The following is a 284,407-nucleotide window of genomic DNA, read 5'->3' as shown; positions in this document are numbered from 1 at the left end:
TGGGCTCGCCGGGGCGGGAGAAGGGCGCCTCAGTCCGGGGCGCCGAGCCCTCCTGAGGCATGAAGGGAGACGGGTCAGCCCCTCGCCCTGTCCTGCTCTGGGCTGTGAGCGGTGGGCAGGGTGGGAAGCTGCTTGGGTTTCTCCCCCCACCCCGGAGGGAAGGAGCTTCGTGGGTGCTGCACCCCGTAATGCTCTGCTCTCGCGGGCACTTCTCTACTCTCCTAAATTTCTTAAAACTGAGACGAGCCATAAACTGACCTGGGAAGCGGCCGATGGGGCAGTGGGATGCACGGGGCAAGGCTTGTACCTCCTGAATCCTGCGCAATGTGTGGGGGTTAAACCTGGAGCCAGGCGGCCGAGTGCAAGCCCAGCGCTGCTCTGGGGCCCCGGGCAGGTTCCCTAACTTCTCTGCGCTTCTCTTTGTCGCCCGTAACTCGTAACTCGCAGCTGGGCTGTGCCAGCAAGACAGCTCCGCTGTCCAAACAGAAGGCGGGGCGGGGGTGGAAACCCCTGAAAATGCTGCTCCCCGAGTTGGCCTTTCCTGAAAGGCTGAGCCTCCTCTGGGCCGCTTTTTCCCCTCCCAGGCCTGCGGAGCTGGGGGCTGCCGCTGCCAGGTGTCCCCGCCCGGGCGGCCCCCCAGCTCTCCTCTTGCCGGAACACGACAGCAGCTTCCAGTAACGGGGAGACACCCGCCCGTGGCCTGAGCTGGGAAGGGGAGCTGTGTTCCCGCCCCGTTGGGGGTCCTAACAGCAATGTTCACGCCCTAAGGGGGCGGCAGGTGTGACTGGAGCGTTGAATCACGCACAGGTGTAAACGAGGAGGCTTGATGACTCTTGATGACGGGCTAAATTAGCTCTCCGTGAAGTATCTGCATCTTCCAGCATCATGGGGCCCCTCAACTGACTGTTCTGCTCTCCTGCTTTCTCTATCCCACCTCCCTCACCCCCAGCCAAGCCCTCCGCAGTGATCCCCTCTGCTGTGGGTGCCTGCAGCTCCCTCTAGGTCCCTGTGGGACTCATGGGCATGGCTGGGTGTCCACCAGTCAGCTCACGGCTTATCTGTTGTGGGGTTCCCGGAGAAACCCGCACCCAACTTGTCCTCCCAGGCACTGGCACACGTTGGTTCAACTGCGCCCCTTGAAAAGGGCTGAGCTGCCTGTGCTACTAGGCAAAATTGTGGGGTCTTGGAAGTAGGTGTGTCCTTGTGGACAAGCCCTTACCTCCAGCTGAGAGGCACGTGGGACTTGGCTGGTTCCAGAAGCCGGCGGGGTTTGAGAAGGGTGAAGGCACCCCTGCACTGTGAGCCTAGAGCAGGAAGGGGGGGTTTGGGGGTGCACGCGTGGTGGGCTGGGTCTAGGGCTGTCAAGCTGCTCTCATAACTGCTCAAAATCAGTCTAAGGGAAGTCCCAGCCCTCGCTGAGAGGAAGTCTGAGTACAGGGGAGGGAGCACAGCTGGGGGTTGCTCCTCCTTCAGTAGCTGCTTGTGAGTGAGGAGGACCTTGGGGAACGAGCTGGCTGGCGTCTGGAAGGCGGCTTACGTTGGAACTCCGTCATCCTTGGAGGACTCCATTCCTCCAGGTCGAGTTGGAGTCTGGGGACCAGTCCCCCAAAAACTCAACACAGTAGTTCAGACTGAGAGCCCCACCCCGCCACTGTCCTGGTTAGCATCAAAGGAGACTGTAACCTGAAGCTCCGGCTTTGGCCTTCCTGAAATGGCTCTGCTCCCCACCGGCTGTCTCCCAGCTGGGGAGTCCTAGGCTTCGTGGATGCTCCAGGGGCGGGGGGTGTCAGCTCTGCATTGCAGGTCCCCCACTGCTGGGCTTTTAAGCTGGGCTCTTTAAAGCAGAGTCCAAGACCCCATCTTGAGGGAAGCCGGGTAGCTTGTTGAGGATGATCAAGAAGCAAAAGCTGCTAGAACAAGAGCAGCACAGCACCCCGAGGGTGCCCAAGGGTGCAAAGGCCTTGCTGAGCTAGAGCAGGGTCAGCTGGCGCCTGCCCTCTGGGTGAGGGCTAAGTGCCTCCACACTCACAGGTGCGCACATGGTGCTGGGCAGTGTCTTCGGGTAGAAATCACTCTGTGCTTGGGCCAGGAGCCGTCTCTTCCCCTCTGTTCCTGCCAAGACCGGGAGGGCGGTGTCTCCAGCACACGCGTCTGCTACCTGTTGACTTGGCACTTAATCTCTCCCTACTGGCCCAAGTCCCTGTTGCGTGGGCAAGCTGTACGCAATGGCAGGCTCTCAGAGGGTGCCCGAGCTCTTCCAAGTGGCAGCTCTGAGCATGCTCAGCCCCAGGGCCCACTGGTCCCTGAGCCACAAGTGGCCAGAGGGGTGTCGGGACCAAGCACTGTTGCGCCCAGTCACCTTGATCTTCCACAACTAGCTGGGCTAAGCAGATGCGCCCTCTGTCCTGCCCGGCACCCGGGCAGGTCTCGGCTCCCGCTCTGCTTAGGCTCTGCACGCCATCAAGTGTCTATGGAGCTCCAGACATGCATGTGCACTGGTCCTGGTGGGGGCAGCTGCGCCATTGGCTGACTGAGGACATGGGGAGCATGACCCCAGCCACAGGGTGTGGGGTGGACACACAACCAGGGACTAAGGCCAGGTTAACAGACGTAGGGTGTGGTGTGCAAAGTAACGAAGTAGCTCACCCTCATCTCTAAAACGCAACCTGGGATTACTTAGAAAAAGTTCATGGCGTGGGTGACTGAGCTTCCCTGCTGGAGGTTTCTAGCACCTGGCGAGAACAAGCACACGGGTAAGGAATCAGACGGTGCCCCAGGTGTTGCCTCTTGGACGGTATCAAGTCTTAAACTCAGCTTAGACTCCCTCCTGGAAAGCACGTAAGCCTGGAAACAGACCAGATCAAGTGCTGGGCTTGAGATGGGCAGGGTCCTGGGCTCCCTGTGCCAGCGATCCCCTAAGAGGGACCCACTGAGCATTAGCCTTAATACTTGGGCCTTTCAGAGTTAAAGGCATGGGACTCTGGGGTGACTTTTCCTCTGATCAGAGAACCACATCCTTGGGGTGTGGTGTGTTGGCGAAGTAGGTGGGTGCAGCGTGGCCAGAGGGCCGGGAACGTATATGGTGTGAAATCAAGCCTGGGCTGTTCGAGACTGACCTGGATGGTACTTCAACGCTGCTCCGAGTCAGGCATGTGAGTGCTGCGTGTCTCCCACAGGCTGCGGGAGGAGCAGGGCGCAGAGTCCGCAGCTCGTGTGAGCTGTCGAGGGTGAACAGACCTCCCCAGGAAGGTTGGAAAGCCCAGCGCCCACAGGAGTCTCCCTCAAGGACTAGTTTTGGGAACTGCTGTAACAGCAAAACTGCACCCCCAAATGTCTGTTGGGCATTGAGGGGAAACTTTCACGTTCAAGTTAAATCCTAACCCCAACAAGTGATTCAAAGCCAGTCGAGCCCTAGAGCCCTTAGAAAAAGTGGAGATTGTGACCCATCCTCCTACTTTCCTCCACAGCCCTCCTCCTTCTCATAACCTGCACGGAATGAGAAATCCTGACCAGAGGCAGCAAAACCTAAGGGCCTGGCCCCCGTGGGAAGCGTGCCCAGACCCGGGTGCCCTGAGCGCGCCATCACTCACGCTGTGGAAATGACTTTTCCAAAGCTCTGCGTCTGAGGGTGCCTGGGCTCGCGAAGGTGGTTGGTGTCTGGCCAATCCTTGCCCTCCCTGGATGGAAAGGCTGAGTCTCGTAATAGCCAAGCATGCAGGGAGGGTCCTTGGTCTGTCTGGCCTCCCCGCCCCTTTGTGTACAGATGGGGAAACTGAGTCAATCTGGAGAATACTTGTTCTGAGCTACGACTGCAGCCCAGATGCTTCCTTGAGCCAGCACCATTGCCCTGAATCTCCAGGTCCCCCTGCCTGGTCCTCGCTGGCCAGGCAGCGCTCCCCCCACTGAGAGGGTACTGAAGTCTGGGCTCATGGATCTCGTGCCCTGAGCGTTACTCCACGCGAGACGAGTGACGCGTGCCCGCTGGGGGTTTTGTGTGGCGTTGACTGAAAAGCAGGGGGAGGCCGGGGCGGCTGTCAGTACGCTGTGAAGTGTGGTGGAGGAATCGAGATGAGTCCCCTATAGACGAGGGAGAAACGTGTGCACACGGGTGTCCGTGAAGGCCGCTTAATGGACCAGAAACGGCCAATCCAACTTGACTCAACTTACCTTCCTCTGAGCTCCCTGGAAGACGGAGCACTATGGCTTTAAAGCCGCATCTGCACCCACATCCTAGAGCTACCGAGTGCTGCCACGTGCCTCTGCTGGAAGTGAGTCCAGCCTGGCACAGCTGGGGTGCAGGCTTTCAGGCAGCAATGTATATCCCCTTTTTGGAGGACAGGTAGTTTCCTATGGGCTCCCTCACAGCTCTACATGGTAAACCCCACAATCCAGGTGATCCTGGCGCCAGACGGAGCAGACTCTGACACGAGAGGCAGATGGAGCCGGGGCGGGGTCGGAAGCCACAGGCCCTGATTGCAGCGTCCTAGAGGACTCCCGAGGCCACGGGTGGGCTGGAGCAGGCCCACGTGGTGGCTCTGCCTTCCCAAGGACACAATGCTGAACATGAATTGGTTTGGGGGAGCAGGCCAGGTGGACTTATTTCCTTGCTGAACACAAGAACTAACGACGTCAGGACCAAAGTTAGCAGAAAGCAAGAGATTCATTGATAGGTAGGATGAAGGACAAGACCGCTCTGAGCAGGGAGGGGTCCCGAGTGGGTAACCGATGGACAGGAAAGCTCTCCAAACGGGGGTCCCAGAGGGTGAGAAGTGGGGGCCTATATGTAGAGGGCAAGGAGTGGGGGGTTGGTAGTTGAGTGTCTCAGCTGAGTCTTGCTGCTCGGCTGGGGCTGTGGAGTCTCCTCGGCTGAGGCCCGCCTAGTCTGCCCACGGTGCTGGGCCCACCTTTCCAAACTCTTTGGCATGTTTAGCGGAATTGCTGTGCCTGTTCTGACTCCTCTGCTGCGTGGTCTGAGATTGTTTCAGGCTGATAAGCAGTTGGGGCTCGGGGCACCCTGTTCCTAAACTGCCTGTACCCATTTCGTAGCTTCCTCCGAAGGGTGGGGCCTTGTGAGGCACTTCACAGTGGATCCCACTGATGGAAGCAAGGGGGTCAAGTTCACGATCCGGGGGTGGGTCTCAGGGAGGGCTCCCTGCAGCGTGAGACTCAGATCCGGGGACTCAGGATCCCGTGTCCACTGTATTAGCTTTGGAAGCACATGAATTAGTCCAGACTAGCCACAGCTGCTAAAAACAGGCTTGAGACTAGAAGACACAATTTCAAGGAGGGGGCCATCAAGAGGGCTTGGCTGGCTTGGCTCATTCCGTGCAGCCGGTCCTGGTTCCAATAGCAGGCTCTTGGGGTCTACTTGGCTTTGCCCCATCCTCACCAGAGGGCCTTCTCCCTTCCAAGTCAACACGAAAGATGAGCTGTAAAGGGGGAAGCTGAAAAGAGACACTTCCCTAGAAGCAAAGCAACGTGAAGCCCAGGCCTCTGTCACAGGCCTTCAAATGTCAGTCATTAACTACTAGGTTCTTTCTCCCATACTCTGTAAAACCAGCCCCCCAAGATGGGAGAGCCTGACAGACAAGAGGCTCATCCTGTAATAGGAACTGTCGCCGGTGGGGCGTGTAGCTCAGCCTGGGGCATGTCAACTATAAACCTGTCTCCCGATAAGCCCTCGACGCAGAGCGGGGGCTGCGCGGCCACTGCTAGATGGGAAGCACAGGGAGTCTGGGTTTCTTAAGAGTCCTCGGTGAGTGCTCCAGACACTTCTAACCATGGTTGGAGGAGCCCAGCTCGGGGCTGAGCCTTGTTAGCCAGTATTCTGAAGTCCGGGTGGTGGCCTGGTCTGAAAGGCGGGTAGAGACGGCGTAACGTCGCCAGGGTGGTGTGGCAGCGCCCAGCCCCTCAGCCGCGGTCTCTGGTCCCGCTGTAACGTGGCGCGTGTGCTCCTGCCTGGCTGCATGTGCAACTGGAGCTGCCTGCCTGCTGCGTTCAACTTGGCAGGTCTAGTTACAAGGTCGTAGGAGCCGGGCAGGTAGTGTGGTGCGGTTCTCTGCTCGGGTACCCTGGGGTTGAAATCAAGGTGTCAACTGAGCTGCAGACTTATTTGGAAACTGGGTACAAACCGGCTTCCAGGCTCATTTTGTTAAGTTTTTGCTATGAGACGGCTGCTTCCAGACATAGCCGCCTCTTGCTGTGTATCGACTGTGCCAGCCTCTCTCCACTCCTAAGACTCGTGTATCTCTTGCCCATCAAATGCCCCTTGAAGCTGGCAACAGCACACTTGACTATCTTGTGCTCAGAATCCTGTTGGTTTCCCATGTCTACACTTCAATCCAAATTCAAAGGGCTCGTGTGACTAGGAAGATCCAACTAGGAAGATCTCCTTGCCTTTCATGATGTGGGGGTTTGCCCACTGAGGGGGTCAAGCAGGCATGTGCCGACAGGGGCAGGGTTGGTGGCCATCTTGGGAGGCAGCCTGTCGCACCTGTCACTGACTCATAGACCGGGTCCCTCACTGCACTCCTGCACCTACAAGGCTGGGGCATGGGTGCTGGGGCTGCTGGGACCCAAATAACTAAGGAAGCAAGAATGTTGTGCCTAATCCTGACTCCATGTAGACAACCTCCAAGGCCAAGGCGGGAAAGCTACGCTAACCTACATGTAACAGTTACCAAGAAGGTGTCTTCAAGAGAACGCCCTGCTGTCCCTGGTTCGGGCCCATGACTTGCCTCCTACAGAACAATAACAAACCTGCCTTCAGATCCCCTCCCCTGGCAGTGTGGCACCCAGGATAACTCAACTCCGATGCTGCTTAGAATGGAAGGAGCAAGGGTTTCCTTTGGGAGAAGGTTTTAGTACTTAGATTGTGAAAATCCTGTCGGGTGGGTGCTGCCCCCTCTGGGTCAGAGGGCATAGTTCTCATCCTGGCCCACGTTTGCTGGGGGTCTCAGGTGCCCGGCAGGCGCAGTGCCCACAGCCCTGGCTTGCACAGTCATTCCTCCTGACCGTCAGAGGGGAGGCGTGCTCGGGGGCTGCTGTCCTTAATAAAAACTGCTACTCATTCCTCTTCCCCTTAACACTCTGAAGATTAGTGAGGCAGCCTGACGCAGAGCTGGCCAAAGGCAGGGCGGTAACCCTAATTGTCCTGACCCCACGCATGGGTAGCAGAGCCCCCCCCCCCCCCCCCCGTTGGTATTGGTTATGCAGAGAATGTGGATCTCAGTTTCGATCCTCGGCTCCCTGCTGGCGGCACTTCATGCTCTATTCCACCGGGTCACAACCCTGGGGGGCAGAGGGGGTGCTATGGAATTTCCCTGTGAAAAATTTCCACTGGGAATTACAGCAATTGGGCCGTGTAAGTTTCCATACCTAATCTTAGAGTAGAAAGCCTTGGATAAAGGCAAGGTGTTTTCTCACCATCATGGATCCAAGCTTTGGGAAAGTCTTAACCTTGACCTTGTGAGATTAGACAACTTCTGCCTTTCTGAGCACTTGTGGGGTGCAATGGGGATACCTGGCCTGATCTACAGTCACAAGCTCTAGTCTGGGTTTTGTCTTAGCTTGACTCAACTGTCTGGACTTGCTTTCCAATAAAAGGAGTGTCTTCCCTCTGGGGCTCATGCATTGTGGGTGGCAATGGTTAGCTGCCAGGGAAACCAGCCTAAGCTGAGCCATTCTGACTCCTGCTCCTCCCCCAAGGCTGGGCCTCAGGCTTCCAGGGGCCTCAGGCTTCTTGTGATGTTGCCTGCACGTGTGGGTCAACCTTCAGCCCTCTGTGGGCCCTGCTCAGTTGGCACTCGAGTGTCTACTGGGTGATGGCGTAGATGCCTTGCGATGACCATCCTAGTTCTTTCCAGGCCTCCAGATAAGGCAAAAGCTCTTCTGAGGGTCACAGTGAGCGTGGTCCTTTGGTCACTGCCTATTCTCAGATCTTTGCTTCCAAAAGCCCTGTTACAGATGCTTTGGATACTGATCTTAGATCAAAGTTTGAATCTCCAAGTCTGAGGCTGAAAAATTGCCAAACTGACTTGATGCCAATTGTTTATCAAATTCACTGCTGCTTATTTGACACCGAGTGTGAGGAAATTGTGGGGGGTGGGGCAGGGGAAATCATGCTCTTGGATGCTCATGTTTCTTAGATCCACTAACCCCTCCCGAGGCATGACTAGTACCACACAAACCAGCAGTTGTGAACCTGAGCAACCACCAGCTTCACCCCCACGAGTCCTGGTGGAACCAGAATCCTGCAGGCTAATCTGAGCTGATCACCAGACTGTGGAGCAGGAGGTTGAAGCCCCAGGCTGAGTCTGAAACGTAGTTATTTTATGTCCCACTTGGGTCCTTGACCAAGCAGATTTCTCCCAATCATTCTTGAAGTGGGCCATCTTGGGATAAACATCACCTTGTGTTTGGGTGACTTTCACCCCAGCAACTTCCTGAGTTACTTCAAGTTGACTCAGACCTAGAGCGAGTATTAGACACCAGCAGGGGGAATCCTGTTGAGGTGTTTCTACTCCTTTCCATCTGAGTTGAACTAGAAACTTGTCCTCAGGTTCTGGGCAAAATGTCCTTGTCCCTCCACCCTTTGGGGGATCTCCTAGAAACTTGCTGAGAATGGAGACCGAATTAAAAACTACCCAATGAGGGTGGTGGGAATTGTATTTGGAGGAGGGGGTTAGGAACTTGAGCCTTGTATAGCTGCTCTAGGGAGCAGCCTCACCAAGAGAGGAGTTTAACTGATCTGGATAGTTCTTTCAGCTTTGAGTTGAAGGAAACTTACCGGTGAGCTCCTCAGCAGAAATGAACATGGGGTGACTTTGGGTTTTCTCAACTACTAGATGCAGGCCCACAAATATGGGGGCAGGGATTCAATCTGGTCTCCGCAAAAGGCTGTTGTTGGGTAAACGCTTGATTTAGCTCCTTGATGTCACTTGGTGTCTGGGAGGAATAACTCATGTTGCTCATTAGCGGCAGAACACTGTTGCTTGGGTACTTCATCATAACTCAGGGCCAGCAGTCAACATGAAAGTGCCCGGACCATAAAAAGCCGTGTGGCGCGTGCATAGTGTGTGGATGTGGAAAAGATTAAAAAACCATAAACCCATGAGTTAATGAGGACACATGGCCGGTGCGGTGGGGCGGAGTAAATTGGGGCCTTCCCTGACCTGTCCGGCCCATCGTGGTCTCCAGGCTACGCCAAGCCTCTTCGGCAGCTCCACCCCCGTCCTGTCGCTCCCCAGCCTTGGAGACCAGCTGGAGAGGAAACGGAACAGTTTGCACACTGGAAAGGCCGTTTACCTAGAAGTTGATGGCCTACGAACAGCTTGGATAAAGGGCTGGATTCAGCAAATCCCCAAAATCGCCTTTGCTGTGAGTGGACTCACCCCTGAAGACTGCATCTGTTCATGGGTCAAAATGGGGCTCCCACAAGCTCGCCTGGATGGCTCTTGGTGGAAGCCCTGGAGTTGACTTTTGGACAAGCAGAACGGGGATGAGGTCTGCCTTGATGCTCGCTGTCCCGGGGCATCTGGGTAGTAAAAATGTTGTCTCCACTGGAGTGAAGTGAAAGTTGCAACACAGTTCTGGCACATGCAAGGGTGGTGCCTCTGGCCGGGGTGTCCTTGGCACTGGAGGCCTGTTTGAGCTTCTCTCCCCATCCCTGGAGCAAGACGAGTCCGCTCTTCAGTGCGAGTGGCCCCACGGAAAGGCGTCTGTTCTGGGCCTCTCTTTCCTGTGGGGAAAAGCCAGCAAGTCGGCCTGCTGCATCTGGTGCTCAATCAGGCTGAGGTTCCTTCTCCGCCCCAACGCCAGTATAGGAGTCCTTTCAATTCCATCCTAATCGGGAGTCACCTTCACGATGAAGAAGCCAACTTGACCTGAATAACTATCATTTGCAAGTGTTGGTGATGCTTAGTGTTTTTTGCCTCAGAATACCACGTCCACAGTGTCCCGAATGCATCAAAAAATATGGAAGCAAAGCTGTGCCCTAGGAAATAACTGGGAGACTCTAGGTGCAAAAACCACCAAGTTGTATGTACAAAATCAAAACTTAATGTTCAGAGGAAGATCTTCCTGAAGATGCCATGACTTTAGTGTTATAAGTAGGCATGGAATTCTAAATACATCAGCCTTTTAAGACTTAATTGGGGGATTCAGCCATCCAGCTCTCCCCTGGTGTAGACTCATAAGATGCTGGGTTGGCCTGAGCAGCATCTCTTGCCCATAGAGGTCTCCTGGCCTCTGCCCATCAGTCTCTCTTCAAAGGCAGAGCTGCTTGGTCTAAGTCACATTCCTTTGTGACCCCACAACTTCCTGGGACCTCTGGAGTCTGCTTTAAACCCTAAGCTTACGGATCTCATCTAAGGTGTAGTGGCAGGACGGTCACAGGGCAGGTCCTCTATGATAACAGGTAAACTGGACTAAAGCAGAGTCCTGGAGCACTCAGTGGGTTTCTCAGACTTTTATTGAGCTTTATAGGCTAATAGGCCTCCAAGCCCCCAGCAACTCTTCACTCTGGGCTTGTCTCTTCTCTCTCCTGCTTCTGCTTCTCTCCATAACTATCTCAATAGCCCTCCCAGGGCCCACAGAAGTAAATAAGACAATTTGCAATAATGTAACAACTGCAGGTGCCCCATGAGGCAGGGCAATCCTAATGGTGGGAGGGAAGAACAGCCTGAAAACCATTTATCCTACACAAGGGCTCTTGGGGACCAGACAAGCAAGAGGGGATAAAGACGGGGAGAGGGCTTGTTGGCCAGGAGTCAGGCCTTATTGGAAGAGCCACTCTGCTTTAACTCTGAGATCACTTGAACATGCAGACCCTGTGTGTCAGCCTGTTCTGGTTTTCAAGAGAAGCTAGAAATGGGTATTTGGTGGACTCCAATCTTCTAAGTGTTAGCAATTGAACCCTGGTCTGGCAAAAACTTAATGCAGACCAGACACCTCTTCAGCAGGCTGGATCTGTGCGGTGAAGGGGGGAGCAGTCCTTCGCTCCAAGCCATGGTTGTATCAGGCAGTGCCCTTCATTTCCCTGCCTGTGGAATGGGAAGAGTTATAAAAAGTTGCACAAATTCATGCACACAATTACACTGAACACCTGGCCCACTCGCAGTGGGACAATCAATAGTGGAAGTGCATGCTAGTGCAAAAGAATGAAGCTTGACTACTACCTCACACCATGCAAACACCAACTCAATGGATAAAGAACTAAACATAAGACCTGAAACTATAAAATATATAGAAGGAAACCTAGGTGAAACACTACATGACCTACACCTCAGTAACATCTTTAAAGACACATCACCCAAATCAGTGATAGTGAAGGCAAAGATAAACACCTGGGACTACATCAAATTAAAGCTTCTCTACAGAAAGACAATAACCAAAACAAACACCCCACCTGTTGGGAGAAAATTTTTGCACACAACACTAATGATAAAGGACTGATCACAAAAATCTACAAAGAGCTGATGAGACTCAACAAAAACAAAGTAAATAACCCAGTCAAAAAAATGGGCAGAAGAGCTAAAAGAAACTTCTCCAGGGAGGAAATGCAAATTGCCAGCAGGCATATGAGAAAATGCAAGCATCACTTTGTAATTGAGAAACTGCAAATCAAAACTACAATGAGATACCATCTTACAGCAGTGAGAAGGGTACATATTAAACTAGCAACAACAAATGTTGACGAGGTTGTGGAGAAAAAGGAACTCTCCTGCTAGTGGCAGTGAAAACTGGTCCAACCACTATGGAGAGCTGTGTGGAGATTCCTCAACCTGCTAAAGATGGAGTTTCCATATGATCCTGCAATTCCACTCCTAGGCATTTACCCAAAGGACACAAACATTAATTCAAAAGGGCAACTGCACCCCTATGTTTATAGCAGCACTGTTTAAAATAGCAAAGTTATGGAAACAACCCAAATGCACCAAAATAGGGGACTGGATCAAGAAGGTGTCATACAGATACACAATGGAATATTACTCAGCTATCAAAGATAAACTCATACAATCTGCAGCAACATGGATGGAGCTTGGAAGGAAGGCTCATGCTCAGAAATAAGCCAGAAAGAAAAAAAATACCAGATGGTCTCACTCATAGCAGGAATTTAGAAAACCTAAATAAGGGACCAGGAAAAATACTAATTAGAATAAAGTAAAAATCAACAAGCAACTATAAACCAGAGATGCTATGGGCAGGGGGTGTGGGGGGGTGGAGAGAAGGGAGTAGGATCTAAAACAAGGGTGGTGGAAATTGTATGGGGACTATAACCAAATGAGAAAGCATACATTGTGCAAAGATGAAAAATGATGTAAAAAATAGTGCATGCTAGTGCCTCTGGGTCCTAATTCTGGGGTCTCAAGGATGGTATTTTTAACACATGTGCTTCTCCACCTATTAACTTGTTTCTGTGATGCCAGTAAGCGATGATCTCTACTCTCAAGTGGGTGGAGGACAGGTTTTGGAGGCAGACATTTGATTAGTCTGGACATAAGCCCTTTACAGGCGCAGGGTGCTGTGGTCCGTGGAGCATGGGGGTGGGGGGGAGTGATCCCCATGCGTGGAGAACTGGAACCTGGAAATAAGTATAAATGACCCGAGGAAGCTCATAATACACACTTCAAGGCCTGGAACTTCATAGATGTGTTCTCTGCCTCTCCCAACCCTGGGTCTGTTCCACATGCGCATTCTGAAGATAGCGAAGACTCAGAAGTTCTGCAACCTGAGTATGTTTTTTCCTTCAGTGCTTTAATGAATTCCTTTTTCAACTTATTCCCTACAGTCTTGTCTTGAGGTCTATAAGTTTCTATGCTTCCAACCTGTAGAGCAGATGGATCCGGAATTCATTCTAAGAAGTCAGACCTTGAGTTGAAAGCCACATTCTGATTCAAGAGCCAATAAAGGGCGGTGCCATGATGAGCAACACTCTTAAGTTTAGTTTCTGTGGATTTCCTTCCAAATCACTAGAAATCCAACTTGCTTGCCCATCAAACATGGGCTTCCTGTCCTGGTTCTCCCCTCTGCAGTGTGTCCATGGTGTCTACTCTGCATCCAGGCTGACCAGGTAGAAGGCACCTGCATATTCTGCCTTCCTGCCATGATGGCTCTCTGGGAGAGCTAGACCCCAGTTGTTGACTTACTGTGGCTCTCCAGAGAAGTAAGGACCTACTGGCATCAATTGAGATGTGCTAGTGTGCCCTGTCCATGGTCAGCTGGACTCTAGAGCTCCCTCAGGAGTCCCAGGTAGAAGGAGCTAGATTGGATTGTATTGGGGGGGAGATATAAGTGGGGATTAAATACAAAATAGAGCAGCTTGAAGACCTGGCTCCCTGGAACCTCTCGGGCTTTATTCAAGTCTCTTCGGACCTAAATTCTGTATCAACACCTTTCAGTGCCTGTACTTCCTGCTGACTGGCTTGATGCAACTTAAGTATCTTAAGTCCCCAGGTGGACTCGATCCTCTGTCCCAGGCTCTAAGATGCAGCCAGTCCATAAGCAAGGGGCCCAGGCTCAGGTGGCTGCTACACAGGGCTCAGCTGATTGGATGGAGGCAAAGTCACATGTTACAAACATGGCCTCTCCTGGTGGGCAGAAGCTAAGGTCTGGTAGTCTAGGTCCCAGGGACCGTGGGTAGACAGCGTGACTAACAGCATCTCATAAAAGGACTATATGGTCTAGAAAAACTAAGGCTACTTCATCTTTCTAGTTCTGACTAGAATGTGGGAATGACTGGAAAACTAAAGTTCCAGTCTACCTAGAGGCAGGAAGTCTGCTTGCCACCTTCTCTTGGACTCGGAGGCAGTGACAGGACCTTGTCCTCACTTAGACCATGAAGTTAGGCCTTGGCAGATGGTGAATCCAGAAAAAGAACTTTAACAGACGTCCTGCATGGACCTACTTTATATAGGTCGGCTTCTTTGAGATACACTAAGAAAAGGTAGGAACAACTTCATTCATGCAGTCTAGTTGGGGGGCCATAATATGGTCTATCTTGAATGTTCTGTGCGAGCTTGGAGTGTTCTGTTGAAGGACTCTAATGTTCACAGACTGACTTAGTGCTGTCCTGTTCTGTTATCTTGACTAACTCTTCTGTCCGCTGGGCCTGTCCTCTGACAGGGGTGCTGAGGTACCAACACGGACAACTGCAAGGAGCAGCAGCCAAATCGCTAGCCGTGTTTGCTCCCACATATTTTGAGGCTGTTATGTACACCTACCCTGGTGATCATTCTTGGATTGTTCACCCCCACATTAGGTAGTAATCCTCTGTGCCTGATAACTTGCTCTGGATTTTGCTTTAGTTGCTAACAGAACTATTGCAGTTCAGTGTCAATGTGCTTTCTCCGTCCTGTTAACCTGGACTATGCCTGACTTACTAGTTAAAGGATTTCTTGCAGACAATATGGGAGCTGCTCACATTTCTCAGAGCTGAAGCCCAGAAAGGCTATGGTTTTGGTTACTGCAATGGTACCTAATACCCCAGAACTAACCCATCCCCCAACTAGAGTTTCTCCTCTGGGCCCCTGAACAATGAATAAAAATTGGTGCATGTGCCTCTGAACTGGTGCTTTTGACTATGGGTAGGAATCCCAGGAGTGGGATTGCTTGTTTGGCGATGGTTAGGAACACTTAATTCTGTGTAACATTCTCCAAATGTCCTTCCAAAAAGGACATCCATGGCAGAGTACCCTTTTCGTTGGAGCCAAAGGCAGAAAGTAACTTGGCAACTGTCCAGGGAATTGAATCCTTTAGATAAGGTATCTGGAACACTCAAACACTAATCCTGTCTTAAGCTTTTGCAGTTTCAGTGGAATTGTCCCAACACAATTTCTCCTGTCCTGTCTATGCTATTGATGCATCCTGAGCAATTACTAAATGCCTCCTAAGCCTCATACATGCACTTGTGCTTGTCTGTTTCCAAGTAGCATTTCTCGCAAGAAATGCTTGGATGAGTGTTCACAGAAAAACCTCAACACAAGGTTTAATAATCCTATCATGACCCTGAAATCTGAATGCTTAACTATGCCCTGAGTTGTAAAAGTTCAGCAAAAGTTCTAGCTCTAGCCCATCCTATCACCTTTCACTAGGTGGGAAATCTAGAAACTGCAATCTACGAACAGAATTGACTTCACTGGGATATAACCAAGGTGTTAAACCAAATCATTTGTGGCTTTGGAATGTGGGGCAGGATTTTGGACATGGCTTTATCTGTCTCCCTGCTTGCCACGAATAGGTCATTAACTTATCTGGGCCATGAATGCATCCTCATTGCATATGTCCATCAAACCATAAGCCCACAGCCAGCCTGGCAGATGCACATGCAGTGCTGCCGAGGCCTCTGTCTTGGAGCCAAGAGCTTTATATAACTCCACAGTGGTGGCCTCAACCAACGAGCTTTTCAACAGCTCAGAGTAGCACCCTTGCCTGTCTCTCCGTGACAAGCCAGGACCTTCTTCAGGCATTTTCTCAGCAGGTTAATCCAATGGCATCAGTGGGAATGTTTACAGTTTGCTGCCACTTAGAGCTTTATCAGGGCCCTTTTAATATCAGCCCCCCCTCCAAGGCTGATAACAGAACAGAAGGGGAGCTGAGGGTGGACAGCTTGGGGAGGGCTGGTGAAGACCAGAAAACAAGATGTCAATCTAATCTGGAAGACCTCCCACGGGGACCCTGCCATAGGGCAGGAGTTGGGTCTGGACACTCAGGGGGATGACATAGCTCCGGTGCCAGATAGATGCAAGCATCTAGTGTTGTTGCTCCATTCATCACCAGAGCACGTACCACGTTCCAGGCTGTTTCTCTAGTGATCAGATGCTGTTCTCTAGCAAACACCTTGTGCTAATACTTATGCCCAAGTGATATTCCTGCCTCTGAATTTGAATGATCGCTTTCTTGGCCAGTCTGTTACTTAGGTGCATGCATGCATTTGTAGAATGGAGACCCATCCTGAAAGGCGCATAGATGTTGAGCACTGCTTGAGCCATGAAAGGACTGAAGATTTTGCCTTGACCATGTCAAGGAATTGCTGTTCTTGGACTTGACCTCCACCCCAGATGATCGCCTGAACTATACCAGGCACCTATGGGAAGATCAGAAAGAGGGGTCGAGGCAAGAAAACTAAAGGCAAAATTAACATTGAGGGGCTCCATTGAGGGTTTCCCACTTCTACCCTCCTAGCTAGAAATTCCAGACTTGCTACCCTCACTTTTGCTAAGATACACCACTTGTCCTTTACCTTTCAAAGAGTAACTGTCACCTGCCAACTATATTTAATACTAGAAGCAGCATGACTAATTCACATTCTGAATTAGTCATGATTTTTGATCCCAGACAAATTCCTGTCTTCATTCAGACTTCTCTCAAAGCAGCTGTGGTGGGCACCCAGTGACAAAGGTAGTCTTAGTACCTTAAGCAAACTGAAGATTATTGGCTTTGACTTTTTTAGGAGCTCTGTGCATTGAAATTCTGCAAGTGCTCTGAAGTCTTGTGTTGGGTCAGCTAAATCTGACACTGACTATAGGCATCACACAGGAGGGTGAAAAGAAATTCTTAAGGATGGGGAGAATATAGCCAAAATGGCCTATCACCTTAATGCAATTCCCATCAACATACCAGCAATATTTATCAAAGATATTAAAAATAGTAAGTTACATGGCAATGCAAAAAGGCTTAAACAGCAAAAGCAATACTGAGAAAAAGCAGAAGCATCACATCACCTCACTTCAAACTGTAGTGTAAGGCTACAATACTAAAAAACAATATGGCACTGGCATAAATATCCATGTGGATCCATAGAACAGAATAAAAACCCAGAAATCCACATATCAGTACCTAACCTATGATAAAGCAGCTATGACCACATAATTGGGGAAAGGACAGTCTAATAAATTGTGTTGAGAAAATCGCACAATATGAAACTGAACCACTCTGCCATACACAAAAATAAACTCCGGATGGATTAAATTTAGATATAAGACCTGTAACAATAATACATAGAAAACATTAGTGGTATATTTTATTACATCAATGATAAAGATGTCTTTGGAGATTGACTGCTATGGCAAAGTAAATAGAATTGGGGCTACCTCAATCTAAACTTCTACAGTGAAGGAATTTGTGAGATCAAGATCCTATTGAATGGGCGAAAATATTCACAAAAATAACTGATAAGGAGTTGGTATCCAATGCACACAAATTATACAACTCAACAATGGGACAAAGCAATCTAATAAATGGCTGCAGATCTGAATAATTCCCCAAAGGGGTGACTCAGGAGGCCAATAAGACAACATGGGAAAAAATACTTGGACCCCAATAAGAGATGCAGGTTAAAAACCTTGATCACATGAGCATGTGGGAATGACACATTAAATGTCCCTCTAACAAGTGCTGGGGAGCAGGCTGTTGGTGGGAATGTAAATTGATGCAGCCATTATGGAAATTGATCAGATTTTCTCAAACTAAAAGGAAATACCAGCTGACCAGCCTTCCTACTCCTGGGCATTCATCCAAAGAGCATGAAACAGCAACACACAAAAAAATTATATGCTCTACAATGTTTATTGCTGCACTATTTACAATAGCTTGGACTTGAAGCCCCTAAATCCATCCATAAATGATTGGATCAAGATGTGGTATAGTCACACTGCGAATACTACTCAGTCATAAAAACCTACCATTTTCAGCAGAATAGTTTGAGGGAATTAATGTGTAGTAAAGGTCAGAATGACAAATACTAGAAACTTTACATAGCAGATGAGTTGATAAGCTACTTAATCATAAACACACATGAGGGCTCTGAGGTTGAGGGTGGTGAAGAAAAGAACAAGGGGATGCAAGGGTCGGGGCGAAACAGTATACAGTGTGGGGTACAGTTACTGTCTATTGTAAAGCTTCAGGGTTATTTCAAACTAGGCTAGCTCTTGGAAGGAGGATGCATAATAATGAAAAAATGAACTTGCTGCAAAACATTCTCCATGGTTCTAGGAACTGAGGGCAGGAAGCAGGTCTAACTACCTGCTTAAATACCTAGCATAGCTCCTGACACAAAATAAACAGTACATTGTGTATGTGGGGGAAACATCTTATTTTGGGTTGGCAACCTTTACCCCATGCACCCAAGTAGCAGGTCTCTCTCACTTCCTGAAAGTGTCACCTCCCATGAACTGAAATGGCATCAAGGAAAGAAGTAATTACCATAAAATTTCATGGATTTGTTTTGCCAACCCCTCTCCCCCCGGCAACACCGACCAAATAACACAAAACCTAAAATGATACTGTCCTAGTAAAAGCAAGAATGAATGATACATGATATGGCCTTATAAAGTAGTTTTTGGAGAAGACTTGGGGTGCTGTTCTGCCTACATGGGGCCCAGCTGCCTCTAGAATGTCTGCCACAAAACACTGGATGTTCTTTTTACAGTGAAGGTAAAAATTCATATTTTTCAATTAGTGAAAACTACGCCTCTTGTAAAAACCAAGGTGATGTAACATGACCTGTGAAAAAACGGGAGACCTGTGCTCTGCTGAAAGGGTCACTGAGCCGCTGGGACAGGTTATTCGGCCTCCAAATGGGCAGCACCATTTTACAGATGATGTTGTCACGAGGTCGCCAAGAATGAGGTTCAACTTCAAGTTTAAAAACCATTGTCTGCTTCGATGCCTGCATTGAAGCTGCCTGCAGCAACCTCCAGCAGTGTCTACAGTCAAAGCCAGTGACGAGGTGAAACAGATCAGAAGCATCCCAGGCAGTGAAGATGAGAGCATGATATGGCTGGTTCTGAGCAAGAGGCCTGAGGGTCCCTGGGTTTAGCTTAACTTGAGATTTTTGCCTCCATATCTAGTAGCTTCTCACTTTTTTTGACTTCTAGCATCTGAAGTTCCCAAAAAAAAGTGGACTCTTTGTTGGGTAAGGGCTCCTATGGACAGGGATGGAGAGGTGAGTGTATAAGTGGTCTGCTCAGCCCCCTCACCTCGAGCCCTAATGGGTGCATCGCTCTACTTTGTCTATGTACTGATCCTCTTCTTCCAGAAATGTCTAATTCTCCACTGGCTTGTTCATCCTTATGGACTAAAACCTTTAATTCTTTTGAGTGGGATTTGGGTAGAAGAATTAGAGCCCCCACCAGCCTGCAGTCGTTTACCTGGCGTTCTGACTTCCTCTCATCTGCTCCTTGCATCTTATGCTTGAGTGCTCCGGACAACTAAGCCAGAACGTGGCTGTACAAAGGCTGCAGATCTCATCTGCGCTAAGTGCTATTTGTGGTTGAGGACCTTGTAGAGTACTTTCAAACCACTCGGCAAAGTCTCACTTCCCAACTCGGGGCTATCAGTGGATGTTGGTGTCTGCCCCTCTTGTCGGCGACCCACACAATGAGTTCCTGAGGCTGTTGCATATAATTCAAGTTTGTCTCATCTGATGGGGAGTTCCATTGACAGATGGATCCGTTACAGTAATCAGGAATACTGGGTGTTATGAGTTTGGACTTGACTTCTCCATCCCTACACATTGGTAGTAGGGTTTAACGGCCTCACCTTCATGTTTCAGTGGCATTAGCCCTTCTTGCCAAAGGGCTGAGGGTCTGCAATAGATCCATGGTTCTGAAATGCCCACACAACTACCCACTTGGGAGTGGGTACATGGTTATGGGGAACCGTGAACTTCATTCTCGATGGGCCTCTGCCTAGGAGCTGGTAGTGGTCAGTTATCCTACCTGCGCGTGCTTCACCTTGGGATTCAGATTGATTTATGCTAAATGAATGCAACTAGGGCACTTCCTGAGAGTGTCCTGAAATTTGATTTAGTCTAGACCAAGTGTTCAGGTTTATAGCCTTCACTAGCACAGACACAACTTCTGTCCCAGAGAAATGGTGAAATCTGCCTGTTCCCTTCCTTCAAAGGGGTCGGTGCTTCCATGGACCCGTCATAGCTGTTTGTCTTCTGTTGGCTTGATGTATACACCAGTACTTGATAGCCCAGTCAGGGGCTCTGGAGCCAAGACCACTCAGCAGAGGAATCTTGCATGGACAGCAAGCTCTGGACCCTTGGTCATGCTTCTTACCTGGAGTTCTGACTTCCTCTCATCTGCTCTTTGCATCTTATACTTGAGTGCTGCGGACAACTAAGCCAGAACTATCTGCCTCCTTTGTCCAACACTGCCTTCCAAGCCTGTCTTAAAACAACAGCTGAACCACCAGCGCTTTAGAGGTGGGCCTACCCACCCCAGGGCTGCTAGAGTTGGCAAATAACAGATCTCCCGATTATATTCAAATTTCAGATGTAAGTATGTCCTGAGTATTGCAGGGAGTACTATCTTTCCTTTGGTAAGCTTACTCCAGAGTGAAAGTAAATACGAATCTTCTAGAAGCTCATAGCGACCTTAGCTTTGAATTCACTTTCCTAGCAATGATGTGGTTCACTTCTGAACTTTCAAGTTTACTTTCAAGTTTCAGGTTTTTAAATCTCAACTGAAAGACCTTTTTGAAGGTAGGTCTCTTCTGATCTATCATTACCAAGTTAATCTTGGTGAAGTTAGAGACAAATGAGACAATTGTTATTTACTGATAACGAAATCTGTCATTCACCTAGATCATGGCTAAGGTATAGCAGACAGGTATCAGTCTGCTCGCTCCACTTCCAGCCTCTCCCAGCAGACGTGAGTCCATCACCCTGCTTTCTAACACTTGCTCTTCCAACCGCCCTTCAACTTTTTTCAAGAGCAGTTTCTTCCTTTTCTTGGCCCATTGTTTCCAGGAGCTCGTAATGATTAAAGTGCTCTGCAACTGGGGCCTTATGGAGCTTATCAACTTGTCTTCTGGGAAGGAACCCTAGGGTGACAGTGCAGAGTTGTTAGCAGTTGGTACCTGGAAACTTAAAATCACGAAAGCAAAACTCAATCTTCATTTACAGTGTTTGCTTTGTTCCTAACTGGGTTTGATAAGCTACAATAGTCTTGATTTTAAAGACTGCATTGAGATTTACGTTAAGGAGTAAAATGTGTCAATTACACTGAAACCCTGGTGTCTAGTGAGTTGTCACTGGGGAGATGTTATAAAACAGCCATATCTTGCTGTTCAGCTTCTTTGACTTCGGACACTGAGAATCTGCCCGAATCAGCCTACTTCATGACAAACTTTTGAACTCCACCACTCCCTCCAGCCCATTTTGGAGAAGGAAAAATTGTCCTCGTTAAGAGTCTTGTTTTCATGGTAGTTTCCAACAAGTGAAAAACAGATCTCTCGAGTCTCCCAGGACCATAAACCTGGAAAATGGGCAAAAAGTAAAAAGCCCATGTAAACATCAAGTATAGTTTGTCAATTCTACCTCAAAGTGCTGTTGAGAATCATGCTTTTGTCAGATCCTATTAAGAACATCAATAACTTGCATGAAGTGAACATGTCTCGAAATACAGAAGATGAATTTACATACATACTTGAAATTCAATATATTACACCCTATGGCTTGGAAGTAACTCTAGATACTTGAAAGCAGCAATGATGCCTCAGAACAGGTATGAGTGTAAGTAACACCTGCAAAGTTGTCTGCTTACATGAGAGACATATCTGTCAGATTAAGGACTTAAACATGCTTACATACAAACCACCTTTTTCAGAGTGGGAAGAGAATAACTTTCTTAGTCTGAAAGTGCTCAGCGCTCATCATGAAACTTGACAGGGATGGCCTCTGGGAGGCTGAATTCTGAGGGCAGTGGGCACCCACTTCTGCCACCCAGTCCCCATTCCCACCTGAGAGCTGTTGTCACTCAACGCTCAATTTGACTCACTTGGCATCGATGACTTTCATCTTCAATGGCAATGAACTTACAACCCTCAAACACAGCATTTCCCACCTGCTCCTGCCAGCCTGAAGGATGGAGGGGCTCTCGGCTCCAATTGCACCTCTCCTCAGACATCTTTTGTCCCAAATACTAGCTTGGAAAGTATGTGGTTACGCTAGACGTTGAAGCAGGTCAAGGCAACACTGACGGCCGTTCCTTCTTCCCCGGTGTTGCAGTCTTGGAGCCTCTTCACACCTTATTCTTAAGATTTAGGGGCACAGTATATCCTCTTCCAGGTGCCCAGGTGGAAAATGGTGGGAAGGTAGCAAGAGGCCACAGGCTGCTCATTTCTCAGGAATCTTCCTTGTCCAGCATGAAGTACAAATGAACTTGTGTATCTATGGGGAGAAGCCAACCATGCATCACATATCTAAGGCCACAGGCTTGACTCTCACGCCAAGGTCCCCCAGATCATCCAGGGGCAGAAGCTGTGGCAACAGCCTCTCAAGGACAGTAGTAGAGTCTACTGGGGAGGTGACCCCCATGGGGGAACAGCCACTTTAGGGGCATGAGTGCTCAGGAGAAATCTTTCAAATCTTCCAGAGAGAATTCCCTTTGTCCACTTCTTGATCCTGAAATCATGACAAGAACATAGAAGTCTAGAATGTTCTGAGCAAGCATATTCCCAGAGTCTCTTCTGGGACTTGCAGTGTCTGATGCTTAGTCCTGGCTGACAGCACCAGACATACAGAGGCCAATGTCCAGGAGAAGCAGCTTGGCAGGTAAGGGTGGCGGGTGAATTTGGCACCAGCGAGACCAGTGCAGCTTCCTATGAACTGGACGGTGTGCTCTGTTTCTCCCATCTGGTCCCCTCACTGGGGTTCTCTGAAGCTATTTGTCTTCAGCTAGAGGCTCACTGCTCTAGCACAGGTTTGAATCTTGAACATTTCTTGCCCGACTTGAGGGAGCCTCGCACACAGTCTCTTGGCAATTGGGGCAAAGGAGCGCACAGCCCTCTGAAGAGAGGCTGCAATTGGAGAGACGTTTGAGTGCAGTTGCACTGGATGCTGGAGCTGGCCAGGGGTAGACAGGAAATCTACGATTCTTTGGACCCTTCAACTTTTTCTTTTGAAATCCTCTAACACTAGCTGAGTGGGGCATTAAGGACTTGGGGAAATTCTTTGAGCACAGACCCAAATTTGAGGAATAGCAGAGCCTCCTGGGGCCCTCCAACTCTGGATAATTGAGTGAATGTTTCTGCTTGAATGTTTGCTCATAGTATTGGAGTATGTCCCCCACCCCCAATTTTGTAATTACAAAGGGAAACTTGGAGGGTCCTGGAGGATGCCCCTCTGACCAAGGGCACTCATGGTTACCATGAATGGCGAATCCCATGGGCACCTCCCAGTATGGTGCCTTGAGCCCAGCATGTCTGCAGGGTCTTTCCCCAAAATGCACGACCCTGACCATTAGAAGGTCAGAAGAGCCCCTCTGGGAGGATGTCTACAAAGTGACCAGGCCTTCAGAGAATCGAGGTCGCAGAAAGCAAGACTGAACCCCCCCCAATCAGAGGGGGTGAGGCACAACTAAGTGCAACTTGTGCCCTGGAGAGGGCGACCCAGCCTCTTGCCCATGTGGAGGGTCATCGTCCATGGTCCTCATGGTGCCGCCACTGTTCAAGCTCCGCCTTCAAATTGGGGATCCACCAAAGAGGGCGAGGCTTGCGCTCATTCTCCTTGGCTCTCAAGCTCCATCACACTCAGCCCAGGCCTCCCAACCTGCCCGTATGTAGGCCCAGTGCTCCCTTCCTGGTGGACAAATCTTTGTGGGATAGGAAACATCCTGGAAAAAGGATCTTGGTTCTGTTTCTTCCCAGGGCCAGCAGTTGGCTTCATGCACTCTGTGCCCTCCAAGTAGGGGTGCGATGGACCAGTGCTGGGCAAGACTGAGCTAAGGTCTGAAGCTCGTCTAGGGAAAAGGCCTTTGCCTGCTCCCACTCAGTACTAGATTGGTGCACAGCAGGGACGGAAGGCCCTTGCCTCCCATCACCAGTTTGGGGCTCCTATCTTTGTGCCCTTGAGGGGGAGGGGTAAGTAGGGCAGATGTCAACACCTGGCTATTGAGTCCCTGGTCTAATACCATGGACTGGCACATTGACCTCTTACACACGCCCTCATGTTCTAGTTAGGAAATCAAAGCCTGGACAACAGAAACCTACCTGGAGCCACAGAGCTGCGTGTGTAAACACTCAATCCCACCGCCTGCAGGACTTCCTGGCTGAATCGTGTTAGCGATGGAGTTGAGACTAAACCTGTCCTATGACTTTGCCATGGCAAATGTTTCAACTTGAGCGTCACGGTGGCAGCCTCCATGGGCCACAGATGCACACATTCCTAGTGCATACATGTTAGTGGGAAACGTGTCACCCAGACCAGTCCCAAGCTATTGCTGACAGATCAAGGAAGGAGTATGTAGTACTAAGCTTAGGCCAGATCTCTTGCCTGTCCGGGGGAATTCAGAACCGTGGCGGGGGCTACTCTGGAACTGAAAATGGAAGGATGGGGGGCGATGAGGAATGGTGGGAAGCAAGTGATTCAGGCAGAATAAGCAGGTCTGGAAGGAGGCCTATGAGGTCGAAGTGAGAGTGGGTAGGAGAGTCAACATGAGGCTGGAAAAAGTGTGGCGCCAATGAGGTATAGACAGCATTTAGGTGAGTCATCAGACTGACTTGGGGCAATGAAGTTCTTTGAAACTGACAGATCCCAGTAGGAAGTCCTGCCAGTGTGGAAACTTTGATTAGATTTCAGTCTGAGGACTGAAGCATTGACTGTCACCCCCACTGTTCCAACTCAGTTTGACTCAAGAGTTTGGTCTATACTTTGAAGTGATCCTATCACAACACACATTCTCCCATGGGCAGCTATGAATGCCAGTGACAGTGGAGAAGTCCTAGCTGACTGGACCTCACTTTTCAGTCTACAAGGCTAACGGTTTGATAGACGCAGCCTGATCTAAATCTGAGCTCCGCTGTGGGTCTGCTCAAGCAGTCTGACTTTGGAGAGGCTGATGGGCTGGCTTGGGTCCCATTCCTAGGGTAAGCCTCACAATGTTTTCCAGGCTGCCCACTTTCAAACAACTCCAATGTGGCTTCTAGTTCTCAATGGACTATGTCCTGCAATCTCTTACCTTTGCATCTGAGATGTCTTTCTATCTTTAGTGTTCTCATTAAATGCTGATTTACCCAACTGAGCAGAAATTCTCCAACCATACTGGCATGTTTCCTACTGGGGACTGGCTGAGACAAAGGATCTGCTGTTAAATAGCTCTGGCTATAGACTGGGCTACATCACCTTTTGAAAGTCATGATAACCTTGAACTGGGGACAGTATTTTGCTCGAGATGAAACATGCTCAGAAATAAATCGCCCCAAATCAGATATGACGAGGTGACATTGATCTCTGAACTTGGTGGTATTCTCTAACTGCACACCCCTAAACTTAACCAATTTGACAGTGTAGACTCAGCTAGAAAAGTTAGCCGAGCCCACGGGGTGACTCTACCAAACCCTTGGAATGTTTATAGAAACCCAGTGCTCAGCAGAAAATGTTTTCCTTTCATAGAAAGTCAAACCGCAGACCATGGTTTCCATGACTTGACTTACAGAAAGCAATGGAAGGATGTATGTCGGCTGCTCCCACTGACCTGACCTGCAGAGGGCTGGGAGTGGTGGGGCAGGGGAGATGCCAACCATTTCTTCCTACTACTTTGCAATGATGCCAAGCATTTGCTTCTCTTGGCCTTTGGGGGGGAGGGGAATGTGTTTAGAGTAAAGGTAAAACCAAAACTCAAGTTAGGGTAAGTTGAACACATAAAGGATGCTGTAAATATATGCAAGGTTGCAAATGTGATGGCAAACTTCCTATTGGCCAAAAGCAAAGCAGAATCTATGGAGAACAATACTGACAAATTAAATTCAATCCTGCTCAGAAGGATCTGGATCACCCATCTGCCAAGCGCTGAGCCCCATGAGACAAATCTCCTGTGGTGGGTATAGAGCCTGAGCCTTGTGTTTAAACCACAGGACATGAGCTGGGACATGAGCAAGTTTCAGTGTCTCCATTACACAGTGGAGGAATCTTCCTCAAGCTGAAATGTTCTGGGACGGACACTCAGCTCCAAGCCTGCTGGATTCCAAACCCATGGTTATATCCGATGCTGCCTCCCTTCTATTTACAAGCTGGGTTCCTGTAAGTGACACTACTACATGATTTTTCTCAACATAGAACCAAGAATTTCTGGAATGAAAACACTGGAACTAAAACAACTGGTAACATTCTGGAAAGAAAACTGGGAACTGAAACATTGGACCAAGTACGCATTCCACTGGTCTTAACAGAACAAAGGGGGGGGAAAGTCCAAAATTTAAGAAAATGCAAGAAAACTCGCCTTCAGGATGTCCTGGAGTTTCTAAGCACGAGGCTTTCCTCGCAAGGCGGAATTGAAGGAGTGGCCCCAGGTCTGAAACCTGAGTCACCAGTCAGTACCTTAAAGCGTGGGATGAGGCGGGCCTTTCTCTTAACCTTACCCAGTGCTCAGCAGACAGTTCAGAAACTGCAAACAGTTCAGAAATTCAGAACATGAAAGTATGGTCCTGGTAAACCTCTTCTGGAGATAACCATTGTGGAAAAACCTGAACCTGCATGCTTTCTACTTGCCACTCCTATTAGTATAAAGCTAAACTTTTTTTTTTTTTGCAGTTTTTATACATGCCAATCTTGGTGAAAGGCTGCAAATATTAGAATCTCAAATATTAGTTTGCATTTGGCCCCATTTTATCTTGGTAAAGTTGTCTCTTCCTGAGCCATTAAATCGGAGCCCACATGTCCATGTTCTCTAAGCACCTAGTTCTCAAATTTCCCTAAAACAAGCACGATCCCCCAAATCTCAGGTCATTTAATCTATCCAAAGTGAAATCTCCAGAGTCGCGGGCACCGCACACTCATGTCTGGCTGGCTGAAGGCCACCTCCACGGGCGTGCAAACTGAGTATTTAGGAAGGCTCTGACTCCCAAGGTACTAAAAATACTTTCTGCATCCCCATCGCGGGGCTCTGTCCTACCTGGTGCTTGTCCAGGGTCCTGGGCTTTGAGTGGTGACTAAGGGAGACTGATCTGAGGTGAGGGGCCTAGGTATGCTGTAGGTCCTGTTGATTTCCAGTTCTTTTGTAGGTTACCTATTCTCTGGGCTATGAGGCAGATGTCTAGTAATAGACATGATCAGATAGTGCCTACACTTGAAATGTTCATCTTGATCTTGACCCTCTTCCCTTCTCAAAGCCTCCTAATAGAGTGACACCCAGTATCTGCTGGCATTCTCCAGTTTTAGCACTGAGTCTTGGGTAAACCAGGGTGGATGGTCTCCCTAATTGCACCGCGATTCATCGGTAGCTATAACTGATGGCAGCTTTTGCCAAAAAGCCTTTCTGCGTTGCCTAAACTATTTTATGGTGGACCAACATCCTCAAACTGAGAAACAGCATTGCTATTCCCAGCAAAACAGCTGAATATATTAAAGCAAAACAGGAAGACTGTATAGTGTCCATGCTGAAAGGTGTAATAAGTGTGCAGATGCCAAGAGCTCAAACAAGAGGTCAGCTGGGGCAAGGAAAAAATCCTGTCACACAGGTGCGTTGGGAGCGGCTGGAGTAACGGCAAGACCACACACTTCAGAAGAAAGTGTTTGAAGCCCTAGCTCAGCCTTGCCTGGCTAAATGTGGCATGTAGGTCCTGACCTTGGAGCCACCACACACTGCCCTTCTCCCTGCTTTTTTTAAAAAAAAACAACTAAACTAAATACCCTTCTAGAGCTGATAGAATAAACAAAAACCATCCTAAAAAGCTTGTGCTGCTTGCATTGGGGCAGCTGTTGTAGCTGACTCTGAGCCTCCTAGGCCGTGGAGTTGGGCAAGTGCAAGTGTTACTAGGCAACCTTTGTCAGTTGACATGTAACCTCAAAATTACATTTTTACCCCACATGTGCACACGCTTCACCCACCCTCCATCAGACCTCGGGTCCCCATGCCACACCCCTTCCCCACCTCCTGTCTGTCCTCTCTGCTTCCCTCTGCTCTGCCAGTTTGTTCTTGGGTCCTGTTCTTGGGTCCTCTGTATTCCATAGACAAGGGAAACCATTTGATGTCTCACTTGCCCATGTAACCTCATCACCTCCAGGGGGGCTCTGGCTGGTACCAGCCACTCACCTTTGTCCCCACCCAAAGGCACGAGTTCATCTCGCAGCTGAGGAGTACTCGGCTGAACACACACGCCACGCTTCCTCCTTCCAGAGTCTGTCGAAGGGAGTGTGTGCAGCCGCCAAGGCCAGGCAGGTTCACTGCAGACGTGGGCAAATGGAAAGAGTCTTAGAGCTGTAGGTACACCTGATGGAGTGTTCAGTGCCGACCCGGGGGTCCAGAGACACAGGCAGACCAGGAGGCAGGCAGCGACCCCGGCTCACAGCCCCGGGGCCAGGGGCACCATTCCTCTTATGCTGCTCAAGAACAAAGCCGGCCCAGAGCCAGTTCTGCGCTCATGCCAAACTGATAACTCCCCGTGCACGCAGGGTGCGATCCGTGCTACGGGCTGTGTCCAGGAGGCCTCATGAAGGCAAGAGCCCGAGTCGTTCCATGTTCTTTTTCCTGGGTTACTCCATGTCCCTCTAACCTCGCAGGCCCTTAGGTTGGTTCTATGACGTGGCGATTGGGTTGGTTCTATGACGTGGCGATTGTGGACAGTGGGCTCTGATCAGGCCTGTGTACTGAGGGCGGGCCCAACCCCACGCCATGCTGGAGGCTGGACGCCATGACCGGGGCAGGAGCAGGGCAGAGGGGATGCGGGGTGGGCGGCAAGTGCCTGGTGCTGCAGCTGCGGGCCGTTACCCACAGCAGTCCTTGGGGTAGGAGCCGTCCTAAAGCTGGCCACTTGTCCGTATAGTTTTATTGCTTTAATCCCACCATCCTGCCTGAGGCCAGGCCATGATAATATATTTAAGTAATGAGGCATGACAGCTGGGGCCTGCCAGGGTGATTAGAACACACCTCCAGGGTGTGAGAAGGTCCAAAGGTGAGGGCCCTAATCCCTTGGAAACGCCTGCAGTTGTGAGATGGCCAATGAACCCAGAACAGGGAGACCCAGCACAGAGCTGACAGGCAGTTAGAGACCCCCGTCGGGTCCAGGTAAACACGTGTCCTGAAGCCTGAGGAGCGAGGGGTGTAGGGTCAGGCAGGTGGTGGATTCCGGTGGGCTCTGGCTGGTACTAGACACCCAGCAATTACATACTAGGAAATACTTGATGCTTGAGCTGCCCAAGTGCCTCCTGGAATTTATTACAAAAGGATTAAGTAGAGTACGTTAAACTCTGTCATGATAGTATCTGCGTAGTAAAACTCGGAGCGTGATTACATGTGATTCCCCGCCTGGCCTGCCAAGATGGAGATACCCTAAAAGCCTCCACATAACGGAAAAAATCTTTCCTATGTATAAAGAGGAGCCAGGAACAGGTTCCAGCCACACCTGGGTTTACTCTCAGCCAGTGAGCACGCCCCCTGGGTGCACACAGGTATGTTCTGCTTCCAGGAAAGCAGAATCTTCTCTGAACCTTCCATCAACGGGGGCTGTTTACATGGTCATCAAAGAGCTAGAATATGAACATGCCACCTGTTTAGTCTTTCTGGACACCAGCTGGGTGCCTGATCAGCGTGTAGAATCCGACACGACCTCCAAGTAGTGTCAAAATATAGTTTTAAGACTGACTCCCCCACTTCAGACTCCAATTGCAAGTCCAGGTTGTCATCTGTGCTTCTGACCCCTCCAGCTGTGGATAACTCAGGATTGCACCCTCCCATTCCCCCTCAGGTTCAACAACTAGCTGGACAAGGAGCTGGCGGCAGAGATGCCAGAACAGTGATTTCTTTCCTGAAACAAGGAGGGGAAAGGCTAGACTTGGGCCCTTCCTACCAAGTCTTTCCAGTTCAAACCTCTAAGTTTCAGGCCCACAAGTTGGCTTAAACCCCCACAATCGCGTTAATGGTCATGCAGGAGGCAGAGGCGGGGCACCCACTACCTCTATCCAAGAGGGTAAGTGCACCGCTAAGCAGGGCGCTGCCAGGTCAGGACAAGGGAGACGGACCTCGCTGGGAGGGCCGGTTCACCGCACCTGAGACCCCACGAGTAGGGAAGGGAGGCCTTTGGGAGTTCTCTGGTTTGCAACACCTGGTAAACAACGAAAAAGCCATACATTTCAGAAGTTGGCTCTGAGTTCTCAACACCTAGAGGAGAGAGCCATCTGGTCAGTGATAGTAAGAAATTTTGCCTGGACTTCAGTCTGGGGCTGAATCAACTGCTTGAGAACCATTAAAGCCACAGGCCCTGGAGGCGGAGAACTCTGCCTGCTGTGTAACCCAGGCCAAACGCCTAACCTTTCTGAGCCTTTTTCTGGCTCTAAAAATGAGCCGTTACCTCTAAAATGGTCTGAGAGGGGCTGTATAGAAGGACTGGGGGGACCTCAGTCTTGGATACAAGTACCCCAAGTGGAGAAGGCAGCCTAATAGCTGTCAAGGTCACGGGGGAGGCCTCAACCATAGTCACCTGTCAGGCCAGCCCCTTTCCAGACTCTAGAATATCTGACTGTCCGTGACGGAGCAGCTTGGGAGATCAGCGCAGTGCAAACACGGGCATGGACCTCAAACTCAGCAGAGGTTCACTGGCCAAAGACCTCCCCGTGGATGCCGATTGGAGATCTGTGGTTTCCAAGGTTCAATGACACTTTTTTGGACCGTGGAAAGCAGTATTAAAAAAAAACTTCACTCAAACTGATACATTGCTCTTAAATGCTCATGTTTGGGGGGGCTATTTGAAGACCACGCTTCATTGATGGGCCCAGTGCAAGGGAAGCATGTCGCTTCTTCCATGCCTGTCTTCCCATCTGTACAATGGGGCGACCTACTTAAGCCGAGATGAACCTGCGGTGTCTAAAATGGTCCGCAGAGAAAAGGGCCAATCCAGGACGAGAGCCGGGCTTTGGGTTCTGTCGGCTGTTGCTGTTCTACCGAAGTCGTCTTCAGCCCTGTGAGCTCTGGAAACCTTCCTTTTGTGGCAGGAGCAAGCAGAAGGAGCTACATTTCTAACTCTTGAAGAGTTACCGACAAAGGGTATTTCCCTACATGTCAACTGGGCAGGAGGCAGCCCTGGCTGTCACCTTTCAGCCCAAGAACCCCACCTGTGTCCACCAGCTGATCTTGCCAAAAAGCTCTGGTGGAGTCTTAACCATCCCTCTTCTGCCGCAGTGGGATTGACCTTGACCTGGCAAGGAGCCCCTCAGGTGTCAGTGGGCGCAGGGTCAGCTGTGTGGGCGAGCAAGTTGAGCAGGGACGACGGCCACTGGCTTAGAGGGGCACGGTGCTCACCACTGATGCTGGCAGGTTGGAAATCTTCAGTTTTGAACTGGGACCCTGGTTTGCACCCGAGTCGGGTCCCAAGTGGGTATCCTTCAGAAGATGGGTGGGGAGTGACTGGCACGTGCAAAGGGTTTCCCTGGAGACAACTGAGTGGCCTAAGGCTTACTAGAAACAAGGAATGACCAGGCACTGAGGTGCATGGCAGAGCTGCAAGCACCCAGGGGTGCCCGCCAGGGAGAGCTGCCTTCTAGGACATTGGGCTACTCCTAACACCGCGGTCTAAAAGAACTGGCAGAACATTCCCTGACTTCATTCTCTCCTTCTGCCCTGCTCCTTCCAATGCCTTTGGTTGTGCTACTAAAATGAGCAGAAACCTGGGAGCCGGAGGGAGGGAGCCTTGGATGGCATGGGGCACGGAAGGGTGGATGCTGTGTTTGGAGAAACAAAACAGGAAATCAGACCAGTCACCACGACAGCTTTTATTTGATTACTGCTTTTTTGTTTCAAAAAATAAAAATTGTGTCCAGCAGTCTAACCCCAAACTAAATCACCCCTAAATAAACGTAGTTACCATGAGCTACATCAATAGAGACCTGGTTAACTTTTCTGCCCCAAGAAATCCATTATCAGGGAAGCTCATTAGCTAAAAATCCTCTTGCTTGCTAAAAAGTTGAAGTTCTCTCAAGTCTAAGGATGTAATTGATTTTTTCTTTAAATTTTCTGCATCTGAGTGGTATGTTTTAATATGCAAGACAATTCTCCGCTGGATAAACACGGGGGTTGGGTTCCAGAAATCTAGGGGACCTCTGAGAAGAGCTTCCTGGTCTTGAAACGCAAAGGCATGATGTCAGCAAGGTTTATTAGGACAAGCATTCTCTAAGCAAGACTTGCAGAGGGTTTGAAGCTGGGGAAGGAGAGACCATTGTCTGTTTGGAAATTGACTCGATCACTTCATTTCAAGTGACTTGAGCCTCTGTAGTACATTAAGCCACAGAATAAACTTCGAGATGACCTGTCTTCACCCCACTACACTCCATCCCAGCCCATGCAGAAGGGGTAGTGAAAGCAAATGAGGGTAGCGTAGGAAATCACACCCAGGAGGTGTGCCTTTGGGGCCCAGGGGTAACTACACATCAGGGGTTCCTCCTCCCGCTGTGCCGTCATCCAGGGTCTTGGCACTTCCTGCCTTGGCTCATGAGGTGTCAAGGACTCAGCAGAGGTCAGCCTGACTCCCTCCACTTTCCAGCCCCTCCGTTCCCCTTTGATCGTCATCAGAAACCCCGACCAGATGGCCGGCGAGGCCTGGTGGGGCGGGCCTGGGATCGCATCCCCCCAGCTTTGCTGGCTGGTCCCCTGCAGCAGCGGAGCCCGAGCCTGCGGCAGGGAGCACACGTGTGCCCCTCCAGCAGCCGTGCAGGAAATACTCTCATTTCCAACCTGTTGGCAACACACTGACAGTCAGGGGAGCCACAGCTGTGGGTGCGGAAAGGTTGCTGGGGAGAAGCAATTTCCCAGCTCCAAGCTGCTGCGGAAGGAGAAATTGAACACTTACTTGTAATTTCCCCCTGAGGTCTGTCAGAGACTAATCTAAGTGGGCACTTGGGCTGAAGGGTGAGAACAGGGGAAGCCAGGGCTCTTTCCAGGGGCCAAGTTCAATCCCATTGCGCTGGCCGCTGCTATCCTATTTCTGAGGATGCTAAAGTCTTATAACCTCTGAGATTCCTCTTCCATGGAATTTAAGGCAAAGAAGCCTTAAATCTGGCTTTGACTCTTGCTATGTGACCTTGGACAGGGTTTAACCGATTTATCTTCACTCACCTTTTAAGATAGTGGCAAATATAGAAAACGAAAAACCACATGCAGGACTGGCTCCAGACCTGGCCATGACGCCTGATAGCTTGTGTGACTGCTTCTTGTCTACAGTTCCAGGTCCTCTTCCTGGGAACCCCTGGAAATGGAGGGCAATGTTGCGTCCATCAGTTGTCCAGCGCCTGACCCAAGGCGTACATACATGGGACAGGGGATGGAAGGGTGTCTGTTAGCACCTAGTTATGTCAAGTTGGTCTCAGTTCTGATGGAGAGCTGACAACCTGGGGGACATGGGGGCTTTATGGCAAGATACTGGAGAGCAACGTGTGGTGCCTGCCTCACCCTTGACCTCTTGAGATTTTGGGGACCTTTGCAGGTGACCATGGAGACTTGGAACCAGCGCCTCCAGGAGCCTGGCCCCTTGCTTGACTCTGATCTTTGTGAATCAGACCTTTGCCCGATGCTGTTCCCTCTAAGTGAAATCTTTCACAGCCAAGAAATGAGACTTCCCCAAACCCTGCCTCCCTTGACAAAAGGACTTCAGACACTATCTCCCAAACTGTGTGCCCACATCAGACATGAACTAGGGGTACAGAGCAGAAGAGGGGTGCATCCTGTGGTGGTGAAAGCCTAGATGTGGGAGTCGAGTATTAGTCTAGCTCGAGCATGAGCTGACCTTAGGCCAGGGGACCAATGTGAGTCTCAAGTTCCCCTGGCTGGGACACCTGCCTTGTGGGGTTTTTGCAAGTCCAGATAAGGCAGCTATTGTGTCCAGCATGCACATACAGTAGGTGCGGGTGCGGATTTCTTTTTTAGTATGCAGAGGATTTCCACGATCCTGTACCACATGTTAAAGATGAGAAATTAGACTTTTCTTCTTGGTTGACTAGAGAGAGCTGGGTCATCTGAACTTGATCACCAAGCAATTTCTCCTTTTGGGTCTTTTCCATATGCTCAGAGCTGTTACTAAAGTCCCGTCCTTAATCTCTGAGACTCTTGGCCCAGCAATGGTGAGAGGTGGTTGGCATAGGGCAGGAGGACCCGATAATGCCAGTACCTTTGAGAGGGCGTGGTATGTAACTCAGTTTCAGGTTTAGTGCTTGCTAGACAGACCAGAGGAGAGGCTGTTTCACTCAGACCATGAAGGTCAGCCTTGGGGATGGTATGATGTCCCAAGAAGCAGGCACCCAGCTGGCTTCAGTCTTGTTCTGTTCAAGACAGATGTTCCTGAAGGACCTCATGTTTCAAGATGGCTGCTGGAGCACCAACCCTTGCCTGGAATCCATATGAAAGACATGAAAGAGTCTACCTCCATCTAAGTTGGTAGGAAGTTGACTGGGGTAAGGAGGTGTCTTTAAAAAAAAAAATGCCTGGAACCTGAACTCGCCAACTGAAACTACATCCTGTTTGCTAGAGCTTGAGTGACATGGTCATAGTCTTATTCTAGGCAATCGTGTCTACCCAACTGAAAATGGAATTTCTATTCCTGGGCAAACATGAGAACAGGTACTCAGGTCTAGAGTTTTAAAACTAGTTCTGCCATCCGATTGTTGTCCAAGGGCAAACTGAGCTGCTTCCACATCTGTACAGTGGACTAGGGGGATTGACTTAGTGCTGGGCGCAAGGAACTAGAAAACCGCTCTATCGGGATGATCCACTGCTGGCTTGCATTCTGCCACACATACCTTAGTGGAAAAACCACCTTCTCCAGAAGAGTCTTCTGGAGAAATAAGAGTGGGGTGTAGACATCTGGGCCTGATTTAGGAAGTCTTTGAGAGATGGATGCCTTGCAAAGAACAATGCCTTTGTCAGAGGCCGCCAGCATCGCAGGGACACTTAACTGCTAAGTACAAACAGCTGTCCCACATCTGTAGGATCCATTTTCAACAACTGTATACAGTAGATTCTGCCGATAATGAACTCTGGTCCAGCAAGACTCAGTTCATACGGCGTGTGGACCGAAGGACGCGGCTGGCTCGGAAGGTGCAAATGGTGATTCCAGATAGCAAGGCGGCTCTGAGGGCCACGCTGCCTTTGGACTCTGTCTGGGGCTCCGGGGGACCTGGGCTGCTCGGGAAAGGAGGGCAGGGAGTTTGACAGTAGCCCCCTCCCTTCTTCATGAAATGAAGATCACTATCGTGAAACGTTAGAGCAGGGAGAATCTATAAAACCACCTGATCCATTGCCCTGTCTGGGCAGGAAGATGCACTTTAGAAGTCTGGCAAATAATCCATCCATTTCGTGGAAGATCCCATTTTATTTAGGTATCTGTCCTTGTCCCATTTATGACCCCAATAATAGAAAGTGCCTCTTAAAATCTCTTGACTATAAGGTCTCAGGTGATGGGAGAGAGGCACTGAGTGGTCTCAAGATTGAATTTCGGAGCGTTGCTTGCTGGCAACTGCTTTCTCCTCCAAGCCCCCATCCATGGCTGGGGTTTCCTAACTCCCTCCTCTGCTGCCCCCGCCCCTTGCAAATGAGACACCTAGTTAATGGAGCACTTGACTAGGTGTCCTCCAACTGGCAGATTGGAATCTTACCTTTGTTTTACGAAATATGTCATAACATGCATTCCTGTGAAAGCGTGCAGATCGTGTTTTAAATGCTTTCATGGTTCAGCAATAAACGCGGTCTTTTGGATAGGAACGCTTGCACACATTAGCACTTAGAACCTGGTGGATGCTGATGGTGGAGGCGGTGTGACTGTCACCGCGAGACTGGGGCCAGACAGCCTGAATGAGAATCCTGTGTCCCTGCAAGCCATTCTCGAGGCGCAGATGTGTCAAGTAACTTTCCCTGTCTCCTCAGATGAAAACAAGATAAAAATAGCACAACTCGTTTAATCCTCAAGATGCTCTGCAGTAAAAAAAATAAAAAGGGCTTAGCTCTGTGGTGGCTGGAGTAAGCGGAGTATTGAGTCTTTGCTCATAAGCACGAGGTCTGGCAGTGTGGAGGGGTGCTCCATGTATGGTTTTGGGAGCCCCATTTCTTTTCGCCACTCCCTTGACCCTCACTGCACCATCAGAATTCCCAGCCACAGTCCCCAACTTCACCCCAGCTGGGGATCTAGCTGCTGAGTATGGATGACCTGGTCACTGAGGCCACATGGGGCTGTGACCCCTGACCTGACAGAGGTGGTCAGGACCCATCTCTAGATGGGGGAGGGGGCACATGCCATTCAAAGGGGAATCGGCTCAGCCTAACACCAATACTTGCAAGTTAAGATGTTGGGCCTGGAGGGGTGGGAAGTGTCCACAGCTAAGTCCTTCTGGCCACTCTGTGAACCTGCTGTTTTCGAATTCTGAGAGCACATGCAGGTGTAGGAGTGAGCCCAGAGGTGAGCACAGCTGTCCTCCCAAGTATTTTTGGCCTTTTCAAGCTTACCCGAAATGAATCTTCAGTGTTCACCATCTGTCAGGGGTTGGGGGCAGCTATTGTGGATAGTGCTGGCTATGGGGTAGGGCAGGCTGTGGGTTCTGCCACTCTCCACCGCCATCCTCGGGTGTCCCGCCCCTGCCAGCAGGCGTCGGTTTGGACCTAAGACCTCCTGTCCTTCTAGATCAGCCTCAGGCACTGCTTCCTGACTGCTGTCCCTCCCATGGTGCAGATACATTGCTCTTTACATTGTCCCAAAGCGCTACTTCTGCTACTAGTGAGCCCTGCTGTCTTGCTCTTTAATTCCTGTCTGATGTTCCTCAGGGCACCTCCCAGCCCTGGCCTCTGACTACAAGGAGGAATTCAAGCTGGGACTGAGGAACCAGCATTTAAGCTTTTGAGTAAAACAGGGTTACAGCTGGAATGAGGAAACTGACCTAAAACATGTTAGCACGGAAGGGAAGAGACTGAAGGAGAGGGGTGATGGGTATGCAAGACTCAATGAGGATCAGCCTGGGACTTCTGGAAGACTCCAGATCGCCACATGAAGTGGAACCAGGAAGGACAGGTCATGGTGCTAGCCACTCACAGGGACAAACATTCAGAATTCAGGTGACCTGAATTCTGGGATAAGAATTCAAATATGCTACCCTAATCTTAATTTCTAATACTCCCAGTAAAGAGGGAGAGGCGCTCACACCCAGAATATGCTGGAAACCCAATGCCCGCAGCCAGGGCTGGTGTCCTCCTGCTAGCTGGCCTCAGTGCTGTCATGATGGCGTGAATGGGTGACCTTGAATGTCCACTTTTCCATACAAAAAATGACCCCAAATGCATTTTCCTCCAAAATGATTTAACACCAGATTCTGGACTTCCATGCTGGTGATGGCAAGTCTGCTTTCTTGTCTCACTAGAGGCAAAAATGAGAAAAACACTTCAATTCACATGGCCCAGAGGAGCAGAAATATTAATGCCAGGTGTAAAGGCAATGGTGTATAAGCAGAAGTCCAGAGAGATAACTGTTGAGTTTGTCTTATCCCTGCCTGGTACCTTAGGGCATAGCACTGGGTAAATATTCAAGTTGGACTGAGCACTCCGCACCGGAGGCTTGAGCTGGAGAGAAAGCAGCTCAGGCTGTGACGAGTAGCAGGACACCCCAGTTATCCGCATCCACCTCCCCAGTTGGACCTATTCAGTAGGAACTGGGTATAACCTCACGTGGTCCAGGGGTCTTGGATGGTCCGAGTCCCCTCATGGAGGTGGGGACCATGGCAGGACAAGTAGTGATGCAAGGGACATTCAGAACTCGGATAGACCCGATCAAGGAGGCCTGGGACAGTCCTCGGTGCTCCTGTACCCTCTGGCTGTGGTGGTGACCTCAGAAGACCTCAGACGGGGTTGGAAGCCAGAGGAAAGGCATGAGGACAGTGAGGTGAGCACCTTCGGGCTGTGGAATTCGTAGTGTGCGGTGCCTGGTGCCTCAAGCAGAACTTCTAAGGGCCTGGCAGGTGTCCCAAAGGGTGTCGTTCCTTCCCAGGTCCTCCAGGGGTGGGCCTAGGGGCTCCCATCCTGCTCTAAGTTGGCAACCTGTTGTCATACCTGTGGAATACAGGTATCTCTGGCCTCTTGGGCGGCTGCCCACTGGCTTGGGTAGCTGCTTTGGAGAGAGCAGGGACACAGGCTTCTGTAACAACCTTGCTTTCTAAAGTGAGGAATCCAGTTACTCCACGGGGGCAGCTATAACAGGTGGAGGCTGGCCAGGTTGCCCCCTGCTACAGCTGGGAGTAGATCGGATGGGTTTTGAGTGAAACGGGAAATACCTGTCCAGAGTAGGAAGAGGGGATGAGAGTGGAGTTAGGAATGGGGCCACTGAAATGCAAACCAGCTGGACCCTAGAGTGTGTCACTCAAGTAGCAATCACCCTGGTGGCGGTGGCTCTGCATGGGGGACAAAGCTTGGAAAGGTCATCTTCCTGGCCCTTGACTGCAGGAGGCTGGCCACAGCAGGTGCATGTGGGGCTGTTAGGTGCCGGAGCAGCAAACCTGAGCGACTTGTGTGCTCGCCACAGCAGCAGCCCCACAGGATCATGGGGCTTGTCGCTGCCCTTTCCATGCCTGAAAGGCCAGCTACTGTTGACCCACAGTGCCCAGAATGGCCAAGGAACTGCCTTAAATGGTCACTGCCATCTCTTAAAAGTGGATGGTTTGTATTTTCAGAAACTTGATATCCCCAGTAACTGTTCTGCTGTCCCCAAAGCCTTTTCCAGATTCCTGTAGAGAACCAAGACTAACAGTGAGGGCCCTTTCTTGATCTCTTGCAAATCCTGGCTGTCCTTCCTTACCATGGGGGCTGCTGCCTGCCCCCACGAGCTGGCCAGACGTCACAGCATTTTGCTGACTCCTGGACCAGTTTGCTCAGAAGTCACTACCTAAGTGACCTGTTCTGACCCCATGGCTGTTCAATCTCATGTTTGTGGCTCAGAATAGGCCTGAAAACATGGTCCAGCTTTCTGTGTCCTTCCACCTATCTTGGATGCAAAACATTTGCTCAGTGCTGCTCCCCTGAGGCCTAGTTCCTGCTGCCTCTATTACAGGTGTCCTTATAGGGACGACAGTGGGGGTCACCCCCTTCTCGGGTACCTGGACTTTGGGTGACGATGGTGCCCAGACTGACACAGGCCTGGGGCTGGCTTCGTACATCCCCTTGGCCTCAGTGACCCTGTGATCTCCACTGCTTCTGTCCTGCAGGCCCTCCTCTGGCCTGCCCTGAATGTTCATGCCAAGTTACCTGCCATTTTTACTCATCTGAATCTAGATGACTGCCTTATACTCACGGGAATGAGAAAAGATGTTCTGTGTTCTGAGGGGAAGGAGGCATTGAAAGTGAGAAGTGAAACACAGCATGCTTGGAGCCACTACTGGCCTTAATGCAGCATCTGGATGTTTTATAAGTACCTCCATCAAAGTGGGTGCTCCCAGTGAGAAGCCCTGACCCCCGGTCATGATGGCTTCGCGCCTCTGCCCTTTCAAGGGGCTATTCGATTCGAGGAGCTGGGTATTTCTGTGCACAGAGCAGTTGGTGGAACCAACCAGATTTCCTTCTAGGGTCTCACCTGGGAGGTGACAGGATAGCAAATGTCCTGTCTCCCCTGTGGAGGTCCTGTACCCCCCAAACTTCTAGAGTCTTACTTGCAACTGGGGCATTTGTGTTAGATCCACGTGGAGTAGGCACGGACGGGACAAGGGCTTGCTGGGGCGCACAGGTTTTCTAGCTTAAGGCAAATCCAGATCACTTTCCATAATAGCCAATGGGTTTACACCCCCAAGAGTGTACTAGGACTCCTCTTTCTCCACATCCTCTCCAGCACCTGTTGTTGGGGGTCTCTTTAATATGTGCCTTTCTCATGGGTGAGAGATGGTCTCTCATAGTTGAAAGCTGCATGTCATTGGGAGTGATGATGAACATCTTCCCATGTATCCAGATAATCTGAGTTGTTTAGATCTGCTGCCATTTATTAACTGGGTGGACTGCTTTCCTATTGTTGGTTTCCATAAGTTTCTGTTTCACACCAAAGGCGTGCCCCTCAAAACCCAAGCCCCAGCGTTATAGTGGTGGGCATGGCCCATGTGGGTTTAAAGCTGCATCCATGGCCCACAAGCAAGAACTTGGGAAATCCTGGGTATTCCCACAACTGGCAGGAAGGGGCCCGAGGCTCTGGGTGTCTTCTGGAAGGCTGGTGGAGAATAGGGCCTTGGTTAGATCTTCAACCCACCTGCTGAGACCCCCTGTGTAGGGTAGCTCCAGTCTGTTTGCAGGGACCCAAAAGGAACTGCAGGAAGACACAAATTCCAGCAGGTGGTGAGCCCCTGTCGCAGGAGGGTCCCTGACTTCAGTCATCTGCAGACCCTCTGGTTACTTCTGCCCTTCAAGGCAAGTCCGTCATGAAAGATTGAGATTTGTGATGCCCTGTGCCAACGTGGCTGAGAAATCAACACCCATGAAAAGAGAGGGCTGAGGGAGCTCTGGCCACCCTGGCAGGGAGTTCTGAAGCAAGGACAGTCGGGGCATCATGCCTCCCTCTGAGACGGCCCTCCTCACTCCTCACTCGTGCTGTAGCGGTGTGGAGCCCAGCCCCCACTCCAGACCAGGCTATCGGACTCAGACACATCAGCTGCTGGTCCTCCAGGGTCTGAGCTGTACCTGGACTTGAATGGGATCAAGACAATCCCTTAAAACTTGTGTACTCTGCCCCTATAGAGGTGGGGCACCACCTTGTCACCACCATACCTTTGCACTTCTTGGCGGTTCCGATTTTCCTAAGGCCCACATTAGGGATCAGCAGCCCCGCTAATCACCTCTGCGGTGTTAAGGCGACTTCAGTGCAGCTTCTACCGTCTGTCCTGGGCACGTGGTCCCCATATCCACGCTCCTCTGCATTTTCATCTTAGTCCTAAGTCATTGAGAACAAACATTAGCCTTCATGTTCCTGTTCTGAAGGACAGCCGTAAGTTATAATCTAACCTTTAATATTTAGATGAGGCTGTTTACAAAACTAAAGCAGATGGCAAGTGTTTTCAGAGGGATGAGCAGTTCTCAAAAAATGCAAGAATCAATTTCACTGCTCATCTGGGAGAAAGCAAGGTTCAGTTGTAACTTTCTGAATTGTTTGCTCTGCAGAAACTGAGGGAGCGGAGGCAGGCGAGCCTTCTAAGTTTGTGTGCTGAAGCTCATTCTCTCATCACCTCAAGTCCCCATTTTATTTTATGTGTAAATTGGGACCGGGTAGAGGGTGTGCAGCCTAATCTGTTCCCGTGATAGCATTCACTTCGTTTGTGCTCTCGGGATAGAGTTGCCCTCAGACAAAATCTCAATAGCCCACATGAATTCTATTTGGTGCCAAGTTCAAGTTCTATTCTTGGCAGATAAATGTTTCTTGGGTGGTTATATTGCACAGAAAAAACATAGAAAACCCCACCTCCATCCATACAGTCCCCCGATCTGCTGGGTCTCCGTCCTAAACCCCGCTGTAGCCACCATGCAGCCACCATCTTCCCTGCCTTCCACCCGGCCCTGGGAGGCCTTTTCAAACATTTCTTCAGTTGCTCGGTGCCTCAGGGGCTTCCACTAATTCCAGAGTCCCCTTCCACACCCTCCTCAGGTCCGGGAACTTGCACCTCATGCCAGCCAGTTTCGGCCACCCCTCCCTGCGGAATTCCGTGTCGGCTCCATAAATAGGAGCCTCGTCATTGCTACCTGCTCAGTCTGAAGTTTACTCCCCTTACTCTGTATCATGGCGGGAGTGTTCTCTACCCAACCCGCACCTCTAAACCTCTCATCTAGCAGAACCTAAGCATAAGGGGAGAGAATGCAATGGGCTCCCGCCATGCCCAGCCTCTGGTCCCTAGATTTAGGTGCAGGTCAGCCTGGGCACAGAGCTGGAGACTTGGGGGGCTGATAGCGATTACTATGAGCTACCTGTGCTGTGGGTGACAGGTTGGCTAAGTGGCATTAAGCACAGCACACAGAGCTGTTCAGAAAACATGATCGCTTTCCCTTTCCTCTGAGAATTATGGTTGTAAAAGTCCCATAAGACACTGAGTGGGAACCTGAGGAGCAGTCGGCTCTCCTGATGTTACGGGGAGTCTCCTGAAGAGCTCTTGACCCCAGAATAAGATGACACACAGTGCCCAAGTACCTAAGGTGGCCTGGGCTCCTGCACAATCACAGGTTATGTCTAATGGAAAATGGACGGAGCAGGCCGGACAGGCAATTGCCCTCAGCCTCTGGTCCCCTAGCCTGATTTTGGTGCATTCACAGACCTTAGGGTCAAAGGCCTATCTAACGCAAGTGTGAGATGATTCTAGGGCTGGACATGGGCAAAACCCCTGGAAATGACCCCACTTTTCAGTTTGGTCTAGGTGGAATGTGTCCAAAAATCATGTTTTATAACTATTGGGATTAGGGCGAAGTTAGAGGAACATGGAGTAACTTATGCTAATGAACATGGGGGGACTTAATGAGCTTTGCTTTCTGGAGACTCAGCAGGTAGCCCGTAACCTTGAGCTATGAGCGCGTAACTGGCCCTGTGCCGACCTTGACCCTAAGCAGCATGAAACTGGCAGTCTCCCTGTGGCTTGCTGCCCCACCGCTTGTGTACCTCGCCTCCTGTTGCAGCAATAAAGACTTGCTCATGCTCCCCCATATGGGCTTTGTGACCTGTGCTCTCCTCTGCTGCCACAGAGAACTGGACAAGCTGGTAGCTGAGGCCTCCAAGGTGTTAAAGGCAAGGTCAAGGTTTTACAAGCTACTTGCAAATGGCATCCACACTGTTCTTTCACTGCGCACATCACATTCAAATGAAGGATTTAAGATAGACAGTGCTGGCATAATTCCATGACAATTTCTAACCTGCAAAAAGCTATTAAATAGTAAAAGATAATAAAATATAAAAAACAGAATGGTGTAAATTTTTTAAATGAAGAATGAAGTCTGTTAAAGCAAACTACTGTACTAAAATTTGTTTGGATTTCTTCACAAACGCATATTGACAGTTAGCCTGAATAGTTCTGATGGGCTTTACTTTTTTACTGTACATAGTGAGCATGCTTGTACTGATAAGGAGGGGCATTTGAGTAGTTGCTGGGGATCTGTGACTTCTTAAAAGCCAATCAGATTTATCAAGATATTTATCAAAGTTACTTACTTTTTAGACTTAAGTTTTTAAAAAAAAAAATAAGGACTAATCCTATATCCCTTAATTCATGTTTGTTCACTGTTTGCTTTTTATCATGAGAACTTGTGTTAGTGCTTCTAGACTCTCTGAACTTTGATTTTGATCTGGTTGTATTAACTGTTTGCCCAGTGGCCTGTATTTGATTTCTCCATTCCATGGCTTCCGTGGAACTTTCTGGAATGTTAATTTAAGCAGATGAAAGATGTCTTAGGAGGATGGCAAGTCTCAGAAATCCCTGTTGAATCAACAGACTGACAATGTCTCTGAAGGCCAAGTTGGGGCCTGGTGGCATTTGAAATAATAGGTCACATTTGCTAAACCTGAATCTAAGTTCACGAGATGATTGACATGTGTTCAAAGGCACACAAGCAGACATGACCCTATACAAGGATATCCCCTGAGTTCAGAATACCAAGCTGTTTCTTTTTATGCTAAAAGTCAAAATATGACTGTGTATTCACTTTAAAAATTGACTTCTGGAGGAAAATGTAGGATGTGAACTGATTCTTTCTTGCCTTTGCCCCTTCACTTCAAGGGAGGGCTCATCTCAGACCTTGTGGGCTTACTCTAACCTAACCATCCCCCATGGAAAAAAGGGATGAGAGCTCTTCCGATAAAGTCATTCTCTTAAAGGTCCTCAGCAGCACTCCCAGAATGAAGCCCAGAGTTGGGGACAAGTGTCACATCCCTGGTGGCTGTTGCACAGATTTGCAGATTCATAGGTCTGCTTGGGATGCTACAAAGATGTGCAGCTACTGTACCCCAGGGCCACACCTGGGTGGTCCATGCTGTGCCCACACTGCGGCCCCAGCAGCCTGAGGCCATGAAGGCGTTCATCTAGGCACCTGCCCTCCAAGGGGGCTACTCTGCTCACACACAGCTCTGTTGAGTACAGTCTCTAGCTCTGTGGTCAGAGCTCCTTAGCACACTCCTGGATTGGTAGACTTTGTTTTCAATGGCACCATTAGGTTGAGGGCATGCACCTTGCAAGCCCCTGCTTCTTACCTTAACAGGCTCTATCTGCAGCTGCTTGGTAGTTCTGTGCATCCAATTTCCCTGAGAAGCAGTTTGACTTGCCCTGCGGTTGGGGTCAGCAGGGTGTGGCATTCTCATGGGTCGGCTCTTAAAGGTAGTTATAGAGCCTTTGACTTGTCAAGTTCAAATGTGTTCCTAATGGACCTAATGGTGGGAGATGCCATGTTTGAGTCTTTTGCAGAAAGTTTCCATAGAGCTATTTGCTGGTTGGTCATGAACTTGGACAAAAACAGCACTTGTCCTCAGGATAAAGATCTTGGGCAGAAGCCTACAGAAGCCATTTCAACACACGCAATGATTGAAAGATGGAATAACCATGATGCCAAACCCCCCGTAACTTCTGACCAGTGTTAGGGCCCCAGGGGGGGAACATTGCCCCGCTATTTGGTCACTGAGTGTTCGTTTGATGCCACTTATTTCAGACTTGAAGTTTAAAGAAAGGAAAAGGAGGAAAACCAATTCTTTCTTTTTAAGAGTTGGGTATTAAATTGACGACCACTGTTTAACTTGCTACTATGCTTCAATCACACTCCCCACTCTTGACAGTTCCGAGCAAGAGCTGATGGGCTTTTCTTGGGCAGGAGGAGCTCTAGGACAGGGTTAGGTTGCCTGAAGTTTGAGCTGAGTATCCTTGGAGCCTAATTTGAGGCTTGGGCTCTGTCCCTCAAGAGTCTGCGGAAATAGCTACATAGGATCTGGGGTCTGGGTCATAGGTCTGCTGTTGTCTGGATTAGCAGACAATGGATTTGGTGCACTTGGTGCCCAGAAAGACAAACAATCATAATCATTGCATGAGGGATTTTTATTTAAGGTGGCCAAGGAGAAAGCAGGCTGTTAGCCTATAGGCCTAAAGGGAGTTCTGAGTCTTAATCCTTTTCAGCCTGAGAATCTAACCTAAAGCTATCTGACCAATATTTCCCCAAATCTCATCTCGCTACTTTTTACTGAAGCAGGTATGTCACACAGAAGTGGTGGGGAAGAGGTCATGTTGGTGAAAGTTCTAGAGGTTTCAAGTTGGTTGTGACTAAGGCTAACAGACTAGAAACAGTAATGACCAAGAGCTGCCTCCATGGAGGTTGTTTCCAAAAATAATCCCCATGTAACAGCAGTTTGGATTTCTCCTTCTGTTCAAAATGGAATAACAGGAATCAGATTCACCATCCCACCTGAAACAACTGAAACCGCCCACAAGTTTCAGATCCTTGATATCAAAAGCACAAGGACATGATCCCTAAGCAGGGGAAATTAGCAAGGTCAACCCGTCGCGAGCGGGGAATCAGACCACCTTGGTGGGCTTCCTTAGAGTAGGTGTCGCCAATAAAGCTCTGACCATAAATGGTGCCTTTCAATATGCTTTATTCACACAACAATGAAACACCATGTCTAGCACTACCCTATCGCTATGTCCCTCGAGCGATCGCTTACCGCAGTGTTACTTTAGTCGTCGGGGAAGAGTCATCCGTGGTCTGGCGGCTCGAACTCAATCTCTTGAACTCAGTGTCTTGAACTCAGTCTCGGCTCCACAGGGATGCCTGATGGCTGCAGCCTGGGAATGATGGATGTTCCGGGTCGTCTTTGGTGGATCTCGAAGGGGTGAGACGGCTCTGGTCACGTCTGGTCCTGTGCTTGAGTCTGTCTCAAAAGCCGCTCTGAGCTTCACAATCGCTTGGTTTATATACTTTCTAAGCTAGCTCAAAACATGTTTACATTCAAAATTTAATAACATGTTTACATCAAATTGTACACAAATATTTCCAAAATATTTGCTTCATGGCAAGTCAAAACATCAAAATAAAAATATTTAATTTCACTCGTCATATTACATCATTATCTGCCAGCATCTGCGTCTGTGAAAAGCTGGTATGTGATCAGGGTGCAAGTGATGTTTACAGTTTACATACTTGCTACAACCCCACAACTTCCTCTGCTTACTCCAGAGGGGCCATAATGGTAGAACCTTTCCACAGAGATATGAGATCCTCATGCTGAGGGTCGATCATGTAGTCAACTATTCAGCTGCCATAAGCTACTCTAAGCATCAAGAAAGAAATAGATCAATGGAGCAGAATCCAGAAATAGACCCACACTTTGGAGGTAGATTGAATTGTTTTCAAACAAAGGTGCAAAGAGAATTCAGTTCAAGGAGAATCTGTTCAACAAATGTTGTCAGAACAATTGAACACTCATATGCAAAAGGACCTTGAGCTTTACCTTGCATCTGAGTAGAAATAGGGAGACACGTGTTTTCTGGTAAGGGAAAACAACTTGGATACCTTTCTTGTCACCCTGGTGCAGATCAGTGCTAGCAAGCATACAGGGGGAATGTGAGATGAGGGAATGTGTCTTGCTTTAACAGGGGTAGCAAACCCAAGTCACTTCGGAAGTGGCCACTGGGGTCTCCAGTCCCATGTAGTCACAAATTATTTACAATTATCCAAACTCATGTGGTCCTTGGAAATTGAAACTTACTGATTTGGAGTCAAAATCAGGTATTTCTTCTATGTGTGTCCAGCCGGTGGGGGGTCCCCAAGATCACACCCAGATCCAGTGATTCACTAAGATGCTTGCAGGGTTCTGCATAAAGTTGACCTCGTGGCTATTTACTGCAGCAAAAGATGCAAAGTGTTTTCAGCAAAGAGTTCCGGCTCTTTGGGGCAAAGTCTGGAGACTCTCATGCTGGTTCCACCCACGTGTCCGGGTCTGAGTCAAGATGACGGAGGCTGTCCCAGAGCTCACCTGGGGGACAGAGCAAGGTCCCCTCAGTGGGACTGGGCTCAAAGTGAAGGTCTTGCAAGTCTGCTGGTCTTTCGGCCACCACATCCTTGCTTGTGGACTGGTGGATCCTGACCACACTTCCTAATCACCTCTGCCAGGATCTGAGGGGACCAGGCCCCAGGCTGCCCATGCGGTCACTGGGCCTAGTTTCCAGCCCAGTGGACTGAGCTTAACTTTACAACAAGCCTAGGACCTTTAAGGTGGAGGCAGTGATGGGATTCAAATATGGATTATTTAGACCCATAATAAGGAGCAAACTCCCTGGTAGAGATGATGCCGCAAGCGGGGAGACTGCAGCGGGAGGACAGGGCAGAATTGCTAGTGAAAACGCCAAAGACCCCAGGTCTGAATGGTCCAGCAGTCCAGCCGCCTCTGCCTCTTGACACCACGCTCACCCCCAACAGGTAGCTAAAACCCTGTGAAATAAGTTAAATGAGCCAAGTGAGATGTCCTGCAGGTAGGAAAAGAAGCCAATGGTAAATTCCACCTCAACGTATAAAGATGGCTGGCGCACCTGTGACGGAATGTGTTTACTGTGCAAATTCATCCGACTCTGCTTGTGATCTGTATGCTCTTCCCTGTGGATGCAGCAGAAACCTATGGTGAAACCAAAAATATATGTAATATAAACAGAATTCTGTCCATGAACCCACCAGATCATTGCTAAGATAAAACAGGCCCCAGGACTCCCATCACAGAGGGAGTAAGACCCCCAGCTGCCCCTCCTCCTCCTGCCCACGTGCTGTGGTGGGCTTCCCCCCACCCCTGGCCTAGAGGAGAAATGAGGAATGAAGAAGAGTTGCTTCTGCCCCAAATGGACAGCCTGACCTCCGTCCTCACCTCCACTCACGAAGCCCCCAATTCTTAAATCTCTGCCTGGAGACTGTCCCCTGCAGGCCACGGGCGGCTGCCTCTTCTCCCAAACCCCCTTCCTCCTGGCTCCACTCTCAGCTGCTGCATCTGTTAGGGAGGCCATAAATCAGGAGGCCTCGGCGGGGTCAGGCCTGGTCAGATTGCTGATGGCATTAGGGTAACGAATGGGGAGTGGGGTGTTTATATTAGTTTTGGCTCTGAGGGGAAGGGAGAATGCCAGCGTTTAGCGTGGTGATAAACTCAGCCCCGACACACCCCAGGTCGGCAATTATGTCTTAGAGTTCCTCGGGAGGAGCTGGGGCAGAACCTCCTGGAGAAAGGGGCTGCCCAGACCCCACTCCCCAGTCTCATCCATTACCGGCCTTGTGAACAGTCGCCTCACTGTCGCGGCGCGGGAAGCGGGCCCCACCCTGTGTGACTTCGCGGTCTCGCCAGGAGAGGGCGTGCTGGTTCCCCTGAGTGGGTGGTGGGTCATGGACTCTGAGCCCTGAATAGGGATTTTCTTGGTCTGTGGATGTCACTAAGGAGGGGACCGCGTGGCACAGAGGGAGAGGTGGCTGTGAAGGGGCTGGTCACATCCCCCAGGTACATCACAGGGACCTTGAGAGACCCCAGCTGTGCCCTTACCTGCGTGGCCACCTCACCCCGACCACCTTGCAGAAAGTAATCACCCAAGGCCAGCACTGGGCACTCGAAGAAATTCTTGATGCAATGGTGACTATGGACTCGTCTGGCCGCTATACAGGGGACAGGCGAGTGCCCCCCCGGGAAGTGACCCAGGCTGTCGCCTGGGAAACACCAAGGGGACATTTCTGACAAGGGTGTTCTTGGTCAACCCATGGAAGAGGGAGAAATTGAGCTGTTGCATGAATCCAACTCTAGCCTTGGTCAACCCCTGGGGGAGCCGTGCAACCAGAATGACCCTTTGGAGGGCCCCTGGGTTGGGGGGGTCTGGCCAGGCCTTATGCCCCAGCATAGAGCATCACCGTAGACCACTGGGAAGGGCATGACCTTGGTTGAAAAGTTCTGTGTAGTGACAGAACTCCATGGTAGGGGATGTGGTGGTGCATCCCAAAGAAATACATGCGCTGCAGTGGGGCAGGTAGGCTTCCTGGAGGAGGTAGTATGAGTTCTAAAGGTCTTGTGTGCAGCACTTGGCCAGGTGAGAGACATTGGAAAAAAGGGAGCATCTAGACAAAGGAAACACACCAGGTGAAGTGTGGGGAGTCTGGAGAAAGCTGACATGGATCCTGAGCCATGTCTGTACAGGTCTTTGGCCTCGGGACACATTTCCTCAATGCCTGCATGCTTCCTCTCCACATCAGGTGTCAGGAAGACTTCCTGGGAGCCAACAACTCTGTCTAGACAGCAGCCCCTGCTGTGCCGGCCCTTGGGCTGCTGGCTTCCCAGCTCTCCCTTGGCCCTAATCTCATGCTGGGAAACTGGAGAGCAGGTGCTCTTCCCCCTAGAACAGGAAACTCCAGGAGAAGTGACTGTGTTCTCAGCACCCCCGGCATGCACATGCCGCTGTACTAGGACTTGCCCTGAGTCCGTGAAGAGTGGCAGGACGCTGAGATGATGTCCTGGGGGCGGGGGTCTTTGGGGCAGAGTGTGGTCTTGGGGTACGCCGAGAAAACATGGCACACCCTAGTGCATTGCCAGGTGCATCCACAATGGGAGTGATCTGCCTCGCTTAGTCCCACGGGGACAGGGACCTGGTGGCCGCTGACGAGGCCCATCCGCCTGTCTCCAGGCCAGATGGCACTGTAAGCCAGCCCAGGTGTGGACCTGCCAGACCCCCCAGGGAAGGCCTTTTCAGGGGGACTCATCAGCTTGCCTTGAAGTCTCACACTTTCCTGGGCAGGATTTCCCTTTATTGCAAATCCCCCAACTGATTGTTCTCAGGACCAAGCCCTTTGATGGTTTTATTGTCCCTAAATTCACACCAGGCCCCAATAACTCCAGAGCTGGGAGGGTGCGGGGAGTGAATGGTCGGGGATCAAGGCAGGAGATTGCAACCTCTAAATCTGGGGGACCAGGCTTGCTCTGAAGGCTTCCACATGTGAGGCTTCCACATGTGTCCTGCCGTCTCTGGCCCAGGAAGCCAGGCTAAGTGGATCAAGGTGGTCCTCCACCATCCTGGGCGCCGAGCACACCTGCCTTTGCTGCGCGAGAGGTGGTTGGTCCACACAGCCCCCCGGCACCCAATCCGGGCCAAGAGCAGTGGGGGATGTGAGCCGTGTAGCTGTGTGTCGGGGCCCAGACACCCCCGCTCCCGCCAGGACCAGCTCACTGACTTGTGGGCCCAGGGTTCGTTAGAGGGATCCCCAACTGAAAGGAACTGGGGTTCAATGAAGTCTGGTTCCCCACACCCTCTGTCACTCCCCTCCTCCCCCTGTTCTGGGATGACCTCCCAGTGAACGGGGATGCTCATGAGGTGACCCCTCTAAGAGTTCATCCTACCAGGAGCCTTGGAGTGACTGTTTAGAACAAATCCCCGGATAGCCCTGTGAGCGAGGGCACCGGGGGATTTACCCGCCAGCCTGGGAGGTCCTCTGGGTGTTCTCACTTAACAGGTCTGAGTTGTGTGGTTATCGCCAGCCCCTGTGGCTGGAGGGAGGCCCCAGGCTAAGAGGCAGGTGCTTGAGGTGGAGGCCATCAGCACCAGGGCCACATGGTGGGCGCCATCTGTGTACTCCTATGGTTTCTCTTCACTGTTCCCATCAGTGTTGACAGAAGTGTCAACCGTGCATTTTCACTTTCTTCAAAAGCATGAGGGGCACCTGCAGGATCCCCACATTTCCCACTTTGCTGACTTTCATAAGGTTTCTCTAAAGTGTGTTAAGTGCTCTTGCAGGTTTGCAGGGTACCCGAAGGCTGTCCCACACTGCTCCACTCCCAGAGGTTAGCTGCCCTGCGTGAGCTCACACGGCCTTGCAGGTCTCTGGCATCATGTTCCTGCTGGATTGTGCCCAGAGGAAACTGTACAAAGCCCACTCTTCTAAGGTGAAGATCATGGCCACATCCTGAAAGACCGCTGTGTCCACCTGTCAGGGCTCTCCTCAGGGTGCTTCCCATGGGCCCGAGTCCACCAATGCATCATGTGACATCTCATGGCATGCACACCCTAGTTTGTTTTTCTTCATAGCCCTTACCACTGTGCTGGAACTTTATCATGCCCAGCTCCCAGGGTGGGGAATCTGAGCTTAGAACGTGAGCCCCGTGACAACTGGGATTTCTGTATTCATGTTTGCTGCTCCATCCCCAGGGCCCAGATGGTGCCATGGCAGGACTGCTAACTGTAGAGCTGCCCTGGAGTGTGCAGGGCACACATGTAGCACCCACTATGCTATCGTCTAATATGGCGATCCCATTGGTAAGGTCCCAGGCAGGGGGAAAATGCCATTTCAACCAAGGAAAATTAATGTAGAGAATGAATTTCAAAGCCCTTAAGTGTTGTGGAGCAAACAGGGTAAGATGGGCAAGATGAGGCAGCCCAGAGACTAGCACCAGCTGGAAGGGCTACCACAGGCAGGAGGCATGCCCCTTCCTTTCGTTGGCGTCATCACATTGCATCTGGAAAGGCTGTGGCTATCCCACCCAGGGAGGGTTGGTTCTGGCAACAGGACCTGGAACTAAGCATGAAATATTCAAGAAGGGGGCGAAACCCTGGTCCTAGACTGGGTAAAACCCAATCGTCCCGCTGGTTGAACACCAGCCTAAGCCAGCTGGCTAGGGAGCCCAGGAAACTGTCTGCCTTGGTCTTTATAGGCAGCGCTGAGCAGAGGGGAGGGCAAGGGACTGTCGTGAAGGCAAACTGATCTTGACCAGCAAAGTATCCTGGTGCGCGCTAGCATCTTCTCCTGAAGACAGACCGGGGTAGACAGGGTGTAGGAGGGAATGTGTGGTCACGGGGGCTGGAAAGTAGCCTGTTCCTGACAGTTTTCTAAATCCTTCGCAGGCACAGATATTTCATTTGCTGTGCATAGACTTTGTAAGGCCTGCACCCTTAAAATAACTACCACACACACACATTTTTCATTTGACCTGACATGAATGGATCTGTTTCTAGTAGCCACAAGCCTTGATTAGAATAGTCTCTCATTCCAGAAAGACAGGGCTTAGGGGGAGATACTCTTGCTGAATAACTTCTGTGGCTCGCCTTTCTGATGGCTTCAGAATCCTCAGTTCCTTTTTAGGGGTGTCTGGGGTGTTATGCAACCGTCCCAGGCAGGGCAGCTTCACTGCCGATTATTCAACCAAGGGAATTTAATAGAGAATTTCAAAGCTCTTAAGTGTTGCTAGAGCAAACTGGGTAAGATGGGCCAGATGAGCCTTGGCTGTATCTGAGATGCCTTCAATGCTGAAACAGGGGACCGTATGCACAGTCAAGCAGAGAAAAGACCAAAAGTCTCAGGGTAACAACTGAGCCTCTCGCCCTCTTCATAAAGCTCTGTGCCCATGGCCACGTAGCTGATGCACGGTGAGCATGCAAGGCCCATCTGCTGGACGTCCAAAAGGTAGAAAACATAACATGTCAAGGTTCTAGGTAGAAAACATGTCAAGGTTGGAAGGCGAAAAATAGCCTGATTTAACTCATTTTCCTTGCACTCTACCTCCTCAGGGTTTCTTTTTCTCTGTACAATCTGTGTCTTTCTTCTATAAGCTTCTTGTACCCATAACCTGCAAAAGCAATACAAACTGCAGCAGACTGCAACTAAGCCCAGCCCGCTAAGGTCTTTGGGCAAGTTATTGGCACCAACAATTGGAGAGCGTGCCCTTCTGGCAGTATGCAAGCCAACTTATGGTCAGAAGACAACACCAGAGCTGGCATAAAGGCCTCGGTCTTGAGTACCATACACGTTTTGCCAGCAAGGAGGCATCAGAGGGATCTATATGCAAGAGATGCAAGTTCACAATAGGTCACAAAGTCGACACAAATGTTTCCTTTCGGACTACCCTTTGGACTACCCTCTTGCCCAATCACCCAGGTCACATCCCCAAGGGGCTATCGGGGTCACCAAATGCATGTGGGGATCCTTGACTGTCCAAGGTCATGCCCACTCCATAGTTTGTCCTCCGTCCAATCGGTCAGGGCTCACAATAAAATATTGCCCGGCTGCCCAAACCTAGGCGTAAGCCAAATGTCTGGCATCTCTATTTGTAGCAGCAGCACCACAGGAGCACCGTGCATCAGCTACGTGGCTGTGGGCACAGCTTTTTGAAGGGGGCGAGGAGGCTCAGTTGTTACCCTGAGTCTTTTGGCCTTTGTCTCTGCCTGTCTGTGCATACGCCTCACCTGCTCCTCTGCTTGGTGTCCACGGTATGCCTCACGCGGTGCAAGCGCACTGAAGTGGCCTCTGATGTGGAACCAATTCAGCTGCCCACGGCACAGTAGGGCCATGTAGGTGTCCCCGTGGGAGCACAGTGACTGTCTATCCCCAGCCTTCCCATGTGAAAGCAAACTGGTCTTGACTCTCTGGCGCTGGAGCGGTGGAAAAGAAAGCATTGGCCAACTTAGAGTGTCTGTGCCCAGCTCATGGCTCAGATAATCCATCATGTCTGAAGGCTCTGCTGCATGCAAGGGGTGCGGGGGCACTTTATTCAACTCACAGTAATCTACCACATGCCCAGAGCCATCAGGCTGCTTCTGTCACCCGTGTGAGTTGTATGGGCCGTGCGCAGCACACACTATACCCCCTTTTCTCCAACTGCTATTGTGCGCATAACTTCTCCATGGCCTCCTGGCAAGGGTTACTGTTGAGTATTGGTTGCTCGCAGTTGTGTGGGTGGATGCTCAAGATATCTGCACAACACGGCCTTGACCGCACGTATCCTACGGCAAAATTCTCTGGCTGTGTTTGCAGCCACAAGCCATATAGTGCTTCCACCCCGAGGAGGTACTCCTGCATTGGTGATGCATACACTTTCTACTCCTTTGGGAATAATCACTCAATCCTCAGGAGACACTCTGATGTCATCCTGATGGCTATGGAGGCTGGACGGTCCATGTAACAGGCCCCTGAAATTTCTCTGGGTTCCCATATAACAGGGTACTCTGCCCCCACATCCACTTAAGGCCAAAACTCTTTGCACATTGGCTGGGACCAGTGGGCGGCAAGTTCATATGCCATCTCTGGTTCCCATGTCCCCTGTAGATGGGTCCCTCGGCCCTCATCCTATTCAAAAAAGCAAACGGGACCTCCTTCTGGGCTGGAGTCAGCAGCGAAGTGTCCTTCAGGTGCAGGGCACACGCCTGGAACTCCCAGCTTTCCCCTTTAGAGCATTCCAGAGAGAATTTCTTGGAATGAATCTTTGGTCCTCTCACAGCTTTCTCCGTAACTCTAGCAAGAATATTTGTTTGTGCATCTATTTTGGCACCATCTATAACTGCTCCTAGTAGCTCCACCCATCTTTGGGCACGGGTGACATTAAGAGGCTTGTCTGCCCTTTTTGGTATCTTTTTGGTGTCCTCTGGTTGCTTAACAACTGCCCGCATTTCCTTCTGAGGGCACTGGCTCTCAGCTTCACCACGCTGCCTCCCATTGTGGGGACATCATTTACTAAGCACCCACAAAGGGAGCTAGGGCTGCCCTAAGGGACCCAAATGAGGATGAAGGGGCACTCTGCAACATCAAATCCCTTATCCCAGCAGTAAAATGCTCATTATCAGGGCCACGAGTGTTTACATTGAACATGGCCCTCTGTGTTCCCAGCTCACAAAGTACGTGCACAGCTCAGCGTATGTTTGCCATTTACTCATGGTTTCTGGCATTTCTCCTTCCTCGGCCCATACTGTTCACACAGCAGCCATGGACCAATCCAAGAGGGTGCGATCACCCTGGCTGTACTGCTGGCTGTTCTGCAGCTACTTTCAATGATGGATGCAGGGTCACCAAAGCCAGTTTCTCCATCTCCTGTGCTGGGCAAATGATCCTGTCCACCTGTCCAGGTCCCACAAACACAGCAGGCAGGCTGCTAAGAGCTCTCCTGGCTTCTGACAGAACTTTTCACCCAAATCCATCAGTCCTGCTTGGGTATGTGAGCAATACGTGGTGAGCTGTCATCTGTAGCCCCTGGGGCCATGGCTGCTGTTGCTTAAAATTCTGGGTCACCTCTGGATGAGTCTGGAGCAAGAGACCAGTCTCCTCTGAAGGAGGATTGACACCTCCTGAGTGGCAGGCTAGGCTCCCTGGATCTCCTCCAATGTCCTCAAGTGTCCTGCATCTCATCCTGCCAGTCCTTGGCTTCCTCTCTCAGCATAGATTTTTGCAGAACTGTTTGCGTCGAATCCTACCAACTATACCACTGGTGCAGCTGTCCCAGGCTGGGCAGGTTCACTATTGATTCAGGCAAGAGGAAGATGGTCTTGGAGCCTTAGATGTCTGGTCCCCTGTTAGGCATTAAAAGCATGTCATGCACAGGCAGGCACAGAGACAGACCAAAAGACTGAATGGCAGAATAAAAACTGAGGCTCCTAGCCCCCTTTATACTGATATGCACTTGTGGCCACATAGCTGATCCACTGTTGCACATACCACATCTGTTGTTTGCTCTATGCCAGGAAGGTGGAAAACATTTCAAGGTTACAGGCTGTCTGTTGTTTGGAATGTAAAAAATAGCCTGACCTAACTAATTTTCCTTATGGAGGAAGATGTCAGAACAGGCGAGAGGTTCACCTAGCCATTTATTCCTTGCTTCTCCGCATGGCTCCAGTCAGCATAATCTCAGACCTCGGGTCTACTAGCTATGGCTGTGGGAACTTGGAGGCTGAAAGGGATCACATGTATCATCATGGTCTAGGACTCTGCTGGGTGGGGATTTTGGTTTCAGCTGGGCTTACCTTTGTGCATCTGTTCATCTGGGGGTCAGGTAGGCAGCTGTGGGTTTTCTCATGCATGTGAAGACAAGGTTGTTGTAGATTGAGTGGCCATGCTTTCCAGCAAGGCCACCCTAGACCAGTCTGTCATTCTCTAGCAGGCTAACTTGGGTTCATTCCCAGCCATCACTTTGTCCACCTTTGCCTTGAGCTAGAGTAGCCAAGAGTAGACACCATACTGCACCACCAGATTGCCTCTCTGGACTGAAACTTCACCCCCTCTTCAGTGTGGGGCTGAGTGTTGGCTGCTGAAGGTGCAGAGATCAGGGGGAAGTTCTTGGAGAGGAAGGAAGAGCAGCCTCCCCCAACATCAGGCTCACTTCCTGGGAGCAACCTGTATTCAATGGCTGGTCTGCTGAGGCCTATGCAGTGACGTGACAGTTCAGCTTCTTCCCAGAGAAACCTAGTCGTCGTCCTCCTGTTCCACAGAGGCCCTTCCCGAGGGTTCTCCCCACCAAACCCCAGCCCACAAATACCAGATAGCAACCTACCACCCATGACTTTCTCACTGTGTAACATTTACTGGGATACCACTAGTTAAGGTACCGGCTGTACAAGGGAAAGTTGGAATCTTCATGTTTACCAATTTCCAAGGTGTAAATACTCCTGCCGAGACATTCAGTGATCATTATAAAGTCATGGAAAGTGGACTTGGGGAGATATGTGCAAGATGAGCTCGCAGATCAAGAGGAACCGGTTCTGAGACACCCAACACTCCCATGCTGAGTGTATGTCTACATAAGCAATGCCTTCCCTGAACAGACAGCAAACTCTGCTTTTCTATTCTCTCCGTCTCAAGTCACTAAATTGATGTTGAAGCCTCTATTGGGTAGTGACCTATACTTTAAAATGTGTGCGTTAGGAGTGGGCACTGCCTGGCTGAGCAAGCAGCAGCCAGATGAGAAGGGACTGGTCACTAAGGAAGTCTGCCCCTGCAGACTGTCCCAACATCTCTTCATTGAGGAGGTGGCAGGTTTTTTTGTTGACACTGAAAAGCTTGCAAAACTCTTTGCAAACTTAGTGTCGCAGAATTTCTCCAAGTCAGTCATCTCATGATGCTCTGAACAGTCTGCAGCTGGGGAGAAGGTGATCCAATAGGAACCCACTTTCTAGCAGGACGTAACCCAAGAAAAGCCATGTCCTTCCTTTATATCAAGTACCCCCAGCAACCCCACCCACAAATAGAAACTCTTGGGGTCTTCTGACACCATAGATTGAGCAATCAAGCTAGGAATTCACTAGACAAACCAAACCCTATCACTCATTAACATCCTGCCAGGATGGATGTCACCTCCCACAGGATGGTCCGAGGCCTTCAGTACCTCTAGCAATTGCCCCACCGGCTGCAGCAGGACTTGCTGTGGCTGTAGCATGTTATCTGACCTGGACAAGCAGGGAAACTTGACCTGAGACTGATCGGTCTGGCAACACTGGCCGGAATCTGATGGAACCAGTGCAAACGCTGCCCTTGAACTCTTGCTGCCTCATGGGCCCTGCGTCCCTGAACAAGCAATGATGGAAACAAGGTCCTGGGGTCGACTGAGAATCGGCACTTTCCCACTGCTCAGGGCTTGTCGGGGTGGCTCCTATGGACAAGGGCTGACCTTCACCAGCCAAGAAAGTCACGTGCTCCCAGCCCAACCTGTTTCAACGATCAGGCCCTCCCTTCTGTCTGCAGTCGGTTGGCAATGGAGGTCTCCCAGCGAAGTTCTCTCTCCCGGGGCCGCTGAGCCTCCTCTATCTCTTTGAAGATTACAGGGCTTTAGCGTGCCTTTAAAGTGGTCCCCCCCTGTGTTTTATTATAATTAATGACCAGAAAACTTTCTCCCCACCCCCCTTTATCTCTTAAATATGTTTCTTTCCTCTTTAAAAACGCAATATTTCTTTTAACCCAGGATATGGATGAGCCTGTCCCTAGCAGGGCAGGCCCGGCTTCATCTGTCAACTTGATTATGCAAAGCCCCTGTTTTCAGCTGGCATCTGAGGGGGATTTCAAAGCCATGACTCATGTGTGCTCCCAGGCTGAGGACCCAGAGCAGCCTCTGCCGCCAGCTCAGTGCAGGCCCACCCTCCAGAGGGGGACCCTCCCAGCCCTGGTGGCCAGTGGATGTCAGTGTCCACTTGGAAAGACAAGCCATGTGTTCCCACAGCCATGGAGGGGGGAAGTTCTGCCAACCTGGGGGGCAGGCTTTCACTGGTGTTCGAGTTCTCTCCCCTAGATTCTTCTGCAGTAGCTTGCATTGGGAATTCAGCAGATTGATGTACAGAGGAAGGTAATGTGCCTGGAAATTACCCAGTGCCCAAGTAATACACAGGCATCCTTACTATTAAGTGCAAAGTAGTGAAATTTACAACGGGAACAACATGCCCATGTGTTTAGCTGCACACGAAAGGTCTAGAGTGAAGCTTTTTGATCCCAGCGCCGGTGCTGCTGGGAGCTGACTGATCTTAGTGCAGGGGCCATCCTGGGTACGATGGGATGTTTGGCAGCATCCTGATGCCAGAGGTGCCCTCCAGGTGTGACCCCAGAGCAAAGTCACCCCCCATTAAGGGCCCCTCTCCTACAAAGATTCGTGACAAAAATCACTGGGTCACCGGATTGGGGAGGACTCAATAGGGGATTCATTAATAACCAAGTGAATTGCTTTTTTAAAAGCTGCATTGCCGTGGGAGGGCTGCTCGAAGGCGAGCCAGTTTCAGGGTCCTGATCGAACAATCTAATATAATTTGGAAAGTAGAGGTCAGGTATGGAAAATTCAGAAGAGCCCTTAGCTCGCCCTTCGTTCCTTGATGCCAGTCAAGCAAATGTGTGTGCGGCCTTTGCAAACGTGGTTTGCACACAGGGAGTTTTTCCAGGCATGGTGTTCTGAGCATACAGCAAGTCCCTGGGGGCCTCCAGGTAGTCCTACTGTGCGCACCACAACAGCTTGTGTTGGGAAAAGGAACTTAGCAGAAAAATATCGAAAAAAGATGGGACTTTGCTGAAAGGGACCATCACTGAATCCTCGCGTTCAGTAGGTGGGATGCGTCCTCCCTCCCTAGTCAGACCCCTGGGTGAGAAGAAAGGGGGGGCTTCACTGCGATGGTGCAGGAGGTGCACTGAGGGCCGAGGCCCCAAGTTATTTTGGAAGACACCCCCTTCCCTGAAGGATCCCTTGAAAAGATGCCTGCAAAGTCACCTGGGGAAATACCTTCAGGGCGCGGCTCCACTGGCCGAAGGATCCAAGGCCAGAGCCCCAGCCTAGGGGCTGATCTCAGTGGGTCTGGCATGGGGCCCAGGCCCAGGGATGCTCTGAAAGCTCGCGGGGGACTGGAATGTAATGTTAACCCCATTTCTTGTGGGCCTGCCTATGGCAGGAGCCCATTGTTAGCCATCCTCCATGATAAATGAGGGTGGGATCAAAACTACAACAAAATAATCTTTCTGCTCTGACACACCCCCTCGAGGATGCTGGGAGAGATGGTGCACAGGTGGGCTGTGGCCTCTGGCATCTCGGGAGATCCATCTAGACCCGGGGTCCCTGCATGTTGGCTGAGGCAGAGGGGCCCTCCCACGCCTGCTGGGCAGGCTGCAGAGCAAACGTGCTTCCTCTGAGCCTCGCTCACAGAGGCATCACCGGCTGAATTTGATCAGAAGTACCGCAGCCTAGGAGTTTGACACCTCCAAGCCTGGGGCTTCTCAGTCATTGAGGACCAGGTCTCTCTACCCAAAATTGTATGGGGTGGGGGGGCAGGCAAGTACCTGAAACAGGGGCACACAGCCCAAATCCTGTGATTCCCAGTCTCTTCCCCACTCCATTCTGTCTTTTCTTAAGGCCCAATTCAAATTTCTTACCGAGATGCTGACCTCATTCCTGCAACCCTTAAATATAGACTCGGATCCAAGCTGCTCCAGGGCACTTAGGAAGGCCCGGCCACAGGCTGCCCCCCAGATCCCCTTCCCCTTCTCTGGCTGTGGCCAGGCCTGAGGTGGGGACCACAACTCCCTCTCAATAAAGGCCCACGACAGCAGCAGCTGCTCAGGTAGATGCTCAGTGAGCTCGTTCTCACTGCGGTTAAATGGCTGCAATTCAAAGCACGTCTGGAGTTTCATTAACAGTCATAAACCAGTGAAAATCACTTAGCTTTGATAACAAGTGAGCTACCTTGGTGTATTTAACATAGGGGAACCTGTGGGGTGGGGGAGACGGTCAGGGGCACTACCTTTGCAGGGCCTGCCCACATTAAGACCAGGGTCATGCCTCCCTGGTGGCGCAGCAGTTGAGCGCTGGGTTGCAAAGCTTCCCGAAGCCTCTGTAGCACCGGTTCGATCCCCGGCTGCTCCCTGGCCACCGGAGGAGGGTCCCACATGGCACGCAGACCTCTCCTGCTGCCCGCTGCTCCCCTCAGCAGTGTACTTCGTCGGTCTGCCTGTTCTGTTCCCCGCTCTGGCTCTGGTGAATTCTCTCACCCTCCCGCGCTTGACTGTACCCAGTGCTTGTATAAATATATAAATCTTAAAAACAAATAGACCAGGGTCTATGTGTGCCCTGGCTCTGCCACATAAAAGCTGGTGATGGGTTAGGGAGCCTCCTTGTTCTTTCTATAAAATGGTGGTGGCAGGACCTACCTAGCCGAGTTGCCCTTGACTAATAACATCACTAAGGTGTCAGCGCACACCACTTTATAAAACTGGCTACTGCTGTTCCCAAGCAATTGGCATTTGCTGACCAAGCCGCACAGCCTAACCCATGGTGAGTGGCTGAATATAATTTCCTGGTCCTATCACCCCTGTTATCTGTGAATGGGCAGGGGGTACCTGTGGCTCCCATCTCCCAAGTGCCCCCAAGGGCCTGACCTCTGGGCCAAGCACATGGCAGTGTGGCTGAGCCATCCCCGCGCCCAGTGTCACCCAGCATAGCCGCTGGCCTGGTTCTGATGGGACAGAGGGAGTTTGCGGGGAGCGCACTGCTGGTTGGAGTCCTGTCCTGAATTAGGTTGAGATGGGGTGTGTTCAGAGGAACAAGGACACTCCTTGTAGCCTTCTTGTAATAGGAAATCGGGAACACCCCAAGTGTCCACCAAGAGGGGACAACTGAGATAAAACTAACTACACGACGGTCACTCTGAAGTGGCCAAAACAGACAAGCTCCGTACAGACCGCGGAGGCGAAACACTGCGGAATGCAGCCTGCTGTTTACATGAAAACTGCAAAGAAGCATGTCTTTAAATACAGATTTATTGAAAACCCCAAGGAAAATGACTTCAGAACAGCACTGTTCAGTGGCCAAAGCCATAGCGGCATGCGCTACTGAGCCTTGAAATGCGAATGTTAATTCTACTTAATTGTCACTGATGGACCTGGGGTCACCACCTTGGCTAACAGGTACCACAGTAGGTCTCTTGGTTCTGATTGGCGACAGACGAAAGTCAGTGGCGCACGGGCCACGGATGGCTTGGCTTTGTTCCATAACAGGACTGTAGTATATTAAAAGGAAAAAAAAAGACAGTGTTAGGAACACTGCTGAAATCCAGGTAAAGCGTGGAGTGAATTGTCAGCAATGAGCCGGGGCTCCATCTTGTCCTGATAAATGCCCATGGGGGTGAAACGCACTAGGGGAAGCCAGGTGGACGTGGACAAGGAGACTCTCTTTAAAATCTAGGAGAAACCTTGCCGTAGTTACACCCGTGCACCTTCTCTAAGGGCAAGGAGATCCATCTGCACGCTTGTTGGTTCTGTGCTTGGCTTGTACGGGAAACTTGGCTGAGAGGGAAGCTGTTCGGAGACTCAGAAACACAATGGGGTGGTGCCCAAGAGGGTCCCCGAATTCCCAAGTGGCTTGGGATACCTGCAGAGACTCGGTGGCTACCCAGAGGTGAGGTCCAGCATGAGCAGACAATCCAAGACACGTCTGTCCTGAGGACCACGGCTCTTTCTGCTCATCTGAATGTTCCCTGAATTAAGAGAAGAGGACAAAAGACAAAACCCAACATGGCTCTTCACAGCGCCTCCTGTTGGCCGACAGCAGAGCTGGAAACTTTGCTTGTCTGGGAGCTCCAGAGGGCAGCTGAGACCCCAGGTTTAAGTTGTCCTGTGTCAAGCACGGTCATGAAGACACGGGGCCACTGTGCTTCTGGGCTTGTCCTTGCAGAGAGCTTCAGAGCCTGCAGTCTGGAGTCCAGTTTGGCCACATCCTTGCTGTAAGGTCTCCAGGAACTTGCCTCATGAGGCACTATTTTCTCACCTTTTAGTGCAAATGCTGCTTCCTGCACTGTTGGGAATGGATTAAGCTTGGAAATGAAGACATTAAGTCTTAGGCCAAGACCTGATATGTGACAGCCCCCACTCCTGAAACCCACCATTATTATCCCCAGTGGAGAATAGTCTTGAACTATACTCTGCTATAAAGTCCCCTGCCTGAGCTGGGGAAAGGGAAGGCTGCAATTCTTGATGCCTTCATTTCTGGCCTGTGCTGCAGACGAGTGCAGTGGTGGTAAACCCAAACCTGGGAAGAGTCTGGAATCTGAGGTCCTGGGTTTGTCACTAGCCAGAGCTTCAGGAGCACCCTGGGTAGCCTGTCAGCCGAAAGGCTAAATCTGAGCAATCCCCAAGAGGAGCCAGGAAACCCTGCGATAGTTCTGTTGGTCAGCACGGGACTTCAAGAAGGTCCCCCGGCCACATCGGGCCCACATGGCACAGAGTGGGGGCCACATGAGCGCGGGTGACTTTCTGGGTGTTGGGGCTCCGGTTCTCACACCAACCTCAGGTCACGTGCCCACATCTGCTTTCCCAGCATTGTTCCTGCCGCGAGGAAGTAACGGCCGCTTAATGGAAACCAGACTGCGCCTCCCCCCTGCCCGGGAGCATCTCCCCAGCACCAGCCTCCCCTCTGCCTGCTGGTTTTTGTGCTGGGGGTCTTGGGAGTCTTCGGAGAAGCTGCTTTTAGGATGTGTAGACAGAGAACAGGTCCTCTAGCGTTTCCTCCTCGGCATGAGCCAGCCGCACTCTCTGCACAGGAGCAGGGAGAGAAGGCGCTGAGGTCTCATCTCTCTGGTCCTGCTCCTCTGGGGGATCATTCCAAGCTGGAATGGGAGGCAGGGTGCAAGCTGAGAAGGCTGAGCATTTGCTTTCTGGAATCTTCCAGTGGCAGAGGAAAGTGAAGCCACCTACCTTTGTTTAAAAAGTACTAATAGAATGGAGTAGATGGGCAACCCAATTGGCTCTAGGGTCCTGGGGTTGATGACTAGGTTAGCGGAGGCAACCTGGATGGTGTGAAACTGGGTCCAGTGCCACCAGAAACTCCAGCTCCCTCTCTAGCTCCAGGAGAGCCTTGCTTGGCCCCCAAGAGGACTGCAGAGAGTGGGGCTGCTGGACCACTCTCTAGTGTTGGCTTCTCATCTCTTCCCGAGGGGCCTTGTCTGCACACTGCCATGAGCACCCACTTCCCTCTGCTCCTGCCAGAACAGAGGCCTGACCATGGGGGTCAGCTGGCTCGCAACCCTCCTAGCAGGAACGGGGTCAGGCGGAGCCAGGGCAGGCTGGGCCACATGATCCTGCTGCCCATCTCCAGACTGCAGCCCCATGGCTTGGCATCCTCCTATTCCCCCTCCTCAGGCAAACCAGCACAAAGGAGGAGGTGACTGTTCTAGAAACACATGCCGAGGGCTCAAGCCCAGAACAGCTGGGTATTGCAGCCCTGAACTGTTTTTGAAGATATGAGCTATAATTTGTGTCCAACCTCTGTGCATGCCCCTGGCAAAGGGGCCCCTGGCAAAGTTGCTGGGCAAACCTGGTCACCCTGAGCCTCCATTTCTTCATCTATAAAATGGGCTAAGTACGTATCTCACTGGATTGCTGAGGATTAAATATTTTATCAAGCATAGACCAGTGCCTGGCACATCTTGATTATAAGTGTCATTTGATGAGCCCCCACTGAATCCTCACAATTCCTTCTGGAGAAGGAACCCCATCTTCCCTTTAGCGACAAAGGGGCGCTCAAGCAGCGGTCTCTGCCTCATGGGCCACACGGCCTCAACTTGGAGCTTGGGCCATGGGACTCTGCCCGGCTACCCTGTTCAATACCGGGGTTAAGGGCTTTGAAGGGGAATTGGGGCAAGATAGCTTTTCTCCTTGAATGGCATCGCTTTGACTGGCAACACCACTCACCAACCCCAACTCCTCACCTTCACCCCACTGACTTCTGAGCCCACAGCCACTCAGCCCATGTCTGTTACCCTAAAACCAGGGCGGAGGAAGCTAGTATTTCAGGAAATGAACTATCTTAATGCCCTGTAGCTCCTCGCCAGCTGCACATTTGCAAATAGCAGGGAGGGGGACCTCCTGAGTGTGTGTACCCCCCAACCCCCCGCCAAGTTCTTCGGTGTTTTAATTTCTCTGAGCCTCTGTTTCCCCGGCTTTTTTGTTTGTTTGTTTTTTGTTTTTTGAGACGTGAGTTCACTTGCCTACGGGTGTTGCGTCCCAAGAGGCTGGAACTTGAAAGTCATGGTTGGCTCCAGCCCAGCTGCGTCTTCCCTGAAAGCCAAGTGCACAGAGGACCCCTCAGTGGGGCGTCGGGCAGCCCCGTGATTGTTATCCTGCTCCACCTTCAGGAATGAGGGTAGTTTGGTCTGAAGAGGACGTTGAGTAATAACTGGAGAAAGGGCCGCTCTGGTTCCCAAATAAACAGGCTCATGAGTGATGAGGGGGCCCCGTCCCCCCTCCGCTGCTGGGCAGCTGCGGCCACAGCACCGCGCCCACGTTTCTTACACGCGGGCGAGTAAACACCACCGGGACCCACTTCAAAAGGCTCCGTGGCAGCCGCCGAGGGGCAGCTGCTGCTGATGGAACCGACGTGCCTTGGGGGGCTGGGCGCGAGCAGAGGGGCTGGGGTGGCCTCCTGTAACAGGCGGCCCCCAAGACGTCCAAATACATCAGTGCAGAGGCCTCAAAGGCCCAAGACTAAGAGCAGGAAAAATAAATAATTCCGTTATCTCTGATGAATTTTTTGCCTTTGATCTCGTCCCCCTTCCATCGCTCGCTCTCCCCACCCCCTTCCCTGAATTTTCCCTCCCCACTACCTTTTTTTAAACCTTTCCTCCTCGTTTGATTTATGCCCTACACCGCTCGGCGAGGCTGACGTCCCCTGATGAATTGGTGCAGTGGTTCTGTTCTGAGACCCCAAGCAGCCGCGGGGAAGGGGCCAGGGGAAGGTTCCTTCCCTGGAGGAGAGGCCTGGCCGGGGTGAAGGGGTGCTGCGTGGGTGAACCATGCACCTAAGAGCTGTGCAGCCTCTGCTTCCACTGTGGGTGCTTGGGCCAATCCGGGGTAGAGGGGACACTTTTCTACTTCTCCTTCCTCACTGGGGGCATTCAAAGACCACAGAGTGCTTACTGCTGGCCAGAGTCTAGGAAGCCAGAGGTGAATGCAGGCTTGACGGAGAGGCAGCGTAATGCAGATATTTCTGTCTCAATTGGAGCAAGTGCCAACAACGTATTAGACTCCAGGACCGGAAAGCATTTAACAGCAGCTTTCGGGTGTTGAGCACATTTCTATCATTTATAAGTAAGGAGAAATGGCAGAAAAAAAGTAGTCCTAGGAGTAGCCAATAGGACATGTAAACTAGCTGGCAGCTTCAGAGAAAGGTGTTTGGGGAGGAAAGTGGTACGGGGCAGCATGTGCTAAGGTCCTGGGGCTGAAGTATTCAAGGAATTGCTCTAGGCAATTGAGTGTTCTAGGCTCAATGCCTTTAGAACTAAGACATCAAAGGGTAGGCGGAATGAGATTAGAGGAACTGGTAGACTCGCAGGACAGGAACAGGAGTTTGATCTCTATCCAGATGCCCCTGAGGGTGTAAATCCAGTGCCTGGGGTTGGGGCCTACCATGGAGGCCAGGAGAGCAGAAGGCTATTGGAGTTGTCCACATGGGAGGTGAGTGATGGTAACTTGAGAGAGAATGATGGCAGTTCCTCTCACTCTCCTTGACAGCCATGAGAGCCAGATTGACTGAGTGTAGCCAATGGGAAACTCAAGGCAGCCTCCAAGGTTGAGCAACTGGGCATTGGCTATGCCACCAGCTGCGATGCACAAGGCTGGCGATGTGTTATGTTGGCAATGACCATCGGTGCACTGAGTTCCCCTTGCACACCTAAGCAGAAAAGATTTGCAGTCAGAGCTGATTAAAAAGATAGGTGTCTGTGTGAGCCGGCGGCCACCCTCCCTGAGAGGTGGAGGCTCTGGGCACCTGAGACCTGACTTCAGGAAATTATAATGATGCTAAATCAATGGTTCCCAAATTTTGCTGCACCCTGGGATAATTTTTTAAAGTACAAATGCTTGGCTCCCATACCTAGACATTGATTTGAATCGTAGAGATGTGACTTGGCCATTGAGATTTTTAAGCTTCCGGGTGATTCTAACATGCATATCAGGTCTGTGCCAGGCATTGTGCTAAATAGATTCCATGCACTAACTTTAGTTTCTATGACAACCTCTTTCATCTCCATGACAACCTCTCTAAAGGTGTTGCTTCATCTGTACTGAGGAATGGGAGCAACTACTTCGTAAGGTCAAATCATTTGCCCAAAATGACACAGCTAATATGTGGCTTGTGCTTGAACTTGAGCCATTTGGCAAGTCCCATACCCATTATGTGACACGGCCTTCCCCGCTGGGGGGAGAGCAAGGAAGGGGCAGCACTGGCAAACACTCATCAGTGATTTAAAGATCACCATCTCGGAATTTCTCCAGAGCTGCTCATGTGGCTCCAGGGGGACAGCACTTAGAGTGGGCATGGTAGGAGGTCTGCAGGAGAGGGGCCCCCAAAAGGAAATCTGCCATCAGAGCTGGCACAAACTGAGTTTCACCTTATTCAGTCTCATGTGAACTTCCTAGGTTGGTGATAAGCACTTGCCCTTGTCCACACAGGGGGTTGGACCTCTGGTACCTGAATGACCTCTAAATCCTAGCCCTTTAATCCCAGGGTTTGGAATCAGGGCCATCACAGGTTGACTTCATGCTACCAAGACTCCCTTCAGTCTTGGTCACCACACTCTTGCTAGGCTGGCCTTTGCATTCTGGCTACACTGGCCCTATCCTGCTCTGGAACCTACCATCACTATGGGGGGAGAGGGAGAGAGTTTGGGGGAGTTACTAGGGGCAGCAGAGGGAACCCCTTGATGACAGTGTGGGCTCTCCTTGCTGCCTTCACCCTTATGTCTACATTTCCTGCCTGGCTAGTCCATCAAAAGAGAATAAAACTAAATGGATAACATTCCTAATGAAGGCTAAAATAAACCCAATTAAAGAGACCGATGAAAGTCGCAGAGGTTAGAATAACAGAAGCCGTGTGGAACAGCTTCCTGGGCAGGTTGACCCTGAGCTGTGGGCTCTCCCAGCACCTGCCTCGCTATCAACAGCTGCCTGATAACCCTCGCTGGGGCGAGAGGCACAGTTGGCCCTCTTCGGGGTTAGCCCCTCAGCTCGTAGTACGTGCTCACTAAATGCTTCTCCCTTTCCCCCTTGCAAAGTTACTCAACGAGACTCCCAAAGCCCACAAATCTCCCATCAGAATCGGTGTAAAGCCAACACAGCATAAGCCAAGTCGGTAAATGACGTCATCGTGGTATGAAGTCAAAGGAAAATGCAGGTGGAACAATGAGACCCTGAGGGGAAATGTCTCTCCTCTGGGCTTCTTGGTCCTTTTTTATTTCTAGCTTTATCCATCACTGTGAATTCCTGATGAAACTCCCAGCACCAGGTCACCCGGGAACCATCCCCACAGGTCCCTGGTACTCTCCTTCCCCAGCCCTGATCCCTCTTCCTCCCCGTCCATCATGTGATGTCTCTTACCCACCGCTGCCTGCTAGTTTTGTTGGTTTATTACTATCATTTTTTCCTGGTCCCTTATGTGGGTCCCCTGCAGTCCTCCTATAAGTGAAACCATTCCATATTTCTCCTTTTCCTTCTGGCTTATTTCACTGAACATGATCCCTTCTAGCTCCATCCATGTTGCTGCGAATGGCATGAGTTTATCTTTTTTGATGGCTGAATAGTATTCCATCGTGTAGATACACCACATCCTCTTGATCCAGTCATCTATTTTTGGGCATTGGGGTTGTTTCTATAGCTTACCTATTGTAAATAGTGCTGCCGTAAACATAGGGGTGGAGATATCCTTTGAATTAATGTTTTTGTGTCCTTTGAATCGATTCCCAGGAGTGGAATTGCTGGCTCCTTAGTCCTTTAAGGGCCTACGTACGTGGCTCCCGGGCTCCAAGGCCGCACATCTGGGAATACGGCAGCAGGACTCCAGGCAAAGTGCCCTCTGCGCACCTGTTTCCCAGGGTTCCGGCGCTCGGCCAGAGGAGCCTTCCTCCCAGCTTCCTCCTGAGCAAGACCAGTGCCCTCCTCATCATGCCCCGGGGTGGGGAGCGTCTGAGCATGGGCAGTGCCAAGCTCTCAGGCTTGTTTTCCATGGCAAATCTAACCTCCATCAAAATAAAAACATTAAAAATTTTTATTGGTTTAATTTTAAAATTTAAAAAGATTAAAAAGTTTTTACAAATTAAATGTGAAAATTTAAGTAAAAATTTAAATAAAGTATAATTTTTAAATAATTTATATTTTATCACTTAAAACGTAACAGCTGTAATGACATGAGAAGCAACAAACTTTAATATTGTAATACAATTTGTAATATAATTTGTAATATGCTACAACAAATACGAATACATTGCCAATGTGACATCTTGATTTTCTGGCTTTTCCATAAATTCAAGTCAGAAAATGTATCCTTAGAGCCAAAATACTTATTTTTAGCAAAATTATTTATTTTTTTAATTTTTAATTAAATTTAAGATTTGAAATAAAAATTAAGACTTTAAATAAAAGTTAACAGGACTTGAAGTAAAAGTAAATGATTCATTTCCTTGGGGCCTCTTCCCTTTTAGAAAATCTCTCTTCCTCTTACTCCCTATTTGAAGGCATGTTTCCAGTTTGCACCAGTCTCACCATGGTTTCTAGGGGAATGTGTGGGGTTTGGGGCTAGTCAGGGTAGAGAGGACAGGGTGTGGCGGGACGAGGGCTCAGGACTGGGATTTCATCCCCTTCCAACCTTTGCACAGAGCATCTGGTGCATGTGTTTTACCCCTGAGCCTGAGTTTCCAGCCACCGCGAAGTCGTGCTGCAGGGGCTGCTGGGACTCCAGCCAAATGTGGCGGCGGCTTCCCTGTCCACTGTGCAGACAGTTCATTGTCCTGTGCAATGGGAAAAAGACTCAGAAGAATCCACTAGAAAGGGGAGGGTCCATCTCGGCCCCCTCCCCAGGCTACTGGGAGGAAGGGGATCCTGGACCTAGAATTGCTTCAAGCCCGGACTTGGAGTTCAGGGAGCTCAATTTAAACCCTGATCCCTCCACACGCTGTGGCTTTGGCCGTAAGGTCCCTGGCTGTGCCTCAGTTTACTCACCTGTAAAATGGGGAGAATAGGGCCTCAAGGTGCCACCGTGAGCTCCGTGAGGCGGTGCTTGCAGGTGACCTGGACTCTGCAAACGTAACCTGTAACCATGAGCAGGAAGACCAAGCCACCCCCACCTGTCATATGGTCTTTCTCTTCCTCCCTGCTGAGAAGGAAGGTCTCCTTTTGTGAAGGCCCCAGCCCCTCTGTTTCAAAATTCAGGGAAAGGTGCCAAGCAGCCTCCCTCGCTGGGGCCTCGCCGCCTAGATAAGAAGCAAGGAGAGAGGTGAATTCTGAAAATTAAACAAATCTCGGTGTCTTTGAAAGGTCAGCTGGCCCCGGGCTGGCCGTCCTGTCGGTGACAGACTGCAGGGCCAGCCGGTGGAAGGAGGGAGGCTGGGGGCAGGCGGGGCCAGAGTCGGTGCCAGAGAGCAGGCCCCAGACAATGGAGGGGTCTTCTGTGAAGCTGCATCCACAGCACCTTTGCTACTCCTGCCCAGGCAAGGACCCCAAGGGGTCGGGGGTGGGGATCGCTGCAGACCAGGGGAACTTACCTAGCACTTCCCACCGCCCCAAGACACTGCCCTCCCCCCCAGGAGAGCTCTGTCTCCAGAGGTGGCTTCTGATCTCACAGCCACCCGGGAGGAGGCAGCTGGGGTGCTGCTGACCTGAGGCTGCCTTTTGGGGATCTCTGAGACTTGCAGTTCCCCTTGCTTTCTTGCAGGGCGGCTGGGGTCTTCCAGCAGCCTTGCCCCATGGAAGAGGGTAGAGGGTGGACTCTGTGGGTTGCTGTGTGCGCAGGATGGGGCGGGGGTGGGGTGGGGTGGGGGGGGCATGGAGGGAACGGAGCACCAGTCGCCCCTGGACAGGAAGAAGCCAACTCTTGGCCGCCCTGTATGAAGCTTCCCCCAAATATGCATCTGGAACCATGAAGTTGTGCCTCCTTCACCCACTCCTCACAGCAGCCTCGTGGTGGTGGGGGAAGCCTCGTGGGGGCTGGGACCCTCATTTCATGGATGGCAACACTCTGCACCCGAGTCGCGCCGCCCCTGAGCCGTGGAGCGCAGGATCGGCGACTTGCTGCTTCCCCATCGCTCAGCACCGCCTGCTGTATGGCCGTTGAAGGGCCCTATTCCTCCACCAGGATCACCGCAGCACAATCCGGGAGGAAAAGAAACAAACCCCTTTCCTGGGCTGCAGACTGACAGAAACCCTGCCCCTGCCCCAGCCCCAGGAAGGGATTTGAGGCTCTCAGAGCCTCTTTCATGAAAAGGGCCCAAGAGCTCCCTGTGCACCTGTGTGGTGGCAGGATGCACAGAGCAGGTTTTCTATGAACTGAGCAGAACAGGAAAGAGTCCTGGAGCCCTCAGTGGCTTTTTCAGGCTTTTATTGGGATTTTACCAGGTACGGGGCAGGCAGGGGTCTGAGGGGGCCAGGAGGCTGACAGGCCTCCAGGCCCCCGGCGAATCTTCACTCTTCCTGGGCTCTCTAGCATTCTCTCGTAGCCTTGTTCTTTTTCTGCTGGTTCCTTCAGCTCTCTTGCTTGTTCTCCTCTGGGGTTCCGTTCCTCTGGTGCCCCAGGACGCTGCCCTTATGAGCCCAGGTGAACCCACCTACGCATACCCACACCCTACTCCCGGTGCCCGCCATCAGGCATGCATTCAGGACCGCAGGGTTCCCTCATCAACGCTGGTGGCAAGAGGGCAGAAGAGCCTGACAACCACTTACCAGACAATCCACCCCCTCAGGGTTTTCTGCCATAGTCTATATACAAATTATATTCACTTTTCCCTTGGCAAATATAAACCCTGCAGCCAGGGCCCACAAAAGTAAATGGAATACACATGAATACATAACACAAACAATACGACAGCAGAACACAACTAAGCCCAGGCAGGGCACCAACCTAGTGGCAAAAGACCAGATTATTGGCACAGCAGATGATCTACCAGGTTTGCTGCTGAAGGCGCTGCTTATGCCAGGGGGGAACCACTCGGGCATCTGCCGTCACACGCCAGAATCCGTCAGGCTTCCTGGCCTCCGACTGTGGTCTCCGCCACAAGCCACACACAGCATCCACCCCCAGGGTGCACTCACTCTTGGATTGGTGATTCTGTACTTTGGGGGTAATCGCCCAGTCCTCAGGGTTTGTCTGTGGTCACTCCAACATTCAGCTTTCATAGCCATTGTAGTGCAAACACCCCACACTGGGAAGGTTCATGACCGGCTCTGGCAGCCATGTTGTCTTCACGCTCTCCACGGTTGCCATCGCTGCACTCCGCTGCGCTCTGCCACTCTCCACCGCTCTCCTCCCTCCTCGGCACTGCAGCACCACACTGCACTCAGCTGCGCCACCCTTACAAGGGTCTCTCAGCCCAGGTGTACCCACCTACGCATGCCCACACCCTACTCCAGGTGCCCGCCATCAGGCATGCATTCTGGGCTGCAAGAATCTGTCATTATGCCTAATGGCAGGAGGGCAGAAAAGCCTGATACTTTACCTACCCTACAGTCCACCCCCTCAGAGTTTCCTGCCATACAGTCCATATGTTTCTCAGTCTTTGTGAACACTGCAGCCATGGCCCACAAAAGCCAACAGCATACATCACCATATAAGTTCAATTCTCCTAGGGGTGGAAAGATAAAGAAGTTATTGGTACCAGCAATGGGAGATCCCTCCCTTCTGGCAATATACCCGCCAATTTTGTGTCAGAAGATAATATTGTAGCTGGCATCAGTGGCCTTCCAGGTCGTGAGTATCACACTCGCTTTGCCAGCGAAGAGGCTCTACATGTAGCAAGAGTGGAGAGCTCATAATAGGCCACGGGGTCATTGCAAATGTCCCCTTTTGGATTGCCTGCTGACCTGCCACCCCAGGGTGGGTAACACCACCTGTGGCGGCTACTGTGCAGTCACCCACGGTGTTATTTGTAAATCGGCCTCCGAGCCACGACCCCAAGAGGCTATCAGAGCCGCCCAGTGCATGTGGGGAAACTTCACAGTCCAGGGCCATTCCCAGCCCAGTCTGCCCTGGGTCCACTCCAGTTGGGGCTGGCAATAGAATGTGGCCCGGCTGTCCAGATCCAGGCTTTAACAAAGTGTCTGAAGTTTGTATCTGCAACTGAATGGGAGCAGCGGCACGATGCAGCAACGCCTCCCCTGTGGCCAGGCCGCCTTTCCTGCTCCTCTCATTTCGTGTTCTAGCACATCCCACAGACGTCGGCTCTACCCGGCTAGGGTCAGAGCAGGGGCACTAGCGCTCAGGCCTTGCTTTAGCAATTCATTATGCCGCTCTCTGATGCCTGCATCAGCACTGGCGAGCTCCGAATCATGGTCCTTTCTTCCCCATGAGTCTGCTGCCTCGGGTCGTGGGCTGGTTGTCTCGGGTGTTATCTCCTCCAGGTGAGGTTTCGTCTTGCAGTTCCCAGACCTTGTCCATCTCCTTGCTGCCATGGCGCCTCCAGTGTTGTCACAGCCTCTCTCTTCTACTCCTCAGTCCCTCCAGAGATCCTTGGAGGGCTCCATACCCATCTACTTCAGATTATCCTGCCAACTATGCCAATGTAGCGCAACCACCCCATACCAGACAGGTTCATTCCCGGCTCTGGCAGCCATGTTGTCTTCATGCTCTCCGCGGTTCATCGTCGCCGCACTCCGTCGCGCTCTGCCACTCTCCGCTGCTCTCCTCCATCCTCGGCACTGCACTCTGCTGCGCCACCCTTATAAGCCCTGTCTTTCAGCCCAGGTGTACCCACTTGCGCATGCCCACGCCCCACTCCAGGTGCCGCCATCAGGCATGCATTCAGGACCGCAAGGATCTATCATAATCCTGATGGCGGGAGGGCAGAAAAGCCTGATATATTTTTACCTTACCCTACAGCCACCAATGTGACACGCAGACCCCTGCTCTCAGGCCAACCCTCTGTACATGCACATGGGTCGGGGATCCGTGGGTATGAGCTCCACATGTGACCTCTCTTGGGTCCCCTCTTCTGCTGTGGGCTCCACCTCAAGCCACGGTCCCCACCCGTCCCCCAAGGACGGGCTCCTCAGCTCCTCACCCTCACTCGACAACGAGCAGGGAATCACCCTGGGTGATTTTAAGAGACTCACTGGCCTTGAACATACTTAAGCTGCTTAACTGCCTCTCAGGGCTTCCCAGTCTCAGCACCAGCTTAGGCCTTATCTGAGTTGGCTTGTTGATACCTCGCTGCCTGGCTGCAGAGAACTTGGCGAGGGCGTCCTCCCTCAGCCAACCATAGGCTCTTCTCATGCCTGCCCCTTCCTTTACTCTGGCCCTTGTCTCTCTGGGCCATGGCCCTGGGAGTGCCAGGCAGTGCACAGACTGGTTTTGGCCACTGAGGCCTACCAGCCATGCCTTGATTTTCATCTCCTGCGGTTTACAAATGACACCATCCACTCACAGGGTCCCCAAAACATAACATCAACCTGCCCGTTCCTCTGGTTCCTCTGCCTTCTAGCGGGATTCCGTTTTTCCCTTATGTCAGCACTGAGTGAGCGCCAAATCGTGGCACTCTTTCTTCTACAATTTTGCTACCTCAGGGGTCCTGGGCTGGTCCTCTCAGGCCATTCTCTCCTCCACTTTCTCTCACTCCACTCCTCCACTGTGGGTCCCGTCCCACAGCTCCCAGACTTTGTCCACCTCCTGTGCTCCTGCAGCATCTTTAGCTCTTCCTGCAGCGCCTGGACTTTGGTCACCACCTGTGCTGCCCTAGTGCCTCCATCATTGTCACAGGCTCAGCCTGCTACTCATCCGTCCCTGCTGAGGTCTTCAGAGGGCTCCATACCCATCTGCATTGAATCATCCTGCAGACTATGCCAATTGTAGTGGCAGGAGGGCACAGAGCAGGTTTTCTATGATCTGAACAGAAAAGGAGAGTCCTGGAGCCCTCAGTGTCTTTTTCAGGCTTTTATTGCCATTTTATCAGGTACATGGCAGACAGGGGTGCTGGGGGGCCAGGAAGCTGGCAGGTCTCCCAGCCCCCGTCGAATCTTCACTCTTCCTGGGCTCTCTGGCGTTCTCTCATGGTTTTGTTCTCTTTTTCTGCTGGTTCCTTCTCTCTTGTTCTCTTCTGGGGTTCCATTCCTCTGGCATCCCATGATGCCACCCTCATGAACCCAGTCTCTCAGCTCAGGTTAACCCATCTACATATGCCCGCACCCTACTCCAGGTGCCCACCATCAGGCATGCATTCAGGACCTCAGGGATCCATCAACACTCATGGCAGGAAGGCAGAAAAGCCTGACAGTCATTTACCATATAACCAGCCTCCAGCCCAAAGGGTCAGAAGCACCGGGGATAGAGACTACTGAAGGCCCAATGGAAACTGACAGAATCAAACCTGCGGCCTTTTCCTGTCAGTATAGACTGAATGTGCTTGTAAATGTTCTAGCCATTCAGGCACACAGTACACATTGTGGGGTGTCTACGAATACATTGTCTATAAGTACATGCATATTCATCATCTACATGCAAATGAATGCATGTCTGCTTACATGTGAACAGATGAGAGATGTGGATTGCCTTCATGCAAAGGGATGCCAGGGAGAACCAATGCCATTTGGTGAGAAGCACCTGGGCCATCCCTGTATTAGAATGCCAAAGCCACCATTGTGCGACCTTGTGTGACCTTGGACAAGCCACACACTTCCCTAGACATCTATATGAGGGGCATGAGGAGATGGCCATGTCACGGGGCAGCTCTGAGGGTTTGAGATAAGGTGCTTGGGAAGCTCCTACCTCTTACCTGCTGTCATCTATCCTGTGTGCTATGGTAGTGAGAGTTATCATGAGGCCGACAGAGTGCCCCCAAGTCGGGTTCTGCCTCCTGCTGCTGGGAAGGTGAGGGTCTTCCGCTCGAGGGTAGGATGGCAGTGCCTGCCTCATAGGACTGCTGTGAGGTTCCCTGCCACTGGCCAAGTAAAGTCCACAGAACTGCCTGGCACCATGGTGCCAGTGTCAGGCCCAGGGCAAGAGGGATGGGGAACCCCTATCTCGCCAGTGGGGAGCTACTTGCCCTTTCATCCTGGGCAACCTTTCCAAGAATGTCTGATCAGCTCTCCCTTCAGAGCAGCGTGGTTTTGTTTGGTGTCCAGAGCACAGTACACTTGCAGCCCATGAGGAGTCAGGGTCCCCAGCCTCAGGGTATCTCAGCCAGGACGCAAACTCACTGAGGGTAGTTTTTTGGGGATGGTTTTTTGGGGAGAAGGGACACCAGCAAAACTGTGATACCCATGCCGCTTGCTGTGCTGTAACAGCATCCTTATCTCTGACCCAGGAGTCTCATGTCTTCTTGATAATGAGCGTTGTAACTACCGCAGATAGTTACAGATAAAGCCACATGGGATCATTCCCACCCACATGGATGGATTAGTTACACTTCTTATATCTGTCTCTTATGGCTCTCCCTGGTACCTATAGGATGTTTTTTTACCTACATGCTTCCAATCATCTGCTAAGTAAGCTAAGAGTCTGCTAAGAGTCAAGCTTCTGCCACCATTTCATATACCTGTTATCAATTTACAAGTAATTTACCCTTTAGTTACTTCCTTTTCCACAAATAGACCAAGTTAGACTTATATCTAGAATATTTTTTCAAAAACAGCATAGCCTATGATGCTCTAGTTCCAAATACCAGGCCCCCACTAACTTGCTGTCACCTTAAGTCGCTTTCATCTCCCTGTTTCAATTTCCTCATGTGTATCATAGGGTAACACTTTCATCATTTATTATCTAAGGATTAAGTCATCATAGATGCTTAACTATGCATCACCTCAAAATATCAACTGTAGGCACAATAGAAAAGCTTACCCATCCCTCACCTGTAAGCAGCATCCATCACCCTCCAGGTTATTTTCTATCATTGCAGAGTGTATCATTATATGAAACTCTGCCAACAAAAAAGATGGTGTCCAAAACTGGCCATCAACAATCCGCCTCCTCCCTGTACACACCAGCCACTCCTCACTGTGAACTGACTGACATTATGTGATTTCTGAGTCCTTGAGTCCTTAAGAGGGCTTGAGCTGCTGCTTCCCCTTCTCAAAGTCCAGCAACAGGGTAGTAAGTCCAAGCCAGACCACTCCATGAATTCCCATGTAGAGGGTAGGATGGGACCCTCTTGGCATTCCATGGGAACCACCAAGTACATGCAACTGACACCACTCAGGGTAGAAGCACCAACTGAACCCTCGAATGCCAGACCACTCATAAAATGATATCGGCATTGACTGTATGACAAATGTCCCCAACTTAGAACCTCAACCATTTGATGCCCTCAAGAAGACTTGATTTTTCTACTTCCACTATATCCCTCTACCTCCATAGTACCTGAAACTCAGCAGTTGCTTAAATATGTCAATAGATGGGGAAAGCTGTTCATTCAAGTAAACACGGTGTCTTGTTCATCACACTCTATCCAGTTCCTAGGCAACAAGCTCCCTTTCCTCTTGTTGATTGGAGACAACTTGTATACTCCTTTATCTGGAGTTACCTATTCCTGTTTAGTAAGGGCAGTCAGGCAATAGTGATGGAAAGCAGGACCCAAGAAGCAGGGCCATGTGGTAATGTCATCACACTTAACCAGGCAGCAGAGGCTCACATACTCCCTTCTCCCCAAATTCTGGTCCCAATTCTGTTTGCTTTCCCTACACTGTAATAGGAAAGATCTTTCAGCTTCCAATCAGCACTGAGCAGATATACCCTCCAAATCTGTTTCCTTGTCACTGATTCCCAGAGGATGCCTGTGTCTGTTACTGACTCATCAAGTCTGGGAACTAGGAAGAGGAAGACCTGAAGTGATTTCTGCTCTCCCTGCTCCCCAGCTTCTACCCCCTGAGTACTTTGGAGAGAAAGGCTGCTTATGGTTATAGGCAAGAGGCGGGCAAGGGAGAGTGATGCTTAGCTTTCTGCAGCAACTTCCTCTCTCCTATCTGTCCCCCAGCATCAGATTGCTGGTCCAGCTCCCCCCAAGGCTGGTCCTGACAAGCTTGTACGTTAGCACTTTTCAAAAGCAGTGTCCACTTTGGGAATGGTGTTGGGACCCAAGAGCAGTCACTTCCTTTGACAAATGCCAGTGCTGACAGCTGGATACTGTTTTACAAATCCTGGCCTCCTGTTGCTCCCCAGGTGGTGCTGGGGAGCACAGGAAGGGGCTCAGAGGCAAGTGATTCACCAAGGACAGTGACACTTGAGAAGGCGTCCACTTGGTGGAAATATGTGCACATACTAGAGGCAAAGAGTTCTAGGCCTGACCACCCTTTCTTCCAATTCCCTACCCTAGCTGTGTCCCTTCATTTTCCTCACTTATAAATAGAGGCAATTATCTTGCTGTGTAGTTACATATTCCTGCTTAACAGCTGGCCTCAAACTCTGCTAAAAACAATCCACGGGCACTGTGAGAATAAATGTGGCTGTTTTAAGAATGAGCACAATGCTTAGTTGAGTCCTCTGGACCCTCATCTCTGCTATGGCTGTAATCAAGGTGTCAGCCGGGGCTGAGGTCTCATCTGAAGGCTCACCTGGGGAAGGGTCTACTCCCAAGCTGTTTTTTGGGATTCAGCTTCTTGCAGTTTGTAAGACTGAGCACGGCCCTTTGTTCTTTACGACCTGGATCTTCCCATATGATCACTTGTTTCTTCAAGCCAGCAAAGGGGAGAGTGTGCCAGCAAGATGGATGTCATATTCCATAACATATCAAAGAAATGACATCCCTTGTCCAGTGGCCATTGGCTATTGGTTAGAAGCAAGCCGTATGTCCCCACTCACACTCAAGGGGTTATTTTATAAGGTCATGAACACCTGGAGGTGGGGCTCCTGGGGGTCCATCTCAGCCAACTCGTAGGTGGGAACCAAGGAGCTGATGTGTGTGAGGTTCATAGTGGAGAGCCCGGACTGTCTAATTCTAGCACTCAGGGCCCCAGCAGGCACAGATGGCACATTCAAATGAGGTTCCTTCACTAAAGTCCCCCCCCCCCCAAGGCTAGAAAAACGAGCAGGGAAACAAGGGGGCTGGCGAAGCCCCTGGGGCTAGCAACTAGCGGACACATTAGTGCTCCCTTTGCTTTTTGGGTAAAGGGGTGGTAGATTCAATACTCTCCTGCCCCCCCTTTGTATGTGCAACCCTAACCCCAGTGATATTAGGAGGCGGGGCCTCTGAGAGGGAATTAGCAGATGAGGTCACGCGTGAAGCAGGAGGTGGGGTCTCACCAGAAGCCGGATCTCCTGGCGCCTTGATCTGGGAACTTCCCAGCCTCTATAGCACTGAGCAGTAAACATGAAGCTCCCCAAGTCTACAGTATTTTTGCGATAGCAGCCCGAGCTGTAGAGGGTAGTGCTTCCTGGAACAGGGAGGAGAGGCCTGCCAGGGACTTAGCATCTTCGGTGGAAGAGCAGCCGCTGGCCACCCCGCTGGGCTGGACCAAGGGGAAATGTGCTCACCTCTCTCGTCACCCTCTTCCTACCCTTCTCTTCCCTTCCCCCATATCCCTCCCACCCCCCCTAAAGAGGCAGAGAGCTGATCTCATGGCAGGGAGTTTCCCAGGCAACTAGTCAAGGGAAGCAGAATGAATGTCTGTGTCCTGCTTCCAGAGATGGGGACACCTACTTGGTTCCAGGCCCTGGGGTTCCAAGACCAGTGCAGTGTTATAACTCGGGGGTCCACCAGCAAGAGCTGTGCCCGCAGAAACCTTCATGGGAGCCCAGCAGGCTCGCTTGCTCCTGTCAGTGCTCTGGCAGCCGCCACATGACCAGGCAAGCTGGAGTGGCTACAGCAGAGACCACAGCGCCCTCCACGCCTAAAATATTCCCTCTCTGGCCCTTGACAAGAAAAGGCCTTTGGCCCCTGGTTTGATGGGGGAAAAAACATAATTAAGCTTTCTAGAGGGCAAGGATCGGAAGAAATTACACATCCCTACTTTTTAAGGTGAGTATGTGTTTAGTGATTAATGACGGTCCGCCAATATCTTGATTAACCAGAGCACAGAAATACCCTGCAGTGCTGTCTTTTAGGAGAGAGAACCCAAGTGCGTTTCTGAGCTTCTGTTTTAAAAGACCCACACCCTACTCCCACCTGCTCCCGCAGGCAGCACAGCAGCGCCTGCTGGGACAACAGCGGGAGGCCTGGCAGGATCCGAGGATGCTTTGTGAATTCTGTGAACTGACTGGATTTCACTAAAGCCACCACGTTTCTATTACCAAAGCCTTCTCTTGTGGATTCCCCTTCTAATTCTTTTAATCCAATTTCACTGATTTATCACTTGTTTGCAAAACTAACGGGAGTACAGTTTCACACCCGCACAAGGGCTCCCGTTTACTTGTGCCTCCCCCAACCCCACATAACCCCCCTCCCCCACCGCGTAGATCTCACATAATTGAAGAATTATTTTTGTTTCTTACTAGACTGTGTTCTTTGGTGATTTATAGTCCACAAATGAGTGAAACCATCTGGTGACTCACTCTGATTTATTTCTTGGAGCATCAACCTCCAGGACCATCCATATTGACCCGAAAGTCACTATTTCACTGTTAACTGCTGAGTAGTATTCCATTGAGGAGCTAAACCACCGTTTCTTTATCCAGTCACCTGCCAATGGGCGTGGAGGATGGTTCCACTTCCTGGCCATTTGAACAACGCTGTGAACACGGGGAGGCATCCGAGGTCACTGGATAAATCCTAGAAGTGGTATTGCCAGATCGTGTATTTTCATGGAATCCCCTTCTTGCCTGGGCAAATTTATTAGCAAATAGTTCACAGGTTATTCACTCAATAAACATGAACCTCTTCTCTGAGAGGCACCAGGAGGGGCTGGGGTATTTGGAAACTATAATCATTCCTTCCTCTGGGAGTTTGGACCTTGATCTCAGAGGTGATCCCCCTGCTCCCCGTGGCAAGTCACGCAGCCCCTAACCCTCACTCTCCCCCTGTCCCCACGGGGACTCCCGTCGCCTGCTGTTTCAGAAGGCCGTGAGGATGTGGAAAGACACAGGATGGGAAGATAAATGCTGTAAGCCTCCATTCACAGGGGGCTCACAGAGTGGCCAGGGGGCTGGGGTGACTGGGGAGAGCTTCAGTTTTGCCATTAAAAAAAAAAATCACCAAGAGGTGGGCGGAGGGGAGGTTCACACATCGCGATGCACAAGCGCAATGCCAGGCTGCAGGCTAAAAATTTTCTCAAGATCACGGAGTCGCCTCTGAGCTCTGTGGCAGAAAACAGCAGCGCCTTCTCCTCGCGGCCACGGGCTCTGCTGCTGCCCACAGCGCACTCCTGAGCTCTGAGCTTGCGATCCCCGCAGCTGCCCCGTGGCCTCCCCAGCCCACTCGTCTGCCTTCACGCATGTCATCCGCTGCCCGGGCATGACATAGGAGAGGGAACAGGTGCGCCGTGACGGGTTCACCTGCCGTGGAGCTCACTCACTGTCCCATTTCCGGAGACCCTGCATTTTCACCAGCAGGTGAATGGCGCTCATGCCCGGTCACACGACTGTGACAGTTCCTCAGTGCCCGGTTAGGGGGGACAAAAGCCCATGGAGCTGTGGGCAGGACACACAACAGCCTCACTTGGTGTTCCCCCTTCCCCTGGACCCCGGGACAGAGCCCTAAAATGCATTATCTTACTCCTCACTGCTGCACCATGAAGAAACAGGTTTGTGAAGGAGCAAATCACACCAGGCTGCCGGGCTGGGGCTCAGGTGACAGCTGCCTTTCCTGGCTGTGTTCTTCCATGTAGAGTGAGTGACAAGGCATCTGGGCTTCTGACCCCCACAGCCTCTGTGAGGCCGCCTGTCACCCCAGCCGTGTGTGGTGCGGAAATCCCGTGACCAGTGCCTGAGCCACCACTGTGGAGCACCCCATCGACGGACAGGGAGGCCCAGCTTCTGTGCACAGCTGCCTTAGGGGTGGCTGGTCCCCGGAGAAACCATTTCAGTGTCAGCCTGGTCCTGAGGGTGAATCATGCCTCTGAAATCGTCAGGACCCCAGGCAAACTCACCCGGGCTTCTGCGCCTCTGGCCACTCTGCAAGGGCCACTCCAGGGAACTTAACATCCCCGATATTCCCACCTCCCTGTGGAGGTTCCTGGGAGCTCACAAGTGCCATGCCCTGGGGCAGGGGCACTGGCCAAGTGAAAGGGGCCCAGGGGCCTGGGTAGATAGTCAGGGGCTGGCTCACATCCCAGGGGAACCCATCCAGTCCATGTGAGCCTCAAGTTGAACAGGCCCCAGAGGCCCAGGCTGACCACTCCTCCCACCACTGTCCACGTCCCACTACCAACGGCCTCCCTGCAGGAGCTCAGTGCCCCCTTCAGGAAACAAGGTGTGGTTCCACGAGAACACCTTGACCTTTATAAGAGCTGGTGGGTTCGGGGAGCCAGCTACCAGGTTCGGGGAGCCTCGATACACTCATTCTCATTCTCTCTCTCTCTCACACACACATGCACGCACGCTTGTTCAGACTCAGAGTGTGGAAAGGGGCACTTCAGTCTTTCTGGAAAAATATCTGACCGAATCCACTAAAATTCCAAAATTCTACTGCTGTTAATCCACTTCCAGAATGATCCAGTAAAACAGCCTTGACTAAATACTCAAGAACATGCCAAGGGCTTGGGTTTGAATTGTGGCACATTTGTGCCATGAAGAAAGCCGGTATGACGGGCACGTCCATCATCAGGAAGTGATCACGTTGAGGGTGTCCTGGCCACCGTCGGAGCAGGACAGGGCTGAGAAATCAGGTCAACCTCCTGCTTTCAACCTGAAGTGTGCCCAGGACGTGCTGGTGCAAACGCACGTTGCAAAAGGGAATCCATGTATTCCAAAGTCCTAGGTGAAGGGTGAAGAGGACGAGGCATGTGCCATGGAAGGATTACAGTTGGGGAGCTCAGAGACGGGACGAGACACCCCCCAAGACTCTCGCGAGCTTCTGAAGGGGAGCACATGGAGGGGGAGCACCCGCTTCACCCCTGGCACCCCACGGCCCCTCTGCCCGCTCTGTTCTCCTGGCCCAGAATGCGGATTGCAGAGCCTCCCCCTGCCCTCCCTGATGCCCCCGCGCCCTCCCCAGCTGTCCTCCTGGGAAGCCTCACGTTGACAGGGTCCCTGCCGCCCAGCCCACCGGCTCTCTCGGCAGGCCTGCTGCCCCCGCCCTGACCCCGGCTCCCCGAGAGGTTGAAAGGCCACAGCGAGATAAGCCAGCTCCGCGCCCCACCCCGCAGAAGGTCAGCTAGAAAGCACGCGAGTGAGGACCCCCGTGGCTGCCAGGGTGTCTGCAAGCCTCGCCCAGGGCTGGGTGCTGACCACGGGCCAGGCCCTGAGCTGGGCCACAGAAAGCTCCCACGTCTCAGCTCAGCGGGGCGCACCTTCGAGCACAGACTCTGGAGCAAGAGGCCTCCGCCCTGGGGCCCGGTCTGCTCACCTGAGAAGTGGGGTGGATGGCGACAGGGCCCTCCTTAGGGGGCGTGACAGCATGAGATCACTGCACGAGGCTGAAACCCGTGTGTCTGTATCTAGTCACAGCGTGTCCTGGCGCTCTGGCCTCTCATCTCCACGCGTCCTCATGGATACAGTCTCCTTTCGCACATAGTCTCTTACTTGCCTGTCTGTGCATATGTGCAGATTTCACATACATGAGATAACTAGATGGATGGATGAGCAAGTAGGTAGACAGGTGGATGATAGACAGATGATAGGGCAGGAGGGAGGGATGGACAGACGGACGACAAGAACAGTCACATTAAGCACGAACTCGTCCCTGTCATTTGTGCTGAGAGCACAGGAGGGCTCTGGTGTTGAGCTCAGCCTGCACCCCGGTTCTGCAGACGAGGCTCCCAAGATGGTGGCGGGCGAGGGTGGCTGGCAGGGGCCCCTCTCTCACTGCCCCCTGGAGAGTTAGTGTCGGGTGGGAAGTGTGGCTGCAACAAGAGGGGCCGCTTGGAAAAACTCCAAGGAGACAAGGCCGCCGGCGGAGGAGGCTGAGAGGTCACTGGCCTGCAAGTTTGTGCTTGTTTTTCGGAAGGGGCAGGGCGAGGCGTGGGGTTCTCTGCTGCGCAGCTGCGGGGCGCCATGTCACCCCTGCTGGGTGAGCGCTGAGCCCCGGAGTGGCTGCTCCAGGGTGGCCGATGTGGCGACTCCCTCAGACCTTCTCAACCGCTGATGACCTTGGGAGGGGGGCAGAGGAGGTGGGAATTGGGGGATCAGCCCCTAGACCCAAGAAAGATCAGGCCCCTCTGACCCCGGGTGGGAAGCTTGGCCGAATTTATCTCCTATCATTTTCTATAGCGTCAGGACAAGGATTTGCAGCCATGAAAAGAAGAAACGTCACTGATTCACAGCTAAAAAGTTAAAATGTCATCAACTAAAAGCACTGGCTGCGTCCATTATATGGGCGACCTCATTTCATCCTCCCATGACCCCCACGAGCTGCGGGCCAGCTCCACCCCCCGCTTCAGGACGGAGGAAGACAGCGGAACTGTGGCATGAGGAGCCGGGCACTCAGCCTGCGAGGTTGCCCCAAGACTTGACAAGGGCTGGGGGAGGCAAGAGGACTGCTCTCCCCAATTCCCAGATGGGAAAGCTGAGGTGCAGGGAGGCCTCATCACTGGGTCAAGCCCCCAGGGAAGCGGGGGCAGAGCCAGGACACAACCAGGGCTTCTCCAACCCTTTCCCCCCTGCAAGGCTCGCTTCTGCTTGAAGAGTGCGGGGGCCCCCTTGTGGCAAAAGTTTGCCTCGAGAGCAATTCCTGCAGGAGGGGAATGGCTACCCCGAAGGGGAAGGGAGACGGCAGGAGGGTCCCCCAGCCTACCATGGAGCTGGCGGGGTCCTCTCATATGGAAACCCAAGCAGCACCTCCAGTAGACATCCAGATGTGTGCATCAAAGGAGCTTGGGGAACCCACAGGGACCCCCAAATCCCAGTCTGCTCTACCTCACTCTCGCTGTGTGATGGTCGGTGACGGCCCTCCCCTCTCTGTTCTAACATCCCATCCTGTAGCCTGCAGAGCCGCCCAGCATTCTCTCCCTCACCCCATCCCTTCCTGGGTGCTGGCCTGCTCTGGGGTCACCTGGTACACTAGAAGCCTCAGGGCTGTAGGGTCCCTGAGTGGTAGGTTTCCCTGTCTGGGAATTGTCCCCTGGATGCCTAGTATCCTGTTGGGCCATTGGACATGCTGCTCCTTGCTCCTCTGCGGCCCCTCTGGCCGATCGCCAGCTCCCTTGCTGTCTCTTCCCTCTGTGTCCTCCCTACCCTTTCCCCAGGCCTGGGTAACAGGTGCCACCGGGGACCCGCAGGGACATTAGCAGATGGTGGAGTTGAAGGCAACAGCCCACCAGGCCTGGGAGAGGCCACTCGGCCTTCCCCTTCCGCCCTGCAAGGTGCCACAAGATAGATGCTTTCCCTGTGCTTTTATTCTCTAAATTTTCTGATGTTTAGGCATCTGGGGCCTTGCTGATCCTAGACAGACAGCCCCTCCCAGGCCTGGCTGATTCCTAAAAATAGTGAAGGACTTGCCTGCAAGTGTAGCTGTCACGGCAAACAAGCCTGTCCAGAGCCCACACCCCAACCAACCACCTCCTTTATTGGGCACGCACACTCAGGCCACCAGCCCCCTGCCCTAATCACCCAGGACCAGGTACCAGACAGCGGGAGACAGCCCAGAGCCTGCCCAGTGTTGAGACTAGGCAGCCTGGCCTGCTTAGCCCGCCTTGTCTCCCCCACAGCATCCCCTCCCTGCCTCCTGGTGGCCCCTGAATCCCTGCATGGCCCTGGGTCCTGTAACTTAACCTGCATCCAGGAATCAGTGGGTACAAAATTTCTCCTTCGTGGCAGTCACTCCTGGGTGTGTGTGCCTTATCATAGCTGCTGAAAACACATCCTAAGCAGCTTTGTGAATAGGGGCAGGTCTCCCCTGGAGATTCAGGATGGGGCATAGCACGTGGCACCTCAGGTTTCCCATGGCTGGCCCCCTGGCTGGTTATTCCCATTCAGTGTTTTGTCTGACCCGGAGGACCCCCTGTAGGCTGAGTGCTGGGGTGGAGCTTCAAAGTCATCCCAAGACCTGGACCTCATTCTCCTATTTCTTTGCTCCTGGCAAGGGCCCATGTCAACCAGATGCCAAGGCAGGGGTGCCCAGTGATGGCTCACACAGGACACAGGGCCAGACAGAGACAGTGAGGTAGGGTGGGAAATGGGGGAACAGAGGGGGTCATACAGAGTGGGGGAAGCAGCCACGGGAGGTGACTTACACAGGCACAGGGGACTTTCTGTGCTTGAAGAGGAGGCACAGAAACAACCCTCCCCCCCCAAAGAAAATGATTAGACAAGAATAATTTGCAATATATTGAAGTAACAGCTTCTATATTATAGGAGGTTTCTCAAATACTTTGAGCCACTAAGTATTCAGAGGTCACATCAGTCACCTAGATGAGAACCACCCAGACCCATTACACAGATTTCCTGGGCTCTGGGCCCCAAAATCACTGGTGCGGATGGTGGGGGGTCAGAGCTCCCTTGCTGAGCCGACCTGCACCCCAACTTGAGGGCCATGGGTTTATAGCACTCTAGACCCCTGCATGTGGAAGGTCCCGGGCACACACACCTCCTCACTGACCTCAGCCCCTAATTCTCCCCAGGATTTAGTAACCATTCCCCCACACGGCATGTGCTGGAGGTCACGTTCCAGAAGCGTCTTCAAAAACCACTCCATGATATAGTGAGTGGCTGCATTGTAAAGAATAAACATGCCCACAGGACAAAGAAGAAATTCAGGCACCAGTTTTAGGCCTAGGGGTTTCCCTGGTTTGGAATACACTTTCCAGGCTCGACATCTGTTATGGACGGATTGTGCGCCCCTCCTTGTGCCCTCCCCCTTAAACTCAAAGGTTAAAGATACTAACGCTGGGACCTAGGACTGTGACTGTGTTTGGAGACCTTGGTGATAGAGGTAATTGAGGTCTTTAGGGCAGACCCTAATCCCACATGACTGGCGTCCTTATAAGAGGGACTCTGGATGCTGGCACACGCCAGAGGGGAGAGAGGTGCGACATGGAGACACTGGGCCATGTGCAGCCAGGTCCCCCCTCCCGTAGCTCCCAGGTGATGCCCTCAGAAGAAACCAGCCCAGCGGACACCGTGATCTTGGCCTTCCAGCCTCCAGAGCGCAGAGAGAATCTTTCTGTGTAAAACACTCAACCTGCAATGCTTTGCTACACAGGGGAGCAAACAAATACAGTATCAGGCACGTATCTGGAAAATGCTGCTTCCCGGACCCCCTAGTTTGGTTTTGTGCAAGGCTAGGCAGGCACGGGAGCCAGGCTTCTCGCTGGGGAGTAGAATGATCAGTGAGGGCTCTGGGTTCAGGCTGATTCCATCTCCAAGCTGTTCTATCTTCCATCTCAATGCACCCCTCACCCCCCGCCCGTGTGGTCCGGCCCCATCTCCCAAAAAAACTTTTACTGGACTCCCTGGCGCAGGCTCCGCTTCTGGGGGAGGCCGGGCAGAGACACCACCCCACCCAGGGATGGGAGGCTTTGATCTGTCCCAGCTCAGGGCTGAGGTCGTTTTCATGTGTGTGACGTGCTCGGTTGGGCTGGCCTCAGCCACAGCCGATAATATTAGGACAGGGAGCTTTCCCAGGCTCCATCCTGACCCACCCAGCATTGCAACTTTCCCCTGCGGGGGCAGGCAGCACCCCCATCTCGCCCCCCTGCGCCGCGCCATCTCAGTGGGCAAAGAGCCTGCTGGTTCAGCGTCACAGACTGAGGTCAGAGCCAGTGCGGGGTTGACCCTCCGCGTCCCTTCCGCCCTCAGCATGCTGTGTCTTACGTGGTTCCTATTCTACTCCCCCCCACTGAGAGCGCCACTGGGCCTGCAGAGGCCCATGGAAGAGAGGACGTGAACTGCAGTGTCCCCGGGGTCAGAGTCCTGGGGATGAGGAACGTGGCACATGAGAAAAAGCCAACCAAGCTGCTGTCAAGCTTCCTCAAGCAGAAGCAGGGAGGGCCAGGACCAGCCTCTGCTCGTCACCCTGCCTGGGCATGCGCGGTCCCCCAGCAAGATCTGTTTCCTTGGGCTGTGAGATTGTTTTATGGGCTGTTCTTGGAAAAGAAGTAAAATAAGGTTTTTGAAAATCATCATTCGATGCTTCCAAGAAAACTCAGACCACGGAGCAGGGTGGGATTTGGTGTGGCTCCCTCTGGGCGGAGGGGATCCAGCCAGCCCTGGACAGGCAGCTGGGCCCGGGGCAGAGGAGGTCAGGCTCGTGGCCGCGCCAGGGGCCATCCCGGGCAGGGCTGGTCTGCGGGACGCACAAGTGGCTCATTCTCTCTGAGACAGCTGGGCACGATGCTGGAGGAAAGGCGGAGACTGTGTATCTTGGCAAAGCAGGGGGGAGGGTCTGGGAGATAGTCAAGTCACGAGGCCATCTGTTGTCCCTTCCTTGTAGGAGAGGGCCCGGCGTGAGCGAGAGGATACGGGGTAAAAAAAAAAGGGGGGGAGATGTGGAAAAACTGGAAGCCAGGATCCCCCTGAGCTGCTGACAACAAGGAGGCAGACTCAGGAGAGGGGGCCCTTCCACTTGTGGGCCAGGGGCCAGGCTCAGAAGAGCTGAGTGCTTGGCACGAGCCCCCCAACCCTACACAGAGGCTGCCATCAACCCCCCAAACTGCCATCTTCAAATCCTGTTGCAGGGAAGTTAGGTCACGCCCTGAGGAGGAGGCACCGCAGAGAGGCTAGAAACAGGCATTGTAAAGGGGAGTCACTTGCAGTCGGCGGGGAAAGCTCACTTTACTGGGATCCTTACGTGTCAGGTGGCCTGAACCCCTTCCACTCATGGGGTGCCCTCATGCTAGTACTGAAAGTCCCACCTCCTGGGAGAAGCCTCGGGGTTAGTCATCCCGCCCACATGTTCACCTTTCACCCACTCCTGATCTCCCCAAGAACATTAGTGATTCACCCGCATCCCGGGCGCTTTGACTGCTAGACCCCACAGCTGAGCCTTGGGCTCCAGAAAGTTCAATAAATGCCCTTGCCTGATGCGTCCTGGGGCAGCCACCCTCCGTGGCCACCAGGTGGCGTCCCGCAGACGGCGACCTGCCAGAGGAGGGAGCTGGGCTGGCTGAGCCCAGGCTCTTCCCCCAGGGCTGCAGGCCCCCGGGGTTGCTCCAGCCCTCTCTGGGGGTGGCCACCGCTGACTGGCAAGGGGCCCTCTGTGAGGCAGGTCACACTCCAGGGGCCCCCACCCAAAGTCAGGCTGAGGCTAGAAGCTACCTGAGACCTGCCCAACCCTGCCTCCCCCACCCCAGATGCTCCCTCAATAAGTCTCTTGCTTCGGACACCCTCCCTCATCTGCTTCTGGAGACCCTGCCCCACCTGGTCACACCGCTCCATGTTTCTGCCCTCTCAAGGCTGCGTCCTTCTTTACAAACCCTGTGGATGGAATGGCCCCTTCGTGAAAAAGAGGCTAATACCTAACACCTCAGCAATAAGGGAACCTCCTCCTGATAACAAGAAACCCGTAGCTAGCAACACACTGGAGGGTAGATGGAAGCTTCTCCTGGAGCTCAGGAGCAAGATGAAGATGGCCACTCGACAGCGTCCATTCAGCTGGAGGTGGAAGCCAGGGAATTAGGAAAAAAAAAAAGGTAACATGATTCGAAAGGAAGAGGTAAAACTGTCTCTACTCGTGGGTAGAGCATGCACAGGGCCATGTCCTCATTTGTGGTATTTATGGGCTTCTGTGGCCAATTTTTAAACCTAAGTATGCTGTGCCTGCCAGTGGAGTTGGAAAGAAATGCAGACTCGGTCCTGGCAGGTGTCATGATACTAAGGAAGCCTTGCCATTCATTGGGAGTCTTCCTCTGAAAGTCCTCCTGTGGCTCGGACTCTGCCTGGCACCGAGTAGATGTTTAATAAACATACTGAACAGGGCGGGGGGGGGGGAAGAGGGAGGGGTGCTTCTATTTTCATTTACCATTTCTGCCCCTGGGTCATTACACTCGCCACATAAGAATCCAAGTTCTTCCTACCTCAGGGCCTTTGCACAGGCTGTTTCCCTTCCCAGAATGCTGCCTTCACCTACTAAGTCCTACGCATCACTCAGATCTTGCTTGAGTGTAATAGTTCTGAACTGAGCTACATTGGCCAATATCTGGAGACCGTTTGGGTGGTCACAGCTAGAGGGGCCTACTGGCATCAAGTGAGGAGAGGCCAGGGAAGCTGCCAAAGATCTTCCACTCCCAGGGCAGCCCTTGCCACAAAGAATTATCCAGCCCCGAGTGTCAGTAGTGTCAAGATAGTCGAGAAAACATGTAACGAGAGCGTCTGCTCTGATCACCTCGTTAAGTAATGATCTCCCCTGTGTTTTTTTCTCACATCTCTTGCTCTTCGATCTCCTTGCATCCCTAAGGTAAAATCTGGACCAGGCCCGTAATCGGCAGCCCAGGATATTTGAGAAGATATGCAGGATGCTCTGTGTGGATTAACCCACCCTGGTTATGTCAGGTTCCCAGAAGTAGGAACTGACACTGGGTCTTATTCGAGAGTCTCATGCCAGTGATTTACGGGGAAATGCTCCAAGAGGGACTAGCAAGTAACAGGGTGGGGAGTGGGAGAGAGGGAGGCAGCCAAGGTGGGAGTGGGGTGGGGGCAGATTTAGCAAAACCTCCACTTTTTGTCCGATCCTGTGGGAAGCTCCAGAGTGTAAATTATAACTCGGAGCAAAGCAGCTGAGCTTTCAGACTCCCGGGCCTCTGGACCAGTCAGCCGGGAGCTGTGTGCGGTGACTGCTGTTCTCTGGCTCCACAGCCCTCTGGTCTTGCAGGTCGGTAGCTGAGGCGCGGACAACACAACCAAGTTGCAGCTGCAAGAAACAGAAGCTCGCAGAAAGTGCAAAAGAAGAGACACTGGTGTCGCACTGACCTTGCAACTCCACCCAAATTCAGGCGCCAGGGCATACGCACAACTCGGGCGTCCTCCGATCCGTGAGTCCCTCTCCTCTGGGGCCGGCAGAAAGGGACAGCGTGGCTGGTCCCCCACCTTGACCACCGGGCACAGGTAGCTGTGACGGGACTTCGAAGGGCATGACGGACGCAACCCCAGCCCACGGTGGTCCTAAGGCTACAGACACTGCTGCTGCCTCGTGATTTATGTCTCACCCAAGGTTGCTCATAAGCAGAACATCTGTGTGTCCAATCCGGTTGGCCTCGTCAGCCCAGGGTGTGTCCTCATCGCCTGCTGCCAGTGCTGCCTTTGGGAGGCGTTAACCATCTCCAGAGCGAGTCTTGGGCCACAGATGGGTTCGGGGATATCTGAGAACTTCCGAATGCTGTCTCCAAACACCATGTGGACACGCGTTTCTTACAGAGAGGATGTGTTTCATTTGATTAGCCAGGTGACCTCTGACCCCCCCAAGCACCCCGAAAACAGGCGCTCCCCCCTCTCCTGCGCTGATGTGTCCATTTGGGGGGGTTGTTGGTTTCCCACAGCCATTGTGACAAAGCACCGCAGACCTGGGGGCTGATACAACAGCCACCCTCGCCCAAGTCTGAGGTCGAGGAGCGGGCCGGGGCGGCTCCTTTGGAGGCTGGGCGAGGACCTGCTGGCTCTGGGCCTCTCTGCTGGCTTCCGGGGGGTTCCTGGAGAGCCCCAGCACTCCCAAGCTGATGGAACTTCCAGCCCCTCTCTGCCTCCATCTTCACAAGCCACTGTCCCTGTGCTCAAGACTGTGTCCAAGGTGACTCTTTCGCAAGGATGCAGGACATTCGCTGGTCTGGACTACTCACCTCTGGAAGACCCCACTACCTAAGAAGGTCACGTTCTGAGGTGCTAGGGGTTAGCACGCCCACCTAAGTGTTTGAGCAGCAATTTAAGGCTCTCTAAAGGCACTGCCCGGAATGGTGGCAGGACAAAGGGCAGCAGCAAAGGGTGACAGGGAGGGGTGGGAAGGAACAGGGGAGGCTCATGAGGGTGACCGGTCAGCTGTGAGGACACTGAGCAAGCCCCAGCCCTCGGGCTCTGAGAAGTCTTCCCAGGGGTGCCCAGTGCTCAGACCTTCTGGTGCCTTCTTCCATCCACTCAGCCGCCTCGTATCCTGCCATTGATGAGGATTGTCCCTGGCCAGCTGTCACTAGCGTGGTGCAAGGGATACTTGACAGCTCTGCCGGCCACCATGCTTGGGGCCTCTGTCCTGTGGCTTGCGGCTCACCCGTGCTCCCTGGGATCTGCCCCAACAGACAGCCTGCTCATCACTCATCTCAGGCTCTGCTCTACACAGGGTGAGAAGTCCTGCAGGCTCAAACTACAAAGAAGAGGGGTAGGCTTCTCCCCGGAGCCATCAGCAGGTCCCCATGTGCACTGATGGAGCACCCAGGAGTGGGACTGGGAGGCCACAGTGACCATCGCAGGGGCAAGACACTAGTTGGGGCTAACCAGTAGCTCCAGGGCCTCTGAGAAGCATTGAGGGCCACTGAACAGCCCTACTTCCTAAAGCCCTGAAGCCATTACACGGCATTGTGTGACACTTGCTTCCCCAATAATCCTCCCCCAAATATTATTAAAAACCACCTCCCCGCCCACCCACCCCAGCACCCAGCGTCCCTGGAAGGTAAGAGCTCCCAGTCCCGTAGCCAGGGCTTGAGGCTTTGAAGTCTCGCGACAGGAGTGGGCCCGGGCAAGTCAGACTCTTTAGGCCTCGGTCTCCTCATCTGTAAATGGGGCCAGGACCGTGCTGGCATCAGTGTGTCCCTGCAAGGTCTCCTGCCTCGCCCAGTTCCTAGGGAGCTGCAGCCAATGAAAAGAGTGAATGGTTTCCATGCAAGGGCAGCAGCCAGACAGGAGCTTGTGGGGGGGCAGTGCAGGGGATGGGGGTGCGGTCCAGGAACGTCTTGCTTTTCCTTCCGGCTGCTGGCTCCGGGGTGGGACGGCCTGTGACATTTCAGGGTGCATTCCCTCCCGAGTAGATGTTTTTCTTTGATAAGAAATTCAAAGCCAAAGTAATCAAACTACCTGTTGCTGATGCAGGTGCTGCTTGCAGGTGTTAAACCCCAACCTGTAGGAGAAAGTTGGAGAATTTTTGGCAAGTGTGAAGATAAGAAAAGAGGAAGGAAGGGGAAAAAAAAACTGACTGCAAAAGACAAAACCAAAAAAGCGACGGCCCAGCCCTCCCATCCGGGCACTTGGGGCAGCTGCTGGGGTGTCTCACCTGAACCATCAGCTCCTCTCCTAACCTTGGAATCAGCTCCTCTCCTAACCTTGCCGGATCACCATCTCGTTATGGCTCTTCATTTTACTGATGGGGAAGCCGAGGCCCTGGACGATGCATTCCAGATGAGCAGGGACTAAAGCTTTGGGGGACAGAAGAGACAGGGTCACTCCCTCCCAGACCCACGCCAGGAATGAGCAGAGCCACAGGGACTGGCGTTTAGGGGCTCCCTGGGCCCCACCTTCTGTTCTCAGCACTTTCCATGTCTTAGTTGATTCTGTCCTCACCAGCCCCATTTTGCAGAGGAGGAAACTGAGGCACAGGGTATCAAGGTGACAGAAGCAAAGGTCCTCACTGCGGCCTCGGGCCAGGCCCCAGTGGTCGGGGTGGGGTGCGGGGCTCCCCGCCTCCCCAAGGCCTCCCCCTTCCCCTCCCCCACGTGCATTTAGCCAGGCTGGGTCCTTGCCAAGTCTGGGCTGTCACTGCGCTCCCACCTTTGATCACCAGGCAGCGTTCTTGAAGTGCCGAGTCCCCCAGATGTTGGGCTGATCAAAGGCAGCTGTTGCCTGGACCCTCCCCCGGAGCACACGATCACAGACAGGCGTCGGAGGGAGGGGAAGGTGGGAGGGACAGACACGTGACTGACAGGCGGAATCCTCCGGGGCGGGACTGGGGGAGGCCTCGCCCTGTCATGGCTGGGATCAGAAAACCCCGGATCCACCCACCTGGACAGGTGTGCCAGGAGCTTACCTTTGAGAACGTTGGCGCGCCCCACAGCCAGCCAAGCCTCAACCCGCCCTCAGGAGGTGAATCTCAGATCAATCGAGTGGCCCAAATCTTTGAGGCTGATAGGGATTCCATGTGCAAGACTCCAATTATGTTTACATTAATTGCATAAAGAACAGATACGAAGTCGTATGTACAAACTAATCTTGAGTTTAGACTTTTTAAAATACAGTAATAGGGGCAAAGGGAGAGGCACATGCCAGAAAGTCTGTGGTGACCAGATATGGGGGGTCGGGGGGGGAGCATTTCCTTTTAGTTTTTTCTTCATTGGTTGATCCAACAAAATTTATGAGCAATTCTTAAATAATCATGCCTAAGATTTATTAAAAGTTTTCCGGATTCCAGAAACCAGCTTATTTCTATTTTGCACAGCTAACACATGGCTTTTTAGTAATAAGAATTTAAAATGTTAAGTCAGATGCAAAATGGTATCTACACGTGATTACTAAAGGACAAGCTGTACCTGTATAAAGAGATGATCATAAAGACAGGCCAAGATAGGTACAGCTCTGTAGCTGGGGGGGCAGGGCGAGAGAGAGATGAGATAAGATTAGATGAGAAGAGGTGAGATTGGATGAGATTAAATATAAGGCTGAAATACACCGGGAACCTGCAGCCCTGCAGCTTGACTGGCGGGGTGGTAACCTCCCCACAATTGACACCCCACTCGATCTCCACTGCCCACAAGAGCAGTGGATCTATATGGTGTCCGAGGAACTTGCGTTCCCCTGCTCCGAACCCCCAATGCTGCAAACTCCAACTGGACCCCAGACAATGGCAGCTGCCTCTGAAATGTGGGGTCTGTGGGCGCAGAGTTGTGCACGGAGTTTCTAACCTCAGATATGGAAGGGCCAAGATGAGAGAGGTGTGAGCACTGAATGTTAGATTTTTAGAAACTTTGTTTATCGGTCATTGTTTCTTTTCTTTTTAAAATATTTTATTTTTGCGTAGAAGATCTGGGGTATAGGCCAGAGGTGTGGGAGGCGAGAAGATTCACCAGAGATAGAGTGGGGAGCAGAACAGGCGGACTGACTGAAATACACTGCTGAGGGGAGCAGCGGGTGAGACAGGAGAGGTCTGCTGCTCCGTGTGGGTTGCTCTCTGGCTGAGGATAGAACTCAGGCCGCCCTGGAGGGGCAGTCCTGGTGGAGGCCCTGTTTATCAGTTGGTAAGCACAGCCTTTATTCAAAATGAAATTACATAAATTTGCCATTAAATAAGTTACATGATCAGCCAAGGAAAGACTCAAATCTCCACTTCTTAACTGCCTCACTACATTGTGCTAGTGTCTGCTCGAGGCTAGTCCGGTTGGTGGCAATATCACAGAATGTTGTACTTGCCAACTTCACATTCAGGGACATTGTGTTTCCCTCATGGGTCAAGTGGCAAGTTTCATATCAGGGAAATTGGCAAATGCTTGCTTAACACCGCCTCCCATCAAAGCGTCACACTGTCCCGCTCCCCTGGCGTCAGAGCCGCAGGCACCAAGTCTTTCTGGTACCTAGAGAAAGAAAATGCAAGTTTCACATAAGCAGAGATGCTGTTCTATTTGAAATGCAAACTGGATGCACCACACCCCATTCTGTCGCTGTGCCTATATGCTGAGGTCCCGCGCTCACCCCTGGATGCGCAGTTCACAGTCACACACTCCCCTTACCGAGCCCGCTCTGCACATATGCCAGGGCCTCTGCAGAGCCCTCTAAGGGGCTCACCTCATATGTTCCCCACAATAGCGCCTGGGCACCTAAATACGTTAGGAAGATCCCCCCTCCCCATTTTCCCAATTCGCCTAGTCAAGGTCAAACATCGCTCAGGTCACAGGGCAAAGCACAGGCCCGGTGGTCTCATAGATGCAGGACCTGCCCTCAGCCCCGACTGCTGTTCCCGGAGATGTGCAAGCAGTGGTGAAGAGTCCTGGAAAATACTTTGGGACGTGAGAACCACGTCCTGGTCAAGCAGCCACTTCTCACGGTCCTGGGAACAGAGCACAGTGCAGGGGCTGAGGTCAGATCTGCCACATGGTTCCCCCGCCCAAAGCGTTTTGGCCAGTGTCCAGCCTCTTCAGCAAGGTCAAGGGGCTGATGGCTGGACCCAGGCTCCCGCCCCAGTGTAATCTCTCCTGCCTCCCACTCTTCTCCTTTCTGGCCAGACAAGCACCCCACACCCACGTTCGGCCCCGCACACCCAGGCCATGTGTCCCCCTGAGGACCACCTTCTCCTTCCCTTCACCACCTGCCTCTTCCGCTCTATCCAATTTAACTCTGGTGCCCCCTTCTCACCACCTTTGGGTTTGTCTTTACTGACCAACCCAGAGAGAGAAGGGCCTCTTCGTGTCATGGAAGGTTCTCCTGTGAAAGAATGAGCGATATTCAAAATACCCACCAACCAGAGAGGTTTGGGGGGTAATGACCATCACGGCCGACTGTGTCTCAACAAGAAGGAATTATATCTAGGGAACAACTGGTCGACCCATATGGCCATGCATCAGCTGAGCAGCTGCTGAGCCCTGCCTCACGCTGGATCTAATATCAGGGCCTATTTCTCTCACGCTGGATCAAATATCTGGGTCTATTTCTCTATCTGTCTCCCCAGCCATGTGAGCAACCGGAGGTAGGAACTGCTCCCTCGCTCCTGATCCATCAGTATTTGCTGAGTGCTGAGTGGGATCCAGCTTCAACAGTTCCCGGCTCTGTGCTCTTCACCTGGTTCTGGAAATAGTCCCTAAAGATACATGCTCTGTGGTTGGGTTAAAAGGGACATTGCAGGTAAAGACCTAGCATGATTAGCAGCATCATTCATAAAATGGTACTTGTTTATCGCTACTTTGTGTGTGTTGGCTTGATGGGTTTGTTGGCTGGAGGGGGAGGTTCTCCCCAAGTTAGAAGGAGAGACAGGCTGGGCAGCATGGAGGTACCCGATACCTAGCGCCGCGATGACGCCAGGGTCTGAGCCCCCCCACCCCTCCGTCCTGGCCCCCGTAGAGCATGAGACCGAAGAGGGTGCTGATCAATCACTGGGACTTTAAAGCCAGCCGGCTTTCATACACCGTGTCCTCCGAATGTCCCGCGCAGCTACAAGCGAACACCCCTTTTGTTTAGAACTCACAGCAAATACGTCTTGGAGAGGACTTTGATCCCTGGCAGCTGTGGACGTGTGAGTGAGCCTGCGTCCCAGGGGCCGAGAGAGCCTGGAAGGAGGCAGGCTGGGCTCGGCGCTCTCATGCCCTCTGGGCTTGGCACTTCACCCCCCCAACACCCCTGTCCTCCCCTCTCGCCCAGTCTGCTGCCCTTGCGGGCAGCATCCAGAGCAAAAGTCCAAGCTCAAAGTCAGAGTCCTGGGGTCCAATTTGCCTCTCCCACGTCCCTCCGTGTGAGCTTGTGCAAGCGACTCCACCTCTGGGCATCAATTTCCTCATCTGTAAAATGGGCATAATGCTCCATCTTAATGCTAGGAATTTGCATAGGAATAAATAAGATCAATCAAAGGGCACTTGGAAAAAGGTAGGATCTTAACAAATGCTTGAGCAAATATTCTGGGTCTGCTTGTGAGAAAGGCAGAGGCTGCTGCGAAACAGCGTCGCAGGGTCAGGGTTCAGGCGGAGCCACTGCTGCCTGGCTGGGTGACCCTGGCCCAGTCTTGCTCTTTCTCTGTCTCGGCCTCCTCAGCTGTACAATGGGGATCATGGCAGCATCTCCCTCAGGGGACATTAATATGAGAATTAACAAAGGGCAGTTCTTCAAAGCACTTACAACAGTACTCAGCAGATTCTGTGATGATCAGCAGGATTTCCATTGTCATCACAATCTGCAGCAGAAGCATCCTGGGATGCTGTGTGGCCACAGGCCTCGCTTCCCCCTCACTGAGCACATTCCTATCAGAAAACCATGAGAGAAATAGAGGGGAGGTGCTCAGTGGGACCACACGGGGGAGAAGCCGCCATGTGCGATGCCTGAGGACAGATGGTGTGATGGGTTCACAGCCTGGAATTTCAGAAACTCTCCTTCCCCACCCCACACCCAATAATCCAGGGAGCCATTAGGTGTGGCGCTCTCTCTGGCAGGTTGAAAAGCCACATCTTTTTTCCAGCCTTGTTGAGAACACCCGCATCGCATGCTCTTGTCTTGGCGGCGGCGCGCTTCTCCGCGGCACATCCTCATCGCCACCATCATCACCATGGTCACCAACACGACCCCCGCCAACACCACCACCGGCATCACCCCCATCCTATCACCATCCTCAGAATCACCATCATTATCTGCCCCTCGCGGCGCGGCAGTGGTGGGAGAAGGAAAGAAGACCCCAAGTCCAGGGGGCGCAATGAGAAGCCCAGAGGGGCTGCCCCGGGAAGTCATGAGCAGCCCCTTCCAAAGGCAGCCTCATGCTTCTTGGAGTCGTACAAAGAAGGCAGGGCAGGCAGTAGGGAGCGCACCTGCCTGGGGGATGTGTTATTGGGGATGGAAGCTGGGGGGAGTGACCAGGGGCTATTGCGGGGGGTGGGGGGCCTCCATTTTTCCTGCTCCTCAAAGCATGTTATCACTATTGTCTATTCTTGTCTAAGTTTCTGCTAATCCTTACAAGGAAGGTATTTAGCTGATCTTGCTAATTTGGCCATAATGTTCACTATTGTCAGCACATACTGGTCTCCCAGTATGTTCCTCATACCAGCCTCCCGAGAGGCTCCTGCCTGACTGTTTGCCTAGGTGACCAGCAAGAACTCTGGGCACCAAGACAACAGCCCTGAGAACAAGGAGGGCTGGGGATCCCCCAATTATCACCATCATTTCCATCACCATCATCACCACCTCACTGCCCTCATCACCATCGTCATCACTACCGCCATCACAAACATGTTTTCTCTTGTATGAAACCTCTCCTCAGAAGTGACATCCACCTGGGCCTGAGGAAGCTCAAGCCACCCCGGTCGGGACTATCAGAAAGTTCTCTGGGCTGTGACGCTGAGCCAAGTTTAAATCTTGCTTCTCCATCCACGCAATGGCCTTGAGACAAGTCATTTCACCCTTTGAGCCCTAGAACTACAGATTATCTAAGATCAAGGAGATCTTGGTTTGTCGTCTTGTGTGTGGAATGTGAGCGACTTGGAGATCGGAGACCACAAGCAGGTGAGCTACAAAGCAAAGCCACCTCTGGATTTGATCGATTGATTGGTTGGTTGGTTGGTTGATTTGATACGTAGAATTTAAAATAAATTTGTTTTCAGGTTCATGATTTATTGTACAGATGACCACATGATGAGCTGCCATTAGCCTCTCCAGGCAGGAGGACTGAACTGATGGGGTGCAGTTTAGAAACACATTATGTCGCTTCCATAGCTGGGTTTTTAGGCTTTAACTTAAAGTGTGAGACCAGGAAGCAATTTCTCTGTTAGCAGCAGCACACAACTCACTCTGGCAGTGAGGATGTTCGAGTTGAAATATTTTTTTAATACCAGTGAACTGGAATTGAACATCATAGTGAATCAAACCAGGATTATATTTACTTTATACAACATCATAAAAGAGGTATGTGGCCATTATCATAGCTCTATTTATACATATGAGGTTACAAGGATTTATCATCTATTAGCACATGGCATAACTATATAAATTAAATATGTATTTATCAAATATAGTACTAACTATATACATATATAACTATAAATATATTTATACAAATATTTATAAGATATATGTATACCACATATAATTATTGACTAAATGTATAGCGTAACATATAGTGCACATATATGATGTGCTTCTATATAATAGAATTATGCCTGTGGATGTATGTGTGCTTGTATTTACATACATCTATATGGTCACCATAGAGCGCACACACACACACACACACATATACACACATATATACACAATGCTATTTTTAAAGATTTATTTTTATTTATGCATATAAGAGCTGGGGTACAGACCAGAGGTGCAGGGGGTGAGAGGATTCACCAGAGACAGTGGGGAGCAGAACAGGCAGATCCACTGAAATACACTGCTGAGGGGAGCAGCGGGGAGACAGGAGAGGTCTGCTGTGCCATGTGAGTCACTCCCTGGCTGGCCAGGGATTGAACTCGTGCTGTAGTCACTAGTGATAGCGTCATAGTACTGAGAATTTAATCCCTGTGCCACCAGGGAGACTCCCACAATGTTATTTTTAAATGGACCAAGGACCTACAAGAGTAATGGGCTCTGCTGGGATCTTTTATTCAGCTGGGGGCATCTGGGAGACTAAATTTCTCTCCACAGCTATCCATCTCACCTAGGGGTAAGGAACCTGGGACATTTACCCATCAACTTCATTGGGTGAAGAGGATTCTGAGCCCTAACTCCCCAATACTTCTGCCATCTGCAGCCCTGGGATGGGAGCCTGAGGGTGAGCCCCAGGATGAGGGATGTGAGTATAAGTGCCCACATAAGTGGGTGGAAGTGTGGGCAGGCATCACCAACCTCTTTCTAAATATCATCACTGCCAGTTATTAGGCGTCTTTCTAGAATAGATCTATGCATGTATAAGCATGAGTGTGTGTGTTATATTTCCACATAAGCCATAGCCTAACAAAAGCCATATACATCTATGAAGTCATTGCCAAAATACTTTAGTAAAAATAAAAATGTACAGTATGATGTTTAAGCCAAAATGGAATCACACCCCCATAGAGTTCTGCATGTGGATCTCTCTCCCCAATTAATAGACATCTGAGCCTCTTTTCCTGGCATTATTTTTAAGAGTTCAATGAATTTCATTGTGTAGCTAAACCATGGCTCTAAATTTCTTTTCAAGTTTTAAGCAATTCTTGTTGGACATTTCAATAGCTTTGATTTTTTTCACAACTATTGACAACTGGAAGCTCTCATACATGTGTTCAATTACTCCTTAGAGTCAGCTCCAAGTAAGGCAACTGTTGAGAAAAAGTCTCATGGTCGTTGCCAAGGAACTAACCTTGCCAAGATTCTGTACCACTTGGCACAACTTTTCTCAAGGTGTCACAGACTGGTGTCTCCCCAGCGCCCTCGCCAGGACTGATGATGATGCTCCTTTCGTCTTTGCCAGCCTGTAACCCATTCTGTAAAGAGATCCTCCAGGAGAGCTGCAAAGCCCCACAGTGCAGTGCACCTAAGCTGTTTGTGAAGAAGAGGAAAACTCTCCAGACCACAGCGCTGTCCTGGAAAGCTCCTGCCTCCCTGCACGCCCTTGCCGGGCACAGAGGGGGTGCTGGCTATGGCCCACAGACCCCCCAACCCCGCCCAGCTCTGTGCCCAGGAGGCTGGCCCCTCAGACTCCACCACCTGGGGCTTCCTTCCCTACTGTTGCCCTTTCAGGAGGAGGGACGCCAGGCAGCTGCAGGTGGAGACACAGCCAGCTGTGTCTGTGCCCACGGCTACTCTCTGGGTTATGTCCCCCCTTTGGGTCAGGGGTAGCAAGGGCTCTGTCTTCCTCTCCTGTGGCTGTTGTAATGGTCGCCGCAAACTTGACACTGTGAAATAATGCAAAAGAATTTTCTCATGGTCCAGAATCCAACGTCCAAAGTCAGGTCTGCTGGTCTGAAACTTCGGGTGAGTAGAGTCTCACTCCCTCCGGAGGCTTTGGGAGAAAATCCATTTCCCCGTCCCTCTCCTAGGAGATTCTACCCGGATAACCCAGGATAATCTTACTTCAAAATCCTTACATCTGCAGAGATACCCCCTCTCTTTTGGGGGTTTATAGCAGGTAACATTCTCAGGCTGCAGAGTTTCAGGTGTAGACATGTGGGGGGGAGGCATTTGTCAGCGTGTGACCTGGTCCTGGTGCCCTGAGATCCTTGGCAGCTCCTCTACCTGCCCCCAACTCTGGGGTCCCCCCCCATCAAAGTACATCCGGGAACTCAGTGACCTTGTCCTGCTTGGGTACCTCTCGGCAGAGTTCCCCTGCCTGCCTCCCCTGTTCTCCCTCTTGCTGGCTGCATAAAACCCCTCTGGATACTTTTTTCCTTTACCTGGCTCTGGTTCCAATACATTTATTTATCCAGAAATATCTGTTGACCTACTCGAGGCAGGCGTGGTTTTGCGTGGGCTTCTGCAGGTAAGGAGACAGGGTTCCAGCTTCCTGAAGGGGTGGGACCAGGAGTAAGCGCATCTGTTGTGGGACAAGCCAGTGCGGGGACAAGTCTTTGGCGCTTCTTCGCATCAGGTTGGCGAGGACTGGGCTGCGCAGCGCGGCTCTGTACGCGATCCTCTGGCGCTGCCTGCTGGCACATCTGTACCATCGCAGGCAGCCTTTCTCCCAGAGGCAGAGATGGGGGCGTGGGGGTGACTCCCAGACAATTAGAAAAGGCAGCAAAGGGTGGACTTTCAGCCAGAGCGCTGGGACACCAAGATCCAAACTCGCAAAGCGGCGTCGAGCTGACCTTGACGGTTCAAGGGGCGGCGTCCACGCTGCATGGCACAGTGGTCAGTGTGGCCTGTCCCTTCCTGGTGGCGGAGCCCCAGGGAGGCCTGTCACGCTCTGCGCTCTCCTTGCCCCGTCTATTTAGCTGCCATTCTCCACTCTGCGGCTGCACAGAATGAGTCGGGGTGACACCCAGCACCCCTCTTTCTTCCCTGACTCCCTGGCCCCAGGATGCTCACCCGTGAGGAGAAGCAAGAGGAGCCCACGCCAACCTGGCCTTGGTCTCTGCTGTGTGATCACAAGCACAGGGTGCCTTTCTGGGCCTCAGTTTCCCCAGGTTTTGGGGGGGGAGAGACCGTTGCCCCAGACCTGTGGTCAGAACCTATAAAAATGAAAATGGACGATCTCGGAGCCTTTGTGCACACTGGCGAACTTTGTAAAGCCCATAAATGACTTTCATAACAAAGGGGAATCTTGGGGGGGGTATCATCACCAGAATCTAGGGAGGCTCAGAGGCTACGCCAGAGGAGCAGGGGCTGGGACAGCCGTGGCCTCCAGATCCCCGAGGGGTGTCCCATGAGGGGGGACGGATCTGCTAGGGCAGGGAAAGTGAGGGAGGCCCGTAGGAACCACGCTCTGGGGACACGAAGACTGGGAGGTTGTGGAAATGAATGGATAAAAACTATTGACATTGAATTCCCCAAATCTGACTGTGCTGTGCTTACGCATGGGGTACCCAGAGGAGAGTTTGGGGGTGAAGGCCTTGGAGTCTGCGAAGGTAAGCACAGATGACTCATCATAACAATCAAAGAGAAGGGTCCATCTAAGGGGGTGAATGTTAATATTCTGTGAATCGGGGAAGGAGACGCAGGTATTGACTAAAAATTTTCTTTTTTGATCAATTGTGTTTTTAGATTATAGTCAAGATACGCACACAGGAATTCCCGAGCACGGCCCTGCACACACGCGGTTAGATTCTACTCTGACCGCATGCCTCGCCGCCGGCTACCTCTGTTACCCTATTTTACACAAAAGAAAACAGCTCAGACCCACCGCCCCGCACAGGCGCACGCGCTCATCCACGATCTGCCAAGACTTTGTCTGCTGAAGAGAAAGATGGCAAGCTTTGCATCAGACCAGCAGTTTGCCAGGGCCCCCTGGCTGGGATGTGGAGAGCCAGGAGTTGCACCCAGGGAGCAGACCTCCCTTCTCCTCCCGCCATGCTCAGCCTCTGCATCGGGGCCAGGCGCTGGGCTGGGGCCGGAGTCCCCCATGAACAAATCACACACAATCTCTGCTCAGATGGAGTCGGGTGTCCCGTAGGGAGGAAAAGAGCACCAGGCACTCAGAGGCGCCAGGAGGGGACAACCCTATGAGAAGGCAGTGGGGTGCGAGTGGGGTAGGAAGGCGTGGGGGTCCCATTTCAGACAGGGTGGCCGGGAAGAGCCTTTCTGGGGAGCAGAGACCTGAAGGCAGCTGGGCGGGTATCTGGAAAGCTTGGTGGCAGCAGAGGGAATGGCAAGTGCAAAGGTCCTGCGGCAGGAGGCCGCTTGGCAGGGCTGAGGACCAGCAGGAGGCTGGAATGGCTGAAGCAAAGGGACAGGCCAAGATAAGAGCGTGTGCTCTGGATCAGATGCAGGACCCCCAGGAAGGTTTAGGGAGAGGAGGGACAGGTCTGGGTTTGGTTTTAACAGAAAGAGCCCCAGATGGGGAGGTTCTCCAGGATGATCTGGGGGAACCAGGGTGGTCACCAAGTACTCAGAAGAGGGGGCAGGAGGGTCAGAGCGAAGAGAAGATACAGGAGGGCTGGGTAGACGCTCCACTGTTGGCTTCGGGGACGGGGTGGTGGGGCCACGAGCCGGGAAGGGGCTATTGACATGGGCGGAGACCAGGAAGCGGAGTCTCAGGAAAGAACACCGCCCTGCCCACCTGCACCGCAGGACATCTGAACTCGGTGCTGGCGCACAACAGCATGTGTGGTTGGAAGTCACCAGGCTTGTGCTGACGGGTTAGAGGCGCAGTGGGGCATGAACACCCTGGTGCTTGGAACAGGCTGCTGATGTTGGTGGAGATGGGGTCGTTACGGTTTTGTCAAATCTTTAGGAGAGGGGTAGACAGAAGTTGAAGATAATTCGACATGAGCTTTGGGGAAGAGACTTAGGGACAACCCCCATTTTTCTGGGGGTCAGAGCAGCTGGGTGGACACTGGTGTCATCCATTGGGACAGAGAGCAAGTGACACATGGAGAAATCGAGACTTTAGTCTCCTCTCTCCATCCTGCCTCTCCCACCCCCTTTATGATCTCTCCCCACTGCTGACAAAGGTGGGATGTTAGTCCTCAGGAGCAATTCATGAGTTCTTGTACCCCAAGATCACTCCTGAAGGCCATGGGTGGAACTGGCTTACACCTGCCTGTTTTCTTTTTTTTAAATCCCCCATGTCACTGGTGGTCAGTCCCATGGGGTCCAGGTGTCCCTGGATTATATTTGCTGGGGGAGAAAAGGAGGCAGGAGACAAAGTGGGAAGGCGGGAGAGCAGGGAGACTAATCATAATGTTATAAGGTGACTGTTTATTAAATTCATGGGACTCTACAGCCCCGAAGCGTCCCTCCTTCCCCTGACATGTGGCGACCATATTTCTCTGGCGTTGGGACTTGGGGATTGGCAAAGAGCATTCCTTTTTTTTTTTTTTTTTTTAAATACCTTTGAAAGACCTTCTGATTTGTGAATTTCTTCAGGGAAGGCTACATTTAGTTGCACGTTTTAATAAAGGCAGTTCATGAAAATAATAAAATAAAAGTACATGAAACCAGGCCTGGCTGGGCAGTGCCTTGCCCTCTCATAAAAGACTAATATCTCAGAGCTGCCTTGTAAAGCCTGCTCCAGCCTGTCCGGCCCAGGGTCGCCATGTGCAGAAAACAAACCCCTAATTGTCATTTAATTAAAGAACACTTTCATACACGAGTATCTGTTGAACAAATGAACGACTTCGAAACACAGTGACCCCTTAAGACATTTACTCTAAGCTTGAGGGTACATTTTTACACGTGTACCTGTGTGGAGTAGACAGTCTCCCTAAGACAGGAGAAGGTGAAATTTAATCTCTAGAGTAGCCCACTGCAAAGCAAGCAAACCCTCACAGAGTGGGTTTCATAGTGTTCCCCTAAAAGATATGCCCACGCCCAGATCCCAGGAACCTGTGACTATGACCTTATCTGGGAGAGAGTATTTGCAGATGGAATTAAGTCCAGGATGGCGACATGAGATCATTCTGGGTTTAGGATAAGCCCGAAATCCAGCAGCAGGTGCCCTACTAGGTGAGAGGAGAGGGAGGGAGGCAGATTTGAGTGGGTCACTGAAGTGGGGGGCAGGCTGGAGCCAGCCAGCCAGGGCCAGGTCGCCTGGCGCCTCTGGCAGCAGGACGAGGCCAGGCAGGCATCTCCCCGGGGAGCCGGGCCCGCTCACACTCTGATTCTGTGTTTTCTGGGCTCTGGAGCAGGGAGACAATACAGTTCTGTTATTTTCCGTGGCTACGTTTCTGGCAGGTCATTGGTGGTAGCAGGCCTAGGCAGCCAGGGCAGCCCATCACCCGCTCACCTAATGCTACTTAATTCTAATAGCTGCAGAACTCGGAGCAAACCGCTGGGCTCGTGGGGTTCGCAATTGCTCCCCGCAGACAGGAGACAGTCACCCCCAACACCCCCCAGACAGCTGGGGGCGATGCCCAGCCATGGAGTCCTGGGGCCTGGTGTCCTCCTGAGTCCGTGTCCCCATCGCTACCATCGCTACTTCCGCTCCCCAGCTCAGGGAAAAGAAGTTTTTGGATTCAATAATAAATTAAAATAGAGGAACCGAAATGATTTTCCTGCTCGCCGCGCTCGGAGCCCCCCAGGGCAATCTGCCCCTAATGGCCGGCAGCAGCGCCCCCTGCCGGCGGCGCCTCCGCATTGGTCTCTCCGGCCGCCGCCGTACAGCCCGCGCATGCGCAGGGTGCAAGCGCTCAGGCCCGCCCCGTGCGGGGGTGACTTCCTTGGGGCGGACGGGTGTGGCCACGCCTACTTCCGGGGAGGGCCGGCCTCGCTCGGGGGCACGTGACTTTGTTCCGCCTCGCCAAAGATGGCGGCGCCCAGAGCTGTAGCGTGAAAGTTGTTGTAAACGACCGTGTGCTGTCGTGCCGGAATCAGAACCGCGGGGGCCGTGCGCCATGTCGCGACTAATCGTGAAGAACCTCCCGAATGGGGTGAGTGAAGAAAATATGAAATTGGGGTCAGCCGATCACTGGGGGTTGGGAGGAAGCGGATGGGGAGAATTGAGGGGCTTTCACTCAGAGGAGACAGACCTCAGAGGGGAGAAGCCGAGGAGGCTGCGAGAAGGCTTTCAGCAAGAGACCCGCCGAAGAGCTGGGTCGGGACCAGGTCCTGAACAACCTCCCGTTTTACTTTAGCAGCCTTTGGTGTTGGACACTGTGAAGTGATGGGGCCAGACTTGAGCGCGGTTTCTCAGATTCTGGGGAAGATGATGCACTGCCTGGGGCACAGGCCTTGGCTCTGGAGACCTTGCATGGATTACTTATCCTCTGCGAACACCCTTTGCTATGCAATGCAGATAATTTCACACTCAACCTGTGAATGTGAGGTTGCAGTGAGATGAGAGTTGTTAAGATCTTGCCTCAGGAAATGTCTTTTTCCTTCCAACTGGGCTGTCAAGACTTTTGAATTCTTGAATTTTAAAACTTGTTTTGGTTGTTTGTGGGGCCCAGAGTGCCCCTCCATCCCTCTACCAAACTTTAGGGGGCAGGATGGGCCAGAGCAGGATCTCTATGATCCGAGCAGACGTGGTAAAGGAGGAGTCCTGGAGCCCTCAGTGTTTTTTGCAGGCTTTTATTGGGATTTACCAGGTACACGGCAGGCAGACGTGCCGGAGGGGGGGCCGGGGAAGGGGGAGCCTGGCAGGCCTCCCAGCCCCCAGCAACTCCTCTCTCTTTCTGGGCTCTCTGGCTCTCTCTGCTTCTATTCTCTGCTCTATTGGTGTCCCCGTCATGCCGCCCTTATAGCCAGTCTCTCAACATAGGTGTACCCACTTACGCATTCCCACACCCTACTCCTGGTGCCCGCCATCAGGCATGCATTCAGGACCACAAGGATCCAGCATCAATCCTAATGGCGGGAGGGCAGAAAAGTCTGATACTTTTTCATTTACCCTACACACACACACACAAATCTCCCCAGAGCTGCTTAGAAAAGTTCCAGAGATGTGAGAGTGGCTGGAGTGAGAATGGTGGGGAGCCAGGAGCCAGTTTTGCAGAGTGTGATGCTCCTTGACCAAATGTTCACCCTGTTTTGTTGCTGCCACACGGAGTGGCTTAAACAGTACACATTTATTTTCTTACAGCTTTGGAGCTCAGAGATCCTGAAATCTTGGTTTTGTCAGGGCTGCGTTCCTTCTAGAGGCTCTAGGGGAAAATCTGTTTCCTTGCCCTTTTTTCAACTTCTGGAGAGACTGCCTGCCTTCTTTGGCTCATGACCACGTCCTAAATCTAAAAATCCAGCAGCAGAGCGTCTCCCACACTCTGCTTCTATCCACCCCCTCTCCTCAGGGATTCCTTATTGGGGCCACCTTGGTAATCCAGGACCATCTTTCCATCTCAGAATCCTTCATGTAATCACATCTGCAAAATCCCCTTTGATCTGTAAGGCGTCAGTTGTGGGTCCCAGGGATTAGGACATAGGCATCTTGTGTGTGTGGTAGGACACTTATTAGGTCTTTCCTATGTAGCATCCGCACCGCTGGGTCCTTTTACAGCTAGCCTCCTTCCCCTCGCTGCCAGAGTACAGGAGGATTTCACTGCCGCCATTGTGAGGTCTCATGTCCTTATCGGTGACGTGGGTCAGGGACAGGTTCAGGGCCACAGAGCTAGGACGTGTTGGAGTCAGCGTTGGGTCAGGTCCCCCTGCAAAGCATACTCAGGCCCCTGACTCATCTCAGCTCACTCCTGGGGAGCCCCATGCCTTAGGGTTTCTGTCCCCATGGCTTAGGGTTTCTGTCCCCTTGGCTCTGAGGACTCCTAGCTCCTCCCTCATTGTGCTCCTTCTGTCCCAGATGAAGGAAGAGCGTTTCAGACAGTTATTCGCCGCCTTTGGTACACTGACAGACTGCAGCCTCAAGTTCACCAAAGATGGCAAGTTTCGCAAGTTCGGCTTCATTGGCTTCAAGTCCGAGGAGGAGGCCCAGAGGGCACAGGACCACTTCCACAGGAGTTTCCTTGACACTTCCCGGATCACGGTGAGTCTCCCCTGGCTAGCTACACATAGGGACCTCGCTTGATCTTTCCCACCCTCTCAGACTGGGATGCCTTAGGTCTTCGAGGACTCTCAAACTTGTATGCCTACAGATCCCCAGGAGAACTTGTTAAAATAAGGTCCTGGGCCCCAATCCCAGGCTTCCTGACTCAGTATTGGGGACAAGAATTTGCATGTGGGACCAGCTCACAGATGGTGCCCATGTTGCTCTCCCCAAGCCCCACTCTAAGTCATTCCCTCACCCATAGCAAGCCCTCCATGAGCACCTATGTGGTGTTAGGATTTAGAGAAATGGGTACCCCTGGCCCCTGTCCTCACAGCCTACAGGCAAGTGGAAGACAGGCCAGCAGATAAGCAGGCTGCTGGTTATCAGCATCATCAGTGCTGTGATGGGACAGCACCAGAGCTAGGATGTGTTGGAGTCAGTGTTTGGTCAGGTCCCCCTGGAAAGCACGCTCAGACTCCTGCCTCATCTCAGCTCGCTCCTGGGGAGCCCCATGGGCACACAAGCTTCCTGGAAGAGAAGGTCCCACTGGTGACACTCAGGTGCATTTTTAGTTAATAAAGCATCTGTAACATTGTTTTTCTTAAGATTTATTTTATTTATGCATACAAGAACTGGGGTGTAAGGGGTGAGAGGATTCACCAGAGATGGAGTGGGGAGCAGAACAGGTGGATCTACTGGAACACACAGCTGAGGGGAGCAGCGGGGAAACAGGAGAGGCCTGCTGCGCCATGTGGGTCAGCTCCCTGGCGGGGGATTGAACTTAGCCGCAGTGGCTGGTGATAGCTTGGTGGCTGAGCTTAACCCCACGCCACCAGGGAGGCCCTATAACACATTGTTAAGGAAAAAGCCAAATGTGCAGTCTCAACCCTTCGTCTGCATGTGTGGTGTGTACAGAGCCATGTGGGAGGCTTCTATCCAAATACTGACTCCTCTCTCTGGGCAATAGAAATTAGGATTTAAAAAAAACAATGTTTTCTTGCCAGGCAGTGAGTGCCCCATTTTTATGGAAAAAGCTGTTTAGAGCAGCCGCTTAAAGGAGTGTGACAGAGGCCACTGTGGGCCACTGTCCTTGACTGTGGCTGCGTGTGTCCAGCCAAGCCCCCTTGACTGTGGCTGCGTGTGTCCTTGGTGTTTCCCAGCACCACCTCTCTCAAAGGCCCTGGTGGGAACGGGGTGTGTCAGGTTAACACCCCACACCTTTCCTGCACCCAAGTGCTCACCCTGTTTCTCCTTCCCTGTTTCTCTCTGGGGCCCGTGGAGCTCACTTCACATGATTGGGGGGCATTGTCAGCAGTTAACTGGTGTCGCCTGTGCTTGTGTCATCTGGCTCCCCCTCACATCCCCCCTGGAGGCTATGGCTAAGAACTTGACTCTGGACCCTGTCCCCTCACCACTGTCACCCGCTGTCTGGGTGATTATGCAGTTTCTTCTCTGTGCTTCAGTGTCCCATCTGGAAGTGGGGAGAGGAATGGTCCCCCCACTAAAGACCCCTGGCATATGGAATCTCTCCACCCCACCCTCTTGCCATGCAGGTGGAGTTCTGCAAGTCATTCGGGGACCCGACCAAGCCCCGAGCCTGGAGCAAGCATGCCCAGAAGCCCAGCCAGCCCAAGCAGTCTTCAAAAGACAGAGACTCCGTGCCCCCCGAAGCAAAGAAAGTGCGTCAAGAGTCGCTCCTGCCGTGTCCATGGTGTCAGCAGGGTGGTCACCCGGGAGGGCTCGGCAGCGGGAGCGGGCATGACCTGAGGATCCCTCTTGGGTGGTTCTTGGAGGCAGACTCTTCCCTCACTGACTGCCTCTTTTCAGGGTGACAAGAAGAAAAGGGCAGCAAGTGAACTGGACAAGGTGAGTCTGTCTTGCTGGCAGGGCCCTGGGGGCTCCTGGGAGGAGAATCAGGAGGAGACTGAGTCCGGCCAGACAAGCAGAGGGGGCCTGGCATCCCCCCTGCCACGTCTCCGTGGCTTCCTTGTCTTGTCTGATGAGGATTCCACGCTGCCCTCCCCGGGACTGACCCGGCCTGGGACATGGACTTGGAGGACACGCTTAGCCTTCGACAGTTGGGAGGGTGAGCCCGGCCTGAGCCTTGTCTGTTCTTCTCTCTTCCCGCCACCCGCTCTGCTGCCTCCAGCTGAAGGAGGACACCGGCTTCCAGGAGTTCCTGTCTGTTCACCAGAAGCGGGCGCAGGCGGCCACTTGGGCGAACGACGCCCTGGCCTCCGAGTCCGGGAAAGGCAAGAGCAAGCCAGCCAGCGACTACCTGAACTTCGACTCTGATTCGGGGCAGGAAAGTGAGGAGGAGGCAGCTGGGGAGGACGGGGAAGGTAAGAGCGTGCCTGTGTGCTCCCCTGTGCGTGTACAGGCATGTGTCTGTGTCTGTGTGTGTGTGACATGGGGGCTGAGGCAGAGACTGCTCCCTAGTGGAGTGAACATCCCACCCCAAGGGACAGCACCTTCATGGATTCTGGTCACGTGTCCACTTAGTCAGTTACGTGTTTACGGAGCCTCTGTCCTGTGCCAGGCACTGCTCTAGGCATTGGGGACACAACAGGGAGCAAAAGACAAGACTCCTGCCCTGGTGGCGCTGCCGATCACGCACAGGAGGCAGAGCTGTCCAGAACGCACTCTTCTGTCTGGTCTCTGGTGACAGCTGCCCTGACAGGGAGCAGGGACAGCATCGGAGCATTGGCAGGGAAGGCCTCTGAGGAAGTGACCCTTGGGCCGTGGCCCACAGGAGGTGGGGGAGTGGGCCTCTGTCCTCAGAGGGGCCGCCAAGCCCTGGGGACATAGCTGGGCACCTGAGTGTCTGCAGCGCTGGTGAGTGTGGTGGGCGAGGAGCGGGAGTCGATCTGGGTGTGAAGGTAGGAGAATGGACTCGGTGGGAAGTCTGTACCTGGTGACGCTTCTGTGCAAAGCTGGCATCTGAAGGCATCCTTGGGTTGGTGGGACCCAGTCAGGGAGGGCGGAGAGAGCAGCGTGGCAAAGGCTGGCAGAAGACAGGAGTGTAGGAGCTAGAGGGCACTCCCAGGGCCTTGGGGTAGCTGGAGCTGTGAATCGCTGGCACAGGCTTGGCACCCCAAGAGTGGCGGAGATCCCTGGAGGGTTTTCTTGGTGGAACAGCAACGCTCTCAGAATCCAGCGGCCCTCTGGGGAAGAATGACCTGAGGAGGCTCAGCCTGGGCCACGTCAAATAGCTCAGTCTGCCATTTCACCACATCATGTTATTTCTCAGAGGACGGGTTGGGGCCTCATGGTCACGGTGGGCTTGGCACCTTGAATCACTCCACAGTGTCTTGCCTGGCCGTCAGACACACACACACACACACACACCCACACCCACACCCACCCACCCACCCACGGTTTCTGTCTTTGCAGAGGACAACAGCCTTAAGCCCAAGGCCGCTGTGCAGAAGGAGCTGTCAGACATGGACTACCTCAAGTCCAAGATGGTGACAGCCCAGTCTCCGTCATCCTCGGAGGAGGAGGAGAGTGAAGATGAGGCCGTAAACTGTGAGGACGGGAGTGAGGCAGAGGAGGAGAATTCCCGTGAGGCCTCCACCCAGCAGGACAGAGAGAGGATGGGGGCTCCCAAGGGGAGTAAAAGCCACCGGGAGGCCAGCAGTGAGGTGTGTGGCTCGGGGTCTGGATTGGGGGCTCCCAGAAGCCTGGGGAGGTAGGGGAGGTCCACCTGAGCCACCGTGTCCCTGCAACCCTTGGTGGGAGAGGTGGCACAGAGAAGAGATTGAGCCTGAGTCTGAAGACCTGGCTTCTCCCCACTGCCCTGGCGCTTGCAGGCTGTGTGACCTTGGGCTGGGACGTGTGCTGGGGCTGACACAGGAGGTCACCTGCCTTCCAAGTCTGGGTGTAAATGAGCTGCTGGTGGATACATGGGTGTTACACTGTGTATTTAGTACCAGGACAGAGAGTTGTGAGCTCTGATAATAGATAAGAGTAACTGAGCATTACTGCATGCTGGGTTCAGTGTCATTGGTCATTGAGCCTCATAACAATCTCGGGGGACTGGGATCCTTCTTGTCCTGTGTTACAGGTGAGGAAACTGAAGCTTAGGTGAGGCAAGCGATTGCCCAAGAGTACATGTGGGTGGTGATGGGGAGCATCCAAATCTCCCAGGAGCATCCAAATCTCCCAGATGGAGTATGTGACTATTTCCACAGCAATATCTGAAATGCGCTCTGCTACATGGGATAAATGCTCACCCCAGATTGCCTCGCCTCAGCTCAGAGCAGCTCTGGGGGCCAGCGAATTCACATCAGGCAGGCCATGTTGCTGAAGGGCTTAGGAAACATTTAGGTTTCTCAGAGCTGTTTAGCTTCCAGAATGACAACAGAAGTCCTGAGCCCATAACCTCTGTAAGATTAATGACTCTACAGGAGGGTGGTGTTGAAAACTGCCTGGACAGAGCAGGCGGGAATCCATGGCAGCAGTGACACCGTGCCCTGGGGCTCCTGCCCCTGCCCTTGGGCCCTCCTGGCCTGGGACTCTTGTGAGCCCACCCTTACCTCCACACCACACAGGCCAGGCAGGCACAGGGCCCCAGAGGCCTACCCAGCCTCCTGCTGCTGCTCCCAGGGACCGCACTGTGACGGTTTCTGTTCTTTGCTGCCACTCAGATGAAACCAGCAAACCAGAAGGAACCCACCACCCCCTACACCGTGAAGCTGCGGGGCGCGCCCTTCAATGTCACAGAGGTATGTGCTAATAGGGGACAAGGGCTAGGAGCCCCTGGCAAGGAATGAGGCAAGGATGGGGATGCCAGGAGCCTCTCATGTGGGGGCTTTAGCATCAGTGGAGCTAAATGGAAACAGACCCTAAAAGACTGATCTCAGAGCTCATCGGGGCCAGGAAACAGGGCCAGCTGTGACAAGACGAGCAGGCTCTAAGCCCTGACCATCTGCGCTAATAATGGGCGAACATTTTTCTGTTAAAATAGAAGGACCAGTTGATAAAGATTTAGGACTTTCTCATCCGTAGGGTCACTATTGCTGCTACTCAGCTCTTTGGCCTCAGCAGAGGCTTATACAGACTGTCAGTGAACAAATTGCCATGACTGTGTGCCAATAAAACTTTATTTATAAAAGCAAGCAGCAGGCCAGGTTTGGTTCACATAGTTTGCTGACCCTGGGTCCACAGCAGGGAATGCTTTTTAAATTTCCCTCTTTATGAAACTAATAAAAGTTCGCTGTGGGACATTTATAAATGTAGGAAGATAAAAAGAAGTAAGATAAAAACCTCCTCAAGCCAACATGACTCTGTAAATGGTCCAAACTTTTGAGAGTGGGGGGAGAGTCCCTAGATGGTGACCAGCCAGGGTCCATACAGGGGTGATTCCTGAGTGTCCTGGGCAAACTGGGTAGCCTCCCCCACCCCACATCCTGCTCATGCCAACTACTAATGAATTCCAGATTTACCTTCTCAGACATTTCTTCTTTGTCGTCAACCTCTGTCTTTTATTTTGAAAAAGCAATGTACAGCAGGAACTGTGATGCGCTTATGTGACCCTAAAAGGGATCATGGGGGTTGTTCCCAGTTGTCTGCTGTCATGAGTAATAACAGGCAGCATCCCTGGAGCTTGGAGGTCAGCAGAATTTTTTCGGTAAAGATTATTAGCTAGTATACATTTTAGGCTTTCTAAATCACAGTCTTTCTCACCTTTTTTTTTTTTTAAAGATTCATTTATGCATACAAGAACTGGGGTGCAGGCCAGAGGTGGGGAGCGTGAGAGGATTCACCAGAGACAGTGGGGAACAGAACAGGCAGACTGAAACACACTGCTGAGGGGAGCAGCAGGTGAGACAGGAGAGGTCTGCTGCGCCATGTGGGTCAGCTCCCCATTTGGCAGGGGCTCCAACTCCGGCTGCAGTGGCTGCAGATAGCTTCACCGTGCTGAGCTTAACCCCTTGCGCCACCAGGGAGGCCCTCTGTTTTACCTTTTAATAACCCTTCAAAAATACAAAAGCACTTCTTAGCTTATAGGCCAAGCAAAGGCAACCCTGGTGCTACTGGACCTGGTAACCATGGTTTGCCAGCCCTTGTTGCAGATAAATACCTTATGCAAGCACATGCCCGCGCCCTGGGAGCCTGTGAAACAGCTGTCACTTGTCCTCTGGAAGTCTCACCAGTGTGCCCTCTCCTCAGCAGAGTATGAGCTGCTTGCTTCTAGGACCCTGGGGATTAGCCTCTAGCAATATGCAACAGGTGAAAAGGGCCTCTCATTTTAATTTATATTTCAAATTGTTAATGACATAATAGAAATACTTTCACATTTCTATTATATCCTCTTTTGCAGATGGTCCGAGTGTCTCTTCTACCCTCTTTTCTAGTATATGTGCTGCCGAAGTAAACACTTCTACCCTCTTTTCTAGTGAAGGTTTCATGTCTTTGGATAGTCTATATATTTGCTCATTTTTTTTCAAATAAAAGTTACCCAACTTTTGAGTCATAAGCATTTGGGTTGTAGGAGACTGAACTATCAAGTTCTTTAGGGTCAGAATTCTTTCAGTACCAGCCATTCCAAAAGTCCCGTGCTGTAATTGAGAAAATAGGTAAACTCTGTTGGCTTTTTGCAAAATTAATCCACAAAAAATAGTCCCTTCTTTCCAAAAACAAAGAAACTCTAGTGGAAGAAAAGAGTCTTTTTTCTGTGTCGACTCAAAGGAAAGCCTGCTTCTAGATACTGTAGCAAATATTATGGAACGTGTGTGTGAAGGGAGGCTTTATAGGCATTCTAGTAAAAGTTTTATAGGTCCTGTGTAAAGAGAATGTTCAGTCCTACTGAGGGATTTGAAAGAATGCTTACATAAACAGAAAGCTGCATTCTTAGAATGTAAAAGTGGGGCCTCCTTGTTGGCCTAGGAGTTAAGTCTCAGTGCTATCACTGCTTTGGCCTGAGTTCGATCCCCAGCCAGGGAGCTGACCCACGTGGCACAGCAGACCTCTCCTGCCTCGCCTGCTGCTCCCCTCAGCAGTGTATTTCAGTAGATCCCCCGGTTCTGCTCCCCACTCTGTCTCTGGTGAATCCTCTTCCCCCTGCATCTCTGGCCTGTACCCCAGTTCTACGCAAAAATAAAAAAAGACCATAATTAAAAGAAAAAAGTAGAAACATCGTTAAGAAAATTGGGGACCGTCTACAGTAGGACATTTACGTTAATATGTTTCAGGGACAAATATTCTTGCTTAATGAGAAGTGAAATGCAACAAACTTAACCCCAATATGTATAACAAAGCACTTAGGATGAAAAGATGCGACACTGCCTTAAATGGCTGGTGGTGATGTCACAGTTTCACACTTTTCCTTATATTCTTCATTTTTTAATCCAATTATAAAATAAAATCCCCCTTCTACCCCAAGGTAGTTTTATTTTATGCAGAAGGGGAGGAAGGAGTGAAACAAAGGAGGATGAAGCACTTCTTGGTGACCTTCCTGAATACAGAACTTGACCTTGTGCTGTTGTGCTTGACCTTGTGCTGTTGTTGTATTACTGGATTGATGAAGAGGAAAAAACCTTTGCTTTTCCTTATAGAAAAATGTTACAGAATTCCTGGCCCCCCTGAAACCAGTGGCTATTCGAATAGTGAGAAATGCTCATGGCAACAAAACAGGTGGGACCTGGGCATATCTGGGCAGGTTGGAGGGGCAGATGGGAAACTGGGCAGGACGGGGCAGGGGCAGCTGAGTTAGGGAGCAGGGTCACCTCCCTGCCGCATGGGTCTCCTCCAGAGCAGGCTCCGGGGTTGGGGGTGGAGACCTATATCTGATGGATAAAGCAGCCAGCCGCTGTGTCTGATCACCCCCTGCAGAGGGAAATTGGATGGGGGAGCTAGTGGAGGGGTGAGAGGGAGTCTGTATCTTGGAGATTTGGCAAAAATGTGATTGTTTTCCCCCCACTTTCTGCTCAGATTGCCCCAAACAGCAGGCATGGTGTGGGTGTTGACAGGGCCTACAGATTGTCCTTTGTCCTTGTGCTTTCTTAGGGTACATCTTTGTGGATTTCGGCAGCGAAGAGGAAGTGAAGAAAGCTCTGAAGTGCAACAGAGAGTACATGGGTGAGGGCCGGGCTGGGGCCGGGGTGCTCTGTGGGTGCAGGCTTCAGCCACTCATTCATTAGCTTCACAAATGTTTGTTGAGGGTCAGCTATGTGCCAGGCACTGTCCTAGGCACTGGGTTGAAACTGAACTCGCAGGGTGAGTGAGGATCTGAAAGGGCTTTTTGGTCCGGCCAGGGCCTAGTGTCGGGCCAACAGCCACTGTGGCCATGGAAGAAGCAAGGAGAGGCTGGAAAGTCCTGGCCTCCGTGGGAGCCCTGACCACTCTCCTTTCAGGTCGCCGCTACATCGAGGTGTTCAGGGAAAAGAGCACCCCCGTCACCAAGGGACCCCTAAGGAGCAGCGCCAAAGCCTGGCAAGGACGGACGCTTGCGGAGAACGAAGAGGAGGAGGACCTGGCTGACTCTGGGAGGCTCTTTGTGCGAAACCTGCCTTACACTAGCTCCGAGGAGGACCTGCAGGAGCTCTTCTCCAAATACGGTAGGGGTGTGACCCCCCCCCCCCCCCCACTGCATGCACCCCACAGTCTGGGGTGAGACCTGCCGGCCTAGTTCAAGTCCCAGTTCGTCTCCCCTCAGCCTCACCCAAGGCGGTGACTTCAGCCCTCTCGATTCACTTTCCTGATCCATAAATTGGGGCTGGTGACCCCTGTCCTGCTCCGAAGCCTGGGGCATGACACATGGGGGCTAACGGGTGCCTAGCAAAGGTCCTCCAGGCTCTCACCTCAGAAGACATAGCCAAAGAGCTTTGGAAATCCTGTCCTGAGCTGTCCCGTGGCCTGTAGGTGTGAGCAGACAGTGCTCCTCGGGCCACGCCCTCTCCTGTCTAAACTGAGCCCTCCCCAAACTGAGCGCACAAGTAGATTTGGTGGTGAGGGTCATTTGTACTGTCCTGGCTCTTGTTCTTGGAACAAGAACTTGAAGTCTGGAGCCCAGTGTGGTCATGCACAGCTGCATTTGCTTGTGAGGTCACCGTAGTTGAGGGAAGGAAGTCAGGGTGAGGCCTTTAGAGTCTCCCTATTTCTATTTGGAGGCTGGCTATGAGGTGCAGAGGATGAGTACTTGGTGGGTGCCCATATGGTGACAAGGAGCCCCTGATGGATCTCTGCATGGGGCAGACTGTGTCACTTCCCAGCCTGCCTCCTGCATACCAGATTCTTCCACTTGGGCCGGGCCCTGGCTCCCCTCTCGCTGGCACACAGGCCCTGGTCCCGGCCCACTGACACATCTTCCGTTCTTAGGTCCCCTGTCTGAGCTCCACTACCCCATCGACAGCCTGACCAAGAAACCCAAGGGCTTTGCCTTTGTCACCTTCATGTTCCCTGAACACGCTGTGAAGGCCTATGCGGAAGTGGATGGGCAGGTGTTCCAGGTGAGTGCTCAGGAATGGGGTGCTGTGGAGCTCACGTGACTGGGAAAGACTGAGAGTGTGTGTGTGTGTGTGTGTGTGTACATGTACATATGTGCCCATGTTTCAGGCCTAGGGAATCACACCCACTGGCCTGCCAGCTACCTCTTGTCAGGAGTACCTGGAAGGTGCTCCCCAAGAGCAGGGGTCAGGTCTGTCTTGAGCACCCAGAGCAGGGCCTGGCACATAGTAGGCACTCAGCAAATATTTGCCAAATGAATCAAACCTGCCATCCTTCCAGAAACATGGCCACACTAACAACCGCAACAGACCACGAAAAATTCTTCGGCCAGTGTCGCCCTGTTCTGTGCTTGGTGCCGGTGCCCCAGGCTCCTCCTCTCCCTTGCTCTTGTTCATTCCTTCCTCCGTGATCTGTCACCCTGCTTCGTGGGGCCCAGGCTCTCCCTGGCACATGCGGGGACAGGAGGGGCCCAGGTGTCGGGGGGCAGGGGGTGCTGCCGGTATTCCTTCCAGGCTGATCACTGTCCCCTTGGGCAGGCGCCAAGTTGCATGGCCAGGCTCCCTTTCTGGGTGGAGGGTGGCCACATGTTCATTCTACCCAGGGGCCCTCCTTTTCCCAGGGTTTCAGCACTGGGTTCCCCCCACAGTATGGAGGCCGAGGTCCTGGGCAGGATGTAGACACGCCTGCCCGCTTCCTCTCTTTTCCCCCTCCCCCTTGCCCCCACCAGGGCAGGATGCTCCACGTGTTACCCTCCACCATCAAGAAGGAAGCCAGCGAAGATGCTGACGCACCTGGATCATCGTCCTACAAGAAGAAGAAAGAGTCTAAAGATAAAGCCAACAGCGCCAGGTCCTTACCCGCCCCCACCACCTAGGCCAGGCTCTGCTGCTCCCACCCAGCCCTCCCAGCTCCCTGGGGCTCTGACTCCTTGGGATGGATTTAACCTCCCGGCCCTAACCTTGCTAAGCCTCGTGACCTCATCTGCAAACTGGGGGGAGTCACAGTGGTGTTTTACTTGAACCCGTTGTGGGATCAGATGGGTAATATTCCTTAAGTGATCAGACCCGGGCTAGACCAGTGTTTGGGTTGTTAATGTCGCCCTGTCCTCTTCAGGCCCTGGGTACTGGGAATCTGGCCCTCTGGGGAGGAGGTGGCTTTGCAGCTGAGAGAAGATTCCCCTCCTTCGCCCTCCCCCTGACCTCCCAGTTCTGCCTCTGCCTCTCAGCTCCCACAACTGGAACACCCTTTTCATGGGCCCAAACGCCGTGGCTGATGCCATCGCGCAGAAGTACAGCGCCTCCAAGAGCCAAGTGTTTGACCATGTGAGTGACTGGGGGGCAGCAGAAAGGGGTCACCTGTGGGCCCCAGGGCCTCTCATAACAAGTTGTGGGCCCCAGGTGTGGAGTGGAGCCAGAGGGGAGGGCCTTGGTAACGCCGTCCACGCCAGCCATGAGTGGGAGCCCGTGCTCCTCCACAGCCCTGTAAAGGAAGGGCTCTTACTGTGCCCACTTTCCAGATAGAGAAACTGAGGCCCAGGGACATGGAGTAACTGGCCTGGTTCACATCTGGAAAGAGACAGAAGTGGGGTGGCACTAGGTAGGCCTGACTTCACTTCACACCCTCCAGGGTCATCCCCTGCTCTTCCTCTCCAAGTCTGCCCTGTCCTCTGACTTCCCCACCACCCCAACCGCCCCTCCAGAGCCCACACTTTCCTTCAGAATGAGTGAGCAGCGTGAACAGGGCCTCAGGCCTCTGAGCCTCGGGAAGCTAGGGCTGCTGAGGTGGGGGGTGAGGACGCCAGCGGGTCTGTCTCCATCTGGCCACTGCCTTGGGCTGTTGCGCTGGGAGGGCTGGTTCGTCATCTGCCCGCCAGCTGACTGGGCATCTTCCTTTGTCCCCTCCTGCAGGAGACTAGGGGCAGCGTGGCCGTGCGTGTGGCCCTGGGGGAGACCCAGCTCGTCCAAGAAGTCCGGCGCTTCCTCCTGGACCATGGGGTCTGTCTGGATTCCTTCAGCCAGGTGGGTACCAGGGAGCCAGAGCCTGGAGAGCCAGGGTGGAGCTCCAGACCGGGTGACACAGGAGGGTTTGTGGTTGAGGATCTGGCTTTGCAAGGGCCATTAATGTCTCAATAGTTCACTCTAAAGAAAGAAGAAAACCATATGGGCCCAGACCAGGGACCTCATACAAGAGGGCTACCTTGTAACCCACCATTTTCCCTCAGGGGCCCTGAGCACCCCGTCCCCCTGCCTAGCACCTCCCTTGTCTGTGGGGGTTTAGACCTCTCCACCTAGCAGGAGCGGGAGCTCTTTTCCACCAGCTGGGAGCTCTTAGGCTTACAGAAACCTCATCTGGAGGCTTGGTCAGATCACTTCCAACCTCCCCTTTGGGCCCCTGTGCGGGAGTGGAGGGGCCAGGGTTCCACCAGAGTGCACTCTGGAGCCCGAGGCCTTATCTGCTGCAAGGAGCCTCAGTCTCCTGGACGGCCCCATAGGAGCACCCACATGGTCTGCAGTCACCGACAGAGCCGTGCTGGTGTCAGGCCAGGACCCTTCCTGCTGTAGCCCCATGCTGTCCCTTCCTTGCCACAGGCAGCCGCAGAGCGAAGCCAGACTGTGATTCTAGTGAAGAACCTCCCAGCCGGCACCCTGGCAGCTGAGCTCCAGGAGACCTTCGGACGTTTTGGCAGCCTGGGCCGTGTGCTGCTGCCTGAAGGTGGCATCACTGCCATTGTGGAGTTCCTGGAGCCCCTGGAGGCCCGCAAGGCCTTCCGACAGCTGGCCTACTCCAAGGTAGGGTTGCCCTGCTTTGTGGGGAGAGGATAAGGGAGCAGAGACCTGGCGTGGGGGAGGCGCTGGCTGAAAACGCTCGTCTGTCATGCTTGTGACTCCTTCTCACCCTGAGACCCTCACAGACCACCCTCCAGGGAGCAGCCTGGGCTCCTTGCCAGGCTCTGCCTTTCCTAGGTTTTTCCTCGGCATTCCCTTCCCACGTTAACTTGAACGTTCTCCATCATGCTTCTGCCATCTTGAATCCGTGGTGAGTTGAGTCAGTTCTGTACAGGCCTGCCTCTTGTTTCTCGGTAAAAAGAAGAAATAGGGTCTTTGCAGACACACAATCGTGTGCACGGCAGTGTGTTAGCGTCTCATGGCTGCTGTAACAAGCAGCCCCAGAGTCAGCGATGAACTAGCAGAAACATGGTGTCATGCAGTTCCCAGGGCTGGGGGTTGGAGGTCTGAGTCCAGGTGTTACGGGGCCATGTTCTCCTCAAGGGCTTTAGGGGAGGGTCTTTCCTGACCTTTTCTGGCTTCTGGGGGCTCCAGGTGTCCATGGCTTGTGTCTGTGTCACTCCAGTCTGCCTCTGCCTTTCTGTTAGGACACTGTCATGGATGAAGGATCCATCCGATAATCTAGTGTGGTCTCACCTCCAGATCCCGCCCTTACTAACATTTGCAAAGACCTTTTTTTCCAAATCTCGTCACGTTCGTAGGTTTGGGGTTAGACCGTGGAGTCGGTTTTTGCTGGGTCTATCTTCAGCCCACCTCCCGCCCCATCTTGTCTCTCCGTCTGTGTAAGAGGTGTCTCTCCCACCCCTGTCTCTACAGTTTCACCACATCCCCTTGTACCTGGAGTGGGCTCCAGTGGGCGTCTTCTCCAGCTCAGCCCCCCAGAAGAAAGAACCCCAAGACACCCCGGCAGATCCTGTGGAAAAGGACAGGGCAGAGCCAGAAGCAGGTATAGTGGATCTGAGCTCAGGGTGTCCTGGGGCGGCATGGCGGGAAGGGCTGGGAGTGCTGAGTCATTTATCAGGTGTTTGGCTTGAAGTTTATATTCATCCTGAAGACCAAAGGGCCTCAGACTCTTGGGTTTTATGGACATGTAAATTGTCCTTAGAAACAGAGAGAATAAAAGTTACGGGTGCAGCATGAAGTGGTCAGCTTTCTAGTTTGTTAATTAAAGGAGCTAAAAACAACAGTAGACTCTGTTAATAGATTCAGACAGAGCAAGTGCAAACACCCTGGTCCTCTCGCTCCAGCAGTGTGCCCCTCCCCCACCCCGACCCCGAGAGCCGTGGCAGGTGGCTGGCAGAGGAGGGTCCTTGGCACAGCGCCCCCTGTGTCCTGCAAAGGCAGCAAGAGGGAGGGAGAAGGGTATGGCCCACTCTAGCTTCACACTTGGGCCCGGCACTGCTTTTGGGACTTCAGAGTTGTCCCGCGGGGCTGTTATGCAGACTTCACCTGCTGAGCATCCCGAGTGTCCCCTGGGTGGTGTGACAACCTGAGCTCCCTCCACCCCCAGGGGGCAGGTGTAACCCCCAGTTGGGAACCACTTAGTCTGGGGCCATGACCATGTCCCATCTAAAATCAAGGACTTTTAGGAAAATTCTGAAAGGCACCAAGGTGACCTTTTTTACCCAGAGGTTAAGATTTTGCCCATTAGTTTATCTCCCCCGCCCCACATTGGGTTAGCAGCTTATTAAAATGAGGGTCAGGAAGTAAGTCTCCAGGCGCCTTCTCTGTTGTTTTCATCAAAGATGGGTGTGTGTTGTGGGGAGGGGGCGGTAAAGGTCTCAGAGTAGGGAACAGCTCTCCCCTGGAATAGGCCTCACTGTCCACACACCTCCCGGTGTCTGCATTTCTGCTTCACGTGGAGCAGTGAGGCCATCAGAATGCAGGGCATTTGGGAGCCATTGGTCTAGAAGCTTTGTTCTGTCAGGAAGGAAAATGCTTCTGTTTTCTTTCCTGAAAGCATCTGGTCATTGGCGCCCACCTCGCCAGCCCGCTCATGAGTTACTTTTGTCCATAGATAGGATCGGGGTGTCTTCTTCCAAACCTGTCTCTGCTTTCATCAGAAAGTTTTCTACCCCATAGTCTTGCTTTGCTCTTAACTAGCCATCACCCCCAAATCATCAGCTGTCTTGGTTTTTACACCACCTGCTCAACTCAAACCTTTTTTATTTTTGGGCCAAAGTGACAGCGATTTTTCAGGAGCGAGGGGCCCCGGACACGAGCCTGGAGGCGTTTCATCCTCTTTGGCGGGACCCAAGCTCCCTGGGTGGCTGCTCCTCAGGGCCTCGCTCGTTTTAGTCCTGGTGCCTCCTTTCCTGCGCTCGGTTCTTTTCTGTGACACTCGCTGTGAATGGCCTTCACTCCATTTCTTCCAATTGTTTTTTGTCAATCTCTGCTGGATAGTAAAGCGCGAGGGCAGAGTGAGGTGTCTCGCTCAGGGTTGAGTGCCAGGGCCCAGCGAGGCCCCAGACTAGGTCACCGGGTAAGCGTGTATTGAGGGGTGAGTGAGGGCAGAATGCCCGTTTCTGCCCCCTCTGTGCCCATGAGGGGCGGGCTGCCCATACTGTGTCCTTAGCCTCTGGCCTGGACAGGAGCTCAGTGACCTTGAGCGGTCCCTCCGCTGCCAGCCCAGCGTCAGAGTGTAACCAGGGATGGGACACCATCCGTCGTGGGGAAGGCCACGGCTCCCTTTGTGGGTGCTGATTTAACCACCCATATCACCCTTAATTTTATTTCCAGTACTTTCCGCTTCCCAGGGGTGCATCACAGATAGCCTTGTTTCCTTAGTGTCCATCTGTCTGTCTGAGCCCCCCTGCAATGGGCATTCCACACAGAGGTGCTTGTTCACTGCTCAGCACCCAGAACCTGCCAGGTTCTGGGGAGGAGCCCAGTAAGTGGGTTCGGGGTGGATCTAAGGGCAAAGCAGCATTTGAACAAGACACTCTACTGAGCCCCTGGGGTCCCTTGGAAAGTCTGCTGGTGCTCCTGGGGGTCCCTAAGATTCAGTAAGCTCTGGTCCCTTTCACCCTCCTCTTCCGAGGTCCAGTTTCCACCTCTGAAGTGGGCCTGATGACCCTTAAGGCTTTCATGTCCCTTGTTCTGTGCCGGAGCAGCTGCACACTGTGGTAACCGAGATGGGCTCAGGACCACCTCCTCCTTGAACCCCCGGGGCTGCTGGGAGTACGGGTGGGGGCCTGGGCACTGAAATATTCTGGAACCCAAGGAGGAGAGGCTTGTCAGATATAAGGCATCTGAGTCTGAAGTTGGAGTGCTGCCCATTGTCCCCTGGCCCTGGTCTGTTCTGGTGTTGAGAGCATCGTGAACAGCCTGCCCTTCCCTGCTGACCCCAACTCTCAGGGCCCAAGGGGACTCACACAAAGGAGGCCTTAAGGAGGGGGCCAGCTGCAGGCGGGGCGGGGGTGGGTTTGGAGAGAAGTCCCTTACGTCTGCACTGATTTCCAGCCCTCTGCGCCCCACCTGGTCAGTGAATCCCCACCCAGCCCGTCTCCAGGGCCTCTGTTTGCCCTTTTTGCTCCTTTTCTTATACATGTCGCACAGAGAGCCTCCCTGGTCCCCAGGCCCTGTCTCCCCACTCAGCCCTACCCCCGCACACTGCTCCCGAAGCTCCAGCTCCCACCCCCTTCTTGGGGACTCAGCGCCCCACAAGCCCTGGGTCTGCTCAGGCTCAGAGGAAGGCAGCAGGAGGAATGGACCTAGCTTTTCCCTTCACCCCCCCTTTCTTTCTGCAGAGCCCTGTGCTCGCCGTACCAGTCTCCAGGGAGGGGGACAGTGTTTTTTATCTCCCCACAACCAAGACCCTCACCTCCAGATAAAGGGCTCAGAGTGTGGGGAGGTCCTGAGAAGCTGCTTGCCACTGATAACAGCCTCGCGCCAGCCTCCGCGGAGCCGGGAGGGAGGGCGCCGCGGTAAATTCTGTGCCCGATTATAATGAAGCCGCATGCGGCGCTGCGTGACTGGATTTGATTGTGCTAACTACAGATGGCAGCACAGCCGCCTGCCTCTCCAGCCCCTCCAGCCCACCTTGCTTTGCAGACCTCCCCCGCCCCACACCCCACCCCGCCCTGTTCCAGGTCTCACTTCTTCCCTCTGTCTGGTTCCCGGTGATTTTGTTGGCCAACCTCTGCTGGAGTCTCTCCGTACTTCATTCTTTCTTTCTAGTCTTCCCTTTCGTCTCCCCTCATGGGGCCAGGAGCAGAAGTGTTTTTGAAAATGACCTTCAGTTTCCATGCCCTGGCTCTTGCCTGTCTCCACACTTTTCTGGACAGGGCGTGGGCCACAGCGGGGCCTGGCCAAGTCAGTTGGGAGCAGAAGCTCTTCGGGGGATGTGACCGGTGGGGACTGGTCCCACGGACTCAGAGGTGTGGCACTGGCTGTCTTGAGAGGCTTGTGGGCGGGGATCTCCTTGCAGGGAGAGCTACAGGCTCCCCTTGCCGCCCCCCTTTGTCTCAGCTCTGGCCCCTGGATAAGGGACTTCTGGCACTTTCTCTGGATTTCCCTTCAAGGCCTGGCTGGACAGTCTGGGCAGTAGAGGTGATGTTATTGACCCCCAGGCCAGGCCCTGCTCCGTCCAGCAGGCCTGTGTGTTGATTCTCAGAGCCATCGTATGGGTGGCACTGAAGCTTGTCCCCCTTTTTTAGATGGAAAGAAGGCAGCACAGAGGGGCTGAGTGAGCTGTGCAAGGTCAAGCCTCTGGAGGTGTGTGTGGATGTGACCCACTGTCGCCGGCTCCCAGGGCAGCTCGTAGCCGTAATGCTCAGCTCCTCTCCTACAAATCAGCACCTTCTGCTGGGCACCAACTGGGTTCTGTACACTCACAGTTTTGGAGGGTCCACTCTGGACCTCAGGTGCTGGGGACACAATGGAGATTGAGTCCTGGTCCCCTTCTCAAGGAACCCCCCCATCTAATGGAGGACACAGACAGAGAAATGAGCCCATAAGGTGATTTCTGAATAGGCCCAGGCTCTGAGGAGTGGCAGCCAACGAAGGTGATAGCCCGGTGGTGCCCCCCGGAGGGAGAGTGGACAGGGGCTCTAACGGAAGTATTTGAGCTGAGACCGTACGGGAAGAATCTGGGCCCTGGAGGGTGGGTGGTGCACAGAGGGGGCGAGCACAGCAAGTGCAAAGGCCCTGTGACAGAAATGGGTACAGCAGGCTTGGTGATCAGAACAGTGGCCAGCACGGCTGGAATGGCAGGGAGAGGGGCCAGGGACAGGTGCTGCGGGGGCGGTGAGGGGACTGCTCAGTCCCAGCCGGTGGTGCCTGGGGCGGGGAGGAGGTGGCTTGGACGGGGCTCAAGTGCGCGGGTACAGCCGCAGACACCTCCATGTCCAGAGCGCAGGGGGTATGTGTGTGTCCCACTCCTTTTGCAGGTAAGGGTGTGAGGCCACATGCTGGCCAGGGCGCTGACCTCCTTTGCGCTCATTTCTAGGCCATGTGCTATTCACCTCTGTGCTGCCTCCTGCCTGCAGTCTGGGGTCCCCACTCGTTTCTGCAACCCCCCTTTTTTCAGCAGATCTGAAGACGGGATGCCTTCGGTTCTAGCACAGGGACGTGGAGCCCTGGGACAGGGAGATCGCTCCTGAGGACACACAGGTTTAGGGCAATAAGGGACATTTCTGCTGTGGAGGAAGGCCAGGCCCTGCTAATCACATCTTTCATCTCCAGCCAGATAGAGGTTCGTCCCAGCTTTGGGGGGTCAGAGGTGCAGACTGTTAGAAGTGGGAGGAGTCAGTTGAGCTTCACACCCCGGCAGCTAGTGGATCCTGGGGGCCATCTCTGTCGCCTCTCATTCTTGCTAGGCAGGGACCACCTGCTCTGGGCTGCCTACCCTCAACTCTGCCACAAACCCAAACCTCACCCCTTCCTGGGCAGCTGCCGCAAACAAGCTCATTGAAGGGGATCCGCTCTGCTCAGGGGTTAGGGTGGCAGGCAGAGCGGGCTCTGACCATGCTCTCAGCCCCTGGGCCCTCTGAGCTGCTCACCCTATGAGGTTCGGATCCTGGAAAGACAAACTGGAAGCTGTCTGGGTCCTAGGCTCACAGGAGAGACAAGGGGAGGGTCAGCGGTCAGCACCCAGCCCGTGGGGAGCAGCACACAGAGGCGAAGGCTGGTTTATCGGTGGACCACCGCCTAGTTTGGGAACCACACACCCCTTACTTAGTCACCAAGATTTCAGACCTGTGGGTTTTCCCATAAAGAGCTGGATTTTTAGCTCCTCTGGAAAGATCTGAGCTTCCCAACACCTTGGTTTAACCTTCCCGTGTGGCCACCATCAGTTGGGGCCTAGGACGAGCACCCTCCAGTCACCAGGACCCCAACGGTCTTTTCTCTACATGTGCTCTTAGCCTAGAGGCCAAGAATCAACCATGCTTTTCTCTATTTTATTTTAGTCCTCCACCAGCCTCAAGGTGCTGGGATTTAGGGTTCAGGTGCAGCCGCCTCCAGGAATTTCCTTGGGCCTCTTGCTTTGTGGGCTCTGCCTGAGGGAGGCCACTCAGCGAGCCTGCTCACCTTCCTCCTTCCGTCTCTGAAGCCAGGAGTGCCAGGGGGTGGCTGTGTCCTTCCCAGCTGAAGGTCATGGCTTTGATCTCCACTGAGGTCTGGGTCAGAACCTGGACTCAGCTCCTTTGCTTTGCTTCCCCATCATTAGCAACACTTCTTCCTCCCGGCTTGGCTTTGAAAGTTGGGTTTTGAGTACAAAGTGGTCCCGCCATGAAGTCCCTTGTTGGGTAAATTGTGTTAGTTCCTTCAGTGGGAAGGAGCCTTTGTGTAGATTTCCTCTTTTTGTCCTGGGGGGAGAGACTGAGTTCTGGGCTCATCTCCGAGGGAGCTCGAGGGGTGAAGGCTGTCTGTTCAGCTGATGTGAAACAGACATTATCACTGCAGCTGCTTCCATGGGGTTTAAAGGATTGTTTCAGGACAAGGCGATTGAAGCTTAATTAGTACTTGCCAGCATTAGGCCGACGTCAGGGAGGGCAGGGGAGACAGAGACGGTTTGGCGCTTGGCCTCGGAGCGGGGGGAATGGATTGGGACCTCAGGAAGACCCCTTGGGCTGTGTTTGAGCTATAGGCGTGCAGATGTGTGCAGGAGAGCGGGGTTGTTTCCCAGCTCCAGGCTGGGGTTCAAAGCTCCCTGCACAACTTGCCAGGGTGTGCAAGGTTCTGGACAGGGACAGCCGGGCCTCCCTGCTCAGAATCATGAGGGTGAAGGGTGTGAGGCCACAGTCTGGCCACCTTGAAGGATTGCCGAGATGGGATTTGAGTTCCTGAGCGTGGGAAGTAGCTTCGGAAGTGTGTGCGTGGAAGGGAATTTCTCCCAAGACTCCAATCATGTGACTTGGGAGGAAATTGGGAAGGTTGAACCTAATGGAGCCTATTTCTTGGAAGCAGGCCTTCACAAGAGCTGGGGACGCTGTTCCCAACCTGGTGACACCAGTCACCCTTGGGTGAAAGTCACCCCCACGCTGACCGGCTCCTGTGTCCCTGCACTGCAGCCACACCTGCCCCTCAGTGACTCATTTGCTCCTCCCTCTTCCTCTTCAGAGTAGGAGTGGTTCAGGGGGGTAGAGGTAACGGGGCGAAGCAACAGCCTCCCTACAGCCAGGCACCTTAGCGACCTTCCAGCCACCATCTGCCCAAATGCAGGTTGGTGAGCCCGATTAGCTGTACCAAGAAGCCCGGTGCCAGGCCTCTCTGGTGGCGCAAGGGGTTGTCTCGGCACTCTCAAGCTATCGGCAGCCACTGCAGCATTGGTTCAATCCCCGGCCAGGGAGCTGACCAGTGGCGCTGCAGACCTCTCCTGTCTTCCCCTAGATCTGCCTGTTCTGCTTCCCACTCTGTCTCTGGTGAATCCTCTTACACACACCCCCACCTCTGACTTGCACCCCAGTTCTTGTATGCATAAATAAATAAAAATAAATCTTAAAAAAAAATAAAGATGCCTGGTGCCCAGCAGGGGTGCCATGTGAAGCTACACTCTGATGTTCGCGGGAGAGATGGCCTGGCGTGGCTGCCGTCGCCTCTGAGAGTGACCCTGAGCCCTCGTGCCTCCCTCTGGTCTTCTCTTGCAGCTGTTTCTCAGAAACTTGGTGTGTGGTGTGGGGTTAGGGCTATGGTGCATTTTTTTTATTATTAATTTTTAAATTTTGTACATCATTGTTCATTTTTAAGTAATATTTGCTTTCCCCCACCCCCTCAGGTGTAGTCCCCATAGAGTTCCTTCACCAATGCGCCCGTGCGCCATCACCTCAGTAACCCACTTATGTATTCACAAGCAGGAGAGATCAGGAAAGTTACAGTGCCACCAAGAGCTGAGATAATATGCAGTCATCAAAAAGGAGGCTTCTGAAGAATGTTGAAAGCAATGCTCATAGTATAAAAATTGAAAGAAAAATTAAGATGTAAAATGCACTGTAACTTTCCTGATCGCTCCTGTTTGTGAATAAGTAATGTGGGTTCCCCCCACCGGTTTTTCACTGACGTGTCAGGGACTGTCATTTCATGTATGTACTGTGTGCATAACCTACTCAGTGTGTGTATGTTGGAAACTTTGATTGAATGTGCAATTCCTTAGGTTTGAGGGATATTTAGAATGATTCAAGTCTTCTCCCGTTGTTTGTTTTTTGTTTTTTTAAGATTTATTTATTTGTTCATATAAGAGCTGGGGTACAGGCCAGAGATGTGGGGGTGAGAGGATTTACCAGAGACAGTGGGGAACAGAACAGGCAGACTGACTGAAGTACACTGCTGAGGGATACAGCGGGTGAGACAAGAGAGGCCTGCTGCACCATGTGGGTTGCTCCCTGGCCGTCCGGGGATCAGACTCGTGCTGCAGAGGCTGAGGATAGCTTCACAGTGCAGTTCTTAACCCTTTGCGCCACCAGGGAGGCCCTGTAATTTTGTTTTTCGTAAATATATTCTTATATTTTACATCATTGTTCATTTTTGTACAATATTTGCTTTTTCCTCTCAAGTGGAGCCCCTGTAAAATTCCTACCACCAGTTCACCCGTTCTGTAATTTTTGACAAGTCTTAAGTTGCAGTTTCAATTTGCAGGGTCACTGAGTGCTGTTTTTTGAGGAAAATTAACGTGTTGCTTAGGTTGCGCTTCAGTACGACAGTTCACACAGAAGTTTGTCTTAAAGGTCCAGTGGGTGCGGGTTAGTGCAGCTGAAGGCTCAGTTTGGTCTGTGTCTCGTGAGCCTTTCTCCTCACCATAGACAGGGCAGTGGCTGCATCCCTTGCCCCCTTCGCTGCCCCCACAACCCAGCACAAGTGAGGTGCCAGGTCCCCTGCAGAGGCGAACCCCATGATCCAGTGGGTTCTGTGCTTTCAGCCCCGGAGCTGAGGATTTAAAGCATCATTGAATGGATTTTATTTTTGGGGGTGGGGCAGTGCCAGACCAGCAGACCCCAGAAGATGAAAAGCCAGCAGAGGGGGGAGCAGGCACCGCTGCGGCAACAGTGGACGTGGACGAGGACGAGGACGAGGAGGAGGACGAGACCCTGCCCGGCTGCACCCTGTTCATCAAAAACCTCAACTTCAGCACAACGGAGGAGACACTGAAGGGCGTGAGTGGCTCCTCGGGTCCCCTCAGGAGGGGCGGGATAGGGAGCCCCTCGGCTGGCCCAGGCTCTGCTCGCGTCCGCCTGTGGTCCTGACACATGCTCACGGCCGGGGCCACCGGCAGGGACGTGAATGTGGAAGCTGTGGTCGGGGCACGCTGTGGGTCAGAACGCTGGCGAGGCTCGCTGGGGAACAGCCCTGGGCCCCCCGCCCGGTGCAGGACGCACCCAAAACACTGCTGGTACCTGTCTGCCTTCTTTTCCAGGTGTTTTCCAAGGTGGGGCTGGTGAAGAGCTGCTCTGTCTCCAGGAAGAAGAACAAAGCAGGTAACGACATGACATCTTGACAGAAATGGTTCCTGAAGGGTGGTGCTTCGGGTGGGATCGGGCTAGCTCTGCTGGTGATTTTGAAGGTCATCCTTGGTGGCTTCCTCTGGTCATTTGTGGCTCACCTAGAATGGTCTTTTCTGTGTCCCTGGAGGCCCTATTCTCAGGAGAAGCAGCTCTGCCACCTCTCCTGTCAGAGGCTGAGCAGTGGGCTTCAGGGCGCCAGCTCAGGAGCAGAAGCCTCTCTTTCCTCCAGCACTGCTGAGTTCTGGAAATTTCCTTGGGAATAACAGGAAATGACTGATACTGGGGTCTCCCTCTTCCCTTCCAAGCAAAATTAATAATCCAGACATAGAACATCTAAAACATTCCACTAACCGTGCACCTTCCTGGGACACTCCACCCTTACCTCTGTTCTCCCTTGGGTGTTGTCAGGAGTCCCCAGACCTCTCCCCGGTGTCTTCTCCAGCCCTGGCTCCCTGCAGAGGTTGGACAGGCCCCCCACCCTTGTTTTCCCACAGCTACACAGTCCTGCCCTCCCCTTGTGTAGGAAGCCACAGATATCCACTGCGGATGTCTGGGTATGACATCAGGGTGTGTCCTGAGAGACAAATGAGTTGGTGGGCACAGCACCCCGAGTACAACCAGGGGCTTGGTCTAGCGGCCCCGGGGGGCGGCCCAGCACAGGGCTGGGAGGGAGGAAGGAGGCAGGGCAGGGCCGTAGGGAGCCACAGAGCGTGTCACGGAGATGTTTGCTGTGGGGAGCCCCTTGTGGTCAGAATGCTGTGATGAAGCTCCACAATTTAGGTGGCTTCATCATCAGAGAATTAACTGTCTCACAGTCTGGAAGCTGCAAGTCTGAGGTCACACTCCATCCTGGACGGGCCCTGTGTGGTACAGGGTCTCCTCCTGCCAGCCGCTGCCCCCCGAGCCTGCTCCCCCAGAGCGCTCTTCAGCAGCTTTAGAAACAGCTACCTGAGCACCCAGTGTCGCGAGCAGCTCTTGAAACCTGTGCTCTCTTTCTCAAGAGCCTCCATTTGAGAGCCCTGTTCTCAGGGGCTCATCCATCCCAGTTTTGGGGGGAGGGAGATCTAGACAGCGTCTGCAGCAGTGAGGGAAGTGTCTGACTCCGCTGGGCTTATTGAAGAGATTTTGTCAGAAAGGAGCATGTGAGGGCGGACTGGGGACCCCAGGGTTTGTCCCGGCCCTCCTCCCACTAAACCCAAAGGACTGAGGGGAGGGAAGGGGGTGACCAGAGCCACATAATTGCCACCAGTGGAGCTGAGGGTGTAGCTCGGACGTGGGCATCACCAGCACTAGCCCGGAGCAGGGGGGCAGTGGGTGCCTGGAAGCCACACTGGTTGCTGACCAGCCCGGATCAGGGCTCCCCGTTGGTGCAAGCCGACGGGAACCAGATGACCCAGAGCGTGGGGACATTGTAGGACAGCTGCAGAGGGCGGCCCTGATGCCAGGGGATCAGCCTCAGGACCTGGATGATGGACTCGCCTTTCTAGCTGCCTTTCCCACCACCCCAGTGCACTTTGTAAACACCCTGTGCACAAAGACATCGCCCACCTGACACCCCCAACCTTGAGTGTCCCAAGGACCGCTGGGATGTCGGCTGAAGAGGCAACATCTAAGTCACCACGGGGTGGCGCTGTCCGCCAGCTAACAGAGGAGCCTCCCTCCTGTCACCCCCAGAGCCTTTTGGGCAGTCCAGAGAACCCCGTACTGCCTTGGCCACACTTTACGACATGTGGCCGGGACTGGCCATACCTGCACGCAGGTGCACTGGCAGGGGCGCTGCCTCACAATCAGCACAGTAGTCCACGAGTAGTGGATCTTGAGCCAATTCTATTTGAGTTCAGCTGTGACGGAAATAAGGAATGAGGTCAACACCTGGGGAGTGGGGGAGGGAGTATGTATCCCATTTTACGTCCAAAGGGCAAAATGCAGTTCAAGATCTTACCCTCCCTGTGGCATCTCCTGCCCACACTGACCTGTGTGCACGCCCGTCTCTGTAGCTGGGTCTCGTGTGTCGGAAGCTGGGAAGCAGCACTTTACAGGACATTTTTGAGATATGTCCCGCTGGCCAATCTCATGCTACTCCCTACCTAGAACAGGGATTATCCGGTTGCCCTGCCTGTCCGAACCTGGTATCTGAAACTTGGGCACCGGACATAACCAGGTGGCCAGAAATAGCTGTGGGGGAGCCCTGCGGTGCTCCGGGCCTGGCTTGCGCAGCTGTGTCTGGGGGGCCTGGGTGGAGGTTTCCTAGCTTGTCATCCAGTGGTCATCCCTGCGCGTGCCTTCTCCCTCCCAGAGGCGGAATTCTATTACGAAGTTAATTATCATGTCAATCATCTGTTAATTAATAGTCAGCCGGGCCTCAGGTGGCGGCTGTATAACCTCGGCTGATTTCGTCAAGATGACTTGTAATAAATGGCAAGCCAGGGGCTGGACTTTTCTTGGGAGTGAGGCGGGGTGGGGAGAGAAGAGCATGAAGCAGTCGTGGGTGGCTGTCGAGGCCTTGCGCTGGGCCGGTACTCAGCCTCCCGCCCACCACCCCCGTGCCGTCCCTCTCTTTCAGGAGCACTGCTGTCCATGGGCTTTGGATTTGTGGAGTACAGAAAGCCAGAGCAGGCCCAGAAAGCGCTCAAGCAACTCCAGGTAAGGTGGGGAGTCACCCCAACGTCCAGTGGGCCCCTGGCAGGTGTTAAGGGGACCCATCACCCCTCTGAACTGGAGTGGAATGTAGTTAAGTTCACATTCTCCTGGGCCCGTCATTTTCTCCAGGTCTGTAGGGGCACATGGTTCAAGAAAAACAGATGCCCCACCCCACCTCCACCCCGGTCCCCCATTGTTGTCATAAAGCATTCACTCTATCCATGGCTCCTTCTCAAGGGTCCGGTTGGTGTCGGGGGAGACTGGCAAAGATGGCCTGGGAATAAACCCATAAGCTGGGGGCATGGGGAGCGCTTGGATGGACTGGAGCAGGTGCCACGGTGGGGGAGGCCTCTCTGAGGTGGTGCCTGTTTAGCTGACACCAACGTGACAAGAAGGAGCCAGCTACATAAAGCTCTGGGGGAAAGCAGTCCAGGAGGAGGGAGTGGCATGTGCAAAGAGCCTGTGGCAGGGACTCTTAGGCAGGAGTGAACTTCGTGTGTTAGAGGAGAGAAAGGCCAGAGCAGCAGGGGCAGTGTGAGAGATAGGAAGTGGTCAAGATGGGAGTCTGTGCACCATTAAGGACTGGAATTCAGAATAAAGGAGGTGAGATGTCATCGTGGAGCACATGGTGGGAGGGTCTGACTTTTGCTTCAAAACAGTCTCTTCGGCTGCTGTCTGAAGAATGGATCAGAGGAGTGCAGCTAAGAGACCATGGTCTTTGGGGCAAGAGAGGATGGTGGCCAGGGTGAGGTGGTGCAGGCAGGGGAAAGGGGCTGGATTCTCCCCCCAGCTTACACAGTAGAGAGAAATGCCTTCTGGCTATGTCCCAAGTGCAGGAACAGATGGAGCCTTCCCTGGCAGGAAGGGAGCTGAGGCCCCACATAGCTGGGGGCCTGAGGCCTGGACCACCTTGAAGTGAACCCGGTTCGGCTTAACATATTGTTCTTAGCCCCTTCCCCACCGCCCTAAGTCCTTTAGGGTCCGGGAATGAGGAACAGAGCCTTCTCACAGGCCGCTGCCTCTGCATACCCATTGCTCCCCATGGTGCGTCCTATCCCTTGTTCAGCAGAAGGTGACACAGTGACCAGGCAGGGGCCCATGGTGCCCCCAGAACAGGCTTCTGAAGCCAGGGTCCACAGAGTGGCTTCATGGGGCTGAGGGCGCTCTGAGCCACGAGCATGGTGTGCTGTTCCCGTGTCCCCTGGAGGCAGGGCAGCTGACTCGGGCCTCCCAGCTGAGGCCAGAACGGGGGAAAAAGGCCAAACCTCTGAGGGGTGCTCAGCCAGGCCCGCCTGGGTGGGACACAGGGCCACCTTCCCTTGGGAGCTGTTTTTATTCCGCAGGAACCTCCAGGTGAGTGACTCTCCCAGTGGAGCTTCCCAGTCAGTTTCAAGGCCTTGACGGTTATAAGAAACAGAATGTGGCCCGTGGCCCGTGCAGTGGTCTGTGGGATTATGACTCCTTCCATGGACCCGGCAGCCCCACAGAGGGCTAAGCTGGGCCTGGGGACGATGGAGAGGAAGCAGCCCTGGGCTTCTGCTCTCACTTTGAAAGTCTCTCTCTGCCTTCCTCCACTCCCGGAGCCAGAGAAGCCAGAAACCTGCGGGGGGTGGGAGGGCTGGTGCACGAGCGAGGTGGATGTTTCCAGAACACAGCCTGGCATTCCTGCCCTGTCTGAAGCACAGCTGCTGCCCCCGACCCCCGGCTCCCCTGCCCCCACCACATTGGATCTCCAGTTTTTGTTGTTTGTTGTTGTTTTAAGAGACCCCAGAAATAACAGCATTGCGCCCTGTGCACTCAGCGGGCCATCTTTCCCCTTCTAGAAGTCGGAATGCCACTTTGCACATGGGCCCGATTCCATCTGTGCCTCACGGCCGGCGCACACATGTGCCTACCGTGACCAGGACTTGTTTATACAAAGCTTCGTGTGCTGTATTTTATGGGAGATTTAAGGGATTTCCGAGGGTAATTTTGCTAACACGCCAGTTTTGCCTTAAGGGACCAAGGCTAGAGCCTGGCTTTAGTTGCAGCTCCACTGTGATTTAGAATTTTTTTTAAAGAGCACACAAACTAAACCAAGCTCACTGCTAGCCAGGCGGAAGCGGGGCTTATTATGCCTGGAAATACTGATAAACAACGGAAATTTCTGTGCCCCTCAAATGGCGTCACGGTCCAGGCCTGCTCACAGCTCGAGAGGCCCTTGCAGGGCTGGGTCTCTGGCCACCAGCTGCTGCCGGGGATCAGCCTGAGCTGTTTCCAGGAATGCCGTGCCCAAGCCCTCCATCCCAGCCCCTGTGCCTGGGGAGCAGCTCCCTCAGGGATGCTTTTTCCCCTCCCGCAGCTGAGGGTGCTCAGGGGCAGGACCCGGACGCGGGTGATAGAGGGTCAGCTGTGCTGTCTCGTCTCCAGGGTCACGTCGTGGATGGCCACCAGCTGGAGGTGCGTCTCTCGGAGCGGGCCACCAGGTGAGTCCTCTTGTCTCCTCTCCCCTCACTCTGCCCAGGTACTGGCAGGCCAGAGGGGGTCTCCTGGCCCCTTGATGTCCTCGCTGCTGACTGCACACCCATTTGGGATGCTTCCGCCTGCCAATCGTGTCCCATTTGCCAACCCCGACATTTCCTTGCTGTCCCGGGCTTGGGCCAGTGCTTGGAGTAAATATTCAGTGCACATTTATTACCACAAAAGCAACATGTGCAGGAGAAACCAGCAAATTCCACTTCCTCCTGGAGGTGTAAATAAAGCAAGGAGGAGTTGCATGTTGCTGCTACTTCTGATGAACCCAGAAAGGCTGTACAGACTCGACCTTCGTTTCAGAGGCCGTGCTTTCTGGGACCCAGGCAGCAGCGCCCAGAGATGCCTCCAGTTAATCTGAAAGCGATTCAGCAGGTGTTAGACGCTTGCCCAGACCAGGCTGCCCAGCGACTGGTCTCCTGAAGGAGGGGCCTTGTTTTTAAGATCTGTATGGTGCTCCTGCACCTCCCTCTGCTCGTGTGCTGAAATGAACTCCTCCACCTGAGGGGCTTCAACCGGGGCCTAGCGTGTAACGAGCCCAGTGGAAACCACTGTTATGATTGTCCTTGTCGTTATCACCCGCCGCCTCGGGTGTTGGAATGACCACCCCTGGTGGTCCCAGGGCTGCTTTACGGTATCAGCTGGTGGTCTTGGCAAGTGGGCAGTGTTGAGCAGGTGAGCTGCTGCAGCTCCCTGCCCCCAGCTTTGTTTTCAGCTGCTTCCTGTGGATCTGGCTGGGACCACCTTGGTGGTGGTCATCCCTTGGGGGCTATGCCACCCTGACCTAGGGGCCCTCTGTCGTCTGGTGGGTTCCTAAGCAACCGTGTGAGAGTGGGGTCCAGGCTCTGAGCCCACAGCTTTGGGTTTGTCCAGGAGCGCTGTGACCTTGGGCAGCCAACCTTGCAACCCCAGAGGTCACACAAAAAGCCTCGAGCTTGGGCGCATGCAGCCAGCATGGCCCCCTTCCTTTCTAGTGCTGTCTCTGGGAGGTGGGCCAGGTCACCTTGCAAGCTCTCAGTTCCCAGGTCTTTCATTCAACACCAACTTGTTGAGGGTGTTGAGGATGGAGTTTCCACTCGAGGGCAGGGCTCTTCCATGGCCCTCTACAGTGATGGAAATGTTCTGGAATGTTCTCCATCTGTACTATCTGGCATGGCAGCCATTTGCTACACGTGGCATCCGGGCCCTTGAAGTGTACTTGTGTGCTTTATCACAGCATAATAATTACCCCCAAATGGGAAGCAGATAATCATTATCTCACAGTTTGGGGGTCTGCTACTCTAGGGAGTCTGGCTCCCTCACAGGCCCTCAGTCAGGATGGCAGCCAGAGCTACAGTCTCACCTGAAGTCTCACCTGGGCCTGATGCAGCCTCTCCTAATGCATCACCGATGCGGGTGTTCACGGAGTCCTCGGCTCCTCATCATACAGGCCGGGCCTCTCCCTAGGACTGCAGGTGGGGTGGGGGTCCTCAGAGCAGGGCAGCCAGCCACCCCAGGCCAAGTGACCCAGAGAGCCAGGAGGCGGCAGCAGTGTCCTTAAACCTAGTGTCCGTGGCACATTGTCACTTCTGCGTCGGCCTTCTGTCCGTCATACACCCTGTCCTGATGGAGTATGGGAGTGGGCTCCCCACGAGCATGACTCTTGTGGCGGGGGGAGGGAGGGGCAGGCATCACTGGAGGCCATCTTGGAGGCCGGCTACCCCAGCATCTGAAGAACTAGATTTGGGATTTTTGTTTCCTTTTCGTTCCAATGTGACTACCTGTGTGTGGCCAGGGGCTGCCATATTGGGCAGGACAGACCATCAAGAGAAACGGAATTAAATATGTAACATGCTATCAAATCCCAGGGAGTGCCAGGAAGGAAAATAAAGGCGGGTCACTGTTTTAGTGGCGACAGTGAGGGACAGGCTCTGAGGAGGTGACTTGGGACATACTGGAAGGAAGTGAGTCAGCAAGAGCCTTTATCCCGATAGCCACGTCAGTTCACCACAGGCCTCGTGGCAGGCACTGCGTGGAGCTTGTCATGTCCTCACTCAAAACCTCCGACAATCTGATGAGGTTGGCACTGTTTGGGGGCCTGCCTGTTCCATAGCTGAGGAAACAGGCCAAGAGTTCCAGTCACTTGCTCATATCCCTCCAATCCTCAGGTGCCAGTGTGGCTCTCACGCCCAGGTTGTTAAGGTGCAGCCTTGTTTGTGACCCCGCCCTGCCTCCATGGAATAGAGGTGACCCCAGGAGCAGTGCCCAGGGAAGGCAGGCCTTTGTTGGGGTGACCTGGAGCCCACACTCCATACGCATCTCCACAGTGAGATTGTTACAGGGCCCTGAATAAGACCTTTGGTCCCCCAGGGTGTGTGACAGAGGATAGGAGCATTGATGGAGGGATGTAGGGGGACAAATGGGGGAATGGAGTCAGCATGGACCACCACAGCTGACACCCCACTTAACCTGCACCTGTGCCTGACCCTGCAGGCCAGCCGTGACAGCCACCACACGGAAGAAGCAAATTGCCAGGAAGCAGACAACCTCCAAGATCCTGGTGCGGAACATCCCCTTCCAGGCCAACAGCCGGGAGATCCGCGAGCTCTTCAGGTGAGACGGTGGGTGACGGGCCTGCCAGAGCCTGTGGGGAAGCCCTCCTGTGCCACGGAGGCCCGCACAGCCTCATGGCTGCCTGTGATGTATCTGCCTTAATCCCAGACCCGGGTCACAGCACCTGAGCGGGAGCCATCACCTCAGAGGTGAGGTGAGAGAGGTGGTCGGCCTGCTCCTGCCCTTCACGAGAGGACAGGGCCAGCACCTGTGTGGTTGACGGCCAGGTCCTCGCGATCGGCCCCTCAGGTGGTTCTCCTGGGGGCGGCACATGTGAATCCCCTGGCGACATTTGTAATTGTATGCGCTCAGGCTCTGCCCCTGGAGAGTTGGATTCTGCTGGTTGGGGCTGAGCCTAGACATTAGTATTTGACCACATTCCCGAGGGGCCGTGTTGTCCAGTCAGGATCAGGGGCCACTGGCCTGCTTGCCATCTCTGGAGAGCCCACTCTGGAATGAGGGTGCTGCAGTCCATCAGCTGCTGCTACTCAGAGGTCAGAGACTCGCGATCTCTTGGGGCCTGGCATGGAAGGGGCCTGCCAGGAGGTGGGGTGGGGGAGCCGAGCCGGAAGCCTGTCTGTGACGCCGGCAAGCAGGCAGACTTCATTAGGCCGGTCTTTCCCACGTTTGTGAAAGAGCAACTGGCAATCTGGATCTTTAGGGAGAGGAAGCTGGCAACTAATTCAGTTTCTAAGAGCAAACAGCGTTCAGGGCAAAGTCCGTGGCCAGATAGCACCCGAGGGCCCATTGTGCAGCCCCGTGCCTGCTGGTGGCACTGTGGATCTTCATTCAGATCAGCCAGGTGCCCTGGGTGGGGAAGCCCCCATGTTTGGGCACATAAGGGAAGGCGTTCAAAGCCGTGTGCTCCCCAGACGCATGCTGGGTGGGGCAGAGCAGGGGAGCTGTGCCTCTGAAGGATGAGGCAGCCCGGTTGGGCTGCTGGCCGAGCCTTGACGCCACCTCAAGTGCTTGGGGAACTGCAGCTCCTCGGCCTGCACGGGGTGAATGTTTAAGGCTCCCCATGTAAGCCCCGTTCATTCAGCCCATGTTTGTTGAGTTCTAGCCTGGAGGTTGGAAAAGCTGAGTCCCTGTTTCGTTCGTGCCTTGGGAGGCCAAGGGTGGATGCAAAACATAAGTGCTGTATGTGGGAGACTAGAAAGAACTCTTTGTGTGGAATCTACCCTCTGTACTCCCACTAGGTCGATTAAAGAATGGGGAGCCCTTTGGGGGATTCGCTTCAGAAATCGCTGCCCCCTCTGTCTGTGTGACTCACAGGGGTGGGGAGTCAGTGCTGGTGCAGGTGCTGTCCTGGCTGGTTTCTGGGCCTCAGCTGTGGCCCTGGGCCCCTGCATGGCAGTCCCAGTCTGGGGAGAGGCGTTCTCGGGGTGGTTCCATGTCGCTGCATGTCAGTGAGGGCCTCTTCAGCCCAAGAGGCGGCTCCGCAGCCTCCCGTGTCCGTGTCAGCGTGCTTCTGCTGTTTCAAAAAGAGTCCAGTCTAAGAACTGCCAGATCAAAGTGGGATCGCCCTGAATAGCACGTGCTGATCTGGAAACCGTCCGGTGGAAACGCCAGCCCGCTCAGTTCCACAGCACCGTCCGATGACACTTATCCGGGAAACAAAAGGCGGCCCATGACAGGGGAAAGCGCCTTGTTCGATCTCGAGTTTTATTTTTATTTTGAGAAGACGGGATTAGCATCCCCCAGACTTAATTGCGTGCCGCACCTCTACTCCCTGCCATTGTTCTGACGGGGTCTGCAGGCCCTGGAGGAGCCCCTCTGAGCTGGCTTTGTTGTGCCCCTGGGCTGGGGTTGGCGCCGGCCCTCGTGGCCGACAGCAGGGGGCGCTGTGAGCCTTCTCGAGGAGATGAAGCCTGCCCAGGAAACCAGAGGCCCTGTTTCAGACAAAGCCTGTGGCCAGCAAAGGTCAGAGACAGAGAGGGTCCTGGACTTGAGGAAGTGGCCTGGGCCATCTTGGCAGGCGGGTTTTGGAGGCTGGTCCTAGTGTTGCAGTGTGGTGAGGTGCCGTAGAAATCACAGCTCCCCACTACACGGCCCCGGCTGCCGTGGGCACTGTGTGGTCTGCCATCCCCTGCAGCAGCTTCTTTAAGTCCTGTCAAGGAGGGGTGCTGTTATCTCCTTTGCACTGAGGAAAAAGGGGTGATGACGTGCATTGCCCAGGACCCACCGCCAGGCCGGGGTTGCAGCCTGTCCTGGATGGGGAGCGAGCTAGCTGTCCATCCCCAGGCCAGTTCAGTGGCATCCCTGTCCCACGAGCATGTCCCATTCCAGGCACTGTGCTAGGCGCCCGGCCTGCTGTGGTCAGGGGAGACACAGGGTTCACTCTCCAGGGGTTCGCTCTCCGTGGAGGACTAGGAAGAGAGTGCCAGTGATGCCCTGGTGTATAGGCTGTGGAGAGCGTGGGCAGCACTCCCCCCTCCCCGGCCCAGCACCCTCCTGTGAACAGTAGCTTCCCCGTCAGACCTCACTGCACCCCACTCTGACCTGAAACCTGCTTCAGTAGAGACCAGGCAGGAGCTCAGGCACTACAGACCCACCTTTGGGGGCAAGGGGAAGGGCTCATCTTCTGGTAGTTTCCTGTTCTGTAGGAAACTCAAGAGAGTAGACTCCCTTTCTGGGCCTCAGTTTTCCCTGGCATAAAAGGGAGGTCCTGGTGCGCTGACACGTGTAATGTATAATGATGCAGTAATAAGCATGTGTGTTCATTATTATCAGTAAGTATATTTTCCAAGCCCAGCCTGGGTGCCAGGTGCTATGGGCCGACATGGTTGCGTCATTCAGGGTCCATTGATCCAGACAGCCTGGCAAGGGCTTGTGTCTCCACTTCCCAGTGAAGAAACAGCTCCAGAGCCCGCCTTCCTGCCACTGGGTCTTCAGACGGCTGGGGCTGGCACCCGGCTCCCTCCCCGTGTGACAGCACATGTGGGGTGTGCAAGAGCAGCTCCTCACCCCCAGCCCCAGCAAGGAAGGAGATGGCTCTGGGCTCACCCCGCAGGTGTCTGCCGCCTCCAGCTACTATTGATTGCAGAAGACAGGTGGGGACCCAGCTTCCCTGCAGCCTGGGTCTGCTCTGGGGGTGTGCGTGCTTTTTGCCAAGTTCTATGTTTTATTCTTTCTACACCTTCATCAGAAAGCTGGGCTTTGAAAGTCCCCAGCACAGAGAGGGGTTCATAGATCAGCCCCGCGGAAGCCTCAGTGGCCTAGGTCTGTTCCGACACCTGAAGCTTCTGCACGCGGTGCCCCCCTCCTCCCCCCACACAGCGCCTGCCACAGAGCCAAAGCTCTTGCTGGACGGTTCTTGCCCACCTTTCCAGGGATGTGCCGAGGCCGCGAGATGCCCTTTGCTCTTGGGCACTTTGGGGCATCGAGCCCTGGGCCAACCATGACTCAGGCGCCCTTGGCCTCAGCACATCTGCACCATTGCCAGCCTGGTAGCACTGCTGCACACCATGTCCTAGTGAGGGAGCTGAGGTCCACAAGGTAAAGGGGCTATTTCCGGATGGACCCTCAGCCTGCCCATTTCTTGGACTGCCTGGAGGCTTGGACTTCCTTGGGTTTTCTGGAAGGCAGTGGTCTCCTTGGAGGCCCTACAAATGGCATAGCCAGTCGTGTCCGTAAAGCAATAGAAGTAGGTGGGAGCCACGGTGCAGGTCGGCTGTCAGCTTGCCTCAGTCCCCCTGTCTGCAGGAAGGGATTGGAAACCCTGCCTGCCTCTGCCTCCCTCTGCCCCAGGCAGCAAGCGGCTCAGTAGGAGAGCGGCTGTGATCACCTGGCGTGTCCCACACACCTGTCACTGCCCGTGTGGCTCTGTGAGGACTGCCTTTCAGGCCCACCCCTCCAGGGAAGACCCTCCTGGACTGTTCTCCACAGACCATGTTGGCTTCCGATGGTGCCCTATCTTCCTTGACCCTGTCACTTTACCTCTGAAGGCCTCAGCTTCTTCATCTGTAAAGTGGGGATAAGAACCTGCCTAACAGCTGGATGGTAGAGTGAGTCAATAGACAGGTGCCTAGTTCCCAGTGAGCCAAGCAGGAAATGCTCTTTCCCTCCAGGGGTCGGTCATTTCAAGGGGGAAATCACTGCTGCCTGCCCTGTTCCCAAAGCCCTGTCACTGCTCCTTCAGCACCTAGAGAGCTGTCCTCACTGTGTGGTGCACCCCGACCCCCACTGTAAGCTATCACACTGTCTGGCCGTGTCCTGGGGTCCCTGGTACAGAGTGGAGCTCATCCATGTTTGCTGAGTATGCAGACCCACTGCACCAGGCCCTACTCCTTAGAATCCTGCTCAGCTTGGGCAGGTGAGGCTCACAGAGAACAAGGAGTTTGCGCAGAGTCACACCACCTGGCAGTTTGTGCTCTGTCACTCTAGAGCCCCACCCCAGCCCCCTAGAACTGTCCCCAAGGGTTGGGGTATCAGGTGGGAGCTGCTGGCGCCAGTGTCACCTTAGACAGGCTGGGCCGGTGGCTGCAGGCTCCCCATAGAGAGCTTTTCTCCTTCATCTGAGCTGTTCTTGTGATTTTCTTCCTTGGAAGTGCGAGCCACCTGTTAGGGGTGTGAATGGGTGAGCTCCCAACAGGTGTGTGGAGGCCTTAATTACACAGCCTGCGTCTCTTGTTCCCCGCACACCTGTTGTGCCTGCTCTGTGGACAGCGTCCGTCCCCGGCCTTTGGCGGTGACCGTGACCGTGGAGAGAGGGCTGAGGACAGCTTGCCTGCCCAGCTCCTCCCACAAGTTGCAGAGTCCCCCTCGCCCAGGTGTGGGGTTGCTGCCTGGCTGACTCCAGTCGTCAGCAGTACTTTTCCAGAAGCTGTGAGCTGCGGGCCCTGAAGCCTGCTCTCTGCAGAGGGGACCTGAAAGACAGCCCCTCCCTATTCAACAGCCTCTCGGGGAAGAAATTGCAGAAAATAGCCTGAGGCAGCTACCACAAACCAGCCCAGACCATCCCAGAAGAGGATGGCAATCCAGCCACCTCCAGCACTCTCGTCCCCACTTGTCCATGGCCATGTTGCACACGGTGGCGATTGGGTAGTGGTGACATCGAGCCATCAGCTGTGGCCTGTGGGCCCTGCTGGGCAGGTAGCCCAGCCCTGGACCGAGTGCAGCAGAGGTCTGCGTAGATGAGGCCACTGCGGGGGACGCTGGTGCCCTGGGCTCCAACGGGGGTTTGGTTTTTTTCTGTTCTGTTTTCTTGGCTAGGAGAGGTATTTTTTTTTTTCCCCTTCTAATATACACAAGCATGTCAGGGGCAGCTCCAGCGCCCTGGCCCCGCGAGGTCCCAGCTCAGCGGCGCCTGTGTTCATGGCTGCGAGCTGACCCCTTTCCCTGGGGATGTCCCTGCTGCTCCTTCTTTGCTGAGGTTCTTTTTGTTGGTTTTTAAGACTTTATTTCAGAAGTTTTAGGTTCATGACAAAATGAGAGAAAGGTACAGCAGTTTCCCGTTGGTCTAGATGACAGACAGAAACATGTTCTCACAGTTCTGGAGCCAGAAGTCCAAGGTCGGGTGTGGGCAGGGCCTTCTTCTCTCTGGGGGCTCTGAGGCAGCATCCCTCCCTGCCTCTGAAGTTGTGCTGGTGGCCAGCAGTCCTGGCTCCGTTTCTGCTGCTATCTCCACACAGCCTTCCTCTCTCTGTGTCTCTTTTCCTTGTGAAAACACCAGTCATGGGTTTAGGGTCCACCATCAGCTAGCGTGACCTCATCTTTGTTCACATCTCGAAGACCAAGTGACCTCCAATTCACGTCTGGGTTTCTGCAGACTTGAATTTGCAGTCACTGTTTACCCAGTTCAGGGTGTCTAGATGGGGTGGTCAGGGAAGGCTTCCTGGAAGAAAGGACACTCAAGGACCTGATAGTGTGGGAGAGTGGGGCTTCATCAGGTCTGGGAACAGCCAGTAGGGGAACAGATAGGGTGAGCCTGGACAGAGGGGCGGTGCTGAGATGAGGTGGTGGGCCGGCCGTGTCCTCATCATGTAGGCCGTGATGACAACTTTGGATGTTATTTCAAACTTTGTTGACATGTAGAGAAAAGCATGTATGTCGTAAGTGATCATAAGTCAGAAAGGTGGCACACCGGTGTAACTGGCACCCAGTTGGAGAAAAGAACCCAGCCTTGCCCATGCCCACGTCTAGCCACTAACCGCCACTCAGGCCCCACCCATCACTCTCCTGACTTCTAAATACATGTGTTAGGGCTTCTCTTTCCAGTAGTGAATGCTCCTGTGAGCATTCCTGGGTGTGTCTCGGTGATCGTGTGCATTCTGTGGGGTATACATATAGGGGTGGAATCACTGGGTTGTGGGGTGTGCATGTTTCAGCTTCAGTAAATGTTGCCGGGTGGGCTTCCTTAATAGTTGTATCAGCTTGCAGGTCCACCATCGGGTTGGGAGTTCTGGTTTACCCTTGTCCTTGCCAACACTTGATATTGTCAGTCTTTCTGTTTTTAGCCATTGCAGCACGTATATGGAATGGCACTGTCATTTTGTAGTTGTAATTTGTGCTTTCCCAATGACTAAGAAAATCAAAAGTTTAAATGTTTATGTTTATGAGTATTTGTATCTTCTTTGGGGATGGCCTCTTCAAGTCTTTTGCTCATTTTTCAATATTGGGTTGTCTGGTTTTGTCTTAATTTTATATAACTTTCCATATTCTGGATCCTGATCCTTTGGTGGATACGTGATTGTCCTCTCTCCTTCCCCCACCCTGTGAGTAGCTCCCTGGGGTCATTTGATGAACAATGGCTCTCAGTTTTAAGTCTGTCAGCGTTTCATGTTTTCCCTTTCTGGGTAGACTTTCTGTCTTAAGTAATCTCTGCATCCTCCAAGCTCGTGAAGATGGCCTCCTACATTTTCACTAAGGGTTTTGACCTTTCACATCTAGGCATGCAGTCCATCTGGAATTGATTTTTGTGTATGGCGTGAGGTAGAGGTCGAGGGACATTTTCTTCCCACATGGATATTCAGTTGGTCGGGCATCATTTATTGTGAAGACCATTCTTTCCCCTCTGCTCCGCAGTATTGATTTTGTTATAAATCAGGTGGCTGTGTATGTGGGGACCAGCTCCGGGACTCGCTCATCGGTTCTGCAGGCCTATTTGTCTACCCCTGTGCCGATACACAGGGTCTTAATTGCTGTGGCTTCGGAGCGGCTGGCTGGTGTCTTTGTTCTTCACCGAGAGAGCCTAGGCTCTCAGTCCTTTGCACTTAGAGTCTTTGGGTTTTGGAGGTTCCGAGCAGAGGGAGTGGAGGGTGATTTATAAACAATTTTGTAAGAAGTGAGGGCACAGTGGGTGTGGGGAGACCTGCAAAGAGGTCTCTGTGGCACCGGGGCAAGAGCTGACTGGTGTCCATGGTAGAAGTGGGGTGCCTGGTCAGTGTGGGGATGCATTTGTAGAATCCTGTTGATGGCTGTAACGAGCACTGGGAGGCAGATGGGTATCAGGGGCAGCACCCACATTCAGGCCCTAAGCAACTAACTGGATGGTATGGGTTGGTCAGTGCGAGGAAAGGGCCCACCCTTCATGCCCATGATGCTCCCCACGGAACCCCTGGCCACAGTGGCAGAGCCACAGCTTCTTGGTTGATCTGTCCGTGCATGTGTGTATGATTGGGGTCCTGTTAGGGACACTTCTAGTTGTGGGCCTCCCAGGACGTCTGCCGGGATCACCGTGGCCATGACAGCCGGCCCTCTGCCACGTGACGGAGGTGCTTGGCCAGCCCCTCGGCACAGTTGCACAGTGGCTAAAGATAGCTGCACAGTACTGAGACTTAACCCCTTGCACCACCAGGGAGACCCCCTCATTGTTAGTTTTTCGACAGTATTTGATTTCTCCTCAGGTGTAGTCCCCGTAGCTCTCCCACCACCTTAGCCTCTGTGATCCATCTCCCCCACCCCTGTGCTCTTCCCTAAGACCTGGGGACGTTAGTGGATTCCAGAGTCACAATAGCCAGCCATGAAATACAGCTCAACAGACCCTTGGGGTCCTAATGCCCAGCCCCCCAACCCCCTCCACTCCTGACCACACCCTGAATCCAGCTTCTAATTTGGGGCCCCTGGATTAGGAGGGAAAAGCTTGAACTAACCAGACTAGATCATCTCAGGCCAGAGGAGCAGGGCTGAGCGCCGACCAGAGGAAGCATAGGGCTGAGACTCAGCAGAGTTGCCGGGATTTGGGGTTTCTGCTCAGAATAAAAACCAGTGACTGTACGCACCTGTCAGAAAGGCTCAAATAAAAACTCAGAGTGACACAAGCTGCCGAGGGGGTGCAGAGGTACGGGTCGTTCTCACCTTGCTGTCAGGTGGCCCCATGCGGTGGGGGAAGCTCGGCAGTGTAGTCTAGACCAAGCCCGCACCCCTGCCCCCTTTGAGCCGGCCAGTGCAATGGACGTGCCATCACCTGATGGTGAAGGGGTCACCCAGATGCGTTTCTCCACAGATAGGAGGCGCCGTCATGGGAATGAAGTGCTGGCACCTGCTGCCCTCTTGGCCCTGGAAACACTATGCTCACAGAGGACCCCATATTGATACAATTTTGTCTGTATGAAATGCCCTGAAAAAGCAACGAGAGTGAGGAGGAAGAGTAGTGGTTGCCTCTGGATTGGGAAGGGCGTTGAGAGTGATAGCTAAAGGATCTAGGCTTTCTCTTTGAGCCGATGAAAATTTCCTAAAACTGGCTGGTGGCTTCACACAGCTCTGCAGAGATGATAACTATGGAGTGGCGCACGTGAATATGTGGCATACGAATCATGTCTCAATGAAGCTGTAGAAGGAAGGGATGAGGGTGGGCAAAAAAAGACAAGGGGAGGAAAGAAGGAGGAGGGGTGGAGAACGCAGGTGTTCATAGCACCTTTATTCATTATGACCTTCAGCGGCATGAAGGTCATGAAATACTACTAAGCAGTGAAAAGGAGCAAGCCCGATCTGTGCAATGAGGTGGCTGAATCACTAGAGAATAACACTGAGTGGAAAAGCTTTTCCCAGATTTTCATGGTCTCATTTATATGACCTTCTGTGAATGCCAAGATTGTGGACTCTGCATAAAATTAAACACACACACATGAAGGATGTGAAACTGAAACCCCAGTAAGTTTGGTGACCCTATCAGTAGATTTTGCGATTGGAATATTATACTAGGGTTTTACCAGATGTTACCCCCGGGGGTAACTGGGCAAGGATCACTCTGATTATTTCTTACAATTGCATTTGAGTCTGTATTACTCAGAATAGAAAGTTTTTAAACCAAGTCCCAATCCATAAAAGATTAGAAGAGGCCAATTCCCGAGTGGTGAGTTACCCGTCACCAGAGGTAAGCAAGCCAAAGCTAAGACAATCGACTGTTAAGGATGTTGTGAAGGGATTTCTGATGGAGGGAGAGGTCAGACTCACTCCCTTTAAGACACTTGCACCCCAGAGTATGTTAGCATAGTGTGTGAGGTCAGAGAGCAGTGAAGCTTCTGGGCTTTCACTGGTCTGATCTTTGGTCAGAAGGAAATGAACACTTAGCAGACTCACAGTTAACAGCTGAGAGGCAGGGACGGGGGACAATAGCCTAACTTTTTCACACTCTGTAAAGAATATATACACTTTATTACTTGAATCTAGGCTAATTGGGAATCTAGGCTAACAGGGAAATGGAAAGGCTGGCCTAGTAAGTATATTTCATCTCCTAGGATCTAAATTTATTTAGTAGGTTCATGTGTGAACCCGGTGCTATAGAGAACGTGGGAGACACTAAGCTTCAGTGGCTTTTGGTGTGAGGGAACCACAGACTTCTCAGAGAGCTGAGAAGCCAGCGCATAACTTCCTTGGGCCCTGGCCCATCTGTGTCCCTCCACATGTTCCTTGTGGCTGTCGGGGCACTAGGCCCTGATTCCCAGACCATACCTATCCCCATTGAAGATCCCCAAGGGATTTGGTGGGGGGCAGGCACTGGGTGCTTCCTCTTCATTACAGAGGCCCGCCTTGCAGACATCCCATTCCAGATCCCTTCTCCTTTGTCACTGACTTGCTCTCTGTGTACAGACATGTCCACCAGGGCATGGTCAGAGGCTGTGGAAGCAACTGTGGCGAAGCACCACTGGCTCAGACGAGAGACTCAGCGGATCCGAGTTCTCGTTTCTCATGCTGCCCTCGTCCCTCCAGCATGAGGAGGTGACTGTCAGCTTGGCAGTGTGATTTTCCAAATGAGGAGAGCGCCAGCCAGGGAGTTTAGAGACCTGAATCCTGACCTATGTCTGCCTTGTACCCACTCCGTGACCTTGGGCAGTTCCGTGACTCCTCAGGGACTCCTTTTGTTGAATGAATCAGTGCAGGGGCAGGGCAGGGCCAGACAGGCAGATAGCCTCCACCCTGCAAGTCCATGCCAACCCATTAGTCATGGCTGCCTGGAACCCCGTACTGGAGGATTGTGAGGCTAGGCTTCAATGTCTGGGCTCCATGGGAAGGGGAATGGTAATTGATTAGTGATGTCTGCCACAGACATGGGAGCAGCATTTGCATTAGGTGAGCTGCTATGGGTGTTCATCTACGAATATGGTATTTATCCCATATCAATAGAGCTTTTCCATTTCTGTCCCACTGATAGAGCAGTCTCAAACCAGGGCCCACATGGATGCCTTGATTTTTCTCTTTTAACACAGAATAATCAACAGAGACAAGAAAGGTTTTTCTTTGTTTCCTCCCTTCCTTTGCAATCCCGTGGACTTGGTCTCCATTGCAGCTCATGTTTTCTTTTGCTCCATGCCTACACTGATTGTGGAGTAGGTGACAAAGGCCCAGACAGTGGAACGGGGCAGCCTGGTGAGGACGTGCGGGTCCCGGGGGGTAGGGTGGCATTGTGCGCCCTCGTGCCTTCCTTGCAGTGGGAAGCGTCCCCGCAGCCTGCTCCGACCCCGCTTTCACACCTCCTCTCTCCATTCAGTGCCTTTTCAGTTACAAGGTCTCCGTGCTTTGTCTGGGCTTGTTGGGAGGGTGGCCGGCCGCTTATTGTTGCAGCTGATAATTGTGCCTGCGCCTGGCATCCTGGGTGCTGAGAAGCAGCGGGGAGCCCCGGGATATCTGGGCGCTTCCAAGCAGGAGCAGCTTCTGTCTCCTCACATGTCTCAGAACTTTCCATGGAACGGGGAGGTCGCAACACACTGCTTTTTAGTTAAGAAATAACTCAACAGTTTAGCAAATATTTACTAAGCATTTCTAATGAGGCAGGGACTGTGCCAGGTGCTGGGTTACAGAAACAAATGTGAACTCGGGAAGGGAAGGGAGGGTCTTGGTGGAGGGAAGAGGATTCAGGCTTCCCTCCCCTCAAGCCCTCGGGTGGGGAATATGTCTGAGTGTCAGTCGCTGGTCTGGTGACAAGGTCTCAGAGATGGCTGGGTGGCGTTCTCTGTAAAGGGGCAAGATTAGCATCTTTGTCTGCTTTGGTTTGCCGTAAGGACAAGGTCAGTGATGTGGGTGAAGCATTTGGCCTCGCTCCAGGCCTAGGGGAGCTGTTGTGTTGGGAGAGGCTCAGGCCTGGGACACCAAGAGAAGGGGGACCGGCCCTAACTCCCCAGCCTTCTCCTAACCTACTCCAGGCCAAGGGCTCAGCAACATGCTGGTCTCCGAAAAGGTTTCTTAAGTTCAGGCACCATCACAGTGTCTTTCAGACCTTGAGTAATACTGTAAACAAATAAGTAAAATAAAATTATTTTAAAGAAAAGGGAAAAATCTCATGGCCCTGCCTTGCCCACCCCCCCCATACACACAGTTATGATGTAAAATATTTTTATTATATTACTTAACTGTGTACAAATGTAAAACTCAGGATAAACTGACAACTTATGCGTGTGGTTCTCTTAGGACTATAAAACCGAAACACATTCTCAAATTAAATACAAACAAAATTTAAAATCAATAAAATTCAAATTAACAACATTATTTTAGCATGATGGATGATGTTGTTTTTGCAGAAACAAAATTCAGAATGTGGGTTTTAATATTAGAAAGATGTAGCCTCAGGTCCAAATCCATAATCTGCATCGCCACTTCCACGTCAGTCGGTAGCGCTGGTGCATTGAACACGGGTGTGCATAAGCGAGGACTTGCAGAGCGGGGAGCGCCCACACCAGGACTGCATTTGCCAGTTCAGCATAACCAGACCTCTTGCTTATCGAAATCTTAGCCAACCAGTGTGGCTTCTTGGCTCTGTAAGGCCCTCTCGAGCCTTTAAAAATAAAAGTGAACATTATAGTGTTACTGAAATGATTGGTGAATGGATAACCAGTGACTTATTAGAATTGAGGGCAGGAAAATGTTTCCTTATTCATCCTGGCCACTTGGTCTCTTGTCAGGAGTTGGTGCGAGTAAAGGCAGGTGTGGGGTGTCCACGTGCACCCCAAGGCAGGTAGGGCTACTCGGGCACAGCTCACTCCACTTGGTGCCACGTCTCTTCACGACTCTGTGATGGGAGCATGTGTAGTTCCACATGGGAGAAAACTAGGTCATGTCAATACAAACATTTTTTTTAAATATCCTATAAAATAATCCTCCTCACCCCACTACCCCAGCCTTGCTCACATGCACACACACACATAGGCCCAAGCCTATCTGAGAGGCACCGACTTGATTTTGAAAAACTCAAGCTTCAGGTTCAAGGAGCTCATGGGGGTCACAGACCCGAAGATCTTCTTCCTGCCAGAACCACTCGGGGTTGAAAGGCCACCAACCTCTATGCAGTTTTCACTCCTGGAATTGATCATTTTGTCACTTGGCCACAAGGTTAATCGAAGCTTCTGGAGCTCTTTGGCATGTCCTGCCAGTCTGAATTCGCTGGGGAAAGTGGCGTGGGCTGAGGCCCCATCCAGGGGACCACAGACGCCAGAGCTAGAGGCTGCCCATGCAGGGGTTGTGACAGCTGGAGGCTGCAAGCCAGATCTAAAGCAGGCTATTGGCTTTGTGATTCAGAGCATCAGCTCCGCAGCCTATGGGGTGCACCCTCTAAAATTTCAGCCTGTGAAACTGAATGGGGCAACCCAGGGAGTCCATCAGATCAGTGTTGAAATGTGGGCTCCTCTCTCACCAGCTGTCAGATTTGGACAAGTCATTTCAATACCCTGAACCTCTGTGTCTGCATCTGTAATGTGGGGACCATGGTACATAATTGTCAGGGTTATCGGGAGGATTCAGTAAAATAATGAAAGTAAAACAGATAGCCCAGTGCCTTGTTTCCCAAACTGTGCATCATGGCACCTTGTGGCCCCTAAGTGAATTCACAGATGCACCTGGGAACATTTAGGTTTTCAAGAGAAACCTAGTGGCATCTCAAGAGATGGCGCCAACTCAGCTGTTTACTTATGTAGCCCTAATAATAGTGTAGACTGGTAAATTGTTATGACATAACTACTGGGCATTTCTTTTGGTCGAGGGATGCCATGAAAAGGGGCACCATCGGCCACACAAGTTTGGGAACCTGAGACCTAATGTTATTTTTATTCTCATGTGGCCAGAAAGGCCATCTGGTCCCAAGTCTCCATTTTGTTTACATTCTTCATTCATTTCACCAACCTGGAGCCTGGGGTTGGTACCCAGGGCTGTTAGGCGCCTGCCTCTCCTCCCTTTACCTCTTTTCACTTGTAAAATGCATGTCAGAACATTGATTTCCCAGCTGATTTTGGAACAACCCCAGGCTATCCGCAGCCATCTCAAAAAAGGTGTTACCAGAGCATCCAAAACATGAAAGTGTCTTAGAAGAAAATTAATTCACTTGAAGGTCCATGCCTTGCAGTGCTGCTAGCGAGGGCCTGAGCCCACAGCCTGGACTTGGAGTCAGGGCCGGTGACTCCTCCCAGCAGGGGGCGGGACCCTGGCCACGCAGGCTGATTTCTGCGGTGGGCAGCCTGGATGCCCTAAGCCTTTGAAGAGCATATGGCCCCAGCTGAGGAATCCCTCTGAGCTCTCAGTACCACTTTCTGCGATGGCGCTGCTGCATCCGGAGGATCTGCTTGGTTTTCCTGAACTGGGGTTAGTGGACAAAGCACATCGCAGGGGTGTGTAATATGTGAACCTGGGGCCCAGGGTCTTGTGTCTGGTTTGCACTGGTTTCCTTTCATTCCCTGCCTCCTTCCTGCCGCCTCTGACCATCTGATGGATTGGGGTACTCTTTAGCCAGCAGTTAATAGGTTAAACTGTATTTAAAAATGTCAAAATGTGGTCATCGTTGATCTATTTAGTTCAACCTAATAGCAATGATTCTACCTTTCTTGAACCCCTAGCAGAGAACTAGCACTGTTTGCTGCGTGTGTACACAGGTTCCCCCCGTTCTCTGAAAGTAGAGCATTACTACAAAACCTTGGGAAACTGAAATGACAGAAAGCAGAGCGGCAGTCACCATTCATTTACATGGAAAATTTTTTGAGTGTTCCCAGATCCTAAAAATAACCTACCAATCATACCAAATAGCACATAAAACCTAAAATAACACCAGCGTGCAATAAAAAGCAGACTTGATAGGATAAACACAGCCAGTACAGGGGGGTTCCCGGAGAAGGAGCTTGGCAGGGTCACTTGCATTTTGTGGGGTGCAGCTGCTGCAAAACCAGTGCTGAGTGCTAGGTTCAGTTGTCGCCTAGAACTCTCCTCTGCAGATTTCTTTTGGCTTGCCAAAGCAGGTACTGGTGTAGGCCTTTCTTAAAAGTGAAATGGTGTAGCTGGAACTTTCGGAAAGGGAGGAATCTTTGTGTGTATGTGTGTGTGTGGCTTTTTTCTTAAAAAAAAAACAAACCACAATTGGATTACATAGCTAGGTGTAATTTTCCTTGTTGAAAGATTGAAGGCCCTCTCATCCTCTGACACCCCTAGTTCAGTGTTACCTTCCTCCCCAGAGAAATCCACACTGTTCATTTGGTGACTCTGCTGCATCATCTTTTCTCTGTGCATCTCATCTTTTCTCTGTGCATCTTTTCTCTGTGCATCTCTTTTCTCTGTGCATTAATCTGTAGAAACAAGGCTGCTGTGTTGGGTCCATTTCTACAAAAACAGCGCCGTGATTTTTACCCATCGTTAGATTCTCTCTCTCCTTCGGAGCGTGTCTTGGTGCTCTTTCTGATTTAATCCATAGAGCTCCGCCTGGTTGTTCTTGCCACCCATACAGTTACCTCTTCACTCCCAGGGGTTGGGCAGCCCCATTTTACAGGTGAGGTAAATGGAGGCCAGCCTAGAGAACGGCAGGCTGCGTGGTCTCACCTCCGGTTCTGACTGCTCCCGGCCCAGGCTGAACTGCTTCCAGCAGCATATCTTCCCCTGTGCCCAGAGCTCAGCAGCCTGCCCTGCCATCCCTTGACAGCCGCTCCTCTCCCTCAACCCTAGCTGGGTTGAGGGATGGGGCCTCCTGGCAGGCCCACCATTCGGGTTAATGGAGAGTTACCATTGATACCATGGATGGCCAGTTTCTAAGGAATTAGAATAGAATAAAATATACTTAACATTGGAACTCGATGGAGTGTAATCAAATCTTTGACCATTGAGAGGCGATTCAGGGCCTGCAGGGCTCAGGGTCATCATTACGAAGATCAGTTATCACTGCGTGCTGGGCAGAACCTCGGCTAATGGGGCTTCCTGGCTGGCAGCCTGAGCTGCTCTCATCTGCCAGAAGAGTGGACTGGGAGGCGGGCAGAGCCCTGGTCCCGTACCAGAAACTTCAGGGACGTCTGTGAGTGCTTGACTCTGTCGGCCATGGCCTGAACATCATTCCCCAGGTGCGTCCTCTTGGGCCTCTGGAGCACTGGCAGCCACAGCTCCGGGCCACACAGCTCTGGCTTTTAGTGCTTTGGGCCCAGGCCTTCCTCGCTGGGAGGAGCAGCTGCTCGGTTTTTCCCCCTTTCGGGCAAAGGAAGCTCTGCCAGCTGACAGAACTTGAAGATTGTAGCAACTCACGTAGGAGTCTGTGAGGGTTCCTCGTGATTTTCTTCCTTGTTCGCAAATAGATTCCTCACCTGCTTCCAAAAGGGTGAAGACCTTGATTTAGCAATGCAGAAATTTAAGAAAAACGCAGTTGGAAGAAAATTCCAACTCCCAGGTTGAGGAGTACTTCAGGAAAGGCCCACTATACTTGAGTCTGAGCTTCCTACCAGCCAAAGTAAGAAGGGGAAAAGGCACCGGTGTCCAGTCATTCTTAATCTACCACCTGTCCTCTAAAGAGATGCCTCTCCCTGAGGGCTCTCCAGGCGGCTGGCAGGGATTCTCAAGCTCTAATCAGGTTCTGTCTTCATGCTACATAGGAAACCCACAAGATGAACAAGGACCATCTTCCTGCAGCGTGTTTTACTCAGTAACAACACATTGCACAGAAATGGCCCCATGGCATAGAATGCAGTTTATGTGAAATGCTAAAGTAAACACAAGGCGTGTTTTTTCCATCTGCTGCTTGGGAATAACGTGCATTGCTGGGGAGTTCTGAGAAGTTTTGACTTATCCTCTAAGTGGAGAGAAGGAAGTAGGAACGGGGTAGAGGGAGGATGAAAGAAGGAAGATGGCGCCAGATCAGAAGGTGGCTGCCCAGTGCCTGTCATCAGTGCCAGTTTTATCTTCCTGTGCCAGCCAGACTGTCAGTTTGTCACATGTGCTAGAACTTTCCTTAGCAACAGAAATACGTCCAACATGGTAGCACAAGCCCCCCTGGCCAGCAAGCACTTGAAATGTGGCTTATGCAACTGAGGAACTAAACCTCAAATTCACTTAATATTAAACTTAAATTGCAAAATGAACATTTTTCCTTTTAAATAGTGGCACATGGGCCTCCCCGGTGGCGCAGCGGTTGAGCGCTGGGTTGCGAAGCTGCCCGCAGCCTCTGCAGCGCCGGTTCGATCCCCGGCTGCTCCCCGGCCACCAGAGGAGGGTCCCACATGGCGCGCAGACCTCTCCTGCCGCCCACTGCTCCCCTCAGCAGTGTACTTCGGTCCTTCTGCCTGCTCTGCTCCCCGCTCTGGCTCTGGTGAATTCTCCCACCCTCCCGCGCTTCTGACTGTACCCAGTGCTTGTATAAATAAATAAATAAATAAATATTAAAAAAAAATAAATAATGGCACATGCTGGTGGCTACCCTTTGGCCAGCACAGTATGAGCAAAGAATCCTAGTAACCCTGTTCTAGAGCTTTATCTTAAAGGGATCTTTGCAGAGTTGGACAAATTTTTCATAGGCAGGGATCTTCCATGAAGGTTTATTGTTTATGATGACAAAATATTAGAAATATGTTAATATTCAATGATCAGAGTGGGCGGGCTAAATAAATTATGGATGGAGTGCCAGGAAGATGAAACAGCACCTGTAAAGAACATGACTGACAAGGGGAAAGGCTTGATCCAGTAACACAGTGAAGGAAGCGAGAATCTCAGTAGAAACTGCGGTGTGACTACTGAGTAAAACCCTCAGAGAAAAAAGACTGGAAGGAAATGCACCAAAACCACAGTCACTGTTGAGTTACAGACGCTTATTATTTCCTCCTCTGTTTTCGTGTGGCTCTGACAAGCTGCATAAATTGAGCATAGAGACCGCTGTAAAAGGAAAATTATTTCTTCCAAATAACACAATGATCTCTTGCTCCCTTAGAGTTGTGTGTGTGTGGGGGGGGGGGGTCTTGAAATACTCCAGTTCAAACTCCACACCCAGTTCATATGTAATAAACCTTTCAAGTGGCTCTTATCTCTTTCCCATGTCTGTTCAGGATGGCTCTGTAACTGCAGTGCTTTTAAAAAATCTAATTGCATTAAATGAAGCCAGGACAATACCACCCTAGTGGATTTTTACCCAGTCCCTATATCATTTTAAAAGTCTTTCACACTCAAGACTCTTTTGAATTTCTCTCCTTTATTAGCAAATCAAAGTTTTACTCTTATAATTCTTGCTTCTGATTAGAAAAGTAGCCTCATTCCAGAGACCTGGGGAGATTGAGCCAAAGCAAACCACCCGCATCCCCTCACAGGACACAGCGGTCCTGGACCTTCTGCCCACGCCGCTCTCCCCAGCCTGGCGAGGCAGGGCAGGTATTAATATCGCCATTTCACAGAGGAGGAGGCTGCGGGTCAGGGGGCTAAGTGCCGCGCCTGGGGTCTCAGAGCTGGTGAAGTGGCAGAACCGGGCAGGCCTGAGCCCGAATTCTAGTCTGTGTCTTTCCCTGGCTTTCTGGGTGAGGTTTGATGTAACCCCCAAATGGGCATCTCACCTATTCATGGGATGCTGAGAGCCTCTTGTCCTTCCGAGCGTAGCGCTGAAAAGCCCTCTAGAATGGCTCAGCTCCCAGAGTAAGGTACACGGGGTTGATCCTGTCTTTAAGGGGGTTTACTATTGAAAGTAGGCACGGGTGACACCGACGCAAGTGGGATAAGCCAAATATTTGCCCAACGCGCAGATGGAGGGAGAAAGGTTTTCTGCAGGGACACGAGTGGGAAGAAAGAGTCACGTGGAAGAGGCTTTAGTCCCAGCAGTGTGGCCGCCCTTCCGCGGGACCAACACACCCTGCCTACCCTGAATTTAAAATAACATCCTTTTACCGGCTTCCTCCTAAAAATTTTCCTTTTTTCACCCCCCCCCCCCCCCGAGCTATCACCTCAACTTCTCTCATTATAGCTGAGCTCAACCCACAACAGTTTAAAAAAAAAAAGTGGGTTTTTATACAAGGCATCCATGGTGTTCTCGGAGGAATTCTCGGAGGCGTTCTGTGTCCTCCAGTAAATGAATGTTCCAGCCCCTGCTTCCCCTCCGCCTGGCTGATCCCGCCCCGCCCGCGTTGTCAGCCTGCCTGGGCCAGTGGAGAGCGAGCTGCAGGCCCGATCCTGGTGAGGGAGAAGGCAGCCTCGACCCCCCCACTGTCCATCGGAACCCCCTCTGTCAGGGAGCCGGGAAGTGCAGACCACACGCTTTGTAGTCCCCGGGGTTTATTTTTGCTTTTCCAAACAAGTGCTAACGTTGACTTCCCCGTGGGAGAAACAGCCCAAGTTTTAGGAAAAGAGTTGGCTTGGCGAATAAAAACAGAAAAACAACCGGGCTAATGATGCTGGCAGGGGCAGGGGCCCACCTTCTGTCTCTTTCCTTTGGGGGCTCTGATGTGGCCTCCCTAGATTGGTGCCCAGCCAGTGCCCCCGGGTGGTTTCCCCTCCAAGATTCCATCAGCCTATGAGTCACTCGTTGGCATGTGCAGCAGCCTTTGGGGGAGGCCAGATCTGCAGCCCCACGGAACCCCCTTTGAGGTGAACGGAATGGGGACAGCCTTCCATGTGTGGCCAGGGTGGCTGTCAGCCCATCTCCCCACAGTGGCAGGAGCTTATCTCTCCCCTCACTCCCCACATTCCCCGCCACGCTCAGAAGCCGCTGGGGGTGGGGGACGGCGGCGCCTTCCCACTCACGAAGAGTCACTCATTTGTATCTCATTTTCGAGTTATTATCGAGCCGCTGGTTGTGAGAGTATTTTGACAGCAGCTGTCAGCAAGGTGCAAGCGGCTGCCATCACCTCCGATTGGCTGAAGACACCTATGGCAGCGCGCTGAATAATATTCCAGCCCATCCGGGCCCCCGCCAGCGCGAGCAGCAGAGCGGGGAGGACAGGGGCACCAAGGGAGGCAAAGCAAACAGGAGGGCCGAGGGGGGAGGCCGCTGGCCACTCCGGCCCAGAGCCAGCCCGGCTCCGCGCCCCGGCCTCCGGATCATTAGCATTTTTCTGACTCCCGCTAGAGAAGGCGGCCATAAAAGACTCAGATTGCGCCTCGTGTTTTATTTATTTTATTTGAGGTTTTGGGCAGCGAGGGAGGGGCCAATGAGAGAGGATCCATCCAAACAGCCATTTAGGCTTGTCAGAGTTCATTTATTGAATTAGCGAGGTTGCCGCTCCTGGGCTCCCAGCTGTCATGGGCCCGCAAAGCCTGGGTGGAGGCAACCCCAGCACGGAGCCCAGGGGCTGCGCCCACCTGAGGCCGGGGCGCTCCGATCACTTATGGCTCCTTTTCTTCCCCTCTGCTTGGCTGGAGAGCCGGCGCTGGGCGTGCCTTCCCTTCTCGCTTGAAGGGTCTTCTCTCCCTGTAATATAAATCGTTGCACGTGTGTCTCCTTCCCAGTGCTGTGCATCCAGGCGGGGGAATAAATAAGGCTTCGTATTCACTGCCTTTTACCTAAGCACTTTAAAATTCATTCTTTTCTTTCTTTCTTTTTTTTAAATATTAAAAAAAAAGTCAGCGACATCAGAAAGCAGATGTTTTGTGATCAGGAAGCGAGTCCATTTCTGCCTTAAATCGAGGACCCTTGGGGGAGCCTCAGAGGCACAGCGACTGCCGGATGTAATCTTTGTGCACCAGGCAAGGGACAACGCGTGTCCTTCTTGCTTCCTCCCACTGAAAATTCCCTGATCAACCCAGACCTTCATACTGTCCGTCCCTGTGGGTTTCGGCTGCTGCTTTCAGATTTGGGGCCAAGATGACCTGGGTGTTACCAATGCAACTCCTGCCCCTGACCAGACCCGAGGGAGCAAGGCACAATCGGTGGGAGCCTCTGGGTGCTGGCTTTTAATATCAAGCCCTCCCAGGTGACTCAGCTCCTCAGTAGAGATGGGGGCGGGGCACACGCGAGGAGTGGTGGACACCAAGGGTCAGCAGACATTTTCTGGAAAGAACTGAGCATAAATCGTTTCAGCTTTGCGTGTCGGGTGACCTCTGACCCATTGTCCCACCCTGGTCTGGTAGTTGGGCAGCAGCTGGGGACGGGACGAGGAGATGTGCCGGCGAGGCAGGTCCAGTAGTCTTTGTTATGGACACTGATGTTGGAATTTCAAATAACGTTCTTGTGTCATGAAAAACTCCTTTCCTTTTTCCCTTCCCAATTATTTAAAAACGTGAAAACTATTCTTAGTCCACTGGCTGAGTTGGAACTAAATTCTCTGCCAGTGCAGACTTTCTAGATTTCTCTGAGAAAACGGCTCTCTCCTCCACTGGCCAGCTCCTTCTGGCCTGGGCGTTGTGGCCCCACACAGCTGCAGCCCTCCCTGCCTGTGTCATTAATATCAGCCTGTTGTGCAACATCCCAGGATGGTCAGGTTCATTGTTCATTCGGGCAGTCAAAGAGAATTTTGGTACAACACGCCTTTAATGCTGAATCAGGGGACCAGACACGCAAGCAGACCAACAGGCAGGGAGGCAGCAACGGAGACCCCCAGCCCCTGCCCTGCAAATCGCCGCTTTATCTCTCACTTCTCAGCCCAGGTTTGTAACACACACACACACACACATCCCACCACCACCACCACCCGTGCCCTCCCAGGTATACACACACACACACACCACCCCCACCCCTCCCCCCCGTGCCCTCCAGCTTCTCAGCCCGGTGTCCATAATCATAGGTGTGTGTGCCCTGTGCTCTGCTCCCAAGCGCCTTTTGCCTCAACAAGATATCGTGTGTGGGTAGTGCAACCTGAGAGGAAAACAAAGCCGCAGGTGGCAGGTGTAGAGGCTGCTGGCGGGAGGCGGAAAAAGCCTAAGTAACTCCATTTTCCATACACAGCCCAGTCACACTGGCCTCCTCCCTACTCGGTGCCTTGAACTTGCTCTTCCCTGTGCCCGGGATCCTCTGTCCCGGAGAAGCACGGCCCTGGCCCTCTGGCCCTCTCCATCCTCCTTGTCCACTCCAAGTGTAAGTTGTCCTCATCACACGCATCTGCCACTGATCCTGCGTGAAACGCTTGTGTGCTTCGCTCTTTGTGCTTTCCCCGCGTCCCCAGCACGCTGTAAGCCCCTTGAGGTGAGGAACCTCGTCTCCCAGGCTCTTTGTTCCCTGGAGCCGGCGCTGGGCACAGAGCCAGCCCTCCCCGCCCCCCTGCCTCCCGCCCCCCAGTACATCCGCCTTCAACCCACTGAGAACCAGACAAGCAAATGCCGCCTGTCTGCTCATCTTCCTGTGCCCACTGTTTGAGGAGCTCACGGAGCTCTTGGGATTCCCCATAGAAGAAAGTGGGTCTTGGTCCCTCAAAAAACAAGGGCAAATCTCTGGCCAAAACACAGCGAAAAGTGCCTTAGCGTCAGACCGTCGCTGGCCGGCCGGGGTGGGCGATGACACAACCTGTGGTCTTTCCCCCCGCAGGAGCAGGGCAGTGTGCAGCGCCGGGGTTACTTGATCAGACTCTTTATTCAGAAAAGCCCTTGGGGAGTCTTTGCCGAGCTTAATGCCTGGGCCTGTCGCTGGCTCAAGTGGGAAAGCCGGGAGAGAGGAAGTGAGAGCACGAAGCATGGCATGAACTTTTGGAACCTTAAAAGAATAATAAATTCAGACACACAGAAGGCCGCAGAATCCCATATATCTGCCCTTCGCTCAGCTTCCCCCAGATGAACGTATGTTTTATTATTTCCTCCCTGTGTTCATACACTTTAGTTTTCCCTGAACCACTTGAGTAAGTTACCTACGGGTTGCTCACTCCTGACTATGTAAGCGTGTGTCTCTTTCAAAACGAGGCTCTGTCGTTGCTGTACAAGTGTCAAAATGAGTAAATGCGCACAGGTGGGTAGACTGTAACCAGAGGTTGCCGGTCCCCCAATAAACCTCCTTTATGGGGAAAATGACCTGACCCGAGAGCCAGCCCAGGATCACACGTTGAGTTCACTTAGTCCAGTTCACTTAGTCGTCACGTTTCTTTGCTTTTCCTTTGATTTTAGACACATCACCTGGCACTTCTCCCTGGCGCGCAGTTTTGCAGAGTACTGTATTGTTCTGTTCGTGTCCCCCAAGAGGTTTGTGGGTGGTTTACTCGTGACCAGATGGGGTCACGGCTCTGTGGGGACAGTACTCCGGAAGTGACACCTGTAGTGGCAGGATGGCCACGGAGCAGGATCTCTATGACCCGAGCAGACGGGGTAAAGGAGGAGGAGTCCTGGAGCCCTCAGTTTGGCTTTTCAGGCTTTTATTGGGATTTACCAGGTACACAGCAGGCAGGGGGGCTGGGGGGCTGGAGGGCCTGGCAAGTCTTCACTTTGGGCTCTCCGGCCTTCTCTGGGGGTCTCTGCGTCTGCCTTTCTGTTCGTTCTTCTGCTGGCGTCCCTGTGATGCCGCCCTTATAAGCCCAGTCTCTCAGCCCAGGTGTACCCACTTACCATGCCCACACTCCACTCCAGGTGCCCGCCATCAGGCATGCATTCAGGACCGCAGGGATCCATCATCTATCCTGATGGCAGGAGGGCAGAAAAGCCTGATACCTTTTTTACCTTACCCTAGAACACCCCACAGCATAGTGTCAGGGGGCTCAGCTCACCGCACCCCTTGCTGGCAACTCACCTCCTCTGTGGTCAGGCTGAGTTCTGCAGGCGCCTCCTCCGTCACCTCGCTGTGCCTTTCGTGACTAGTATCTGGGGGGGCACTTGAGGACTGGAAGCCCCCTGTGAGCACTTAGTTTACTGCTTTAGCATTGCTGATAGTTCTCGCCTGTTCATTACTGGGCTTGTCACCAAATGGGGGTTGTACAGTGCAGTCACCCCTCTTCACATACACTAGTGGGCGTTCTCCTCCTGGGAGAAGGGGCCCCCCATATCTGTTTATTCCCTTATTAGTGTGGACTCAGGGCTTGTTTCATTCAAGGAGTTCTAGGCCATTGTCATTATCTGTGTTGCTGAAATGACCCCCAGTTTAGCTGGTGGGAACCCCTGCAAGCTGGGCTGCGTCCTGGCATTTTCCCTGAGTGCTTCCTTCCTGCCTGGCCTGCATGCTACCCCAGGCTCACCTTGGACCTTCCTCAACTCCAGCCCTGGCATCATCCATCCCCCCGCAGGAGCCCCTGGGTGATGGCATTTAGAAACCAAGATGGGGTGGGGCCAGGCTTGCTCATTGCTCAGGGGGTCTCCTTGTTTCTAGGCCAGGGCCCCACACATCTTGGTCTGGGTGATTCTGTGTGTTAGGGGTGGGGGTGCTGTCCTGTGAGTTGCAGGGTGCCGTCTTGTGAGTTGTAGGATATTCAGGGGCATCCCTGACCTCACCCCATAGATGCCAGAACAACCTCCTCCTACTTGTGACAACTGGAGTACCTCCAGACAGGTGTCCTCAGAGAAGGAAGTGGGGCCAGGAATGAAATTGCCCCTGGTCAAGAGCTAGGCCCCCTTCACAGACGGACCTAGGAAGAATAAATACACACATCCGTATACACTGCACGCACAGGCACGCACACTTCGGCCACTCATGTCTTTGTAGCTGTCAAAACCATGAGTTCACACCGACCCCCCAGCTTCAGTCCAGGTAACGTGACAGGCTCAGTCCTTGCCTGATGGCATATTCGCAGCTCCCTTCCTAGGTGGGTGAAGCCTGCCTTGCCACCGTCCTGTGCACTCACTTGCCCAGCCCTAGCCTTCACATTCATGCTTTCAGAATCGTTGATCCCTTGGTAGGAAACTTCTAAAGCTAATTTCCTCTGGACCTGAGCCAGCTGTGCCCAGCCTTTGTCTGGACCTCTTTTTATAGTAAGCTTCAAGCTCCTTTCATGCCACTTTTTACCTTTAAGAAGGAGAAGTGTTGCCAGAACCCAGAGTCAGGCGCCCTGTGGGAGCCCCCACGGTGGGGCCAGACCATCAGTCCAGGCCCCATGTTGCGAGCATTGGAGGGTCGGGTACCTTGCCCCAAGTCACAGCTCTGTGTCTAGACCATAGAACCAGGCCTGCTCCAGGTCTTCTGCCCATGTCCAGTCCAAAAGCAATGTGGTCTTTCACCCCAGCCTGGGAACTCAGGTTTAGGGGATAGACACACCTGCATTCTGCCCCCTGGTGGCAGCCTGGAGGGTTCTGAGGTGAAAGCTGGGGTAGGAGAGGGTCCAGCTTCTGCAGCCCCGGGTTGTTATGGGGTGTGTGCGCATCCCTGTGTGTGCAGGGTGGCCTGCTCCTGGGCGATTGCAGCCCTACAGGCATATTCACCCCTTTATTTCAAGAGTTGGTGGTGGGAGGAAGCAACAAGTAGTTTGTGGAGGGCAAGGTTCTCTCCTGACTGCAAAATCAACCTCCTCACAAGTCAGGGAGGCAGCCAAGGAGGTCGTGGGGCCCAAAAGCAGCCGTGTTGCTTGTCCACACCTGCATGCAAAGTGATGCTTGTCCGAGAAGGCAGCCTTCCCTCCTGCCCTGCTGCGGCCTCACCCTCCTCCGCTCGGGCCCTGGAGGAGGGAGGAAGCCAGTCAAAGGCCTTGGACAGCTCTGGCTCTAAAGAGCGAGCCTGCAGGCTCCGGATCGCACGAAAGCGGAACTGGCAGCCGGGGGAAGGCTCGGTGTCCGTGTGGAGTAGCTGTCCCTGCGGCTTTTCTAATTCACTGTTTCCCTCCCCCCAGGCAGAGAGGTAAGGCTGCCCACCTGGTCCTGATGGGAGCAGCTCACGCTCTTCCATCGTGGCCACCGGGGGCCTCTGCTGGCTGCGGGGACTAAGATGATTTTTTGGAGGTGGGGACATCAAGCCACACGACACCTGTCCTCCTTCCTCCCTTCCCATGACAGATCGTTAAATTATTCCAGGGAGCCGGAGCTCTGAAGCTCAATTACCCCGACGGCCGTATCATGGCAACTGTACCTGTCTCTGGTTCTGTCACTTTCTTTTGCAGCTGCCACCACCGAGAAACTTGGTCAAGAAAAGTCATTATCGGGGCCGGGTGGGGAATCCAGGACAGTCTGTGTTCCAGAGCTCGCTCCCTCCCCACCTGCCTGTTAACGCGGCGGCCCAGTTGGGGCCAGCCCGGCGTGCTTCACGACGCGTGCTGGGGGATGGGACGCCAAGTACGTGCTCTGGGTATTCACGTCCACAGCCCAGACTCAAGGGCCCCGCAGGCTAAGTGAGGTTTGGTGACGTGGTGTTTCAGGACAAGGAGAGGCAGGGAGGGCCTCTGATTTTTGTAGCCAGATTTTCACCCTCTTCATTTGCTTCTTGACTTACCCGGCACATGGTAGGGCCACGAAGGGGGGCTTGTTGCCTTGGTGGCCAAGAGCGGGGAGACCCCCGCCCTGGCAGAGCTGATGTACGTAGGGCGAATTGAACACTGACTTGGTGGTGTCGGAGCCATACAGCTGTGCTGACTTGTAGGGTGATGGGGTTGGCGGTGTCTGAAAGTATGGCTGGGGAGGGCAGCGAAGGCTCCCTCAAGAGGTGGCTGTGACCTGCGACTTGAGTGATAAGCAGGGCACCCCCGCAGAGACAGAGGCCCTGCACCAGCCCTGAGGAAGCTCGGTCAGACCCAGGTCCTGCACGTACAGCTGCCCCGCCCTGGCATCCTTCCCCGCCCAGAGGACTGGAGGCCCCTGGAAAAAGCCCTCAGGCCTGCTTATCAGGACAAGACTGGCAGAGCAAGAGCCTCTGTATCTGCCAGGTGCCAGCCCAAAACAGCACCCATGAAACTGCTTAAATGCCACAGGGAAGGGGCTCCGTACAGATGGGGGCAGGTTGTGGAACCCACAAGGTTCTGGGGAAGAGCTTAAAATAAGGTGGACTTTGTCTAATATGAGTCCCATATAGCATTTGTGACCTACTTGTCCTAAACCATTATTCCTTTGTCCAAAATTCCCATAAAGCTGGGTGTCCTGTGTTTTAACTGGTGGCCTTGTCGCTACCAGGGTGGGGGATCCCCACTGCACTCAAGCGTAGAGGGGGGCTTTCACTGAAGAGGACAGAACTGCTGCCAGGGAAGGGGCTCCACAGCATGAAGACATCAGGGCGAAGTACCCCAGCCCCTCTCTCTGCTCACCCTCCCACTGCCCACAAGGGAGTCAGGAAGCTGCTCCCCGCAGGTATCTGGGGAAATATCTGGGAGAAGGTCAGGTGGAAAGAGGATGGGGGAGGGGAGTATTTGGACCAGAAAACTTGGCCTTAGGAAGCTCCTGCAGTGTAATACTGGAGATAGCCGGAGCTCCCTGGTGGAAGCCTAAGGAGTAAGGGAAGGAAGTGGTTCCACTGGACACATGTCTTCATGGCACAAGAGAGAACTTGATTTTCTTAGCACTAGATTCTCAAGAGGAAGGAATGAGCTAGCATTTAAAGTGTCTTGGGTCTTCTTTCCCCCCTTAAAATAAAAGATACATGTGCATGTATGTATTTTCACACGTACCTGTATCTACGTGTGATTATTTTCATAGAGAACGTACACATCGTGTAAAAGTCATTTTTGAAAGGTGTAGGAGAAATAGCATCTTACTTTGGTCTCCCCAAAGCCGAGGCTGAGATGCGGCCTTCAGTACAGAGTGTACAGCTGGCGACCGTGGGCAGCAGTGAGAGTGTGCAGAGAGCAGGACAGGAAAGGGGAGGCCAGAGCACCAGGGCCCAATCCCAGAAACTCCCGGGAGTGTACAGAAGGCTTTCCAGAACCGCCCACCGGCCCCCTGCTCCATGCCTGGCTCTCTGAGGACTGGCCCCCGTGACTTAGGACTGAGCGGGCTCCTGGGGCAGAATGGGTGGCCACTGCAGCAGGTGGCAGGCGGGGACAGCACATCTGGGTCTTCAGGAACCTGGCCACCTTCACCGCCCAGACTCCCACACGGAAGGTGGGGGGCACACAAGGTGTGGACCCACTGCTCCCCGAGGCAGTCACTGCAGCCAGTTTCTTGGGTTTCACTCCAGAGATAGCACTGTGTGCACATGCATGCACCTGTATACCCCGTCCTGACCCTGCCCTCCCCCCACCAACTCTCGCACATGGCTTTTTTTTTTCTTTGTACTTAATCATTTATCCTGATGAGGGATCAGTTGGGAAGCAATTTCCTAACATTACTCCCCTCCCCCCAGTAGGTGACTCTCCCTCCCTCTGAGGTCCCTATGCTGTGTGTTGGGCGCCAGGGGTGTATTCATAGTAGGGAGAGGGGGGCGCCCTGTCCTGTCTGTGTCTGTCACTTGTGTCACTGGGTGACTGGTGGGTTTTCCCTTATCCCTGTCACTGCAGAGAGGAGCAGGGGTGGGGGCTGCAGCAGCCAAGGCCAGTCTGGCCCTCTGTGACAGCATGCCCCCAGGAAGCAGCCCCTCATTAGACCCCTCGGGTGAATGGCACATTGGGAGGGTGAGGCGGCGGGGCCTAATGACACTCTCTGCAAACCTCCCTAATTACCAATTGACTCGGATGTTCTCACAGCCTCTATTAAGTACCCCTGATCTAATAAGTACCTGATTAAGGAAAACAAATAGCTCAGGGAGTGAGGAGGTAAAGACACCTAGTTTCAGGGTTGACATGATTAGGACAGACCAAGAGGGAGGCCTGAGCATCCAGGGTCATCCAGCTTTTGCCAGGAGCCTGTGATGGTTCCTTTTATGTGCCAACCTTACAGGGCTGTGGGGTGCCCTGCTAGCTGAGTGTGTCTTTGAGGATGTTTCTGGAAGAGATTAGCCTTTGAAATGATAGCCAGTGTCAAACAGGTGGCCCTCCCCTCTGTGGCAGGCACTGTGTGTTGGTTGAAGACCCAGCAGGACAGAAAGGTGGACAAGGGTGTATGTTCTCTCTGCTGAAGTAGGGGCATCCATCTTCTGCCCTTGGACAGCAGTGCTGCTGATTCTCTGGTCTTTGGACTCAAAACCAGACTTATCCCACCATCCTCTTGGTTCCTGGGCCCTCGGATTTGAACCTCGAGCTACACCACCAGCTTTCCTGGGCCTCCAGCTTGCGGGCGGCAGGTCCTGGGCCCTCTTGGCCTTCAAAACCCCGTGAGCCAGCCCCTCACACTAAATCTCTCCATACATCTATATGTCCCATAGGTTCTGTTTCAAGGATTCTGACTACCACAGGGCCAGAGAATAAATATTTTCAGCTTTGTGGGTTATATACTCTGTCACCCCTACTTTAGTTCTGCTGCTAATAACTCACAAGCAGCGCTCGACAAGATGTAAGCAAGTGGCCATGACTGTATTCCACCCAAATTGTGCCCAGAGGCCACAGTTTGCCAACCTTCTAGTCTAAAAGTACTGGCCACATTTTCCTCATTGTCAGTCATGCCAGTGCTGAGGAACCCTGGCAAGTGCCAGGCACATGAGACTCCACCCACCTGCCTGGACAGCCCAACAAAACTCCATGAGCTTCTATCCTTTGGCATGTTCACTGCTCAATGTACATCATCCCTCTCGGGGCACTTCCTCTTTGATACCCAGATGAGTCAGGGCAGACCCAAGGAGCTGCAGTAACAACTCAGCCCTGGACACTACCACAGCCAGGTTGTGAGGTTGTGAGAATGTCCATACATTCTCTCAGGGCTCCAGTGGGGCTCTGCTCCACACATTCTCTCAGGACTCCAAACGGGAGGCTCCACCTCACATAATTCCAGCATTTACTTTTCCTTCCTCAGGAATTTTGCAATGTTCTTTAAGTTGCTGGTGAGATAATGACTGTGCAGAAGGAGCTTCTTCCCTCCTGACTCCCTGGGTTTTCTCCTCACCGCTGCCTGGGGCTCCTGGGCTGTCCCATACCCCAGATTCTAACTAGCCCTAATTGGGTTTCTTATCCTGGAAAAAGCTTCCTTCTTCCCCATCTCTCACTCCCCCTACTACACTCCCACCCCCGCCAGGCGCCCACATTCATGACCCAACCCTCCTTTCCCTGTGTCCAAAGGGAACAGACCCATTTCCCCTGAATGGGGGACCAGACCACACACAGCCCCAGCAGTACCCCCTGAAGGCCCATTCGATCCCAAACAAATGGTCACAAACCATCTCCACCATTCCCTAAGCCTCAAAACTTCAGTTGCTGCACTGTTGTTTTCCTTCACAGGCTTTTAAAAAAAAACATTTGTCCCAGCCGAGAGAGCGCCTGTCCTGCTCCCGGCTCCTGGCTGGCAGGCTCAGCAGCAGGCATCAGCAGCTCCCCATGGCCTGCGCCGTGGGCCTGGGTCTGGCCTTCTGCTGAACTGCCTATAGGTCGGCAAGAGGCCCGACCTTCTTTGGCGATATTGAGGCTGCTTGGTTATCTGAGCACACCCTGTCGTCTGAACCCCATTGGACCAGAAAAAATGGTCCCCTCGCCACAGTGCTTGTCAGTCTGGGGTCTCCTGGGGAGACATGCCCACATTCTGCCTCTTCCCAACCAGGGGTAGGGCCAGATGGATGCTTGGGACTCTTGCCAAGGGGTGGAGCGCGTCTGTAGTGGGTTTTCTGGAGGTTGGGAGGAGGTTCTGACCTGCTCCCGCTGATGGCAGGTGTGAGAAGCGTCTAGAAAGCGGAGATCTTCAGATGCTGCCTCCCGGATCTGTCATTGTTACTGCTGCCTCTTCTGCTTCCTCCACTCTCTGCCTGAGCTTCCCAGGGGCCGATAGGCTCCAGCTAGAACCCAAGGAGTGGGCTCAAGGGCAGAGGTGGGTTCCTCCACTCAGAGCAGGGGTAGAGCGTGGCAAAATAGGAGTTGGAAACTCCATGGTCAGATGGCCTGGACACCAGCCCTGGGAGCTCAGACCTCCCTCTGTGTCGTGTGCTCTCCGGGGCCACTCAGGGAGGTGAACAGAGGGCATCTGGCTTGGTGTCCACGCTTGGGGGAGCGCTGCGCAGTGCTGGTCCCCTCCCACTCTACTCCGTTTCTGCTAGTGAGGACCAGAAAGAGAAACACAAGGAAAGATGAGTGTCCACTCGTAGCTCTGTCGGCGGGCACTGGGATTCGTCCTGAGCCCTGCCACATGCTCGGTGCCCGTAGCTCTGTCCTGGGCACTGGCCGCTCAGTAGTCCCTCAGGGCCGTGGGAGCCTAAACAAATGGACCGGAGCACACGGTGAGGGCATGAAGTAACACATGACACTGAGGAAGAGGAGCAAAGCTGTGACAGCGAAGGCCAGACCCGGGCAGTTGGGCAGGAAGGGCTGGGCGGGACAGCCTTCGCGGGGTTCATGGGTCCACCTCTTATGGAGCAGGTCTCTGGGCTGGGGGTGAGAGGTATGGCTGTTGCTCACCTCTCGGTGCACACATGCACTAACTCAACATGTCCCCACCTCTGGGGAGAAAGGTTCCCCAGTGAGTGGCCCCCCGTGAGTGGCCCACCCTGAGTTGGGTCCAGCTGCCAGCTCTGCTTGGCACAGGGGCTCACCCCACCCCCTCCCAAGGGCAGACAGTTCAGTCCAGCATCAGAGATGGCTGGGTTAGGTTCAGGGGGCCCCAGAGGTCACCCCCGTTGTGGTCCTACCCAGAGCAGCTGCAGATAGAAAAGCAGCAGGCGCCGAGTTAGACACAAGGTTCAGCACGCTGCAGGCCGACCGCACCGTCTCAGCCTCCCGCTGTCCTCCCGGAGCTGCCCTGGAGACCCGGGCTTGGCGGAAATACTGCCACAAGCAAGATATGCAGCAGCTTGATTCTTTTTTTTTTTTTAAGATTTATTTATTTTATGCATGCAAGAACTGGGGTGTAGACCAGAGGTACAGGGGGGTGAGAGGATTCACCAGAGACAGAGTGGGGAGCAGAACAGGCAGACGGACTGAAATACACGCAGCAGGTTAATTCTTGAACCAGATCTGAGCTAACAAGAAAGAGGCTGAGTTTCAGTTTTTTTTTCTCTTTTTTCCCTTCCTCCTCTCAAACATTGCCTGTACCAAGGGTAACGACACCAAAGGGTGTTAAATTGGTTCTGAACGTCCACCTCTGGCTGGCCACATTCTTGTAACGATTTCATTAGCCTGAATTATCCACTTTATTTTCTTGTAATGGGATTAGCTGTACTTGAGGCAGCTGAAGACCAGAGGGGGAGACAGTGGGGAGAGCCTCCACTGTGTGTTTCATTAACTTGCTTGGGCAGAGGCGTGGGACTGACCAGAGTGTGCACCCCAGGCCGGAGGCTGCGCCCCAATCCCCCTTCAGCAAGGAAGAGGGGACTCGAGCGGCTCCCGGGGCAGAGGCGCCTGGCATGCCTGAGGGATGCCTCCTTGGGAACAGTTTCTTCCAGTTATCTTGTGGAACTAGTAAGATGTGTGGGTGAGCTGGGGAACTTCTCTTCTCGGGGCCCCACGCCTCACAATCACATCTGGCCCTCTCAGCTCCGCTTTCTGTGGAATCCCCTGAGGTCCAGGAGGGGCCAGGCCTGTCTCTCCTCTGCTTTGGCCTGAAACACCATGAGGCCCGAGAGTTGTCACTTGCTGACACAGATGACAGACACGGGCATTACTGACAACAGCAGCATCCGCGTCTTCCTTCCTCATACGTGCCGAGAGACGGACTCAGCAGCCTGTCTCATGGGCGATTCGCCCATTGTACAGGTGACAAAACTGAGCCTCAGCCAGGTGGTGTCAGTGCAGGTCTGGGGGCTGACCCTGGTCTGAGCCCAGAACGTCCGTGACATGCCCTCACTGTCAAGGCAGGCTCCTGCAGCTGCGCCCCTTTGCACAGTCCCTGGAGAATTGGCGTCACCTCCTGCCACATGTGCTGTGCTTCCTTCTCTTCTAGATTCTACTTCGAATCTTTGTTTCATGCAATACCAGTGCCCTGAGAGATCCTAACAGCTTGTCTTGTTTGGGGAGCCAGGAGGGTTCAGTGGCTAGCTGAGTTCGAGAAATACGGTGTCTTCTCTCTCCCTCTTCCAGACACAGCCTTCCTGCCTCTGATATCTTAAAGGCACTGACAAGGTCTGCAGCTGAGACGCTATAGAACGCTGTTGAACCAGATAGCTCCCAAACTTTTTTTAACCCCAGAAGCCTTTTTACACAAAATACCTACTAACACCTTTCAGGACACATCTGAAAAATATATATTAGCTCTGGTTTTAAGTATTATTTTTATGACACTTTCTGCCGAAGGACTATTGCCAGCACATGGTTCAACCTTCAGTTGCCTCTTCAGTCCTTTAGCTGCACGCGCACATGCCCCTTCTCTTGCAACATCATAACTAAGAGCATTGGCTCTAGAATTTCTTCGGGCCTGAGGCCCAACCCTCCCATTTAATAGCCTTTTGAGTTTTGACAAATCCCTTAAGCGGCCTGCACCTCAGTTTCTCTCTATGCGAATTGGGCGCGTAACTCCTGCACCAGGTTGCTGAGGATGGCCTGAGATCACACACAGAATATTCCGGGCACACACCTCGCCCGTTGTGTGCCTCTGAGGGGCAAGTCCAGACACCCCTGCAGCTGGCAGGAGGAGGAGCAGGAGACAGCATTTCCTTCTCTGTTACTGTTTTCGCTCTCCCTTTTCAGTTTTCTGATTTTTCTGTTTTAAAGATATGTACATAGCAGCGTAACAGCAACGTGTTTACAAACCGAGAGTGTACACATACGGGGATGCGTGCTCAGAACTGCTGCGGCTGAGACTGTGCAGTGACAGGGAGTCGGGCTATGAAAACCACTGGCTTATCAGTGAGAAAGAGGCTGCGTGTGCCTGAAGACCGGAGCGCACCTGCCTTCCGCCTCCACCGGCACGAGCCCCCTGCCTGCACACCAGGGGCGCTCAGGTCACATGAGTGCAGGAGCCGGAGTGCAGGGGTCACAAGACGCCTTGCTGTCCCCACCGTGCACCAGATCAGGACCAGGGTGTGGGGGTGGGGAGGACCGAGCCATCCAGTGGGCGCCTGGGGTAGGTGCTGTAGGGCACACCGAGGGCTCAGAACTCTGGAGACCACAGGACCCTGGAGCAGGGCTAGGAGGGAGAAGGCAAAGAGATGCAATGTGGGGTTCCCAGAGAGCTGCAGCGCAGCCCTCCTGATCCCCCAGCACCACGTCAGAGTGGACACGGGACACCCGAAGTCTGCATCTGTTGTATTCAGTGGCACAGTGCTGAAGGTGTTTTGACTTTTTTCTCGTAAGAACCTGAATTGCCAGCCTCTTTAGATGAAAGAGGAGTGGGCCACCCTGAATCCGGCTGGCCGTTTAGACAGGCCTGAATGGCCAGCCCAGCAAACACATGTACCGGGAGACTCGTTACAACCAGGTTTCTGGGTCTACCCCAGAGATTCTAATTCAGACGGGCCAAGACTGCATTTCTGACAGGTTTCCGGGTGACCTTGGCACTGCTGGGCCTGAGACACAGAGCTGGGGTGTTTCTGCCACTTTGGCCCCTGCTCGCCTGCTTCCCCCTTCTGTCTGGGCCTCAGGGGGCCTTGAGTTACACCTGCTCCCCACCCCTCTGTTGACTTGGCTGTGGCACACCCCCAATGTTTTCACACACCTTGATTCTCAGTCCAGCCTGGGACTGGCCACCCAGGGCACCAGCAAATGAGGCAAAGCCAGGCCAGGATCCCCCATCACCCAGCGTGGGGACCCCTCCACAGAGCCTGTCAGGAGGGCTTGGAGCTTCTGCCTGGGACATGCCCCACCTCTGGCACACGGACACCCTTGAACTACTTGCCCCACGATCCTCATCTAGAAACAGAAGGGTCACGCTTGCTGGAAAGGACCCCATGAAAGGCTGTTGAGAAATGTTCAATGCTGACTTCCATACCTCCTTTCTCACTTTCTTGAAAAGGAGGCTATTTCTCAGCCTCCAAGAGGCAAAGATGAAAGGGAGCATCCCACTGTCGGGGCCACGGTCCCCCCGTCCTACACCCCCTCCCGATGATGGGCAAGTTCAGCCTGAAAGGCACTCATTAGCATGTGGAGAGAGGACAAGGGAGGAGCCCCACGCCTAAAATCGCCCACCCTCCATCACAGCCTCCTCGGGAGGCACACAGCCTCCTACAGCCCGGCCCTGTCAGGCTCGTCAGGGAGGTAACTGGGGCTTCCTCTCCCCTCAGCAGGACACAGGGTGCTGTCCCTTGATTGACCATCCAGGAGGCCCCTTTTGCTGGCTGTTGTTTACTTGCTGTAGTTGAAAGAACATTGAACCGAAGAGGGCGTGGGGGGACACCCCCAATGCTTGCAGCACTTGAAAGAGTGTCCAGGACAGGAGGACGGGTGTCCTGCCCAGACATGCGGCTGTGGCTGCGGTGGCGGCCATGTGTTGTGTGAGGTAATGGCTGGAAGCACAGGACCCGCCATGAGGGAGGACTCGGGTGCTGTCTCCAGAGTTTTCTATATGTGAGGCACAGTCCTAGGCTCTGCAGACACCATAGACACCAGAACCCTGTGGTCTTGGAGTGTTCTTTCTGTTTCTAGAACAAATCAGCAAGTGAAGCCACTTCATCCAGTGCTGAGGATGACAGAGAGGCTGGTGGGTGGAGGACCAGCAGGCAAGGGGAGGGAGAGGCTGCTGAGGAGGGGGCGTTCAGCCAAGAGCCAGGTGACAAGAGGAGCAGGTCTGGATCGGTCCAGAGAGTTCCCGGCAAGGTCAAAGGTCCTGAGGTCGGTAGAAGTTCTGTGGCTTCAGGGACAGGAGGAAAGTGGGCGCAGGTTCTCCATAGTAATGATGGTGGGGGGCAGAAGGCAATATCCGGGAAGCCTCAAGTCCCAGGTCAGAAGCTCGTTTTATGCTAACAGCGTGGAAGCCAGTTAAAGGGAGGGTGCTGGGGGGCGCCAATGGCCCCCATGCAGCGGTAGCTACTGAGATCCACAGGCCTGTTACGTGTGCTTTTATTCCATCCTCTCCCCCTTCCCCCCACTTGTGAGGTTGGTGGATTGAACGAGGCAACCTTGACCAAAGGCTTGCTTGGTCGCCTGGCAGCTGTGGGAGGTCTGTGGGCAGGTCCTGTGCCACACCTCCCTCCTGCAGAAATGGCAGCTGTAGGTCTGGGGGCTGGGCCTGCCTTTCCACCTTGATTCCACTGGCACCCTTGCGGGGAGAGAGTGAGAACTGGGCCAACAGCTGCCAGCCTACCACAGTCACTCGTCTGGGGGTCCACAGGTCCAGGGGTGGACCCTTCTTTAGGATGTGGGTACAGGCACGGGGGGAGAGCAGAGAGCACGGAGCAGAACCCCCGAAGCAGGTGAGATGAGGGATTTGATCTCTCTGTTCCCTCTGAGCCCCAGTTCCCTCCCTGTTTCTCTGGGGCAGAGAGGGGCTCCCTGCTTGCCTGCCAGCTGGCCCTCCCCTCCCAAGGGCAAGTCCCCTGAGAAAGAGGTGAAGGTCCAGCCCACTTCCATCCCTCCAGGCACCTCACACTCCGGCCCTTTGCTGGCAGGCAGGATGCCCCATGGCAAAGCTTCGTGAGAGAAAAGCCCAAATTCGGGCACAGGCCACCTGCAGCATGCCCAGCTGGGCTCATCAGCATCTGTGGGACCCTGGACAAGGCCCTTCACCCAAGTGGCCCTGGAGAAATCAAGTGGTCTTTGAGCCTCAGTTTCTCCATCTGTAAATCCCTTGGCAGTGCCACATTCTCGGGGCTCCTGTGAGGTCAGGCACAGCAGATGCTCAGCACACGCCAGGGCACAAGCCCTGAGGATGTCCCGGGATGGATGTGTGTGTGTGTGTGTGTGAGAGAGAGAGAGAGAGAGAGAGAGAGAGAGAGAGAGAGAGAACAGAGAGAATGGATAGTGATGGTGTATTTGAACGGCTTTTTCATGCCCAGAGATTTAGACCTTTATTCTTCCCTCTAGACAGAACAGAAAGAAGCCACAGTTTATTCTTATCACAGAACCACCCCGTCATCTTGTTCAGACCACACTGTGGTTCGGCTCTGGGTCCCTGGGGGGGCTGAGTCCCCCTCCTCGGTGCTGCCTTGGGCGCAGGTGGAGCCCAGTCGTGCCAACAGCTTTCCCCACGTGACTCGGCACTTCAGCAGGGATCTGGATCCTCCCAGGGATCCAGACTGGAGATGGAGGAGTACATAAGTCCTGGGAGCCGGCCCCGGGGTCCTCAGCGGGGCCCGACCCCTCCTTGGTGTCAGCCTGCGCGCTGGAGGGATTGACTGACCTGCCCACAGAAGCCCCAAACCCAGATGCCCCAGCATCCCTGGAGGGGTCTCTCTGCCCACCCCTCCTCCCCCTCCGTCCCCCTGATCCCCTCACTTCACTGCAGGCTGAGGAGGATTCGTCCCTCTCAGAAGCCAGGTCTCACCGAGCCCTTGCCCTGTGGGGCTGCAGCAGGACGGGCCGGGCCGCCAGCTTGCAGCAGCAGCAGGCAGGGCGCACACACCGTGTTGTGTCTGGTCTGGGCCTGTGTGCAAACACCATTTGCATCCCGGACTTGTTGATGAGGCCCGGGCATAATTGGCTTGCCTCGCTCAACACCTCAGGGCCCGCTCCCACCTCCTCCCGTCCCTCCCACCCCCACACACCTCGAAAGAAATTAGAAACGTGACAACAAACTCCTGTTGTCGAAAAGCCCCCAAACCCGCCACCAGCCCTTGCTCTGCCGCAGAGGGGGTGGGGCTGCGGCTTGGGTGGGGGAGTAATTGGTGAACCCGAGGTGAATGGAATAATTGGAAAAGTGAGGTGTGAGTTTGTTACTGAAGTGTGAGCGTGGTGGGGGAGGGAAGGAGGGCCATGTTTAAAAGCCTGGTATGTCCTCTTTATTCACAGCTTCTGATACAGTAATTGCTATTTTGTGGTTTCTATTATCTACACAGTGGGGAGCGTAGCGTCTCCTTCCCTGGGCGCCAGAGGCTGGGCTGGGGGGAGTTCCTGGGTGCCCTGTGATTTTCCGTCCACTCCTGTCCCCAGCGGCCCTGCCCGGTCTCGCCGGGCTGCGGCCTCTGCTCCCCAAAGAACAGGGTTCGTGCCACGCTACCTTCCAAAGCCGCTCTTAAAAATGGCTCCATGGACCTTGCTGTCAGATAAGACCCTTAATAATGGCTGGTATTTATATATCGCTTATCTCCAAGGAGCTAAAGGTACTTCATCGATTTTTTTCCTCCCAACCCTTTTTTTTTTTTTTTTCATTTTAATTCTCTTTCGATATCTCTCCGAGATCGTGAGTATCAGCCTCATACCCCACCCCCCTGCGCAGTCCTAGAAACTACCAGGGCTGCCCGCCCTCCCAGCTTTGTTCTCCACCTGAGTGACCGGGAGCTGGCCTGGCCCCGAGTCCCAGGCTGTGGGACGGGGGCAGGTCACTTTGCCTCCCTGGCCCTCGTTTTTCTCATCTGTAGAAACAGCCAGGAACACGCCCCGCCATCGTGGGAACGATGCATTTAAAAGGCCTAGCACGTCACGGGCACAAGCTCATTGGTAGCTGGGGTGACGGCAGCAATATGGCGCCTGGAAGCCTCAGCCATTCATTTCAGGCTTCACGGACGCTGGGAAGTCCCTTCAAAGATCTATCCCGCGACATGCGGCTCTGGCCGGTCTGTTTCTCAGAAGGGAGAAACACGTTCACAGTAACCATTTCCCCGGCCCTGAAGAATAACAGGATTTGTGGAGCCACTAGAGTCTTCAGACAGCTTTTAACTTGTGTGCAGATGTTCCTCCGAAAGCCCTGACAGGCCAGAGATGCCCCAAGGGGCCCCACCCCACCCCGGCCCCCTGCTGCTGGGACAGAATCTCCAGCTCCCTGATCCCATGTGGATCCAGGGTGCCTGTCTTTGCCCCGTGCCCAGTTCTGCAGTGCACCCCTCCAGGCCGCGAAGCACGGCTCCTTCAGCCTCTCCTCATCAGCTTTTTTCTCCACCTTTTAATTATTTTCCTCGCCTTTCTCCGGACCCTTAGCTGCTTACCATGCACAGAGCGTCGGCAGCTTGCAGTGCGCTGCAGAGGGAGGAAGCAGCCTCCGCAGCTCCCCCCCTCCCCCTCTCCACACGCGCACACACGCAGGCTGGCTCTCCAGAAATTAGATGTGGGCAGAGGCCACTGACACCATCAGGGCCTAGGACTGAAGTCCCCGTGACAGAGGTGGAGGGTTGGCACAAGGAACTGGCATTCATTTGGCCTCCCTTGCCCCACGGCTTTGGGTGAGTCCCTCAGAGGCGACATGGAGTATTCCTCGCCACCCCCAATTCCCTATCCACCCTCACGTGAGTTCTTCCTGCCTCCCGCCATGACAGGCCAAACCTCAGAAAGAGACCACACCCTGAACATGGCTGGTCCACCAGGGAAAGTGCTGGAGGGAAGCATCGTGCAGCAAAGAGCTCAGCCTTCCCCCGAGACCCACCACCACCCACCTCCTAGCCCTGCCACTGACAAGAAGGGCTGCTTCCCTGGGCCTCAGTTTCTTCACTAAAATGGGGGTAAAATGGGGGTAGTGAGACTCATTGTCATGAACACATGTTCTGTGCTTAGGTCGCCCGTGACCCATTTCCACTTACTCCTCGCCGCCACCCTCTGCAGGGAGAAGTACTGGTGCTCATGTCTGCCTTCTGGGGCTGCAGCCGCAGCTGGACCATCGGGCGCCCACTCCCAGCCAGGTGCTGGGCTCCTTGCTGCAGACCCCAGGAGGAGCAAGGAAATCGTGGGCTCCACGGTGGCAGAGCGCGCCCTAGGCTTCCCCACCACACTGCACGGTGGCCACACTGGGCACCCCAGTGGCGGCAGGGCTTTAACCCAGCCCATCAGCAAAGGCTGCTTGGAAACAGCAACAGTTAAGCTGAGGCTGGAAGAGCCTGGAGGTAGGCAGGGGTGAGAGGTGGGCCAAGAGACGAGCACCCACAGGTTGCCTGTAACCCTGTGTCTACAGCAATCCGCATGCGGGGAGGTGGCCCTGACACATGAGAAATGATCGCCAAGGCTCCCCTGTGCCCTGCCCTCTGCACCCTGGGCCTGTCTGCTCTCAGACCTCAGGCTGGGGTCTCAGGATCCCCCCACCCCACCCGTGGCTCTGAACTTGGAGCCAAAGAGCCATTGATCTGAATGAGCCCACAAGAAGAGCTGGCCGTCCCCGCCCTGGCAGCCAGGCCAATCTGGCAGAGGCCCCTGGCTTCCACAGAGGAAGAGGCAGCAGAGGGCTGTTGTGGGGAGCGTCAGCCTTTAGGTGGCAGAATAAAGCAGAGTTTGTGGGCTCCTCTCCTTTCTGTCCCCTCACCTTCTAGCTTGTCTCCACCTGCCCAGCCTCTGGGCCCCAACAGATGGGCCTCCAGCCAGTAGCCAGCGAGACTGACAGGGCTGCACCCCCACCCTCCCCGGCCCCGCCCTCCCCAGGAGGCTGGCCCTGCCGCCAGCAGCCCTGTTTCTGGGGGCTGCTCTGAGAGGGCCCGGAGGGGGGAGCCGAGCCGCCGGGAGAGCTTGGAGGAGACGTGCAGATTCATTTTGAGGATTCATAACGCCGCATTTACACACCGTCCTGCCTGCAGAAATTGGGCTGGCAGATGCCTGGTCATGCTGGCAGGGCTGTGGGTTAACGCCTCGGATTTAGCTTATATCATTTCCCGAGCGCTTAGGGCCTTTACTGTGTTTTCTACCCAATCGGTCTTTGGCCCTGGAGCCTCCTAGATGTCGCGGCGCGTGTGCGCCAGGCGCCCGCGAGTGTGTGTAGGTTTTCAAATATAATAATACCTCTCTTCAGATGCCGTGCACATTAAATATTTATCGGCAGCAATTTGTGCGTATGTGTTTGATAAATGGACATCGGGAAGGGGTGCGGGGCAGGGTGGAGGAGGGAGGGTGCTGAGATTGGAGAGCCAGGCGGGCCGGCTGCTTTGGTCCTGGAGTGTCTCCGAGCAGGTGCCCGGGGGCTGTGCGATGCCGTGTTTGCCTGTGTGATCCCGTCGGGGGGCCCAAGTCATTTTCCTCTTCAGAGCTTCGCCCGACTTTGGCTTAGCAGATATCAAAACGAAAGCCCTGGGGAGGGAAAGTGGGGTTTAGAGGGAGTCACTGTGTGTCTTTCCTGTGTGGGGGGATGGGCAGGGGAGGCCGAGGGACAGCAGAGAAACTGAAAGGTCTCCAGCCTGACCACTCCCTGCCTGCCCAGCTTGATGGCCCAGGCCCAGCAGGAGGAGGCCACTTGTGTCCCAGAGCACAGGATAGACTGTGTGTGTGTGTGTGTGTGTGTGTGTGTGTGTGTGTGTGTACATACTGTCAGTCAGCACTTCTTTATCCAGACAGGATCAGTGTGTGAGAATGTCCTCAGTCCCCCAAACCTCGGTTCTTATATTCCCGTGTTCTGCCTTTTGTTTCCAGCACCTTCGGGGAGCTGAAGACCGTCCGCTTGCCAAAGAAGATGGCTGGGACAGGCGCGCACAGAGGGTTTGGCTTTGTGGACTTCCTCACCAAACAGGATGCCAAGGTGAGTGAGGCACAGACATCTCCTCTCTGGACCGTCACGGTGGGTGAGGGTGTGTCAGCACCCCATACGCCCCTTCCTCCTCCCCCTGGTTTTGTGTTCAGAGGAGGAAGGGCCTGTTCTATGTCCCACCCTCCCCCACGTCACACACACACAAACCTGGGATGCAAAGTGAGGAAGCCCCTAGGTCATAAGCCCCCCAGAAGTGGATTGCAGGGTGTCAGGGGATAGTGCTTAGAGGTGGCAACGAGACACCCAGTTGAGGTGCATGCCTCCCCCTTTCCTGCTGATGGCCGTGTTGGTCACAGGTGAGGTGAGCCAGGCACCTCAGGTGCTGTGGGGGTCAGTTTGCAGGACCCCTTTTATTTGGAAGCAGGGCAGCCTCCCTGGATGTGGGTAGGTGCAGTCTGGTGGGGTGCGATGTTGAGTGGGTCCTAGGGCCCCGCCCCCAGCCACGAAGCTCATGTGAGGGCTTGTGGGGTTCCAACTGTGTCTTTGGTCACGTCCCTCACAGAATCCCCAAGGGAGGCGGCAGTGGCTCTGTCCTCATGTGCATTTTCCCCCTAAGTCTCTGCCCTCGAGGGCGTGATGGAGTGACAATAACACTTTGTGGGCCCTGGGAACAGGCATGGGTAGGGAGGGCACCCTGGGTTCTCGGGGAGCCTTGCCAACCACCTTTGTCTCCAGCCTGACCTGAATGCAAACGCCTGTTTTATTGACACATCGCCATGTTTATCCAGACATCTACTCCTCTTTCTTCTCGGCCAGCAGCCTTTCCCTGGCCTGCTGTCCCTGACAGCCTACACCACCCAGCCCTGACACTCAGCAGCAGGGCAGCCACCCCGGGGTCCCCACATTTGCTCAGAGGGAGCCATGGAGGAAGCTGTCCGAGCACAGCTTGGCTCCCCTAGCCCTGCCCTGTGCCTCGGTTTCCTCATCTGTAAAACAGGAATGAAAACCACCCACCCTCACAGAGTGAGGAGAGGGGACACACAGGGTCCTCCAGGCAAGCAGCGGTTTCCTCGTTCCCACCGGCCCAGCACCCTCAGAGCTGTCTGTCTATCCTTCTGTCTGTCCATCGTCCGTGGCAGAGTGAAGGGGACTGCAGGGCCATGTTCGCTGCACTCATCCTCAAGCTGCTGGGTGAAGGCGTGGACCCGGCGCCATCTGTTCTGTGCCAGGGATCCCAAGTGAGGTTGTGATTGGAGGAGTGAGGGGGTCTCTCTCCCCACCCGTGTTAAGGTGCCCACGTGCCGGCTAGTGGTCAGAGCATGGGCTTGGAAGCCTGAGTTCAAGGCCTAGCCCCGCTGCTTACCTGCCGCGTGACCTTGGGCAGGCGGCCCACTTTGTGCGTGCCTCTGTTTTCTCTTTTCTAAAACGGTGGTGGGCTTTTCCTCGTCCACTTGTGGTAAGGCCTGGATGGGAGCCTGGCCCCTGTGAGCTGGCTCAGCTCTGAGGAGGCGGAGGAGGGTAGTGACGGGGGCATTGATGGCGACAATCTGAGAAAGAGAGGCGAGGAAGAGCAGAGAAAGGGGGTTTCAGAGCCCCTCCCCCCGGAAGCCGTCCTTCCGCCCAGGTCGATGTCAAAACGGACATGGCTCTGGGGCACAGCGGGTTAGATCAGACAGGCCCCCTTGCCAGGCTGCGGTCGATACAGATTATTCTCTGGGATCATTAGAACGGAAGGTGGGATCTCAGGTGGACGGGGCAGTGGAGACCAGGCTGCAGAGGTGATTTCCGCAGCCGGCCGGCCCTCTGGCCGTGTGTGAAGGTGGCTCCTACCCTCCCTCCCTGCCCTGCCTTGATTCTGGGTTCCAGCAGGAGAAAGGGCCGTGAGGACAGCGAGGACTCAGCCCTCAGCCCCTGCGAGCTTGGCTCTTCCTGCCTCTGCCTCCAGCAGGCGGCGGCCCAGCCCCCCCCCGGGTTCTGCCTGGTCCGCAGCCCCGCGGCGGCTCTTCCTCTCCTGGCACCAGGACAAGGGCCCTTTGTGCCCACTGCCACGCAGCCCGCGCCCAGGAAGCCGGCACCCCCAGGAGCACGCCTCCTGCAAAGCTCCCTTTGCTCTTTTTGCTTCCTGGGGAAGCTGCCGAGCTTCTCACTCTCTTCCCTGTCTGCCTGAAGAACTTTATTGTCTTCCGAGTGGAACATTTAGTGCTCTCCGCTGACCCGCAGACCGTGCGCGCGGCGTGTTGGGTGAATAGAATTCTGAATATTGTAAATATCTATTAGCTCAAGGCTGGGCGTGAGCTTGCAGAGGGAAAGCAGCGCAGCCAGGAGACATTCAGTAAAAATCCTGAGACCTTTTTTATCTCGGTAGAAGGGATTCACAGGAATCTCAGGGCTGGAAGCGGGACCTCCACCACCGTCCCCAGGGTTGTGGGGTGAGCACCCCTGCAGCATTTCTTTTGAAGCATGTTGGGGAGGACTCCTCCTTCAGAAACCCTTCCCGAGGCTGGGCTGAACCCTGACCCATCAAGTCCCCCTCCCCGCTCTGGCGGCTTTTCTCCCGCCTCCTGTCCCGGCCCCCTGAGCGTCAACAGCCGCCGTTCCTTTGCCATCGGCAACCACTCGGGCTTGAAGACAGAAGCCTCCTCCTGCTCGGGCTCCGGCAGTCCTTAGGCAGGAGAAAAGGAGAAGGGGAGAAAAAGCTCAGAGGCGCTGGCCAGTGTCAGGGAAGAGAGGCAGGGAGGGAGCCGAAGCCGATCGGAGAGCCTCGTGCCTGGAAGGCAGTGGAGACACATGGCTTCTGGGCAGTGCCAGTGCTGAAGTCTGAGCAGGCATGTCGACTCCCAGTGCAGTGCTCCTTCCCCAGCATCCAACAGTTCGCTTCGCCAGCTGGCCAAGTGAGTGAGAAGAATGAAGCCCCAGCTGGTCATAAATTCATCCCCTCAGCACCAGCGGCTCTGCTTGGGCCCCAGTCACGGGCCTGTCTGGTCTCCCCTGCACCCAGGAACTCCGAGTCTCTGGCCTTTCTGCTCGACACCCATGTGCCCCCTCACATCGCCGTGAACACTCGTTATCCAGCACGCCCCCTGGGTCAAGCACACACACCCAGCGAGGAAAGAGAATCCTGGCGCGGGACTCCACGAGGGCTGCCGTGGGAGAGCTCAGAGTAACCAGGCAACTGATGACAATAGCCAGAAGCTCCTCGACCCACCGCTCCGGCTTTGTATGTGACATGTACTCCGCACACGCATTGTCTCATCCCAACCTGCAGCCGCCCCTGGAATCGGGCAGGAGATTTGCATAACTCCCTCCCAAGTTCTGCGAGCGTTTGCTCAGCTCCGTCTGTGCGTGAGCCGAGGGGAAGCCGGGACCTGCTCTCATCTGGGATGCTAGGCTGGGGGTGGGGCCTGGCACAGGCTCGCTGAGCTGGCGTGTTCTCCCGGCCAGGACGTTCGACCAGCCTACGATGTCCGGCAGTGACTGGCAAGCCCTCCAAAGTGCCAGTATTATCTAAACCTCTAGGTTGATGATCTGGTGTTTTCAAGAACCTTCTCGCACGGGGTGGAGAGAAGCGAGGACAAAGGGTGACGAGGCAGACAGGAGGGCAAGTGCAGTGGTCGTCCAGGGTGGCCTGGGTCTGTGCTTATGGGCGTGGCTGTCCCTGGTGTCTCAGGCACTGTTAGGTCCTCTGGCCCTGAGGACGTTTCTGGAAAGGCAGTATCTTGGCATTGATTAAAAAAATCAACTTCTAAAAAGCCCGTCTTTGGCAGGGATGCTGCTGGGCATTTTCATTCATCATTTTAAACCTCCCAATACTGTAGGAGATACTAGGGGAGCTTTTGACAGATGGAGAAACTGAGGCTCAGAGGAATGAAGTCACCTGCCCAGGGCCACACAGCCAGCCCTGGGCAGACATGGAGAACCCTGCAGGGCTATCTGATTCCAAAGCCCACATAGTTAGGACTTCCCCCACGCCAGCCCCGCCTCTTTACACCACAGCTGTCAGCTCACTGGCCTTAACACCTTACCAAAGATAAGGACAATTAGACATTGTGTAGGAAGGAGGAGGGAGAAACTGCCCCTCAAACACTTCCCGGGGACAAGTCTCCCCAGTGCCAGTGGAGCCCCACAGCACGAAGTCTTCGCCCAACCCCCTCCCCCCAAGCCCAGGGCAGTGGCTGGCCTCGAAGGCAGCAGCTTTCTACCTGGACAGGTGAACTGGGCTCCCCAGCCAGGCATGTCATCCAGTTGCCAAGAGGGGTTCCATTCAGAGGCCCCTGCCTCTTCCCCCTTTGCCCAGCCGGGACCTGTCTGGGGATGGGGAAGACCCAGAGCACAGACCTGCAGCCCAGAAACCCAGACCCGGCTTTTTCCCAGGCCTGCGCCTTTAATTCCCCTTCCCAAGCCTGCCTCGCCTTTGTACTTTTGCAGTTGCAGCTGTTTTTATTTGCCGCCACTGCTGTTGTTTTAAAAGGTCTATTTTCACATGGAATGTTATCCAATTAGCAGAGCAATGTGTTGGCTTAAATAAACACTTGGGGGGAGCCGGCTGTAGGGAGACGTGATGGTGGCGGCGTTGGCAGGCAGAGCGCTCTCGCAGTGGTAAACAGCGCAGCTCTAATTGTAGGGCCGCTCGCTTAATGTCTCCTTTCTCTCTTCTCACTTTCACACGCCGCTGGGAGGGGGCAGAGGGAGTGGCGTGGACACCCGGCCCAGGCACACCCCAGTTGGGTGGTGCCGAGTATTGGGGTGTGCGGGTCGCTTTTGGTCTCTCTGCACTCAGGGGCCGTGGCCTTGCAGACCCCCCCAAAACAAAACATCTGGTGGAAAGAGGTGACCGTCCTGGAGCCAGACGGCGCTTCAGGGCGGGGCTGCCTCTCCGCGGGTGTTGGGTGACGCTCGGTGAACCATGCTCGCCATCAGGTTATCTGGGGTTGCATTCGCTGCACGTGTCTGCTTAATTGAGTGCATAGAGCAAGTCATCTCCATGGGGGTCCTGCAGGAATGGGAGGTGGGGCTGAAAGGGGCATCCCCCATGGAAAGGAGGAGTCTGGGGGCCTGTCATCCCGGCTCCCAAGTACTGGCCGGCCGTGCCAGGCGGTGGTTGGCAGCATGGTCAGTGGAGTCCACGCCGCCTCTTGCCAGTTGCATGCACACGGACAAGGCGCTCATACCCCGAAGGCCAGGCTGCTTTGCCCTCACAACGGGCAGTGAGCGCGCTGTCCTTGAGGCGACTGCACAAGTAAATGGACTGATGCGTGTGAAGCGCTTCGCACAGGCCGAGGCACACGCGTGAGGTGGGGCAGCTGTGTGGCCTGGGCCCCGAGGTCAGAGGAGCTGCAGTTGGAAGCCCCAGATGGGCGGCTCTTTGTCGCCCTGAATGTTAACTGAAAGCACATTCAGGAGCTGGGGCCAGCCCCCACTTTCCTATCTAGGTGTGTGTGTCAGGTGTGTGCACTCGTGTTTGAATTGAGGGTTCGTCCTGCTCTCTCGGAGCCCAGGGTTCAGAGAAATTGTATTTGAATCCTGAAGCTTGTGCTTCAAGGCAGGGACTTAGCCAACACATTTATGGGTTTCAGATCAGGACAAGCCACCTCCTCACACCAGCAGGTGCACATCTTTCACGCCAAGTGGAAGCAAGGCCAAGCACCCCCCGCACTGTATGCCCGGCCCTGGGAGGTGGGGGTAGAGGCCCCACAGCAGAGTGGGACTGGGGTCGAATGTCCTGCTCTTAGAGTCCTCGGTTGTCAGTGCGAGTTACCAGGCTAGGTAACCAGCCCAGCCGAGCCAAACCCCCTCTCTGCCTCCGGGGGCCTTAACAGTCACTCCTGTGAAAAACCACCCCCTTGCAGGCAATAGCCCCAGACCAGGAAGCAGGCCTCCCTGTGTGCCAGGCGCTGGGCTAGGGAGTGGTCACTGTCTCCTGTCTCCTTTCGGGCAGCCCCACAGCCAAGGTACCCCGCGTTGGCAGCAGAGAAAGTGGGGACTGGGAAAGGTTTCTCATCAGGCCCCAGAGCCAGAGCAGCAGGGCACTCATGGGAGCGCACCATCACCAGACCACACGCCCTGTCGCTTCTGACCCCTTGGCTGCCTGTGACAGTATCATCCCTGGGACTCTGCAGAGGTCATAGCTGCTGTCTCACCCCATGGCCCTGATTTAGTGCTTGGTTCCCAGGAGTTCCTCCGGGGATGCTGAGATGAGTTTGATGGAGCCGAGTCAATGAGTGAGTGAGGGGAAGAGAGCTCAGTGATTGGGAAAGATTTTAGACATGACAGCCAGAAAGTGGGGCCCTGGATGTTTCTCTTGGACTCTGCCCTTAGCTTGGATGGACAAGGACTAAATGAGGCCCACAGTTCGAGTCAACCATTGCTGTGTAGAGAGCCCCACTTATTCTGGGGACCACGGCCAGCCTCGCTCCTCCCCCAGGGAGGCCAGAAGCAGCTCTGGGGGCATGGCCATGGGTCAAGAAGGATCTGTCCCTCCAAGCACAGGCTGTCACCCATGGGCAGGCAATACGTGACAACTCCAGGGTGGGGACCCTCCTCCCAAAAGTCGGAGGCCCTGTTTTCAACACCTCAGCAGCCCCCAACGATTCCCTGGGCCAGTGTTCCCTCCCCTTCTGCTGGTGGCTGTGCCCCTGGTTGTTCTTGGCCAGCTGGGGTCATGCTTACCTTGGGCTTGGTACAGGTGGTTTTGGGCAGGGTGGCTCTGTTGGTGTTCAGGCGGCTTTGACGTCTACTGGGGCAGCAGCCCTCCCGCTCTGCCAGCCAGAGCGAGGGCCGAGAGAGGGCCGGGCTTCTGAGCCTGCAGATGCAGTTCTGTCCTCGGCGCTGCCCAGAAGCCCTCGGGACGCATGTTCTGCCAAGGGCATCCAGTGGGCTTTTGTTGCCGATAGGAGGAGAAGGCCTGTCTCCAGGGAGAGCTGCAGAAAGGTCAGGCCAGTGCCACGCTGGCAGCCTTCCAATGCCTCCCCTGTTCTGGGGATGGCTCCAGGCCTGTTTTTGGTCTGGCCTGCGGCTGTTGCTCCCCTCTGCTTTTGCCGGCTTCCTTCCAGGGAGACGTAGGAAAGGCAGCTGGAGGCGACCACCTTAGGTCAGAGAAGATCTAAGATGCAGATCCCGGGACCCCCCAGCCAGAGAAGCAGTGATCGGGCTAGACCTGCTGAGCGCTCTCCCTGCCGGGCCTCAGGTCCTTGGAGCAGCGCCAGGGCACAGCCCTGCTGTCTGCAGTGTCTGTCCCCCTGTCAGGTCACAGGGACCTGATCCCGTGTAAGGGTCAGGAAACAGATCACCCCAGGCGATCCCAGTGAAGTGGCTTTCATGGAAGGGGACGCAGGCCTAGGGGACTCACCAGGGGTACTGGAGCACCCGGGGCTCGTGACTGGCCTGAGGCCAAAGAGACCTTGAAGGCAGGTGAACACCTACCTTGATACTTCAGGTGGGAGCACTAGGGAGCCCCCACCTGTCCCTTTGTCTCCCTCAACTCCCATCTCCGACCAGTGTTCTCCCCATTTGCTTAAGCTCAGTGATTTATAGAGTCTGTGGGCATCGACTCTGGTGACAGAGAAGGAGCTCATGGGGAGAGCAGGACGAGGCAACGCTGGCCTGTCAGAGGATGACGGGAAGCAGGACTCCCCTCCAGCGGCTTTCTCCTCTCTGCAGGCCTTAGAGTGTGCCCTTCTGGTCTCTCGGCCTCTGCAGTGACCCAGCTGGGCTGTTTGCGTCTGCCGAGGCCAGTGGCACAGGTTACAGTTCATCCTGCAGAGTCCACAAGGGGTCAGGTCCCTGTCCCCCTCCAAATGCCAGACCACCAAGCCTGGGATCAGGTCTTGTACTCACCACAGGTCGTGTCCCACTCGCAGAGGCGGAGGATGGAACACGACTTCCCCTGTGGCCCTCATGGTCTGAAGTGCGAGGCAGGACATCTAAGCCACCCGTAGCTCCAGCCAGAACAGTGAGACCATCCCTTGCCCCCTGGAGACCTGTTTTCAAGACCCTCGGTTAAGGAGATGCCAGTTTGTGCTGTTGGCTGACTGAGCCCCCCAGGCTCCGTGCGGGGCAGGGGTGGGGGGCCAAGGATAGCGCCAGCTCCTTCCCTCCCTTCTGGGTTCAAGGCTGGGCTGGGAGCCGGGCACGCAAGCAAGAGTCATGGGTAGGTGCTGCAGTGAAGGCAGGTGTACAGGGCACCACAAGCTGAGCACAAGGGGTGTTTCAACGACCCAGAGACCTAGTACAGAAGAGGCTGAGAGGGGAGGAAGAAGGAAGTTACTCCCATGCGCAAACCTTGGCCGATGCCTCAGCTTTCCCTTCACTGAAACGGGACAGTAGCATGTTCTCAGGAGTAGGCTGAGGCCACATGCTTGGAGTTCTGTGGACCCCAGGGCATCCATGATCCATAAGCTCTTTGACTCCGAGGGCGGAAGAGGCAGCAGCCCAGGATCTGGAGAGAAGCCGTGACTTTCTCTCCTTCTGTGCAGACACAGCCCCATGCTGAACCCCAGGTGCCCAGGTGAACTTCCAAGGGCTGGTTAGGCAGAGGTGGCCATGCTGGAGCTGAGGTTGAGGCCTTGTCCTGTGGCGTCAGCATAGTCCAGTGTAGGATCAGGGACAGGAAGAAGCTGCTGGCCTGCCCACCTCAGGCCAGAGAGGCCCGGCTGCTCCTGCCCTCCCCCGGCCCCGCCCTGCCCCTCAGCATCCCCCTGGGAGCCCGAGAGCCCCTTGAGACCCCGCTATCTTCTCCCCACCCACCTCAAGCTTCCTAGGATGCCTGGAACACTGTGAGCTCTCATTAGGCTCTTTTAATGAAACACAATTACTCTGGATTACCCCGGGCCAAGTTTAGCCTCAAATCACTGTCCTCACTGCCTGCGACAGTTTGAGGCCACCACATTGCCACCACTGAGGCTGCGGGGCTCAGGAACACAACCTGATTTCACATTAACCCAAGGGGACTAGAACCAGGAAGGGCAATTCTGCTATTTTCGGAGAATCACATTTTGTACTCTAACTCTGAATACAACAGAATCTTCGAGTCCTATCTACCATTGTCCCTGCTCTTTAGCGTGACAATGAGTGGGAAGTGGAGGGCATACATGATAATAACAGCCAGCACTTAGGCGTATCATGTGCCAAGCGGTGTTCTAAGTGTTAAACTTAATAGTTCTTTGACTACCCCCATCCTTCCTCTGCTGCTGCCTGTCTTCTCCCTGAGGAAGCAGGCTCAGAGAGGCTGAGCAGCTTGCCCAAGATCACACAGCTCACAAGTGGTAGAGCAGGGACGTGAAGCAGGTGCAAGACCCCCGACTCCTGTGCTGTCTCACCTCTTAGAGGGAAAAGTCCTTCCCCAGCGGAGATGAGAATGTGTGAGGGAGAGGGAACTTGTGGCAACTCTTACAAGCATGGAGACCTCTTCAGGCTTGAGTGGTACAGGAAGATGGGGTTCCTGGGGTGAGGAAGAAACACAGTTCTGAAGGCTCGGGTTGGAGGAGGCTGGGGCTCTGCCCACCTCCCAGGCTCTCTTCCCTTCTTCTAACTGAGCTCAGCTTCCTCCAGATGCAGCCTCCTGGCCGCCCCCTCCCCACCATGTCCCCGGGACCACGGCTCCTCAGGGACCCTGGCACCAGGATGGAATACCCACCACGCCAGACTCCCCACCAATCTCTCTCCCCCATCTTAAACCCCCAGCTCCCCCACACAGGCTGTTTCTCTGCCTCGCCAGCTGAGAACGCGTGTGTTTTAAAGCTCTGAATGGGCCATTTCGGCTCGGAGTCCAGATGCATTTTTATATCCACATGGAAAAAAAATGCAGAGGCTCTGCTGGCAGTCAGAAAGAGTTTTTTAAATTAAAGTTAAAAAAAAAAAAGGGGGGGAAGGAAAAGTTTCCCGCACCTGGCCCTTCTCAGAAGGCACAGCGGAGAACAAAGCCTTTCCTTAATTTGGCCACATGGCCAGTTTCTAAAAGACATAGGTCCCTCCACCGCCTTCTAGATTCCACGTCTGATGGAATACCTGCTCGGACCCACCCTCGGGGCTTGCTGTAAGTCCCAAATTAGCCTCCTGTACAGACAGGGAGACTGTGCTCAGGCTGGGCCTGTGGGCTTACCCGTGGTCACTGTGTCACCTGCCCGGGGCAACAAGCACCACAGATGGGGGCGCTTAGAACAACAGAAATCTGTTACATCACAGGTGAGAAGCCAGAAGTCCAAGATCAGGGTGTCGGCAGCATTGCCTGCTGCTGAGGGAAAAATCTGTTTCCTGCCACCTTCTGAGCTTCTGGTAATGGGTGGAGAGAAGCTGCTGACCCACCTTAGGCCAGAGAGGTCTGTCAAGTCACCCCAGTCTCTGCCTCTGTTTTGGCTCAGCTGCATCTCTTACAGGGCGGGGCCTCCAGGGCATCCTCATCTTCATGTAACTCACCACATATGCAAAGACCTCGTGTTGCCTGTGGTCACGCCCTGAGGCACCAGGGTTAGAATTTCAACAGGTCTCCTTTTGGGGGACACAGCCACCCCATAAAAGTCCTGCATCGTGGAGGCCAGACCAGGGCTCTTTGGTTCTAGGCTGCTTCCTGCAGCATCACCTAGGAGGAGGGAAGCTCCCCCACCCTCCGTTCCTACCAGATGGCACCGTTGCAACCCACGTTGTGCTCCAGTCCCGTCTGAGCCGCCCATCTCAGACCCAGCACTGACCTACTGAGAAAACTCACACCAGCACCACAGGAGAGCTGTCGGGCCCAACCCCACAGCCTAGGTGGATCGGAATGCCCTTGTCACTCCCATTTTATAGATGAGGACGCTGAGGGCTGGCAGCTTTATTTCACTGGCCGAAGGTCTCAAAGCTGGGAAGTGCAGGCCCGCCTCCACCACGCCCGCGCGGCTCCAGAGTGCAAGCTCACAGCCGCAAACATGGGGCCTCCAAAGCTCGGAGTGGTGAGAAAAGCCCTGTGCCCACATTTATCTTCAGCCCTTGGGGGTGCCAGGGAGATGCCCCAAGGCAGGATTATGTGAAGTATCCAGAATGGGCAACTCCGCACAGGCAGCTAGTCTCCTGGGAGCCGGGGAGCATGGGGAGTGACTTTGTTTTGGGGGGACAAGGTTGACAACATTCTAAACCTGATCGTGGCGATGGCTGCACGACTGAAGATGCTGCAGGCTGTTGCCTTGCACACTTCAGATGTGTGCCGTGTGCGGCGTGTGAGCCACGGCTCAATGAAGTGGTTATGAAACAGAAAACAAGGGGGAGTAAAGCAGCGTGCACAGGCCGGGCCCTCCAAGAGATGAGGACATGGCGGCCCCTGCTGAGCCCGTGGGGGCAGGATGGGCAGGGAGCGCTGGGCACACATTCTCAGGACCCACGAAGGACGTGTCTGTCCCCAAGCGAGGGGCCTGCTTGGTTGTCCTCGAGTGGCCAGCCAGGGCCATGGGCTGCTGCCCGCAATGGGGAGAGGGAGTGGGGAGCGGATAAAATGTGCAGGGAAGCCACCGGCGCAGGCACCAGGCACAGTGGCAAGTGCATTGACACACCGTCCCTGGCACCTCACTCCCTGGGAACATGACCCACTAACTCGTGACGTGTCCAGCGGCTCCCCAGACCTCGCTAGAGACCAACCAGGCATCAGCAGGGCTGGAACCTGGTGGCCAGAGCTCTCAATGCCGGCAGGAGGAGGGCGGGTGGAGGTTCGGGGCTCAGGCCTAGCCAACACACTGCTTCATTCCTTGTCCCCTCTCCCCAGAGAGCCTTCAACGCCCTGTGTCACAGCACCCACCTGTACGGCCGCAGGCTGGTGCTGGAGTGGGCCGACTCTGAGGTGAGCTTGCAGGCGCTGCGGCGGAAGACGGCTGAGCACTTCCACGGTAAGAGCCCCGGGGCTGCCAGGAGCCCCCTGAGACCCTGCCCAGGCTGGGAGGACCATACCCTTTCTGCTCTGGTCATTGGGAGCCCTGGCAGGACGTTGGGGAGAGTGGGGGAGTGTCAGCATGCCTTCTCCCACCCCCCTCTGGCTGAGCCTGTCACCATGGTGCACAGCTCAGGGCCTTCTGCCTCCCAGCACTCTCTGTCCAGGGCCAGGGCCAGGGCTGGCCCAGGACCACTCGCCTGATCTCCATCCTCCCTGCCTGCCCTTTACTGGGCCCCCCAGTCACCTTGTTAAAGGGTCCCCATGGATGCTGACCCCCGCTGGTGGTTTAGCCCCTCCCAGAAAGTGGGAGTGAGCCCCTGGAGTATCCCAGTGCTGGGGGGCAGCAGAGATGTGGCTTCAGGTCCTGGGAATGTTGTTGAGCACAGATGAGACCTTGGTGCCATGAAATGGCTGCCGGGACAGAGGGCACCCGAGCTTGGCACATGCTCAGCGCGGGGAGATAGGAGGCAGGCGTGGCTGGAGGGAAAAGGTGACGCAAGTCCGGGTGGGCTGCTTGCGCCTTGCTTGGGGCCTGGCCTCTGCAGCTGGAGTGTGACGGTCAGGTGAGGAGGGGGTGAGAGGAGGCCGGAGGAGGCCATGCGGCACATGGAAGGCAGCAGTGGCATTGGCTGCATACCCTGCCCTTCCCCCTCTCGTCTGTATAACGATGGAACTTGGAGCCAAGACGTGATCGTTTTCTGTGCCAGCCGGTGACGCCCAGCTTCTCCCATCAGGCAACAACTTAGGCAGGGGGTCTCCTCTGGAGTGTGGGGCTCACGGGCCAGCAGAGCTTCTAAGCAATGTCTTGAGTGACATCTCAACACTGGGTCCCCCACAAGTGTTCTGCGACCTCCAGAGACAGGATGGAAGCCCTGTGATTGTGGCTCAGCCACACACCTCCTCACACCTTTCCAACCCAGTCCCCCCACCATGCTAAGAATTCAGTGCTCCCCAGATGCTGGCAGGGCCCCTGCTGCTCTGAATGTCTTGCCCCTCGATTTTTTGTTTTCACCTGGCAGATGTCTATCCGGCCTTTGGGGCCCAGGTCCAATGACACCTCCCCCAGGAAGCCTTCCCTTCCTCATTGCTCAGCCCTCTGTTCTCCCCACTCTGCCCCACACTTCTTGCCCTGCCATCATTTACGTCCTTGTGGCTCTTTCCCTCACCATCCCATGCCTCCCAGGCAGAGGCTGTGTCATCTTTGTCTGCAGTCAGTTTACTCTGGGCCCCCTGTGCCTGGCACTGGCCAGGCCCTCAGTGTGGAGCTGGAAAGTACATCAGCAAAGGCAGCCGAGGAGACAGAGAAATCAGAGCCAAATACAGATTTCAAGCCCACAACTCAGAAAGTCCCCAAACCCTGACACGCAGACAGAAAACCTGTCCTCATCGACAGTCATTGACAGGCCCAAACGCACCGTCGGCAAATGTTTGTGTAAGGGGCTCTCCCAGCACCCCCACCGCCCCCGGCCCGCCGAGGCGTGCGGTCTCAGCACTTCACCCGCCCTGGAGACCAGCCCCCTTCAATAAATTGAGTCCCAAAGACAGCATTATGGCCTCACCCCAGCGGAAAGGTTTGCTCTTAGCATTTCTGTGGGATTGGCCGTCCCCATGACCGCTTAGCACCTGCAGGCCGAGGCCCAGCCAAGAGCAGATATGTTCATAACAGTGACAGAGGCAGTAGTTTAGTTACATGTCTTTCATGAACCCCCCTGACCTCTATGAGACAGGCAGGTGGGCCCCATTTTACAGATGTGTGTGTGTGTGCGTGTGTGTCTGTCTGTCTGCCTTAGGTGTGTTGCATGCTTGTCTCATTTGTCCTGGCAGCAGTAGGGACTGCCATCTCCCTTTTACAGTCCTGGAGAGATTCAATGATGTGCCCAAGGTCACTCAGCTAGAAAGTGGCAGAGCTGGGATTGACTCCAGACCAAACTGTAGCCTCCCTGGAGCCCCTTCCCAGTGCCCTGCATGCCACATTGCCCTAGCAAGTGCCAGTTCAGAATAGCCTTGGGCCTTTGTGAAATCTGGACATGAAGATAACTCTGGCTTCCTTCATCTTGACTAATCCAGACCTCAAACCCAGAATCCTTAGGAAGCTTCCAGAAATGGAGGAAATGAATAATAAATCATCACGAGCAGTGTCTCTGGTTCTTCTGAACTGACACGTATGTCCTGGTGGAGGGGTCCCAGCTGCAGAGAGGGGATCAGGCCCCACCTGAGGCCAGTGTTGCACTTGGGAGCCAAACCCTTTGTTCTGACTCTGAGTTCCTGTGAAGGCACATTGGCCTTCAGCACTGAGCTGACTAACCAGGTGCATGGGAGGCAAACTCCCAGGGACCCTCCCCAGCCCTAGGGTGGATGGGCAGGACCCAGCAGGGATGGGATTTCACCCTGAGGGATGGCAGGAAGAGCCTGGGATGAAACAGTGCTTCTAGAGGTGGGGCAGGTGCTGTTCCCCCCACCCCCACCCCATGCAGGGGCAGGGCAGTAGGGATGTCCTGAGACCCAGTCCTAGTGATTGACACCCAGTCCCCGGAGTGGAGGGAAACAGGTGAGCACGGAAAGAATTGCCCGCCGTGCTCTCTTACTGCCAGGCCCAGGGGTCAACCCTGAGGGACAGAGCAGGGCAGGCTGGACCTGGAACCCCAGACCAACACCCTCCAGCATATATGGTGGCCTACAAGTGTCAGCTAGATGGCCGGGTGGGGACCTGACTGTTCCCGGGAATGGGGTGTGGGGCTGCAGAATTGCCTGCTTGCAGGGGGGATGCATGATGGGGTCCATCTGGGGGATCCCCCACCAGCACACTGGTGCTTGACTTCTCCCGTCTGGGGCGTGAAGAGGCATCAGAAAGGTGGGTTAAGAGCTTGAGGGCCGAAGAGTCTGAAATTAATTACCCACCATGGGTTACAGTTCTCCTTAACAAAGACATACATGGTATCTTTTTTTTAAAGATTGCTGTCTTGAAAACACAGCAAGACATGAGACAGGGATTTTTCACCAGAATCCATGAAGTCTTTTCTTTCTGGGTCCTAGTCTAGGGCTGGCCTCGGGACCTGGGAGCACCCCGAATGATGCTGTTTTGTGTGCGTGTGTGTGTGTGTGTGTGTGTGTGTGTGTGTCTGTGTCTCTCTGGTGTCCCTGGCATCTCTGTGTTTATATCTCTGGCACAAGAAAGTGGTTCCTTCAGATTTTCTAGAAGTACCGGCCCCTAAAAGATTAGGTTTAGGAAAATGAGCATCAGCTGTAGAATCTACAGGACCTGGATTCTGTCACTTCCTTAGCGTTCAAGACCGTCATCTGGGCCTCTGCGTCCTCATTTGTGGGACAAGGCTCCTTCTAGAACTGTTGGTTTGAGGGGTTAACAGCCATAGCAGTGCCTTTCCCACTCACAGCATAGCCCCCCTGCAGAAGTGAAGTCACTTCCCCAGGGCCACCCAGGGAGGAGATGTGGAAACAAGGTTTGAACTCAGACTGTCACGAACAGCCACACAGGTGCTGTGATGATGCCCGGCCCCACCCCCACCCCAGGGTCTGTTTAATCTCCTCTGGACACAGGAGGTGCCCCAGCAGCCAGGAATTGTGATAATAGGGCTGCTGGCCCCCTGCCCTCCTGGCTGGACCCTCCCCCTACCACCCCCGCTCTGTGCCCCTTCCCTGTGGTGAAAAATGCCGAGCTCATTTATGCCGAAATCCGCATTGTGCCGAGCTTCCAGGGGCTGGCGGACACCGGGCAGGTGGGATCCATGCCCAGATCCCTCCCCCGCCTTGACCTCTGCCAGGAAGGCACTCAGGCCTCAGGTGGAGGCCCAGCCCCAGCGCCAAGGCCACGACCAAGGGCTCTCTGGAGACTGTGGCCTCGGAACAACAGGCAGAGAGCCCTGTGGCCTCCCAGCTGCCCTCGGTGACAGTGGAAAGTGGCTGGAGTGGGCAGAGCGTGAGCTCTGGCTCCAGACAAAGCCCGCAGTGAGGCCGGTGTAGTGGTATGAGTTCCCCCACATTCGCCACACCCCTGGGGCTCGCCCGGGATCTTCCCAACCCCTGGGACCAGCCTCTCTGTCCTCCCCAGGGTCCATGAGCCTAGATCAAGGGGGCCAGCGAGTCGGGTAGTTCTCACTATTATTATTATCACATCAGCTGTTGTCTGCGAGGCCTTGCTCTGTGTCACGTCCCCCCCCCCCCCCCGAGAGCTTTCACAGATAACAGTCTTGCAGAATTTTAGGCAGTGATTCCCGTCACCTGCCTCTGTTTCACAGTTGAGGAAACTGAGGCACAGAAAGGGCAGATACCTTGCCCAAGGGCGCCCAGTTCTGTGGCAGAGTCAGGGGTCCCCTGTGCTTTCTTGCTCCCGCCCTCCCCTCGGGTGTGCGCTGCGGCTCCTCTGCCCACACCGGCATGCATCCCCACCTGCCCGGCCTCAGCTCTGGGGTCTGTCCAAGTGGTTGGAACGCCTTCTTCCTAAGGGGGGTCATGGGGTGACCGTGCAATCTTTCAGGCAAGCCAGGCGAGGGGAGAGGCTCTGGGGGCAGAGACGTCAAGAAAAACCCAGTTTGCATGAGACTGGACAGCGCCGAGTAGGGGAGGGTGTGCGTGTGTGCACACACGTGTGCAGGAGAGAAAGAACTAACACGGGCAGTGCTCAGGTGTGACTGCCCCTGACTCTCCATCCGCCCTGGTCTCATCTCCCGTGTCTCAGCGCCAGCCTGTGCCTGGCAAGTGGTCGGAGCGTTCAGTGCCCAGCAGGGAGGAGGAGGAGCAGGAGGAGGAGCGGGAGGAGCAGGAGGAGGGCAGCTCTCTTAACGACTCGCCTTCTGGCTGCTGTGGGAACCAAACACACTGGCTGCTCTTCCAGGGCCCCCCACTGGCAGCCCCGGGGAGCTGGTTCAGCCCCCCAGCGAGGCCTACCAGGCCTGCGTGTTATCCGTGTCACTTCATAGCAGAGCGTCACATCCTCCCCTGCCAGTCGGTGCTAATGAAATGCCCGTCCGCTCACCGCGAAGAGCAGGTCTCCGAAAGTCATTTGAGAAGTTGCCCTGAGTGGGCAGCAACCTTGACACAAACCAGGGGGGTCAGAAAAGGCAATAGAGCCGGCCCCGTTCCCCAGCCCGCCCTCCCCTCCCCTGCCCTCTCCCGCCTCCTCCCTCGGCCTTCTCATCTCCAGCCCCAGCCCCTGCCAGGTGAAGTGCTATTCTTCGGGGCCTTGCACGTGGGAGGGTGAAAAGAGAGAGCAAGGAGGGAGAAAGAGGAAAGTCCGCCACTGGCTGTGTCCCTTTCTTCCCGAGCGTGTTACAAACCAGCAGGGTCGCGGCATCGAGAAGCTTTCAGGGCCCGGCAGGCCGCGGTACCTGCGAGCGCCGCGGAGAATATAATGGTGCCGCGGCAATCCGCCCGCACAACCCTCTGTTTTAGAGCGCCGGCGGCCGGGGAGGCCTGGGCAAACAGGCTTTTATTTGGCCGGGAGCTCGGCTCTGCTTCCCGGCGTTGTCTTATTCCAGCTGGGAGGACTGATGGGCTGTGGTTAGCGGCTGCACCTTTCACCTCCGGAGCCGGGAGCGCAGACATGACCGGCATAGCAAGTGGCTGGCAGCGCGCCGGCCCCTCGGCCCGACCAGGCGGGGCCCGGGAGCCGCTCCGTGCGGCCCCCCAGCCCCCTTCCTTCAGGTCTCGGCCAAAGTGTCAGACTGGACTTGTCCCCGACACCCCTTTTCCCCTCAGGCTTCTCACCACACCCTCCACTTCGTCTTCCTGGGGCCTCACGACCTGCGGGGCGTTCACCCACGTGGATGTTTAATCCTGGGGCCCCTCACCCGCCGTCAACCTCCGCCGAAAATATCACGGAGACTAGGGTGTTGGGAGAGAGAAGCCCCATGCGCCCATATAATTGCGCTATTTTATCACTTGCTGTCACACGTCTCCTGCCGGGCCTCACCGCGAGACTCGGTCACGGGGGCGCGGGGAGAAGCGTGGTGTCTGCAGGTCTCTGGCGCACCGCGGGTTCCGCATCCACTGGGGTCCGGGAGTGAGTCCCTGAGGATGGGGCGACCCCTACATCTTTTCTCCCCTGGACCTTTATCCCCAGGGGAGCGGGCCCTCTCTCTTCCCTGACGGGGTACAACTAGCTCGTTGGGGGTGAATAAACAGAAGTAAGAACTACTCATCAGAGTGGCGGGTTCTGGCTGAGCATGTATGGGCGCTGCAGGGTCCACACAGCTCTTCTGCACTGTTGCCCCACGGGGAGGGTGGCCAGGCACTCCAGGGCCCACAGCTGGTGAGGCACGTGGCCAGGCCTGCAGCCTGGTCAGCAGCCAGAAGGGCCAAACCCGGAGCCCTGGAACTCCGGGGGCCTGAAGACTGGCCATTGTGTGGCTTCTCATTAACCATCAAGTCAGGTGAAGAAGAGAGGAAGGAGAGGCAGGCTGTCACGTGCAGGGAGCAATTCCCAGTGGTTTCACGACTCAGTCTCATTTTAGCCCCACAGCCCCCTGGAGAGAGGTTTTATTCCCATTTTTCCAAGGTGCAAACTGAGACCCAGAGAAGTCCCGTGACTTGCCCAAGACCACACAGCTGTACACGCTACAAAACCAGTATCCCTCGTGCACCACTCTCTATGCACCCAGTTCCCCCGCCCCCAAGCCCCGTCAGATCCAGGCTCCTAGAAACTTCAGCCCACAGCCACACCCAGCCTGCAGCCTCTTTGCCAGTGGGGTTCTGGGGGCACACAGCCACACCCACTTGTTCTCACATGTATGTGGCTGCTCTCTCACACAAGGGTAGCGTTGAGCAGTGCGGCCAATAGGTTAATGTCTCCCTCCCTGATGCCCCTGCCCTTACAGAGCCCATAGTCTGGGAGGCATCCTCACCCCCTAGCTGGAGTCCTCAGCAGGAAGATGGGAGTGCCATGGCCTGCTTGGCACAAATACCAGGCCTCACCCTCACGCTGTATGGGGTATGAATGTAGAGGGGCATTGGGGGTGGGGGTCACCTCGTGGGCTCCCAGCCACTCAGAGGATGGCCTGCGCTTGAAGGGTGAGGCCTCCAAGGCTGGGAAGACCAGGCAGGGTGTGGTCTGGGCCTGCTGGGGGTGAGATACCTCTCAGGCCTCCCGGTGGGGTGTCAGGCAACTAGATCTACGAGTTGGGAGCTCAGGGGCGAAGCCAGGACTGAGTTATAAATTTGGAAGTCATCAGCATACAGATGATATTTAAAGCCGTCCCCGGCCCCCAGCCCCTCCCCCTTTCCTTAACTTAATCACTCACAGGACAGCACATTTTCCAAAGACTGGGGACCAAGAGAGCCGTTATCCCCACGCCAGCCCTTGCAAATACGCCTCCTTGATCTGGGCCACGAAAACATAATCATCAGGCTTTAAAAATCACAGTCGGCAAAGTTCAAGCAAGTATGTGAAGTCACAGAATTTATTATTCAAAATATCCCTGGGCCGTGGATCGTGCCAGCTGCTGGAGACAGGAGGTTCCCGTAAGCTCCCCTGGCCTCATTTTTATTCCTCCCTTTGGGTGCCTCTCATTCCCTCCTTAAGACTTCACTTTGGCAGCCCTGCCTCCAGGGGGGTGCAGGCGCCAACAGGCGGGGTGGGGGGACAGTGGCCACAAAGGGTCTTGACAAAGGAGGTCCCAGGAGGTATTTCATCCCCCTTGGGTCACCTCCCCCATGCAAGGGGTGTTTTATTCTGTCCCCCAGCTCCCAGCCCTGGGGGTAGGCGTCACCGGGAAAGGGGTTGCAACTAGAGACCCCTCTTTCTCACAAGCCCCAGCCATCGCAGCTGGCGGAGGCAGAACCGAGAGAAGCAGCAATGCCGATGCCGTCTTGGCCTCCCAGGTGCCCGCAAGGTGCCAGGGCAACCGCAGGGAGGAAGCCACCACAGGAGAGGGGCTGGAGGCCATCTGAGCAGGTGTCCCCTTCCGCTTCCCTCCCCGTCCGCCCCCCCCCCCCCAGGTCTCTGTGAGTGTGTTTTGGAAATATTTGCAAGCGCCTGGGCAATATCCTGCGCGCGCTCTTCCCCTTCCCCTGGGAGCGGCTGTCCGTGCGGGGAAGGTACTTGCTCCCAATCCAGCTAAATTGTTATTGACTTGTGTTCTCTGCGCTCTGCAAACATTTCACTCAGCCATCGCCAGCAAGGCCAGGAATCCCCGCTAGGGCTAACGGGGAAACCAGCTGTGCCGGGCCATTCCTCCTGCTCTTCCTCATCGATCACGGAATTAAACTGACAGAAGGAGAATTTCAGAGCGACTTGAGAGGGGAAGGGGCTGGGCCCGGATTGGACGAGGGTTCGGGGACCTGGGGACCAGAGTGCTGGAAATAGGGGCAGGTGAAGGGTAGACGTCCTTCCAGGGTGCTGGCTGGCAGCAGGGGGTGGCCGGTTTGGTTTCTGAACTGTAGACTGACCCATGCCCGAGACATCCAAGAAAAACACAGAAAAGGGGGCTGTTCACACTACTCCATGACCACGAGTGATGCTAGTGGGGCTTGGTAAACAGAGGAGAGAGGGGCCTCCGCGGAGCAGTGAGCCATCAGCTGAGATGAGCCACAGATCTTTATCTTGCCTCAAAATATAAAAAGAAAAGTTTATTTTTTTAATGAATCCCCACCATTTGCTACCAGAAGATATGACTAGGAACTCAGGATACTGGCCTGTCTTGCAAATTTAACCACCCTGGCCCACATTCCCATGAGACAGCTGGAGCCCCGAGGCATGGGTGTTTCTTTTGCCACAGTCCCCAGCCCTCCCTATAGTCACCCCCCTGGACCATCTGATTCTATCACATTCCCACCTGGCCTTTTCGGGGATCTGCATTTACAGATCCTGGCACAGGCTTCATTTCACCTTGGCCCTGTGAGATGTTACCGATTCTTCCCTTTCAGCCGCTACTTCCAACCCAGGTCCTAGACCAAGAGGAAAGGGACCGTTAAGGTCAGCCAAGCCCCTGGAAATGGAAAGACCCCTCCAGGCCCAGGACAGGGATGCTTCCAGCCTTTTCCTGGTTTCTTTTTCTTTTTCCCTCTGCACTGAGTCACCTTCACCTGGACACTCCCCTCCTCACAGCCTGTGCAGGCTTCGCCGGCCTCTGTAACTAATGCAAACACATGCAGGACCAAGCCCGAAAGCCCCCAGGCTTAGTCGGGCCCCACAGCCCTACCACAGGCTAAATCCACCATAATCCAGGCCAGAGCGCCGCTGCCAGCCCCTGCAGGTGGGGAGCCGCCAGTCCTGCTGCCTGCAGCTGTGCTGCATACACGCTCAGGACACCCGGACTGGCCAGAGCACCGAGCAGGCCAGCCTACCTGCTGCCCGCCAGTCTCCTGCCTCCCAGGAAGCCAGTGTCCCGGCACAGGGAATAAGGACAGCAGTGATTAGTGCAGTCCCAGTAGCAGTGCCCACCCCAGACCATCTGCACAGCACCTCTGGTGGAGGGTCCAGGCATCAGTGGATTTCTAGATTGTTCTGTGGGGAGCAGGATTGAAGATGAGTGGTCTCTTGTGAAAATGTCTGCTGCAGGCAGGTGGGCACTGCTCTGCAGCCTGTTTCACACTTTCCCTATGGACATCAGCTGAGCCACAGGCGTCACGGTGGGGTGATGGGGGTGCCCTGGAGCCAGCCCCCATCCGGACACCAGGCCCCATTGGGAGGCTTGTGTCTTCCCAAAGGCCCGGAAGGACTGCTTCCACAGCAGGGAAACAGACCAGTACTGTCCCCGCCTGGTGGATTTCTGGCAGTCCACAGCCAGCCAGGGAGTGGGGCTGCCTTCTTCTGCAGACTGCGGGGCCGAGGCTCCTCAGGCACCGTCAGCTTCTCCTTCTCAGCCCTCAGCACCCACCAGCTGCCAGCGACTGGGTCCTCTGGGTGTCATGCATGCGCTTGTCATCACCTTCAGCATGTCTGGCCCCGCACGCCCGGCTCTCAGCTGGTCTCTTTCACACCTTATCTAAGGTCCCCTCTGCAGGGGGCGCCCTTCCCCCAGAAAGTAGGTCGGGGAATTCAGAGAAGGCCAGGGACCCTCTGACACCCAGCGAGGCCTCCGGGGCTGGTGTTGGCCTTTGGGTTTTCTTCACCGTGATGTTCCCACACTGGCTCAACGGTCTGTGTTCAGTGAGTCTCAGCTCTGAATGACGGAAGGTGGAACCTGCCCCCCCCCCCCAATGAAATAAGGTGAGCAGGCCCTGTCCCTGTTTAACAGAAGGGAACCCGAGGTGTGGAGGTGAGCAACTCCCGCCGGGTGCCCCAGGGCCAGTGCCCCACCTGCGGGCTGCGTGTGGGCCCCCACATCACGTCACACCTGCTCTGAGTGGGCCGCCCTGCCCTCAGGCAGCTCCTCATGCCAGTCGGGCCAGGCTCTGAAAGCGCCCCTATTCTGTCAATCTAGTGTGTGCCCACTGTAAATGGAGCCCTGGGGTGCAGACTCTGAGGGCCTCAGGGCTCTGCCTATGGGGGTCCCAGCTCAGGTGGGGTCTGGCCCAGTCCAGCCCTCAAAGTGTCCCTGCCAGATGTCATATTAGGATGCCTAAGTGCCCCCCTAAGGTGGGAAAGACAGGTTCCTAGCTTTCCCCCAATAGCCTGGGACAGCAGACCACTGAGTCTGAAGGTTGTGGACCCCTTATTTCTGCCAGGAAGCCTCCCTTCTCTCCGACTGGCCTTCTTCTTTTTTGGGGGAGGGCCCAGGAGAGCCGCACCGTCAGCCGAGCCTGTGCAGTCAGCTCTGGTCCGAGTTGAGAGAGGAGACCTGCTGCGTGGACCAGCACTTTACACTTTGCCAAAACCCCTCCCGTCCTTTGTCTCAGGGCCCCAGAAGATGGGAGGAAGAGGAAAGAAGCCACGAGTTCTCCCCCCCCAAAATTGTGTGGCCCACATCTAGAGGCGAGGGAGCCAGAATGTGTGTCCTCCAACTACCCCAGGGCCAGAGAAAGCCCTGGACCCTGAGGCGGTGTGAGGAGGGAAGGGGGTGATTCAGGTGTCTCCCACAGTTGCCTGCTGATGCTGTAGGTGACCGCCAGCACGGGAGCACCCACCCACAGCGCCTTGCGTTTGTCCTGTGCTGTCCCCGCATAGGAGGGGAGTGACAGAGTCTCTCAATGACAGGGAGAGGCACTAACCTCCATGGCGCCCTGCCAGCGTGCTGGGCGCTGGTGCGCAGGCGGAGAAGATTCGCTCTCGAATACTCAAGTACAGAGGCGGGGAGGGGGTGGGAGTGTGGGGGGAGGTCCTGGGTCCTATTCAGGAACTGCACCGACAGGGGAAGCCTCCGCCCCAGGTTGCCCAGCCAGGAGCAGCCACCTTGGAGCCTGGCAGCCTGGCTGCAGCCTCCCTGGCTGATCTCGCTGCCCGGTCCCAGGCGGCTGCTTCTCCCGCTCCCTTCTCCCCCGGCCAGCGCTCTTCTCCCGCTCGCCTTTCCTCAGCGTTCTGCATCCGGAACAAAACCCCGCGAAGCGCTTTCTCTTGTCCTCCTGACAGCCCCCGCCCGCCTCCCCGCGCGCCTTTCTCTGTGCCTGCCTGTGCCTTCCACGCAGGGCGGCCGCGCCAGCCAGGGACGGCAAGGAGACGCGGGCTGGCATTCTGTCAAGGAATTAATTGAAAAATAAAATCATTAGATGGGAACTCCAGAAATGCAAAATGGTGGTGGGGAGGGGAGAGAGGGGGCAGGACTGGGGGGTTGTTGGGGGCTGGCTGAGCTTTTTGTCAAGTTAATTTCTCGGGTATTGATGTTTGGTGACATTCACTTGTTGTTTATCTTCGGGTGCAGCTGTAATATGGAGAGAAAATGCACAGCTTGTTTCGTTTATTTATTTTGCACCTTTCTCCAGTTCTGCATTGTGTTTGTTTGGTGAAAACCCACTGAGGCTTTTGATGTCGGGGAACTGGGATTTCAGCAGCTGTTCCCTGAGAGCGGGGTTCTCTGCCTGCAGGCAGGGCTGGTGGGGGGGTGCTGGGTGTCGCTGGGTGGGAACTCGGGGCTCGATGCTTCCTCTGGAAGGGGGGAGGGGACCCGACCAGACCCACCAGGCCCACAGGGCAGCACTGCTCCGGAGTCCCAAGCCCTTGGCTATGCCAGCCTCCAGGCATGAGCCCGCTGATGCCCACAGCCACCCAGGAGATGGTCTTCCTGAGGGTGCAGCTGAGGAAACTGAGGCCCAGTCAGCGGAAATGACGCAGCCAAGGTGGCTCGGCCACTAGCTGCAGAGCTGGGGCCTCACATTGTCTGACTTCCAAGACCATGGAGTTAGTGGGTCCCTAACCCGCCCGCCATGCCCCTCCCCTGCAGTCAGTGAATACCCCCATGCCTCTGCTTCCCAGTCTACAAGCAGGTGGAGCGAGGGTGCTGCCCCCTGTGGCCTTGGTAAACCGAAGCATTTCATTCATCTACCGATCAGCTCCACCGCTGGCCTTCCTGTGACAGTCCCCACCCTGGGGCCCTTGCTGCCCCCACCCCTTCCCCCCACCCCGCACACACACACACACAGTGGCCACTGAAGTGACTCCTTTAAGTAAAGTGACGTGCTGGAGTCCTAGCCAGGCACCAGGCGTCGCTCCGTTCACGCCTCAGTCCTCACGGCTACTCCACGGGTGGGTATTGGTAGTGCCCCTTTGACAGAGGAGGAAACTAAGGCGCAGAGAAGCCAGGGCACTGGCAAAGGCGCCTGCTTGCCCGGCGCAGTTACGAGTGCTGAGCAGTAGGGGGTGCTCTGCAAGGCTATTGCAGGAAGGAGCACCTGTCCCCTTTGCGCTGGGGCCTGCGGCTCAGAAGGTGGCAGCAGAGGAGGGGAGAAATGGGGGAGTTGAATTTCAGAGGGTCCTGTGACCATGCCAAAAGCCAAATTTGCCTTGGCCGGTCCTCCCCCCACCCAGCCCCCAGCAGGGGTGCAAACAAAGCTGTGTGGGCCGCCACCTGTTAGACTTGGGGCCTCGGGGTGTACACTTCCCTCTGTACCCCCAACTCCCCCGCAGGTCCCAGCCCGCATGAAGCACATGCCCAGAACACCTGGAGAGGCGGCCGCAGGAGGTGAGAAGAACCCAAGCCACCCAGGCCCCAGTTCGGGCTCCTGGCACAGGACCCTGGGGGCGCAATCTCCCCTCTTGGAGTCCCCCATCTCCCAGGAGCCCAGCGTGGCTGCCTCGGGACCTGCGGGACCTGTGGAACAGGGTGATAACTCCCACCTCCTCAAGCTCAGATAAAGCTCAGATGAGACACTGCTTATAAAGTGCCTGTCCTGTGCATGTTTGCATGTTTCCTCTTCCAGCTGCCTCCCTCTCCCTCTGGCCTCAGTTTCCCCACCCAGATGGTGTCCAGGACGCTTCCCAGCCCTGCCACTGTGTTTTACTGCTACCCCAACAATGGCAGGTTCATTTAAAAAAAAAAAAAAACAGAACAGAACTACCCACCTTGATGCCCCCGGACTCATTCATTCTCTTGCAATCATCACAATCGTCCATTTATTCACTCCTGCCTATGTCCAGTTACTGATCACAGAGCACCCACTATGTGCCGGGCCCTGGGACACAGTCACGGGGCCAGGGCCCGGGCAGTCCTGAGACATTCAGATGGCAGAGAGGCCCTCAGCTGCCTTTGGAGAAAAGGCCTTGCAGTGGGCCCCCTGCAGGGGTCCAGTGGTCAAGTGTCTGCTACCCAGTGCTGGTTGCTGCAGACGCCGATGTTTAAGCCAGGGACCACCTGCGGGAGCACCTGGGCATGGTGGTGTGATGACCACCCGGGAGCCTGGCAGCAGTGGAGGGCAGCTTTCTCTTCAGCTGTATCCTTGGTACCCTGCAGCGTGCCTGTGCTCACACACCCACCTGAAGAGGAGAGAGAAAGGGCCGCTTGCGCCAGTGAAAGTTCGCCCAGATGTGCCTCACACACCCACCTGAAGAGGAGAGAGAAAGGGCCGCTTGCGCCAGTGAAAGTTCGCCCAGATGTGCTTGGTCCTGGGGAGCAGGAAGCACCAGAGCAGCAATAACTCGTCCCTCCCGAGGCAGCCACGCTGGGCTCCTGGGAGATGGGGGACTCCGAGAGGGGAGATGGCGCCCCCAGGGTCCTGTGCCAGGAGCCCGAACCCGGGCCTGGGTGGCTTGGGTTCTTTTCACCTCCTGCGGCCGCCTCTCCAGGTGTTCTGGGCATGTGCTTCATGCGGGCTGGGACCTGTGGGCCGCTCTGCCCCCAGGGCGTCTGGTTCTTTTAATAGTTGTAGATGTGCTGCTGCCACCGAGGCGGGGAGAGTCTTTGGCGGTGGGTGGTTCCAAGGCAGGTGGGCCCTCCAAGGGCCAGAGGACAGGCCTGGCATTCCCGGCAAAGACATGGACATAGAACTGGTTCCTTGGTGTCTAAAGCAGTGAGACTCTGCTCCTGGGCAGACGTCAGGCGTGCTGGTGCCCACGGGACGGAGGCAAGGTGGAGTGCCTACTATTTCTGAGGGAGTAGATGCCATGAAGCCATCTGTGCAGCTACCTGCCAGTGGAAAGACTGGCAAAGCAGTTTGGCAGGGCCTGAGCTAGGAGCCAGTTGGACTCCAGCCATGTTTACTGTCACCTCCTCCAGGAAGCTGCCCTGATAGCCCGACGGGGAGCAGGTGCCTCCCGCATCAGGGTACTGATCCTCGCCACCCTAGATGGGGCCGGGCCCAGAGCCGCCCTCATCAGCTGTGCTGAGTTGAAGGGAATGAGAGCACGAAGGGTGTTGTTGTAGAGGCTGCCTGTGACCTCAACTCTGCTTCTCAACCGAAACTCCTTCACCCTCTCCCCTCGTCATTCATCCATTCACTCATTCAACAAACGTTTATTGAGCATCTGCTGTGTGCCAGGCACTGGGGATATAGAGCAGTTAACACAACAGGCCGGGCCCCCTGCTGTCCTGGGCCGACTCTGCGGCGCAGGGGACAGATGAGGAGCTGAGGAAGTAAACACAGCGACGCGAGGGGCCGTGCTGGGGAGGAAGATGAACAGGGGAGGGTCTGTGAAGTGGGTTCAGGAGAACCTGCGAGACTTGGGATTTGACCTAGTTGTTCAGGAACGGCCTCTCTGAGAAGGACAAGAGTGTCCCAGACCCAAGGAGCAGCCGGTGCAAAGGCCCTGAGGTGGGAGCAGTGGGGGTGGGAACCAGGGTGTGACCCTGCCTGGCTGAAGCAGAGCGAGGGAGGGAAGAGCTCTGGTGGGGACGGGGCTGCTTTCTGTGCTCGGTGGCCATCCTGGCTGCCTTTCTCTTACATGAGACGCCACCGCCAGTGAAGGGTCTAGACAAAGGAGCAGCGTGTTCTGCTGTGGGTTTTAACAGGTCCTGCCATTGGGGTCCAGACTCTGGGAGGCTTCCCAGCCTTCGGGCCAGGGGACAATGGGTGCTCGGGGTCCTGCAGGCTGAGCCCACACAGCGCACAGGCGCAGGTGCTGTCCCCACCTGTTTCTCAGGGCTGTGGGGAGAGAACAAAAATGGGGCGAAGGGGGAGACAGCAGCTGCTGCTGGTTGTTGCTGCTGCCGGTCACCCAAGGACGCCAGACCAGCCCTGGCGGGAGAGCAGGGACCCACCGTCCAGGCAGCTAGTCCCCCCATTGTTAGTAGCTGGGAGGGGCCCTCAGTGACAGACCGGCAGGCCCCTATTTTGTTGCCCTTCTATTTCCTGGCTCCTATTACCTGCCCACAAATTCAATTTGCAGAGACCATTGTGCACCTCCGGAGCCTGGATTCTAAGGAAACCGGGAGCCGGGAGGAGGGCGCAGCAGGAAAGCGGGTCTGAGCCGGCACTGCCAGCCCCACCGCCGCCCGCAGGCCCCGCTCCCCTTTCATGATGAACAATGATGGGTGCCGCTGCCAGGCCTTGGGGCTCCCCAGACAGGCAGGAGAGAGCCTCCCACGCCTTCCCCCCTCGCCCAGTCCCCCGACTGCTCACTCGCTTGCCCCCTCATCAGCAAATGCCAGGGAGCACCTGTGTCCTCGCGGAGGCCTCCGCAGCAAGCCGGGCAGGGTCCCAGCTGTGGCGCGGGTGGGGGGCGCAGGGAGGGGCGGAGAGGCAGGTGCCATGTGAGGGGTCTCCTCTGAGGAGGGACGTGGGATCTCCAGCTGGGGGCTCGTTTCCCAGGCCTGGAGAAGCCATCTCGAGCACTGTCGTGGGCGCGTCCCTCTCAGAGCTTTGAGACCCCAGAGAAGTGGTTCCTGCCCCAGAAGGAAGGTTCTTGGTGGGGGTGCGGGGGCAGGGAGTCTGGTGAGAAGGGATCAGGCGTAGCCGTGGAGCTGAGAAGGGGCCAGCTTGGGAGGAATGAGATGAGGAAATAAGCTCGGGTCCTGGCACCCCCCAGACTCCCCAGAAGAGACGCAGGGGTGTGCATCTGGGCCGCACACTTGCTAGGTTCTGAGGAGACCCAGGGAGAAAGACTGCCTGCCCACCCCCAAGAGGGGGCTCCCAGCCCGGTGGGGACAGAGACTACAGGTCACCGGGGAGACTCTCCCCAGAAGGCTACACAGGGTGGAGGTGTTTGAGGCCGAGGAGCAGGGGTTGGGGCAGCCTCTCAGCCGCCTCTGTACTCATCCGGTGACGTGTGTGGGTGACGCTGACACTGCTGAGTGGTTAGACTAGCAGAGGAACTGACGGCAGCCCCACCCCACCCCTCCCCTTCCTAGAACCAGGGCGGCTTCTCTGGCCCCAGTGTCTCTGCGGCGCCCTCTGGCCAGTGTCAGAGGCTGCGCATTCCCAGAGGAGAGACTTAGTGTTGCACTCGGGTCTGATCCTGGCTTCGCCACTTCCTACCTGAGTCCCCTTATTAGACTCACCTGTCTGTGGCTCCATCCGCTCACCTGTAAGAGACAACAGTGCCTGCCTGTGGGGTTGTTGAGCGTGCTAACAGGTGGTCGGCCAGTAGTGTCTGGGACCCGGAAGGCATCTATTTTGTGAGCTCCCCCCAATGCCCTTCCATGCCTTCATGCCGTGTGTCTGCACCCCCTTCCCATCGCCTCACTGAGAACTCCTCTGCATTCCTCAAAGCCCAAGTCAAATGACCCCTCTTTTCTAAAGCCACCTCTGTCATCCCCGCTAGAGCTCTGGAATCCTTGAGCACCTCCTGTACCCCAGCCGCGTTTCTGGGACCCCTCCCAGGAAACGTCCCACATCGCTCCCACTGGACGTGGCCTCCCCCACGCCGAGCAGAGATTCATTAACCTCTGGGGTGGGGAGGGGGTGCCGACAGCTGGAGTTTCTGGGGTGGAGGGGAGGCGGCTCCCCCGTGGCCACCCCAGAGACTCACCAGGGTCCTTCTCCGCACCCCATCTCCCTTGACTCTCCCTGCCCTTAATTCCTCCTCTGAGCGTGTCTCTTCCCTCTTTGTGTCCCTCTCCCCTCGCTCCCTGCCGCCTCTCCTTTCTCTGTTCTGCTCATCCCTTCCCCTCCCCTCTTTGCCATCTCGTCCTGCCTCCCAACGCTCTCGGCTGTTCTTTTCTCCTCTCTTGCCATCTGGGCTCCCACAGAGCCCCCGAAGAAAAAGCGGTCTGTGGTGTTGGACGAGATCCTGGAGCAGCTGGAAGACAGTGAAAACGACAGCGAGGAGCAAACCCTTCAGCTGCGCGCTGGCACCAAGAGGGTACGTGCTCCCGGGCCTGGGGACAGGGGCAGCCGCTCCGGCTTCTTGCTCCCTGCACGGGGGGTGGAGGGCAGGGCCGCACCGAGGGGCCGGCGGACAGAGCCAGGCAGCCCAGCCTTTGGTGGTCCAAGGTCAGAGGGGACAGGGGCCTCGGTCCAATATCCTGACAGCCTGGGCACCCTGGGCCCGACACCTCGCTCATCGGCAAGTTCAACACCCCCACCCCCGCCCCGGCCCAGAGGGCCCAAGTGCACGGCGGCCACACAAGGCCTGGAAGTCTCTCAGAGCAGCAGGCACCCCCAAAGCTGCAAAACAAAGCAGCCCCACCTCACTGCTCCCTCATAAGTTCTCCCACTCGCCTCCCCTCCCAGCAGCCCTGAGGTGCCAACAGGGCCCCGTCCTGCTGACTGAAAAGTTGGGCTCCAGGGTGCACCACGGCATGGGCATCCCCACAACCCAGGCCCAGACCTGCTAGGACCGGGGTGAGTGCATCTCCCTGGAGCTGGGCCCACACCCCCTCCAGCCAGCTTGGCTGGAGACCCCAGCCCAGATGCCAAGATGCTCCTCACTGACTGGTTCCCACCTCACCAGGCTCTAGTGAGAAAGAAATGCTGTAATAACCCATGAAAAACATGGGCACAGTGAGGGTGCGTCAGGCAGACTCCAGAAGTTTCATCTCGTCTTCCCTCCAGGGCTGCTGAGCTGCAGGTCCCAGCCACATCTCTCCCAGGGACTGCTCACTGCTTGGGCCTGGGCTCTGCCCTGCCCCGCCCTTGGCACCAACACCACACGCCTGGCTGAGTCAGCAGGGCAACCTCGGGCCGCGACACGGCTGCCGGAGAGCACCCGGCCCCGCGCCACCGCCGTCCCTGCGCCTGGGCTCAGCTGACCAGACGTCCTGCGCTCCCCGCAGCCGTGAAGCTGGTCGGGTCCCCGGCACAGAGTGCCCCAAGGCTCACCCAGGCATGGGGTGTCCAGCACGTGCCTTGTCCGTCCCGGAGGTCAGCCTCCCCCAGCGGGAGGGTCTGCCCCACTGACCGGGGTCTGAGTCCACCTCGATATCCCCAGCTCTGCGGCCTTGGACCGGCAAGCCCCCTGGGACCTTGACTCCTCTCTCTGTACATTGGGGGTGATGCGGGGCCTGCCCCAGGGGTCGCACTTGGACTGAATCAGTGGGTCCCAGTAAAGCCCAGGGAACACACTCATCAACATTGTGTTTACCTCTGTGGGGACACTGGGTGAGGTTCCCTGCGGGGTTCCCAGTGGGCTCCAGGAGTCCTCAGACCATGCATTTGCCAGAGAGGAGGTCCCAGTCTTCAGATCGGAAACTGCACTGGGCTGGGATGCTTCCTAACCAGTCGCAGCTCGGCCCCGAATGCACAGGCCCGGAGCACCTGCCCCCCGCCTTTGTAATGGGCCACCCTGCAGACAGCAGGTTGCCCACAGCCTTCTGGGGGTGTCTCGGGGCATCAATGTCAAGCCCGGCCAGACCAGGCCTCCACAGTGCTGGGTCTACAGGAGGGCAGCTGGACTCCACCCAGTTCCTTCCGGCTGCCCATCCTTTTTCGGGGCCTGTGGGTGGGCAGTGCTGGCTGACCACACATTGGTATTCACATGTCCACACCACCAGTGCCCCAGGGGATGGTCCTTCATCACCCAAAGTAAGAGTGTCAGACCTGCCTGTGGGCCTGCATCAGGAGGCATCCGTGGCACCGACTTAACTGATGGGTGGCGGTTCTGGAACCTTCCCAGAGCAGGATTTGCTGTCCCTGGGTGTCAGCGGGCTGAGCACAGTCTCTACGTTAAAGCCCCCCTGGGTTCTGGGCAGCCTCGGGAATGTGGGCCTGTCACTTAACCTTCCAGTTCTCAGTCTCATCTTTAAAATGGGGTGATGCTAATGACGCCCCCTTTGCAGGCCCAGATTGCTTTGGGGCCTGCAGGATGTGGACCTGTCTGACCCCAGAGACTCAGGCCTTTAAGGTTCAAGCTTTTCAGCCTTGCCCTCGGGCTCTGGAGCAACAGGAGGCCAGGCAGTCTTGGAGAAGCTGTTACCCTGAGGCAGGAACAGGAGAGAGGGCCGCCCCAAATCAGCCCCAAGCCCCATCAGTCCGTCCTGCCCAAGCCTGGCCTCTGTGCCCCTACTCTGGGGCTCACTGTGTGTGGCGGGGGTGGGGGGATAGGAGCAGGTAATTTGACTCCTGTGGAGATTTCAGGGTGCCCCATCACCCTGTCTTCATGCCACCCCTAGCTCCCACAGACACCTACCAGAGACTCCACGCTTATCTCCCTTCCCCCTCACCGAGGAGCTCTGCATTCTGCACGAGCAGAGGATGCAGAAGATCCGTGAACTGGAGTGTGTCTGTTGTAGCCTGAAACCCTTCAGGGCCCCACCCCACCCCCTGGACACACTTAGAATGAAGTCACAGTGACAAGAAGGTGCTGCCTACCCTTGCCCAGTGCTCTGACCTTTCCGGTGCACGCACGGCGGACCCGTGCACCCGCCCTCCCTCTGCTGGGATGCCCTTCATTTACATTTCTCCCGACTGTCTGCTTTTTCCCCTTGGGATCTTCATTAGAGATTCCCGTCCTCTTCAGAAAGGCCGCTTTCCCCGAGGGCACCTGCTCCACACCCGCTCCTTCTCCCCTCCGCGCCCTGCTCCTTCCGCAGAGCCCACCGTGGAGAAGCAGCTGCGGCTGTGGTCATGGCTATCGTAGTCCTCGCGATTCCGGAAGGAAGTGCCGGATCTTAGGGAGCAGAACCTGAGCCTGGGTAAAGCACTCAGCTTGGCCCAGAGGAGGGTCCCCATCCTTCCCCCCTTGGGAAGGGGCCACATGAGCCCATTGCAGGAGAAACGCCTTGACCCTGGTGCGGGAGCCCAGCCTTTGAGACCAAGCAGCAGGAAGGTGGGGTCTGGGGCACTGAGTTTGCATGAAAGGACATTGAAGGATCAAACGCCAAAGGATCTAGGAGAGAAACTCCAGAAACACACCATGGAGGTCGTGCAGGGAGGGGCTGCCGTCTCCATGGACTTCCTGGTCCACAAGCAAACTGGTGGGGGTGGAAGACAGGCACGTCCACTACCAGAGGGGTCTGAGGCCCGCAAAGAGTCCTGAGAGAGATCGGACAGAGGCTGGCCCAGGAGGCCGGGGGCCGCAGGGCCAGGGGGCATCTGCTCTGGTGGGGGCCCTGGCTATGAGCGCTCGGGAGCAGGGCTGGGCAAAGAGACCGAGGCCCACCCAGGTTTCTGCTCTGGCCCTGCAGCCTGCCTGCCCAGGCTCCCCTGCTCCAGGTTGCCTGGGGGAGAAACAGGACATTCCCCCACTTTGTCCTGCATGGAGAGTCCACACCCTTGGCTGGTAACACCACTGCCTCCCTGAGACCCTCCAGTTTGGGGTGCTGTCTTCCACTGGCCTCTGGCTCTCGCCTACAGCCCTCTCTGGAGCTACTGGAGAGGCAGTGGGAATCTGAGGATCTGGAGGGAGCTGGTGAGGCCTGCTCCCCCTGGGCAAGGAGCACAGGTAGCTGCCTCTTGGGGGAGGGGCAGAGCAGAGGGAAGGGGGGTTTTGTTCTGTGCTCCTGGGGCTGCAGAAGGCCCAGCAGATGGCAACCCGAGAATGGCAGGAGCCTCGTGGTCTGGGGCAGCCAAAGGCCTGAGGCCCCGAGGAGGCCTGAAGGGTGAGCCGGGTGTTCACACATGGGCTGAGCCTTGGGGAGGAGAGACCTGGGTGGGGGGGCCTGGCTGGAGTGCAGTAGCCACACCCTGGACAGAGCTGGGTGACAGGGAGCCCACGGATGGGGTTGGGGGCAGAATGCACAGGCCAAGGCTCCAGAAGGCCAGGGGGCACTCAGCCCGGCCCACTGCCTGCCAACCGGTCTCAGCATCTCCTGTTGTGATTCCAAATCTTAAAATGGGTAGAAGGCTACCTTAAAACGGGTGGGCTTTTTTAAAAGACGAAGTCCACGCTCCAGGGCAGGAGACTCAGCCATGTCTCATGCCTTCTGAACCCTCCGCAAATGTAGTGGTGGTTAGAGGAACATTTGCAGAGGACACCCACCTAATGCCCAGCGCCGAGGAAGTCAGGACATGGGCCTCCTGGGCCGGCCTGGGGTACACAGGGCAGGACCGAGCTTGCCGGTGGGGGGGGTGAGTCATGGTGGAAAGGAGTCTATCCAGGAGGGTGGCCCAGAGGGGTGCCCACCAGCCCCAGGACAGGCCCAGCCCGGTCGGCTGCGCCGGCGGCTGAAGTGCACAGCTGGGCAGCACATGAGCCTGTTCCCAGGGGGGCCTTTTGCTCCTATCCCTCTCCATGCTGGGGTCACCCGTGGGCAGGGGTGCCCTTGTTCCCACAGTAGAATTGACTTTTCGGGAGGCTCAGGCCGCTAGGTCAGCACGCCTTGGCCGGGGTGCAGACTTCGCTTGTGTAAAGAGCTTCCGTCAACACCCCACCAGCAAAAGCCTGAGGCCGAGGGTGACCTCAGGGCACGTGGTGGAGGCCGGGCCAGGCCCAGAGAGCTGCCTCCCTCATCCTGCATCCTCCTGCTGGTGGGCACTCAGGGCAGGGGCTGGAGTGGGGCGACCCTGGACCAGCCCTGGCGCGGGCAGCACCAGCACCTGGACTCGGGCCCGGGGGTCTTCAGCTTCTGGGGAAGGGTGAGCGCGTGGAGAGCTGCCGTGGCCATGCAGGGAGAGTGGGGAGGGGCAGAGGCTGCCCAGTGAGTCCTCAGGGCCCACTGCTAATCCTCTGCCCCATTCGCTCACTCACTCATCCCCCAAACACTCATCGGGCACCCCTAGGCACGGGGCACCACGCCGGGCAGGGACAGAAGTGGGGCGCCGGGTCTGTCTCCCGGCCCAGCCCCACCCAGGCAGAAGGCAATTTGCAGCGGCCTCCGCCCGCCTTTCCCCACTTGCCTCCCCTGCCTCCGTGGGTTTTGTCTTAGGCGGCAGCGCCTGGCTGTGCTAGGCAGCTTGGAGGAAAGGATTAGCGCAAGCCGAGCATGCAGGCTTTGGTGAGCACAGCCGAGTTTGGTTTCAACATCTAATTCAATTTGTTCTGCCGAGATTGAAATATGAAATGGTTGCCAGTCAAACGTTCAAAGGACGGTGGAGGGAGAGTGAGCGAGGGAGAGAGCGCTGCTGAAATTTAAATTTTAATGAAAATGACTTTAACCCTTTGGTGGACCCCGAGGAGGCCTGCCCGCGCCCCGCCCCTGCGGAGAGCCGCTGGGGTCCTCTCCTCCCTGGCTCTCCCGCGAGCCTGCCTAGTAAGCTGTAAGAATTTTTTTCCAGCATATCATGTTTAATAATAAAAGATTAATGCAATACTTGCTTAATAATCACTGATTCTCCCCTATCGCCTCCGCCTTTGAAATCAGCGCTTTCCCGGAGCCCTCGAGCCCCCGGGGCCAGCTGCCCTGCTGGCCGCCCCCCAGACCCCTGAGCCCCTCCAGGCACCTGCTGCCTGGGTCTGTCCTTGCTCCTGGAAGGCAAGCTCCAGGAGGGCAGGGCGTGTGCCTGTTTGTGCCCGTGCAGCCCCACGCCTGGCAAGTAGGAGGCACTTGGTAGATTTTTAAATACCTGATGAAGGAATGAACGCCCCCCTCCCCCATATCCTGCTCCCAGCAGCGGTGGGAGGGAAGTTTATGGGACACTCAAACAGCAGAGCCTGTGTTCGGGGGTGAATGCACTACCCTGCTCCTCGTCCTCCTGTTAAGGGGGAGGGGTGTGAGGCCAGGGAGGGCAGGGGAATGGAGGCTGCGCTCTGACCTCAAGGCACCTAGAAGGAAATGCACCCTGTCTTGCCCCGCCCCGTGAGGCTTTTCCTGTTGAGCGCCTACTTGCGATGAACCCTAACGTGCCCCTGCCGTCTAGCTAGGGCTTGTTTTTTTTAATACCATCCACTCCATCAATCCCAGCGCGGGGGCCAGTGTGGCAGCTCAGGATGACCCTGCATCCGAGGGGTCCAGGGAGGAGAGTGGGGGCCGGGGCAGCCCTCAGCCCTTGGCCTCCTCCACAGGGCCCCTATAGGGTAAGGAAAAATATCAGGCTTTTCTGCCCTCCCACCATCAGGATAGATGAGGGAACCCTGTGGTCCTGAACGCATGCCTGATGGCCGGTACCTGAAGTGGGCACACCTGGGCTGAGAGACTGAGTTTATAAGGGTGGCGTCACGGGGACGCCAGCAGAAGCCAAGAACGAACAGAAGCCGAGAGAAGAAGAGAAGCAGAGAGAAGGCCAGAGAGAGCCCAGATAGAGTGAGGATTTGCTGGGGGCTGGGCGGACTGCCAGGCTCCCGGCCCCCCAGCACCCCTGCCTGCCATGTGCCTGGTCAATCTAAATAAAAAGCCTGCAAAAGCCACTGAGGACTCTGACTCCTCCTTGACCCGGTCTGCTGGATCAGAAAACCTGCTCAGTGGTCCTTCCTGCCCCTACAGAGGGCCTCCTGGTGGAGGTGTCTCAAGTCCAGGAGAAGGCTGGACCAAAGGCATAACAGGCCTAATGGGAAATTGTCTGTTTTTCCTTAATAAGCCTAAGAAATAATGTAGGGCACATAGCTCAGAAGTTACAAAGTCGTTCTGAAGCCACTTCTAGACAGTTCCAAACTCTTGCAACAGGAATCCTGTCCAGAAGCAGAACGTGTGTCCCAGCCCCTACATACCCATCACCCCCAGCACCTGAGTGGTTTGAAAACCACTGGCCCAATGTGTCTCCTGAAGCGTGAACCAAGGCTCCATGGTACACACGGTGACTTTATGTGGCCTGTAGGGTAAGGAAAAAAATCAGGCTTTTCTGCCCTCCCGCCATCAGGATAGATGAGGGAACCCTGTGATCCTGAATGGATGCCTGATGGCGGGCACCTGAAGTGGGTACACCTGGGCTAAGACTGGGCTTTTAAGGGTGGTGTCACGGGGACGCCAGCAGAAGCCGAAAGAGAAGAAGCCGGAGCAGAGTGAAAGAGAAGCCGAGAAGCAGCAGAACGAAAGCCAGAGAGCCCAGATAAAGTGAAGACTTGCTGGGGGCTGGGAGGCTGGCAGGCCTCCCAGCCAGCATCCCTGCCTGCCATAAGCCTGGTGAACCCCAATAAAAGAACTGCAAAAAACCGCTGAAGACTCTGACTCCTCCTTTACCCGGTCTGCTGGATCGGAAAACCTGGTTATTCCTGCCCTTACAGGCCACACTTTAAAAAAAAAAAAAAAAAATGAGTTTTTCACGTGCATGTTACAAATACAAATACACAGCCAGCTCATCAAGCCTATGATTTCCCCATGGCTTAAAGAGGAGGTGAAATGAGAAGATAAAAAATAGTCAATCAGATAAGAATGTGACTATAATGAAGTGATAAAGAAGAGGATTGCACAACCCAAACCAGGGGGCAGCAAACAACAGCACCTGGGCCAGATCCAGCTGCTGCCTGTTGGTGTAAATAAAGTTTTATTGGCACACAGGCACGGCCATTGGTTCCCATGCTGTCTAGACTGCCTTCCTGCAGCGGCAGCATCGGGTAGTTGCGACAGACTGTGTGCTGGGCATTTATTGGCCGGCCCTCTCCATCGTGTTTGCCAATTCCTGATCTAAAGCAAACCCGGCTGACTTCGCAGCGAGCAGCTCCTACGGGCTTGGTCCCTGGCAGAAGTGCTCCCGGCTCCTTCCCTCTGGCCGGCTGCCCCGGCATGTCTTCAGGGCCATCTCCCTCTGGGGACCAGCACAGTCAGGGCCCAGCTCCCTAGGCTTGAATCCCAGCTCTGCCACTTACTGCAGCGTGACCTTGAGCTGGCTCCTGGACCTCGCTGTGCCTCAGGGTCCCTGTCTGGGAGCTGAAAGCAACAGAAGTCTGGACTCAAGGGGGTGGGATGTCTCAATGAGCAAGCCTGAGCACTGTTAAGCATTTGCTGTTGTTACCCCAGCCCCCAACATAGGTAGTGCCCCCCATCATGCCCAGGCAGGCTCCCTAGGCGGCAAAACTAAAAGGGCCCTGCAGTCTAACTAGAGCATTGCCAGAAGCCAGGGCACAGCCCCTCTAGCTTTCTTAATGAACCCTACTTCCCCATAATTGCAGCTTTCACGGAGAAGACCCACTGGGGCCGTGGAGCCTTCCTTGGGCTCAAGCCAACAGAAAACATTTTTGTGCTGTGCCTATTTCTGGATGGCAGCTGCTCCTGCCTCCCCTGGGGACCGTCAGAAGCCCACTCCTCTCCTGAACCCGCAAAGATTCCAGACGGCATTATCAGTGCCACCACCTACGTCTGCGTGTCACGCTGCCGTCTACAAAGCACCCCGGGTCACCGGCTCACCTGAGCCTCCGCCGACTCACAAGGCAGAGCCTCACCCTCTGCCCAGGTGAGGACACAGGCAGGGAAGCCCCCTGAGCTGCCCGTGGCGCGTAGCCCAGGAGGGGCAGGCCCTCCCTCCCAGGCACCTACCTGGCCCCAGCACCCCAGTGAAAGACATCCTCTCCAGCCCCCGTGGCTCTGTGAAAGAAAGAAGGAAACTTAGTGCGTGGAGGGCCACATAACACAGCTGGACACCAGGTCCATTGTGGTTCTCAAACCATACCCCCAGAGGAGCCCGTGTGGGGCTGAGCAGCTTGGGTCCAAGCCCTTTCACTCCCACCCTCTTCCAGTATCTCTGTTCTCAGCTCGGCTGCCCAGCCCCCCGGCTATGAGCTCTTCACTGCCAGGTCACACGCAGCAATATATTTTGTGAACCCTGGAATGCAGACCAACTTCTCTAACCTGGTTTAGCCAAAGGAAATGACCTGGGTTTGCCTTCAGGGGCTTCTCGCTGCTGGGAATCCCGGGGTGCACGGACCATGGGGTCCTTCCCTCTTCATCTTCCCATGTTTCTCTGGTCTGCTTGACCATCATGGTCAGAGCAGCCCAGGGGCCACAGGGAGCTCCCCTCATCCGGACAGCCTCACCCCAGTCACCCTAAGGCGGTGAGTGCTCCCTGCACTGGGCACCAACCTCCGCCAGGGGCCCGAGCAGGCCGCCCTGGAGCTGGTTCTCAATAGCAGGATCCAGGTCACCACAGTCCCCAGGGCCATCAAACCCCATCTTCCCTGGAAAACGTTTGCATTTAGAAATAGGAGTTTGGGGTATTGCCTCATTTTCCAGCATTCTGCTTCCTATCCAGGCCCAGGCCTTCCTGCCTGGACTTGCAGCCCAGAATTGGGGAGATGCACCCCACTCCTGGCCGCATAGCTGGCACCACCTCCTTTGGGGTGGGGTCGAGATTTGCTCTGAGAAGCCCAGACTAACTCTGGTACCTGAAAAGCCCCCAATTCCTGCATCTCTTTACTCAGCCAGGCAGCGCCCCACTTAGAACACCACCTCCCCCTGCCCCTCACAGTAAAGTCGTTTGCAGAGGAAACAGGTGGGGAGGTGGGCAGGGGGCATGGGCAGCCTTGGCACTTTCTCGGGGGTGACCGACGAGGGTGTACTTCCACTGCGCCCTGTCTCACAGTCGGCTGCAGGAGAGAAAACTGCTGGACCCACCTGGAGATGAGAGTCCACCCCCAGACACCTGAGCTTCGCCCTTTAACCCAGAAGACAGAGCTCAAAAATCACACAACCTAGACTCGGCCTTCTCTGAAACAGGGAGGAGAGCCGGCCCCTCCTGGGGCGCTGGAGGGCTGGCAGGGCCCTCGTGTGCTGAGACGCAGCCGGGGCCTGGCACTGGGAGGCCTGATACTGAGCTTCACGCTGCCGGTGCCAGGCTCACAGGCGGCAGCCCCAAGCCACGACCCGGACCCTGCTGGGCTCCTTTGCAGCACGTGCACAGCAACGGGACAGCAGCTCAGGGGAGCGCAGCTGGGGCTGCTCGGGCCATGCTGGGGACATCCCAGCGGTGTCTCTGCTGAGGGGCAGGGGTGGCCCAGCAGAGGGAGGAGGTGCTCAGGCAGGAGGAACTCTGTGCAGAGGTGGAGCGGGCAGCCGGCCCCCTCTCGCCACCCCCCTAGCGCCTCCAGGTCCAGCCACCGCTGGGGACAGACCGCTGTCAGCCAAGGGCCACTCCCAGGCCACCGTGCTGTCCCCAGCTGCCTGTCGGGGCTGCCCAGGTCCCCAGAGCGGCCTCCTCCCCGAGGCAGGGAGTCACGTGGCAGCTGACTGAGGTTTCAGCTGGATCCGCTCATGAATATCAATCAGGCCTGGTAATTCACAGTAAGTGGGATCCAGATTGACTAATAAGCAAGGCTTTCACCCCAAACTGGGTCTGGGAAGGAGAGTGGCGTGTGGCGCGGCAGGCAGGTGCGGGCACGACGGACCAGATTGGAAAAGCTGACAGCAGAGCTGCAGACGGCAAGGTGGTCGGCGCTCCCCCGGGGGCTGCCAGACACTGCGGGGAGGCCCAGCCTAGGCAGCAGCCAGCACCCTAGGGGGGCGGGAGCAGGCGCTGGGCCCTGGCCAGCAGGTGAGAAGCCTAAAGGCTGGGGAAGGTGTGCCTTTCAGGGGTGCTCAGCCCCACCCTGAGCTGGTTGGGCCCGAGTGCGGGATGCTCAGGTTAACTCTCCAGGCTCCCCTGACCACAGTGGGGGAGTCCAACTGGAGCCCCAGAGAGGTGGGTTGACTGTGACACGTTTTGGGAGGACAATGCCCCTCATTTCCAGGGTTTTTCCCCTCATCTTCATCTCTGAAGCAGGGCCCTGAGAGCTGAGGGTGAAACCCCCCCGTCTGAGCTCCTCCCATGGGTGCTGGGCTCACCCCCCTCCCTGCAGCATGGGCCGGAACCTGCACTGCGCAGAACTCGGCGGGAGCAGCCCGGAAGGCTGGGCTGAGAGCGGCTCCACTGCTCACAAACTCTCTGACCTCGAGACCAGGTTTCCTGGCGTTTCTGTGCCTCAGTCTCCACTTCTGTAAAATGGGGTGACAGGAACACTTAACTGCAGGATGGGTGGAGCAAGCCTGGTTGGGGCCCCCTGCTATGTCAACCGGCCCCATCTGCTGGTGGCTCAGGAGGCTGACATGTGGGCATGAGCCCCTGGCATGGGAGCACTGGGTGAGGGTCTCTCTCCTCTGCCTCCCCCACTCTAGACTAAGCTCAGCCACCCACTGATAGGAGACTGGCCTCATCCCTACCCGAGCCGTGGCTTTGTGAGACAGAGCTCGTTCAGCTGCTCATTCAGCTTTCTTGGCTCTCCCCAGGGCCTTGGGAGCCACAGAGGGTAGGGGGTCGGCACAGCCCCGACCCTCAGAGCCCCAAGGGACCACAACAGGCAGGAGGGGGCATGCTCTGGGGCACAAGGAGGCTCCACTCTGCAGGCAAGTGGGGGCGTGTTTGTGTTCACAGGCCGGGACCTAGCTCTGTCGTCTGGGTGCAGCCTTGGCCTCCGGTAGCCCAGGGCCCAGCACGGGCCTGCATCTCTGCTGGCCCAGACACCTCGTCAGCATCCAGGCAACCTCCTGCCACAACAGGGAGTTTAAAAACCAGCAGCATCTGAGACCCAGGAGGTGGGGAGGTGGGAGGTGGGGAGGTCATCCATCTTCATCACAAACAAGCCTGTATGGACACCCGGTGGGGGCATCTGTCCCACCCCGGCCCCGGAGTCTTGACCTTAACTCCATTATACAGAGGGACCCAGGAGGGATGAGGCAGCAGGCTGCCCCCAAGTTCAAGGCCAAGGCCGGAGCTGACAGTGACTGGGCTGGTCGAGGAGAGGCCCCAGGCTGCGTTGTGTCCAGGTGAGGCCGGGACTCTGGGTGTGTCGGCCTGGGAGGCTCAGGGTTGATCCTGCTGCTCAGTTTTCCTGTCCCGGAAATGCAGGTGGAGTTGCCACACCTTGCAGTGACACCGTGGGCAGGAGGTGCCCCATTCCACTTCCGCAATGTGAGTGTCCATTCCTTCCAGATGACGCTAATTCATGGGTGCTGACCCTGTCCTCAGCCCTTTGTGTGGATGAACACATTTATGCATAAACACCACCCTGGGGAGCACATAGTAGTCTTCCTCCCTTTTCCAAGGAGGAAGTCAGCAGCCCAGAGAGGGGCAGAGACGTGTCCAAGGCCACAAGGCTCCCAAACAGCAGGGCCCCGCTTGGGGCACAGGGAGATGCTCCAGACCCTATGGCCCCAACCCCAGGGCGCTGTGACTCCCAGGTGGCCCAGGGCAGCCAGGACTCCCAGCAGGTCCTGTCGGGGCCACTCAGCCCCATCCAGGCCCAAGGTCCAAACCAGGGCCGGTCAATAGGCGAGCCTCAGCGCTCCCTGCGACCATGCACCATCCTCCAGAGCCCGCCGCCGCAGCTCCAAGCCTGGAAGCTGTAACAAAGGCATGTCAAGGAGAGCTGAAGGGGTGGGGCTGGGTTCCAGCAGCAAAGTCAGGTGCCCAGGGTGGCCAAGACACTGACACCCGTGATGAGGGGGTCCCTCGCTGGCCTGCCTGGCTCTGGGCCCCGCCACCCTGACCCGCCCGGGGCCAGCATGTAGTCACCTAAGAGCTTCACTGTCCAGGTTCCAGAGCCTCAAAGGGAGCGGGCACGAAGCCCCCATGTCACCAGGCTCATACCCTTGCCCGAGACGGACAGAGGCTGAGTCACTACGTCGTCTGGCATCAGGCAGAGACAACAGCTGGCAGGTGGAGCGGGTGAGGACCGGGGCAGAGGGGGAGTCCTACTCACACTCACGGCTCAGGACCCTGTCACTGAAGCCCCAGATCCTTGGGAGGAGAAGAGTGAAGGTCGAGGGCCTCAACACAGCGCCTACACGTAGTAGGTGCTCAGGCAGCGCAGTCCCCGCCTGGTGGTTATGTCGCTGTTATTTGCATTCATCCATCCCATCGATTCTTGAGCAGAGACCGGGTCAGCTCCAGATCCCCTGGCCAGGAAGGATGGGCGATCCTCAGGAGGGGCCTTGGGGGAGAGATGAGCCGACTTGCTGTTGCTGCTGCTGCTGCTAATTTTTATTTGCATCGCAAGCAGGCTCTGGAGATGTACGAGTGTGCAGCAGGGCCCCCAGGGGTGCTGCGGGCCCTCTCCCCACCCGGTCTGCCTTCCAGCCACTCTCCTGCAGCCCCAAGGGCCTGCCATTGGCACCCGGGGGCGCAGTCCGCTGCCTCCATGAAACACTGGCTAGTTTCTCATTTTCCCCTTGAGCGGTTTCACAGTCCGGTTCAAGCTGCAGCCCAGGGTGGAGATCTGGCCCGGGAAGCCAGCACGGGTGGGGGCCGGGCAGGGAATAAATGCACCCAGCCCCGTGCTCGCCCCCAGTGCTGCTGTAAACAGGCCCCACCTGGAGGCACTCAGGGTGACCTTGATTTACAAGCACCAGCCCTAGACCATCCAGACCCAGCACGGCTCGCCAAATATATAAATAGATGCCATGTATAGATTCCACTTTGGACGTTTGTTTGGCAAACTGAGCAGCAGACTCTCCCAAGACACCCAGCCCAGCTCCTCCCTTCTAGAGCACAGGCTTGCCCCAGCTCAGCTCCCTGACGGGCCAGGCAGCTGCAGAACACCCCTGCTGGTGGGACACCAGGGCGGGCAGCATTTGCAGTGGTTCTGTTGAGAATCTCCGCAAGCCGGGTTCTTATCATCCATGCCCGTCCGTGACCCTGTGAGTGGGGCTCATAGGCCCATTTTCCAGATGTGGAAACTGAGGCTCAGAGCAGTGTGGTGGCCTCCCCAGGCCTCCACGGCAGAAACAGCAGGCAGGCTTCAGCGGCCCTCCACGCCAGCACCTTGAAAACGGACATGTGCGCGTCTCCAGGAGCCTCCTCTCCCCTTTAGGGACCAGACCAGACTGGACCAGGGTGGGTTGCACCCATCCAGCTTGGACGGTCCAGCTCCACCTCCCCCTCTAGTTTCCAGCCTCAAGAAATTTCTCATAACAGAATCCCCCACTTCTCCTGGCCACCTCGCTGTCCCTCATGATGCCCAGGCCTCGGCCCAGCATCCTCCTGGCGGGCGCCCAGGCTGGCATCCCCTGACCTTGTCTTCCCCAGGGTGCGGCTCAGGTGTCTCTTCTTCAAGGAGGCCTCCCTCACACGGGGTTTGAAGTCGTGTTCCCCAAAGCCATTTCGTTTCCTTCGAGCTTTGCCCGCACTCTCACGTGGTGGGTACCATGGTCTTTGTTCTTTGTCCACTCCGCCTCCCTTTCCCAACTAGAATGTTCCATGAGGCAGATGGGTCCTCTTGGTGTCTGCCGCGTCCTTGGCGCCCAGGACCCCAAGCTGAGTGCCTGAGCCTGTTGAGAGGGTGGGCAGCACGGGGGTCCCCTCCTTTCATCAGAACCCCCTGCCAGGTGACATACCCCCTCCACAGGCCAGAAGGCGGTATAGACAGACAGCTCTGTTCTCTCCCCTCTACCGGCCACCACGGAAACTTCCTCTCCACGCCGGGGCCGCCCACCTCCCTGCAAGCTGTGCTTTCGAAACGAGTTAAGGGGAATCAGACTGAGCAAAAAGTTGGAAACTTGGGGTGGCCTGCGTGGCCTGGAGCCCGGGGCGGCTTCGCTGCCGTGTGCCCAGCAGCCGGGGTCTGGGGGTTTGCTGGCAGACGGCGGCTGGAGGCTGGCGCCTCGACTTAGTTAGAATGCAGCCTTTAGATGGCTCCCTTCTCTCTGATGGCTGCGAGTGATTGACACTTACAAATTACCCAGCCGAAAGTGTCGAGTCTTTGACCCCTGAGTAACATCTTTGGCAAGCCTGAGATTTGCCAGCATTTTGTCATCTAATTACTACAAATCCCTTGAAAATTCACTGGCTGGTGAATTTTTAATGCGGGGCAATTTCAATGTGATGCATTGCCCAGATGGGTTCTGCGTTTCTCACCTCTCTCTCTCTCTCTCTCTCTCTCAATCTCCCTCTTTCTCAATCTCTCTTTCTCCCCATCCCTTGTTGCTTCACTTTAATAATCTCACAAACTTTGCAATGAGTGAACTCCTGACGGCAGCCCGACCTGGGGCGCGGGCGGTGCCGTGGAGGCCAGGCCAGCTCGGTTCCCTGTGCCCTGTTCTTTGGAAAAGTGCTTACAGGCCAGTTGCCAGAATAACGCCTGGCTCCTGGCCCCGGACCCCAGGCAGGTCTGCTTCTCCCCCTAGACTCCCAGCCGGCACACAGGCACCAGCCTCCACCCAGACAGACCTGGTGAGTGCTGCATCCCAGGCAGTGCCTGGTGCTCCTGGGCGGGGCTGGTGACTTTCATGCTAAACTTCTGGGCAAAGCAAGGATTTCAGTATATCCTTTTTGCTTTGTGCTTGAGATCCTGGGGTGACGACGCCTGCCGGCACAGGAGCAGGCCAGCTGCCTTTGTCTCGGCGCGGGAGACTGCACCTTCCACCCATGTGCCTGAACAACCTCCTGCCTTCTCAGACCCCAAAGGGAAAGCCAGGCTTTCTGGGTGCAGCTCCACAAGGAACCAGCGCCCGGAGCAGGAGCAGGAAGGGGAGCTCCGGCCCGGGTCTCGAATAATCCCCCACCCTCTCGGTTCCCGTGCGGGCTTTCAATATTTCCTATGCTCTCCCCCTTCACCTTTCTACGTATATGGATCCCTATTTCTAAATGCAAAAAACCAGGAGCCTTCTGCGCATAGCGCCTGTGCAGCCCTCTGTGCGGCCGCCTCCTCCGAGACAACACGGAGGGTGAAATTCCCGCTCGGTGTTTTCTCTGGTGACCTCCCAGAGATAAGCCCCTTGCAGCCACCTCCGCCAGCCATTTCCACTCCCCCCTTCTTCCCTCTATTCAGGGAAACCAGGTTTTGCTTTTCAGCCCCATTTCTGGTTACATATGTACACGGCTGATAAAATATTCCACTTCACCCCTCTCCCCGTGGGACCCGCCGTCTTACGGGAAAGGGTTTGTACGACAGCGACCGCAACAGCCTGCGTGTCGCCTGGAAACTGCGGTGGGGGCAACGCTCTTGTCTTTATTCAGATCCCCTCCTCGGGTTCTGATAAGGGCACGGCTGCCGAGAAGAAGCCCGGGCCTCCTCCGTGGCCTCTCAGCCCAGGGAGGGGAGATGCCACCGGAGTCCCAACGGTGGTTGCCTGGCAACGCCCACCCCTGTGGACCTCATCTGGGGCCCCCCAGGTGTACAGAGCCGAATCTGCCCCCTGCACAGGGGCCACATCTGCATTCTGTGCGGCAGGCTTGTTAGAGTCCACGCTGGGATGGTCTAGTGTGGAGCCGAATGCATGAGCTCACCCTGCCTGGACACCCTTAGAAGTTACCAGAGCAGAATTTGGAAGAGGGTAAGTGCCCCCAATAAGCAAACTTGGCTGGATGAGTAAGAACCAGCAATCAGAGAAAGGCTGGGCACTGTGTGTGGAGCAGGGGAAGTCACTGCTTGAGGTTGTCCAGGACAGAGGGAGAGGGAGCAGTCTGGGGTGCTGTGCAGGAGGCTCTGGGAGTGATTCAGATGATGTGTCTGAAGACTGACTCCTGCTCCTCTCTCCCCCACTTGGTTGGCCTACGTCTCCCTTCAAGCGTAGCCAATATCCCCCAAATCCAAAGTGGGGTGGAGGGAGATGTCCTTAAGCAACTTTCTTAAACTCCTTTAAAAAAAATTTAAAAAGCATTTGCTGCCTTGCTCTGGTTCACAGGAGCGGGGACTTCGCGCCCAGCGTTCTGAAGCTGCCCTGCAGGCCTCCCTTTCTCCTGGGGGAAAGCGTTTGCAGAGCCCCTGATGAGCCAGGCATGGGCTGGGGCTGAGGCCAGAGGCACAGGCCTGATGCTGAAAAAGAGCTTGGACTCGACTAATAGGACATGAACGAGTAAGCGTCACGCGGGAGGTGCAGGGTCTTCTGAAAGATGGGGAGAAGGCAGGGTTCCGACGGGAGAGAATGAGCATTTCATCAGCACCCACGCGGCGCTGGGCCCTGGGGTGGCACCATCCTGGCCTTGGCGGGCCGACGGTTAGTAGAAATGAGTCTGCACAGAGGTGACCTCTACAAGGAGGAGATGGAGGCGGGAGGTTTTGGGGGTGAAGAAGGGACCTCCTTCCTGGGCGAGGGACCGCATGGGCATCAAGACTCTTCGGCCAGACTGGGCAGCTCCCAGGCTGGCCTTTCTCAAGCAGAGTGCACTTGTGATTGTGTGCAGCGTGCAGCCGGCCCCTCCCCACTGCGGCCTGTCGGCATGAGCTCACAAGCCACACGCGGGGCCATCGCAGCAGAGAACCGTGGTGACAGCGAGCGGTTCATTCCGTGATCCCACCACCCGCACGGCCCTCGAGGTGGGGTTAAGCAGAAGGACCATGGGGAAGAGGAAAGGGTTTTCATTCTTACTCTGCCTCAAAACCCGTCAGCTTTTTTCTTCTGGTTTTGTTTTGTTTTGGAGAAGGTGCACACACACACACACGCACACACAATTTACCCCTGGCCAGAGCGCCGCTGTAACCAGTGAACGTTCCAGGCTTATTGCAGCCACCGTCCCCACTTGACCACATCTGCGGACAGTTCTAGACTCCGCATGGCTTCCCTCCTCCCTCTCACCTACTCATTCATTCAGACAAATATTTATTGAGAGGCTGCCCGGGACACACTGCCAGAACAGAAAGTTCTTACCTTGTAGGTCTCGTGGGAAAAGAGACAGTAAACCAGGAACAAATACCTTTATCATTTCAAGCAGCAATGGGCCCCAAGAAATGGCCAGCTTTGGTGGAGGTGGTTGGGGAAGGGCACTTTTTAGTATAGCCAAGACTTAGGGGCTGAAAAGCAGCCCCCACACAGGCTGGAAATGGTAGCAACTTCTGAGGTCCAGATCGGGGAGACCCTATGCCTTGAGGACTTCAGTGGTTGATGTGGAGAATTCACGAGATGTTTAGCAGGTAGAGGCAACTCTTATTCACCCAAATAAGAACATAAAAATGATGCAACAGTGAGGTGTTCAAGGAGGGGTGAAAACAGGAGGTGGCAGTTACTGTGGGATAACTGGTTCCTTCCATTCCTCTTCACGGGTGCTGCCTTCAACATGTTTTTTCAACCCCTGTCAAAAATTGGGGTGTCTGAGGCACCACTCTAGTCAATCAGACCTAAGGGAGAAATCTGCTAGGAGATTTTCAAGAGAGATTTTTCTTTTCTGATTAAAAAAAGAGCAAACCCACACGGCTCACTCCCTTCCTCCTTTACTTTGGCCTTTAACTTGGATGTGATGTCTGGAGCTGCAGCAGCCATTTTGTAACGTGGAGGGCAGGGTCAAGAGAATCACAAAGATAGTCCAGTCACCTCTCTTTAGATTTTTCATTATGTGAGAATAAGGGACCCATTCATTTAAGAGACAGTTAGTTCGTTTTTGTTACTTGTCAAGAGCATTCCTGGGCTGGTACAAGGAGAAAGAGAAAGGGCTGGGAGAAGTGACTTAACAATATGGATGAAACTGAGCTCAAAAGCAGTAGCCTTGAGATTCTAAAATGGAGCACTAGATGTGGGAGAGGCATCTTTGATGTTAGCAATGAGCCTACTGTTTAAATCTCTCTGCCTTTAGTTCCATGTTTACTGGGAAAGGCTGAATGGCAATGAATCAGGGTAGACATGGATCCTTATTTCACCCACAAGCAAGTTTGATGGACAAGACACCACGAACTGAGAAAGATCACTCTCTGGGGTATAATCCGTGAGCCAGCGGGTCTAGGTGGGGAAGGGGCTGACGGTTAAAGGAGAGCAGACTCGAGTGGGAGAGAGGAGGGGTTTGTCTGCGCGAGTTCTGAAGAGCGCCTCGTGGGTCCCCTGGGTTTGCAGGGTCTGAGGCACATCGTGACAATAAACGTTTTGTGGAATAGGAAAGAAAAATTATGAGGATGACAAATTCTTTACACAATGTTACAAGAAGGAAAAAAGAACATTTATTTGGTGTTTTGTGTTCTCTCCAGAGGCCCACATAAATTCTTGTTAAGCGAATGTATGCGTTGAAACAGAAATCACACAATGGCCTGAAACGCTGCTTCTCCCAGGGTGGAAGCCTCAAAAACGTGGAAGGTTGAAAGAACAAATTACAAGGGAGGCGTCGGGGCTGTCGGGCAGCAGAGTAGTCTCTGTCCTGCCCCTCATTGCACCCCAGCTGAGAGCAAGGCCCCTGGGGACCAAGAGAAGCCACCAGGCCCGCGGGGACGACACGCTATAACGTGGATACTGAAGCCACCTCTTTCTGCTCAATCAGGAAACATCTGTTGAGGGTCTATGTGAACACGTTTCCTGGTGCTGGAGTCATCTCAGACCCAAGGTGAGTCATAAAAGGTGAAGGATGGATGTCCAGGTTGCTGAACTAAGAACCAAGAGCATCTTATCTGCCACGCTCTGTGGGAGGATAGGTGCTTCCAGCTGCCTCTCAACCAGGACATGACAATTCAATGTCAGGAAGTCCCCAGATGTGCCAGCAGTGCCAATGGCCCAGCGCTGTGTACAACATGTGGGGACACAGTGATTTGAAGGAAGAGGCCCTGGGCTTGGTGCTGTCCTGCCCCAGACTGCAGAAGACTGGCCCTTCTGCAGGTATAGGGTATACCGCCATAAGGTTCTGACTCCCCTTTCCTACTGCAGCCCACAGCTTCTCACCTAGTCCTGGGCCAGAGGCTTCTGTCCTTGGAGCAGCCCTGCTCTCCTTCCTCCCTCCCTCCAATCTATTCCTTTAAGAAGAAGATTTCATGTATTAAATGAGCCATGCTGCTATTGAAACATTTACCAACAGACATTGGATTTGGGGTATAAGATGAAGGGAGAAAGGAATAAAATGCAATTAAAATAAGATGATAGACACCCAAAGAAGCCAGACATGATATCGGTATGTGGGTCTGAAGTCCAGTATGAGGGAGAGCAGTGAAGTCAGAGCAGTAACTGCCCTGGGGAGAAGGCCACTGATGGGGGTGCTGGAGGAGGCTGGGAATGCTCAATATTTTGATCTGGGTGGTAGTTACCCAGGTGTTGACACCCGTGAAACATCACTGAAATATGCATAATAAATAATCCCCAAAAACGAAAGTAGTAAGACTAAGATAGATGTGTCCAGGCAGTGTTCCTGCAGTTATAAAGCCAGCTGTGTGGCCCATCCAGAGCTAGGCTGCACCAGAAGCTTCCCTGGGGAGTATCTTCAAAACACCTACCTAGATCTTCACCCACCCCCCACCCTAGAGATTCTAGAATAATGACTCCAGGACCTAGGCAATGTTATTAAGCTCCTCAGGTTATTTTGACTGGAAACCAGGGTGGAGACCTGCTAATCCATGGCTCTACATGGAGTTTCTCATGCAGTCCTGGCCTGGGAGCTTCTGTCCTCAGAGCAGCCCTGGCCTCCTTCCAATCTATTCCATTAAGAAAAAGATTCCATGTAATAAGTGAGTCACACTGGCCAAGAGAATGCTGCCCCTTTGACCAGCCTCCTTCAGAGGCCAACTGGGGGTCTCCGCCTTCCACATGGCTCCTGGGATATCTCGGGCAAACTTCTCTTCCTGAGGGGAGAGTAGGTATTTGCACTTTGGACTTAGGGTCTCACAGTGTCACAAACTCACCCCAATGGGCTCGGAAGCCGTGTTCTGCCCACAGCTTTTATTTGCCCCTTTCCTGACTCCACCTGCTTCTCGATTTGTTCTCTCTTCACAATCAGCTCCAATTCTCTGCCCATCTGGCTAATACTTTGGTGTCTCTTCAAGCCAACACCTGTTGAAAGTTTTTTGGCATTGTTCTAAGGAGCAGCAGAGAGTCTCATGGGAGACGGCAAGAAAGACAGCCCCCTGATGGAAAAGATAGGTCTCTCCATGATGCTTAGCAATTCCGCTCTGGCCCCAAACTTGCATATTCTCTTCAGCCTTGCAGTTAGTATCTTAGTCATGTGCCACATAGAGATGTTTTGGTCAGCAAGGGACTGCATAGACACTGCAGGTGGCTATAGAGAGCCTCATATGCCATGACTCTATCATCTTTGTGAAATTGCTCTTTCTGGTGTTGGCACAGTAAAATCGCCTAACAACACATTTTTCAGAGTGTAGCCCTTTATTAAGTGACCCATCACTGCAGACCCATGCTTCTCAGAAGGCAGTTTAGAAAACATCTTTGTTCATTGAAAAAATTCCTGGGGAATCTCATGCCTACCCCAAGTATCTCATCAATGAACAGATAAGGCTCTCCATACCACAAAAGGAATTCTAGAAAACACTATTTTCACCATATTATTTCAAGTTCATTGTGGACTTTATGACCCTTAGGGATGGTGGTCTTTGGCTATTGTCCAGCCAGACTCCTTCACCACCCCCTTTCCCTGCCCCAAGACTTCTCTGCCTGCCCCAGCTCCCAGGAGCCCATAGCACCCCACCCTGGTGAGAAGCAGGTATTCCCCATCTCTTTCATCACCCCCAGGTAGGTTTCCCTAGGGGTGCACTTCTCAAACTTTTCAAACTCAGGACACCTTCAAATAGTGGGCCCCTCCAAGAGCTATCATTTATGTGGGTGCCACCTATTGGTATTTACTGTTCAGAAATTAAAACAGAGACATCTGAAGATATTTAATTCATTTTAAAATACTACTATAATCAATTAGACAATCACATAACCTATTTCATGGAAAGCTAATATTATTTTCCAAATAACAACAATAAATGTACTCATTTGGTGTTTTTACAGCTCTCTGTCACAGCTGGCTTCAAGGAAACATCTAGATTCACAAATCTGCTTCTACATTCAATCTGACATGACTTGATGATTTGGTTGAGGGAAGGAAGGAAGAAAATCTGGTTGCACAAAGATGCAAGGTGGGAGAGTCCCACAGGGTCCCTCAGAGGGTCTCTGGACCCTGCATCCTCAGTACACTGCCTTGGTGTTCTGAGAATTCACACAAAACAGTAGCAGTTCTGACTCTCTTAGTTTCATGACCGCTGGCTTCACTGGGAGAGAAAGCCATTTTCCATGGCTGCAAAAGAGGTGTGTGTGTTTTATTTGGGGGCTTCACCAACCCCATGTGCCTGCCTCTGACCTCAAAGTAATGGCTGTGGGTGGAGGGAGGGAGGGAGGGAAAGAGGCCTGCAAGAGACTGGGGCCACAGAACAGCTCCTTTCACCGAAACACCCACATTTGTTTCCAGACCCTGAAGGAGGAAGCAGCCCCTGTGGACCAGGCAGCGGAGCCACATGGGAGCAGCAGTGACAACACCGCCAGCAGCTGCGGGTAGAGGTCTTATGTCACTGCAGTTACATTATCTAAGTCACATTATCAGGTACGTTATCAGTCACATTATAAGGTACATTACCTAAGGGCCCTCCGTGCTATTATCCCCATTTTATCGATGGTGGAGCTGGTGCTCAGAGAGGCAGTGCCACGCCTCCCAGGTCACACAGCACAGTGAAGACTAGAGCAGCTCAATCTGGCAGCGCCGTTTTTCCAAACCCCAGCGCTAGTGTGTGTGTGTGTGTGTGTGTGTGTGTGTGTGTGTGTTGGGATGGGAAGAGAAACTTCCAGAAGGTCAAAAATTGGAGTGGGAAAGGGGTACAGGTCCTGGGCACAGTAAACTGGGTTGCTAGGAGAAGCCAGACACCTCCCAGGTGGCCCACAACCATGCTGTCCCCCACAAAGTCCTCAATGTGTGCACACATGTGGGCAGGCACTGGGATGCCCCCAGAAAAACCCACAGGTGCCTCAATCCTTAGCAATCTTCTAAGGCCTCGGGCCTCATTCTCGGGGTGCACACAGCCATCCCGTGAGCATGAACACCTGTGAAACCCCCCGGAGTTCACAGGTTGGGAGATTCTCATTTTCACCCAGAGACAGCCTGTCTGTCGAATAGCTAGGAGCCTCCTTCTATTTTTTTTTTTCCTGAATGATAATTTTCCCCCTTTTTTGTAGCTAAAAATCACCCAGGCTTGTCCAGACGAGAGGGCAGAAAATTATGCGGTGAAAGAGAAGGAAGATAATTTCTCTGGGTCACGGGCATTCTCACTTGTCATCCGTCTGCAGGAGGAGAGTGGAGCGGGAGGGAGAGGCAGAGAGAGGCGAGGCTCGGGAATGAAAATGAAGGCTGGCCCAAATCCATCACTGTCCTCCTCGCTCTCCCCGGGGGAGGCCCTGGGGGAGGCAGGAGAGAGGGAGGAAGCGAGGAGAGGGGCCCGGACTTTGATCAAGGGACCCGGAGAGGCTGGCAGGAAGCTGCAGAGGCAAAACAGGAGGCCAGCCCCTGCCCCAGCTGGTCAACCCATGATCCCTCGGGCCTCAGTTTCCCCATTGAGAAGACAGGGCTGATTGCTTCCTCCTTCACTCACCACCTGCATCCTCCTGCACACAGGAAGTAACAGATGGGAACATTCTGGAGAATGTGGACCATGAAAACGTAAGGTTGGGGTGGCAGCAGTGCCATTCACCGAAGGGAGAAGAAGCCAGCAGTTGCGGATGGTTCAGACCCCTGCTGTCCCAAGTGGGGCTGGGCAAAGGGCAAGCCCTGTCTGCCTCAGTTTCCCCATCTGTGAACTGGGAATAATAATAGGGCCTATCTCTCGGGGTTAAGCGAGAACAAAATGAGAGTGATAAATAATGTGTCTGGTGTATCCTCATCACTCAACCGTTGCAATAATAGAGACAATGGAATAAAACAAAAGGGTTAGGAGATCACCTGTAACCAAGGGTGACCCTTCAGGCTCCATGGCTCATGTGTAAAAATATAGCTCATAAACTTTGCAGGAGGCAGTGGTAGGGAAACACGGAATATTTAGTGGGAAAAACTGGTTTGGGTCTTGGGCAACCCTGGGCAAGTAATTCCAGGGGCCTCAGTTTTCCCATCTGCAAAGAGTGATTGTGGTCTTTCGGGGTTGGTGCCCCGGGGAATTAGAAATACCATGTGGGGTGTGGCTGGTGTTACAAGGATAACACAGGTCTCCAACTCCCTCCTTCTCCTTCCTCTCCCCTGAGGTGCCTCCCTCATAGTACAGAGACCCCCAGAGGCAGGTTTTCAAAGGGTTGCAGCAGAGAGAGGGAGGGCCACCGTCATCTGAGGACCCTGAGGGTCTCTGGCTGGCTGGCGTTGTGCACTGCTTCCCTGGAGGTGGGTTTGTGGCTCTTTCTGTAAAGGCCTAGAGAGTGAGTATTTTCAGTGTTGTAGAACACATGGTCTCTCTCTGCTGTGACTGTAGCAGAGTTGAATAAACAACTATAAACAACCGGTAAACAAATGCTGTCACCGTTGCAATAATGCCGGCTGATGCAAGCAAGCTGTAGGCCACATTTGGCCCACAGGCTATAGTTTGTCAGTAGCTGATTCTATGGTGCTGGGATAATGTGAAATTGACCCATGTCAGTGCTCTGGCCCAGCTAAGATGACCCAGTTAGGTGTGTGAGCACAAAAGGATTGAGGGAGGGGTGATTCCAAATGTCCAGTGTGTTCTCAGCCCATGTCCTCGAGCCTCTCCTCCAAGGTCCATTTGCTGTGATCCCTGTTCCCCTTCCCCCAATGCCTTGCTGGACCCTTGCTGGACCTAGTAGCCCTCCAAAATGTTGTTGCTCAAAAGTTTCCCTGGTGGTCATGCTCTCATTCTTTCCCTAGCTGGACAGTTTGGAGTTGACCTTCAAGAGTTGGCTTCAAGAGCTGAGATCTCCAAAGAAGCACCAGTCACTGTTGAAGCAAGATGGTGAATATGTAGCAGACATGATGCAGCCCCTCCCATGCCAAAGCAGACATTACCAATGGATCAAGACACTCTTTCCTGCTTTAGGCAGCCATTAAATCAAACAGAATGGCTTTTGAGATAAACACTAATGCCATCCAGGCTCTATAAGAAGAAAGTGGATAGCTGGTTTCTTTTATGGGCCAGGGAAGTCCTGAAATTTAAGATAAATGAATTCATAAAACTCTGAGCTCAGTGCCAGGCACTTTCCAAGAGCCCCCGTGAATGGAACTCCTATGGTTAATAGTTTCTGGTAGCCTCATTGGAAAGACTTGAGCCCAGATATAAAAGGTTGGGGTTTGCAGATCTTGGAGAAGCTTCAGGGTTGTTTAGCTAAAAACAAGGGCCTTCCACCTTCCCAGAATCTTGTGGGTCTACACAAGAATAGGAAGGGGTATCCCTTCCATGGTGCTTCAAAAGTCTCACTGCTTAAAAATAAGAGCAAGACCTCTGCTCTGCCTTCTCTTCACTTCTTCATGTGCATCGTGTTTCCTCTTGTCTCATGGTCTTGATGCCTTCTGATCCCCCTGCCTAAAATGTCCTTCCAGCTCCTCTTCACCTCCTCGGTGATGGCTCACCTTTCAGGTCCCAGCCCAAGGGTCACTGCCCCAGGGAGCCTTCCTTGGCAGCCTGCATCTCCCACCCCAAGACCCACCTCATTGTACGTCGAGTTGTGTCTGGGTCATGCCCCCTCCTGCGCTGGATGGTGAGCCCCTGTGGCAAGGAAGTCTGCATTTACTCATGAGCGGGTTCATTCACCCCACAGACACTGATTGGGAACCTAGTCTGTGCCGGCCTGAATGTTTCCAAAGACAAGGGAGCAGGAAAAGGCAAGATTCTTGTGGGAAATAAGTCCAAGAGCGTGAACGGGGCAGAGCAAAGGGCGTGAAGGGAGAGAAGCAGGGAGAGGAAGAGCTGAAGAGAAGAGGTGCGGGGCAGGTGGATAAAGCAAAGGCAGGAGGAGCTGTGTCCGCCGGTGGCTGCGGCAATGATGCTGCAGAACAAAGCAGCCCACGTGTGGGTTCCTGATGGCGGCCGGGCTCCCTCAGGCTTCCTGCAGTGCAGCTTGGGGGCCCTGGGCGGAGGCTGGCCCGCCGGCTGGCAGTCGGTCTGGCCTGGCCCCTGCTGGGCTTTCCCACACTGGTCATCGTCCTCCATCCGGCCAGCCCAGGCTCTCTCCTTCTCAAGGTGGTGGCCAGGGGGGAAGAGAGAGAGAAGAAGGAATGGCAAGACTTCCTGAGGTCTAGCCTTGGTGTTGGCACAGCCTGACTTCTGCCACACGTGACTGACCAAGCCAAGTCAGGAGACCCTCGTGGTTCCCGGGCGAGGGAGGATGCAGGGGGCCTAAGGATGGCAGCCCGGAGGCCAGGGAAGGCTCTCGGCCAGGTTAGTAACGACCTCTGGCTGGCGTGTGTGGACTGAACTGGGGGGCTCATCGAAGGAAGCAAGAAAGGAGGAAGGGAAGCAAGTTTGGTCCACCCTTTGTCCCTCCAGTGTGACGCAGGTCTCCGCAGTCACACCTCTCCCAGGTGAGCGCCTTTGTCCACCTGGTCGGAAAATGGGGCGGTGGAGGGAGGAGGGAGGGATGCTCGCTGCCTTTGGCTAAGCCGGGACTGACGACAGAGGGTTAAACTCCCCCAGGGCCTGGCCAAGAGGGGCCTGGCTCCCCTCCCAGGAGCTGGGATGAGGAGGGGAGACTGTTCTTCTCCCAAAGTTTAATTAAGATACCTGCTTCCACCGGCCTAAGCCTGTTCCCACCGCCCAGGACTGCCCGCAGGGACCGTGCAAAATGTCAGCTGTCTGGAGGGCCTGATGGGGCCCTGAAAGCCACTGGAATTTGGGGGCAATCAGGGGGCGGAGCAGAAGCAGAGCCCCTGCTGGGGCAGGATGTCCACTTGCCAGAGGAGCACAAAGAGACTGAGCTCAGCGTCAGCCCAGGCCCAGGGGAGGCGAGGAGAGAGGAGAAGGGTGGAGGCTGCCTCGACATCTCTGGCTTGGATGGACTGCGCGGTGACCGCTGCCTGTCCTGGGCGCCACATTCCAGGAGAGGACCCGCAAGCTCGCCTGAGGCAGTCGCGCATTTATCCCGAATCCTGTTTTGAACAAGATGAGCCGGGGTTTGGATTCGACATCAACCATTTCCTGTGTGACTTCAGGCTGGTTACTGGACCTCTTCGAGCCTCCACTTCCTCGTCTGTGTCATGAGGTTGGGGAAGGTGATATTTGTCTGCCGGTGATTGTGAGATGTGACGACACACCTGGCACGGAGCCTTCCTCCTGGGTCCCAATGGCTCTTGTCCCCGAGCAAGTTCACCTCTGTCTCTCCTCCCCTCCGTGAACTCATGGGAGCACAGACATGTCAAGGACACAGGGCCACCCCTTTGTGCCTCCAGGGCCGTGTCTCACCTCATGCCGTGAGCAGCGCCCCCCAAAGGCACTCAGGACGCAGCCAAGTGAAATCCCAGGCAGCTCTGTCACCGCTGATGGCGACTCCTGGCTGGGCCTGGCAGGTGTGGCCTCAGTTTTTCACCTGAGTCTCCTGCATTCATGGGAAAATGCCATTTCAATTCGCCTTTGGGAAAAATAGAGAAACTGAGGCACAGAGAGGCTCCTCACACAGTTGGACATGAGAAGTGTGCTACCAACCCAGAGTCCAGCCTCACACGGTCCATGTTTTTAAGCTCTGTGTGTATGGCTCTTTGCCTCAGTTTCCCCTCCTGTCTAGTGGGGCTCTCAGTACCTTCCCTGCAGACCTAACAAGGGGGTGGAGGGGAGTGCGGGCCCCCCCTCCTTGCTGTGAGGTGCAGTGGAAAGGCAGACTAGGGCCGTCATTCATGCCTTTAGAACCCATTTTCCTACCTGTTCGCCAGCCGGGTGGTCAGGGGAGGCCCGGGTGTGCGTGCCTGGTGCAGAGCGAGTGAATGGGGGGCTTCCCCCGCGTGGGGCCAACTCCAGGGACTCGCCCACCGGAGGAGGCATGCCCATCTCTGCCACCGTGGTCCCAGAAGCCGCGCGGCAGTGGCAGCCCCAAAGAACTCCATAAAATCCAGTGGTAGTTAAGTCGGACTTCTGAGGGAGCAGGAGTAATTAGTGCACTTCCCACAGAGAGTAAAACCCAAATGTCAGACAATGCCAGGTCATTAACCCGGACTCTGCGCCGCTCCCTCCTGCCGCTGGCTGGGTCCCCACACCGCTGACCTTCTCGAAGGCCATGGACAGCTCAGCAGAGGGTTGCAGAGGGTTGCACTGCGCTGGGGGCCCCTGGGTGGGGCCACTTCGTGTTTAGCTCAGCTCTGCCACCAGCACCTCTTTGAACCTCAGCCTTTTCATCTGTGAAATGGGCTGCATCCGCCTCCCCGGCTGCGGGAGGAGCTGACTGCCGTGGAGCTACAACCTCAGCACATCACAGCCACTTACCACTAGCAGGTGAGGGCTGCAAGGACGGGTCGTGCCCAGCACTAGGTAGGTGTGGCTGGCACCGTGGCCAGAGGGCCCAGCCCCCACCCCAACTGCCGGGCTGGCTGCTGCTGCAGGCTCCAGCTCCTTCCCTCTCCAGGAGGACAAGCTGCCAGGAGCAGGGGTTATGCCTGCACCACACCTTCTCTGTGGCTCTGGGCAAGCCCCGCACTGCTCTGAGCCTCAGCTTCATCTCCAAACCATGCGCACCTGCTGAGACCCCCTGGGGGGCTGTTCGCAGAGATCACATTCCCGTGCTCTGCACTCAGTCCGAGCTCCAGAAGGCGCCGAGAGCGGAAGGCTGGAGCGTGTTTGCTCACGGGGTGGGATGCGGGTGTCTCCCTCCCACCAATGGTCGGGCGAGCCTGTTGATCTGACTCTCGTGACCACGTAGTAGAATAAGGTATTAATTTTTAATGAGGTGCCTGTTTCCTCTGCTCACCCACAGTGGCTGAATCGATGTCTATGGGATCTTCAGATCAAAATTATATAAATGAGGCAGGCATAGTGCACCCCATTCTGTGAATCGGGTCAAGGAGCTGAGGGGACCACAGCAAATGACAGAATCGCTCCTCCAGAGGCGAGGTGACAAAGCACAGGCTTGGAAGCCCCCATCTGGCCACGTCTGCTCCCGCCGCTCACTGTGGCCTAAAGCAAGAGGGGCTTTCTTTTCATCTCGGTTTATGTGTCTGCAAAACCGGGGCGAGAGAGCTCGTAACGTTAGTGATGAGTGACAGACCACCCACGCGCTGGGCTGGATTAATCCATTCACATGACCTTTGACATCTATAAGGCTGGCATTATGGTCTCCAGTTTCTAGATGAGATAGAAAAGCCATCGGGGTGGGAGGGCAGACATGGCCGCTTCCAGAGGTGTTGGGTGTCTAAAATTCCAGTGTGGTGGGGGGATAAATCTGGGGTGTAGGAAAAAAACAGAAGAGCAAAAACACAGGGCCTCATGGAGCCATTAGGGGCAAATGAATGATCTCTGTGAGTGCCCCCCGTCTACAAAACCCAGCTTGCTTTTATGGGGTGATGAAACATTTTCTACTTTGGTCTTTGGGGGGAGCCAACCATGGGCTCTTTGCCTTTCCTGCTTTTGTCCTCCTGTGGATGCATCACCACCTCCTACCACCTGTGTCCGCAGGGCTTGGGCAAGGCTGACCCACCTTCGGATCCAAAGGTGATCACATGACTTAGGACCCGCTGGGCCCCTTGACTGGCCCAGGACAGGCATGTGTTCCAGATGTAACCAATCAGAACCTTTCCACCCCTTGCTACACTGATTGGTTCAGGGATGGGCACGTAACTAAGTTGGTCCAACGAGAGTTAATCCAAGATTGTTTTTCTGGAATGTTTGGAGAAGAAGACTCTCATTCCAGGACTCTTGTTCCAGAACTCTGGTTCCAGGACTGCCAACAGTGAGGGTGGGCTGAGCAGGGGACTGCCAGGAGCTCTTATGTGGAGCCCGAGAATATAGCCAACATCCGGGAAGCGGGACCAGGGAAAGAAGAGACACACTAAGCCATGATGACATTTGAGCCTCTGGATCCAGCTCATCCTGAAGCCACCTATCCCTGGGTTTTTGTTACATAAGACAATAAATTTCCTTTTTTTCTGCTTAAATCAGTTTGCATTGGCTTTCAACCACAGCAACCTAAAAATGTGATACAAATATCAGATCAGCCTGCATTGTTTCCCCGGGGGAAGCTTTCCTTCCACCGTGATATCATTTCCAAGCAACAGTGTAGAAGAGCAGGGAGAGAATCTCATGCAGCAGACACAGGACTAAGGCCAAGGCTGTGCACTTAGGCAAGGACCCCATTATTCCAAGCTTCAGTCTTCTCATCTATAAAATGGGAATGAGAAGTCTCCCTCAGTTTCAACAGGAACATGTGTTAAACCTTTGCATACGCTGTTCCTTCTGCCTAGAGTGCCCTTCCTTTCACTCTTTACTGATTTAGTATCTACTCGTCTATCAGATTCGCGGTTCAAGGGTCCTTTTGTTAAGGGCGATCTCCTCTGACCTCGCCGGCCACAGCTGGCTGCTTCTACCTTTAGTAACTCTTGTCATCCATTCCATGTGTCTTTACAGGCGATGTAAGTTATAGGTGGGCAGGAGAGGGTGGGATTCTGTTCACCACTTTGTGCCCAGCTCCTGGCACATAGCAGACCCTTGAGAAATGGTGGTTGTGTTAATGGCTGTTGAACTGAGTTTCTTATCAGAACATTCCAGTCCAGGGGTGTTTCCGCTCACTCAGCTTCCATAAAGTGGGCGTCTGGCAGGTACAGGGATGCACGATCCCAGTGTCCACATGGGCCCGTTTGACCTGAAACCAAGGGAGATGAGCGTCAGTCTCTGTGGTCAGTCTGAGCCATGATGATGGCAGGTTTACAATCATCAGCCAGTAAAACTTCACTGTCCCCTGGGGACCAGGAAGGCAAGAACAGTGCCCAAAGAATCTGTGGGAGGGATGAGCTTAAAATAAGGCACTGCCATGATACTATGGGTTCTGGAGTGTTCGGCACTCGGCTCTGGCGTCATTGCTGTATGACTTAGGATAGGCTCGATCCTTCTCTGATCCTTGCTTTCTCCACCCCTAAAGCAGAGAGGATCATTTCTGCCTCCCAGCATTGGGAGGAGGTAGCCTGGCTGGAGCCAAGCCCTGGTAGGTCACTGAAGCGGGGTGACATCGCGCTGCTCACTTAACCCATGTTGTGCCTCCGTGTCGTTGGCCGTAGGAAGAGGCAGCATCAGCATCTAATTCATGGGGAGATTGGAAGAGACAGTTTAATTAACAGTGCCAGGAACCAAGCCTGGATTTAAAAGCACTCAATATATGTGGAGACTGCTTTCCTCTGTGGCTACTTCTACATTAGTATTATCAGTAGGAATATTGAGACAACGGATGGGCTGCCTGGTGTCGAGCACCCAACACAGGGCCCGGAGGAGTCCTAGGTCCGTTTCCCTTCTCCTGAGGGGCCCTGGCTGTGTCCACTGGCTGACCCACCCCAATTAGGTGACGCTCGTGCTAATATTGACACACAAAGGAGCCAGCTGGCGACCTCTGAACTCATCTCACTTGGGATCACAGGCTGATTTTGGCCCAGCTCTCAGCCCCAAGAGCGGGCTCGTAATCTCCTTTGATGCCAGAGGAGCTGGCCTCATCCCGACCTTTGCTCCCTGCCTCCCTGATTTCCGGTTTCTGGGCCTGACGGGAGTCACATTGCCCCCTGCGTGGCCGCGCCTGAACCGAATGCAGCAGGGGCTGCACGGTGCGTTGCTGCTTGGAGAAGGGAGAAGTTTTACTCGAGAAAGCTCAGCTGGCTGCTGGGTAGAACGTGCATACGTGGGGGCGGTTTCCAGCCGGAGCCCATTCACCCAGGAGGGAGACGCTAATGGCTGAATTTGGGTGCCAGTGGGAAATGGAGCAAGAAGAAAAATTGGGGAGGCAGAAATTTAGGGCATGCTGAGGGCTGTAGGGAGGAGTTTCTCTAGGGTCTGTGCCACATGGCCCTGAGCTCACAGGAGAGGAATCCAGGTGCCTCACTGGTCACCCCAGTTTCTGCCATGGGTTCCAGAAACCGGGAACAGCCCTGTGCCTCTGTCCAGTTGTCTCCACCCCAAACTAGCACTAACTCAGCCCTGCTCGCCCTGCCCGCCCACCCCCACCCAGCCACAAGGCGTTGCCATGGCAACGGGCATGCTGGCACAGTGATGTGGGAATTCTGCTGACCCCCACCCAGCCACTGCCTGCCCCACAGAGGGGGTGCATGTGCTCAGAGCTGAGCTGTGGGGCTGAGCTCTGAATAACCCACCGAGGAAAGGTTGGTCGTGAACGTGACCACCAAAGGCACCAAGGGCCGGGTCAGCCTCTGATGGAGCCCTGCGGCTCCTTCCAAACTCTAGAGGATACCTTGGCCTCCAGCCCAGTCTCCCCAGAAGGTGAGCTTCCAACCCTGCATTCACACCACCACCCCTCCGACGCCCGCCGAAGCTCCTTCCTGTGATGGACTTGGGGCGCACGGGTGGGAGGGAGGGGAAAGGAAGGGGCAAGAGAATGGAGGCCAAGGAGGGAGCCTCTGCAAGCAGACTGCGGCCATCCCAGGCCGGGCACTTCCTGCCTCTGGGCCTCATTTCCTCATCTGCAAGCTGGGAGTGACCACCCTGCATTGTGATCGCAAATCACACCTGGTTAAGTTGCGTGACGATTAAATGAGACAAAATATGAGATTCTTAGAAGAGCCCACAGGGGCACGAGGGCGCAGAGGGTCATGTGAAGCGCTGAGTGACACGTCAGAAGTGGGCTTTTCAGGAAGTAGAAAGAAAGGTGCTTTTAAATATAACCCGCGCTAGACTGGAAGCTTCTAGCAAGTCACTCTGTCTGATTTCTCCCCGTCTTCCCAACACCTGGCCTGGGACTGAGTTCAAACTCTTTTTTCCACATTCTAAAAATGCCATCATCAATTATAAGAAGCACCATCTGTTTAATTATAGTATTTCTAGAAAATAGAAGTGGGTGTTACAGATGCACCATGGCCCAGTTTCAGAACGTTAAAAAGAAAAAAATATATTGTCTTCAAGTTGAGGGGCTAAAAGAACAGGTCATCAGTAAATGGTGGCTGACTTTGTGAAGGACTGAACGGACGGATGGATTCATCCAGAGCAGTGTGGGCAATGCTGTGCGCAGACAACTGGAAGACTTAGGAAAGCAACACACTGTCACAAGCACAGCACATCTGGGAAGGCTTCCTGGAAGAGGGAGACCATGAATGGGAATTAGCAAAGATTTATTTAGCTTAGGAAGAGGAAGAAATGGAGGTAGGGCGCAGTCAGGGGAAACTAAGTACCCACCCCCACCACACCCTCTTTGCCTCCGCTCCTCAGGCAATGGAGGATGGCCGAGTTTCGAGGGAGGTGACTTCCATGCTACCTCAGAGGAGTCAGGACCAACTGAGACATGAGTTCCAGGACATGGGCTTGCACCAGTCCCATGGGCTGCGTGGGACTTCAGATTTGGGACCAGGGCTCAAATCCCAGCTCTATTGCCCCTTAGCTGGGCAACCAGCTAAGAAGCTGACGGCTCAGCCTCTCTGAGATTGTTTCCTTACCCAGAAAGAGGGATGCGCACCAGTGCTCCAGGTCTGGCGCACCCAGAATCCTGCCCGTAGAAAGCACGTTGCAAATATTAAATTCGTAGCCCATAGGACATGGCTTCCTATTTTGTGGTAGTTTTGAAAGTTAAAGACTGTTAGCTTGGAGGCAGGACAAGACCTCTGACCTCTGACCTCTGACTGTGGGGTCTCTGCCAGCCCCGGAGTTGGAGCATTCCAAACCCCTGAAATCAGTCACTACCTCCCAACCACCAAGATCTCGGGCAACAAGACTGATGGGTGCAGGCAGAAGGGCTACGCACTTGGCAGGGTCAAGTGCGAAATGAAAAGGCAGGGCCCCCTCTTCAAAGATCGTTAAGAATTTCATGATGGGGATAAGCACATCCCCTAATACTGCAGGCCTGGGCCGGGGGGATTGTGCCCTCCAAGCTGCCTCTGTGGACCTCTTGGGGGTCACACAGTCTCAGGGTGTCATCACTGCAAACACTCGGAGAGCAATGAACATTCTGTGGCCCTACTGTGTTGTGGAATGTACTTGATATGACTCAGCCTTATGAATTAGGTAGTGTTTTTGACCCATATTAAAGAGGAGGAAACTGAGGCACAGAGGGAAGGACCCCCAAAGCATGCATAGTTGTATGGTAGGTGAAACCCAAGCCTTGGGAAACCTGCACCCCATGATCTGGAGAAAGGTTGCCCCACTGGCTCATTTTGTCAGAGATGAAATTCACACTCAGGTCTCTGATGTGGCTTAACCCACATGTGGGTGGCCACAGCAGCCGGGTTTTTGATGCCAGGCTGGGGGTCCCCTCCTTCCCGCTGCACCCCATTTCCTCCAGCAATGAAGCTCTCCCTCCAGCAGGCCAGGGCGGCCTCCGCCAACTTGCTCCGGGCCGGGGCCAAGCGCGAACGTCGTCGGAAGAGAGCCGGGCGAGTGAGAGCGAAAGGACATGTCAAATCAATCATATTTAAACAAAAGCCTCTCCCGCCCAAGGGCCCTTTTAAAAGCTGCTTATTTAATTAAAAGTCCCATTTTCCATATTTATGGCCCTTATTCAGTTAAATATTAACCGCTGGGGCCAGGGCTGGTGTGTGCTTTGAGAGCGCTGCGTGGGGAGGTTCATTACCGCGGCCAGGATTTATCCCATGGCTGCCGCGGGCAGGGGATCAATGCACGCCTTGGACAAACACCCAGCCCTCCTCCCGCGCCCGCTCCGCAGCCCCGTACCGCCTCCCGGGTCAGTCTCTGCCCAGAGACAGAGGGAGACTCGGGGAGATGGAGAGACAGAAAGAGACCTAGGGAGACACAGAGACTGGGGGGACAGAGAGACAGAAGGAGACTCAGGAAGAGAGAGAGAGAGACCCCGGGGTGGGGGCAGAGAGATGGATAGAGACCCAGAGAGAGAGAGAGAGAGAGAGAGAAAAAGAGATCCAGGAGACAGAGAAAGACCCCAGGAGATGAGGGAGACCCGGGGAGGCAGATCTGGAGAGACACAGACCCCGGGGAGATGGACAGAGACACACAGAGAGACCTTGGAGACTCAGAGAGAGGCTGGATTATCCTTCTCTGGGTCTCGATCAGGACCAGGACCTACTTTGTGGGAGCAACGGAAAGCGAAAATGGGGGCCTGTTCAAAACGTAAGTCCACGGATGTGGTGCTGCTGACGGCAGGGGCCTGGCACTGACTCTGCCAACTCCTGTCCTGTGAGTACCAGTCCAGGCGGCAGAGGGCCAGATTCAGCCGGCTCACAGAGACTGGCAAAAAGGGGGACGAGGGGAGGAAGGTGGCATTTCTTAAAGCTTTGACCCCCAAAATTTCAGGGGCAGGAGATCGCAGGTTCTGAAACTCCTTAGAGGTGACTGTCCTGACCAAACGCAGTTGTTAGAAAGGAGCCATGGGTTAAAGAAAGTTCTAGAACTGAGCAGGGCATATGTCCACAGAATCTTAACTGCAGATCAGAACAGCCCCAGGGCTTCCCATAGGCCAGGCACCATGTTAAGTGTTGTCCAAGAATTGGCTAATGAATCCTCCTACCCATCCCCATCGTCATACCTGCTTTACAGATGGGGAAACTGAGGCTCTAGAGGGCTAGGCAAGGAGCCCAGGCTCACCCAGTCAGTGAGGGGCAGAGCTGGGATTTGAGCACATGCTCCGTCTCATAACCACATGATGGAAATGGGCGCTGAGACCATGTGATCTCACACAAGTTCCGGACGCTCCCTGAGCCTCTGTTTCTCCTTCCGGGAAATGGGGAGGGAAGGTGCTTGGGGCGATTGTGAATCTAGTCTTTGGCTGCTCTGCCCCCGGTCAACCACCCCAGCTGCTCCTCCGGTCCCCGCAGCTGGGGACAAAGCCCTGCCCAGGAGAGCCCCGCCCTCCAGCCAGCTATCTTGCACCTTGGTTCCTCGGGCCTGTGGTGGCCCCTGTCCCACCAGCTCCCCTTCTGCCGCCTGACACGACTCTGCAGATGCCAGGGACAAAGCCATCTCTAGATGCTCCCCCCACTGGGAGCAGCATGAAGATGGAAAAGTGCACTCTAGGGCCACAGAGCTCAGGGTTCAAATCCCCCTTCTGCCATTTACTGGCGCTGCGAGCTTGGGCTCCCACACATCACCACTCTGAGCCTCAGTTTCCCCACCTACAAAGTGAGGATGATGACAGAGCCTCCACACAGCTTATTTACAAAGGGCTTGGCACCGCCTGGCACAGTGGGCGTCATGGTGACCTGGCAGGAGAGGCTGGCTCCAGTGCCACCTCCCAGTAGGTCACACTACCTTCGCTTCAGACCTCGAAACTGCTGCTGTGCCTGCTGGAGCCTCAGTTTACCCATCTGGAGAATGAGGGGGCTGCTGGGTTTAGAAAGTCTCTGGGCCATTTGCAGGGTTAATGCATCTCAGCAGCACACAGGTGAGGCGCTGGACCTGAATGTGAAATGCCTCTGCAAGATGTGCCCATTTATGTTCTGGAGGGCTATGTGGGAAGAAAGGCCGGTGCCCAATCCTCGGAGCTGGTAGGTGGAACAGCAGGCTGGGGAAGGCCCCTTCTACATCCAGACAATGCATGTGAGCCCACCCGCATGCACACTCGGGCACGTGCTTGTGTGCACACTCAGTACACACCTGTGTGCAAACACGCCTGCACACACACTCGGGCACGTGCCTGTGTGCACACGCAGTACACAACTGCATGCAGAAAAACATCTGCATGTACACACACAGGGGCACACAGGCACATGTGTACACGCTCATGTGAGCACACACGCAGCTACACAAACATGCACCTACACACACAAGACCACACACATGCATGCACAGGAACACACACCTGCAAGTCCCTGCCTGCTGGCACACCCCACCCCACATCTTCACTCCCTGCTCCCCCCTCCCTTTGGATCCTGCTAGGAGCTTGGTTTCTTCCAGCACAACCCCCTCCCACAAAAGAAAAAAATTCTGTAAAGGCAGATTAGAACTTCACACAAGCATCTCCAGGAAAAATCTATGTCTCATTTTCATATCTAGCAAAATAAAATGACACCAGAACACTCCAGCAAACCCCTAGAGGTGGCAGCGTGTCTGCCAAAGATGAGGGGTGGGGGGGACACCTTTCCCAAAGCGGGGAGGCCCCAGGGCCAGAAGCGTCAGAGGGGGCGTCGGGGCTGGTGAGCGGCTCGGGATGAAATCGATCAGGCCATTTTCTCCTGGGGTCGCGGCGAGATGGGTGGCGGGGGGCAGGAAGAGCCTGGGGTTGTTGAATGGAGGGTAGGATGGTAGTGAGAGAGGAAGAAGAAAATCCTGAGGATGGTGTGAGAAAAGGAGAGAGAGAGAAAGAGAGAGAGAGCGGGAGAGAGAGAGAGACACTAGGTTATCAGAGAAGTGTGAAGACAATAATACAATCTGACATTTCTGAAACAAGACCCCCCGGTTGCCATGGCAACGTCTCATGTGGGAGCAGCTCCCAGGAGACGGCTCCGAGATGTACTATAAATGATGTTTGATTAGAATTTAAATCATTTAGGCAGAGAGAAGATAGGCCTTTTGTCAGCAAGGGGACCTGGGGGTGGGGAGGGAGGGGGCCGGGGAGCTCCAGGGAGGGGGCGCAGCCGGAGACCGAGGGCTCCACCAGCCAGGGCGTGGGGAGCAGGGAGCGGAGGTCAGCCAGGGGGTTGATTACTTTTGCCCTCGGCTTCATTCCCGTTTACAGTAACCTTTCCGTGGTGGCCAGAGGGACTGGGAGGGCAGGCGAGGAGAGGCCTGGGGGGACAGGGCCGTGGGGGGAGGAAGGGAGAATGACAGAAATGGGGGAGATGCTGAAAGAGCAGAGACAGGTGGGGAGAGAACAGGGAGAGAGAGATGCGCAGAGGGGCAGAGATGATGAGACAGAAAGAAATGGACTGAGGGACACAGAAAGAAGGTACGGAGGAGAGGAAGAAAGACCGCAGGGCAGGAGACAGGGATGGGAGCCAAGAAATAGAGAAAAAGAGGCACAGAGAGACCCAGGAGCAGTCAGAGCCAGCACATTTGTTGCTAAAAGACAGAGACAGAAAGAAATACCCAGGGCCTCCCCGGTGGCGCAGCGGTTGAGCGCTGGGTTGCGAAACTGCCCACAGCCTCTGTGGCGCAGGTTCGATCCCTGGCTGCCCCCGGCCACCGGAGGAGGGTCCCACATGGCGCGCAGACCTCTCCTGCCGCCCGCTGCTCCCCTCAGCAGTGTACTTCGGTCCTTCTGCCTGCTCTGCCTCCCGCTCTGGCTCTGGTGAATTCTCTCACCCTCCCGCGCTTCTGACTGTACCCGGTGCTTGTATAAATAAATAAATAAATCTTTAAAAAAAAAACAAACCTGATACTTTTTTAAAAAAAGAAAAAAAGAAAAGAAAGAAACACCCAGAGACACAGAGGCGGAGGGATAGAGGACTCCCAGATCCAGGCACTCATTCCAAATCATTTTCTAGCTTCTGCAAGAGGCAGCTCCCTGGCTTGGGCCTTGCCACCACGGACCTTTGCTCGCTCCCCCCACACGGACATTCTCTGGGGCTGGCTTTCCTGGGCAGGAGGGAGAGACCTGGAAAAGAGGCATCCCATGTCTCTAATTCTAAGAAAATGGGCGAGGCTGACCCTCCTTGTGAAATCCTGAACAAACCACTTCCCTGCTCTGAGCCTCAGTTTCCCCATCTATAAAACTAAGTGAGATTGACATGTGCACAATGCGTGTTGTCTGCCCCACTCAGTTTTTATTGTCAGTTGCATTAGCAGCCAACATTAAAAATTGCAAAATTTCATATAAGTATTTGCATTTCTGGGTTTTTAACAAAAAGGAAAATCTACCCATGCTGGGCCTGCACCTCTGCAGGGCGGGCACCTGCAGGAGATGAATAGTCTTCCCTTTAAGGTAGAGAGTGTGGTCTCCCACTTACTGCAGGCCCCACCACTCCCTCTTGTCATGTGCCCCAGCCACACTGCACTTATTCATGGTTCTTGCATGACTACTGGGGACATTTGCATATTCAAACCCTGCAAAAAACCTCCAAGATCCTTATGACTTAGGAATTCACCAGCATATGGGTTGTAGACCCCACCCCTCAGTCGCCACAGCTCTGGCTCCTAGGAGAACAGATGGGCAACTCAGGATCTGAGGAAATTACAGCTGTCTTCATCACATAGTAGGTGCTCAAAGACAAGTTTCAAGAAAACAGGAAGGAAGAAGTGAAATCCAACAGATGATTAGGGAGAATGAACCGGCAATGATGATGAGGTAGCAGACACTGGTTAGCTATTTGAGAAAATGGACCTAATGCCACTGGGCACTGAGGCCAAAGATGGTCTACTCCATAGTGTCAGGAATTGGATGGGAAGACATTTGTAAAGGGGAAGCAGGTATCTCGGAAGAGTCGACAGTGCCATTCCATCACAGCCGCTCCTTGTGCCCTTCCCAGGACTTATCACAGTCTGCAAGTTTGTTGTTTGTTTATTTGCATATGTGTTTGGTCTCCCCCCACCCCACAAAACTGTGAGTCCCATGAAAAAGGAGACAACACCCAACACCCTAGGCCAGTGAGAAGCACTTAATGTCTCTGGATGTCCATTTCCGCACCAACAAAGACAGGCTGACACCTTCATTGTGGGAATGTACAGGAATGTCCTGCAGCCATGCCTGACATATAGTAGGTGTTCAATACATGGAAGCAATTCTAATCATGAATAAAAATAGTCAGAAGACCCAAAGGAAGAGGCAAGTTTTGGGGGTAGTAGGGAAATGAGGAAGAATTTGAAATTCCTTAAGTAGCATTTCCCTTAGACAGAGTTGTTTGCCCAAGATCAGTTTCCCTTCTCAATTTTAACAGGCATTTGAAGTTTTGCTATTTAAAGATTGGTGTACGAGAAGTAACCAGTCCTGACCCTTCCAAATGGAGTGGGGAGAGGTTCTTTCTGCAGGAGCAGAGTGTAGCCCAGAGAAGGTTTCAGTGTCTTTTGGGGGGGAACATACAGACCAGGATGTGAATCCCACCCTGGATGGCTGGGGTGCCAACTGGAGCTCTGCTGAGGGGGATGTCAGGACATAGGGAGCAAGAGTGCTTGGATTGATTAGTGATGCCTGCCATGGGCAGGGACACCATCACAAGTCTGCTACCCCAGGTGAGAATTTTCCAGGCCCAGAGAAAAGGATGACATGCTTCTGTTTCTGTGTGTTACTGTTACTGGGCGTTTTTATTACTGAAAGATTAAACTGTCAATGTATGGGGGTGAGGCTCCTGAAGTCTTAGTCCTGGGAAAGTCCAGGAGGCAGATGGAGCCGACAGCCTGGGGTAGGGGGAGGTCTTTGGGTCATTTGTGAGAGTCCGTAAGTCATTCCTCATGGCTGTGCTGCAGAGGGATCCCTTGGAGTGAAAACCCCATTAAGGGAGACAGCTTAGGGGCCCCAGGATTTCCATAGGAAACTAGAGAAACTCTTTTGACTTGAGACATAAATAAAACATGGCACGTGGCCCCCTCAGTGTCAGGCACAGGGGTACTGCTGGTGCAGTTGCCACCAGCCCCTTACCCGCCCTTTGTTCCAGTTCATATTCACAGAGCATGTTCTGTGCCAGCAAGCTGAAGTTCATGTCCGTGTGGTCAGCAGCCTCCTCAAACATGAGCTGGATCTGGTTTTGGTCTGATGCCACGGAACCCATTCAACCGAGCCCAGGCCGCTTGCCCACCCAGGGTTGTCTGAGTTTCCCATGGCTGCTGTATCAAATAGAAAGTCAGTGACTTGGAACAATGCACACTTACTAGCTTTCAGTCCTGGGGATCGTAAGTCCCACATGGCACCTGCTCGGCTCACATCAAGGACTGAACCCCTTTTGGACCCTCCAAGGGAGAATCCCTTCCTTGCTTTTTCCCTAAAGACTAGAACCTACCTGCATCCCTTGGCTCATGGTCCCTTCCTGCAGCTTCAAAGTCAGTAATGTTGGCCTCTGTCCTTCTCTCACTGTCATCTTTCTGTTGTTCTTCAGGAGCACCCCTCTTCTAGTTATAAAGACCCTGGTGATTATACTGGACCCACAAGATAATCCAAGAGAATCTCCCTGTTTTCAGGTCAGCAGATTAGTATCCTTCATCCATCATTCCCCTCTGCCTGTAACCCGCCATTTCACAGCTTCTGGGGGTAAAGACATAGACAGCTTTGTGGGACGATTATTGTCTCTGGGGTCAACCCATCTAGCAGAGCAGGACAGCAACCAGAGGATAATGCTCTAGCCTCCAGGTCTGCAATAGATCATTCTAGAAGGCATTTTCTACACTCCTCACAAGGTCTTGGAGAAATCAGTACCTGAGATTGCTACTGCATTACTGCTCAGTAATACACTTTTGCATTAACTTTCTTCCTCCCCTGAATCATTCACCCTTGCCCCTCATTCCTGTATCACTTGCCGCAAAAGTCTCAAGCTCTACTCTCAGGAGAACCCAAGCTAGGACAGTGCTTATTAAATATTTGCTGTTGGCTGAGCTGGGTGTGATAAGCACCCAGTTCAAAGTGGCTCAAGCAAAACCAACTTGTTTTCTCAGTGACTAAATGGTCTGTGATTATGTCTAGGACTTCAGGCACAGCTGGATCCAGGTCCTCAAACATTCTCATCAAGAATTTATCTCTTTTTAAATATGGAAGCTGTGCTTTCTTCTGTGTTGGCTTTATCCTCAGAAGGCCTCTGCTCACACACTGGCAAAGAAGGTCCCCAGCTGCTGCAAGATCAACCAAAGCAAAAATGAGAACAACCTTTACCCAATAGCATCAGCAAACTTTGGTCATCCTTGCTCCTTGGCTCTGATTGGCTCATCTAGGGTCATGTGCCTGTGCCTGATCCCGTCACTCTGGGAAGAAGGGATGGGGTACTTGCATCCACCTGCCCTGGTCACTGGCCCCCAGGAGCTGGGGGGGTAAGATCAGTAACCTGGTCTGAGAGGGAATAAGCTATCATCCCCCTAAAGAAAAATGGGGTGCTTTTAACCTAAGAAACATTAAAGAATCCACATGATCTCTACCAGATAGGCCATCATGGATTGTTCATTTTAGGTAGCCCTCTCCCAAGGATGGGTGACAAGCAGGTGGGGGCAGGAGCTGGGAGGAAGGGAAGCCAGGCGTGGTGCCAGTCAGCAGTGCCAGCCCATCCTGGCTGGAGGAAATTCTTGGGATCAGAAATCTGCAGTTCTGAGACCATGTCTGTGTTTTTGCAATTTCTATTTTCTCTGCGGCAAAGCTGAGGGAAAGCCAAAAGGAAATAAAGTTCCTTTCAGAGATGCTGGCCTGTCTGAGCCATAGGAAACAGCACAGGGAGAGAGGAAGTGGTTTTTGTGGCGGCTCGGGAGAGAGAAAGCTGGAGGGGCCGCTGGTGGTGGAAGTGAAGCTAGTGGGCGGGGAGGCAAGGAGGAGCCCTTTCTGCAGGAGGGAACCAGGGGTGGTTCAAGCGTCCTTTTTTGGGATCAGAGGGAGCTGGTTGCGAATGCCAGCCCTAGTGGTATGGCCCTGGGCCGCGTGTGTAACCTCTCTGAGCCTCAGTTTTCCCACCTGTGAAGGGGGGGTGAGTACAGAGCCCTTCCTTCCCTCTGTGCCCTTTGTGAGCGTGACATGAGATGAGACATGACGCCTTTCACGCGACGTGCGTTATAACCCTTAGCTGCTGCTGTGCCTGCTGTCAGCGCCGGTCTGCAGGAACAGTCCCCTGGCACGAGGAAGACGGATTCCCAGCTTGCATTTAACCAGACCTGGGAACGCATAGCCACCGAGGCTTCCTGTGCTATATCCACTTCCCATTGCTGCAACAAATGACCACGGACTGGGAGGCTTAAAACAACACACATCTCTTGTCTCGCCGCCCTGGAGGTGCGAGGTGCTGGCAGGGCATTCCTCCTGGAGGCCAGGGAGCCTCGCCGCCTCCCTGCTCGGCATGGAGAGGCCGCGTGCCTCAGGGTCCTGGCCTCCGTCCTGCAGCTCCTTTGACCACTCTCTCCGCTCCCAAACTCACAACTGTTTTTCTGAGCCAGACACCCCCACCCCCCGCCTCCTCTTAAAAGAATGTTCGCGATGACCTTGGGCCACTAGGAGAATCCAGGACAGTCTCCCAGTCTCTAGGTCCTTAACTGGACCAGATCTACAAAGTCACTTTAGCCACATAAGGTAACATTTGGGGGATGTGGACATTTGGGGGGTGGTTATACTCCCTGCCACCTATGCTTGACCTGGGTAACATGAAGATGCAGAACCTGGGTGTGCTTTCACTGCACAACAAACCACCCCAAGTCTAGGGCTCAAAACATAGCCCCTATTCTGCTCCCAGCTTTGAGCTGGCAGGGAAGTCCTGGTTCGGGCAGACTTGGCTGATCTTGGCTGGGCTGCTGGCGTGTCTGTGGGCAGCTGGAGGTTGGATGGCAGCCGGCTCTCAGCAAGGTGATGAGGGCAGGTGGGCTGTGGGCCTCTCACCATCCTCCAGCTGGCTGGCCCGGGCTTTCTCACCTGTGAGAGTCGGTCTTCCAACAGCAGAAGAGTCAAGGCTGCTTCCAGCCCAGACTCGGAACTGGCACATTCCTTCTGGCACATTCTATGAGACAACACAAGGCCAGGCCAGATCCAAGTGGGAGGGTCAAGGTGCAAGGGGAAGACTCCACCTCTACTTGATGGCTTGGTGGATGGAGCTGCTAACTGTTGTGACCATTTCTGCAGCTTATCCCGGAGCCAGCAAGGTCACCAGCATTTGTGGAAACTTGCTGTGTCCTAGGCATTGTGCTGGGTGCCTTAAGACATCATCTCACTTCACCCTTCGCACTGCTGGGTTGCTGGTGCCCACGCAGTGCCGGCGCTGGCTCATACTAGCTGCTCAGTAAAAACACTTTGTGTTGGTGGATGAATGAATGAGGGAATGAGTGGCGGCTGCCCCTGGGCCCTCCCTCTCCCTAGGGCAATGTGAACTGTGAGGCCAGATGGGGGCTGAGGACTGAGTGCCCCTGGGGTCCAAGTAGTTCTGACCTGAATCCACACGGGGCTTCCAGCGCTGCAGTAGGTCCATGTCCCCAGCGCCCTGGCCCCTCCCCGCCTTCACAGCAGTTATCCTGCGCCGTTATCCTGGGGGATACACCCGAGGCCCCTGCGGACGCCTGAATGCTGGGATCGAACCATTCCCGACACGCGCCGCGTAGCTTCTGCACCGTCTGCCTCCGGTGTTCAGGCATAAACTCGGCGCAGGGAGACATTCGCAACCAGCACGAGCGGTGAACTAGATGCTCCAGCAGCGCGCGGCGGGCAAGGGACGTGAATGTGGTCTCTCCCTCAAAGTCTCTCCCTGTTTGTGACTCCTGAGGACTGCGGTTGACCCCAGGGACAGGAACTGCGGAAAGCGAGACCGTGGATAAGGGGGGCTGGCGGTAGTCTCCCAACTGGCTGCTGATTAAATGGGGTCTTTCTGTCTCTTGAATCTTCTCGTAAGACGGCCTCTCTGGGCTTGAGGAGAAAAGCCTCATGCACGCGACATTCTCTAAAGTCGTGCTGACCCTGAGCAGGGACTGACCGGAGACCTTCACAGCAGGGACACGGGGCACGTCAAGGCCCATGAGCCACGGCTTCCTTCCATCAGGCGGAGTCAGTGCACCCCCCACGTCACGGGGTCCTCGTCTAGCCTTCTCCCCTCTGTCACCCGTGAGCTGTGCTGTCCCAGATGACGGTGAACTCGAAGCCACACGCTCCCAAACTCAGCCTCTGACCTCTTCACCACAGGGTCCCCCAGGCAGCCTCACCTGCTGCTGCACCGGAGGCTCCGTCCCAGGCTCCATCCAGAGCCCGTGGATGTGGGTGCACAGCCTGTGGCCCCTGAGTGGCGTGCTCCGAATTTATGGCATCGCTGGTGGGGGGTGAGGCTGCCATCACCCCAGACAGGATCCAGCCCTACACTGGCCTCCCGGTCAGGACCTGTCTGGGACTAGGCTGTGGGCCAAGCGCTGGCTCTCCCTGCGGGCACAGAACCCCCTAAAGTCCGGGAAGGAAAATCACCCCATGAGACTCTCAGAGGCATGGAAAGTGTCCAGTGGATCCCCGAATCCCCGACACACAGCATGGCACCCGGCACGCAGTAGGGGTGCGTGTTTCCTGACCTGCCCCGCCCCCATGTGCCCTCCTGTGTCTGGCATGTCAGGGAGCCCAAGTTCAGGGGATGCCCCCCTCTCCTCACGGCTGCAGCCCAACTCGCCATCCCAGGCCTTCCCTTCCTCCCTCCGCCGGGCCAGCAAGGAGGCGGCAAAGGCCGCCAGGTCCACTCCAGGGCCGCCCCGTGGGCCTGTCTACCAGCGAGTACAAATGGATCCACTTCCAGAAGCATCGAGCGGCGCGCGGCGACGGTGGAGTGTGGCCCGCGGCTCGTCCATCAGCGCCGTGCCGCCCGCCCAGGAGGAGCACACGAGCCCCTCGTGGGTGCCCCAGCAGGGCCTGGGGCCCGGGCTGCCCCCGTGCAGATGGGTGGGGGTGACCGTCACTTAGCGGCAGGACCCGACTCCGTAAGCCTCCTCTGGTGGCCCCAGCGGTCCTGGGCCCGCTGGAAAGGTGGTGGACAGTCAGAAGGTGATGGCAGGAGACTGACAGTTCTGATGGGCCGATAGGGAGCCGGGGTGCAGGCCTGCGGGGCGGGGATGATGGACGGTGCTTGTGGCCAATGGAATCTGGGTAGATCCAAAAGCAATGGCCGCCAGCACGCCCGCAGAGGGCCCGGCCTATGGGGTGGAGACAGGTGGGGGTGGGGACTTTCAGAGAAGAGTTGGGGAGGTGGATTAAAGGGTGGCTTGGGCAGAAAAGGTGGGGGGAGGACAAGGGCCAGAGACCCCCTCAGGTCTCTTTCTCAGTCTCTCCTAGTCTCTTCTTCTGTCTCCCGTTTCTCCACCCATTTCTCTGTCTTCCTCTCTCCTGACCTGCCTGCTTGACTCAACCTCTCTTCTCCCTCTCCCTTTTTCTCCCTCCCCCACAGCTCTTCCTCCCTCGATCCCCTCCCTCCCCCACTCTCCACCCTCTCTTGGGAATCCTGTAGCTATCTGGGCAGCGCTGGGCATCTGCTGGCCTCAGAGCACGTTCGGGACCCTGCTCTAAACTCTGCAGCCCAAGTGCACACGTCACAAGTTCTGCCCTCACGCAGCCCTGAGAGGCAGGTGTCTGGCTCTGGAGGGTCTTCTCGGCACCTCCATCCAGGATGCCCATGTGGGGTTTTCTGGAATTCAAGTGTTTAGTGGAAGAAGAGGAAACAGAGGAAAAAGAAGAAGAAGAAGGAAGTGAGGTTAGTTATCGAGTTCTTCCTCTGTGCTAAATGCTTTCTGTATATCACCACCCTCCCCTCAACATCCTCAGAGCACCTCTGGGAAGGTGGTATTGGCTGTCCCACTCTGCAGATGAGAAACTGAGGCTGAGAGCAGTTACATGACTTGGCCAAGGTCGCAGTTGGTAAGGCAAGGAACAGGGCTGGAAACAAGGAAACTTCTCTGAGTCTTTATAGGAGGACACCCAGGATGCCCAGTCAGGGCAGGAATCTGGATGACACAACACCGTTCCTGGGGACCTGGCCTTGGATGCCAACTGTATCACGGTCAGTCTTTCTCCACATCTCTCCCCTGCTCTATCTCTGGCTCTAAACATGCCCCCCCAATCCCCCTAGTGGGTGTTTTCTCTCTTGCCTCTCAATATCTCTGCTCTTCTTTCTCCTCTCTCTCTCCTCTTCATCGCCAGTCTTTCCCTGCCTCCTTCCCCAACTCTAGTCTGTCTGCGACCCCCATGGGCACCACCTGGTCTTTTCAGGACCCTTCCTAGACCCAAAGGATAATGCCCACCCCCCATCAGGGGTTATCTGTCAGCACAGACTTCTCCACCCTAAAGCAACATCCAGAAAAAAAAAAAGGGTCTCATTCTTGGAAACCAGAGTTGCTTATGGGTGTGCTGGAGAGCTCAAAAATTAAAGGAGCATATCTGAAATGGGTAACTCCATAAAACCAAGATCTATAACTTTTCTCAATAAAAGAGAGGCTACCTGGAGAAAAAAATCACCCTCTTCTTCTCCTGACCTCCCAGAAGGGCATCTGGGCAAGATAAACATTGAAGCAGAAAGATGGCAGAAACCATCAGTCATCTTAGCTGCAGGCTTTCAACAAGGAAGAAAGACCTGAAATCATAGCAGAGTCTGGTAGGGGCTGAGGAGCGCAGATGACTTTCCATCAAGATGGCTGCTCTTCACTCAGAGTTGGTCAGAAACAAAAACAGCAAATGCAAGATTATAATACTTTGACCACCCTCGTATAGTGTTCTCCTCTAATAAAATCCCTAACATAAAGTACTCAATGTTTTTGAGGTTCAATGCGCCTTCCCTAAGAATGGCTGAGTCCCTTATCCTGTGATAGGGGAAGCCGTGGCAGCCATGTTGCTGTCATGTGACCCTGCCTCCCACGTGATTGGACCAGGGGTGAGCACCTGAATCAAGATGGCCCAATCAGATTCTCTCACAGGTGTTGGGAATAGAGAATCTAATTTTTTCCACTTTTAATTTTTGAAACATTATTTGCCAAATAAAATAGCATTATTGTTTTTTAATTACATAAATTATAGGTGCTGCTCATCAAAAGAAAAAACTCAGATGATTCATCAAAATAGAAGGCAATCAAAGTTATCTGAAATCCCATGGCCCTGCGTGTTAGCTATTCACATTTTGGCAACCATTCTTTTGTACATAACTGTGTGTGTGAACTCACACACGCATATCTAATTTTACAGAAAACTAATTTTAAATGAATGGGCTCCTGTCATTCTTGCTGGTTTTAGCATGATCTATGCTTTTTATAATAGAAGGATTTTCTTTCCTTACTCCTTTTCTCCTGCTCCTTCCTTCTGCTTTCCTCTCACTCCTTCCCCCACACATCCCCCATCCCAGGTCTAACCTCAATAAGCAGTTCATAATCTGGTGTATCACCTTCTATGGTGAGCTGCATCCTGGTTCCCAAAAGATATCCTCAAGGAACCTAGGGGTAGTACGTTTTGTGGCAAAAAGGATTTGATATGAGATTATGCTCAATAACTGTGGGGTGGCCCAATTTAATCACAAGGGTTTTTAAGAGAGGGATATAGGAAGGTCAGAGTTAGGGTACAAAGCCATGTGAGGATGCAGGAGAGACTGGGGTGGTACATCTAAGTCAACAAATCCAAGACAGCCTCTGAAGGGTAGAAAATGTTGGAATTCATTTTCCGCTGGAGCCTCCAGAGGGAGCCAGCACTGCTGACACAGCCTCAGCCCTGTAAGGCTGGCTTTAGACTTTTGACCTCCAGAACAGTAAGATAATTGCTATTTGTTGTTTGCAATCACTAAGTTTGTGGTAATTTTTTTTGCAGCAAAAATAGGGAATGAATACAGATTTTTGGTACTAGAAATGGGATGCTGCTATAAAATAGACCTTAAAAATAGGGCGTTGGGGATGGGTAGAGGTTGAAAGAATTTTTAGGTGCATGATAGAAAAAGCCTAGGATATTACTGTTGTTGCTGGCAGGAGCTCAGAAGAAAGTGAGGAGAATATTGAAGAAATCCCTTATCACCTTAAAGACTACCTAAATCCTCACAAACAGACTGTCGGTGGAAATATGAACATTAAAGTTAAGGGCTGGTGAGGACTCCAAGGGAAGAAGGAAACATGTTTTTGGAAGGTAGAGGGGAGGGGTGCCTTCTTATACCGGGGCAGGAGGCCTCGCTGAACTCTGTCCTGCAGTCATGTGGAAAGTAGACCTTTCAAGTAATGAACTTGGATATTAGGCTGAGATGACTTCTAAGCAAAAGTGTTGAAAATGCAACATAGTTTCTTCTTCCTTTTTATAGCAAAATCTGAGGGAAAGAAATAAACTCTGGGAAGAACTGTTGAATAAAAAGGAACCAGGACTAGATTTGGGAAATTCTCAAACTATACAAATTTGCAAAAGATGCTAAAATTACAAGATTCATTGCCAGGAAAGCATGCTATGGAGATAAAACCCAGGTGTAACAGGAAAATGTTTTGTTTGTGCCTTAAAAGATACAAAAAGTCACAGAAGTCTGCACCTTGAAGACTCTTCGAAGAGATTAGCTGTGTAACTTGTTGATTCCTTCAACTCTTTTAGCAGAGGCCAGTAATAAAAATGAAATTGCCCAAGAGAGATCTGTGGAGGAGCCTCTTGCCTAATGAAGTGAATCCTTGTGAAATACATAGGAAACCCACAGGGTTTTTGAGAATGTTATATCACCACAAACATTGCCAACTTGGACTGAAAAGGACAGAGGACAAAATGAAAGGTTGTCAGACCCTCAAAATCCTATAGGTGGGAAATGGGCTGATGAAACTACACAGTTGAAAACACGTGCTGTCCTTCATCAAAAAGGAAGCATGACTCAGAAGGTGAAGCTGAGGTCCAGTTAGAATTGGAAACTAATACATCTCTCAACCCCTGGTCCATGCTTTTGGTAGTAGACTTAGTTAGTGATGGATAGTTTAGTCTGGTAGACTGGTCCCTTAGGCCACATGCACGGAACAGAGAATGGGCCCTGAGAAGCCTGGGATGGGAGGGAGGTCGATGGAGGAGAGGAGGGAAGAGCAAGGAAGATGGAAGAGTTGGCTCAGTGCCTGGAATCTTGACACCTCCTTTTTACTGTTACCAAAAATGCAAGAAACAGCCTTCACTCCTGTCCTTAGACCCCGCTATCCCTGCTATCCCAAGCCAAGATGGCTGCCTCTTCCTCTCCCAGCGGTCTTTTCTCCAGACTTTTTGGGACACTGTGTTTTGCTGTCGGTCTTCTGGGGCTGCTAAGGCTAGAGTTGTGCATTAAGGTGCTGCCATTATCTGTCCACCCCTCCCAAGAGGCCCAGAGCTTCAGAGAGACTGCCATCTTCTGCAGAACTGGCCCAGTGGGAGATTGATAAAGGAAGTACACCCTCTCTCTACCAACCTTAGATTTTTTTCCATACCAGTCACAAGGTTGTCCAATGAGATAAGGTTTTTTAAAGAAATATATGACCTTAGGCAAGATGCATAACCTCTCTGGTCCTCAGTTTTTGTTTTCATTTTTGATAGTAGAATTGTAATAGTGCCTATGCTATAAAGTTGCTATAAGGGTTAATCAATAAACTACATGGTGGAATACTACTCAACTGTAAAAAAGATGAAATCTTGCTATTTGCGACATCACGGATGGAACTGAAGGGGATTCTGCTAAGTGAAATAAGTCAAGAGAAAGACAAAGACTATGTAAAGAGGAAAGGGACCCAATGGAGTTGGTGGAAGACTATGGGTGCCTTGGCGGTAGGTGTGGTGTGATAAACCCCTAAATCTTATACAGTGTTTAAACCAACATCACCTGGAAAACAGTAATACAGTTAATAAATAAATAAAGTCATATTTTGAAAGTGCTTAGCAGAGTACCTGGTATAGAGTAAGGGTTCAATAAATATTAGCTATAATAATATTTATATTATTTATAGTAATAACAGGCATCCCATTATATATAATAGAGGACAAGTTTGCTTCCGACTGGGTATATATATAATTATATTTATACAATAAGACATTATTATATATTAGACCAAGGATCTGGTGGCTGTTTTACCCTCATTCATAGCTGCTAGGCCATCAGAATAGTTATTAAGCACTGGCATAAGGCTAAAAATTGCCTAGCGTATATTGAACCACAAAACTATTTTCAAAACCACACACAGGAGATTCTAGATTCTTCCAGGGTTGCAGCAGGAAGGCCAGGTGGCAGTTGCAACATGGGATCGGCTTCTTCCCAGCGTAAAGGCCTTTGTGCTTTCAGGTCACTGGATCTTACAGCTTAGCTGCTGATGGGACTCGCCTGGGAGCTCTGGCCCACGCTGCTGCCCACTGAACCTGAATCTTGGGGGATGGGGGTGGGTGCGGTGATTTTCTATAGCTGCCCAAGTAGAGTTGACAGACCAAACAGGGCGCTCGGCTGAGTTTGGATCTCCGCTAGCAACAGAATTGTTTCAGTATACATCCGTCCCAAATTTGGCATGGAATACACCTCTATCCCCTAAGATTATTCACTGTCTATTTGAAATTCCCATCTAGCTGGTCATCCTGGGTGTTTACTTGCTAAATCTGGCAACCACATGCCCAGAGGATTCTGATGGCAGAGACGGGTAGGGGATGTCCTCCCCAAACAGAAAGATCCGAAACGCTAACCATGCCATGGTTTGGGTTGATTTGATGACCCCTGTTATGGGCGCATCAAGGTCCCATGTGCTTGGGGACACCCAGGAGTGGGGGGTCTGGCACCTGAGCCCCCCTGCAAGCACCCTGGCTCTGTATGCAGAGAGGGTCTCTGTGTTCCAGCATCACAGCCTTCCCCAAGGTGTAATGTGCTGCCGTGGGTGCTGAGCACCGACACTCTGATTACGACCTGTCAGGGCTCAGCTTGTTTGCTTTCAGTCTAAATTCCAGCAGGCCAGGGAGCAGGCTCATCCGGCCTCTGTTGTATCCCAACGCGGTGCCTGAGAGACGAGAAACACCCCATACACGAGGGCTGAGGAAACAGAGGATGTGTCTGGCATGAAAGCACATCAGTTCCCTGCTTTGTGTCTCTTAAATATCAAAGTCATCTTGGGGCTCCAAGTCCATGGAGCAACCCCATCCCCATCATCTAGAGCTGGCTAAATGGCAAAGGCTCAGGCCCCACCCAGGATCTCTCCAAATCCCCTGAGTCCAGGTGACCCCTTGAAAGTGGGCAGTGTCATCCAGTCTCCAAACCTCCACTTCCTCAGCTGGAAGATAAAGCAGGCTCTTCCTAGCACTCTTGCCCGTATCTTGCGAGAGATTACACTAGAAGGTACAAACTTGAATGTGCTATTTGCAAGGTGGCATCGTTCTTATCACAAGTGGCCTGGGGATTATAAAACCAGCCCCTGACTCCCAGCTTCCTTCCTAATTCACCCTCTTGCCCTTGTTTCTCTGCTCCCAGACTCCGGTCTCTAAGCAAAACCCAGCTGCCCCCTTCCTGCTTCTCCCCTTCCCTCCGCTGAGTTCCTAACAGCAGGCAGACACGCCCAGGTGCTCGTCAGTTACTGCGCCTTGAGACAAGCATTTGCAGGAGTCTGTCTGAAGGAGGTCGGTGAGGCTGGCTGGGGCGTGAGTGGGATCAATTTAAACAACTCTGGTCCCCTGTGCTGGGTTTTGTCTTGTTGCAAATATGTCGTTTGATGCAGGCCTGATCAAACACGTCCCTGAGCTGGGGGATGTGTGGATGGAGAGAGGAATTAACATTTTTCTCTCCACAGAGCCTGCCAGCGGCCCGCCCCCTCCTACACGGGGGGCCTCATGGGGATCGCATCCAATTATAGATGGACCTCAAAGTCCAGCGTGCGCCTCACATCCCACACCGGCACTCGAGGCTTTCAAAGGAGTGAGCTAACATCTATTAATGTTTTCAACGTGCCGGGCTGTGTGCTGGGTGTTTTACAAACATTTTTATAGGGTTACTGGGGGAATAAAATGAAACACAGGGTTAATGCGTTTCCTGAAATCGAAAATTCCATCAACTGTAGCTTTGCCCCTTCTATTTAATAACGACCACATTAAATGTGTAAGTCGACCGCTTCCTGGCTACTCAAAAGGTGGTCCGCTGGCCAGCAGACTCTGCTGTCACCGAACTTGGCAGAAATGCAGAATCTGAGCCCCATCCCAGAATCTGCAACTTGACAAGCTCCCCAGGGAAAGTGCACTGGAAGACCTAGCTTGATTTTGAAATCATTAAATGGGGGGGTGGGGGTGGGAAATGCAACTTTAGAATCAAGGACAGAGGAAGGTTTCCATTTCAGATGAAGGAAGTGAGGCTCAGAGAGGCAAAGTCACTTCTCCGAAGTCACACAGCTTGTAGATGACAGATCCGGAATTATAGTTGGGATCTCTAAAGGCTGTGCCGTCAGTGGCTTGAAACAAAAGGATTGGAAGTGGCAACAGCAGAGGGAGAGGGGGGCACCCAACCCCATGATCTTCACATCACACTGCGCTCCACTCCACCCCACAAATGAGCATGTCATCGTCGTCAGTGATCACCAGCACATGGTTTTTGATATCAGTTCAAGATAGTTACCAGAGGTGTGTTTTTCCTGTCACTTTGAGAGACGGGCCCTGTCAACCACCAGAGGCTGGCTGTGAATATTCCCAGGTTGACAAAAGTTCTGCAGGGTTTCATGTGGATGTGTTGATATGCCTGCATGGAAGAGCTTCTCGCTGGCTCTAGTCTCATGTACATGCCCCCCCACCCCCGACCACATGGTCTGAGTCAGGCCTCATTCCTTTCTAGCACATTGGCATGTCTTTGTTTTCAGAGTGGCACTTGTCATTGACTGAGACTAAGATGACCTTGCTTGTTTATTGAATTATGTATGATCTGTTTATTCCCATGGGAATATTAACTCCCTAAGGACAGAGACCTCACCTGCACAGTTTACCACTGGATTCCCAGTGCCTAGAGAGGGTCTGGCATAGGTGTGCAATAGATATTTAAGTCAATGAATGAGTGAGTGAATTTGTTGGATGTGTGGGTGAATGGATGGATGGATGGGTGGATGGATGGATGGATGGATGGGTGGATAGACGGGTGGATGGATGGATGGATGAGTGGATGGATGGGTGGATGGATGGATGGATGGATGGATGGATGGATGGATGGGTGGATGTGAGGGTGGATGGATGGATGGATGGATGGAGGGATGGATGGATGGATGGGGGGTGGATGGATGGGTGGATGGATGGATGGATGCATGTGTGCATGGATGGATGTGTGGATAGATGGATGGGTGGGTGGTGAGTGTGCAGATGGATGTGTGAATAGGTGACGTTTGGTGGGTGAATGACGGAAGGATAGATAGGTGCATGGATGTATTTTGGACAGTCAAAGGGCTTGGGAAGGATTTGCTTTCCTGTTGCAGATGATAAATCATCAAAGCAACATCTCCGATGGAAATCACTTTTGAATATCATTTCCATCGGGGCTGGACAGAGGTAAGTTTCCCTCTGAAAGAAGAAGTTTTTTTTAAAAGGGAAGCATTCACTTGGCAACAGTGTCTCTCAGATCAAGCAGACCATGATATTTAGCAAGTCAGTCTCTCTGGCCTCCGTTTCTCTGCTGGAAGAGGCTGGGCCTGATCACCCAGCCGGGCTGAAATCCGTCTCCTGCTAAGACTCCTACCCCAGGGGCAGCTCCTGCCTGTTGGTCCCCAGCTTCTCATCCCTCTGAACCAGGACTGCTGCTGGCCCAGAAGACATCTTTGTGAACCCTCGATAAGGCTCCCCTCTTTGGGGCTATGTGAGAGGACCCCGCATCTCCTTTGCCTGGGACCATTTGCAGGCCACGCATGCTGCCTGGGCGGCACTGGAACTGGGTGGTTTCAGTCCCAGGTCCCGAGCTGGCCGTGGCCTTGCCGGGTCTCTGAGTTCCCAGGGACCTCTGTGGGTTGTCATCTGCTCATTTCCTGAGCAGGAGCCCTGCAGGTTAGCGGGGGCTGTTCTGAGTCCTCCCTGCTGACAGCAGAGGAAACTGGTGAAGGGTTTTGGGCCCAGACAGGTCCCGCTTGCTCGCTCGCTCACTCCTCTGGCCCGGTGTTCTGTCCTGGGTCACTGCTCTGGGCGTCAGTTCCACGGATGCGTCCCCCTCCCAGGAGCGGTGCCACTGGGGGAGCAGCCTGCATCCCCAGAGACAGCCCCCCCTCTGCTTCGGACGCACTGTGGGTGAGGGTCCCCAGGCCGGTAACCCCGCTCACCCAAGGAGGGCTCCAAGGCCCTGTGGTGAGACCCAGGTCTCCCCAGACTGGGGCCCAGCAGGGAGGAGACTGCACCCCGCCACGAGGAAGAACGGAGTCCAGACCTGCGGGTCCCTGGGGTCCGGGTCTGCACGTCCCTTAGTAGATGAAAGCCCTGGCCTCGCTCAGGAGCTCCTGGAGGCTCCGCTGCAGCATCTGTGAAACGAGGACCAAGCCGCCCGCCGGGGGGGCCAGGGCTGAGTTCTGATGGGGGGTTATAGGGAGTAGGTGGGGGCGCAGGAGGCTGGCTTTCCTGGGGTGGGGGTGAGGAGGTACGGAATGGGGGGGGGGCTACGGCATTTGTCCCATCGGTGGCCTGGAGGCTTGGCCAGCGGGGTCGGAAGCGCCTCTGGGCACATCCTGTCCACTCGGGCAGCGGGAGGATCTCGGGTGAAGACGCACATGGGGCCCCGGCTCGGCGGCAAACTCCCCGGGGCCCGTGGCGCTGACTCCGTCCTCGGCAGCCAGGTGATGGCAGGATGGGGCTCTATGAAGTCCTTCCTAAGCGCAGCAAGCACCCACCGTGGAAGCCGGGAGCTGAGGTCACTGGGAAGCATCCTGCGGAGGAGGACTCGGCCCAGCCTCTGCCTTCGCCGGACACCGAAAATCCTCCTGCAGGAGACAAGCAGCTCTGAGCCCGGATGCAGATCTTGGCTGTGGAATAGGGGGCCAGGCACCAGGAGGTTTCTGGGTCCAGAAACCCCTGGAGGGAGCCTCCCCCAGCCCCCCACGCACGTGTACACACACACACACACACATACACACACACACACACGCTGCGGTGCCCCTCAGCCTCATCCAGGTCCTGTACCTCCCTCTGTCCTGAATCACCTCGATCTGGGCTGGTGTTTCTCAAAGTCTCTTGCTGGAGGACCCTTCGTCCCCCAGTGGCCTGCAGGGGCATTTGACATGCAGCTTTCTGGCTCTCCCCTGCATGGCATCCGCTCACTTACTTCTCTGGGGGTCTGGCCAGGAAGCAGCAGTCCAGCAGCCCCCTGAGAGGACCCTATGCTCCATGGTGGCTGAGAAGCACTGAGTGAGCTCCCAGGTTCCATCAGGGGGCTCCCAACAGTGCCTGGCACCCCACTTGCCATGGACTCCTAAATGAGCAAAGCCTTGGCAGGCTGCAGGGTTCTCACCTGTGAAATGGGAAGGGGGTGTCACCCCGGGCTCTGCCCGCCATCCTTTGAGGCTCAACAAACCACAAGATCTTCAGAGGATGATGTGAGGTGAGTGTGATGAGTCTGAGCACAAAACAACAGATAAAAGGTATGGAAGAGTGTGTGTGTGCGTGCGTGTGTGTGTGTGTGTGACAGAGAGAGAAAGAGAGAGAGAGAGAGAAGTGAGGCCTCCATGTCAATAACCACTGAGGCCCCTGAGCTCAGAGGAGCTGCAGGGTTCCACACCCTGGACTCCCACAGGGCAGCTTCCCGCCCCGTGGATGGATGCCCGGATGGGCAGGTGGGTGGATGGCAGGATGGAGTTATCCATGACTGTGCTCAGGTCTCAGGCAGCCACAGGGGCCAGAGCTCAGGCTGTCACTGGGACCAGGGCTCAGACTACACCAAGGGCTCAGGCTCAGGGACCAGGGCTCAGGGTGTCACTGGGATCAGGGCTCAGCCCACCATCAGGGCCAGAACTCTGTCCGCAACAAGAGTCAGGACTTCCTTTGGGGCCAGAAGGAAGGTTTAACCCTTGCCCAGGGTCAGAATTCCCCTGTGACCCATTAGCACCCACTTACCAGACTGATCCAAAGCTGGAGCCTCACGCCCCAAATCACTAGAGCCCAGCATCAGTCTCAGCCCCAACCCTCAGACCCTAAGGCCCTACCCTGCCTCCACTTCCCCAGATGAGTCTCGCGAAGTAGGGCCTCCCTTCTCACCCTGGCCCAGCAGCCTCAGGCCAGGCCGAATTGACCCAGCGTGGCCCCGGGCACCTGAGGACCGCATCTCTGCCCGTCCTCCAAGCGCCTGCCTCCAGCCTCCCTCCCTCTGCCGCCAGCTGCCGGCTCCGTCTGCTCCCCCTCTCTCCCTCCCCCCCTCTCTGCCTTAGAGACAGCTATAAGTCTCCCGTGAAATATATACAGTGTAAATATATAAAAAGCTTGTGCCTGCCTGCTGCTTATGTATTCATGAAATAGTAAATAAATTTTATGGGATAATTTGAAGGCTGCCAGGAAACCGGGAGATGAAAACGGAGGCCTAATGAGATGGAGTATGAGGGCGGCACACGCACGATCGACCTGCCGCCGCCCGGCCCGACGGGGACCAGCCCGTCTCCCGGGCCCAGGCCGTGCTGCCGAGGCCCTTGGAGGAGCTTCTGGGGGTCATAACCACGGGTGGCTGCAGCCGGGAGGCCCCTCTTCGGGATTAGGGGTGCAGGCTGCAGCCTGGGGAGCCCACCTCAGGGGCTGGGGGTGGATGCTGCAGCCTGGGGAGGCCCAGCTCAGGAGTGGGGTGGAGGCTGACCCCCACCTTCTGGCAGACCTGGGGGGAGGAAGCACATGCTGAGTTCTACTCCCAGCTCTGCTAGGGATTGGCTGTGTGACCTTGAATCAGTCATGACCCCACTTTGACCTCAGTTTCTCCGTGTGTCTGATGAGGAGCTCAAACAGAAGGTCCCCAGACTGGGGTGCCTGGGATGAGACGGTGGCAGCCCCACCTCCTCCACTCCTGAGTCTCTCCTCCTAGCACCTATGGCAGCGTGAGAACATTGATTTTAAACTTACTGGGTTTATGTTTCTCCACGAAACCGCCACTTCATGGGCAGGGTCCAGCTGTGTGTTGCTGGTGTTCACTACCCTGGTGTCAAGCAGAGGAAGTTCTCAACAAACGTTTGTTGGCAGAGTGGGCATGAGTGGATGAGGGAATGAAGGAGAGTGTGGGTGAAACATCCAGAACAAGGCCAGTGCCGCCCAAGCCTCCACCGCCACCGGCTTGGTCCTCACCACCAGCAGCTCACGCTTGGACAGGTGGAGTAGCTTCCTCTGTGGCACCCCACTTCCCAGCCTGCCTCTCTTCAGTCCATGCTCCCCACAGCCGCCAGAGAGATTGCGAAACCTTTTAAGACCACATCCCTCATTTACACAAAACCCTCCCATGGAACTTATCTCCTCAGGAACTATCAGAGTCCTCCCACAGAGTCCTCCCACAGAGTCCTCCCACCGAGTCCTACATGATCTGCCACCAGCCCCACCCCCCACTTCCACCCTGTGTCCACTCCGGCCACCGGAGACCTCACTGCTCCAGGAACCTGCCTCAGGGCCTTTGCACTGGCTGCTTCCCTCTACTCAGAATACCCTTTCCCTAGGTACCCTCACAGCGCGCTCGCCCGTCTTTTTCAGGTCTTTTCTGAGGCCTCCCCGGCCAACTTACATAAAAGTGTACTTCCTGGCAGTCCCCGTCCCTGGACTCCAGTGCCAGCCCTGCCCCTGCCCCACAAAGCACGTCCTTTCTAACTTAATATATGATGGACTTCTTGTGTTTGCTCTGGACACCCCTGCCTCCCCCCCATGCGAATGTGGGTGATGTGAGGGCGAAGATTTGGGTGTGTTCCCCAGAGGGTCCTCAGTGAATGTTAGTTGGTTGAATAAATGAATGAATGAATCTACAAGGGGCTGCTTTCGTTCAATTTTTTTTTTAATGTTTCTTAGGGATACAGGCTTTTTGGGACAAGGAGTGTTCCAGGGGCTGGAGTCGCCAGTGTCCTGGGAGACCCGGGCAGGCCTGGGAGAAGGGGAGAGGGTCCGGGGAGGGAGAGGGTCTGGGCAGGGACAGGCCAGCAATGAGCCTGGGGGGGGGGGAAGCCCCCGCCCACACAGAGAACCAGGTGGGGCTCCCACACAGCTCTGTTAGGAGCTGAATTGTGTCCCCCAATTCTTATGGTGGAGCCCCAATCTCCAGAACCTGGGGTGTAGCCACGCAGACTGGAAGGTGGAGTTGGAGGTGATGTGCCTCCAAGCCAAGGGGTGCTACAGACTGCCAGCACCCATCAGAAGCAGGGGAGCCCTGGAACAGACTCTCCCTCTCAGCCCTCAAGGGGGCGCCCTTGCCGACACCCCACCTGGACCCCCAGCCTCCATACTGCCAGACAGCACACGCCTGTGTTTGCGGCCCCCAGAGGGTGGTGCTGGGTTCCGGCCACCTGGCAGACTCGCACAACCTCGGCGAGGCACAGGGAAGAAGGCGAGCCCGTGAAGTCCCGCCCCGGCTGAGGTCAAGGTGGCCATGGCCCTGCCTCCAAGCAGCGCAGAGAGGACAGCCTGACTCTTCCCGGGACGCCTCTGAAAGGTCCCTCCGGGAAGCCGGGGGCAGCAGGAAGTCCCTCCTGAAGCTGACCTGAGTCCTACGTGCTGCTCTCCCTCCCCTCTGCCCCCAGCCTCACCCGCAGTGGAGAGCAGCCTCCTCCACACCCAGACGCCTGGCACTCCCGGCCTTACAGAGACAAGGGAGTCAGCCGCACCCGGGTTCCAGACCTGGCTCTGCCACTTGCCGGCTGCGGCACCCGGCTCATTGCTAAACCCGTGTCCTCGCTAAACCCGCTCCTCATCTGCAAGAGGGTAGGATTCTGTGGGGATGCGGTGGAGTCAGGCTTGTGGAAGCACCCAGCACAGTGCCAGGCGGGCACTGCAACACAGATGCCAGGCATCATTATTACTGCGGGTTTGCTGTTGGGATTACATGAGCTAATTGGGAGGGAGGACCCGGGGCTGCCCTGGCCAACACACGTGCCGAGCTGAGCTCCCCCCTCACCAAGAAGCAAGGGCACCGCCTCCTGCCCCGACTCCACCAGGAAACACACGGGTGTGTAAACACGTAGCCACACCTAGATCAACAGACGGCAGCCAATGAAGACGCAGCGACTTCTGAAAACGGCAGGCTGAGCCCAGGCCGGCGTGCAGAGAGCGCGCCTGACCCCAGCGAGGACGGCTTAACGGGCGATGCGCCGGAGAGCGGCGTCCTAAGGCCATCTCGGCATCATCGCTGTGCGGACATCACAGGAGGTAGCTACGCAAAATAGATGGTGTCGCCCACCACCCGCCCGGGCTGATGGCACGAGCCAGTGGGACCCCAGCTTACGTGCATCTGCGGTTGATGAAACCTCGTGACGCGATGCACAACCATGTGTCTTCACTGCACGGACAGTGACGCTTCCCATATGCTCACCTGAGCAGTCAGAGCAGGAGAGGAGGGAGGAGGGAGTCAGAGGAGGGGAGGAGGGATTCAGAGCAGGAGAGGAGGGAGGAAGAGGGAGGAGCCTGAAGTCTGCTCACCTCTCAAATTAAGTCAGGGGTTTCCTGGCGGGTTCACCACTGCATCCCCGGCACCTGCGCGCTGGGCCCAGATGCGGGCAGACCTGACAAGGGGTGTGGCACCTGCCCCCCACGATACACCCCTAAACTCTGAGCAGAAGAAATTGGACTGGGAGGACTCGGGCTTGGGGAGTCGTGCGTCCGTGTGAATGAGGCCAGGAAAGGGACCAGCCGATGCTCCGGAGCAAGTGGGCCAGGGACGCGCCATGTGGGCAGAGACACGCCATGTAGCCTGCAGCACTGCGCGCCAGCCCTGCCGCCCAGCCTGGCTGCGGCCACCTCCTCGATGAAGTGGAGAGGTCTTTTCTTCTTGTCTTTTCCTGCAAAGCCAATCTTTATATTGATTTCCCCACTTCCACCTCCAGCCACAGTCAATGGCCGTCGAGAGAGGCTGAGCGTGTCGGTGTTGCTGAACAGTCCCTGTGGCAGAGGGGCTGGTGAGCCTCTGCTGCTGCATCAGGCCACAGAGATGCTGGCTGCCTGGCCGGGCACCACCGGGACCCCTGAGAGAAACAAGCCAGCGCCCACCCCGCGGTCATTTATGCCCTCAGCGTGGCCGGGACACCTCGTGTGTGCCAGGCCCCAATGCTGAGGTTGAATCACTGGGAGATTCATTCACCTAATATTTAATGAGCACCTGCTATGTGCCAGACAGACACTGTTCTAAGTACTGGGATACAGCTGTGGGAGACACGGGGAAAATAAGAAAAGTACATAATAGGTCAGGCGTGATAAGAGCTAAGGACAAAAATAACTTCAAATGGGGTGACAGGGTAACATCTGAGGCACAGATGACATCTCCTCAAAGATCTGGAGGAGGCAAGAGACAGAGTGAGCTGTCTGCAGGAGGCGGGGGAGCCAGACATTGGCAGTGGGTGAGGAGAGGGCCTGTGCCTGCAGTGGTGGGGGCAGAGCTTTAGTCCTAAGGTCCTAACAAGAGCATGGACTGGAGGGGGCGTGACTCATGGGATGGAGAGAGAGGGGCAGCAGGTAAAACCCCCTGGGGCCTTCTGCACCCTTGTGAGGACTGAGGCACTCACTGCAGTGAGGTGGGAGCCACGGCGGGTTTCTGAGCAGGAAGCGCCGCGATCTGGCTTCCACTGCAACAGGACATCTGGGCTGCAGAAATGGGGGGAGCCAGGCTACCTCTTGTTTCTTGCACTCCCTCCCTAGTGGATATTCTGCCTTATTTTCTAGCCACCAGAGTTGTCCTGTTATAAAATGGGTGCCAGAAATGAAGTAGGGGACATTTGGTAAAGGGGCAAGTCATAAAACCAAAAGACCCAACAGTAGCACTAGGCTCCCTCCCTACCCTGAGATTTTACCCTGAGATTTTAAAGATAGAACTTAGATTTTCTTTCTTATCCTTCTCCCTGTCCTCACTCTGCCACCACTGAGACTGATAGATCAGAACACTTTTTAGTTGGCAAGTGACAGGAACTACATCAGACAGGCTTATGCACATAAGAGATTTGTTTGAATGACACAATTCAAAAGTTTGAGCCTCAGGCACATGTGGATCCAGGAGCCCTATTGCTTTTATCTGAATCTCACTTTTGCCTGTGCCTTCCTCAATGGTGACCTTATTCTCATGCAGGCTTTCTTCACATAGTGATAAGAATAGCCCCCAAAAGGCTCAGGTTGATGTTCTTCCAGCTTAGCAACTCAAGAGAAAGAAACTACCTCTTCATCAGGAAGCATAAACCAGAACAGAATGTCATTGGTCCAGTGTGTTATGTGCACATGCTTTATCCAGTTATTACAGGGGTGTGGACTGCTCCGATTGGCCAGGACTGTTCTCATGTCCACCCTGGGGCTGAGGGCAGAGTTGCAGCTCCATCCAAGCCATAGTGAGGAGAGCCGAGGATGGAGATTCTCCCAAAGAAGATGGGCACAAAATCATCAGGGAGGAGAGCCATGGGATCCGGGCCTTCTCTGAATAATGGAGGGTGGCAGGGACAGGATGTATTACCCCCACTTAGCTTTTACAATCGCTGGTTTTCCCAAATCAGAACTCGGGAGTTCATAAAACGCGGTCAAGGGCAAGGTCTCTCGGGCGGTACAGGTAGAGTTGCTTGCAAACAAAGACTGGACCATGAACATAAAGCTTTCCAATGCCTGCACTCTGCCATCAGCCCCAAGGCCACCTGGGTCCCTGCCAAGTCTCAACCCATGGAAATGACAGAAAAACAATTGAAGGAGACGCTTAGCAGAGGAGGGCGCTCTGAGCGCCTCCCGCAAAGCCAGCAGTGTCTGGCAGAATACCAGGCCTACGCGGACAACAAGGCCAAGAGGTCACAGGTCCATTGCTACCTCGAGGTGGGGCTGATGACAATCCCCGAGTCAGTCACAGATGGATGTGGCTCAGGTACATCTGGTGCGGTTGTCCTCACCAAACGGGGGGTGGGGGGGTTCAACAATGAAACCCATTTCCACACCTGCTGTAAAAATGTGGCTTCATCAAATGCAAACTTTCTGCTGCATGTTAAATTCTTTCTTCTTTTTCCAAAACACCTGGCTATCAGGGAGCTCAGGGCCTAAAGGTTTTTACTCTGTCAGTTTTCCCAGCCAGTCTAGATGCTTTGTGTGACCAGGCGGGAAGAAGCTCACATTGTAACCCATCTCGAGAGAACACTGGATGCATGTCACGTTATTATAATAATTAGAGATGGTGTAGGCAGCACAGAGAAGCGTCTGGAAGGGAGAGTGAGAGTATGGAGGATGTGACATCCATGTTGGCTAATCCTTCCTACTATTACTATTTTTGTTTTTTATCTGTGGGATCGATAATACAGTTGTGGGTCACGTCAGGACATTTCAGTCAACAACAGATCACATGTTGGATGGGCCCCCAGTAGGCTCTGTGACCTCACCTAGGTGTGCAGTAGGCCATCTTGTCTCTGTGCAATCACACTCTAGGTATTGTGGATTACACTGTGACATTTACACAATGACCAAATTGCCTAACGACACATCTCAGAGTATATCCCATTCGTTAAGCAAAGCATGACTAGACTTACAAGTGATACAAAAATCTAACAGCTTCCCAAATTAAAGAATAAAAACTCTCCCTCTTTCCTCTGTCTCCCAGCTACTCAATCTTGTCTCCAACTAAGGATAGCAGTTTCTTTATTTCCAGGGATATTGTACAGTATATATAATTATGTATGATTTTTTTCTTTTATCACAATAGCATGCTACTCACTATTATAACTTTAGCTTAATATATGCTGGTAGTTCTTCTATATCAATACATAAAATCTATCCCCATTCTTTTATACAACTGCGTAGTATTCCATAGGATAGACAGACCATAGTGTATTGGTTTGATCTTATACTGATGGACATGTGGGTCATTTCCATTGTTTATTAAACCACTTGGAGGCTGTCATTGTTTTAAAGACTTTGAAACTGAAACTAGTGTCTCTTGCTAGATGAGTTGAAGAGTAGGGGGGCTTCTCTGATCAAAACCCAGAGCGCATCATTAAGTCCTTGGGCTTCCTCACTCCAGCTTTTATTAAATTATCCCAATTTGTCCTTTCAAATAGATGTCTTTTCTTAAGTAGTGATTTACCACAATTAAGCCCCCCAAAATTAAATTAAATGAATTACGTCTCTTAGGTTGGGTGTCTGCGGGAACCGAGGTTGGGCACGGTAACGGTCCAGATGCTATTAAAAGCAAAGGCAGGAGAATGTGTGCTGGGTTAGAAGGGAAAATTCATAGCTCCACTGATACGCCATGATAAATAATTATGAGTTATTAATTTTAAATTACATCTTTAATGCGTTGCATGATTTTAATTCCCCCTACAGTATTAATATCGGACTGGCTTTGATTAATTTAAAGCAGAACAGAAAGGTGCCAATTAAGGGAACTAGCTGGGAACTTTGAGGTGTTTATATCTGTCTCTTGATAGCCCCCACAGTGGGGGACAAGGTCATCGCTCAAGGGAAGCTGGTGATTATCCATGGGAACCCAGGGTAGGATGTGTCAAGAAGAGTGGGAGATGGATGTTAACCCTTTTTGTGTCTTCGAGTGGCAGGAGGAGAGAGATAAGCATGGAAAAGCAGAATCCCCAGGTTTTTAATGAGCCACAAGACAGATCTGAATAGGACTGGGTAGCCTGTGGCTTCAGGATGAACTCTAGGGACTAGGGATCCTGGGTCTTGGGGTTTACCGTGTCACCCCAAGCAAGAGCTTGACCTCTTCTTCCCTTGCTCGACTTCAAGACTTAGAAAAGAGGGATAACACAGCAAAGATGGACAATGGTCACAAGAGTTTCCTAACCAGCTAAAAGGTCACAGGGTAATTGTGCTGGGACAGGAGCCCGTTACAATATGGCACACACGAAGACCCTTTGGGGCTTGGCCAATGGGTGTCTTATCTATTTACTAGCTAAGTGTTTGTTTTAATGGGTGCTAGAGAGCAGCGCATCACCCGCCCATTGAACTCAGGACTTCACAGATATAATTGCTGAGGTTGAGGTTAAATTTAAAAGGGGGGGGGAATTGTCCAACAAACTGTTGAGTCACAGTTGTCAAATGATGATTATGATGCTGGTGACACACAAGTCACGGAAGTCAACACTGTCAAATTAATGTCATGACAGCCACATAGGACAGCAAGTCCCAGCCTTGGGGAAAAGAGGTAGCACTTGGTAAATACAAGGCAATGAATCACAGGGTTTCCCAGTTAGCTGAAGAGTGAGCGGGTCCAGCGGACTGGAGCAGCCCACTGTTAGGACAGGGCGCCAACGCGGGTGCTCTGGGGAGGGGGTATCTTAATTTCACTTCATCACCGAGTGTGTGTGTTAAGGCGCGCCTGCACATGGTTTCGTGGAGAGCATTGCTGAGGTTAAGGTTACATTTGAGTTTCAAAACAAAGCATGATGCTTAATAAAATATTAAAGTGCAGTTGTATGTAGTTGTATGTAGCATGTATGTAGCATATGGCAAATAATAACTATGAAGGTGGTAACACACAAGTAACTGAGCCTGGTGAAGATCAAATTAATGTCACCACAGCCACTGAAGATAGAACCCCCAGTCAAGACTCTAAATTAATGACCCTAGATGTGAGTGAGCTTAAAAAGAAGTCCCCACGAGCCGCAGTGTGAATTTATCACCTCTCCATTCCCATGGTGGTTCTGCCATGGGGTTGCCAAAGCACGCGCCCATTTGAGGCATTTGATTCTCAAAATAGTCCTGGAGGCCTGCAGTGCCTGGGGGTGCCTAATGAGCCGTGTGTCCAGGACGTGATGGTGGCAGGCCAGAGACCAGGAGAAGGGAGGGAGGAGAGGACGGACAGGTGACAGGGAGTGTTGATCAGCACTGAGGTGCTATTCCGTGCCGAGGGTAGTTTCAAGCCCTCGGCCTGGCCCATCTCCCTTAAAGCAGCAACCCCATAAAGTGAGCATCCCCCTAGATGCTGATTCCCAGGTGAGGATCCTGGGGCTTCAGGGGATGCCACTTGTTTGAAGTCTTCCCACTGGTAGGCAACAGAGTCAGGTACTAGGACAACTGCTACTGTATCATCTCAGAGAGGTGAAGCAACTGACTCAAGGTCACGCAGCTATTACATGGCTAGGAAGCCAGGCGATCTGCACCCAGTTTCCTCTTAAACACTGAACTATACTGCCCTGCAAAAGAGACCCCGACTTACAGGTGGGAACTACTGAGACCCAGCGTGGGACAGTCCTAAGCCCACCAATAGGGTAGCATTGAGCTCAGGAATCTGGACTCTCCACCCCAAGACCACTGAGGAAGGGTCTATTCCTGGGCCAAATCTTTCTGAGCACACAGTAGGTGCTTGGCTATGCGAGGCCTCCTAGGCTGGCTCTGCTCCTCTGAGGCTGGGTTCCTGGGCTTGCTGGTCTCCCTTAAGCGCCCCCTGGTGTCTCCCTGCTCCCAGGGCCTCTGGCCCGGCCGGAAGTCCCCAGCTCAGCTTCCCACCAGAGCTGCAGAAGCGAGACAATCGCATTAGGTCCCTGGGGCGGATTTGGCCGTCTCATCAGGCGCTGAAAGGCGAGGATTGGCCGGTGGACAGCGGGAGCAGCCCGAGCTGGTTCCTGTTCAAAGCTCCTTCCTCCAGTGGCATTAAAGATGGATTATCATTCAGAGGGCCAGAGCCGGGCGGAGAGGCCGGCCCTCCAGCCAGATAAGATGGCCACGCAGGTGGGAGCCCCGGGGGAGGGCGGCCAGGGCCCAGCGAGGAGGACAGGGGCAACAATACCCATCGGGAAGACCCTGCTGATCTGGGCACTTCCCAGGTGCCGGGTTCTGCGCTAAAGGCTTTGGGTCAGCGTGTCCTGTTAATGCTCATAATTTCCAAATGGGGAAACTGAGACACAGAGCCACCGCCAAGGGAGCAGGGGCCGCCCAGCCCAGCACAGGGCTAAGTTCAGCTTCCCGCCAGGGGCTGACACAGCTCGAGCCTGTCCCCCAGCTGCAATGAGTCAATTATGTGTACAGTTAGCTAAGGCCCGTCGTCCCCGCTGCGTCACAGGATCAAGGCCAAGGCCCGTGTCCGTTTCACTCCTGTTCTGTCTCCAGGGTCAGAGCCCCGGGCATAGAGGGGGTGCACAGTGCATGTTTGTTGAATAAATTTTGGAGGGAAGGAGAGGAGAAAAGATAAAAGGAATGAGAGGAGGGAGAGAGGGAAGAACACATGCCCGGGGTCCCCCAGCATCCTTGTCCTCAAATTTCTGCTGGTCCACTCTGGACAAAAGGCCATATACTTGGAGGAAGTGGGTGCCATGCAGAGGCAAAGAGGCTGGCATGGGGGTGCATCAAGGGTCTCCACACAGAGGGGCGTGATGAACCAGTCCTGCACCCAGGAGGCAGAGCCGCCAGTCCCAGCTCCCACGGCACACCTGACAGGCCACAGCGCTTGGCCAAGCCATTTCTCCCTTAAAGGTGGTTTTCTCCTGCCTCCGCAGCTGTTCTGAGGATGGCTGAGGAAATGTGCTCTTCACACCCAGGCAGGGTCAGTGACAGCAGCAGGCTCCCTGCCATCAAAGCAGAGATAACAAGAGTTTCCTCCAGCTTGGAGCTGAGGAAGCCAACAGGGTGGGCGGAGCACAGCTAGGCACCTGCAATGTCAAATCTCAGAGCTTGCTGGCTGTGTGGCCTTGAGCATCGGCCTGGCTGTCTCTGGTCTCAGTCTCGAAACTGTAACTTGGGGAGAATAATAGGAGCATCTTCCTCTCAGGGCAGAGGCAAGATTATAGCAGGTGAGGCTTGAAGAAGATGGCAGGCAGGGCCAGGTCAGAGCCAGCTGCCCAGCACTGCTCACTGTGGAAATGCGGAGCCTGGCAGCCCTGCTGGGGACTGCGGGGGTGAGGGCAGCTCCTGGAGAAGATAGGGCTTGGAGGAGCAATTGAGTGAGTTTGATTGGAAAAAAATATGGCTGAAATAGAAGCATCAGCGTCAGAAAGGAAAAGACTCACTGGGGGAAATAGGGAAACCCGAATGTAGTTTCTAGATTAAATATATAAAATATGTATGTTATATATTTAAACTTCACGTTATGGGTTTTTTTCCTCTTGGGCGCGGCAACCTGCATCAGCCACCCACGGTCACAAGGATGCTGCGTAATGAGCAGTCACCAGCCTTAGCAGAGGTCAGGGCCAGGTAGCCCCTGGGCACGTTCATGTGTTGGCTGATCTGGGATGGTCCCCTGGGGTGAGCAGGGCGACTCGGCCCCCCTGCACCTGTCCCTCATCCTCAGGCAGCCCAGCCTGGGCACGTCCTCCCAGCCACCCAAAGGCTAGATTCAGCCCGAGTGTGCCAATGTTTCTGGCCTCCACTGAAGTCGAATTTACCAGCACCCCATTAACCAGAGCAAGCTGCACGACTAGTCCAGAGACCAGTGACTGGGGACAATACCATCACCCCACAAAGGAGGTGACGTGGGTATGAATGGACAGTGGGGGTCAGTTTTGTGATCTCCCACCTCACGCTTCGACAGGCAACAAGTAAGAACCTTCCGTCTGCTTCCAACAGTGGTAGCCGCCGCTGCTGGTCTCCCCTTGAGCCATCAGTGTCTTTGTGCTTTGTGTGCCTCTCGCTGTTCCCAGTCTTTGCAATCCTTTTAACTTCACCTGCCAGCCATGCGGAGGCTCTGACGTCATGTTGTGGGGCTGACCTGGGCATGTCCCTTCCGAGCCTTATCTTTCTCATCTGTGAAATGGGAACGCTGGCAGGGCTCCTGGGGTCTTAAACAACACCTTGCAGGCAGAGTGCCTGTGGGGGCAACTGCTGACTAAGTGCTTTATCATTATTATCACTGCTGCTGTTAACTCACAAAGGCACGATTTGCTCCACTGGTTTCAAGGTTCCTGAGATTCCCCGTGGAAAAGGGCTTTCCTTCCCACGTCTGGGTCCCGAGAGCCAGCTGCCCATCTGCCGGGAGGGATTTCTGTTTAACAAGCTCTTGTAATCTTTGCTGTGATCACGGCTCCCTCCCGGGCCTGGGTGCTCCGCTGGGGGCTGGCAGCCTCTTAGGCTAATCCTGGGCTGAGCCATGAATAACTGATCACCTGACCCCGCCTCCAGCAAGCCCGCCTGCCTGCGCCAGATCCCGAAGGCTGTTGCACCCTCTCTGGCCTCCCAGAAGCCCCTCGTCCCTAGCACTAGAAATATTTACTCATTCCAGTCTTTCATGCAACAGATATGCATTGTACCCCATTATCTGCCAGGACCTACTGTAGACCCAGCGCAATGGTCAGTTAACATCCAACTGCTTCCGAGCTCCAGGACATTGTCAGGGCCCCTGGAGAAGAAAGCTGAAGCTTGACCAAAAATAGAGTAATTAGACCCGATTTACGATTGTATCATGTGTTAGTATCCAAGGGTTTGTCTCAAGTCCCTGTCTCAGGCACCCTGAGCATGATCCTTTGAAGCAGACTTCCAGGGGCTTCTTATGCACACGATAGAGGGTCTCGGATGGAACCCCAGAGCCGAGAAGGCCTGGCAGGGAGGCCAGCAAAGACACAATAGAAGTAAAGTCTAGCATCGGTCTGCACCTGGGAGCTCTGACCCAGCTTGAGGGAAGGAATGGAGTTTTGGCCCCCACACATAGCAATGAGCCCCCCTGGGTGATGGGGGTGACTGATGTTCTTCCAAAGCCCCTCCTGGAAGGCAGCTGCAGTGGCTCAAGGGCAGGGCTCTGGGGGTCACTGCAAGAGAGAGGCTGAGGGCCGCCTGCACGACCAGGGATGTCACACTGAAGATAAAGGAGCTCTGTGGGAATGGTCAGAGCCTCTCTCTGCCACCATGCCTCCCCCACCCCTGTTTTCATCAATTCTTGACCCAAACCCAGGCACCCCCTCGGTATGGACACCTGTCCCTGAGCAGAAGGGAGGCGACGCATCTACTCTGCTAATAGATCCACTAGCCCCCAGCTGCCCCCAGGGCTGCCTACTTCTAGGACACTTGCCCCAGCTGATGGGGGCCCCCAACTTGGAGCAGCCACAGGCCCGCAGACATGGGTGTCTAGAAGCCTGGCCACCTTCCCCAAAGAGGTACAAACTGGGGTCGATTTATGCTCCAGAGCCCCAGAGGGATCAGGCCCTGGGGGGAGCCATGCCTGGCTCAGCCCCTACCCTGTCCTTCCTGGGCCTCCCTCATCCAGGCTTTGGTAGCTCATGGGTGTCCCAGGTTTGGCTTCTAGGAGCACTGGAGGATGAGCTTCACAGCCCGTCAGGCATGGGGCAGGGCACCGGCCAGGGGCAGGCCCACCATGGGCTGAACAGGTCTGCTCGAGAACTCCCAGCAGCCTGTGCAGCGATGCACCCCAGGAGAGTATGGACTTGCAGCCCTGGGTCATGGAGCCCTGCTCCTGCAAAGACGCTCGACCTGCCCTTGGGATGAGGTCCCAGGGAAAGCAGAGGCCGGGGAGGAGGCCCAAGAAGAGGAGAGGCTGGGGGGCAGGCCATTAGCACCCACACTCAGGCCTGGCAGGCCAGGGCCTCAGGTGGCTGAGGGACCCAGTCCGCATCAGGTGGGGCCAGCTGGCCTTCCACTTCCAGGGACTCTGTGTTCCAGCAGGCACGGGGCACATGGAGGCCTGGGCTCCCCCCAGCTCGGGGCAGCTGCCTCTGGCAGTCCCACTGCACCAAGGACACCTGCCAACACCACAAATGGCCACGATGCTTCGGGGCTGCTGGCTCTAAAGGTCACAGCCAGAAAGAAGAGCTCTGCTGATGGCGTCCCCCCAGCAGGATGTGCTGGGCTGAAGAAGGAATGCAGCCCCCACTCCGTCAGCTCCCGCCTCTCACTAGGTCAGGGCAAGGGGCGCCCCTCAAAGTCGTGCACCCCTCCCCAGACAGAGAATCCAATCCCAGCTTGCTGTGCGGACCGGACCGGAGGATCCTCTCCCTTCATCCCAGCCTGGAGACTTCAGGTGAGGGGCTCTGCTCCTCCTTGCAGGGGTGTGTAAGAAGGGAGATGCCATTCTTTTGCCATGGATGAATTGAGCACCTACTATGTGCTGGGCCCTGGGATACAGCCATGCATCCTTGCCTTTAATTGGGGGTGGAGGAAGACAGACCATAAACAGGTAAACACAGGCTGATGTGTGTCCGGGCAGCAGATAACAGGATTAACCCTGCTGAGGCAGGACGCTTAATTAACTTCGGGGACAAGAAGGGGGAAGGGAAGTCATGGTTCTTAAAGGGACAGGCTGAAGGACCTCACTCCTGCCATCAGTAAGAACTCAGCCAAAGAGGTACAATCTCTCATTTGACAAGTACTGATGGAGCATGTTCTCTGTGCCCGGCACCGTGCTAGGTGCTGGGAACACAGAGATGAACAAAAGAGACTAGATTCCTGCCCTCAGAGAGCTGCCACTCTTGTGGAGGAGATGGATCGAGGTTGCACAGGCACAAAGTTAAGTGCACACTATTAACAACAGCTTCTGGCCTGCGCTGAGGCTTAGACTGTGGCAGGACAGTTAGGAGCAGGCATGCAGCTGGACGAAAACCAGGGAGGGTCCCTGTTCTTAGCGGCCACCAAATGGGCAAGCTGATGCATCAGGTGAGAGGGCGGGAGGGCATAAGCCCCAGGCCTTTCTGGACAATGGGCTGACTGCCATACCTCTTTCCACAAGGTTAGCATTACCCCGATAGAAGGTGTGCCCGATGCTTAAAACAGTACCAAGCACCTTGTAATAGGCGGCTAGCTCTCCACTTGCATTATTTAAAATCAAGGAAACTCAGCTCCACCCTGGCCTGGATTTGCCCTTTGTGGTGATTCACAACCTCCGTTCCTTCTGCCGGAGGCAGGGACTCAGGTCCTCAGGGCCTCCTTCACGCTGCAGAGGCTGTTTCCAGGGAGACCATGGAGGTCCCCACCTCCCCTCATCCCCATCATTGCCCAGTATAGAGCCTCCTGTGCCCCTCCCACGCCTGGTGTGACTTCCTGGAGCACAAGACTTCTCATCCCGGCCTCTCTCTGTTCTCATAATAGCTCTGGGAGGTGGGGGAGATTGTGGCTATGATACCCACTTTGTAGAAAAGGAAACTGAGGCTGCTCTGGGGGAACTAGTAATAGCACAAGAATTTGAATCTCCCGAGGAAGTTAAGGACTCCCAGTCTCACAACTTTGGCTCTGGCTTCATCCTCACTTTCTAGAAGGTTCTTTCCTCAGGTCTTCTCAGCAAGCTCTGTCTCACCCTGCTGGTCTTGGTTTAAAGGTCACCACCCTCAAAAACATCCTTCACCTCACAACCCCCAAAACATCAGCTCTCATGGGATTCAGGTTATTCTTCCCATGGTACGTGCAACTCTGAAGTGATCTCTCTCCCTGCAATTGGAATATGATTTCAGGGAGGTCAGCAGCTTTCTGCCTTGGTCATTGTTAGGTGTCTACTGTTGAATAGAGTGCAAGAAATATCTGTGGAATGAATGAATGAGGTCGTGAGATTCGGAATTGACACTTTCTTTCTTTGACTTCTCTCTTCTTTCTCCTTTGACCGAATACACCCACTGCTCAGACCAACCTAGCTCAGGGACCTGGCTGTGGCCACAGAGGGGCTTGAAGATCCTGCCTTGTGGGAAATAGTTGCAAAGTTCCAGTTTGGTAAATTTATATTTCTAGACTCACCATAGGACCCAGCAGTTCCACTCCTATAGATTGACCATAAAGAATTGAAATAGGGGCCTCCCCGGTGGCACAGCAGGTTGACCGCAGTGCTGTGAAGCTGTCCACAGCCTCTGCAGCGTGTGTTCGATTCCTGGCCAGCCAGGGAGAAACTCTTGTGGCGTGGCAGACCTCTCCTGTCTCACCCGCTGCTCCCCTCAGCAGTGTCTTTGGTCCATCTGTCTGTTCTGCTCCCCACTCTGTCTCTGGTGAATCCTCTCACCCTCCCGTGCCTCTGGCCTGTACCCCAACTCTTGCATAAATAAATAAATCTTTAAAAAAAAAATAGGGTCTCCTTCTTAAGAATGCCTTTTAAAAAAAAAAAAAAGAACTGGGCCTCCCCGGTGGCGCAGTGGTTGAACGCTGCTTTGTGAAGCTGCCCGCAGCCTCTGCAGCGCTGGTTCGATCCCCAGCTGCTCCTCGGCCACCGGAGGAGGGTCCCACATGGCACGCAGACCTCTCCTGCCGCCCGCTGCTCCCCTCAGCAGTGTGTTTCGGTCCTTCTGCCTGCTCTGCTCCCCGCTCTGGCTCTGGTGAATTCTCTCACCCTCCCACACTTCTGACTGTACCCAGTGCTTGTATAAATAAATAAATAAATAAATAAATAAATAAATAAATCTTTAAAAAAAAAAGAATTGAAACAGGTACGCAAGGACACGTACACACGTTCAGAGCAGCATTATTCACAAGAACCAAAAGGGGGAAACAGCCCGATACCCATTAATAGAGAATGAATAAGGAAAATGTGTGTTCCCGGGCCAGGGAATATTATTCAGTTGTGAAAAGGATAAAGTACTGATCTAGTCATGTGCAGCTTTAGGACAGAGATCCGTTCTGAGAAATGAGTTGCTAGGTGATGCCATCATTGCGCAAACACCAGGGGGTGTGATCACACACACCTGGGCCAGGTGGGGAAGCCACAGGGAGCACCTGGTTCACGGACCGAAACTTGGTTAATCAGCACATAAAACTATACAGGCTACGTCACGTGTAAACCTCAAAAACTTGGGGCTAAGTGAAAGAATCCAGACACAAATGGCCACATGTCGTGTAAGCCCGTGTATCTGAACCACCCGTGTCTGTAAATCCACGGAGACAGAAAGGAGATCTGTGGTTGCCCAAGGCGGGGAGAAAAGGGGGCTGGAGAGTGGCTGTAAAGAGGTCCCTTGGAGGTGGTGGAGGTGGACAGAGCTCCAAAACGGAAGATCAAGGTACTGTTTTTTAGGGGGAGCCAGTGATTCTGGACCCACAGAGGATGTGAAGTTCTGTGCTCTGCTGGGTGGAAGGGGGAGATGCCCCCCTCCTGGCAAGGCTTCTACCCTTCAGTCAGAATGAAAAATACCCAGGAAACAATTCAGGGGCAGAGGAAAAAAAGCAACAGGATGGACAAGGGTAGAGTCATACTGGTTAAAACTATCCATCTGAAAAGAGATGGTCCCGGCCAAGACCCACAGGCCCGACACCCACAGAAATATGTGGGTCCGTCCAACAGAAAGATGGGAGTCACATATGTAATCCCAAACGTTCCATGGGCCGTATGAAAAGAAAAAGTAAAATGAAATGAAATTTTAAAATGTATTTTATTCAACCCAGTATATCTAAGATATTATTTCAACATAGGATCATTTGTAAAATGTATTAATGAGATATTTTACTTTTTTTTGGGCTCTCTGTCTTTGAACCCAGCGTGTGTTGAAGACCACACAGCCCAAGTTGGACACGCCGTATTTCAAGAGCCCTAGTGGGCAGCTAGTCAGTCTGGTCCACAGACCTTGGGAGATAGAAATGCAGAGTCCCGCGCCCCACCCCAGACCTCCCCAACCTGAATCTGCATTTAAACCTCAGGGGATGCACTCCGTTTGAGGCGTGCAGGTCTAAACCAGCGATGGCCAAAAGAGCTTTCTGCAGTGATGGAAATGTTTTACATCTTTGATGTCCAACACAGTGGCCACGAGCCACAGGTGGCCATTGAGCACGTGTGACAGGAAACTAAATTCTTCATTTTATTTCATTTTAATTTAAATAGCCACAATGGCTGCTTACTGGACAGCACAGACCCAGGTCAATACAAGTGTTGCAGAATCCGAGCTATCGTTATTATTACCCCGCTACTTTTCCAAGGAGAGGGAGTAGATAAATTGAAAATATATTCAGCGACATGGGCTCAACACCTGCTCTGGGTATGTATGTAATTAGCCTCCTGAGTCAGATTTGGAAATCGAGGTTTGGGACTTGTGTGAGATCACGTCTTGAATAAAAACCATCCCTCTAACTGACATCATCGATCAAGCCTACCTATGTGCCAGGAACTCTACCTCCTGGTTTTTCAATCCCCCTAATACCCAGTGCAGAGATACTATTACACTTGCCTTTTCACAAAGAGGGAGGTTTGGAAGGCTCAGGGAGGTCAGGTGACTTGTCTGGGGTCACACAGCATCCACATGACAGATTCAGGAGTGAGATCCAGGCCTGTCTCCAGCATGGGATTTCTCCCCAGGCTGTGTGAGGATGGGTGAGCCATGCTGCAGGGCTATGCTCCCCAGTCTGGAAAGGTGCTTATAAGTGGGGGACCTAGTGACCTCAGGAAGCCCCTCACTGCTCTCTGCAGGACAGTGGCAGGTGCCAGGCAAATACCACAGCTCTCAGGAAGCCCCACTCGCTGTCTGGAGCAGGGATGGGTCAGCCTGGGCTGCTGGCAGAGGCACCGGGGAACATGAGTGGCTTCTCGAGTGGCTGGAGCCAGCGGCAGCAGCCAGCAAGGTCTCAGGAAGTCCAGGAAGCCGGCCCTCAGCCTTGGCCGCCGCTATTTGCTTGTATTTAATACCTCGCTTCATTTCCAAGCGTGCGTGGGTGCTGCGTGTTTGTTTGTCTAGCGACAGAAGGCAGCCTCCCAGGGAAAGCCGCCGCCCCCCTTCGCTCCCCGGCCCCCCTCCATGCTCACACACCCAGCCTAATGCTGCGTGGCAGGAACAGGCAGATGATTAGAAAGCAGGCTGAGAGGAGAGCCGAAAGGGCCCCCCACCGGCCACGGGAGCCAGCCTGGACTCCAAACCATTGCAGACCAGGGGCTTCCCATCCCTGTGTGGGCTTGGGGGCTTGAGCGGGGAAGTAGGCAGTGATGGGGTCTGATCCCCCAGAGGTGGAGAAATAATAATGATCACAACAGTGAAAATAATAGTGGCTGCTGGCGGTGTTTACTGCAAGCCACATACTTTTAGCTGAAGCCACATAGCAGCCCTATAAAGTGGGGTCCCCGTTCTACAGAGAGGGAGCCGAGTGTCATGAAGGTTGTCTGGCCAAGGTCACACAGCCAGGACGTGGTCGGGGCAGGACCAGAGGGCAGGTCAGCCTGGGAGTCCGGAGGCCATGTAGAACCATCACATGGCGCACAAAGTGTGGGTTTGGGTGTTGGCGCCAGTTTTACACTGTCCTCCGTGGGTGACCTTGAGGGTATGTGCAGCTTGACCTTCTGAGCCTCAGTTTCTTCAGCTGATCAGGGCAACTTTGTGCGAGAATTAGATGAGACACCTCAGGTCCAGGGAGGAATTGGTCACAAGGGAGCAGAGTGCTGGTATACAGTAAGTGCTTAATAAACAGCACGAGCCCACTCTGTACAAGGAGTTCCTTCCCTTTTGAACTTCCAGGACCCATCACCTGGGAGCAACAAGGTCCTGTTTCCAGGGAGAACCACGCGTTCAACTTGCTGTGGTCTCATTTATCCTAACCACACCCCCTGAGCAGGACAACGAGCCCATTTTATAGACCTGGATGCTGGAACCCTGCAGAGCCTGGTAGTCTGCCGGGGTCCCAAGGCTGCTGAGCATCTGAGCTGGGAAAGCAGTTGGGGTCTGGCAGAGTCAGTGCCCCCGGCAGATCCACACCCAAGCCTCCCGCCAAGGCCAACTCAGTGACCAGACACGAGGGGGGCGACTCGGGGTGGCTGAGCTGCCTGCCCCTCACAGATGGAAAGCCGGAGGGGAGCCCATGCAGACTGTCTTTCTCTCGCACACTCATGCACAGCTGCTGTGGCTGCTGCTGCAACGTCCTTGCCCAACTGCTGGGGACGGCCATCACCATGGCAACCGCCAAAGGCCAGCTGGCCTCAGGTGCAAGGAGGGGCCTGGCCAACCTTGAGCCCTGGCCCTGGTGCCCTCTGACCACTCAGTGACGTGTCCAGCCTGGCAGCCTCTGGAAATCACCAACCCTAGCAGCTGGGTGTAGGGAGAGCACCCACCCCCCAAAATAGACCCCACTGGCCACACTCGGGTCCCTGCATCGAGGGTCCTCCCACTGCCCCAAGGATGCTGCTGCCTGTGGGTCTGGGGTCCTGTGCCCGAGAAGGTCTGGAGGCCCTGCTCTGTGGGTGGGAGCAACTTAGCAGTCACAGCTCTGTGCTGCAAATATTAATTATCTCCTAACGACTCTCCAGGCAGTCATTATATCTCTGCTGCTGGCAGCTGTTCCTAAAAGCCTAC

General features: G+C 54.1%; 1 protein-coding gene across 1 annotated transcript; it reads left to right on the top strand.

Annotated features, from left to right (window-relative positions):
* Positions 1-105,704: 105,704 nt before the first annotated feature.
* Positions 105,705-208,794, top strand: RBM19 (RNA binding motif protein 19; the record flags this gene model as incomplete). The annotated part of the gene is made up of 25 exons (XM_084253543.1): positions 105,705-105,740; positions 107,600-107,782; positions 109,339-109,464; positions 109,613-109,651; positions 109,935-110,127; positions 111,179-111,429; positions 112,435-112,512; positions 115,345-115,423; positions 115,796-115,867; positions 116,143-116,346; positions 117,107-117,237; positions 117,963-118,084; positions 118,461-118,557; positions 119,143-119,253; positions 119,824-120,024; positions 120,838-120,967; positions 129,436-129,611; positions 129,872-129,932; positions 132,523-132,602; positions 135,009-135,064; positions 137,583-137,702; positions 178,517-178,622; positions 190,297-190,417; positions 207,909-208,021; positions 208,714-208,794. 25 exons carry the CDS (start codon positions 105,705-105,707, stop codon positions 208,720-208,722), a joined length of 2,895 nt encoding a protein of 964 aa, XP_084109669.1. The 3' UTR covers positions 208,723-208,794.
* Positions 208,795-284,407: the final 75,613 nt, after the last annotated feature.

This window comes from Talpa europaea (assembly GCF_964194135.1).
Source record: "Talpa europaea genome assembly, chromosome: 14".
NCBI classification, from domain to species: domain Eukaryota; kingdom Metazoa; phylum Chordata; class Mammalia; order Eulipotyphla; family Talpidae; genus Talpa; species Talpa europaea.
Note: the sequence above shows the minus strand (reverse complement) of the source record. Positions and strands in the feature narration are given on the sequence as shown.